Source organism: Fusarium proliferatum (genome assembly GCF_900067095.1).
Source record: "Fusarium proliferatum ET1 genome assembly, contig: FPRO_scaffold007, whole genome shotgun sequence".
Classification (NCBI taxonomy): Eukaryota; Fungi; Ascomycota; class Sordariomycetes; order Hypocreales; family Nectriaceae; genus Fusarium; species Fusarium proliferatum.
The window spans coordinates 744,796-992,950 of record NW_022194796.1 but is presented as its reverse complement, the minus strand read 5'-3'; the positions used below and the strand labels follow the sequence as shown (position 1 = coordinate 992,950).

At 49.5% G+C, this 248,155-nt stretch overlaps 70 protein-coding genes across 70 annotated transcripts in view; 35 read left to right on the top strand and 35 right to left on the bottom strand.

Moving 5' to 3' along the window:
- Nucleotides 1-4,513: 4,513 nt before the first annotated feature.
- FPRO_07885 (uncharacterized protein) lies at nt 4,514-5,369 on the top strand (the record flags this gene model as incomplete). Its single annotated transcript, XM_031234010.1, has 2 exons — nt 4,514-4,576; nt 4,635-5,369. The coding sequence occupies 2 exons, from the start codon at nt 4,514-4,516 to the stop codon at nt 5,367-5,369; spliced, it is 798 nt and encodes a 265-aa protein (XP_031083790.1).
- A 480-nt stretch (nt 5,370-5,849) lies between these two features.
- On the bottom strand, nt 5,850-6,353 carry FPRO_07886 (uncharacterized protein; the record flags this gene model as incomplete). Its single annotated transcript, XM_031234009.1, has 1 exon — nt 5,850-6,353. The coding sequence occupies one exon, from the start codon at nt 6,351-6,353 to the stop codon at nt 5,850-5,852; it is 504 nt and encodes a 167-aa protein (XP_031083789.1).
- A 457-nt stretch (nt 6,354-6,810) lies between these two features.
- FPRO_07887 (uncharacterized protein) lies at nt 6,811-7,434 on the bottom strand (the record flags this gene model as incomplete). The annotated part of the gene is made up of 1 exon (XM_031234008.1): nt 6,811-7,434. The coding sequence occupies one exon, from the start codon at nt 7,432-7,434 to the stop codon at nt 6,811-6,813; it is 624 nt and encodes a 207-aa protein (XP_031083788.1).
- A 1,619-nt stretch (nt 7,435-9,053) lies between these two features.
- Nucleotides 9,054-9,611, top strand: FPRO_07888 (uncharacterized protein; the record flags this gene model as incomplete). The annotated part of the gene is made up of 3 exons (XM_031234007.1): nt 9,054-9,098; nt 9,235-9,285; nt 9,459-9,611. 3 exons carry the CDS (start codon nt 9,054-9,056, stop codon nt 9,609-9,611), a joined length of 249 nt encoding a protein of 82 aa, XP_031083787.1.
- A 1,176-nt stretch (nt 9,612-10,787) lies between these two features.
- Nucleotides 10,788-11,744, top strand: FPRO_07889 (uncharacterized protein; the record flags this gene model as incomplete). Its single annotated transcript, XM_031234006.1, has 1 exon — nt 10,788-11,744. One exon carries the CDS (start codon nt 10,788-10,790, stop codon nt 11,742-11,744), a length of 957 nt encoding a protein of 318 aa, XP_031083786.1.
- A 1,009-nt stretch (nt 11,745-12,753) lies between these two features.
- Nucleotides 12,754-13,846, top strand: FPRO_07890 (uncharacterized protein; the record flags this gene model as incomplete). Its single annotated transcript, XM_031234004.1, has 2 exons — nt 12,754-13,402; nt 13,455-13,846. The coding sequence occupies 2 exons, from the start codon at nt 12,754-12,756 to the stop codon at nt 13,844-13,846; spliced, it is 1,041 nt and encodes a 346-aa protein (XP_031083785.1).
- A 460-nt stretch (nt 13,847-14,306) lies between these two features.
- FPRO_07891 (uncharacterized protein) lies at nt 14,307-16,430 on the bottom strand (the record flags this gene model as incomplete). Its single annotated transcript, XM_031234003.1, has 1 exon — nt 14,307-16,430. One exon carries the CDS (start codon nt 16,428-16,430, stop codon nt 14,307-14,309), a length of 2,124 nt encoding a protein of 707 aa, XP_031083784.1.
- Nucleotides 16,431-17,731: 1,301 nt separating this feature from the next.
- FPRO_07892 (uncharacterized protein) lies at nt 17,732-19,504 on the bottom strand (the record flags this gene model as incomplete). The annotated part of the gene is made up of 3 exons (XM_031234002.1): nt 17,732-18,914; nt 18,980-19,112; nt 19,165-19,504. 3 exons carry the CDS (start codon nt 19,502-19,504, stop codon nt 17,732-17,734), a joined length of 1,656 nt encoding a protein of 551 aa, XP_031083783.1.
- An 8,662-nt stretch (nt 19,505-28,166) lies between these two features.
- On the top strand, nt 28,167-28,747 carry FPRO_07893 (uncharacterized protein; the record flags this gene model as incomplete). The annotated part of the gene is made up of 3 exons (XM_031234001.1): nt 28,167-28,195; nt 28,376-28,575; nt 28,614-28,747. The coding sequence occupies 3 exons, from the start codon at nt 28,167-28,169 to the stop codon at nt 28,745-28,747; spliced, it is 363 nt and encodes a 120-aa protein (XP_031083782.1).
- A 3,957-nt stretch (nt 28,748-32,704) lies between these two features.
- Nucleotides 32,705-33,558, top strand: FPRO_07894 (uncharacterized protein; the record flags this gene model as incomplete). The annotated part of the gene is made up of 2 exons (XM_031234000.1): nt 32,705-33,372; nt 33,423-33,558. The coding sequence occupies 2 exons, from the start codon at nt 32,705-32,707 to the stop codon at nt 33,556-33,558; spliced, it is 804 nt and encodes a 267-aa protein (XP_031083781.1).
- A 435-nt stretch (nt 33,559-33,993) lies between these two features.
- Nucleotides 33,994-36,201, bottom strand: FPRO_07895 (uncharacterized protein; the record flags this gene model as incomplete). The annotated part of the gene is made up of 3 exons (XM_031233999.1): nt 33,994-34,433; nt 34,481-35,749; nt 35,808-36,201. The coding sequence occupies 3 exons, from the start codon at nt 36,199-36,201 to the stop codon at nt 33,994-33,996; spliced, it is 2,103 nt and encodes a 700-aa protein (XP_031083780.1).
- A 1,871-nt stretch (nt 36,202-38,072) lies between these two features.
- On the bottom strand, nt 38,073-38,599 carry FPRO_07896 (putative clock-controlled protein 6 (CCG-6); the record flags this gene model as incomplete). Its single annotated transcript, XM_031233998.1, has 2 exons — nt 38,073-38,301; nt 38,364-38,599. 2 exons carry the CDS (start codon nt 38,597-38,599, stop codon nt 38,073-38,075), a joined length of 465 nt encoding a protein of 154 aa, XP_031083779.1.
- Nucleotides 38,600-43,742: 5,143 nt separating this feature from the next.
- FPRO_07897 (putative NADPH quinone oxidoreductase homolog PIG3) lies at nt 43,743-44,803 on the top strand (the record flags this gene model as incomplete). Its single annotated transcript, XM_031233997.1, has 2 exons — nt 43,743-43,767; nt 43,821-44,803. The coding sequence occupies 2 exons, from the start codon at nt 43,743-43,745 to the stop codon at nt 44,801-44,803; spliced, it is 1,008 nt and encodes a 335-aa protein (XP_031083778.1).
- Nucleotides 44,804-45,075: 272 nt separating this feature from the next.
- On the bottom strand, nt 45,076-46,175 carry FPRO_07898 (uncharacterized protein; the record flags this gene model as incomplete). The annotated part of the gene is made up of 4 exons (XM_031233996.1): nt 45,076-45,170; nt 45,226-45,895; nt 45,947-45,996; nt 46,046-46,175. The coding sequence occupies 4 exons, from the start codon at nt 46,173-46,175 to the stop codon at nt 45,076-45,078; spliced, it is 945 nt and encodes a 314-aa protein (XP_031083777.1).
- A 1,022-nt stretch (nt 46,176-47,197) lies between these two features.
- Nucleotides 47,198-49,176, top strand: FPRO_07899 (putative single-stranded DNA-binding protein 68k chain; the record flags this gene model as incomplete). The annotated part of the gene is made up of 4 exons (XM_031233995.1): nt 47,198-47,235; nt 47,288-47,539; nt 47,586-49,022; nt 49,077-49,176. 4 exons carry the CDS (start codon nt 47,198-47,200, stop codon nt 49,174-49,176), a joined length of 1,827 nt encoding a protein of 608 aa, XP_031083776.1.
- Nucleotides 49,177-49,450: 274 nt separating this feature from the next.
- On the bottom strand, nt 49,451-50,901 carry FPRO_07900 (uncharacterized protein; the record flags this gene model as incomplete). Its single annotated transcript, XM_031233993.1, has 3 exons — nt 49,451-50,325; nt 50,387-50,548; nt 50,601-50,901. The coding sequence occupies 3 exons, from the start codon at nt 50,899-50,901 to the stop codon at nt 49,451-49,453; spliced, it is 1,338 nt and encodes a 445-aa protein (XP_031083775.1).
- Nucleotides 50,902-52,080: 1,179 nt separating this feature from the next.
- On the top strand, nt 52,081-53,871 carry FPRO_07901 (uncharacterized protein; the record flags this gene model as incomplete). Its single annotated transcript, XM_031233992.1, has 3 exons — nt 52,081-52,474; nt 52,523-53,562; nt 53,614-53,871. The coding sequence occupies 3 exons, from the start codon at nt 52,081-52,083 to the stop codon at nt 53,869-53,871; spliced, it is 1,692 nt and encodes a 563-aa protein (XP_031083774.1).
- Nucleotides 53,872-54,022: 151 nt separating this feature from the next.
- FPRO_07902 (uncharacterized protein) lies at nt 54,023-55,277 on the bottom strand (the record flags this gene model as incomplete). Its single annotated transcript, XM_031233991.1, has 2 exons — nt 54,023-54,888; nt 54,938-55,277. The coding sequence occupies 2 exons, from the start codon at nt 55,275-55,277 to the stop codon at nt 54,023-54,025; spliced, it is 1,206 nt and encodes a 401-aa protein (XP_031083773.1).
- A 534-nt stretch (nt 55,278-55,811) lies between these two features.
- Nucleotides 55,812-57,157, bottom strand: FPRO_07903 (putative ketol-acid reductoisomerase (ilv-2); the record flags this gene model as incomplete). Its single annotated transcript, XM_031233990.1, has 3 exons — nt 55,812-56,507; nt 56,569-56,879; nt 56,947-57,157. The coding sequence occupies 3 exons, from the start codon at nt 57,155-57,157 to the stop codon at nt 55,812-55,814; spliced, it is 1,218 nt and encodes a 405-aa protein (XP_031083772.1).
- A 1,489-nt stretch (nt 57,158-58,646) lies between these two features.
- Nucleotides 58,647-59,423, bottom strand: FPRO_07904 (putative E2 ubiquitin-conjugating enzyme; the record flags this gene model as incomplete). The annotated part of the gene is made up of 4 exons (XM_031233989.1): nt 58,647-58,799; nt 58,892-59,181; nt 59,257-59,350; nt 59,403-59,423. 4 exons carry the CDS (start codon nt 59,421-59,423, stop codon nt 58,647-58,649), a joined length of 558 nt encoding a protein of 185 aa, XP_031083771.1.
- A 703-nt stretch (nt 59,424-60,126) lies between these two features.
- Nucleotides 60,127-62,949, bottom strand: FPRO_07905 (putative Chitin Synthase 1 (chs-1); the record flags this gene model as incomplete). The annotated part of the gene is made up of 3 exons (XM_031233988.1): nt 60,127-60,264; nt 60,318-62,819; nt 62,881-62,949. 3 exons carry the CDS (start codon nt 62,947-62,949, stop codon nt 60,127-60,129), a joined length of 2,709 nt encoding a protein of 902 aa, XP_031083770.1.
- Nucleotides 62,950-67,875: 4,926 nt separating this feature from the next.
- Nucleotides 67,876-69,229, top strand: FPRO_07906 (uncharacterized protein; the record flags this gene model as incomplete). Its single annotated transcript, XM_031233987.1, has 2 exons — nt 67,876-67,930; nt 67,992-69,229. 2 exons carry the CDS (start codon nt 67,876-67,878, stop codon nt 69,227-69,229), a joined length of 1,293 nt encoding a protein of 430 aa, XP_031083769.1.
- A 4,349-nt stretch (nt 69,230-73,578) lies between these two features.
- FPRO_07907 (putative RAS-2 protein) lies at nt 73,579-74,352 on the bottom strand (the record flags this gene model as incomplete). Its single annotated transcript, XM_031233986.1, has 2 exons — nt 73,579-74,181; nt 74,248-74,352. 2 exons carry the CDS (start codon nt 74,350-74,352, stop codon nt 73,579-73,581), a joined length of 708 nt encoding a protein of 235 aa, XP_031083768.1.
- Nucleotides 74,353-80,625: 6,273 nt separating this feature from the next.
- On the bottom strand, nt 80,626-81,429 carry FPRO_07908 (uncharacterized protein; the record flags this gene model as incomplete). The annotated part of the gene is made up of 1 exon (XM_031233985.1): nt 80,626-81,429. The coding sequence occupies one exon, from the start codon at nt 81,427-81,429 to the stop codon at nt 80,626-80,628; it is 804 nt and encodes a 267-aa protein (XP_031083767.1).
- Nucleotides 81,430-89,104: 7,675 nt separating this feature from the next.
- Nucleotides 89,105-93,299, top strand: FPRO_07909 (uncharacterized protein; the record flags this gene model as incomplete). Its single annotated transcript, XM_031233984.1, has 2 exons — nt 89,105-92,216; nt 92,266-93,299. The coding sequence occupies 2 exons, from the start codon at nt 89,105-89,107 to the stop codon at nt 93,297-93,299; spliced, it is 4,146 nt and encodes a 1,381-aa protein (XP_031083766.1).
- Nucleotides 93,300-94,097: 798 nt separating this feature from the next.
- FPRO_07910 (uncharacterized protein) lies at nt 94,098-95,009 on the top strand (the record flags this gene model as incomplete). The annotated part of the gene is made up of 1 exon (XM_031233982.1): nt 94,098-95,009. One exon carries the CDS (start codon nt 94,098-94,100, stop codon nt 95,007-95,009), a length of 912 nt encoding a protein of 303 aa, XP_031083765.1.
- A 122-nt stretch (nt 95,010-95,131) lies between these two features.
- FPRO_07911 (uncharacterized protein) lies at nt 95,132-96,056 on the bottom strand (the record flags this gene model as incomplete). The annotated part of the gene is made up of 2 exons (XM_031233981.1): nt 95,132-95,479; nt 95,559-96,056. 2 exons carry the CDS (start codon nt 96,054-96,056, stop codon nt 95,132-95,134), a joined length of 846 nt encoding a protein of 281 aa, XP_031083764.1.
- Nucleotides 96,057-97,222: 1,166 nt separating this feature from the next.
- On the bottom strand, nt 97,223-98,866 carry FPRO_07912 (uncharacterized protein; the record flags this gene model as incomplete). The annotated part of the gene is made up of 1 exon (XM_031233980.1): nt 97,223-98,866. One exon carries the CDS (start codon nt 98,864-98,866, stop codon nt 97,223-97,225), a length of 1,644 nt encoding a protein of 547 aa, XP_031083763.1.
- A 314-nt stretch (nt 98,867-99,180) lies between these two features.
- Nucleotides 99,181-101,267, bottom strand: FPRO_07913 (uncharacterized protein; the record flags this gene model as incomplete). The annotated part of the gene is made up of 2 exons (XM_031233979.1): nt 99,181-99,262; nt 101,068-101,267. The coding sequence occupies 2 exons, from the start codon at nt 101,265-101,267 to the stop codon at nt 99,181-99,183; spliced, it is 282 nt and encodes a 93-aa protein (XP_031083762.1).
- Nucleotides 101,268-104,221: 2,954 nt separating this feature from the next.
- Nucleotides 104,222-105,201, top strand: FPRO_07914 (uncharacterized protein; the record flags this gene model as incomplete). Its single annotated transcript, XM_031233978.1, has 3 exons — nt 104,222-104,446; nt 104,508-104,744; nt 104,794-105,201. 3 exons carry the CDS (start codon nt 104,222-104,224, stop codon nt 105,199-105,201), a joined length of 870 nt encoding a protein of 289 aa, XP_031083761.1.
- Nucleotides 105,202-105,741: 540 nt separating this feature from the next.
- FPRO_07915 (uncharacterized protein) lies at nt 105,742-108,144 on the bottom strand (the record flags this gene model as incomplete). Its single annotated transcript, XM_031233977.1, has 5 exons — nt 105,742-105,893; nt 105,947-106,435; nt 106,486-106,732; nt 106,788-106,915; nt 107,169-108,144. 5 exons carry the CDS (start codon nt 108,142-108,144, stop codon nt 105,742-105,744), a joined length of 1,992 nt encoding a protein of 663 aa, XP_031083760.1.
- Nucleotides 108,145-110,349: 2,205 nt separating this feature from the next.
- FPRO_07916 (uncharacterized protein) lies at nt 110,350-111,230 on the bottom strand (the record flags this gene model as incomplete). Its single annotated transcript, XM_031233976.1, has 2 exons — nt 110,350-110,749; nt 110,806-111,230. The coding sequence occupies 2 exons, from the start codon at nt 111,228-111,230 to the stop codon at nt 110,350-110,352; spliced, it is 825 nt and encodes a 274-aa protein (XP_031083759.1).
- A 2,254-nt stretch (nt 111,231-113,484) lies between these two features.
- FPRO_07917 (uncharacterized protein) lies at nt 113,485-115,449 on the top strand (the record flags this gene model as incomplete). The annotated part of the gene is made up of 2 exons (XM_031233975.1): nt 113,485-115,153; nt 115,208-115,449. The coding sequence occupies 2 exons, from the start codon at nt 113,485-113,487 to the stop codon at nt 115,447-115,449; spliced, it is 1,911 nt and encodes a 636-aa protein (XP_031083758.1).
- A 2,538-nt stretch (nt 115,450-117,987) lies between these two features.
- Nucleotides 117,988-119,264, top strand: FPRO_07918 (uncharacterized protein; the record flags this gene model as incomplete). The annotated part of the gene is made up of 2 exons (XM_031233974.1): nt 117,988-118,156; nt 118,213-119,264. 2 exons carry the CDS (start codon nt 117,988-117,990, stop codon nt 119,262-119,264), a joined length of 1,221 nt encoding a protein of 406 aa, XP_031083757.1.
- A 266-nt stretch (nt 119,265-119,530) lies between these two features.
- FPRO_07919 (uncharacterized protein) lies at nt 119,531-120,473 on the bottom strand (the record flags this gene model as incomplete). Its single annotated transcript, XM_031233973.1, has 2 exons — nt 119,531-119,995; nt 120,048-120,473. The coding sequence occupies 2 exons, from the start codon at nt 120,471-120,473 to the stop codon at nt 119,531-119,533; spliced, it is 891 nt and encodes a 296-aa protein (XP_031083756.1).
- A 1,205-nt stretch (nt 120,474-121,678) lies between these two features.
- FPRO_07920 (uncharacterized protein) lies at nt 121,679-122,463 on the bottom strand (the record flags this gene model as incomplete). Its single annotated transcript, XM_031233971.1, has 2 exons — nt 121,679-122,250; nt 122,301-122,463. The coding sequence occupies 2 exons, from the start codon at nt 122,461-122,463 to the stop codon at nt 121,679-121,681; spliced, it is 735 nt and encodes a 244-aa protein (XP_031083755.1).
- Nucleotides 122,464-123,244: 781 nt separating this feature from the next.
- Nucleotides 123,245-125,018, bottom strand: FPRO_07921 (uncharacterized protein; the record flags this gene model as incomplete). The annotated part of the gene is made up of 3 exons (XM_031233970.1): nt 123,245-123,689; nt 123,799-123,967; nt 124,022-125,018. 3 exons carry the CDS (start codon nt 125,016-125,018, stop codon nt 123,245-123,247), a joined length of 1,611 nt encoding a protein of 536 aa, XP_031083754.1.
- Nucleotides 125,019-127,277: 2,259 nt separating this feature from the next.
- FPRO_07922 (putative farnesyltranstransferase (al-3)) lies at nt 127,278-128,534 on the top strand (the record flags this gene model as incomplete). The annotated part of the gene is made up of 1 exon (XM_031233969.1): nt 127,278-128,534. The coding sequence occupies one exon, from the start codon at nt 127,278-127,280 to the stop codon at nt 128,532-128,534; it is 1,257 nt and encodes a 418-aa protein (XP_031083753.1).
- Nucleotides 128,535-128,936: 402 nt separating this feature from the next.
- Nucleotides 128,937-130,471, bottom strand: FPRO_07923 (uncharacterized protein; the record flags this gene model as incomplete). The annotated part of the gene is made up of 2 exons (XM_031233968.1): nt 128,937-130,203; nt 130,263-130,471. The coding sequence occupies 2 exons, from the start codon at nt 130,469-130,471 to the stop codon at nt 128,937-128,939; spliced, it is 1,476 nt and encodes a 491-aa protein (XP_031083752.1).
- A 2,830-nt stretch (nt 130,472-133,301) lies between these two features.
- FPRO_07924 (uncharacterized protein) lies at nt 133,302-137,700 on the top strand (the record flags this gene model as incomplete). Its single annotated transcript, XM_031233967.1, has 3 exons — nt 133,302-133,363; nt 133,521-136,566; nt 136,618-137,700. 3 exons carry the CDS (start codon nt 133,302-133,304, stop codon nt 137,698-137,700), a joined length of 4,191 nt encoding a protein of 1,396 aa, XP_031083751.1.
- A 9,554-nt stretch (nt 137,701-147,254) lies between these two features.
- FPRO_07925 (uncharacterized protein) lies at nt 147,255-147,809 on the top strand (the record flags this gene model as incomplete). Its single annotated transcript, XM_031233966.1, has 1 exon — nt 147,255-147,809. The coding sequence occupies one exon, from the start codon at nt 147,255-147,257 to the stop codon at nt 147,807-147,809; it is 555 nt and encodes a 184-aa protein (XP_031083750.1).
- Nucleotides 147,810-147,884: 75 nt separating this feature from the next.
- Nucleotides 147,885-149,159, top strand: FPRO_07926 (uncharacterized protein; the record flags this gene model as incomplete). The annotated part of the gene is made up of 1 exon (XM_031233965.1): nt 147,885-149,159. The coding sequence occupies one exon, from the start codon at nt 147,885-147,887 to the stop codon at nt 149,157-149,159; it is 1,275 nt and encodes a 424-aa protein (XP_031083749.1).
- Nucleotides 149,160-149,501: 342 nt separating this feature from the next.
- Nucleotides 149,502-151,259, top strand: FPRO_07927 (uncharacterized protein; the record flags this gene model as incomplete). Its single annotated transcript, XM_031233964.1, has 1 exon — nt 149,502-151,259. The coding sequence occupies one exon, from the start codon at nt 149,502-149,504 to the stop codon at nt 151,257-151,259; it is 1,758 nt and encodes a 585-aa protein (XP_031083748.1).
- A 259-nt stretch (nt 151,260-151,518) lies between these two features.
- On the bottom strand, nt 151,519-154,621 carry FPRO_07928 (uncharacterized protein; the record flags this gene model as incomplete). The annotated part of the gene is made up of 2 exons (XM_031233963.1): nt 151,519-154,274; nt 154,330-154,621. 2 exons carry the CDS (start codon nt 154,619-154,621, stop codon nt 151,519-151,521), a joined length of 3,048 nt encoding a protein of 1,015 aa, XP_031083747.1.
- A 1,784-nt stretch (nt 154,622-156,405) lies between these two features.
- FPRO_07929 (uncharacterized protein) lies at nt 156,406-157,257 on the bottom strand (the record flags this gene model as incomplete). Its single annotated transcript, XM_031233962.1, has 4 exons — nt 156,406-156,488; nt 156,540-156,748; nt 156,818-157,022; nt 157,083-157,257. 4 exons carry the CDS (start codon nt 157,255-157,257, stop codon nt 156,406-156,408), a joined length of 672 nt encoding a protein of 223 aa, XP_031083746.1.
- A 1,222-nt stretch (nt 157,258-158,479) lies between these two features.
- Nucleotides 158,480-159,905, bottom strand: FPRO_07930 (putative ANP1 protein; the record flags this gene model as incomplete). The annotated part of the gene is made up of 5 exons (XM_031233960.1): nt 158,480-158,628; nt 158,684-158,899; nt 158,953-159,000; nt 159,051-159,679; nt 159,733-159,905. The coding sequence occupies 5 exons, from the start codon at nt 159,903-159,905 to the stop codon at nt 158,480-158,482; spliced, it is 1,215 nt and encodes a 404-aa protein (XP_031083745.1).
- A 1,433-nt stretch (nt 159,906-161,338) lies between these two features.
- Nucleotides 161,339-162,424, top strand: FPRO_07931 (uncharacterized protein; the record flags this gene model as incomplete). The annotated part of the gene is made up of 1 exon (XM_031233959.1): nt 161,339-162,424. The coding sequence occupies one exon, from the start codon at nt 161,339-161,341 to the stop codon at nt 162,422-162,424; it is 1,086 nt and encodes a 361-aa protein (XP_031083744.1).
- Nucleotides 162,425-166,594: 4,170 nt separating this feature from the next.
- On the top strand, nt 166,595-167,902 carry FPRO_07932 (uncharacterized protein; the record flags this gene model as incomplete). The annotated part of the gene is made up of 3 exons (XM_031233958.1): nt 166,595-166,652; nt 166,709-167,549; nt 167,605-167,902. 3 exons carry the CDS (start codon nt 166,595-166,597, stop codon nt 167,900-167,902), a joined length of 1,197 nt encoding a protein of 398 aa, XP_031083743.1.
- Nucleotides 167,903-168,637: 735 nt separating this feature from the next.
- On the bottom strand, nt 168,638-170,243 carry FPRO_07933 (related to DNA-damage repair protein DRT111 precursor; the record flags this gene model as incomplete). Its single annotated transcript, XM_031233957.1, has 4 exons — nt 168,638-168,733; nt 168,787-168,870; nt 168,924-169,594; nt 169,643-170,243. 4 exons carry the CDS (start codon nt 170,241-170,243, stop codon nt 168,638-168,640), a joined length of 1,452 nt encoding a protein of 483 aa, XP_031083742.1.
- A 683-nt stretch (nt 170,244-170,926) lies between these two features.
- FPRO_07934 (putative RNA helicase DBP5) lies at nt 170,927-172,534 on the top strand (the record flags this gene model as incomplete). The annotated part of the gene is made up of 4 exons (XM_031233956.1): nt 170,927-171,159; nt 171,214-171,699; nt 171,751-171,988; nt 172,037-172,534. The coding sequence occupies 4 exons, from the start codon at nt 170,927-170,929 to the stop codon at nt 172,532-172,534; spliced, it is 1,455 nt and encodes a 484-aa protein (XP_031083741.1).
- Nucleotides 172,535-175,114: 2,580 nt separating this feature from the next.
- On the top strand, nt 175,115-187,309 carry FPRO_07935 (uncharacterized protein; the record flags this gene model as incomplete). Its single annotated transcript, XM_031233955.1, has 3 exons — nt 175,115-175,265; nt 175,329-184,952; nt 185,010-187,309. The coding sequence occupies 3 exons, from the start codon at nt 175,115-175,117 to the stop codon at nt 187,307-187,309; spliced, it is 12,075 nt and encodes a 4,024-aa protein (XP_031083740.1).
- Nucleotides 187,310-187,954: 645 nt separating this feature from the next.
- Nucleotides 187,955-189,808, top strand: FPRO_07936 (uncharacterized protein; the record flags this gene model as incomplete). The annotated part of the gene is made up of 1 exon (XM_031233954.1): nt 187,955-189,808. The coding sequence occupies one exon, from the start codon at nt 187,955-187,957 to the stop codon at nt 189,806-189,808; it is 1,854 nt and encodes a 617-aa protein (XP_031083739.1).
- Nucleotides 189,809-190,624: 816 nt separating this feature from the next.
- Nucleotides 190,625-191,320, top strand: FPRO_07937 (putative ribosomal protein L22; the record flags this gene model as incomplete). The annotated part of the gene is made up of 4 exons (XM_031233953.1): nt 190,625-190,639; nt 190,755-190,790; nt 190,934-191,130; nt 191,194-191,320. The coding sequence occupies 4 exons, from the start codon at nt 190,625-190,627 to the stop codon at nt 191,318-191,320; spliced, it is 375 nt and encodes a 124-aa protein (XP_031083738.1).
- Nucleotides 191,321-191,566: 246 nt separating this feature from the next.
- On the bottom strand, nt 191,567-192,650 carry FPRO_07938 (uncharacterized protein; the record flags this gene model as incomplete). The annotated part of the gene is made up of 2 exons (XM_031233952.1): nt 191,567-192,435; nt 192,497-192,650. 2 exons carry the CDS (start codon nt 192,648-192,650, stop codon nt 191,567-191,569), a joined length of 1,023 nt encoding a protein of 340 aa, XP_031083737.1.
- A 1,317-nt stretch (nt 192,651-193,967) lies between these two features.
- FPRO_07939 (uncharacterized protein) lies at nt 193,968-199,127 on the bottom strand (the record flags this gene model as incomplete). The annotated part of the gene is made up of 2 exons (XM_031233951.1): nt 193,968-194,020; nt 194,075-199,127. 2 exons carry the CDS (start codon nt 199,125-199,127, stop codon nt 193,968-193,970), a joined length of 5,106 nt encoding a protein of 1,701 aa, XP_031083736.1.
- A 4,064-nt stretch (nt 199,128-203,191) lies between these two features.
- Nucleotides 203,192-203,605, bottom strand: FPRO_07940 (uncharacterized protein; the record flags this gene model as incomplete). Its single annotated transcript, XM_031233949.1, has 1 exon — nt 203,192-203,605. The coding sequence occupies one exon, from the start codon at nt 203,603-203,605 to the stop codon at nt 203,192-203,194; it is 414 nt and encodes a 137-aa protein (XP_031083735.1).
- Nucleotides 203,606-204,647: 1,042 nt separating this feature from the next.
- FPRO_07941 (putative RNA polymerase II transcription factor B subunit 5) lies at nt 204,648-204,996 on the top strand (the record flags this gene model as incomplete). The annotated part of the gene is made up of 3 exons (XM_031233948.1): nt 204,648-204,666; nt 204,720-204,868; nt 204,949-204,996. The coding sequence occupies 3 exons, from the start codon at nt 204,648-204,650 to the stop codon at nt 204,994-204,996; spliced, it is 216 nt and encodes a 71-aa protein (XP_031083734.1).
- A 90-nt stretch (nt 204,997-205,086) lies between these two features.
- Nucleotides 205,087-206,008, bottom strand: FPRO_07942 (putative delta3,5-delta2,4-dienoyl-CoA isomerase precursor (ech1); the record flags this gene model as incomplete). Its single annotated transcript, XM_031233947.1, has 2 exons — nt 205,087-205,580; nt 205,645-206,008. The coding sequence occupies 2 exons, from the start codon at nt 206,006-206,008 to the stop codon at nt 205,087-205,089; spliced, it is 858 nt and encodes a 285-aa protein (XP_031083733.1).
- Nucleotides 206,009-206,617: 609 nt separating this feature from the next.
- On the bottom strand, nt 206,618-208,068 carry FPRO_07943 (putative beta(1-3)glucanosyltransferases; the record flags this gene model as incomplete). The annotated part of the gene is made up of 3 exons (XM_031233946.1): nt 206,618-207,188; nt 207,236-207,896; nt 207,954-208,068. 3 exons carry the CDS (start codon nt 208,066-208,068, stop codon nt 206,618-206,620), a joined length of 1,347 nt encoding a protein of 448 aa, XP_031083732.1.
- Nucleotides 208,069-211,346: 3,278 nt separating this feature from the next.
- Nucleotides 211,347-214,474, bottom strand: FPRO_07944 (uncharacterized protein; the record flags this gene model as incomplete). The annotated part of the gene is made up of 3 exons (XM_031233945.1): nt 211,347-214,191; nt 214,271-214,347; nt 214,451-214,474. The coding sequence occupies 3 exons, from the start codon at nt 214,472-214,474 to the stop codon at nt 211,347-211,349; spliced, it is 2,946 nt and encodes a 981-aa protein (XP_031083731.1).
- Nucleotides 214,475-217,458: 2,984 nt separating this feature from the next.
- Nucleotides 217,459-219,781, top strand: FPRO_07945 (uncharacterized protein; the record flags this gene model as incomplete). Its single annotated transcript, XM_031233944.1, has 4 exons — nt 217,459-217,573; nt 217,659-217,675; nt 217,729-217,839; nt 217,904-219,781. 4 exons carry the CDS (start codon nt 217,459-217,461, stop codon nt 219,779-219,781), a joined length of 2,121 nt encoding a protein of 706 aa, XP_031083730.1.
- Nucleotides 219,782-220,204: 423 nt separating this feature from the next.
- FPRO_07946 (uncharacterized protein) lies at nt 220,205-220,718 on the top strand (the record flags this gene model as incomplete). The annotated part of the gene is made up of 3 exons (XM_031233943.1): nt 220,205-220,271; nt 220,353-220,431; nt 220,625-220,718. 3 exons carry the CDS (start codon nt 220,205-220,207, stop codon nt 220,716-220,718), a joined length of 240 nt encoding a protein of 79 aa, XP_031083729.1.
- A 1,711-nt stretch (nt 220,719-222,429) lies between these two features.
- Nucleotides 222,430-223,376, top strand: FPRO_07947 (putative ornithine decarboxylase antizyme; the record flags this gene model as incomplete). The annotated part of the gene is made up of 3 exons (XM_031233942.1): nt 222,430-222,570; nt 222,633-223,117; nt 223,169-223,376. The coding sequence occupies 3 exons, from the start codon at nt 222,430-222,432 to the stop codon at nt 223,374-223,376; spliced, it is 834 nt and encodes a 277-aa protein (XP_031083728.1).
- A 388-nt stretch (nt 223,377-223,764) lies between these two features.
- FPRO_07948 (putative bifunctional histidine biosynthesis protein hishf) lies at nt 223,765-225,461 on the bottom strand (the record flags this gene model as incomplete). Its single annotated transcript, XM_031233941.1, has 2 exons — nt 223,765-225,285; nt 225,339-225,461. The coding sequence occupies 2 exons, from the start codon at nt 225,459-225,461 to the stop codon at nt 223,765-223,767; spliced, it is 1,644 nt and encodes a 547-aa protein (XP_031083727.1).
- Nucleotides 225,462-226,053: 592 nt separating this feature from the next.
- FPRO_07949 (uncharacterized protein) lies at nt 226,054-227,312 on the top strand (the record flags this gene model as incomplete). Its single annotated transcript, XM_031233940.1, has 2 exons — nt 226,054-226,173; nt 226,236-227,312. 2 exons carry the CDS (start codon nt 226,054-226,056, stop codon nt 227,310-227,312), a joined length of 1,197 nt encoding a protein of 398 aa, XP_031083726.1.
- A 1,986-nt stretch (nt 227,313-229,298) lies between these two features.
- FPRO_07950 (uncharacterized protein) lies at nt 229,299-230,798 on the top strand (the record flags this gene model as incomplete). Its single annotated transcript, XM_031233938.1, has 1 exon — nt 229,299-230,798. One exon carries the CDS (start codon nt 229,299-229,301, stop codon nt 230,796-230,798), a length of 1,500 nt encoding a protein of 499 aa, XP_031083725.1.
- A 5,504-nt stretch (nt 230,799-236,302) lies between these two features.
- Nucleotides 236,303-237,650, top strand: FPRO_07951 (putative G protein alpha chain; the record flags this gene model as incomplete). Its single annotated transcript, XM_031233937.1, has 5 exons — nt 236,303-236,420; nt 236,483-236,667; nt 236,776-236,933; nt 236,989-237,247; nt 237,306-237,650. The coding sequence occupies 5 exons, from the start codon at nt 236,303-236,305 to the stop codon at nt 237,648-237,650; spliced, it is 1,065 nt and encodes a 354-aa protein (XP_031083724.1).
- Nucleotides 237,651-239,711: 2,061 nt separating this feature from the next.
- FPRO_07952 (uncharacterized protein) lies at nt 239,712-240,761 on the top strand (the record flags this gene model as incomplete). The annotated part of the gene is made up of 1 exon (XM_031233936.1): nt 239,712-240,761. One exon carries the CDS (start codon nt 239,712-239,714, stop codon nt 240,759-240,761), a length of 1,050 nt encoding a protein of 349 aa, XP_031083723.1.
- A 509-nt stretch (nt 240,762-241,270) lies between these two features.
- FPRO_07953 (related to regulator of ATP-sensitive K+ channels Alpha-endosulfine/ARPP-19 and related cAMP-regulated phosphoproteins) lies at nt 241,271-241,894 on the bottom strand (the record flags this gene model as incomplete). Its single annotated transcript, XM_031233935.1, has 2 exons — nt 241,271-241,696; nt 241,859-241,894. The coding sequence occupies 2 exons, from the start codon at nt 241,892-241,894 to the stop codon at nt 241,271-241,273; spliced, it is 462 nt and encodes a 153-aa protein (XP_031083722.1).
- Nucleotides 241,895-246,718: 4,824 nt separating this feature from the next.
- FPRO_07954 (uncharacterized protein) overlaps nt 246,719-248,155 on the top strand; it is a gene marked incomplete at both ends in the record, with an annotated part of 2,429 nt that continues 992 nt past the window's right edge. Inside the window, 6 exons of the mRNA XM_031233934.1 lie at nt 246,719-246,729; nt 246,781-246,853; nt 246,926-246,991; nt 247,042-247,205; nt 247,257-247,965; nt 248,020-248,155. The exon at nt 248,020-248,155 is cut by the window's right edge and continues 992 nt beyond it. Coding sequence (XP_031083721.1) covers nt 246,719-246,729; nt 246,781-246,853; nt 246,926-246,991; nt 247,042-247,205; nt 247,257-247,965; nt 248,020-248,155 — 1,159 coding nt within the window. The remainder of the gene's footprint in view (nt 246,730-246,780; nt 246,854-246,925; nt 246,992-247,041; nt 247,206-247,256; nt 247,966-248,019) is intronic.

Genomic DNA, 248,155 nt, shown 5'->3' with positions numbered 1-248,155 from the left:
ATGAAGGGATAGTACCCTTTTGCGGTAAAACGAGCAGTTCGTACCTTGGATACTGCATATTTCTTGAGCCCGATGTTTGTTATTAGTTAGAAGAGGTCCAGTGGTGTTCACACACTTTTCCTTGATTGCCAAAATAGCGAAAAGTGCAAGGATCATAGCCTGATCAAGAGTTGTTGGAAGAATGGCAAAGTGCCCCGCTCATATCGTTTGTGTGGTGGAATAAGCCTGAACGTAGCCCCAAACAAGGTTGTCCAGATCGATTGATGGCTGGCTGAATGCCTCTTTGACAATGTTACAGGTCTTGATTTGGTATTTAATGGCGATCCAATGCTATTGGATATCCTCAGGTCGGTTGCCCCAAGCATTCGTGTGTTTGTCCTCTATGTTCCTTTCAACGGACCATGCCATCTGAATCACAGTGGAAGTCAACTCAAGTGCTTCGCTTGACAACACCACACCACCATCAAGTTTCTCATGCTTTTGGGACAAATTCACCGCGTTAAAGCGTAACCCTGCCGGGGTTGTGACAGAGCCACTATGAATGAATGGCAACCCAGCTTGAGTTTCTGCACGCCAGCATAAGTGTTGCCTTGACCAGCCATTCAGGATCGAAAGCACCTCTCCCACCCCGTTCACTCACCTGCCTTTGCATGTCTCGATGATCGAATCAAAATCATTTGCTGCAAGTCGTGCAACCAGAGCGATTACCAGCCTTTTTTTTTCCTTCTTCGTCTTTTTTCAGTCTTGCGTCTTATCAGGGGCTAATAAGATACCTAGGCCGGTAATTCGGCTTACTGCGTATATCCATCAACTCGCGCTTGGGTACATTGTCAAACGTCTAAGCCTGCACTTGATTCTACTCGTGGACTTGGACGAATAACTGATTCTCAGTCAACTCGCCGTGACCAAGTTACTCCTTTATTGACAGGGCCCAGACATGCTCGATGCACCCCCTAGGAGTGCATGCTCTAACAAACAGTCTTTACAGGTTTCAAGACATTGGCCTCACACGTCTCAAATTCAGCCCTGCAAGTGGACATCGACATAGCTTATTGATGAGCGCATGCAAATGATTTCGATCGATATGAGATCACAAGGACTCTCTGTGCCTGACTAGTTCCTGTCCCTGCGTCTTTCAAGCGGTGTTTATTGTGATCAAAACTCCTATGGGTGGATGACTACCTTCTGAGAGGCGGTTACCCTGGAGCATATAGGAGGGATATTACCTCAGGCATAACAAAGCTTTGTTCTTGATATGAAAAACACAACGTCACGTTAGGACGGGATGGCACAGTAGTGTGTGTGTGTGGTACGGTATCCAAATATACCCAAAAACAGTACTAATGATATAAAGTCGTCGTTTCACGCCTGTGAATACAATACTGCCTATACCTTGTGTAGGGAATCAAGATGATGTGCTACGGCAGCCAGGAGACCCTAAGTACTAGACGGATATTGTGGAAAAGTCCAACATGCCCATGAATGCCTAGTGGGTAGTCAGTGCACAAAGCATACAGCATTACTGAAAGACACAAGTGATAGTAGCTGTTCCCAGAGGTTGAACAACGTAGTATCAAAGGATGGGAATATATCTTGCAACATTATCCATAACAATTATGATTATTCCAGAGTGCATTTTTATCATTTGGCAGGCGAGCGGACTACCCTGCAGCTATTCCAAAATCCCCGCCTTTCCCTGGAAGTTTGCAAAGGTCTCAACATATATGAAGCGCATACTCAGCACCACGATGTAGTAGGCGAGATGTCCGACAACCTGTAAGTTTGCATTTGTAGTTGTAGACTTGTGGTTGAGCGATCGTCCTGTTGGAATATCCAACAAGCTCTGGAGGTTTCTGGCCTAAGCAGTCACAGATAAACCAAGCAGATGGAAATCGCTATACCTTGAACCGCCTCCAGTTCACCGTATTTGGACACCAGATGACCACCGACATACCAACCTCCACACCGGCATCCATGTGACGGTCTATAAAACTCCATAGTTTGGGACGAGAAACGATCTGCCAGGTTTGCCTAATTGACTTGCTGATAAGACACGTGTGAGAATGAGAAAAACCATTGCTATCACGAACCCCCCATCTCACCGTAGAGTAGCGGCACAATTTTCTGCAGCACCGTAGATCAACACTTGAATCAAACGCTTCCTTGCTCCAGCTCTCAGACCACCCACTATTTGCAAGGCTCGAGCGTCATGGCAGTACGCCGAAAGGACTGCTCGGGTTGATAGACCCCCACTCACTGATGCAGCCTGGGCCAAATTGGCAGGGCAGCTCGATAAGCTTACATAGAGTGCAAAAATGCAGAGCTTTGCCAGTCGCTGGACTCAACAGCAAATCCCCGCAACGAAAGACTCTGGCCAGGATTTCGGTCCCACGAGATCTTGAGATCCAGAAGTGTCACCGATCACTGCGTTGGCCATCATCGCGTTCGTTATCTGTCCTTGCCCACAATGGGCTGATTATCGCAAGAACCGAGGTGAGTGGTCATTCAGCCTGATCTTGCAGTAACTGCGTGCGGGGATGAGGTGCGCTGATGGCGACAAAGATACGAGCCGCCGTCGGATTTGTATGGCCAGCCTTGTTAATTCCCTCAACCTGAGTATCGTGCCTTGTTGTCTAGTTCTGTCCTGGCCATACCCGCAGAATGTTGACGCGACGATGTCACCTGAATAAAGGCTAGACGAACAGCTCACGTTATGTGGCGTTTGCGAACCGATGGTGAAGTCAAACCTACTGTTCATAACGGACTTCTCCATGGGCCGATTCCCACAATAGAGCCGGAGGCCCTGTTGCGAGTCCGAACGGAGGCTCACGTTATATTTATCAACGTCGCCCATGTCCAGTTCCCTAAAGCTTACTGGTAGATGGGGCCTGACGCTAGAATCTGAGGCTGAGTGCCGATGAGGCTGTGGCTATGATGCTAAGGGCAAGCCACAGAATTCTAGGTCCCGACGGGTAACTTTGAAGCTGGTAAGTTTGCACAACCTTGGCAACGTTACTTCGACAAAGTTTTTGCTAGCATCTTGCGCACCCCTGCCAATGAAAGTTGCCGAGCTAGTGGCTGTCGCCGGTTTTCTTCTTCCTTTTCTAAAGATACTGCAAGGGAAAGAAAGGGTGTGATCAATACGAATCAGCAAAACTGATATCGAATTGATGTCCGAATGGAGATGGAAGAGACGGCCGCACCTTGTAAAAGGGAAGTGCAAAGAGAGGTTCCAAAGAGAGGGCTATTGGCTATTGGCTATTGGGCTATTGGTAATGGTCACTTGCCCACTGAGTCACAATCACTCAGCAATTGGTCGTGTTGTCGATTTGCATGGATAATGACAAGAACCGATGCATCTCCAGACGGCGTCACTCAATCACCCGATTATACATTGGCCACCCATGGAGATGTGTTTGGGGGATCCAGAATCCAAATTTGGATTCGGAGAGCACGAGATTCGGAGCTTAAAACACGATGAAGTCATCAGACGCTGGAGGCCGTTGAAACATTCCAGCTATTTCGGTTGTTTCTACCAGCAATCCGGGGACCTGTTCTGAGGCTCAGCTCAGATGGGCAGGCTCCATGCTGGTGGCCCGGCAACCCCGGCGCTGGCATAGGGCATGTGGCGGACCGCTAGCCTGGGCAAAGAACGCCATTTTCCAAGAATAGCCCTTGTCAATTCTCGATGGCAGCCTTACACATTTGATTGACCCGACGTTACGTCCGCCATCGTCAACTGGATGTTTAAGCTTTCTCACGAGATCGAATCGTTACATACTGACATAGCCACACATGCGCGTAGGGTTCTGATTATGCCACTCCGTTCTGGGCCCTTGGTCGCTTTACATACGAAATTCTCCAACAGGGGTGCATTGCCAAGTCTTTGGATTACTCGTTGACGGTCAGGTCAAGACAGAATTTGAAATTGTAAGCTGGGTGAGCCCAACAGCTATCACCGTGGGTCCTGTATGCAGAGATTTGCTCTAGACTTTGCTAGGTGCAGTAGCTGTGGACATGGCATGGCCCGCTGCTGGTTGACGATAACGAGAGCCAAGGAAGCAACATGACTCTTTTGGGTCTGTCTTCCTCTTTGGGACATGGGGGGAGTGCCGTGAATGGTGGTTTACAGCTGTCAGCAATACGGAGATCCAGGGTCTTGGCACCGGGCAACCCACACCTCGTATCCATATCGCCATTTTCAACAGCCACTTCGCCATGGGCTTATCATCAGCCCTGCTCACAAGAGCTAGTCCCGTCATTGGCTTGGAATAGAATCGAATTGACGAAGACTTTAGTCGGCTCCGCTCTATCTCGCTTACCTACCCAACAAATTAGGCCACCAGGTCGACGAGATATAAGAAATGCTCTGCCTCGTCTCCAGCCCCTTCTCTCATCATCTTATACACCATCGTCTTTCGTTCAAAGATTAGCTCTGTCGATCTAGGATCTAGATACCTTGACAAAGTACATTCGTTTAAACAAGCACAACCACTAAACACCAACCACTATCATGAGGTCTTCAGGAATCATCGTCGCTGCTGCGGCTGCTGTCGCCAACGCTCACTACGAGAACGTAGGTTGCAATGTATACTCTTCATGTTTCGAAACTTGTACTAACTTTCATGACTTAGCCTTCTGTTGGCTTCACTACTGTGTACACCCACCCGGCCAACGTCACCAAGCCTACTGAGTACACTACCAGCACTGTCTACAGTACCAAGACCTATACCATCACCCAGTGCCCCCCTACTGTTGTCGACTGCCCCGTGGGCCATGTCACTACCGAGACCATCGCCGTTTCCACAACTGTCTGCCCTGTCACTGAGGTTCCTACTGAGCCTAGCAAGCCTCATGAGCCTGTTTACCCCAACCCTACTGAGCCCAAGCCTCATGAGCCTGTACCTACTCACCCTGGTCAGGAAGTCATCACCAAGACTCAGACATACGCCTACCCTCATCCTACCAATCCTGGCCAGAGCGTGACCAAGACCATCACTTACACCGTCCCCAAGGACCATGGCCACAACGCTACTGCTGTCAACCCTCCTCCTCATACCTATCACCCTGTTCCTACTGGTGGTGCTCCCGTCTACCACAATGGAACCACACCCGGTTATCCCGGTAACCACGGTGGAAAGACTCCTCAGGGTGAAGAGAGCGGTAACGATGATGGCACGGACAACGGATCCCATGGTGGCAGCAGCAGCAGCGGCAGCAAGGGAGGCAATGGTGGCTCTGAATCAGAGGACCACGAGCCTTCGACGTCCTCTGATGTTCCCGAGACTGTCCAAACTGCTGGAGCTCACATGAACGCCGTCACTGGCTTGCTCGCCATCGTTGGCTTCGCCGCCGCCTATCTGATCTAAGATGGGCCCTGACCAAGACACCTTTTTTTCTACAAACTTCTTACGATCCTTACATGATGCATGAAAGCATAGCATTTGGGCATGATTTGATTTTGTTTGCGAAAGCGAACGGCGTTTACAAACAGGGGTTATTTCCGCTACGGATACCAATGGATTGGGCCTAGCGATGACGGGATTGGGGATGCATTATATGAGATCCGAAAGCACATGCACACGACTTATATACTAACTAATTTCTACATTTAATACTAGCGACCATTCATTTAGACTAGACTTTGATTCACATTATACCTAAAAGGGTGCTTTTTAAAATATAGACGGTTGCTAAGACACATTGCTATTCCACAGTTCCATTAACTCTTATTTTCTGAAACATAAAATCATTACCAGGGTTGAAGATAGAATAATGTCTCGTATTTGGTTCCGACGTCTAAGCATCCGGTAGACATGAAATCCATAGCGCAAAGGGCCCAGTGCTAGCTATGCTTTGCTGCAGATCGCATTGAAAACCCAAGCCTGTGGTACGTCTTGTTCGTTTTCACACTCGCTCATATAACTCAAATAAAGTGCATATCGAAACAGAACCTCCCTCAACTCCTCTTTGCGTATGCTTCTCCCCACTCCGATCTGCCAGTTATCTATATCCAACTTGACCCCATCTGCACCCATCTCCACAACCCATGACTGCCCACGCAAGCCAGCCCACAGCGCCATTAGGAACGATTCGTCAATGTGCAGATTCTGTGGCACGCTGCATCTTGGTGACCAGATAGACGGTCGTTGGCGGCGTCGTTCTGGGTCTCGCGCGATCCTCATAAGGGTGTCTTGAGCAACGACCGGATCGAGAAATGATACAAGTACTTCAAAGGTTCGCTTTGCAAGTATGGTGTTGAAGAACCGGGACGTTAGACGGACTTGCTTAATAGCCGGGGCTTGGAGGTTGTCAAGGATCTGGATAACGATTTCTGTGGCGAGCGTTTCCATTGTAACAGGCCGCAAGGGAGCCATCATAAAGGGTTCAGTGCTGTGCCGTCAAGTTCGCGGAGTGAGTGAGGACGAGGGCAATGGAAAAATAGAAGCGGCGGCCTTCATGATAACGAATGGCTATGTCTTGCTCTATGTACCTCCCTATTTGCGAATAATCTTCCGACCTGATGCCTTGCCCGCCCTACAAACTCCCAATCCGTAAAGGTTCTCATGTGAGGCAGCCAACACAGTCAACGTAGATCCACCAATTTGGTCAAGTACAAGAGGCCAATTGGCTCGTAAGGGCTCTCGTAAGGCTTGCGGGGACGGTAAGCCAAGCGGACTGACTGTGTTTTTAGTCTATCGGTATGGGGAGTCTAGGGGTGTAGGATGCCATATTCGACTATACTCGACTAAGGCAGTGTTTTGTTTCTTGGACTTCGGTGTGTATTCATGACTTTTTCAAAAGACCACTTTACTCGCTAGTCTCCTCTTGCCACCATGCCTTCATTAAACGTAACCTCTCCGTCCTCTCCTTAGCCATCCTCCTCCCTTCCTCTGTTTTCATCATGCCCTCAAGTAACAGGAGCTTGTCATCAAAATGCTCCATAGTGTTCTCCAATGTCCGACTCTTGGCACCTCCAAATGCGAACGTCCTCGCAATACCTACGGCTCCAATGGCATCTAGGCGGTCGGCATCCTGGACAACGGCCAGCTCCGGATACTTGCCCACAAGAGCCCGTGTCCGCGCCGGGTCCTTAACTTCGGAGGAGTAGCTGACGCCGAGACAGATGGCCTGGACGGTGTCGGCAAGGGTCTGCGGTGCACCGAAGGACATGAGCACGGATGCTACCATGCGAGAAGGGTCCTCGCCAGGGCGGAGGTACTTCTTGTCGCCAACGTCGTGGAGCAGTGCGGCCAGCGTGACCAAATCTTGGCGTGTTGAAGGGGTATGAGACTGGATATGCTGCGAGAGACGGAGGACACGCTTGATGTGGTTGAAGTCGTGCGATGCGTCATACTTGGACATGTATTCCTCAACATAGTTTGTCACTTTGCCAACAAGGGCGTCATCAACTGACCAGTCTTGGGTAGTCATTCTGTGAAGTCTGCGACCTGAGATGGCTATGCCTGCAAACGGGACGACAGATTTGGCGTTTCAATAGAGGAAACGTGTCTTGATATCTCACGGTAACCTGAGATTGTCCTGAGGATGACTCAAGCACGGAATATTGGAGGTTGGAAATAAGACCCTAAAATTCCATGCCATGAACAGACCCTGGACACGAAATGGGAACTCCTACTAGCCTTTGTAGCCCAGCACTCCGATTTGAGTACCTATCTACGGTAAGGTTCATAAAAGTCAATCTTTAAGAGGGAAGTTCATTCAGATGCCTGAGGTCGAATATATGACGCTTGTCCAGAGAATGTTAGACGCGATGGCCCGACGTGTTTAATGAAGGATAATCTGTACACAAAACGGGTCCCCACGTGACGGGCTACCAGATTTCCAATTGGGACTCATTATTACATTGAGAAAGTTCTCTGATGTACCTCGTAAATGAAGTCATCTGTGTTTCATTTCTGTCAGACTCAACATTCGACAGAGGTCTTGAACAAGTCTCGTGATTCTCAACTATGGCCTCTTATCTGATGATTGCTAGCACCTCTATTCTTTCTTCTATTTCCTTTGAGAAATATTATGCAAAGGGAACACGTTTTTGCTTGGAGTTGAAGCCCTTTATCCACGTTTTACCGCTTGCCCGCTTTCTTAAGTACTAATCTATATGTACCGACTAGGTAGGCAGTCAACGTACTGTAGTATAGGTATTATGAGTGTATGAATAAGTATGACTTGTACTACAGTATAGGCATTGACTAAGCTGAAACATGATTCAAAATGTCTAATAATAGACATTACTTGTCACTTGTAGACTGTTTTGATTGCTAGATATACTGGATTTGTGCCATGCAGCATATCAATGGTGAAGTGTTATTCTTCACGAACCTCAGGACAAAAACACATCGATACGAGCGAAACGGTGTTATCTGAGACAAAGTTCGTGGCATGCAAGACCATCTGAGTGTACCAGTGACCTGTTGTCAAGTGATTGGCACGCGCTGTGGGAAAGCCGTGTTCTATGCTGTCGATATAGTATCAATTAGAAGGACAACAAAAGCCCAGACTCACTGCTCGACGTACCGATTGCCCATTCGATCAAGCAGAAGAAAGGTCACGCTCTGACCGAGATTCCGCCATGGGGAACCCTCATCCTATCATGGAGTCCCTAGAGTCCCCCTCTTTCGAAAGGCAGCCATCACGGGGAACGACTTGGTTACCCTGGCCTCTCGTGGTATCAGAAGACTTACATAAGTACCTTGGGAATTATATGAGGGGAAAAGAATAAACTGGTCAAAGTGCATGCTAACTTCATGATGAATTGTATTAATGCAGTCTGAGCCTTTTTGTCGTTGAGGACTTCAGTCCTGGGTTTTCTGTCGGTTCCCTACCTAACCTGGTAAATAGAGCAGTGGTGGGCGACTTCGTGTAAGTGTGACGGACCTCACATACCCGCCGAAGCTAAAAGGCATAGCATGCATAGATATGGATTAGATAGGACCGATGCTACCGATGCTAGACCCGGGAAGGTAGAAGGCATCGGGGGCACGCGGACGGGCCGTAGAGGGGGAGATGGAGATAGTACGCTTAGACCCATTATGCTTATCGAACGGGCACCTGGCCTGACATGTTTTATTTTGTCTGTGAGTCGAGGTCATCTTAATGATGGTCATAACTTGTCATCAGAGCTTTCAGTCTGCATAAGAATGAGGAGCGAGCAGAGGTGGCTGGATAGGGGGATCCAGATAGACGAGGCCTCGATATGTATGTACCTTGTAGGTGAAGGCCACCGCCAATTCGCATGTCTCTGTCTTCTGGGCCATGTATTCTGTAAGCGTAGCGCAGACGCGGCAAACCCACACTACCATTGTCGACTTGCATCTGGAGCGTGATATGGCGTACATACTACCGCTAATACGACAACAGCGGAGCATACAGTTCCGCCGTGATTCTGAGAGCAAATCCATCTAGTGAGTCAATTATTGACTGGACCAATTCTTCAGGTCGGCCGCATGAACTCGAGGGTTGCACTACAGCTCGCCCGACTAGAGAGCGGCCCAATAGTGGCCAGAGGTGTCAAGCGGTGCAGTGCAAGTCAAAGGCAGAACATTACGGCAGATGCGAGGCAAGGCGATGCGATGTGCGATGTGCGATGAGCTTAGGCCTTGCATGATCCATAGATTTCAATGTGCTGCTGAGGCCACGAGAGCCGACAAATCTGGTGTCTAGACCGTACAAGAAATGACACTGATGTTGCGTCCTTGCATGGCTGAAATGCAAGTGGTTGATGTGAGATGTGGTTGACGGGTGTTGGTAATTGGCTGTGCTGCAGCGTGACGAGAGGTTGAATCTAGCGGTGCCACAAGCCAATGACGGCGTTGGAATAGACGCTCTACGGGGGTCGCTCTTTGGGCCTGTTTAGCGGTAACGGGCTTCTGATTGGCGCAGTGTTTCTCCCCGCTCTGGGGCTGCTTCTAAATATCGCAGCATTTAGCATGGGCTGTGACCCACTTTTGATGCACGCACTTACTTGATCCACACTTGCTTAACCGCCCACGCTTGTCCCAGGAGGGAAGAGGGAACCGTTCAATTGTGATGGGTCGAGTGATAGTAGATGACATGAACTCGGCATTTCCTTGTCTGCAGTCCGTGATTGGTTGTCTCTGTAGCTGAAGAGTCCTTGTTTCTTGTAAATCTGTGCGTGCGTAATTCGTAATTCACACGGGCAACAGATGTTATTGTCGATACATTGGGTCCATCACAATTATCCTCCTAGGTAGGTAGGTACCTATCCATCCATCCACATGATTGATGATGATTGATGATGGATATTGGATCTATGGATCCATCCTTGCAAAATGGCTGTGGCCGCTATACACGGCCGTTCCTTATAAACAGGACCAACACCCGCCCCCAAAGCCTCTCTTCTTCTTCTTTCTCTTCTTCTTTAGCAAGTCCTTTTCAATCGCAAATCCTGTTTTTGTTCTTGGGTCTCTTACCCTTCCCCCTTTTGTGTTTTTCGTTGTTCACCGTGGAGCCGGCCTCTACATCTATCTTTCTAATTTTCGTTGTCTCTAATCAAAGATATCCGTCAACTCCAAAGCCTACTCAATAAGTTGCTGGCCAGCTTAGAGACATCAAAACTTTTAACGATTATCCTGTTTTTTTTTGTTCGTCCCGCCTGTTATAATCATCTAATTGCAGAAATCACGGATTTCACTTGCTCGCGCCAACTATCAAACAATATTGCATTGATCAAACTTTCATTGTTCGCATCATCGACTCACCAGACAACTCAACCGCATAATTGAATCAAATCAAATCAAAGCAAAATGTCGGCTGTTCAACTTTCTTTCTCTCTCCGCGTCTCCTCTGGCGTCAAGACTGTCCACCTTCTCGGCTCTTGGGACGGTTACGTCGGTCAGCTCCCTCTCTCCAAGGACAAGTCCTCCTCCAAGTCTGGCTCCTGGAAGGGCACCTTTAGATTCCAGAACTCAACTCTTGAGGCTGGCCAACGATACTGGTACTACTACATCATCGATGGTTACCATGTTGCCCACAACCCCAGCGTCACCTCAACCATCGAGCCCACCACTGGCCGTGAGCTGAACGTTCTTGACGTTCCCACCGACTCTCACAAGTCCTCGTCCCACCGCTCTTCATCCTCCAAGTCTTCCTCCAAGTCTTCCTCTTCCTCCAAGTCCTCATCCAAGTCATCGTCGCACAAGTCTTCCTCCAGCAGCAAGAGCTCTTCTCACTCCTCCAAGGACAAGGAGTCGCGATCTTCGCGATCCTCACGCCACAGCTCTAAGCTCTCAGTTGACATTCCCAAGGGTCGCCCCCTGTCAATCTCCCAGATCCAGGCCCCCAAGCCAATGTCTCCCCATGCGACTAAGCACATCTTGGATGCTTCCTACTATGACAACGAGGAACTTGAGGAGCTTGCCGACCGCTTCGGCAGCGCCAACATCGAGGACGAGTTCATCACTGACTTCAGCACATCGCCAATCTCCTCCAGTGGTTCTTCTTTGTCCTACCGCTCCGACAGCTCTTCACCCAACTCGTCCCTCTCCGGCTACAGCACTCCCGGCTCCGACGTCAGCTCTTGCACTTGCGAGCGCTATGGTATTACTCGCAAGGGCGAGCGTGTCAAGCTCGACTGCGGCGGATCCCGCTGTGGCTACGATGACGATAGTGATTCCATCTGCTCTAGTGGCAGTGAAGACGAGTATGAGTATGAAGCCTCCGTCTCGCGCACCAGCTCTCGCCGCCACGGCGTGGTCGCATAAACGCGCCAGTTTGCGGAGGGCTCTGTGGCAACAGGTTGAGAGAACCTATAGCCGTTCATTCTTTAAATCGGGCATCCCCTGGCAGCACACTCGCGCCGGGATGGCTCGACCTATGTTGTTGTGGTAATATCAGCAATCATTTTTCTGTTCCGACCTGCGTCACGCTGTCAGACGTGGATGGTACGCCGAGCTGGTCTCGTACCTGCCACCGCGCCGAAGTGTTGATCGTTAGCTAGGTCGATGCTGCGGCCGTTCGGCGCAGTCCTCTCGTGGCTGCGCAGACGTAATTTTTCTTCCTCACTCTGTTGGTTCCTGAGTGAGCTGGGAGTCCTCGAAGAAAGAGGCTGCCCCAGAAGCAAACAATGTCAACGCATGAGAATCCCATCTGTCCTGATGATGGGATCCCGTCTCTTGCAGACAATATCTGGATGTGGTTCAGGGCCTGGCGATTGATGAAGGTCTAGACTAGCCATTACGAAGTATGAGGTGGATGATGAAGGACAGTCATGAGCAACGATTTAATGAATGAAATAGCTTAGCTGTCTAGGATAGACGACGATTGAATCTATTCATGGAACGAGATAAGAGGCCTCGAGTAATAGAGCAACGTGATGCTGTGAAGCTATTGATTTCGGTCTTTCGGTTCAATGTTACTCCCCATCATACTGCACTTCTAACAGGTACTAAGGTGGTAGTGAGTAAGGTAAGGTAGGTAGGGCCTTCAGGAGGCAGGGGCCCAATCTCATGGCGGGGTAACTCCCTATCATGTATTGCCCAGCTGTAGTATCACAAACTCGTCTTCACCGTACTTGTAACGTCTTTCTACATAAAACATTGCATTGTATCTCTGGTTTATGTAAGACGAGGCCTGAGGTCACCAGTGATCAGTTTCGAATTCAATTTGAGTGCGTGCCACTTTCTTCCTCAACCACGTTCCCTCCATCTCCTTCGTTCATTCGTCGAGCTTCACTTAACACGATCTCAAGTGTAGCATCGCCCAACTGCAAATATGTCCGACGAGCAAATCATACTCCCCATCATCGACTCCCACATTCACCTCTACCCAGCGGCCGAAACAGACTCCCTCGCCTGGTACACACCCGATGGCCCCCTTGCCGGCCAACATTCCCTGGAAGAATACCGCGAAGCTACCTCTTCGGCACCGTCTCTTCTAGGCTTTGTCTTTGTCGAAACAGACCGCCAGAATGATGTTGAGTCTGGCGCAGTCGATGGCTCCGGCTGGGAGCAGCCTTTGGCTGAGGTCTCATGGCTCAAGCGTGTTGCGCTTGGCCAGCCGCGCGAAGGAGAGGGCCACAGCCCCGAGGATGCAAAGTTGTGCCTCGGTATTGTGCCCTGGGCGCCGTTACCAAGCGGCCCTGAGGTTCTAGAGCGTTATCTTGATCGTGTGAAAGAGGTGGCCGGCGATGCTTGGCCTAAGATCAAAGGGTTCCGCTACTTGCTACAGGACAAGCCTCATGGCACTATGCTGGACGATAAATTCATCGAGGGCGTCAAGCTTCTTGGTCGACGAGGATTTACCTTCGACGTTGGCATTGATCAGCATCGACGCGGAAAGAAGCAGCTCGATGAGGTGATCGAGTTTGTTGACCGTGTTCACGACGGTGTTCCCGAGGAGGAGAAGGTCACATTGGTGCTAAGTTCGTCCAGCCCTTCTCCTTGCCCTACTTCATTCTAACAGCGTCGTCTTAGACCACCTCTGCAAACCCGACTTCAGCATCTATAACCTTACATCAGACCCCAGCTTTCACGCCTGGCGTACCGCTGTCTATACCCTCAGCAAAGACTCTCACGTCTATATGAAGCTCTCCGGTGGCTTCTCCGAGATGCCTGACTCCCTACGAAACCAGGACCCCAACCACATCTTCGAGGCTACTCTCGCTTGGCTCGGTATTGTCCTCGCTACCTTTGGTCCCAGCCGTATCATGTTTGGCAGCGACTGGCCTGTCTGCACTGCTAACACCGACAATGCCTGGCCTAGATGGCGCAGCATCGTTGAACGCATGTGTTGGATGGCTACGCTGAGTGATGAAGAGCGCGCAATGATCTTTGGCGGTACGGCCAAGAAGGCTTATGGCCTCTAAGCTGAGGAACGGCATTATCAGGGCAAATACTATATAAATATAAAAGCCTAAAGAAAGCTTCCTTGATGAGATACACGAGTGTAAATAAACAGAAATTCTCATAAGAAAAATAATGGTAACCCTTGCTATGAATGAATCTCATGATTTACCTCAGAGACGACTTTACAACTGACCTTTTGACAGAAGCTCCAAATCTCAGGAAGGAAAAGAAAATCAACTATGTTCGAGAAACTCCCATCTACAACCAACATCCATTGTAAAATGCAACGCCGGACTCCCATGACCATCAGTCGTAGAAACGTCAATAAACAATGTCATGCCAGGGCTCTAGAGCAAGCTCGTGACACCCCCGAGCATATGCCATGCAGAAAAACAGGCTCCAGTCATGCAGTTTTATGTGTCATTAGTTTTCGCGTTCATCTGCCCCTGTGAGGCTCATTGTGTTTCTCCCCATCCAATATTACTCTACTCCACGTCCTCGGTAGTTGCCCATCTTCTCAATGGAGTTCATGATGCCGCTACGGGCCATACCGCCTGGACGAGGCAAGCCGCCTGCGCTCTTTGTTCGCTCGTGAGGTGCTCGGAGTCCTGAACCTGGCGCGCGTAGTCCTGATGCACGACTGACACTGCTTCTAAAATGATCTGCACTTCGTTTTGGCGTTTTAGTCTCAGGCTCTCGGTCATGTTGTCTCTCATGAGGGTAACGAGACGCAGACGGAGGCTGTTGAGCTTGTTGCTGTGGCTGAGGCTTTGGTGTCTGCGCAACAAAGCTCTGCATGCTCATCATCTCCTCGGCAAGTTGCACAAGCTCTCCCTTCTCTACGCGCTCCTTCTCCAGCATACTGCGCAGTGACTCGTTGTCGAGCTGTACTGTGTGAACAACTGCCTCAAGTCGTTGGATGTCAGCATTCAACTCCTTGATTGCTGCGCTGTCTCGCACTGCTTGGGCCTTGCGCTCATCGGCCTCAATGTTGTCGGGCTCGACTCTGCTCATTGTTGTATCTCGGCAGACGCGCAGACGTTCGTTCTCCTCCACAAGTTCTCTGATTTTGCTTTCAAGCTCATGGACACGCTTCTCCCACCGAGTCTCGTATGACTTCTTCAAGGCAGTGACCTTAGATTCGTGCTTGCTCTTATAAAGAGCATGAAGCTCGCGAGCCACCCGCTCGACTGCAATCTCAACCTCGTGATTGGTGTCGTTTGAACTCTTGGGCTTTTCGGGCGACGACTTGTCAGTGTCTTTCCCGGCACGCATACCCGCCATCTTACTCTCCGCCTCTTGATGCAAAATCTCGGCTGCCTCACGTCGCTTCTCGCTCTCTTCCAACTTCTGTTCAAGCTCTTCCTGTTCTCTTTGGCTCTCCACAATTTCTTCTTTGGCCTTCCGCAAGACATGTTCCATCTCACGACCGCGGTTCTCCCAACCTTCTTTCTCAGCAATAAGTTGCTCCTTGATAGAGCGTTCCTCGCGGAGCTGCTCCTGTGACTCACCCACTCGCTTCTCTGCATCGCCGACTGCGGCCTTGAGCGATTGCACTTCGGCTTCCTTACCACTCAATGAAGCTTTGAGTGAGCTGATCTCTGACAGAAAGCTTGATTTGAGAGACTCGAGTTCTCTCGCGGTGATACTGGGAACGCTTCGAGGTGTAGGCATAGGGGGGATATCAAAGTCGATGAGGTTGGCAAATCCGCCACGAGAAGGTGTCGCAGTTACATCAGGTGCTGTACGAGATGGAGAAAGCCCGCCCTTGGCTGGTGACTTTTGGGGTGATCTCTGTGGAAAACGCAGCTGCTCTGTAAAGTCCAGAAGATTCGTTGTGTTTCCTGAGTCGTGTCTCGGTCTGGCTCGCGACGTTCGTGATGGGGAGGGATCAGCTCGTGTGTTTGCCCGAGGCGTAAGACCACCCATGTCGGACAGCTTGGTGGGACTTTGGCCGAGTTTGGCGAACATGGTTAGGTTGGGCACAGCCGAGAAGGTACTGAAGGTACTGATCGCTGTATCATCAGGGCACACGGAATCGTCGACCTCCATTTCGCCAGAAGGGTTAACGTTGATGGTGCCGGTAGTGACATCCATGTCGTCCAGGCCGTCTTCCAGGACGCTCTGCTCATCTTCAAAGATCTCAATTGCGCGCTTGAGGCCTTCATTTTGCCGCACTGCATCCTCTAGACTCATCGTACTCTCTTGGGAGGTAGGGCGGGCTGTGTTGAGAGGGTTGCTGATCTTAACAGGAAAACGCTTCTCAGGAGACACCTTTCTAGGGCTGCGAGCATTGGGGCCCAGTCTATCTGTTGGTCTTCCGTCTCTCACCTCTCGCTGGTCTGTGAGGATCTTCAACGGTGAAAGAGTCGCGCCAGAGAGGACTCGGGAGTGTCGTGATTTTGAGGGAGAATGGTTCTCCTGATCGGAAAGCGCAGTGTCGTTGAGGGTAGACACGAAAGGAGATGATCCCTGAGAGGGCTGACTCTGTGATTCCGAGGACGTAGAGACTGTTCGTACCTCGTAGGAGTCGTATCGCTGAGCAGTAGCTGGTGTCTGGATATTGAGATTTGAACTTTGGGCGGGCGACAGTGGTGTTTCCATTTTGATGCACACTGGATCAAGGAAATGAGACAATCAGACAGTCAATATGTGTAATCACAGCTCCAGTCGGTAGAGGATATCGTTGACTTGATAGTTTGGTTCAAGCCACTTTTGAGCAGTGTTGCTTGTTTAGAAAGTCGAGTTCAACGGTCACACGCTAACACCCAATATGTTGACTTTTGGTAGTTGACCCGACAACAAGCAACAGTGGATCCTCACGTGGTAATCATACCTTAATCATCATCCAACCACTACCTTGACCTTAGTCCTTGTAAATTAGTAGTTTCTTAGGTAAGGTACCTAGGTAGTAAATACGAACGTAAATACCTACTAAGTTACAAACAAGACACTCATTTCACCTACGGTTGCTTACTTGTGTTATGACATGCCAATGTTCCTTTCATCTCACAAAGTTATTGCCAGACTGACTTGGAACTTAGGCACATCTGTGGCCATGTAAGTGCTTCGTACGCTTGTTCTCACATACACTTTGTAACACTTATCGCCATGACACATCTGCACAGGAATTCGGGCGCATATGATCCAAATCTCTAATTGTATCTATTCTTGAGAAAAAAAAACAACTTTTATTGTTCCTTCATAATTCGTTACCTAATAAAGCAACATTTCAAAAAAGAAAAACACACATCGTCTGTGCCCGCGATTTCTTGACCACAGTGAAACGCGAGCACATAAGAAAAGAAGTGAAGAAAGGAGAAATGTAAGATCGTAATTCGTAATTCAGAGCCTTTCCCATAGGTTCCCTTTGACGTCTCGACTTTCCAACATTTTGGGCATGCCAAGACAGCTAAGTAAACAAGGGTCCACTCCAAACTCATCATTCCCGCCTGGGCTCATTACAGGCAGTACTGTCCCATAGTATGCGATCATATCGCATCTCGGAGCAAATCATCGAAGGGAAAACCTTGCTGCAGTGACTCTTTCCAGAAATTAAGCCTCCATGCAGACCGTGACTCATTAGTCATTGTATATCCGTGACAGAGCATGCTAGATCAACAAAAATCGGAAGTCGTATCGTGAACTCGTCGGCATCATCTTTGCAATCAAGGGCTTTCCGATGAGGGACACTCCAGTGCCCAACAAAAAAGAAAGAAAAGAGTTCTTTTTAGAGAGAGAAAAAAAGGAAATTGAGAGAATGTGTTTTCGTGTCCCTGATTGTCGGAGATGGGACGTATCATAATTTCCACTTGCACTGTTCAATGAGTGCACAGGGGAGATGCCACTGTTCCTTGCAAAACGTCGACAACAAAACACCGCGGGTCATTTATCGGTCCTGAAAACTAACCGAAAGATTGCTGTCTTCGAGGAGCGCTAATGGCAGAGGGAGGCCGAGCGCCAGTATCGTACACCGGGGCAGAAGGATACGAAGGAGACGCAGCAACAGTGGATGCAGGTCGAGCCAAGTTGTCATAAACAGGAGCAGGGGCATAGGAGGGAGAGGTGCCGATGCTAGAATGGGGGCGATTCATGGCGTCATACTGGGGAGCAGGGACACTTGTCTCCATGGTCTTGTGTCGCTTCAGGTCGAAGCTGTTCAAATGATCATGTACATTTGGGCCAGGGCGTGGCGTCTCTGCCTCATCATCTCGTCGTTTGTATGGACTCATGCCATTCATGACACCGGGCTGGCCATATCCGTTGTGCAGGGTGTAGAATCCACCAGGAGAAACCATGCTGTCATTCGATGTTATGGTTTTACGCCGCTTTACTTCGAAGTTGCCTGCGGAATCATGCCCATTGGGACTTGATCGGTGAACATCATCATCCTCATCTCGACCTCGCTTGAGCATACCCCCGTCTCCATTTGCAAGAGGCTGATGATGAACATTTGGTAGAGGCTGCTGAGCATATGCATTTGACAGACCAGGCATACTACCAGGCATGTTGTTCATGGTGTCGTGTGCATTATGCGCTGACCTATGAGCCTCCTCGTCTTCCTCTCTGCCCCGCTTGAGCATATCTCCTCCATTCTGCATAGGAGGCTGATGTACATTCGCAAGGGGAGGCTGTTGAGGGTAACCATTAGACATTGCATGCATGTTACCCATAGGATCATGTCCATTAGAGACTGGTCGGTGCAGATCTTCTTCTTCTTCTCGCCCTCGTTTAAGCATACCACCTCCGTTTGGCATGGGGGGCTGGGAACCATTTGTGAGAGGCTGGGGAGTGCTTGCGAGAGACTGAGGACCATTTGCAAGGGACTGAGGAACGTAGCCTCCGGTTGGCAAACCAGGCATCATTGGGTGATGCTGTCCAATTGAAGGCAAAGCATTGGGAGCAGGGGGTCTCTGATTACCGAGTCCTTCGTGCTTGCGGCGCTCGGCAGCTGCCATGACCTGACTGGTCCGGTTCGAGTTCGACGGATGATAAAGAAGTGCCCCGATATTGTGGACAAACAAAGGGAACAGGAGCTCTGTGATCTTCTCCTTGTTCGCAAAGTCTAGTGCACGGTCGTAAGGGATCCTGGGTCAACGTCAGTCAAACATCCAGTAATGGGTCTACAGATCCAACTACATGAGGATACATACCAGACACCTTTCAAGTGCATGGGACCAATCTTGACGACGTGGCGAACCTTTTCGCTTTTCAAGATGCCGTCCCTTCGACCCCGAGTCATGCCAGCGACATTTAATAGTTTCGTGCCGTTAATCATGTGGTTATCTGTACTTGAAGTCAGCTGGTGTTTATGGCGCTTAGGGGTAACAATTCTGACCTTCTCTCCGTGCTACACATATACCTCTGGCTTCCACCTGGAAGCAGAGGCTGCCTTCGTCTTCCCACAGGGTAGCCGTGACTCTGGGCTTCATACCCGGGGGGTTATGCTGGCCAGTTGTGTCGAAAGCGCCATTATTACTACTGTTACTGTAACCTGGCTGCTGCATTGCTCCTTGGTTGCTGAGCGCTGAAGGTACTGGCAGTACATTCTGGGGCGCGGGCATGGGAGTGGAGACTGCGGTAGTTGGAGCACCATTTGTAGAATAGCCATAGCCGTACTGTGGTGTCGAATAATGAGGTGAATAATACATGTCTGGCTGGGGATGGCCTTGGTTCATCGCGGAGGTGTTGTTGTTGTTTTCAATGGGGGATGATGGGGTGCGGTTGGTCTCAACGGTCGAGATACGGCGGTTGAGCACTCTCTACTAGAGATAGAGAGAGAGAGGTAGGGCTGGCGTAACGTTAATATGGCAGCACAATTGCGAAGAGGAAGCAGTCGAGGAAGGATGACTGCAAACTCGAAGGAAGAGGAGGTGGACGGCAAAAGGGAAAGAGACCGGCAAAGGAAAAAAGAGAGAGAGAAAAGAAATAGAAAGAGAAAAGGAAAAGGAAAAAATCCCGAGAAGGTCAGGATCTTGGTGGTGAGGGCAGAATGAAGAGAAAGGAACAGAGGAGGCAGGTCAAGGTACGTACCCTCGACTTGCTTGATCAATGGCCGTGGTAGAGGTACCCTCAGTACCCTCAGGGCCTTGAGCAATACCCGCCCCTCAGGCAGGCAGGTCGGGGCAGGGGGGGCAGACAGACGATGGGGGAGTGCACTTTGGCTTGGTGAGGAGTGTGAGGGAGTGTGGAGCATAAGAAACAGAATCAGAATACATCCTTGGTGAGAAGGAAACGAGAGGGTGTGGCAGATATCCACCACAGATCCAACCTATCAAGAGCAAAGAGGGGTTGATCCTTAGTTTAGTTAGTCTGGCTCAAGAGTAAACGAGAGGCAGGAGAAGAACATCATCCACAGATGAAATCCAGGAAAACCATTTCTATCAGCAGATGGGAGGCGGAGAATGATAGATGATATTCCAAAGTCAAGGAAAGACTATTTCTTATGCAGAAGCTTTGAAAGGCCTGAATTGTATTGTTCATTTGACGAAATCATGCTCAACGGCCTGCGGCACTAAAAAGAACGACCATGCAGCATGTATGCACACGCACCCAATATGAGTCTATTTGGGGTTCAGTGGACCACTTGCATGCTCTGCTCGTACCTTGAACTTCGCGGTTTGTGTGCATGGCACAGAATTCTTAAGGTTGATAAGGTCCAGAGCGATAAAGAAAAAGAACACGGCTAATTTCTGAGGCGGCTCGCCTTCGCAATTGCTCGTAGGTAACGAGTCTATCGCCTTTTTGAGTTCCGAAATACCGACATGCAACGGTCAACAATGAATTATCTGAAGAATGAACTTGAAAACCCTTCCCACAGTACGAGCCGACATCGCCCTTGACTTTTCCAGGTGTGTGCTGGCGTGGATCATGAAATAGACTAGACTATCTTTGGCCCGACCACGCACGGTACGATACCTACTGTGTAATGCTTGGGTTCAAGCTGAGATTCAATGCCTGGGCAGCCGCTGTCCTCATGATTGAATGCTTTTGATGATATCTCGTCTTTCCATGAGCACACAGCCAGACATGACCTAGCTTGAAGCATCCCGTCCTCCTCATCTCATGGTTCAGAAGTGCCTAGAGAAACATACCTACAGGCAGTCCCTCCGCTTGCCGTATGCGCACTGGGCACTCTCCTGTCAACGCACAACAGAACCAGGGACCATCCAGCCCGCAACCTGCACACAAACTCGGTGGAGGAAGGACTCTCTGTAGGGCGTTGTCAAAAGCTAAAGAGCGCTCCCAGCAACTTTGGTGGGTGGTGCGAGGGGTGCGGCTACAGGGGCAGAGGGAATTCATTGGGGTGTAGCCAGAACAGCGTAGCACCAGGCCACCTCAAGGTGCGTTGGGCGGAGAGGGAGTTGATCATGGGTTTTCTCAGAGCGGTTGTTCGTACAGTTATCGACTGAGGTATCGCGATTGCAACTAGTACTGGGGTCTCTCCCTAGGTAAAGTGATCGGTCACCCAGAATCCCAGTGGCCACAGGAGCCTCGGCAGGTAAGAAAACAGCGAACCTTGCTGCGGAGTGTCAAAATAAACTTGGCAAAAGTCATCCTAAGCTTAGGCTATATTACTTAAGTCTTTTTGTCATCTAGGATCGAGGACCTGTGTTTTCTTTCCTCCCCTAGAGGAGGCCACGGGGCCGGCAGGGCGAAGGCACCCAGGCCACAGTGTGCAAGGATGAAGGATCCGGGGGGAACAGACGGGAGCGATGCTTGGTGTCATTAACCCCTGGCAGCTCAAACTCCGCTTACTCGCGCCAGCATTTACTGTGCACCCACAGTGCACCTCAGCACCCGCTTGATGCGACAGGAAAAGCCCGCACACAGCGTCGATTCAAGATACAACTTGGAGACGGGCAGAGAGTCAGTCATAACATTAGAAGCCATACCCAAATTCGCTATTGGGCGATGCACTGATAATGAACATTTCTGAAGTTGCGCCTCAGATACCTGGCTTCAGCTTGACAATTCATCTAAAACCCAAGTCACCTCGATCATAAGTTGTTCATAAACAGTGAGATTGACTACGTAGATCACATTACAAGGGTCGATTTGATTGGTCTTTTCTCCCCTCCAGGACCTTGTTGTCGTCCATTTCCCACTCAATCACATCAATCCCTGGTTAGATGCTTGGCCAGTGTACATACTACACAATTGAGGTAATACTGGCCAGGTTCGCTAACTGCAAGAATTCTCTGGATACTTCCGACAGGCTTACGAATATTGGGAATCATTCATGCCCTTGTTTCATCACCAGTTCTTCAGGCTATAAACGATAGTTATCAAAACATCCAAAAACGGCTGTGAGTCAATTTGATGTCGTCCACAGCTGCGCTAGAGTTCAGGTTGCCTTTGTGTCGCGTCAGTTTGTTGTGGGCTGGGCTTTTCTCATTTGTCTACCTGGTTGTGTTATTGCTTTCCTGTGGCCGTGTCGTGTCAGTGTCGTGTTGTGTGCTAGTAGTGTGTTGCGCTGTCGTGTTGTCTTTGTTATTGTGTGCTCTTGTCGCTTTTACGCCATTCGTCGGCTTTCAACTCTTGGTTGACTTCTTTCGCGCTCTCCTTCCTTCTAGCTCTTAGTTGCGGCACAGCACTGTACAAACTACCCGAGGACTTTGCTCCCCATGTGAAGTACGGGCTGTATTTGCGATTGAGTTTCCAGAGCTCTTCAACGAGGTTCATCCAATCAGAGACTTCGAACATCAACTAGAAGAGACTTGGACCAAAGGACGGGAGAGGGTATTAATGGCATCAGAGTTTGCGCTTCCAGACTCTCGGCGCTTCTGATCTTTCTGCTTTCTTAACCCCGAATGATCGGTCTGTAGGTAATTAACTACCTACTTAATCGTAGTTCTCAACGGTGCGCCAAACCACTACGGGACCGTTACTTTGGGTTCCCTGTATTGCGTCAAGTGCCGGGACAACATGTGCACCATTATTTCTGTGCAACTACCAACAACTCGTATTGAGATAAGTTGAGAAACCAAACGCGACCAAAGACCTTCCCACAGTGCCGAGAATTCAACAATCGGGGCATCATGCAGACTAAGAGCGGAAAGGCTGTGTACTCTCACTAAGTTCTGACTACGGGATTCGCTTGCGCAGGAACAGCCACCGATGATGAAGGGAGAGGTCTTGAACAGAGACTCACCAAGTCAAGTTTCTGTAAGAGGCTCAATGGCTTTGGTTCCGGCCCAAGATCATTGGTCTACAGTTGTCAATGCTCTTGTTCTGCCAACCTCCTCTCCCAACCCTGACTTAGCGAACTATGGCCACATCAGCATCCCGGTCTCTCTACATACATACAGTTGCTCAAGCCCGAGCCCACGGCCGTTCGTGCGGAAGTCCGTCAATGGCCCGGCAAGTTCAGCAAGGCTCACGGCCCATGTTGCCATAATCGCATGGGTCGCCGCCGCTCTCCGAGCTGCCCGGATTTCCCCTCTTTGACTAGGATGTTGGAACAAGCATCCGCTGCTGTCGTTTATTGAATTTGATTTGCTGATAAGGCATAGGTGGAGTTTCTGTCCTCTCTGTTCTGCATAGCTGAATGGGAAATCATGTCCATCAAGTCATCGTCCTCGTGGCTGAGCTTCATGGCCCACCAATGATGAATGTCTTAACACACAAGAAAACGATGAAGGGCCTGAGGGGTCAGTCGAGCACAGTGCTGGATTACCAGATGGGTCTCTCATTCATAAGAGCTTCTCTCTACGGTTCCTGATCCATGGCCGAATGTCCTCGGGTCTGTGAGTTACGCTGTGGCGGTCTCGACGAGCCACTTGCCAGGTATCATGTCTCACTTGAGATCAGTTTATCTCTGCTACTGTTACCTCTCTCTCCCTTGAGAAGGACTCGGCGGCAAGGTAGCCTCCCGCGAGATTCACTGACGCTCAGACAAAGTACAAGCTCTCTCTGGGTCCAGAATTTCCCGCCTTTGTTGAGCCTTTAACAATTGACCGGCTGCTCCAGCTTGATACAAAGTTTCGATGGTCTTTTTCATAATTTCCACTCAACCACCAAACCTTGGGCGCCGGCTCAGCCACCCGTTTCCCCAAGACATGTGACTTTTTTCAAGTAGTACTATAGTTTTTCCTTACTGCCCTCTCTCTCAGTCAAGACACCGATGTTTGCTTTCCTCGCTCCAAGTCTTCGCACTTATTATCAAGCCTTTGAATACGATGCCACTGCCTAGCAGTCTCCCACGTCAACTATTTCCTACATATGACTATCACGAGCCCGGCAACAGTGGCAGTGGCACTTCTGTTCAATTGCCTTTGACCCATTCTTGATGCCCAGCGAATCTATCGAAAGTCAACACAAAAGGTCAAGGGTCTTGCTCGGAGTGTTAATCCAGCTGGCAAACTCTAAAACTATCAACAATACATTGTTCACGACCCAAAAGTACCTACCGCATCATACCGAGGCACCGATAAAGGGTCTGACCGGTTGAAGCTGGGTTTGACACCATTTTGACCAGGGTGGTACGTCTGTGGGCGGGGATCTCTTGTTACTACTACCTTAGTGAGAAGACAAGTTTTTTTCATGGTTCTTCCTCGGAGCGGCGCGACATCCCGACACCGATAATCGCGATCATGGAGATAAACAACCAGATATCTGATAAAACTGGTCTAGAAACGAACAGCCTCGAGATATGCAAACTTAGCGAGCCTGTGGTGTAGATCTTGTGCTGCCCACCAAGCCGACACTACTGTACTGTATGTGTGTCTACATGGTCCTTACACACCGTTGACCGGGACCTTATGCAAGATGCACAACAAGCTCAGCCAACCAGGGCCAGTGTGACAGGGCCAGGCTGCCACTCCCTCTTAAGGTGCATATCGATGCATACATAAACAAGCTGGTCCTGGGATGTGCATAAGTGGATGTATGATATTCTTCGATGCATATGATTCACATAATGCCACGAGGCTGAGCCTTAGGAACGTCATCCCTTGGCTTGGCTCTTTCGGTTTTTTTTTCCCTCTGGGGTTTATTTTAATCGCGTTAGAGAATACGTGGAGAAGACTAGCAACTAACCCAACTACCTTACCTTACGAAAACTGAATGAACCTCGCTCCCCACTCATGATAGATCTTGTTACTGACCACCAGTAAAACAAGTTTCCGAAATCCTCGGTCAAGACAATGCCATATGACCCTCGTGCCCGTTGCATCTACATTGTTCACGTAAATCTGGCTGTTTAAAATGTATCTCGGCCGCACATGCTTAAGCGCCTGGCAATGAATCACTACCTGCCTCATATGGCAAATGGCACAGGTGTTCGGCTTTTTTCCTCGATCTCTCCGATAGGGGATAACTGAGGCGTGTGACGAAATCTACCTCCAGTCAACCACGACACCCCGAAATCGAGTCTCCGCTGGGGTTTCGCTCCGAGGTAAATTTCCATCATGAGGGTTGTAGCCTGTGTTTATATGAGTGTCTCGCCAAAGTGAGATCTAGCTTTTTGTTCGTTGGTTGACTCTTCGAGAATTCAACACATTTGTGGAGAACGGTTAGTTGGCATGGATAAGCGATAGAGCGTACACACAACGGGCATAGATAATGTAAAACGTGAGTAATATTTCTAGAAATTTACCCTAAACAGCGGCGCATAACTCTTCTGTTGCACTACACACTGAGGTGCCTAATGTACACAGGCTAGTGAGCGTACTGCAGCCTCATGCACGATTTCCGCCGAGGGCATGATGGGATATCATCGGTTCCTGCAGCCGAGAGAAAAGAGAAGGCTGGGCAAGAGGCTAACACGGGTGCTGGCGGACCCTAGAGACGACAATGGGTATGTACATAGTATGTATGTACGAGGGAGATCAACCTCGCAGGTTATTCCTTGTCGCAATGGTCCATTCGTACCAAGTCGGCGAGGCTGGGGTTTGGCGCCAAACAAGTGACTCGGCGGCAACCATTCGGAGGAACTCGACAATACGCACGATCCTGGTCGATCTAAAGTGAAACTTTCTTAAGGGGCTATGGGATTATCTCATAGGCTTGGACTAACCCACGTATGTATGTTGCCTCAAGATATAACTAGGACAATGTTTATGTAGGGTTGATGCAGGTACCATGAGATGCATGTCGAGAACAGCTTAGAACAGATATCAGTTTAGAACATGAGACGCAAACTCGGGTCTGGAGCCGGCTGGTTTCACATTAGGGACTTAACACTAAGAGACATATGGTTGCGAGTCGATGTACAATCTGACAGGTAAGCTGTCAGTCTGGGATACATGCATATTTTGACTGAAATTGCTTTTTCTTTTCCACTTCCTCTCAGCCAAGTAGCACACAATTCAATAACTGTACTTGAAAAGAAAAGAAAGAGAGCAAGAAGCAAGAAAGAAAGAATGTAAAATAAGTACATAAAGTAAAATAAAAAGTCACGTCCTTGATAATCAGTTTGCCTCGGTATCTCATCAAATTGTCGAAACTCGCAACTTGATACCCAAATGGTTAGTTATCCTTCCACGTTCTTTCTTTTTTTTCTCTCCCTCGTCGAGTCTCGCTCCGAGGGACGTCAACATCCGAACACATCAAACGGGAAGGAACAAACGGCGCACTGTGGCAGGCATTTCCGGGCAAAGTACCGATACTTCCACCATGGAACATTAGGTACCCCAAAAAGAATGGAACCCTCGATCTCTTCCCGCCTCTAGTCTCCACCACCAACCATTGCCAGCCGTTATAGTCGCAAATCCAACCCGCCTCATATATCGAACGAGGAAGAGGCAAAACATGTGGTTGTTGTCTCTCTTTACTTTTGGAGCAATCCTCACGCCTTGGCCTAAAGTCAATGATTGAATAGGATACTCGAGGATATCTACCTCTCTAGAGACAAAATCTCCAAGTTGGGGACGTACTCTTCATGCTGGCTTCCAGCCGTTACTTGAGCTAGTAGGGATGTGGAGCAAGAAAGTTTTTTCTACATAGACGCCAGAGAAATTGTGGTCACTGATATCAATTGTCTGTTCGCTAGCTTTCTACCGTTGTTCTGGTGTCTTTGCTATGTTCCAGCGAGTTGTTGCTTTTGTTTTTGGCCTGGATGTCAATCACAACAGCTGCTTCTATCTCCGTCCAGCAATATGAACAGACGACTGGTCGATCTGTTCAACTGGCCCGCCCTATTTGCATACTGGAGCTTGACAGCTGGCTTCCCCCGACTGGCTTACCCCATGTTACCCAGCACGTTTCAATGGAGGACACATGTCCAGCCACACACAACATGTCCCGAGTCCTTCAGAAGACGTCCTCAATCTATTCTTGATACGGAATGCTTGTCTCACATACCATAGTGTTGTGAGCATGCGTTGGACGGCTGGACGGGTTGAGACAGGCCATTGTTCAGAAATAATCTCAATCCAGCAACCCAATCTTGCGATACCTGGCATTCGATCAGTCAGCCCAACCTCTCATGTATTCCATTCCGTGATCAATCGATAGGCAACAATAACCCCGCACAGTCTGATTGGGGCTTTTCCCTGGATATTTTTGCGGTTCACCTGCCGGGCATGTCCGCGAAGCTATTTGTCGCTGATGCTACTCTGACAGCGCATGGGGGAATGCAGTTTTGCTTTTTCTCGACTTCATCGTACCATTTCCTTATATCTGATCCACGGGTATAAACCCGTTCCCTTCAAAAACACTCCAACAGAATTAGACCCGAGGCAAGCAACAGGTTTGGCACATGAGTGGACTGTGGCCAGATCCTCACAGCTAGTCATCAATCATTCAGGCATTGATATTCTAACAGATCCTCATAAGCTTTTGACACATGAATGTCGACCACGTACCGCGTCGTCGGTTTGGTTCGGATTCATATCAGCCAATCTCGGCACTAGCTATACGATCCATCCCTGATGAGGCAATCAGTCGATATCTAACACACTGTCTTCGTATGTTCATATCACTGCAACGACAGGGTTCCTATCGTTATCCATTCGCTAACATATACTATTCCACAACCCTGACAATTCTTATGTACCAGTATGCTATTCGTGGTTCCGAATAGCCATTTGCTACATTCAAATGCCCACATGGTGCATCTGGTTGATCAAGAGCATACCGCATGGTCAAAAGTAGGCAGATAAAAGACCAACTCTTTGGAAATGTCGTCGTCCAACCCTCTGTTACCATAATCCAAGTGCTGTGACTTGGTAACTTGTTGCTCGACTTAAACTTACAAACCAACTCGTGATGGGACCAGAGTTCCTGCCTGGAGAACTTGATTAGCGTATGTATGCGCTTGGAAACCACATGCTCGACAAATAGTCCACATACGAAACAATTCATTGTGATTCTGGGAGCCGGAACTCGGAAATCACCATGCCTAAGGTGCAAGTCCTTGCGGTATGGTTAGTAATGCTCCCCGTCATCATCCTTATCCTCACGATATCCAAGAAGGGCTTGGTCTACTTTACATATCGTTGAACCTGGCCTCCTAGAAGCTTCAGTCCCTGCAGCCGCCCTTGCTCCCGGTCGACAAGGATGGCATGGTGGACATGCTGGCTTGAGCACTCGCATGTTCTGCACAGCGGCTATGTAGCTGCAAGTCTAAAGGCTGACCAATTAAAAATGCATTATCATCGGGAAGAACAAACATGGGCCCCTGTTGGGGCGTTTCAAAACCAACCAGCCGTCCTCAGGCCCGCGTGTGAGCCCTCTGAGTCTAAGCGGCCATTGACTGGACTGCTCCAAGATGCCGTGGGGGAGCCTGGTCGCCAAGACTTAGCCAGTGAGTTCAGTCGCCACGTTTACCTTCTAGAGCCTTAGGGCGTCCACTACCTGGCACACCGGTGCGCGTTAGTCAGTCGTTGGTGGGGGATCCTGACTCTAGTCTACCCGTTCGTCGTGCTGTCAGATGCAGATGGCACAGTGGGAAGAGCAACTGGGGCCTGGGCTGTTGAGTGTTGACAAAAGTGCCCCACCGAGTTTGGCCATGTTGAAGACTCTGGCGATTTTCTGTTCCGAGGCTGGCCTCCAGCCGAGAAACATGTCGGGAGCATTCAAGTTCTTGGAGGAGGCAGGGAAACTCACTGAGTCCCAACGCTTGAAGTTCCATACAGTCTCCAAACAGTGAAGCAATTGCAATACTACAAGCCATGTACGACGAGTGTCGAGCTTCTCTTGCGGCTAACTAGGAAGCTATGATGGCATTTCGTTCTGGCCCAGTCGCTATATCTCAATCCAATGATAGCTCACCACGTCTCTAGCACACCACCCACCGCCGCCACCAGCTCCTCAACGACCAGGACGCAACCTCGATAGACTCCGAGGTCATCGGATGAAGCTTTCAGATTGCTTGTCTGTCCTGTGTCCGCATCTTCTCGGTCATTGTCTCCCGACGGTCTCTGGACGTGCACATCGTGCAAGACCTGCTACCAATTTCTTGCCACAGTCCAGGGAATAATGCATCGTGAACTTAACCTGAAGTTTGTGACTTGCCTGCAATCACCAGAGCATGGCAATGGTGCTTTGAACGACTCCGGGATGTTTTGCCCAGTGCCATGGATGCTCACCCCGGCCTCCGGAGTTCGGGGCTTTGTCCACATACTGCCGCTGCGTTCTTAATCCCCAGATGCGATCTGGCAGCGCTTAGTGCGCTCCTGTAACTCTGCCTTGGAGCCGACCCTGTTGAGAGATCTGACCTATGCTTGCATACGCACCCAATTTCATGCTGCGAGTTCTCCATCATGTTGATGGAGCAGTAGGTCGCGGTCTTTCCAGGGACTGTGGCCTCTGTCGTGTATGGTATCAAAACCATATTGAAAGAGCCTTGAAGTGCCGTCAGTTTTTTGCGCCCCGATAGTGGCTTTTTAGAGCCTAGTGTTACCCTCACCGCTATTCTCTGACCCAATTGTACCTTTCAGTGTGAGATGTACACTTGTACAGTACTGGCCTCTAACGCGACCCCCTTTGTGGTGGCCTTGGGCGTCAGTCAACAAGGGTGGCCTTGTTATGATAACGGCACGACTTGGCTGCCAGCTCACTTCAAGCTCCACAAGGCCATAACCAAACAGATCTCAAGGGAAGCCAAGCCATGATAGCATCGTTCCCTGTCAGCATCATGCTGGTTGGAGCTTGACGGGTAAGTAGCATGTATGTACTCCGCATCTGCTAGTGGTGGTCCACAAGGGCCTCAGTGAAAATCAGACTGAAAGAGTCTTGCGTGACACAGGCTGTCCTCATCGAGATATTGCAGGATCGCATCATGATCATGGCTACGTGGGAAAGGTGCCACGGCTTGGGGAAGGTCTCAGCCTCAGAACCACCTGGGGACGATTCAGGACGATTCAGAAATTATATCGACAACGGGAAAACATTGCATCGTGCCTGGTGCCTTCAATTGCATTGCGTGAAGTGACAATATCGCGATTCTATGTGCTGCCCACTCCGTTAGCCTTCCCGCACATCACATCAAGCAGCGGGGTGTTTGAGGGGCTGGAGGGACATGATGGCTATCCACCTGGCAGCTAATGTACGGAACGGGAAGCCTTCATGCATGCACGCGTACATGCATGCAGGCCGGGCGACCGTGGTGTTAATTCGTAATGTACGAATATGTGTTTCAACAGAGCACGAAAGATCCTGACAAGCCAAAGGGTATGGCCTATCTGCTAGGGACACATGGAGGTCGATGGGCAGAGGTGGCTGAGAAGCCGGGATGTCATATCTCCTGACTTTGGCGGCCAAGGTCCTCAACGATGGGTTCCTGAGGGAGAGCCCCTGATTTGAGCAGCATATTCACAGAAGCACATAACTAATTCAGATGACAGGAACTTAATGAAGCAGACGGCCGCATCTCGTTTGTGTGTATGCATCTGCTGGGGCGGCCCATGTCAGCATGTCAGTCACTCTCGATCGAGGAAAAGGGACGAAAATAGCAGTGGGAGGATGTGTTTAATTCATTGTGCTCCTGGTCGAAGATGCTATTACCCTCCATGCCCATGTGATGCAAAGCCTCAATCAAGCCAAAGTTATAGTACTAATGTACTGTGCAGATACCTCTTTGCCATACGCCAGATCACAATATCTCTGTTATTTCAGAGAGGGGTGCTGCAGGTATGTTATGCATACTGTAATGTACGTACAGATGATTGGAGGTGGTGCTTGAAATGCTGGTCTGGATTATTGGTGGCAAATGCTTTCGTTTGTTGAGCAAGGCAAGGAAAGGATAGTTTTTGGTCAACGCCTCCACCTCGTCTTGGGTTGTATCGAGTTCCAAAGATCCTGGTCGAGCCGTCAAGCGATCGGTCTTTTGTGTTTGGCATTGTCCGAATCCATGAAAAATTTGAAGGTTGAGGCTTGTTGGCCAAGAGGGAGGAAGGGACCTAGACAATCTAATATCTTTACGAAGGGGGAGGAAAGAGAAATTGGGTGGCCCAGGACTGTGACATGACATGACATGAACATGAACATGAACATGGAATGGCCAGGGCTGGAGTCGCTGGTGCCTGTACGGAGTAGGTAACTATGTACGTAGAAGCAAACTCGGCGAGACGAGACGGGCCGTTCACCAGGTGAATGTTCAAGGCCGAGTTGCGAGAGGAATGGGCCTTTCAGACAAGGATCAACGTGATGAAGTTGAGGGTGACAGGGATACATGAGATGTGTTATGTGATTGACATGGCACCAACTGGTCCAGGCAATTCGTGTATCATGACAATGTATATTAGGTCTGGGCGCAAGGGTCAGAGGATGGTCAGAGGGCAGCCGTGAGGGATTGAAGAGCTGAGACTGAGAGGGAGGGAATTGAACAGGATCGAGCCCGCATGTCAGATAGAGAGAGGCCTCAGCCGAAGTCCAGGCCTAAGCCCAAGCCCGGCCCTGACCCTGAGCTTGATCCTGAGCCTTGCATGACACACATACTTTTATCAAGGTGATAGATGAGAGTCGAGGTGACATGTTCAACTGAGCTTGCTTATTAGGTACTGTACGCACCTGGGTTGAGGTGGGCGCGCGGCTCTACCCGCCCGCTGCAGCGCGTGAGACAGGTTGCAAGCCGCGGATGCATTCTAACTGCATAGTAGTCTAACATATGTCATGTAATGCCATGCCATGCCATATCCTGCTACTCTTGCCTGCCAGGAGGTCTGCCTGCCTAGATAACGGGGATTTTGGGTTTGGTTAATCAACATATCTTACTCTGTACCGCAGCAAACTATTGGCCGCTTCAGGTATATGGCCTACCAGGTTCATCGTGCACAGCACAGCACTAGTTGGAGCGATGCCCGTGATATTACATATATCCAATGCACATCATGTTTGCAGCGGGCTTTGTTGGCATCCTCCTTCATCCAATAAGGGACTGGGTAATTCACTGGACTATGATCTTTGCTCTCCCCTTCCGGGCTGGGCAGTGAGAACAGAATAAAGGAGTGTATCCTGTCATGTCGATTGAAGGTTTTGATGATGGTGAACAGACAATATTCGTCCCCGTTCCCCTATTCTGACACCACAAATCCAACTAGTTCTGTCATGAATCAAAATGGAATGGACAGCATGCTAAAATAAACACACCGTATAAAAGACACGGAAACGACATGCGATAATGTAGTCAAATGTAAAATGATTTAATTTCAACTACTGCTGAAGTGGTATCAAAGTATAGGGTAGGCGCTTTAATCAGACTCATGTGACTACGCGTATAGGTCCTGTACAAGTCAACAAGAAAGTCGTGGATATAGTAGTTAGTGACACGCGCCAGCGCCAAAAGCGGACACAACATGACACAAAGACAAGAAAATGACAGTAACGCACCCCCACAAGACAAAGAACGCTTCATCATCACATCACAACTCACTCAAAACTGGAACCGGTGATGTTAAGCCATAACCCTCCGTCATAAGCGAAAAGAAAAAGAAATGCCACACCCTATACGAAAGGCCGCCAAGCCTCAACACGCTGCATCTTTTGACCCATGGAACTCATCGTCAACCGGCCACCAACGTCCGGAATCATGCCCCGGAACTGGCTGGCGCGAGTCCCGTAACCGCAAGCTCAACAGCCAATTTCGCAGCGGCTTATCCGGTGGAGAGCGTCTGAGCGACACATGGGGTGCTGGCTCAGAGGATTACGATGTGAAGCGCAAGATGTTGGTCCCCAAGGCCGTGAAGGAAAGGGCACAGCGGAGCGTAAAGGATATGCTCGTGCAACCAGGCAAGATGCGTGAGAGTCTGGGGGTGAAGGACGAGGCTCAGGGAAAAGGATATGAAGCACTTATGGAATCAAGAAAACTGGAGGACGAAGAGAGAGAAGCAGAGCTACCTCGCCGACGGATGTTTGATGGGGTGACTGTTTACGTTAACGGGAGTTGTTTCCCCCTCATATCAGATCTCAAGCTCAAGCAGCTTGTCACCGAGCACGGAGGTCAGATGTCACTGCACCTCGGTCGTCGGAAAGTCACCCATGTCATTCTAGGAAGGTCAGCTGGACGATACTCAGGTGCCGGACGAGGCCTTGCTGGAGGGAAACTAGAAAAGGAGATTAGCAGAACGGCTGGATGTGGAGTTAAGTTTGTTGGTGTTGAATGGTACCTGTAACTCTCATTTGTACTTGAGCTACGACTAATGCTATTGATAGGATCCTTGAAAGCCTGCAGGCTGGGAAAAGACTACCCGAAGCACGCTTCTCCAGTACCAAGATAGCACCCAAGGCACAGGACAGCGTATATAGCCTCTTCTCGAGGCAGTCGAGTGGCCAGTCATCCAAGGACTGAGCTGTACTCACCGAGGAGTTATGTCTTTGTTTACCGGAGCCTAGGATAGGGGCCATAAGAAGTTTCGGCCACAACCTACACCTATATCTCCGGTTACGAATGGTCAAACATCGGGGGGTCTTTTGCTTCAAGTAAACGGTCGGTAGCGTGGGATAGGATATCTGTGGTTACGAATGCGGCTGCGATATAGAATACTGGAGTCTGACACGCCCTCGCGGGCAACGGAGGCTCATCTCGAACTGGCTTTCTCTCAGCAACCGTCCATTGTTAAGTAAGTAGATTGAGTGTCAGAATATCGTGCGCGGCTCATCTGCCAACGTGAAATCGACGCTGGATGAAGAAACCAAGTCACTGTATCTTCCACCAATATCACACCACTAGTATTTACCAGAAAGATCCGTTATGTTCAGAAGGGCCGCTCATATTAAACCTGCTCTATAGGCGAGCCTTCACCATGCCCTCCGTCTCAGTTTCTGCTCGTTCAAAGTACTCCCTGATCCTGGCACGGGCAACAGTCAAAGTCGACACGTCTTCAATCGTGCTAGGAACAGCAACTTCCTTGTCAAAGTCGCCACGAATGGCGTTCTCCACCATCTCCTTGAGGACCCGTCGTAGCATTTTGCCAGACCTTGTTTTGGGAATCATTCCTTTGCCCTGGATGATGCCGCCTAGTGAGGCTATAGCACCCACCTGGCCACGGACTAACTGCTGTATTTCCTTGACGACAAGTTCACTCGGCGCTGCTGGATCTGCACAGCCTTGTCCCGAAAGTGCTACGAAGGCGAAAGGAAGCTGACCCTTGAGTGAATCTGGTACGCCGACAATACAAGCTTCAACGACACGAGGATGAGCTGCAACAGCCTGCTCAATAGATCCTAAGCACTGTTAGCCCATACCAAAGTTGGAAGAAATATAAACGTACCGCTTGAGAGACGATGCGCGCTGACATTCAAAACATCGTCGCTGCGTGCCATCACATGGACATAACCTTGCTGGTCGATCCAGCCTGAATCACCGGTATCAAGCCACTTTCCCTGAAATCTTTTCAAGTAGCCTTTCCAAAAGCGTTCTTCATCCTGCCACAGCGTGCGAAATCCTGTCGGAGCGAGAGGCATTGCCAAGACAATATTTCCCATGGATCCCCTCTCAACCTCATTGCCCTCATCATCCACAATACGAACGTCAAAGCCAGGCATTGCTTTCCCAGCACTACCAGCCTTCAGGCAAGGAGGAGGATGTCCACGAACTTCCGTCTTGCGATGCTTGCCTGCGTGCGGAACGAGCGCTCGCCCCGTGATGGGGGAACCAACTTCTGTAGACCACCAATTATCAACTACGGCTGCGTTTTTAGCGCAGTATTGAGCCATGAGCTGCTGATAACTGTCGACAAGAGCAGGTTCGGAGCGTTCTCCAGCGAGGAAGAGAGCTCGCAAACTCTTGAGAGCACCCCTGTTGCCGTAATCGATGAAGGATTGGTTATTGGGGTCATCGCGCCTGATTGCACGTAGAGCTGTTGGCGCTGTAAACATGGTGTTGACTTTGTACTCTTCAACTATTCTCCAGAACGACGATGCATCAGGGGTGCCGACGGGCTTGCCCTCGTACAAGACAGTTGCAGCTCCCGTGAGGAGTGGGCCGTAGATGATGTACGAGTGACCGACGATCCAGCCAATATCCGATGCCGTAAAAGAAACACACCCAGGTCCGTGAATGTTGAACAGGTAACTTATGGACAGGTGCAGACCGACAGCGTGACCACCAGCATCGCGAAGTACACCCTTTGGGGTTCCAGTGGTGCCTGAAGTGTGGATGATATAAATAGGCTCGGTGCTCTTGACTGGCACACAGTCCGCCTTGATTCCTCGAGATCGGGCACTGTCGACTAACGTGTCCCAGTCGAGCTGACCAGTCTCGTGGTCGAGATTCCAACGGAGCTGATGTCTTTGCCAGACAATAACTTTATGGGGTTTATGACCAGCCAGCCGTATCGCTTCCTCTACCAAGCCTTTATATGCAATTGGAGGCTTGTTGCCATCGATACCACAAGACGCCGTCAGAATAGCCACAGGTCGACATGAATCGATACGTTGCGCCAGAGCATTAGGGGCAAACCCACCAAACACAATAGAATGGATAGCGCCCAGTCGATTAGCAGCAAGAATACCTATCACGGCAGCGGGAATCGTAGGCACTATTACTCAAGTTAGCTGCCAGCACCACTGCAGGAGGACGATGCATGGTCTACTTACTATACAGCAGGACTACATCGCCCTTCTGTATCCCCTGCTCTCTGAGGGCACCAGCAAGAGTCTCAACTTCGCTGAGAAGCTGGCCGTATGTATATTTTTCCTTTGTGTTTGTCACAGGACTGTCAAAGTAGATTGCGATGGAATCGCCCTGCCCATCAAGTACATGCCGATCAACGCAATTGTAGCAAGTAGATATCTCGCCGCCTGGAAACCACTCCCAGCTATCATGTGTGATACCGTTCTTGAGAGTTTTCTGAGTGAGCTGGATGGTTGAAGAGTATGGTTTATGCCAGTGAAGATGCTCGGCTTGGTGTCTCCAGAAGTCTTCAGGGTTCTCAAGACTATGCCGAAGTACCTCGTCTTGTATGTGTTGATCTTGCTGGTTGTGAGGCATAGCTGGCATTTCGTTCTTACCTTGTATCTTGGGCTCCTTATTCAATGCAGTACTTGGCATGGATGAGTAACGCCGTGATTTTGTCGATGCCAATGGCTTTGGCAGGGAAGGATATCTTGACAACAAATAACAACCATGACGATTAAAGGGGCATGCCGGAGTGGGAACCGATAAGCTAGGGGGCCGAGTGTATATGATAAATTGAATGGCTTGTCTTGGGTTCAACGGCATCGGACCTCGCTACCGACAAATTCCGGGCCGTCTTTGACGGTGTATAAACAACTCCGCCTGGACGACGATCTCCCCTGCAATAAAACCGCCCAACTTGATGAACGATGCCCTGGTGAGGGAGTTTGACTTTGACACATGAAAAGAGATATCAGATCAAAGGAAGTGCTGTTGACTGAGGAGCTAGGTGGTGTGTCATAAGGCGAGGCGATTTCAGTGAAACTATCTTGCGCTATTGGAGACTGGCAGTATCAAGCAACATACAGCGAGGTTATTCCCCCCCCAAAACAAATTCTTATCCTATTCATCAATTGCGGCTCTCCCAGCTTGCTTGGCAGGGCGAGTGTAAATGGTTCGCTGGCTTCATACCAGATACCTTCCCCGCATTACGCCAAGATGGCCGTCCCATTTGTCCGGTAGACCTTACGGGTAACGGCCGGGTCGGTACAAGACCGAGCCGTGATAGTTAATAATTGTTGAGTGCGTTGGTAACATGTAAACTGTAAAGCTTATTTGGTGGTTTATATCTGAGTCGGTGATATCCCGGATATTCGGAATCACTTAGCTCTCTGACTGACACTTGTTCTGTAAACAATTTGACAGGGTGACCCTGACGGTATGCCTCACCGTATCAAAAATTGTTTTTTCTTCATGGAATGTAATCTTTTTGTATGCCGAGAAGATACATACATAATCTAACAATGATACCATCGAAAAGATAAACGGCGTATTGCTATGCCGCGAGGTGTCTAAGTACATGCTTTCGATAACAAACACAGTAGGAAAGTATTAGTTTTTCAGCAGCCCTTGTATTACTGGCAGTAAAAAAGCGTGGCTAATAAGTTATAAGTTAGTAAATAAGTGAGCCAACGTTAGCTTTGTCTCGGCACATAACAACTGAAACAAAGACCCAAGACATATTCACAGCGCAAACACGACAACAGAGTAGAGTTAATAATGCCGGACCAAAACTGGCCTCTCAGCAATGCTTGCTTTTGCCTTGACTATGATACATGGTTTCCCAGAGGCTCGCAATAACATTGAATCTGATTGACAAGAGACCATAAACACGCCCGGCTTTATATATATATATATATGCACCAGTAACCTGACCGCAAATATTAAAGACGTTTGGCAACCCAAAAATATGTATCAAGAAGAGGAAACGGGATTCGAGGTTGGAAATGCGTCTCTTGAAGTTATTGATGGGAGCAGAAACAAAGACGAACCGCGAGTGAAGCTAGACAAGATCGTCCTGTTTTGCTCAAGGCAATAAAACACATTATATTCCCAGCCCCGAAAGAAGATCTCACACACAGGGAATATGCGAGCTCCTTCCGAACACCGAGACAAAACTCATATACAAGAATGTCTCAACTCCTGCAAAGCGTGGCCATCATTAGACAAGACTCCATAGAGCGTTGCAAGGGTATACCGGTTCTCCCGTGACGTATGTTCGTAACCCAAAATAAAAAGTTCTATACATTCCCCGAAAGATCGCTTGCATCCCCAACTGAAACCAAACCATCGCTAACTGTTCCACACCACTCCATCAGGAATGACGGAAGCCCCCACGTGAATTAAGTATTACTGAGCGTAAAGCATCGTAGGCACGACGTGGAGCAGGCTTGCTAGCTGTTGATTTACAGGAAAGCAGCAAGACCGACGACCGCAGCGAGACCGGCACCGGAGAGAGCGGCGACCTTGCCGGCACCCGCGGTGGGGACCTCGGAAGGAGCACCAGCGGTGGGGGTAGCACCGGGACCAGCAGGAGAGCCAGGCTTGCCGCTCTCACCACCGTGGCCGGGCTTACCGGTAGGGTAAACGGGGACCAGGGTGGAGTTGTTGCCGTGGTGGGCGGGGGGAGCAGGGCTGAGAAACTGTCAGTATGGATGTCTTCACAAGACTGAGTACATTGGATATCGGTAACTTACCAGTCGTGGCAGACGACAGCGGAGGTGGTGATGACAGGCTTGGTGACAGTGCAAGGGCAGTCAGTGATAGTGAGGGTGGTGGCCTCGGTAATAGTGTAAGTCTTGTCGCCGTGGACGATCTCAGTGGGACCGGGGCAGTAGGTGGTGTAGGCAGTGACGACCTCGGTGGTGTAGGTAACGTTCTTGGCGTGGGCAGCGACGCCAGCAGCGAAAGCGAGAGCAGTAGCGAACTTCATTTTGTCGGTTTGTTTGGGGTTGGGATTAAATTAAGGTAACTCGAAAGTTGGTATAGTTGTAGATGTGCTGTAACGAATGAAATTGACTAAAAGTCAAGGTATAGTAGCAAATGAATGTGTGTGGGTGAAGAAGAAGGAAGGGAAAAGACTCTGAAGATCTGGAGGACTCGAGCTTTATATTAAGTTGAGGTCTTCGCTCGACAGGGACTGATAGGGAGGTTGATGGGATTTTGGGTCCGGGGGGTGTGGCCCGCTATGAATCAGTAATGGAGGGGTGGGACTTGGAGCGACAGGGGATCTGGGGCATGGGGGGGGTCCTTGAGAATAGGTATCGATTAATTAAAATCTGTACGGTGTACGTGCAGGCCACTCATCCAGTGTCAGAGGCCCCGTGCAACTCTAGAGCGGACCAGAGTCAGGAAAAGACAAGAAGATAAGCTCATCTAGGCTCAAGTTCCGGTGGCAAACTACCATACATACATACATTCAATGTAATGAGCTCGGCAGGGGAGCCTTAATTCTTTCTCCCAGTCGCCATTATTGAACCATGGTTAGGGGCAGATCCTACCAGGATTGCAAGTGTAGTTGTTGCACCCTCAAGGATATGTACAAACCACAAGTTCATGAGTTGTTCTATCTTAGTGGACGCTGGTGTCTGGGCAGCTTCTCGCCGAGGAAAACAACTGACCAAATACAAAAAATTAGCCATTCATTAATATCAAGCTTGAAACCAGCAGCTATGTCTTCTACTACTATCCCTAGACCGTATATTTGTGCCAATGAGACGAAGTCCCTGTGAGAAAGCTCTTTATCACACCTTTTGGTATTACTGTATTGTTCACCAATCCGATAGCCTTTTGAACATCAAGAGGCATTATGAGCCTCTTTTAGACAGCGTCGACTGTTGCTCTGTGTGTGTGCGAAATCGTGCTTCTGATTGCCACCTAAGAACAAGAAAGGGGTGCTTGCTAGGTGAGAACGGGCCCTGAGAACGTGTGTGTGGGGAGAGGAGGCCCTTCCACTTTGCCTCGTGCTCTGGTGTGGGAACCCCGGCAAATGGAAATGGATGTCTTGCGCTCTGACGGGTATCATCACCGAGGCGGCTAAAAAAGGAACCAGTCAGTCTTACCAGAAACGAGAGGGGCGAAAGGGACTTGGAAGTCGGCGAATCTTCCGCAGCGCCTACAGATATGCATGCTCGACTTCCAATCTTTAAACCGAAATTACTCCCCCATATCACACCAGAAATAGACAAATAATACCGGGTGATATTGCGAGGAAGAAGATACTGGGTAGTATTGCCATATGCTGATATCGAACTGAGCCTACTGAGGCAAGAGATTTGCGTCTATAATTATCGTCGGATGAGCCGAAGCGGACCGACGTTCCACGTCGAATATCCCAGTGATATGATCAGAACTCCGGGGTCGCAGTGTCTTTTCTTCTTAGGAGCCAGACTTGCTAGACATGTTAATTCTTGCCAGTTTGAAATAGAAGCATGTTCCACAAGAGAGTATGTAGTAAGATAGTAATGAACGAGATTAAAATGTAGGCATTGCGAGGTAGTCAGAGGTTCCCAGATTTGATCAGAATGATCGATCGACAAGTCTCAAGCGCAAGGTATGTGCCTATCGAAGGATTTTCTGTTTCTGAAGATCTCATGATTTGACTTTACGGATAGAAAAATGAAGATCAAATGAGAAGCATGGACGGACTGTCGCGTGGGTGCGAGGCAGCCACACCGTTGCTCTTTGCCAGGTAATGTCCAATAGACTTTGGCCTTCCTATTACGGGCACGTTCACTGGTCGGTTCCCCTGGCATAATGCGACGCTAATGCAGGAACAAATCTCTTCCCGCTGTCTTGCCAATCCTCTTATTCGACTTTTGCAGTATTCACTCCTCCCTGCATCACACGGCTCGAAGAGTCCCCTCCAATGAAACCAACCCATCCTTTATCTGCCTCAACTGTGCTCTCATCTGAAGCTGCAGCGAATATCACCCGTTCATGTAGTAGCGGGAAGCTCATACTTGCCAATCCTGGCAATAATCGCCACCAGCGATGAGCTGGCGCCATCATCTGATTGGTCGCATTGATCATGCCATGCCTGAGCTGTGAATCCAATAGCATAGAGCAAACAGACAAGACCACAAGGAGATGGCTCATGGCAATGTCCTCTCCGATATCCATTGGACAGTATCCGCAGTGCACCGTGCACCGACTAGTTTGTCTTGGACTCTCCAGTGGCAGAGTGGGCAATTATCCACGCGGTAGTCCATGGCTTTGAATGGGTCCCGGCACACATGTATGTATGTACCATAAAGCAGGGGTTAGGAGACCTGGGGGCGGTCTAAGCTAGAGCCTAGGAGGCCGGAACATTAAACAGAGTTCTCACTGAGCCCAAGCAACAATAAACACATGGCTGCCAACGCTACACCGATAGCCTGTTCAAGCAGCACAGTTACTCAAGGCTCCTCATATGGTCGGGTCACACAGAAGTTGTTGAGAAACAAAGCGGCCCTGTTCAGAGTGGACTAGATCCTGAGCTGGCAACGGCCTCGAGTCTGCCGACTTTCCTCTTCAGGCTGCTCCGTGTTGTCCCTGATGAGTGCTTCAAAACAGTCGGATCCGTCTGGCGGTCGGGGTCTTGACACCCACCCATACAACCTCCCTTGTCATGTCAGATCTAGCCTGGTACCAGTCTCTGTGTTGTACTTGCTGATCCCTTTCCAGTGAGCAAACCAAGATCAGTCAGCGAGATATCACCACGGATAAAGTAACTACTGATGATAAGGCGACTCGACGGGTTCTTTCTGTTAGCAACCCTCCATAATTTCCCTTTGAACCACTAAAACATAGTTTAGCTATCAGACAGCCTGGACATCTTTGATATCTCGCTGCCTTATCTTTGATTGAAGATGAGGGCCTGTCCATTCCCCTGGCTTTTATTAAGCCAGTTAACATTGACTTCAATCGAGGCGAACCCCTGATACAAGGCGAGGCGAATCGGTTCCAAACTGAGTATCGAAAGCACCACCATTGTCTCGTATTTTCCCCATCACCCTCTTTCGAGTCATGGATTCTCGATGGGGCCTTTCGGTTCAGTAGCTCTGTCTTGTCTTAGTTTCGACTATCACTCTGGTAAGTTTAGATGGCGACCCACGTCTCAAGTCCACAGAAATGAGATTCATCGCCCAGGGCTTATCAGGTACTGTAGTCTTCTGATGGTCAACGACAAGCTTTTGGCCGCTTTCTATCCGTAATCTAAGAAAGCTAGCGAGGCCAGGTTCTCTGATCGATGCGATCCGAGGCGTGCCATGGAGAATCGAGAGCTTGGCATACGATCAGTTCCTGCATCTTCAACAAACGCAGCGGATGTAGGTTTGCTGGCCCGAAACTCTCTTTGATCAAGCTTCTTTTCTCAAGCTCCAATCTCATGCCGGAGTCTTTGCCTACATTTCCCAAACGGTGTGCCAAGATTTTCACCATCCCTTTACGTCTTTTCCCGCTCACACTCCAAGCAAGGCGCTGGATCTCCCGCAAGCCTCTCAAGCCTCTCCTCGTGGGGCAAGAAAACAGCAGACCTTAGGGTCCTGTGTTTTCTTTCCTCCCCTAGCCTCTCAAGCCCACTTCCAGTATCGAGTGAGACGTATTAAGATGCTTGTCAGTGGCAAAGTTTCTGGCCACCCAAATCTGCTTGGCTCCATTACAATATTCGGAAAAGGTATACGGATACCCGGACTTCATTTCCACCACTTGTCTTGGTTGTCAGATCTTCCATGTCGGGTGCTTCATTCTAACTGTTTGATTTATTCCACTGCAACGATTGCTACGGTGGCTTGACCAGATTGGTGGTTTTGCATGTTGAAAATTTCAATTTGTATCGATTTAGCACTTACAAACAAACGCCAAGGCTGTTTTGTTGTTTTGTTGATGTTGACGCGTATTATTCGCCTGATTTGTATTATATTACTCGCCCAGACAACCAGGAAGACCTCATTTGCTAGGTCCACTCAGTAGTCGGTACTCAATTAACTAGTCCATAGAATATAGCACCAAAACGCGGACCGCCCAAGTGTCGACTTCTGATTAACTAACAGTAGTTTAATTGCACTCGATCGATAATTTGGCTTGCTAATTTGCCGTCGCCGGGACTTTTGGCCCAGAATCGAAGTGCTGAAGAGGACCCAAAGCCAGGCAAGTCGCTCTTCATCCAATGGCTTGGTAGCTGGTCTCTACTAGCTGTTGAACCACTATGGGATTGTGATACCCCGATGGTGGCTAACGGCTAGGCGATATTACTTGTTGCCGAGTCTCCGGGTGGCATGACTGCCATGATCAGGTATCGTTGAAGTATTGACAAATGCGTCGATCTGCTATCTACTCCGTAATAGTGTAAGTATCTTAATCAAGTGAACCCGTGTCTGGTGGATTCGGAGGTTGGAAGGTTGTATGAATGTTGGAGAAGAAATTGGGCTGAAAGGTCTTATCATGTGGCCTATTCCTGTTCAACCCGAGCATTGCCACTTTCCATTTCGCTGTAAATATTATATTTGAAAGCTGCAACATGTTCGACTGACATCCTCATCCTTTATGAATGGATGCATAGCTTAGCTGAGATTAGACCCCTCTCCTGGTGGTGGATCCTCATGGACTGATTGATTGACTATTCCTACAGTAAGGACTCCGGCGCAACAACAAACTGCTTCTGTGGTCGAATTAAAACATGAAACTATTAGTTCGGCCTCAGGCCATCCTTTAGTACAGTTCAATCCAAACATTTTGGATCAACCTTTATTACACACTTTGAGGTCCCAATCTAGTTTGCTGCCAGCGGGCGTCGTCGTTAACACATAACCTCTCACATATGTCTGGTTACGGAAATATGTCTTAGTGTTGTGTATTCTACTTACAATGGGTCGGTCCCTCTTATGGAGACCTTCCCGGCCGAAAGTTCGGCGGAAGCCAAACATTGCTTCCGTTGACGTCTTCAAAGTTGTATTAGTAATGTACGTCATTGCCTCGGTGCAGACAATGCGAAATGCGGGCGTTGCCTTCAACACAGAGCCTCTGACTTCATAGCTGAACATTCCTTCATCAATATCAACTTTCAACGATCGAAAACCATTTCTGATACCGAAAACATGCCCGAGTACATCAAGGCAGTCGGTATGAAGCTAACATGCCATTTCAAGACTGTGACGACCAGCTAATCCTCCCAGATATTCGTGGTGGCACTGGCGAGCGTGATGCTCTTTTCATCAACGCCGAAACGCCCAAGCCTTCTGCTACTGAGGGGCAGGCCATTGTGAAGGTCAAAGCTTTTGGTATTAACCGCATGGATATCCTCCAGCGTCGAGGCTTTTACCCGCTGCCACCTCAAGCGCCTAAGACATTGGGCGTGGAATTCAGTGGCATCATCGAGTCTTTTGGACCTGGCGATCATGGTGCTTTCAAGGAAGGCGATGAGGTGTTTGGGCTAGCTTACGGTGGTGCGTATGCCGAGTACATCGCGGTCAGTACTCGCATGCTGCTGCACAAACCGGCTTCCATCGACTTTACCACGTGTGCTGGTATTCCCGAGGCTTGGATTACTGCAACTCAGGCGTTGCATCTTGTGCTTGGCTTCACGAAGGGAAAATCAATCTTGTGGCACGCAGGCGCTTCAGGAGTGTCGGTTGCCGGCATCCAACTGTCACGTATCGCCGGGGCCTCTGAAGTGTATGCCACAGCCGGATCTCAGGACAAGCTCGACTTTATCACTTCGAAGCTCGGTGCTACAGCTGCATTCAACTATAAAACGCAGGACTGGGCGGAGGAGATCAAGAAAGCTACCGGCGGCAAGGGTGTTGACTACATCGTGGACTTTGTTGGTGGAAACTACTTCCAGCAGAACCAGAATGTCGCTGCGCGTGATGGACGGATCGTGCTCTTGGGAACGCTGAGCGGTGCAAAGGTCCCTAATGCTGATATTTCTCAGATCTTATACAAGCGACTTCGTATTGAGGGCAGTACTCTTCGAAGCCGCGATGAGGTTTACCAGGGCGAGTTACGGGACCGATTGGAGCAGTATCTACCAGACTTCGAGTCTGGTAAGCTTAAGATCTTTGTGAATGAGGTCTTTCCGTGGGAACAGATTCAGGAGGCCCACAAGCATATGGAAGATGCCAAGAACCTCGGTAAGATTATATGCACTATCTCCTGAGGTAGAGAATGATTTCAGGCTACAGTATGTGGCATTTGAATATAGCACAAAAAGTCATCTCCAGAAAGACTTTCCATTTGAATCCCAAAGCATGGATATCAAACAGTTCACTAGTACGTTGGGTGCGGGAAATTGTAGCCTATCTTCTTCCACCCACCGTGAGAATCCCCGTCACTTGCTTATATTCAACCAAATCAACAAAGACAATAACAGAAATCACTGCAACGACCTGCACGCCACATGTAAGAAAGCAAAAGGTATCATGATAAAACTCAATGAGCCTTGAGCCAGTTGAGCATCTGGTCATAGGCCGTGGCTTGAGCATCCTTGATTGATGAATCTTGGTACTCGCCTACAACCGCGAAACCTAAAGAAATCATTAGCTGACTCATGCACAACATTCAAATTTAAGGAGATCTTACCATGCGGAACTCCTGGATAAACCTGAACCTCATGCTCGACGTTGGCGTCAGACAAACTGTCTTCTCCCCCTATCCGAACGCTGTCGGGGAAGAGAGGGTCGTTCTCGACACAAACCAAGCTGAGAGGAACACTGATGTCCTTGAAATCATCAGGTATAACAGAAGCAGCATGTGCCAAAGCACCGGCCTTAATAAAAGGACCGTTCTTGACACCGCCGCTCTCTGCATCTCCTTCAAGGGTCTTCGTTTGTTTAGCGAGCAGAAGAACAAATCGTGCACCAACACAGTATCCAGCGGCATAGATGCCGTCGCCCTGTTTGATAGTATCCGCGTACTGCTCTCGCGCAACATCAATGACTTTGTGCAGGATGGGCATGACCCGCTCATCTGTGACGCGGGCGAGCCACATGTCAATGAGGAATGACTTGGTAACTTCTACAGCCTTCAACTTGAATTGTTCGAGGATGGACGTGGAGTCGTCTGTAATAGCTGTGGCCCCAGGAGCTGTATCGCCAGCGAAGAGGTCGGGCATGAGGACAAGGTAGCCCTCCGAAGCAAACTTATCGGCCTGGATCTGGTTGTTGGTGGATTTGATCCCCGTACCGCCGGTCAGAAGGAGAAGGAGTCGTGAAGGCGCATGGGGGTAGTCGGTGGGTTTCGAAATGTAGACCTTAGTAAGGGAGGGTCAGCTAAGAGCTTGAGGAGCTTGTTGGCCACGTACATCGACATCGTTGAGTTTGATGATTTCGCCTGTGGAGGACTGGCCCGAAGCTGCAACGGTTAGCGATCTGCGATGATGCCGTTCTAAACGGTGCCTTACGAGTTGGTCTGTCAGAAACACAATGTTCGCCTACGACTGGAGCTTCAGCAGCTGGAGCTGGAGCTTGTATGTTGTCGCTGGCCTGGGCGTCGCTCTCAGGAGCGCGAGTAGCATTATCTGCGTCGGCCATCCTCATAGACTTCTCGACTTCTATTCACCGGTCTTTGGCTGGGACAGTGAGTAGGTTGGTAGAACCGTACTGACTACTATGCGGGCTGAAAGGCAATAAAAGAAGATGATGCTGCCTGTTGCATGTGGAGGGGCAATCTGACGTGCGAGGTCCAGGTTGGAACTCAACGTCATGTTGGAGGGGTAACTGACTTGGTAGGTACTTTATTTGACTTGCTCTAGCAAGAAGTGTGTAAGGTAAATGCCAAATATAAAGCATACCTGTATCCCAGAATAAACTTCTTTGAAGAAGAAAAAAGGATTATCATAAAAGTCTTGTAATTACCGGGCTACACAATGCTGTTATCAGGATGCATGGGATTGTACTACGAAACTACTGCCTGCGTAAGGTCAGAGATCTTATGGCAAACTAGAAGCAAAACGCACTGGCCCTTGGCCACATAGTTGTTGCTGGTAGTGTGGATATATGGCCATATACGGATACTTCACCACGGATTAAGAGATGGCTTAATTCCCAGCCTCTCTGTTACTAGGTGAGGATTGCTTTCATAGCAGCCAGAACAAGAAAGCAATATTGGATGGTAACTTGGCGTTTGTGTCCATTCCTCTAGTGGTGAATCAGTACAAGTAGTCCCAAAAAGGTCACAATCGGTTGCCATGAGATATCTTCATCAGCGACGAAGTATAGATAAGATCATGGCTAATGGGACGGAAGAAATGAGCTAGAAATAGAAACTCAGGGTCTTTAAAGTACTTTCAAAGGTAAGGTACCCAATATCTGAAAATGAGTACCCCCGAAGGACAGTCGCTGGCTCTAGGTGATGAGGGCATGTAGGTTGTCCCCACTACTTACGTAAACAACAACCCCACGATTCTTGCCACAGCGCGTTGAGTGAAACGCGCTGAACGCGTCTTCCACACCTTCTCGTTAATGCACTTCACTTCTCACCTAGAACAAAACCAAGAGTTCTCTGTTTCAACAGCATACACAACCTACCCAAAGACACGTAAAGCACAATAATCATGGATGCAGCTTCGGCGCTATCTCGAGGCGCTCTTGAGTATATTCTTTTCACCTAACCTTCCCGTCGTTGCTCGCTAACTTTTGCCCAGCGTGATCTTCAATGATCCTGATAAAGCCAGCAAGCTCTTCCCGGTACCTGTTCTGCAATGTCTACAAGTTAAGCAGATGGCCCCTTCGGCCCAAGGGGGAGACCGATTTCGACTTGTGATGAGCGATGGGCAGCATTACGTCCAGACCATGCTTGCTACGCAAGCCAACCACGTCGTTCACGACAACAAGCTGGTTCGTGGTTGCATTGCCCGAATCAAGCAATACACACCCAATAACTTGAAGGGCAAGAAGTAAGTGTCTTACTAGATCCTACTGGATGGCCCTAATACTATGTAGCATTCTCGTCATTCTCGATATCGAAGTCATCGAATCCCTTGGCGTCCAAGAAAAGATTGGCGAGCCCTTTGCCGTCGACTCCAAGCCAGCGGCCCAAGAGGGTGCCATTGCTGGAGGCGATTTTTATGGTGTCAAGAAGGAAGAGTCAAAGACACAGCCCCAGCAATTTCAACAGCAGCAGCAACAGTCGATGCCCTCCCGACCTGCCAATCATGCTGGCAGTAACATCTATCCTATCGAGGGTCTGTCGCCCTTCGCCCACAAGTGGACAATCAAGGCACGAGTTACCTCTAAATCAGATATCAAGACATGGCACAAGGCCACTGGCGAGGGAAAGCTTTTTAGTGTCAACCTGCTCGATGAGAGTGGTGAGATCAAGGCCACTGGTTTCAACGACCAGTGTGACGCTTTCTACGACCGCCTGCAGGAAGGCTCTGTCTACTACATCTCCACACCTTGCCGAGTTGCCTTAGCCAAGAAACAGTTTTCGAACCTTACCAACGACTACGAGCTCACCTTCGAACGGGACACTGTTATCGAGAAGGCAGAGGATCAGACCAATGTTCCGCAGGTGAGGTTCAATTTCTGCTCCATCCAGGAACTCCAGAGTGTGGAGAAGGACAATACTGTCGATGTCATTGGTGTGTTGAAGGAGGTTGGCGAGGTTGGAGACATTACATCCAAGAAGGATGGCCGACCATTCCAGAAGCGAGAATTAACACTTGTGGACGATACCGGCTTCTCAGTCCGTGTTACTATTTGGGGCAAGTCGGCCAACTCTTTCGATGCTCCTCCTGAATCAGTGGTTGCTTTCAAGGGCACAAAGGTGTCTGATTTTGGTGGCAAGAGTCTCAGTCTCCTCTCTTCTGGCACAATGACCGTTGACCCCGATATTCCCGATGCCCATAGACTCAAGGGCTGGTACGACTCTGCCGGTCGCAATGACACATTTGCTACCCACCAAAACATGGCGACCATGGGCAATGCTACAGGGAGAAAGGAAGACCTCAAGACTATTTCTCAGGTCAAAGATGAGAACCTTGGTATGGATGATCAGGCTTACTACACTATCAAGGCGACTATTGTTTTCGTCAAGCAGGAGAACTTCTGCTATCCCGCTTGCCTATCTCAAGGCTGTAACAAGAAGGTTACACAAATGCCTGACGGCACATGGCATTGCGAGAAGTGCGCCATCTCTCACGAAAAGCCGGAATACCGGTACATCCTCTCTTTGAACGTTGCGGATCATACCAGTCATCAATGGCTGAGCTGTTTTGACGATTCTGGTCGACAGATCGTGGGACGAACTGCCGACGAGATGATGGAGCTCAAAGAAAATGACGACAATAAATTCATGGCCGCGTTTGAAGAGGCTAACTGCAAGAAGTTCACTTTCCGATGCAGGGCGAAGATGGACAACTTTGGCGAAGCTCAAAGGTAAGCAGGACGATCATGTTGATCATTAATCAAATACTAATACCGCTTTTGTAGGATACGCTACCAAGTGATGACTGTCACCCCCTTAGACTTCAAGTCTGAAGGCACCAAGCTTGATGAGTTAATCAAGCAGTACGAGAGCAGCTCGCTATAATGTGCTTACGAATATTCAACCTGGAATCATTGGAGTGCCGGCTGACTAAAATATGTGCTTCGGGGGATAGATCGAAACACTTTCTGCGAAGTCTGATGAAGACGGACTTTCGCCATCGGGTCAATATTGGCACAGCATAGTAATGAGACAAATGCAGTAGCACAAAGTATCGCTATAATTGTGTTGAAACCGTGACTGGAACTTGACCCAACGCCTCCTTGATATGCCGTCATCTTTTTCCTTCTTTCTTTTTTTTCTCTCTGCAAGAGGTTGTCTAAAGGGACAGCTTCTCGTGCTTCCAGGGCTTCTTGCCTTCTCCGTCTCCATAGTCAGCAGTAGCCTGGTAGTCACCTCTGATCTTGTACTTGTAAATAGTCAGTCCATCAAGACCGACTGGACCACGAGAGTGAATTTTGTTTGTGCTGATACCAACTTCGGTACCGAAACCATAACGCATGCCGTCGGCAAGACGAGTAGCGGCATTCCAGTATACACCAGCTGAGTCAACCTCGTTCATGAAACGTTCGGCTTCGGCAGAATCAGAGCTCATGATAGCGTCCGTGTGGTGAGAGCCGTGGGTGTTGATGTGGTTAATGGCCTCATCAATAGAGGAAACAGTCTTTACTCCGATGGTGAGGGATAGATGCTCAGTATCATAGTCTTGAGGGGTGGCATCTTGAACACCTTCGAGTGAGAGAGAAGAAATGGCAGCCTTGCTGGACTCGTCGACTCGGAGGGAAACCCCCTTGGCAGCAAGAGCGGAAGCAACAGCAGGGAAGATGGTATTCAGAGCCGATTCCTGGACGAGAAGGGTTTCGACAGCGTTGCAGGCAGCGGGATAGCTTGTCTTGGAGTCCACAATAGCAGTGATAGCCTTTTCCTTATTGGCAGAGGCTGTCAAGTAGATATGGCAGATGCCATCAGCGTGGCCGAGAACGGGAATCTTTGTGGACTCCTTGATGTAACGAACAAGTTCGTTCGATCCGCGAGGGATGACAAGATCAATATAGCGGTCCTGAGCGAGGAGCTGAGAGATGGCGTCGCGGGTTGTGACGAGCTGGATGGCTGAGTTGGGGACCTTTGTGGTCTCAAGAGCTGATGAGATGACCTTTGAGATGGCCACGAAAGACTCCGTAGACTCTTTTCCACCTGCGATAATAGTGAGCAAATAAGCCAATTTTATGATATTGCGGATGAGCCATGACATTACCCTTGAGAATGGCAGCATTTCCAGACTTGATAGCGAGAGAAGCGATGTTGGCGATGACTTCGGGACGGGCCTCGAAAATGATAAGGAGGACGCCAATGGGACATGAGACACGCTCCATGATGAGATCATCGTCGAGTTTTGTTCTCATCTGAATCTGGCCAACTGAAACAGTATTAGTTTCACGAGTCTTATAGTCTAATGACAGTTAAATTACTTGGGTCATTTAGATCCCTCACATCCAAGATTCCCTTGAGCATATCCTCCCATTTTCCCTTCTTTCCGAGATCCAATCGCGATACAAGAGCCTGGCTAAGACCGCCCTCGTCAGCAGCCTTCCTTGCCAGCTCAAGGTCCTTGGCGTTGGCTGCCAGGATCTCGTCTTTCGAGGCTGCCAAGGCAGCTTGGATGGCTTCAAGTGCATTGTTGCGCTCGCTAGCCGGGAGGGTTGCGAGAGTGAAAGATGCTGTCTTTGCGGCGCTAGCTGCAGCCTCGGGGGAGGCGTTTGTGAGAGACATTTTCAGTGACGAATTTGAGAGACGAGGATGAGAATGAGAGTGAGGCTGTAGTCACAAATGTGTGAAAGTGACTCAGGTGAGGTTAGGTATGTTTAAACTGTGCCCCGCTGGTATGCACCCCGCCATTCTGAGCCTCAGCCGTTAGTCTACATGGTCGACATTTGAGTTAAAGGTTGAGTATAATTGAACTAGGTTTGGGGCTTATTACATCTAGAAACCAAATCCTAGCTATTAGACTACCCATGCTGTGAGAATGGAATCTCTTTTGTCTGTATCTATGTGGTACGTAGCAGTAAATTGTTGCTTTCGAGGATACGCCCTGCGATATCGGCCGAGACCAAGCCTCTATAATTTCATGTACAGACTTGTCTAAGGTCACACTGATTGACTTCTTCCGACCCCAACTGCCCGGCCTTTTCTAGCTATCCGAGTGACTATAACTCAATGTTCCACTCCTTCTTGTCGGGCTGAAACGTTACTATCAAATATCTTTTCGAATCACGAATTGCGATAGTTTATGAAACGGGCCTGCTCATACAGCATTGTCTATTTTGGACGAACGACAACTAAAGTGCTGTGACTTGTATATTGCGGCGTTGTCTAAGACTCAGATGCTGCATCCCGAGTCCAGTTCTTAAGCATAGCTCGATATACAATAATGTCATATGTTTCCGTCTCACATGAGATTCTCGTATAAAAATACACAATGAAGTTGCAAATTATCTCCGCGTTACCCCCACATACAAACCCCATAAGTTGTTACCTATCGTCGGCACCGTCTTCGGCGTCCCCCTCTTCGGTGTGGTCCCGCGGAAAGTACCCAGAGATAATAGAACTATTGGTCATAATCAGGACCGGAAGCAGGGTGGTTTGTCTCTCCTCGCAAAAGTCGGCATTGTCTGAAGTGCTAGGATGGGCGATTCCCTTATTATTCATCTCTAAGGCGGAATCACTCTTCCGCACGTCACTATCCCCGGTCCTTTATAATCCTTTCTCTCATATTTCCCCCTTCTTTTGCTAAGTGCTCCGATGGTTCTGAATATACCGCTATCCTATATCTGAATATCAGATCATCTCAGAGTTCATCTGAAAACCCTCTTTGCGTCCCCTTTCCGGCCCGATAACCGCAACCTTTTCGGCCGAGGCTTCTCCACATCTTCGGGCCCGGCCGCAGTGACAATGAAACCTGCAGGGAAAAAGCAAGAAATTGATGATGAAAAGATCGATGCTGAGCGAGAAGAAGACCGCCAACGCCCGGGAACTGCTGTATCAAGTTCCATAAAATCAGAACATGATGTTCAAGATACCATTGAACCAGTCGTGCTCGGCGAGCCCCTGGGACATATAGATACTCGACGATCTACCAGGCGTGCTCAGTCCAGAGCATCATCTGCACGGTCGAGGGCTCTCTCTGTTGTTCCGAGGTCAAAGAGGCGTGGTCTTTTTGCAAAATTGACATTGGTCCCCGAGATTGCGTATCCTCCTGATTACAAGAACTCGACGAAATGGTTTCTCACCGGTATCATAGCATTAGCCACAGCTGCTGCACCTCTAGGCTCGACTATTGTCTATCGTAAGTCCTTGGGAAAATCGTGGTTGCATCCAGAGTTGACAAGAATAGCTGCCCTTCCCGTATTGGTGAAAGAGTTCAACACTTCTGAGACTGTTACCAACCTGTCAGTCGCCTTGTATATGATATCCATGGCCATCTTCCCCCTATGGTGGTCCTCGTTCTCTGAAGAATTTGGCCGTCGGTCTATATATCTCATATCTTTCACACTCTTTGTCATATTCTCCGTCCTCTCTGCCATTAGCAAGAATATTACCATGCTTATCGTCTTCCGCATGTGCGCCGGTGGTGCTTCCGCAAGTGCTCACTCGACAGGTGCAGGCTCAATCGCGGATCTGTTTGAGGTGTTTGAGCGTGGCAAAGCCATGAGTCTATTCTACCTTGGTCCATTGTTGGGGCCTCTGATAGCCCCTATTGTTGGTGGCGCGTTGACTCAGGAGATTGGGTGGCAAGCGACTATGTGGTTTCTCGCTATATACGGCCTCGTTGTCTTATTGATGGTTCTCTTCTTCCTTCCTGAGACGTTGCAACGCAAGCCTGAGAGTACATTGCCCACCACAGAGACTCAGGGACTCAGTCGAATGCGCACTATGGACTCGGCCAAGGTCAAGACCAAAAACTTTGCCAAATCTGCTCGACATTTCCTCATTGATCCTTTGGGAGTCCTCCTATACCTACGGTTTCCACCCGTCCTCATCACCGTGCTTCTTGCTGCCATTGCTTTTGGTTCCCTCTACGTTGTCAATATTGCCATCCAGCAGAAGTTTTCCCGCGACCCATACAACTTCGGCCAGCTTTCCATTGGTCTCATGTACATCCCCTCCGGTTTGGGTTACATCTGTGGATCGCTGTTTGGCGGGCGCTGGATCGACAAGATCATGGCGAGAGAAGCCCGTAAAGCTGGTCGTTATGATGACAACGGGAAGCTGATCTATCTTCCGGAGGACAGAATGAGAGAGAATGCCTGGGTAATGACGACCATTTATCCTCTGGCACTACTGATGTTTGGCTGGGTGCTTCGTTACGGTTTGCACCCCGTTGTACCATGTCTCGCCCTATTCTTCTTTGGAATCTCATCCATGCTTGTCTTTGTAAGGCAATGCCCTCCTCTCGCAGCTTCACTAGCTAACCGGTTCTTACAGTCAGTTGCTACCACCATGCTCACAGAGTTGATCCGTAAGCGCAGTTCCTCGGGCGTTGCCATCAACAACTTTGTTCGCAACACGCTTAGTTGTATCGGCGCCATTGTTGCTGCTCCATGGATCAACGCCATTAACGTTGGATGGGTTTTTACAATTCTGTGTATATGCTGTCTCATTATTAGTTACGTTAGTATCATCCTGCTGAGGAAGAACGCTACGAAGTGGAGGAAAACTATGGATGAAGCACTGGCCCAGTGAAGATCGCGGCCAAGGGGCAGCAAATAATGCAGCCATGACAAGTTGATGTGTGGAACTATGTATTTCATATGCGACCAAGTAAATAAGAATGAAAACAATCATAATTTATGGTCCAGACTGCGTTTCTATCTTTGTCTATCAACATGGAATTTTACTTGTTACCTTCGAAGAGCTTGCCAACAGCATCAAGACCAATATTACCACCACTGAACACCAGTCCGAGGTCCCAACCCTCTTCGCCAGCTTCTCGCTCTACCATTGATCTGAAATCCTCATCAAACAGCGCTACTGCCAGCGGGACGCAAGCACTGGGCTCCACAACCAGTTTGAACCGCTCAAATACCAGCTTCATAGCCGCCAGGATCTCTTCCTCAGTGACGCTGTACATGCCCGATACCAAGCGGCGACCATATATGACTGACCAAGGGTGCTCACCCACAGGGGTGCGCAGTCCATCAGCAACTGTAAGAGTCTTGACTGTTGTGATTCGTGTGCCAGACTCGAATCCACGCTTTGCATCATCTGCACCCTCAAACGATGGCTCCGAGCCAAAAACTCGGATTCCAGTGCCTTCACAGCTCAGAGCAACACCTGAGAGCATACCACCGCCACCGCAAGGGGTCATGATAGCGTCCAAGCCAGGTTTCTCCTTCTTGGTCCTCGGCGCCTCGTTGTCCCGCCCTGTAACCGGTGCCCGGAAAAGTCTCCTCTGCCCGTCGACGACGGCATCAGCAGTCATCAATTCGGAAACTTGCTGTTGGAATTCTAGTCCGAGGGTGCCTTGTCCAAGGAGAATATCCGGGTGGTCATAGGGCGGCACAAGTCGAGCGCCTGTCTCAGCGATAACTTTTGCGGCCATTGCTTCGCGTTCAGTGGATGTGCTCCCGCTAAAGATAACACGAGCACCGTAGCCTTTTGTTCCGGCGATCTTCTTGGGGTTGGAAATCTCAGGCATGACAATGTGCGCTTTGATGCCACTCTCTCGAGCCGCAAGGGCTAGTGCTTGAGCATGATTTCCTATAACAATTAGCCATCATCGTCGGGTAAAGCATGTATGACCTGTTACCAGAACTGTGTGTCACGACTCCTTTCTCCTTGCCCCTTCCCTCTAGCCATCCTGGTTCTTTCTTCAGCCTCTCGATGGCATGAAAAGCACCTCTCGCTTTGAAAGCGCCAATGCGTTGCAAATTCTCGCATTTGAACCAGAGTCTTAGCACCGGTCGGGCCGGCGTTCTACCAGCGTAACGAGTCCCTTCGAGTTCCTCCGCTGTGCGAGGGGTTGAAGCTAGTTTCGTGATAGTCTGGTTGGTCAGGACGGGCGTGAAGTGGACATATGGGCCGATGAGTTTGTGAGCTTCGATGACTGACTCACGAGTCAATGGAGGAGTTGTTGATAGATCAGCCATATTGATTGTGATAATGGTAAGTTGGAATGGTTGGGTTCAAGGTATAAGTCTACAAGATGGACAAACTGTGGCCCTGTCTTTGCTGCGCGGTCGAGGGTCTTAAGTATCACCAACTCTCTAGTCATGCTCCGGTTGTCGGCTACTCCCAGCTGCCTGTTTCAGCAACTGATGAATAACGTTACAATCTCGTCGCCAAGCTGACGCTAGACGCTGCTTGTCATATTTAAGGCGTGGGAAGGCAACAAAGGCGCAATGGATCATGTTCGATTGTCAAAGAACTAAATATCACGAGCTGATTGAAGCGATAGATAGGGTTTGTTTGTTCGTTTGTTTAACGTAAAATAAAAATGGTATTCGTTTTGGCTTCAAGCCTGATATCAACTTTTGGACCAATTTCAGATCCCCCTCCAGAGCCCAGGAAATTTTTTAAAAGTACAGACAGAAAGTTCATGTGGTTCATAAAAGCCGTTTCCTAGACATCCCATCCCATGTCCATCTCCCGCTCACAAATTATCATTCAACATTAATAGCCGCTTACTTCTGGTTCTCGGGTCGGAGAGATCGGACGGCCTTGCCGGCGCGCCAGATCTCGAGATCACGGATCTCCTTCATCTCTGCCTCATACTTCTCACGGTAGTCAGGCTGGCTGTTGTATTCGAGAGATCGCTTGGTCTCGGAACCATCCTTGACGGCGTCGTACAGGGAGTTGAAGACGGGCTTCAGGGCGTCCTTGAACTTGGGGCTCCAGTCGATGGCACCACGACGGGCAGTGGTGGAGCAAGCCTCGTACATCCAGTCCATGCCGTTGGCACCGATAAGAGGGTAGAGAGACTGGGTAGCCTCCTCAACAGTCTCGTTGAAGGCCTCGCTGGGGCTGTGGCCGCGCTCGCGGAGGACCTCGTACTGAGCGAGGAACATGCCGTGGATACCACCCATGAGGCAGCCACGCTCACCGTAGAGATCGGAGTAGACCTCCTTCTCGAAGGTGGTCTTGTAGAGATAACCAGAGCCGATGGCGACACCAAGGGCAACAGCCTTTTCCTCGGCCTTGCCAGTGACATCCTGGTAAACGGCGAAAGAGGAGTTGATACCACGGCCCTCGCGGAAGAGAGATCGGACGGTTCGGCCAGAGCCCTTGGGAGCGCAGAGGATGACGTCGATGTTGGAGGGAACCTCAACCTTGGTGAGGTCCTTGAAGACAGGGGAGAAACCGTGGGAGAAGTAAAGGGTCTGCAAGATTTATGTGTTAGAGCTGTGCCTTGACTGACAATGGGTGGAGAGTTCTGCTTACCTTGCCCTCAACGAGCTGGGGCTTGATGGCGGGCCAAGTTTCAGACTGGGCAGCATCGGAGAGAAGGTTCATGACGATGGTACCACGAGAGATGGCCTCGTCAACGTCGAACAGGTTCTTGCCAGCAACCCAGCCATCCTGCTCAGCATCCTTCCAGGACTTTCCGTTCTTTCGGACACCAACGATGACGTTGAGGCCGTTGTCACGGAGGTTAAGACCCTGGCCGTGGCCCTGAGAGCCGTAGCCAATGAGGGCCAGGGTGTCGTTCTTGAAGTACTCAAGAAGCTTCTCTTGGGGCCAATCGGCACGCTCTGTAGAATACCAGTCAGTATGGGGTGTTCAATTGATCCAGCAGCCGCAATTGGAGATGGAACTCACCATAGACGTCCTCCTTGTGGCCAGCAAAGTCGATGGTCTTGACACCGCGAACCTGCTGCTGGACGGGGCCAGCGGCAACAGGTCGGGCAACAGCACCAACACGAGCAGCGGAGCGAGCAGCGGCAACGAAAGTTCGCTGCTGAACGCGGGGAGCAGAAGCCAGTTGGCGGGCAGGGCCACGGAGGGCCTTTGTGAAGTTGCGAGAAGCCATTGTGAGGATGAGAGGGGACAGTTTGGGAACTGAGGGGAGAGTGTCTGAGAGAGGATGAGGAGGGAGAGAAAGAGGGAAAGGCAATGGCGAGAGTAAAGGTTAAGTAGGTTTAAGCTGTCCCTAATTTTCTCTCCAAGGGACATCGCTTGGAGGGGGGGGACCGATTTCGGCTTGTACTGTGAGGTGGGGGCCCTAGGTACGCTGAGCAGCGGGGGATGTGTCTGGGGCCATGTGGGTAGAGGCGACTTGACTGAGAGCGTATCGGAGCAAGGGGAAATGTGTACCATGAACATGACCTAGACCTGGAGAACTCTCTCTCACCTTGAGTCACGTAAGTTTCGGCCAATTAGCGGTGACTTAATATTGTCCAACCACCAAAGCTCTCCGTGTGCGTTTTTTGATGCCTTTGCCATATAAATCTGACCGCCAGAAGAAGGCGGCCCAAGACACTGCTATGGGCAGTAATAATACACTGTAATAATGATGATAAAAACTCGCCGCTCTTCTTACGGTCCAATTCTTCGAAGACCTTTTCAAAATCAAAGCCCTAGACTAATTGACTTCAATTGCGTGGCAAAATTGAATACTTCTCGCCCGCACCATCTCAAGCTATCCCAACCTGGAGCTAATGCTTTGACGGGGTAACCCTCAAAAGAAATGGGCCCTGTTGCTTTCGGAGTTCTGCTAGTTCCCCCGAGCCCATAAGCCGCATACCGTCCGACGAACAACACCACGGCCGATTCAGGCGTCTTGTCCAATAGGGCCCTGCCGAACTCAGCATCACGACTCCATATCTATGAGCGGCAACGGCAGCTACACCGCGCTCGGGGCCATATCACTTCCTCCGGTCAATATGTCAGACAAGATAGTCCAGATCTGGCTCAATGTTGACTCCTGGAAACTCCACTTACTCCGGGTTACGGACGCTTAGCACCTGGATGAGGCTCAATTCACATTTCTAGACTCCACGTTATAGTCTATACTCCACGTGCGTAGGCGACACCATAAAGCAAACCAGGCAAGCCACGCGATGCTCATCTTGAGCTGTTGATCTTACGTCGGCAGCCAGGGCAGCAAGATATTGCCAGCCAATAGAGAGTACCACTAAACTGTGAGAAGCCCCTCCAAAGACTCCCTCTGACTCAAAAAGGCAATACAGGCTAGGTGGTTAAAGTGAGCTTGGGATCTTCTGTACCTGAGCAGGCATCGCAAGCTCAGCTCAGGTCGACTCTACCCCGCCTCCCAAATCTCGCCATTGACTCTCCTCCAACCAAAACTCGTCACTATCAACAATCATGGAATGCTTGAAAGTTGGAGGATTGCCTAATCAAGATCATGGATTTATCAGACGCCACGCGATGCTCTTTGTTGTCAAATGCTTGTCTGTCTCAAACACCCATTAAGTCATTGTATCGTCCCAAAATCTTAACGGCCCGTCCCTTCTGGTTTTCCTTCCCTGGGACTCCTGTTTATTTGTCTTATTCCAAATCTATTTCAGGACCCTGTCGTATGTCCTGCCCTTGACTACTCCACCACCCATAGCAGTCCTCACGTTGCGCTTGAATCCCTCTCGGTTGTTTCGTAGATCTTCAGCTGCCTCCTTGTTGAGCGGGTCCGATGCGTTGGGTTCGAGGAACAGGAACTGCAAAAGTATTAGTCACTAATCCACAATCATATGTACTTCGTATTTCACGTCTGAGCAACTCAAGGCGCTTTGCTTTCCGGACTCCTTACCTGCAGGCCAACAATCACAGCATTCAAGTTCAGCACTGGCTTCCAATCCTCTCGTAGAATGTTCAGGCAGACCTTTCCCTCAAGATCGATATTGGGGTGGTAGATCTTTTCTCGGCACCGGACTTTGGGAGGCTCGTGGGGAAAGTTCTGGTTTATGGTGAAATCGAAGGTAAAGCGGCTGCCTCGGTACATGCCCTCATCAGGGTCGATCGTGAGTACGAAGTTGAGGATGTCATCGGGGTCGGGGAACTCTGTCTTCATCGTTGATCCGAGGGAAAGTTCTGAAAGATCTGTTATAGCATGCGTTAATCTCTTCATCCTAAATACACCGCTACACGTCAAGGTCTGGACAGGATGAATCATACCTTTTTGCACGCGCAGCTGAGCTGCAGTCACCTTCTTCTTCTTGCCACCCGTCGCCTGGCCCTCGGCGTTCTCTGCTTCCTTTTGCTCCTTTTTCTATACCACTGTCAGTGTCTAACGAGCTGGTAGCGGCCGGTAGATAACTCACCATCGACCATATCTTCAACATCGTGGATGTGGGGGGCCCAGGTTTGGGCTGTCGTTATACGCTGTGGAAAGAACTTGATGAGATCACAGAAAATGAAGTGCGAGAGCCCAGGCACAACGAAATTTTCAAATAATAGGAAACTGTAGGGCAAGTAGCACTGCAAGATTCTGAGAGATTGGTTGTGAATGCGCTGAACTCAGTTGCAAGAAGGGTCTAGTCGTGCTTAGTGGAAAAGGTGATGATGCTTGATAAGATAACACGACGTAAGGCAGCCACAAGCCTAAACCTTGAACCCCACCGAAGTTTAGGCGATAAGGTACCACCAGAATGACGCATAATATGTCGTGTGAGTTAGTACCCAAGGAGGTAGCCAATGATGGAAGAAGACACAAGCGACAAGGCAATATTTAACTATCAAAAAAGAATCATATCATTCAAATGCGTCATAAACCCCCAGGGGCAGATGCCAATCTGAAAAAGACTAAATAGAGATGCATTTGCTCGTGCTCAGGTCTGGTCTGAATACCTTCACTTCCAATGTCCTCTTTTGTGGATGTCCCTCCATTTAACTCAAATAGTCAAAACCCAGCGTACGTTACATAACAAAGGTATCCGGTACAAAAATCCAGTTTGTCTACTATGACAAGTGCCAGTACTTTCCCGTACCTGGCCTCTCCAGAAAAGTGTGAGTGTCGAATACAACGAGCGTAGATACGCGCGAAGCTTATCGTCTCGAAAAACAGCACATGATACCAGTCCTGCCCAGGAACCACAAGAAACCGGCAAAACGAACGAGCGAGAGCACGGCAGTAGCGTACAAAAGGAACTGGAAGTAATGCGCCTTGCGATCTGTGGCAGGTTCCTATCAAATTGTTAGTATAAACCGCGTATCGCATAGCGCTGGGGAAAACTTACACCCCATCCGAGGTTATCGAACTTGTCGCTGGTAATGCAGACAATAAGGAGAATGTTTCCGAACAGCCAGCTGACGACGAGTCCTGTTCGGAAAGACTTGTAGCCATCTTCAACATCAGCCTTCTCAACCTCTTCCTCCTCCTTGAAGGGAGCAAGAGCTCGGCGGACAGTCTGCTCGAATTGACTGTCGATATCCTCCTGCTCCTTCTCAACTTCCTCGACAACAACCTCGTTCTTCTCACCCTTGGTGACGTGGGCAGAGGGAAGTGCCTCAGCCTTGTCTGAGCCCTTAGTACCCCAGGAGACATCGTGCCAGTTGTTGAAGGCATAAACCATGAGAATGTTGATGTAAGTCGACATGAGAAGTAGATAGTAGGGGAAGGAGTGGAACATGTGCCAGGGATCGAGGTACATGAACGAGGCAACAAAATTGAGTCCATAGATGGTGATGAGGGCGACTAAAATAACACCTCCAGCACTCGAACCGCCAAAGAAACTGTCAAGGAAAGCGTCGGTCGAGGCGAACGAGATCTGGTCTCCAATGGGCGTGTCAAAAGCACGAACAACTAGGTAGGCTGAGAGGACCAGGATGTAACCCTGAATGAGACTGAAGACCATGAAGGAAGCGATGTACGTAAACTTGGAGCCCTTGGGCCTGTTACCAAGAGCCAGAATGAACTGGAGCATGACGAAAGCTAAGTAGAGGTACTGAAGCAGGGCATTGACGACAGGTGTACCCGTGTCGCCGAATGGCCAGGCGTGATAACCGGACGCAGGCTTGGGCGTACCCACAAGATCCATGATAACGGATGTTGTAAGCCAATAAGAACCAAGAGAGAACCATGCGAAGAGAGTGTTGAGAGTGGTGTAGATGAGTTGAATGTGGAGGAAGAACATGCGGATGATGTTATGACCCGACTTGTACATTCGTCCGAAATGCATCAGTGAGTATAGTGTGGCAGCGAATGAACCGTTGAGCCATCGTCGACGTTGACTAATGAATTCAGCTGCACCTTCAGGCACATCGGTTTCACCCTTGGCAGCCTTGATATAGGACAAGTGCCACTTCTGGCCAGCCTTGGCGACAAGCTCAAAACAAAGAATACGATCCTCGGCCAAGAACATGTTCTTCTTGAAAATGTTCATACCATCGATACCCTTCTTACCAAGCATCTTAGACAAGGTATGATCACCATGGAAATACTGTTCCAGCGGGCGGCCCATGATGGCTCGGAATCGGTAGGCCGAGAAAGCACCAGGTAAGACAGAGACATAACCAAAAGAAGACTCGAGAGGCTTGTCCAGAATGTTTGAAATCTTGTACTCGAAGTTCTGGACGGCAACGAGGGGGTTGAACAGCTTTTTTCCCCCTTTACCCAACATAGCGTGAATTTCACCACAAGCACCTCCCAGGTCCTTATCGTTGTAAAATCCCTCCCAAAGAGCAAGGAGAGATCGGGGACTGGGCTTGGTACCTGCATCAAGCAGGATACACACCTCAGGATTCAAGATACGGCCGAATGCGTTGAACAGCCATCGATGCGAGTTAATCTTCTTGGTGTTCTTTTGCTTCAAACAGAAGATCATTTGAACTGGTGGCAAGTTCTGTGTGCCTTCGTTTGTGGGTCGAATAAGCTGCTGGTTGGGCGTGACGGAAAGCTGGCTAGTGTATTCGAAGATGTGAGCAACAGTCTCCTTGCCGTCGACATCCTTCTTGATAACACCGTCCTGGTACACACCGACAGTAGCAAGGACATCCAGAGTATTCTTGTCAGCCTTGTCGATACCATCGAAAACCAAGCATACAACGATCTTCTGCCAAGCTGGACCGCCCTTGTTCCAGAAGGTCGACTTCTTCAGGTTGACGATGTCGCGGATGTTCTGCATGGTGTGATGCAGTGTTCGTGCGAGAAGAACCTTGTCTTCGTTATAGTATGTAATGGCGATCAGCAACTCAGTGTGTCGGTTGTACATGCGAGGTCGCAAATCGTAACCGTTCTTGAGAGTGAAGTCGTTGGGATCACAGGTGGCAGCGGTATATCGCATCTTATGGAACTCTTCGGTACCACTCTCAGCGTCGCGATACTGGGGCTGGACAGCATTCTTGATTGCACTGGGAACAGGGTAATCAATGCTCAGAACTGAACCCTGAACAAGCTTGATCTTTCGGGTTTTCGAGCGGCCAAGACCACCACCCATCTGAGGCTGCTGCTGTCGCTCAACCCAGCTGTCTTCGGGGTCGAAGGCAGAGTCGGGGCGAGGGAAAGGGGCAGCGGCGTCAAGGTTACCAAACTGACCAAAGCTGCCTCCATCGCCATATCCAGTAGGTCCCTGGCCAGGCATGGTTGACGAGGCTCCAGGGGCATAGGACTCGGTGAGACTGTAAGCAGAAACGGGGCGATCGGGGGGGGTACGGGCGCCAAGTCGATCTTGGTCGTAACCTGAGTTCAAGAGACCGCGGCCCTGCTCCTCGTCGTTCTCTTGAGGGGGGAGATGGTACTGCTGGAGAAGAATTAGTCCTTGTCATTCAGCATTAAGCCATGGACAAAGAATGTGCACTCACGCTTCCGCCAGCAGGAAGGTCCTGCAAAGCATGTCCTCCATACTCCTGATCACGGCCATTGTACGCCATGGTGAATAGTTATGCTCCCGTAGGCGCTCAGCACTGTTGGGATTCTAGTCGATGAGCTTGGGATAAAATAATGCGCGATAGCGATAGCGGTGCGAAGTGAAGATGGTGTTGTGAGTTTTTCTCTAGTCGAGATAGGAGCTGAAACAGGAGGAAGGAAATGCGAATGGTGGTCACGGGCAGCCACCTATTGAATAGGTAGCAGTGGCAGTTTAGTAGCTCTAGTACCTTGGCCCCAGCAACAGTCGACAGATACAGTAGGAAACTTGAGGCGCCAGCCTCAAAGAAATGGTGATAGTTGGGGCGGGGGGGAAAGGATAAGGAGGATGAAGTTGAGGATAGGAGGGAAGAGGGATAATGAAGGCAAAGAAGAAGGCTAGTGGCAGGGTTTATTTTTCTCCTCTCCTCTGAGAAAATGTTTTGATGAGAGGCCCTGGGAACGAATCTCGTTTTGCTCCACGACTGGGCTCACAGCTTGAGAAAGAGAGGTAAGAATAGGGGACTCATCTCGCGCTAAGCCTGCTGAGCCACTCCACTCCGCCATAAGTTGGTACATACTTGGGGGGCGAGGATCCATCCCATCTCCAGCTGCCATCCCTGTCAAGAATCAGATACCCGCCCTCTAAGAAACGAGAATCTGACTGCAGTGCATTATGGGCTTGTGAGTTCCCTGATGGCGATTCACAGTCGTTGACGACTAACGCGCAGATATCCTTTGACCTGGCGGAGCGTTGAGACGGGCATGCCGTCAAGCTTTACTGGCTTCCTGCACGTTGAAGCATCTCCCACGGGCAGAACGGACTCAAAGAGGCTTGCGGCTGTAAACTATCGAGAGATCTACAACCTACACTGTACGAATAGACGTGTGACTGGCTATCAACGTACGTACGTGCTGTACACTTCCTCTACGTCTCGTCAGCATTGAACCCAAAGCCAGCCAGCATTTCAGGGCGGAGAAGACGGCTGGTTCTTCGTTCAACTCTCATAGCGAAGACTTCAGCCACCGCAACATCTGCATTCGCCTGCTCACCGTTCAATCGACCTCTTTTTTTCCCAACCCGTCTTACAGTTCACTGGACCCAAGTTCCTTGAAATGAGGAACTAGAGTGCCACAGATTATGGAGATAACTACGGGACCCTGGCGCTTTGCATTGTTGTCCATCCAAAGACAACGGGGCATGCCACTGACAGGAGATGCCCGATGCCTAAGCTGAGAATTGTCGGGTCTCATCTGCATTGCTGCTCGGGCCTGGCGCCTACCGCTTGCTCAATACTGAGTTACTAACTGTGTTGCACAGTACTCTGCATACTCTACTGTTTCAGCGTGTAGTTTAGTAGTTTAGCAGCTTCTGCGGGGGGGCAACACAAAGTTCCAGAAGCCAAGTTACATAAATACCATTTGATTCCCCTTTTCCTTCAGCCGCCAGCTTGCCGGAAGATCGTCATCCCCTTTCTCCCGCCACATGCCCTTCGCATCGTTGTCCGGTACGGGCAATGGTCCCTAATTTCCCTCCAAAGGCACGGGCTTTGCAGTCCGGCTGCCTCAGGAACTTGTACGCCAGCCAGCCATCGCCTTTCGTTTGGGAGTACCCGCACCCAGCCCTGTTGGCTTACGATCCTTTCCCTTTGACATCAGCCGCTGAGCCTACTGCAAGCCTGCTCACCTGCACGACTTTTGGGCCATGGCAGCTAGTTCGCCAGAACCCGTCAGCAGTCAGATTTAACCATGTCCCGGATTGCTGCTTCGGTGCTTGGTAGCTGACCGCCAACGAAGAACAAACAAAACGGGCACCATTACTCAAAACGAAGCATATGTTTGTGTTGCTTCCCATCTCTACCTTATCCCCTATCTCTAGCAGGATCCCAAATGGTGACATTCAGGCGATTCCTCCCTTGTCTTGAGGTTACTTGGCTAAAACGCTTGACTGGGTTAGTCTTTTGTCCAAAACACGACAAAGAATCTGCCACAACAAAGCGTATGTTCTAAAAATAGCCGATCCTGTCTTAGCAACTTGAAATTAGCTGGAGCGAGCCGACAACTGGCTGGGCTTGCTCAGCCTGGCTGGTTAGAGGCATTGATGATGCTGGGGTGCAAGCATGGTACGTACATGGTATTTTACGGTCTTATCCGTTAATTTAGTACCTTACCTCTCTGTTCTGAATTCTATCCAATGTTGGACGAGTGAAGGGTGGTGAGATTTGTGGCCCGCCATTCTGACTGCATCTTGTTATGTTGAATTTGCAGACAAGGCCACCAAGTAGCGGGCTTTGAAGCTGAGTTGCTTCCAGTCGAGCCAACGTCTAATGCAATGGCGCGGAATCCTTCGTCCTCACGTCAGCTGGCAGTTGATGGGAACCTCAGGCTCCCCAGCCCTACGGTTGAGGCACGCAGCTATCGAGCTTACTCGAGCTGTTCGCATTTGTTGTGCCCGAGATTCGTTGCATATCCGTTACCGGATCTCTTTATCTCACATATGAGCTCATGCATCTAACGTAGGACTGTCGCTATAGGTCTTCCGGTAGGCCACTACATATCAATGCTCTGGCTAGCAACTGTAATCAATTAGCCTAACACAATCCCCGGTACCGTCAATATCGAGCAACCTGTGGTCCCCATCCTCAGTTGCTTTTCCGAGACATCGGCTGGTTCTGGTCCAGTGATAAGAGAAACATAGTGAAGCTCGTGGCCTGAATGTCAAGATCCCAATGACTGCTACACTGAAGACAAGTAAGGCAAAGGGCTACCAAATGTCTGAGTTCTCTAGTGCTGTGCAGCGCCGGAGCAACACGAGTCATTACTGCACGGCATCTACTCAACGTACTAATAAATGTTGCCAAGGCACAGCGACTGAGCAGTCAATGATTAATTAATAAGGTAAATACTGTGAACGGGTATCTATCACTTACACTGTATTATTGTAACGAATAGATAGTACTTATATTTTACTCGAAACCCTTGTAAATACCCAACACGGGTCTATCGTTGCACACTACCACAGGGTAAACAGCTCGACATATTCAATCCGACAACACAGGACTACGTTGAATGCGCAACAAGTAATTTACATATTCGGATTCCAAAAAATATCGCAGAGTCGCTGGACTATTGAGGAGTTGAGACGGGGCGTACGAAACCGGATAACCTCCCGATTTTCGCGAAAGGTATAAACTTGACATTCTCTAGTATCTGAAGATGAAATTCATGTCTGGTACCACATAGTCTTAATATCATAGCATGTAAGATATTGGCACATATCACCTGCAGATAGCGAAATTGAGAAACATGATGCTTCCGCAGTGGGTCAAAGTTTTCGATCATGGCACAACGGTCGAGCTAACATGATATATATTCGCCTCGTCAGAGACCCGATGAACAGGGTGGAAGTATACACGAATGTTGCCAAGAGAAGCAAAAGTCTACGGTCAGATTGCAATGTTGAATTATGATTCGCCAATTGTGATATTTGATATAGGCCGCCAATATGAAGCCCCAGACATTAACAGCCAAAGAATAACGGGTATGACCCTGCTGATAACATTTGTTGATTATAAAGCCGAAGCTAAAAGTCGGGCACATTGGATTCGGCGTAAATGCATTTATGAGCGCTACTTCTTAATAATCGAGGGGTGATGGCGAGGCAAGCTTTTTCTCTTGCATCGGGAGTTTGTTGTTTCGGATTTAGGGACGCGCGTCTGGTGCAGACAATGCATTTTCTGCAGAATTCGCCCAAGTCTGGTATGCAAACTCGTGCCACCGGTGAGACTCTCCATCATGGTTGGCCAGAACTACACTCCCAGAGTATGGGATTCGGGGAAACAGGCTGTAACTCTACGGAGTTCGGTAGGGTATAACATTTAACATATAACGGCCTGTCTTGATAAGGCCGTTGCGCTGCAGTTATAGTCTTGAACCCAAAGTTGCCTCTTCTCCTCGACGTAGAATCAAGAACCTTATGAGTAGTGCATTATATACTGCATGATGCCTTTTTGTTCGTTCGTGTTCACCTGAAGCCAGCGTCCAGTTGATGGTTTGCGGCACCTGAATTAATAGCTCAACGGGCGGCACTGGATCTAGACCCACATCGACTGGTTAAGACAGTGTCTGGCCAGGATCCTCAGGGGCTTCTGGCACTGCTTAGTGGATATCATGCAGGGATACTACAAGCTTTTCCATAAGCCAGTCTTCACCCACGGAGCCACAATATCAGGGGCTGATATACAGTGCGAGTAGTTTACCTGTTTCGCCATCGCTGAAAGAGGCAGAGTCAAGCATCAGCATCCCTGCTGCACCATCTCCTCTTGCTCCAATCGATGTCTCGCACCCACCAACAAAGCAAGTGTGTGTGTGCCTCTACTTTGACTTGACCTCCTCCCACCTCCCGCCGCCTCCCGCTTGTGCAGTTGATTTCGCTCCTTCATCGTTCTTTGCAACCCCAGACGATCGCATCAATTTCTCATCGACGGCCAACACCTCCACGCATCGATTTGAACCGAATCGAATCCCGAGAGAGAAGAAGCCCGGCTTTTCTTTCTCGTATTTTATTACTCGAATCAATCGCCCGGTCGATTATGTCTCCTTGCGCCTCCTAACCAGCCTTCCTTTTCATCTGAGCTAGCCTCTGAACCCACACTCGTTTCTCACTCATCTCACTTCGACTATCACGGACTCGATTTTGGATATACATCGACTTGTTCTGCTCGTTCTTATATACAGGAAATCGACTACCAAGAAGAAAAAAACACATAATCATTCCATCTCTCCAAGCCCTGTCGCAGATCACTATTCGAGTCAGCGTATTGCCAAGCATTGTTGATAACCCACCACAACTTGTGCCTGACTGATCATCCGAAGCGATCGACATATCTTAACAGCCAAGCATCATATATCATCGCATTCGCTCCATAAGTCTTCCATACCCAGACGTCGCCATGATGGAGAGGTCAGGATACCTTGTTGCCAGGAACCTGGATGAGTTAAACCATGGTAAGTCAATCAGAGAGTTGCCGGCATGTTCAGTTTCACAGCCCCTAACAATCGTCCCTAGCATTCCAGCTTGTCCCTCGAAGCAAGGACTGTGTGAAATGTGACGATGATACACAACTTGAATGTCCAAAGTGCGCAGATAACGAAGTCTGCCAATTCACCGTTCCCCTCGACTGTACCATGTGTGCTACATCCTTCTGCGAAAAGGACTCGGACAACTCCAGCAACACCGGCGGCGGCGGCCCAAATGTTGGTGCTATCGTTGGTGGTGTTCTCGGTGGCATCGTGGTCATTGCTATTGCTACCTACATAGTATGGAGATTCTGTATCAAGCCGAAGCGTTCGCAGATCCCCACGTCTATATACATCGAAGACACAGACGCCATTCAGAATGAGAAGGATGCTGCCTCAAGAGGAACTCGCCCGCACTCCACACACACCGTTCACTCAATCGCATCAACAGTTCTCACGCGAGCATCAAACATCATCCAGATCGCATATATCCCTGGCGTCACAAACCGAGCGACCCCGACATCGCCAAACGTTCTTGTCCCTCCAGTCCCACCGATCCCTATGCACCATGCCGAGGCCAACCGGGGTCTAGGACACGACGACCAGCATTTCTTTGTTCCTGGCGATCTCCGAGACTCTACCTACTCGGGGCTGTCAGGCTACTCGGACCGAACATCATACGCTCGTACCTCTTACGCACCTCGATCTAGTGTGGCTTCTACGATTTATGGAAAACAGGCTCAGGTTCTTACACCTGCCCAGACTGGAATGAGAGCCAAGCCCACCGTTGTCAGTGTCAAGTCCGTCGGTAACAACAGCGGCGACATGGTGGCACCTCCAGTCCCTACAATTGACTTCGAGAAGTTTGGTGGTGGCAGGCCCAAGAGCGGTGCAAGTGCGTTCAGCGTCGGCTCAACATTCCTCAACAGCGCCAATACTGCTACGCAGGCTCGTGCACAGGTGGTCAAAGTTGGAACATTAAAGAAGGTCGACGTGGGAAGTAAGACAGAATCGGACACATCGTCATCAACCATGGCACCATCACCACCAACAACACCAAGTGGCCGTGTTACTAGAGATTCGAGCATTACCGTTATCGATGAGTCACCTTCTGTAGACCAAGGCCCTTTCTCGGACCCCCCAGAGCGATCTAGTCCACAGAAAGCAAACAAGGCCCCTAGCCTTGGTGCCGTCATGGAAGATTCAGTAGGCGAGAATGACAAGCCTCTGACTCTCACGCGGCGGGACAGCAGTCCTTTTGGGGACAAGCACGCGACAAAAGAGTAGCTGCTGCGTCACTCTACTCTGATATAGTGCAACTTTCTCATGAATATGTCACGAATCTAGCCGAATGTTGGTCAAGGGACATGGACTAGAATTTGTCTTTTATTTATTTTCTTTATGTTATATTCACTTCATGCCAACTTTTATTGGAAGGCAAACACAGAATTGTCACGGGATATGGCACCCTTTTTTATGTTATACTCAGGGTAGCGGAGAAGGACTTGTTAACAGCTATGGCGTCTTGGAAGGAAGGCCGTGGCAACGGCTTCAGGGATGCCTGTAGGCCTCGGAAGTCTCTATGTGAATATTGAATAGAGATGATTCTATATATGTTTGTGTATCCGTGATGGGTGCCACCCCTGATAAGCCCCCAACCCGTTGCGGCACCTGGAATTAGCCCTGTAGTACCTTGCCATTGGAGACATGAAGGATGCAAATATGTATCCCGTCGCCTGTCTCTATATACTGCAAATGATTGCAGAGACAGGAGCATCGATACCTGCATAGGAATCAAGATACAATGGGAACATGTAGAGACTGGTTATCATTGTCACATAGTGTCCTCTGGGTAGCTTGGGTAAAATGAGTTTCATAGTCTACAATCCAAGTAGAACCAGACCTGGGATGAGAGGGATTGTAGGTCAGTTGTTAAACCCTTTCTTTCCCAGCACCTCGGGACGTTCGGGGTTTGTCAGTACTAGACTACCTAATTACATTAAGTATGGATTTCGTCATACCAGGCATTGTTGAAAGCCGGCCTCTCAGCCACTTCCCCTCACAATAAAAATGCTATCGCACGAAGATCGTCGTGCCTAGACTGTCGATCTCGCGAGGTTATCGCCATGACTCGGCCGAAAGACAGCACTGCCTATTGGCCACTAGATTGATCATCTTTAGCATCGCAACTCGCTGAAGATAAAACGCCAATTCGATTGACACCGTGGTCCATATACGTTTTTTTTCAGGCTATGGGTCCTTGGTGTAGCTGTTTTAAGCCCTTTGCGATATGTTTATTGGGGAAGAGTTTCGAAACATCTGGTTCACCTGACCACTAAGTTGACCTACGACCTTTGCCGTCATTGTGTCGCCCAATAATGCCCTTGTACAAGGATAAATATGCCTATCACACCTGGGCAGCTCCTCAGTCTATGAACTGACATCTTCAAGGCGAAAACATCGTGTCCCTGCCGCAACACAATTGTACCCTAAGGGTTAGAGTGAAATAGGTGTTGCGAATGCGGGCTTATCCGTAACACTGGATATCTAGTTCAAAGCCAACATGTTGATCTTTTCTTTTGGTCGAGGCTGGTTAGAAGATTTGGCCGAGACTATCGGCGTCCTTAGATACGGCACTGTCTCTTGACATGACTTGTGAAGTGGTGGAGTTGGCTCCAAGAGCTTGTCATGAACGTCAATGCTATTGTAGGTTCGGTAAGGTTAGTACTGATAAGTTGTACAAGCCCTACTCCTCGCTCAAGTCCAGTGTCGAAACATGAGTCTTGAACCACGCCGTCTCTTCTGTGTCCTGCAGGGCTTCTCCTTGGTCCTATTCTGTCTCTTCTCTAAACCCTAGCCTCGGGATTTCTCATCCCCTGTTCCCCGAACACGTTACGTTTGATGGGTTTCTTGACCCTCCACTTCACTTAGGTTGATTCCTTTGGATGGCTGACCTTCCCCTTCTGTGCATATCCCCAGCATCCATCCATTAACTTGAACTGCCCGTCACAGCTGAGTCCTTTTCACAAGCAATCAAGTAGCATGTAATAGGTAGAGACAACTACATACAGTCGTAATGTGCCGGGTGTGACTGCCACTCGCTCCCTTTCGTTCAGGGTCATCTTAAACGCCCGCTGCTAGTCTGCTGTAGCCTCCGGCCATGACGCCGGTCTATGTTCCGGTCCTCGTCCGCCTCTGCTAGACCCCGACACGGGACGGCTTACAGATGCCCAATGGTTTCGGAGAGCAGTCTATTCGACGTCTTTGGAGTGTATGTACATACATGCATCTATGCATACATACATACATACACACTCTCGCGCATAGGTACATAGTTACGTGACTTGCAAAAAAGAACGCAATATAGGTTCTCCTCTCCTATCCTAATGTAGCGCCATAAGCTTCTCTGGGTTAGATCAAAACACGATGCTACTGTGGCTAACTTCCAAGGAGGAGTCCTACCTAGGTAGTCATGGATCTTAATCTGAAGCCCCTGCGCAATTCTTCGAGAAAAAACGAGGCCGGTAGTATCGGCATAGGCTTAACCGTATGGAAGCTTTGTTCGGCACTTGTTCTGTCACTGTGAAAGCCTAGAGCTCTACCATCGGATTTCCTGTGGGCGAATGACTAGCTGCCCATATTAGCAACAAAGGGACCATTTTTAATAATCCCAGCCCTAAATTCGATATCAAGTTGATGTCATGGGTGTCAGGTTTACCTGGGTACATGTACTTTGGGTAGATAAGATAGGTCTGTACTATCGACCACGACATTGATGCTTCCATAACAAAGTGTGAAGCGCCACTGCGATAACATCCGCAATGGGAATAAATATACATACGCGGCACGCAGTCCATCTTTCAAATGACCTGTTCTACAGCGCACCAGGTAAGGTACCTGTTTAGTAGTTAGTTACTAAGTGTGTAACCGAGTCGTTGACCACTAGCTGCATATAATAAACAAGGTCCTTCTTTCTTTTTCCATCACGCTTTACTCTTTGGCGTCGTTGAGAAGTGGCATGGTTCGTGACAATTACGTGGGGTGAATGATTTGATAACCATCACATAACCTGCGAGAAGCGTGGGAGTGGTGCATGCATGCGATCAATCAATGACCATCCGTCCTACGGCCATGGACAGTAAGTGATGAGCTACCTATGTACTGTAGCTGCTCGTAAACAGAAGTATTCCACAGCGTCTCCATCGCTGATGGGGAACCTTTGTGGTTGAACATCTACTTGTAGCGTAGCGCGAGCTCGTCCATTTTCAACTGCAACGACACGGGCTCCATTCATGGATATCACCCACCCACGTTTGCGCACTAACTACCTGCCTAGCAAACCCCACCAATTTCGCTATCAGATCGATCTTTACTTTACTTTACTTTACTGGACTTGTGTCTTCATTCAAGTCGCCGTAAGACTATGCTGCGTGTGTTGCAAGAGCTTTCGAAGCAAAGCCAGAACAGCAGCTGGAAAGTAGTCTTTGGTATAATGGCAATAGATGAGATAGCATCTCCGACCAGCTCTGTGCTCTCTCAGCATCAGGGCTCGCATTTAAAGTCCACTGGCAGGGAACATGGTTCCGAGTCCTACTCGATAGATGCCAAGGTACGCCGATGCTAACGGGGCTAACACCGTGTTCATGCCCTTGATGAGCGAGCCAACATGACACAAGACACCAACAAAGGGAGGGGAAATCGGCCGTTGCATCTTTGTTGGATCCCTTTCTTTTCCCTCAGAACAAACATCTTGTACATTTCTGACGGGGTCCTAGTCCGGACCGGGTTATCAGAAGGAGCTGAGATACAGCGGATCTCACCTGTTCATAATGGTGACACGACTGCCATTACTAGGTAGGTAGTCTTTGCTTCAACAAATGTAGATCACCTAGGTACTCACTGTACACGATTCACAATTTCAGGAGGTTAGACACTGGGTCGGAATGGCTTGGGAATTCGTCCAAAAGCAAGCCGGAAGTAAAAGAAACGTGAGCCGAGATGCGAATCAGGATTGATGGCTATTCTTTTATCGTTGCTCCATTCTGTAGGGTTGACAGATGTTGGGAATTTCCAATCCCATAACAAAATATTATCTTCCACAAGTGACTATTATTAACCCGAAATCAGATGTAAATGGAAACCTTCGATTAGGCAGTGGAGATGTTTCCGCAAGGATGTGAGAGCCAGCGATAGGTTGCTGGTTGCAGAGGAATGCCATTCAAATTTTGGTCGTAAATTTGGAAAACAAATAGTATAAATATCAACAGATAACCTAGCGCCCCAAGAATATGCCTCTTTTTGTTCGTACGCCGTGCGCCGGTGCGGAACTGCTTCTGCTTTGGTTCGTCAATCGATGCTGCGTCGTCATGTCGCCCTACTTGTTGGGCAATTGGCCATCTAGAAATCGCAGAAAAGTAATAAAGCCCGTCTCTGATCTTATCCCCTCCGTACTTCCCACGATATCTCACCAATCATCTTCAAATCATTGGGCATATCCTCTGTCAAGAGAGATGAGGGATCGCCTCATGCGTATTTCTTGACGTTGGCCTGTTGTCGTTAGCGAATCGATCTACTCGTTCGCCTCATTTTCCTCCTCTTAGCTGATAGATTTCCAATCCGTAATGGGACGTATCCACTCATAATACCACGCACTTGGACTTGCTTCGGTCCTTGTTCCTATTTCTGTGTCTTTCGTCTCGATCGCCCCCCCTCGCATCTCCGTTGCCTGTTCGCGTCCGGCCGCTCGATCTTTCCGAGGGGCGTGAGGCTTGTTGTCGTTGACGACGTAAGATCCTAACAACGTCGTAAAACGCCTTTTCAACGTTGATGCAATTTTTGGCCGAAGCTTCTACAAACTCGCAGCCGAGCTCACGGGCGAGAGCATGACCTTCTTGCGTTGAGACCTCTCTCTCGGTGACTCGGTCGCTCTTGTTACCGACAAGCATAATGGGCACGGGCAGCTGCGGGTTTGCAGCGGAGATAGGAGAACCGGGATAAGACGGCGACGAAGCGCACGATTCTTTGACTCGTTGGATCTGATGGTGGAATCGTTTGATCCGAGTGAAGGAGGATCGTGACGAGATGCTGTAAACAAGAACAAAGCCTTCGCCATCACGAATCCATTGATCTCGTAGTGCTGTATATTCCTCTTGCCCAGCGGTATCGAGTACTTCGAGCATGCAAGGTTGGCCATCGATGACAACCTGCTTTCGGTATGAATCCTCGATCGTGGGGTCGTACTGTTACAGAGGTGTTAACTCAATGTCACCAATAAAGCGAAAACAAAACTGCCATGTCCAACTTACAGTCTCAACAAAGTGCTGCAAACATAGCTGAATGGTAAGAGCTGTTTTTCCAACACCGCCGTCTCCCAGAACCACCAATTTGTATAGCACCATTCGGCCAGCCATGATGATGGCGACGTCGAGTAAATCGACAAAAGGTAGAGCCGATAAAAGAGGAGAGAGATTGGGTCTCGCAGGAGAGAAACACGACCCAAGCGACCAACGGACCGGAGAGGGGGAGGGTGGAGAAAAGAGGGGGTGGTCGGTAATTGAGGCTCACGAGATGCAGTGTCGATATATCCAAGGTGGTTGGAGGTTGTGAGGTCGAGGTCGTCTTCACGGGTAATAAAACAGAGGCGAAGGTGAGAAACGGAGGAGGGGGTGGCTTGATGGAGCAAAGAGCTGTGACCAAGCGAAAGCGGCGGCAGTGGCAGTACCAGTAGCAGCACCACAAAACGTAATGGAGGCAGGCAGGCAGGTATGTGCTGACTTGTAGCGGCGGCGGCGGTGGGCGTCAAGGCGTCAAGTGCGTCAAAATGAGGCAGCTGGGAGGGCGGAGGGGGTCGACGGCAGTGCAAGGCAAATCAATGCGTAGCGATGAATGCAAGGCTCAAAGACACGAGGCAGGGCGCGGCAAGGCAGCTACAGATGTTGACGAACAAGCGCCAGTGGCAAAAAAAAAAAAAGGATAGCACTGGACCGGGCTGGTAGGGACTGGTAATAATAGCAGTCTGTTTGTGAGTTTGTAGTGTCAATATCCGTCCAAGAAAGAGTTGGGAGTGGACAAGAGGGAGATGTTTGGTCTAGGTCTAGGTCTAGACGTAGACGTGGAGCTGCTTGGACTCTGAGTGCTAAGGAAGGTGAGTTACTGGACTGAAGGACAAACGGAGGAAGTTGGCTTGCTCTTGCACATTGGGCTTTGAATTGGGATTGGGAGAAGACAGCCCAGCCCAGCCCACCTCCAGTCAAGCTAAGGTGGAGAACCCTTTTTTCCCCCCTCTTACCCTTTTCCTTCTCTCTCCCTCTCCCAACCTTACGCTTACCCAAATATTTGAGCATACTGTAGTGGTACTTTCACTCAGTGCTAGCAGGCCCTTGAAGGTGGGCGCCCTGGACTCCCAGGTTGCAATCCAGGCGGGGCGCCAGGTTTTACCAAATACCTGGGTGAAAGGTATCCATGCGATGGAGACGCGGCAGCGGTACTCTCTTCCTATGGCCCAGAGGAGAGGCTAGAGGTCCTTGGAGGGGTTCTCTAGGTTCCCTAAGGGGGGATCAGCAACCAAACAAGCCACTTCACCGTGCAGACGGTCTGGTACCTTGCGTGGAGGATTTACATTGACCAGAGGTACTCCCTTTTAGACTGTGCACATTTACGGATAAACCTACCTAGCGTGGATGGGGAATGCAGAAGCACACCCCAAGCTATCTCATTACTCCAGTCTACTAATAACTCCGTAGTTCAATTGCTACATAACCCTTCACGGACAAGCAGAATAGGGGATTCGTCGCCGTGGATCAACTGACGAGAAAACCCCCTACAGACAGGCAGCTTAGCGAATACCACGAGCTACCCAAGTCCCACGGAATGGAGCTGCCCTGGCCATTCATGGGTAGGATGTCGGTTCGGTGGGTGCCCCGAGAAATGGGAGAGCGAGGGTGCTGTGCTAGGCTCCTGATAGGCGAGGGATGAAGCCGGCATGGTGAAGCGGTGGACGAGGGGCATGCCCTGGTCACAAAACTCGTTGTCGAGCGTCTCCATTTCCCTCACCTTGTGGTGTTTATACCCATCACCCAGAAGTATGCATTCTTTTGCGTGCCGTGTCCTTCGATAGTTGAAAAGCTGCAGCATGAAAGCGCCTGGGACTCTGCAACTGCAACAATGCGGTTTCTTGATCATGCTTAAACTCAAGGATGTTCGGAACCCAAGCCCAGGTGAGTACCTAGGTAAGGTATTGTCGATTTGTCCAATTAAGGCACCTATCAATCCGGGCCGTTTTAAGTTATATGAAAGACTTGTCCTGTCCTCTGCCAGGTACATGATTGAGTGCCACCTTCGTCAGTGATGTGACTTCTGGTGTGGCTATTATTTGGAGTGAATAGTACAGACTAATAGGTCGTTGTTCATCGGCGGGCACCCGGGAGCCCGGGTCACGGCTCGGTTGTGTCGCGGCGGGCGGAGGACTCGACCGGATCTAGGCAGCTTTACCAGGTTTGGCCTTGGTCCGTTGCTCATACTGTAGGAATAGAGTGGATTGGAAGAGTCTTCCGTGCTGCTCTGTGATGTTGCTGGGCTGTGACAGGAACTTAGCTGAAAGAACCAACATGAACTTGGCCTGGCTAGGACAAGAAACACGCGTTGCCTGCCTGTCTGTTGCCTTTAGTGGTTTGAGTGGGGAATGAAAAGATTTGTTGTCACTGTCGTAATTCTACTCAAGTCTTTTGCAAGATCTGTGTGTGTGTGTGTGTCTGGCGTAGATGGTTTGGCAATGCTTCTTTCTTCTTCTTTATTTAGTTGGAACTTCCACCTGAGATTTATGATGAAGGATTTGATTGATCGCATATGCTGCGTTCAGTCATATGCCGTTTGGTGATCAATCGAGAAGTACAGCTGGAAATAGTTTCCCGGGCTGCCTTCTCTTTCCACAATGGCTTGATATTATTTATTTCTTCCTTCCATTTCTCGTTTGCTCTGGTTTCTCAAATCAGCATCCTTATTGTTGTGTAGTCGTCTGCATGCTGCATGCTGCATGCTGCTGCAGCCCAGCCCACACACAGGCCAAGCGGTCGCAGGACGGACAAGTGGTGTGGTTGTGTTCAGAGGGACAGGGTCCTTGTCTCCCCGGGAAGTCCAGTCCCATGGAGGCATAGTCGCATTTTAAAGAGGACCAGCCTTGGAGAAAAAGGTGGTGGCCTGTGCGGGAGCCGCTCCCAGCTCTCAGCATCCATCAAAGCTCACGTTTCTTGGATGCAGAACTGATAGAATTACCTACTTAAGTACTACTACCTGTAGTACCTACGGATACCACCTAATTAATTAATACCTGCTGTTCCCGACAAGTAACCTTAGTAGGTGCCTTCCATAGCACTTTACCAAGAGAATTTCTGTATACCGACAACGATGCATTTCCTTCGATTTTAAATAGACAAGCTTTTGCCAGCCAACATAGGCCTATTTCACCTGAACTGATCGCCCAGTCATGCCCTTAGATAAACAAGCATCGCCTAATGAGCACCAAGCTCCAAGCATTTCCAAAGCCGCGCTTGTCGAGCTCCCAGTGGCAAGTGACCGGCATTGATCCAATCCTTTCCTTTCGGGTTCTTTCAAGGGACCCGGCGCTACTGTACGGAGTGCGAGGACGGGATTCCACGCTCCTACAAGGCACGGCACAGCACAGCACAGCACAGTAAGTAACGTCTCTGGCTGTTGTGCGTTACGTCCCGTCTGCTCTGGGGTATCTCCACCCCTGTCACTTGCTGATCTCACTCATCGGCGAGCTTTGATTCTCCACCAGCGTTTCGACGACGTTGGAGAGACAGAGGGAAGAGAGGAGGTTGGATTTGGAGCAATCGGGCTGGTTGGGCACCAGACCAATGGACCAGCTTCGGAAGAGGACAAGATGGAATTTAAGTTGAGTTATTGTGCTGAAAGAATTTAATGAAAGCGCTTTGGCGATTTCAGTTGCCAAATAGGCTTATCAATACATCAAATAAATTACAGGATCCTAAAATCTAGACCAGATTGGCCGACCGAGTCTTGGATGCGCCAAAAACCAACGCCAAGAACGTTACCGTCGTTTCTTTGCTTTTTATTACTTCCCGCTAACGGTGTCCGCGGCTTTAAGACACGGCAAAACCCATTACTTGCTTTTGTGGCTTTTGGCGATAGCATCAACATCATGTTTTCCACTGTTGGGATGGAAAACGAGCAAGCGCCCGACAAGCAACAAATCCCTTAGTTATAAATCAAGTAATCCCCAAACTGACTGCATCCTCTTGGCATCAGCTAATCGGTCCACCACGTAATCTTCCAATCTTCCGAAACACGACTGCCTGCCCTTCTAGAGCAGCATGCCCATGTCAAATGCTACATGCATGGGGATTGATATTCCACCCGTCTCGGTATTCCATAGAGACCCTGCTTTTTTTTTTGTTTTTTTTGTTTGTTTTTTTGTTACCGGACTCGCATGCTTGACACGCACGAAGACAAGCTTCGGACTACAGCCGTGCATACAGACGATCACCAGCCACTCATTCAAATACGCGACTTGATGGCTAGTGAGATCTATTCGAGTCGAGACACCCGATGCTAACACGAGGATCGAGAAACGGCGGCGCCACTCTATTATGGTCTCTGGGAATTTAGGCGGCCGCGGGACCGGCGTTTATCTTACCTCGTCACGCCAGTCAGGGATCATGTCCGTGTTCAGTCTTCACACAAGGGACAACTAAGTTAAGTCCACTGCTTGCATGGCAGCTGGGACATTCAGGGGCTGATGAGTCTCAGCGACCTCTAAAGACATGATGCTTGTTCCGTTGGCTCGGAACGAGTCCGTCGGCCCTTGGACGTGATATCTGCATTCGCCCTACAGTATCAACCTCACTGCATTGTCCTGAACGGGAATGCGAGAGCATACCACAGTGACACGGTGCTCCATATCACGCGAAGGTTCGTCAGAGTTGCACAGACAATGAGGGCAGCACTTGGGTCAAAGGTTTTGCTACTATTGAACTTCTCTCGACGATTGAACAATAGTACGACTGGATTGGCCAGATAGGAACTATGCAGGTGTGCCAAACACTCCCGAGACAAATCTACCCCACACCCTAAAGGTGCCAGCCAAAAGCTAGGTACCTATTGTAAACGTCTTGATACCCAGGTACCATAGTACTATGTAGCTCACCAGTTCCAGTTCAAAGGCCCTCATTACAAAGTCAGTAGAGTCAGGCCGGTCAGAAAAGAAAAGAACACTGAAACTTACTTCCAGATACGTCAGATCTCACGTTTCGAACAGGACTCTACGGCTACTTCTTAGCTCATGGCTCTCGGCCCTTGAAGCCATCCCGGATCTTGCACACCCCTATCGTGTAGGACCGATTGACACCCCATTGTCACATTTTCCCGATCACACATTTGGGTGATTTCCCAGTCTTTGCTTTGATCCGAAAACGCCATGGAAAAATTAACAAGGCTAGTCAAACGGTCTTAACTTGAGAGGGAAACTCGTATGTTGTCGGGCCGTTGTCATCTATGGGGTAAGTCAACGTTTCCCCAGACTTTCTATGGATGCGCCTTGTCGTCAGTTGAAAACTGGATATTATTGGCATCTGAACGACAGCCTCGGTGTATATCAGACCCAAGACCAGATATCTTTTGCCCTGTCATGTTGCCATGTGCTTTGCCGCCGGATGCCCCTCTTCTTGTTACTCTCTGGCACATCGCAAATGAGACCGACTAACTTGCGGGTGTTCAATCCGTGAAGCCCAACCAGCCACAGGACGGTGTGATCTGGGTTACAGGTTCATTCAATGTGCAGAGAGAACAATATCATACCCGTCTGCGCGGGTGGGCGGGATTTAGAATGCGAACAAAGGTGGTAGGAAATTAGCAGGGCTGAGTCGCCCAGAGACAAACTCTACCTATGGTTGAATACATACAGCCTTGGACTAGGTACCTAGACTATATACTCGTACTGTAAGAGCCGCAAAACAAGGTTTCAATAGGGCGAGTTTAGTTCAATGGCAGGCTCACTTGTACACTTTGGGCCTCTCTGCCACCTCGCTTCGACCGAAGGTGCTGTAAAAACTGCTCATTCAAATACCCAAAAGTTCAGCTCCAACACTTTCTGGATACAAATGCCGACTGGGCCTTAGTTCTCGTTTACTCGGGTTCCGTTAGACCTGACAGTGAACGCGGCGGAGAAAACGGAGACGGAATCAGCCACCTAGGTAGTTAGAGCCGAAAACATCAGCTCCATGATCGTGGGGTTGTTCAAGTTCGAGCCTTTATCCACTTGCGCTCATGCCGTAGCATATGTTGGCGACCAGCGTTTGTGTGATGTAATAGGATCGTATGATTGTAAGTAGAGAACTAATGATCAACCTTATTCATGTAAGCTGATTAAATATATCTCATGGTATTACTGGAAAGAGAAGTCTTGTGGATGAAGTCCGAATTGGGAATCAACACATGTGAGGTCATGACTCCAAATAGCCTAGAGGAAAGCTTCTATGCTACTAATGATAGAAACAACAATGTTATGTAACAATCCAAGTGGCTCTGGGTTGAGAATAAGGCTCCGCCGATTGAGTCTCGACCATAGGCATGCCCGAATTCATGCCTACTCAGCACTTAAATGACCAATAACAGCAACAACAGGTGCTCGAAACTTTGCGACTATCTCATGCCAACTCCTTAAGTCTCTGAGCCAAAGCCAGAAATCCTTGATCGTCTTCCGTAATCCAGATATCGACCCATTCTTTGGCGTTCTGGTACCTTTCATCTTCCTTATCCCAGGCTTCCTCTTGGGGGCGTTCGACATAGATGGTTCTCAGACCACAGGCTCTCGCGGCCTCGAGATCGTTGAGGTGTGCTGCAACCATAGAAACTTCATGAGGCTCCAGTCCCAACTCACGTGCCGCACCAGTGTATACGGCCGGGTTTGGTTTATAGGCCCCGAACTTCTCTCCTGAGAGGAGAACCTGAAAGCCTAGGTTTCCAAAATCGTTCAGGTCTCTGAGTAGCGAGACGTTGCCGTTGGACAAGGTGCTAGTTTTGTATGTTTTCCCAAGCTCATGAATACCGTCTGAGGAGTCATCCCAAGGTGTCAAGCGATGCCAGACGAGACTCAGGGATTCAATCTCAGCTGCGCTGTATAAATCAGCTAGATCCCATGCCTTGAGAAGCTCGACTAGACTGTCGTGGTGATGCTGATCAATGGTCTTCCAAGTGTGCTTTTCCGGGTCAAAGCCTCTTGTGAACTTCCCGTATGAGTTCCTCCACTCCTGTGCGAAGCGGCCCCAGTCCTCTTCGGTGAGCTTCTGAACACGAGCTTTGACATCTTGTTTTAGGTCGGAGGAAGTCTTGCGATAAGCTCGAAGCGTGAGTTCATCGGTTACGGATGAGCGCCAGTTGACGACGGTCCCGAAGACGTCGAAAGTGAGGGCTTTGACTTTGCTAAGCGGCGAGATTGCTCCTGGTGACATTGTGAACTTTCGTTGTGGGTTGTGATTTCTGTCTATATTCTGAAGTAATTTTGATCTTATGTTTGTGTGATTGTAGTAGTGTTGTGTTTACCATATCTCTTTCATCGGTTACCTAACGTTAGTACCTACCGCAGCCATCTACAGTCGCCCGTTATGTCACATGATGCCTACGCCCTTCGTTCAACAGGCACAAGTATAATGGTGAGGTGTGCCGAGGCAATTTAAGTCGGAAAAATGGACATCAAGTAATCGGCCCTGACTCACACTGCGAAAGTGAGGCCGTAAGGTATGATCATTGAGTATATTGTTTGTGATCGCACAACAGAAACTCGCAATTGTCTAGGGTATGCCAAGTCGACCTTGAATTTAAACACCTCATTATCGCTCTTCAGTCGTCCTTCGGGCTATGGTTTAACCCTTCTAAACTCTGGTACTTGATCTGAAGTAGTGCGTTATTGTTTGTATCTCTGAGTGATCATTCTTACTGATTAAAGTCATCCTCCAGTGGCGTGGAGTGATTTCACGAAGTCTGTGTCACACCAGTTTAGCTAATGAGACAACATACCAAACACAGCTTTACGAGAGACAGAGAATTCTATTATAAGAGCAGATCATATCATAGAGCAGTGAAAAAAGAAGTAAAAGACCCCGAGTACCATGATTCTCGCTGGCTCGTGGAGAATTGTATGCAAAGCATTGCACAATGTATGCAGTAGATGTTCCATTCAATACCCGTAGGTAATAGGAACAGTAGAAACCAGTCACAAAGAAAAACTCACTGAGTAGAATATATTATGTTGAACATGGTTTATGACCACCGCAGACTTGATTTACAGCAATCCCAATGTTTATCCCACAGTTCCGAACTGACTTCAATATGGGATGACACACATGTGTCCCCTATGACAACTATTATAAACAATCGGCTTCTCTATTACACTATAAACCACCATTGCCAAGTATCCTTATGTACCAACCATCCATACCGGATTACCTAGCTTGCTACAAGCAAATATCGGATAAAGAATATGGTTAAGATAATGACGTCCAGCCTGGCTTCTGCAATGCGATACAAAACATGATACAGCGGCACTGCGTTGTTTGACGACGCCGCGTGATGTAAGTCAGGTTCCACCACATTGTCGCTCCATGTAGCTGCATTGGACTCGCATCAGCAACTGATATCTCAAGCATGGTAACCATATTATCAAAATTTCATCAACGTACCCGGTGAAAGGATTGACACATTTACTCCACGTGAGGTGTACAAGATCGCAAAGAAGTCACTTACAACATCATAGAATCGGCAGACCGTGCATATGAGTATATATCTGAGTATTTGTATAAACACACTTAGTAGCTTAGGCTTAGCTTGCGAGTGCAACAAAATCTTGATCATTGTGTATATTCTCGTCGTGGAAGAACCCCACGAGGATCTCAAAGACATTCACACAGCAGGCAGAACGAGTCTCAAATGAACCGTTACCAGTTGAAGAGCTGTTTATAGCAGTATTTGTTATAGCTATGATCTTCAGCCTATGCCTCGTCGACTTGCAAGCCTGGAAAGACAAGACAGAATGTTACCTGGGTTAGACTGCATCTATAAACGCATCAGTGGTTGTTCGAAGTATTACCATGAAGCACCAAAAAACGTATCCAGTAAGCCCATATGAGTGTCCTGCAAACATGAATAGGTATATTTTGATATAGCTCCTAGTTCACAGAGTGGGTAACAACTAACTCCTTGTTCTGCCTATCCTCAATTATTCAAGGCTCAGAGGAAAGAGGGGATTAAATATAATTACAACGTCGTTAGTTTGCTTATGAACTTGTAATATTGAGGATATCTCGTGGATGTGCGTCTACTCATTGCTCCATGTCCTGACCAGATAGTCATAAGTAGTTGTTAGACAGTGAGTTTTATAAGATTTGGGGATAGTTCTCCGGAATCCTGAGCCTTCACAAGATAACATCTCCAAGAGTTGAGTCTAGGACATGAGGCAGTTTTTTCTCTAGGAACAAGGGCGTAAGGCTCTCAGACAGCAAAGCATAGACAGCGTGTTGCATATATATATGGTTAGAGAGTTTGATAACCATACGACAATGATGCAGGCTTTACGAGGATGTCTGTGAGTTGTTTCCTATAGATTCCTATGGATGGGTCATAGACTCGTGAGTAGTTAACAGTGATATCCAAGCACATTAGTCTACGCATGCTAAACCGGATACATGATCCATGTTGAGCATGTACAAAGCAGGAGACACTAAGTATCAGATTAATTGAACCGCCCTGCTTCTTTCTCCGACGTTCAACACTTGAAAGCATCCGTGCCCCGAGGTCCGTGAATCATGCCTATTTGTTTTTTCTCCTAGTCGTATCAGATCACGCCATAAGACAGAAAGTCAAATAAAGACCAAATTTTCACATTGTGTTGTCTTCGCCAAGTTGCCTAGATCTATCTCGCCGAGATATCGATGTGGCTTACTAGATGAAAATGAGTTATCATGAACGAACTTGCTTGGAAGAAACCACATCTTGCATACGTAATACATAATGTTACCGGCTGACAAACAAGTAATACAGCATCACGGAACATATCCTTGAAGTACCCCTTCCGTCTTTGGCTGATGATATGTCATGGCTAGCGAACCAGTATCACCATCTTCATGGGTCTAGGGACCTTTGCGAAGCCGGTGGGATTTGGCCTGGCAAGGTGATAAAACACGGCTCGAAAGAGATCGCCAACCTCACTTTGCTTTTTCTGCGGCGAGGCTTGGTTTTGACATACGAGCAAAACCATGTGAAACTGAGGACCATTGTGACCTACCAACATATTCTGGAGGTGGTAATCATTCTTCCTAAGCATTCTCTGATCTGATTGAGCATGTAGACTACACAGCAATTCTACCCTCGTCGTGTATGACAGGAATTCTTCTTCCTGAAGGTTTCGTAAGAGCCAGCTCCCGTCAATTTGCGTCCAGTCAATGTTAAAGCTGATCGCTGAAATGAAGCCTGACAGCCTTGAACATACTCCTCCCGAGAAGCGAATTCTGCCTACCTAGCCTGCATGGGCTCACCAGTAAGAAGCCGAATACATGCTCCGTATAACAATGTGCGTACCGTACATGGAACCGGAGTCTACGGAGCATGGGTGTAATGTATATTGGCCCACGGTTCTAGCTGAACTCTCCATCACCCAGCAATGAAGCCACATGTTTCATGTGGTAACGGAGCGCCGTCTTAGCGTGTGAAACGGGGGATTTGCAGGAACGAACCATCCTATCGGCGCCATGAACCCTTACCTAGGCTTTATTAACTCGGGTTAAAGCCCAAGACGTAATACGGCAAGTAAGTAAGCAGGTCTCAGGGGGCAAGAAAACAACGGACCTTACTATAGAGTGTCAAAATAAACTTAGCAAAGAGTCCCCTAAGTTTAGGCTAGATTTACCTAAGTATTTTCATCGTTTAGGGTTAAGGTCCTGAGTGTTCTTTCCTTCCGTAGGCAGGCTAGGAAGAAGGATTTTGTCCTGAATACTGTTTCTTCCTCCGAGGACGCCACATTATCGATGGCAAGTTGAACATAAGAAGAGTTGCATAACTAACTACCTAGCAAGAGAAAGAAAAGCCAAGATAAGACCGATGACGGAGCGTACTTGACGCGTCTCATAGACTCTGAGCTGCTTTGTTCATCAAGGTCGAAACGGGCCGCGCCTCAACCGCCTATTGAACTACCTTAGTAGCGGATGGGGCAAAGTTTAATGAGGTAGTTTGTACATACATAGAAGGAACACGCTGACCCAGCGTCGGGGTTCGACAAGTCCAATTTTCATGTAGGTATTACTTCTATGCATGTCCGTAGGCCGTTGATAACGCCATGAGGTAGTGCGTTTTATATGGCGTTCTAGTCAGCATTGAAAGAGGACGAGATCATCATGGAAATGGCCTGTGCTTGTGCTTGCGTTTCCGTCTCTGGTCTTGAATCGATGGGCGGCCTGTATTTGCAAGACAGATGGTGGCCAAAAGAGAGTCGGGAAGAACGGAGCAGCGGCTCAGTACTTCATCGGCACAAGGCTGATCTTTGCTCTCATGGGACTGGCACGTTTCTCGTCATGGGGACTCTATCTGGTGAGGAAAAAAGGCGTTGATGCCTGACTGATTGAATGTAGCCTGTAGAACGACACGACATTGAGGAATATGTACAATAACGTACAGTAATGTCATTGACCTAGATCAAAGCAAACAGTCGCGCTGAGAGAATGGCTTTTGTTTCCGATTGTTGACCGTGAATGGGTCAGATAGTGGTAATAAAAAAGCTTGCTTTTCAGAAAGCAAATACATAAACACCTTAATCAAAAGTGAGTCCATTCAAAGTGGAGCAGAAGCCGGGGTCCTGAGCAGTGGTCATCTGGGGTGCAGTTCGGTAGTACATACATACATACATACATACCTACCTACCTTAGTAGGTAGGTCTCCGTAGATTGTTTTACACGCTGTGCATGCATCAGGTTGATCAGACGCTTGCCAGGTGGTAATAGTAGACAAATGCAATGGTTTGCAAGATGCGATAACTCATCAATGAGAGAAAGAGCAAAGCTAGCTCGGCGATCAAAGTTGTTTAGGTTTCGTCTTGATTGAGGACGACAGCCCCCACTTTCACGAGCAGCCTTTGGGTGTTGAGCAGGGGCATGATTTTCGTCTTGACATGTCGGTAATTCTGTCCAGAGATACATGAACCCTTGTATACTCGCCCCGACCAGTATAACTCGAATTATCGAACTGTCAAACATGTTTGCATTTGCATATTTAGCTATCCGTAGTTTGAAAGAGGCGGCCGTAGATTAGCCACTTCGACAAGTGACGCCTGTCCAGGTACACAGCATCATTACCGAGCCCGTGGCCTTGTTTGCCAGCTTAAACCTAGAAGGAGTGGTTCGTGCATTGTTCGTCCCGTAGGCTAGGAATCTTCGAGTACCAGGTGTTGGACCAGGCGTTGGACCAGGCGTTGGCTTCGATTAGAGCTATCTTGTTAGCCTCGGAGTAAACTGCGTTTACAGCATTGTCTCTGTGCAAGCATAAATCAGAATGATAAATCATTGCTTGCTCACGCTGTTAGTTTGTATCGCGTATATCGCTTACGCCATAGCCCAGAAGGCGTTGCAAAGGAGGGGAGTAGGAAACTTCCATCCTGTTGAAGATCAACAGTTCCAGTGTGGACATCTTGGACTCGAGAAGGTCTGGGTGTGATAGCCAAGGATCGGATACGATACAGCCCCGATCATACAGTAACTACTCGAAGAGTATCTACATACGTATATAAGTATGTACTCCGTACGATCACCAGCATTCATCATCGATGAGAAGAGAGAAGAGATTGGACATCCAGTAGGGCCAACACAAAAAGCGTGGAACTCCTATCCGATCATTGGATGTCCCTGGAAATATGCAGGGCCGATATTGCGGCGCCACAAGGGGGCCCCCTGGGTCGTGCATTAGCTTTCCCGGGGAGGACTCTTTAGCTCATTATAAAGGGGGACCGGACGTTGGTCATGTCTTGATCAAGTAGCGGGGTTCTGCGAAATGTGTTAATGAGAAGTTATTATTAGGCGAGAGCAGATGAAATTTCCTATCCTCTTCGCGATTTGCTGTTTGAGGCTTGAGCTGACTTGTCATGTAAAACTTGCATCTACCTTAGGTAAGTGCTTAGAGGTATCTGAGTACCTAGGTATCCAAGGCAGAGATACCTACCTACCTCAATGTTCAATTAAGAGCCGAGGCTCAGCACTTGGAAGAGAAAGTGAATTCTGATATTAGTACATAGGTACCTTGGTCGTATCAATTTTCCATAATGGAACTGAAATGATATGATGGAAGGCCTCAGTCATCAAATCCCTCAACGGCTGGCCCCTCCTTCAGGAAATAAACGTTGTTTCGACGTTAGCCCTCAGCTGCATCTCCTCAACTTGAAGCACACTCTTCAACAAATCAATTGTCTTCACCTTCTCGTTGTGCTTCCCGGGTCCCATTCCGCCAGCCAGGCCAGGATGTAAATGTGCCAGTGGAATTGCAGTCAACTGCAGGCTGCAAACCCTGCCCTGCCCTGCCTAATCACTTTCACAGTTGTCGACCAACGTCGCTACGACGTGCCTGACTAGGATGAAGTCTCTTGGGACAACTAAGCTCCATTAGGCCAGGCGACCTGGTAGGGACGGGTCGAATCGAGAGAGGCGTGGAAGGGTGTCCACCAGTCCACGGCACGGAATGGTCTAAAGTCAATTATGAACAAGACCAGGCTATACCATTTATGTTTGTTTGAGCTGACGAGGAAAACCACTTGGTACCAGGCCTGTTGGTCAACATTGCTTTGGATGTTACGAAGGAATTTCATCTTATGAGATGTTGTTGGAGGTCGACATCCAAGATTCGAGCGCTCACATGTTTGTTGTTGGCCTCTGGAGTAAACACCTCCTTTTCGGCCTCACACGTCTTCCGAATGTATCCCTCCCTCATGAAGCATTCACGTTGACACTGTCACCCTCCATCTTCCTCGTCAACCGATTGACTCGAATTGAGTAAGCCTCGTTGACCCTTAATCAAAGACAACCAAGTCCGATTTCTCGGGCTCTGTCTGGAAACTCCACCTCCCGTCGACTACCAAGTGGACCATACCCTTTTTTGCACAAACCTTGCAAGGCCCCCCATGCTTTCGCACCAGCCCGATGCTGGCCTGTCTTGGTGAAAGACCATGTTCCTTGTTTCCTCACTCGCCGCTGTCACCTGCAAGGCTTTGCTCTCTTGTCGTAAGCCATTGGCCTGGTTCAAGAGAACGCCTCAGAAGTGGACACCCAACAAGGATATGGTCTTCTGCGCCCGTGTGGGCTTTAATCACACATTTGGTCCTGGGGATAACCCGCGTCACTACCACCTCCTACCTTTGGGCTCTCGAGATTCTTGATCATCCATTGAGCATTTCTTATCTTTCCTTCCTCGCCGTCATCCTCGCGTCCTTGGCTTTTGGTTTATTTTAGTCTCTACTTGTAACTGCTCCGGTTCTTCTAACTGCTGGTGCTGGTACTAGCTTATGATATTCTCACTTTCATTCTTTGCACCAACTCAACCTACGTACGCTACTCACATTTTTGCGGCCCATCCTCAGTCACTGATTGTGTACTCGATGCCATGGCATTGCGTTCGTCTCTATGCTTCTGAGTGGGCAACGCGGCTGATTCAAAACGCCAGTTGCTTGCTTATGCTGTAAGTCAAGACATGTTTTGAGATTGTGGTACTCGGTGCCAGTTTCAAGTTCTTCCCGTTGTCGCATGTAATCCTTATCTGATTTTCGGAAATCTATATGTTCATTCGAGTTTATCGAGTATGGGAAGAATGACCCTGACTAATATGTGCATTCGCAGTGATGGTGAAATTCACTTTGCGTGAAAGACAGCATCGAGATTATTTCTGTCAATCTTTGAGCGCATTTCCTTCCTGTCACAGACGCTCATTATTCCATTCCGAGAGAAAACATTTCCAACTGTGCACCGGTTTGCACGCGTGCATCCACAAGCCACCTTCTACAACGGTCTTTGAAAGGGAACTTGAAAGCACCAATCTATCTTGTGTGAATTCACAGGAGTTTCTGAACGTCGCCAGCTGCAAGGCAACTGCCTTTACTTCATTATGGGTGTCTGGGAAACAGATGACGAGTATCTCAGTGGCCCGGCTGCTACTTCGCTGCCAACACCTTTGGATACTCCCTATCGAACTCCATCGAGAGCATCAAAGAGGTCCCGGCGCTCGGTCACACCACCTGGAAAGGATTCTTCTACAGCTCAATTACCCAACGAGACAGGTTCTAAGAGATCCTCACGAAATATACCGACCGATGAAACCATTAGTATTCTCGATCCTCGGCGTTTCACACCAACACTCCACGCCAACCTCGTCTCCGAGATCTTGTCTCTCCGCCGAGACCAGGAGGAGAAGACAAGGCAGATTGAAACCCTCGAAGCATCTCTTCATGCGGCAAAGGAGGAAAAAGAGTCAGTAAAGCAAAATCTCACTGAAACGAATAAGGAGAGCAGATCGCTCAAACGACAACTTTCCCTTCTGGAGGGTGGATCGTCATCTGCATTAGGAGAACTTGCTCGGGAGAGAGACGAGGCTGTCGACTCTGTCGCTGATGCGAGAAAGCGACTCGAAACTGCCCAGAAGAAGATCCGGGTCCAGGAGGAGGACTCGCAGCGTGTTCACGAACTATGGGCACAAGAAAAGGATAGCTGGGAAGATGAGAGGCGGAAGTTTGAGAGACGTATTCATGTTGCAGAAAGCCGCTTGAAGACTGTGCTTGATGAGGTCGCCGCATATCAACAAGCCCAAATCAACACTACCCACGGTGGAGCTAATCATGGAACTGGCAACGGCCATGATAGTGAAGTTGAGGAAAGCGGTCGGGAGAACGATGCTGCTAGTGTGAGGACCATGAGTATGACCAACAGCATTCGCTTTTCCATGACAAGCGGCACTGGCATAATGAGGCTAAATGGTAACTCTCTCGCTGATGAGCTCAATTTTGATGACGAGGATGAACAAAGCGACTTTGACGGCCGGGAAAGCGCCATGTCAAACTACGCAACATCGTTCCACACGCGCAATCTCAGCCGCGACAGTCCAGTGAAACGGTTCCATGCTCGAAATCAGAGTCTGGAGAGTATCAAGAGAACCGGAAGTGTCACTCGGGGCAGACTTTTCATGAATCAGTCAGTGCCTGAAGCCCTGGAAGATGAAGAAGACGAGGGGAAACCCGTCTCTGCACCAGTTTCTGTACCAAAGCTTTCGTACACTGACACGGGAATCCAATACTCGCCGCCGCCTTCACCCAAGCTTCCTCCTGCGAAGCCTGCAACACCCGAGCCCCGTGCTCCTGTCAAATTACCCGAAGCCGAGTGTTCGCCACGTGGTGATGGCGAGATTGAAGCAAACCAACGTCGGAAGCGTGTCCACCCCCCTCTCAACATCGAGCCGGCAGCAACTCGACGACTCATGGTCTCAAGCTCTGTTCAGACAACGGAAGAGCCATTGCTGCCTCCGACCCCCAAGACGCCCAAATCACCTACTCGGCCACCGCCGCCGCCGCCAGTACAGCCTCCTGTGATCGAAAAACCCTTGATGGTCACATCCTCTACCCAGACCGAAGGCCCGCCCACGCGCCCACCACCCGCTGTCCCACCTGCTCTACCGTCGCTCCCCCCTCTTGCAATTCCTAGTATTAGCGTCCACCCTCCTACCAGTCAGCCTACCACACCTAAGGAGCCGAGATTGCCAGTGCTTTTCAAAGATTTCAGTTGTCAAGTTGCCTTGCCCTCTTCATCCTCTACAACCGAGGCAGCGGTACAGACGGAAGGCATACAGACTGACAAGCGAATGGCACTTCTTCCACCCCATCTCCAGCCCTCTGCCATTTCCTCCCGGCCTACCTCACCAAATCCAACATCTGGGGTGGAAACAACGAAAAGCTTCACACCTGTCCCCGGCAATGTCCCACCACGGAACCCGCGTCGACTCAATAGGCAAAGTTTTAGCGATCAGCCTTCCTCGCCAATTTCTCTCCCCGAGGATGACACCCTTCATGATGCTTATCCGGGCAACAACGATGATGGCCCTCTCTCCAACCAGAAGGCCCCAGTGCGTCGGCCGCATCGTTTTAGTAGCCTCTTCGCTGGCTTTGATGGAGGTAGCTCTGACGAAGCAGACGATTTTGGTGATGTAGACTTGAGTGATTTGGAGTACCGAACTGCATTGTCTGCACCGCGTCCCAAGTCTATCTCAAGTCGTCCTGGTAAACGCAGCTCAACTGGCACGACTGAAACCTACGGCACGATCCCCACATCCCCTGAACAGATTACTATGCGACAGGGTCCTCGTGTTACCACAGAAATCCATCATGCTTTTACCACCAAGCCTGGAAGGGGCTTTGAGAAGGGCCCTGCTGCCATGCCATCCAACCGGGCTAGCGTGATGCGAAAAGCTGCGATGATCCAGAATGGAATTGCCAGTCATCAGGGCCAAGGGCGGGCGAGGAGTCCAAGTTTACCTGATAATAAAAACCCTCCTCCATTCCCGATCCCCACAAGAGCCAGCTCTAGAAACGTGCCTCCGAGTGCAAGTGCTCCGAGCGATGGTCAGAGAAGCCCAACTCGAGGAGACTTCTTCCAGCGTCGTGGATCAGGTCGCGTCTACCGGGCAGGTAGCGTACGAAAGGTCAGGTCTGCCGCTGCATTGCCGCGTAACCACAGACATCGTAAGCAAGGCAGTCGATCTTCACCTCCGCTGTCTCCTTCTACCGAGGCACCTGAGAGCCCAGGCCTGCCTCCGTTGCCTAAGAACGACATCACGACTCCTCGCACTCGGGCTCGTCATAGTGGTCAATATAGGCATCAGCATAAGCTTTCTACCAACACTGATAACACATTCAATACATACAACTCTTTCAACACATACAATACTGGCAATACGCTCAATACTTCCAGCACGGATCCGCCCTCCAACCCGAGCAACCCTCAGAATACGAGTGTAGTCGATGCCATCGCACAGACCATGGTTGGCGAGTGGATGTTCAAATATGTCCGCAGAAGAAAGTCTTTCGGCGTTGCGGAGAGTAACGGAAAGGACGATACCGGCAACGATCGCCACAAGCGATGGGTTTGGCTTGCACCTTACGAGAGGGCTATCCTCTGGAGTAGCAAGCAGCCATCCTCTGGTAGCGCCTTGATGGGTAAGGCTGGCCGAAAACGTAAGTTGCTCACATCGATTCTATGATTGATATTGACTAACAAACACAGTGACTATACAATCTGTTCTGGATGTTAAGGACGATAATGCTCCACCAAAGGGAGTCGCAACAGTGTTCAACCGATCGATTCTTATTTTGACACCACAGAGAGCCCTCAAGTTCACGGCAGATTCTGCTGACCGGCACTATATCTGGTTGACAGCCTTGTCGTTCCTTGCACATTCATCGCAGGCAGTCCCCGAAAATATCTCTGCACCACCTCCAATACAGCAAACGCCACTGCCTGACTTTGAGGCTCCTCGCCCCAAACTGAAACGGGGTGGAATCAGAGACTCTATCCGTCTTGCCAAAGGCCGGACGGTTGGTCCTCGTGCTGGACCACCTAGTGTTCCAAGTATCCCAAGTATCCCCAGCGCACCCTCTTCACAACTCGGAGACGTCACTAGTTTTCCTGTCACGGAATCTGTAGGAGGATTCTCAAGTGCACACTCTCGAGAAGACTCGAGAGATGCTGCGGAGCCCCCATTTATACCACGTTTCCATGATAGGAACCAGGGAAACCAGGTAAGCGTTCACGGGCGTAAGAGAAGCAATACAGGCGGCCATGTACCGCCGCCGCTCTCTTTCCGGGGATTTTCTGGACCCATTGGGGGTGTTGGTCACCACCAGTCCACCAATAGTACTGCTGGTAATAGCACTGGAACTGCAGGTTCTTCGGATATTTATCAGTCCCAGGCTTCGAGCAACGGAACTTGGGCAATGAGCCAAGCAGGCTCACAGCGAACTTCTGAAGCTTCTTCACGACCAAGCAACTTCTTCGATGCTATTGGTACTGTGCGAATGGAGGCCTTTATCAGTCCACTGGCATTTTCTCAGTTCAACGACTATCCGGATGAACAGGATGAATTCCGTCACTCGCTTCGCAGACGGAGTAAAGAACAACGAAGGCGACAAAGTCGAAGCAGACATCGAGATAGTTATAATTCTCGCAGCACCCGTGCAACACACGATGACTATTACCATGGAAGCAGAACTGCCGGAGAGGAGGACTATTTCCGTGATGATCCCTTCAAGGGATTCTAGCATCCATTTGATTCAGCACAGTAGCCACGACGGCAATTATCACTTTCATTATTTCTCGCTTTCTTGGTCATGTTCATTGGTTATGGCAGAGCTTTACGCAGCATTATACCCTTTTCTGTATAAATATTTGGGATCGGTTAAGGACTGGGCCCCCGCGGGCTAGTTGACAATCATTTATGTGTGGAGTTTTGGTACTATCTTTCTGCTAAATACTTTGTGTACACTGAAAACCTGGGAAGATTTAGGGGCTGTGGGATCCGGAGGTTGATGTAAGTGAAGTAGATGGTATGTCTCAGCAGATATAGCTTGTTGGTTAAAAAAGGACATGCACATCATCAGTCCAATCCGGTTCAAAGAAGCCAGGTTGGTCTTGAAAAATAGATAGATAAAGGTAAAACTGGCATCGCCCATCTTGACATTGAAGCCACCAACTGATGTGAAGCTTTCGTTTCGGATCTTCTGCTGCCAAGTTGATGGATTTAAACAGGATTGAAGTCTTCGTCATAATAATTGTCTTGCAGTTGGAGACAGGGTTGATAGACAAAACCATGGAAAACTGAAGCATTGCCCCACCAGCGAAATTTCCCACTTACTTACCCCGCGACTCATTGGTGTATGTAGTTCTTCAAGCTTCATTATTTTCTCTTTGCTTACCTATTACCTGGACACATAGAAGTCAAACAAGGACAGACTCGCCTTTTCTCCCCGTTGACTGCGGGTCATATCAAGAGTTGATACCTACATACTACCTGAAACTTGCTTTCTGACTCAACCACGAGCCAGGCTGAAGCCACAATCATGGCCAGTCCCGTGGTAATGGAAACTCTCGAGGAGATCCAGACACGGCATCGTCGTGAGCTCAAGGACCTGCAGGGCCGCATAACGGGAAAGAAGAAGAATGCCACAAAGAAGACGCGCAAAGGCGTAAACGACGAATGTGCAGAGATGGAGCGCCAGCTGCGTGAAAAGCAAGCCACCGAGATCGCCGCTTTGAACAACAGCGATGACAACAGCGACGAGGGCGAAAGTACCCACACTGAAGCTCAAAACCAGCTCCAGGAAGACATTCTAGTGAAAGAGACCGAGAAGCTCTCCGTCTCAGAACCGGAACAGCAGCAGCAGCCGCCGGCGCCGGGAAAGAAGCGCAATCGTCAGAAAGAGCGGCTTGCTCGACGTGCTGCTGAGCTCGAGGCTGAGGCGCAGCGTGCAGAAGAGGAAGCATCCAGTATGACCAATCACCGAGCCAAGGAGAGCGAATATATGAAGTCGACGTTTGAGAAGCATGGGCTCGTGGAGAAAGATATCGCGCCCGATGGACATTGTCTATTTTCAGCGGTGGCGGACCAACTCGGCCAGAATGATATTCCTCTTGGAGACAGTGGCACCAAAGACCCAGCATACAAGACGGTGCGACGAGTGGCTTCAGAGTATATGTTGGAGCATGGAGACGACTTTGCGCCGTTCCTCGAGGAAGACCTCCAAGACTACGCTCGCAAGATGCGAGATACTGCTGAATGGGGCGGCCAGCTTGAGCTCATGGCACTAGCACGACAGTATAAAGCAGAGATCCGAGTGGTACAAGATGGGCGCCTTGAGCGTATTGGGGAGGAAGAGGGAGCCGAGTCAGGCAAAACATTATGGCTGGCATACTACAGGCACGGCTACGGCTTGGGAGAGCACTACAACTCTCTCCGAAAGGCACCATCATGAGAAGGATAAAGAGGTCACTTTTGTTCTTGTGCGTACATCGGCGAAAGATCATATGGTGGTTGTATGGTATCGAGACGTAAAAAAAAAAAAGGGAGATTCGGTGGCCAAACCATTCGGCATGGTTATCGACTCCAGACTGAGAGGAAGTCAAGCACGGCGCCATCTGGGCTGGTGCCGGCCTTGTGCGTCCGAGTTGGTTTGAGCAGACTCAGTCGATGTAGAGCGTCGGCCCAGGGTTTTGAACAAGGGTCTTCATGGACGGTACCGTCGTCGTTGTATGCAATTTCTTCGCCAGGAGCTGCTAGGAGGGCTTCATAGAGCTCTGGGGAGACCCCCCATGGGGGACCATTGGCGGACATGGGTTTTGTCGAAGGGAATTCGAGACAAACGAGGCGACCATCATGAGAAAGCAGCTCGGTCATGCGCTTGGCCCATTTTGGTCTTGCTTCGCGAGGCAGAGCGCATAGAAACTGTACAGTTAGTTGGCTTGCTGAAAAGTAGAGGCGCCCAGGATATGTATCAACCCTGGGCTTCGAGAAGCGGAGTTACCGTATAATCGTAGATCAGGTCAAACTGGCCATCAGCGCCAGCACCTTTGGCCCAATCTTGTCCAAAGAAGTCACCAGTAACCCAGTGAATATTGCCTTTATCCAACCCATCGACAGGTTTGTATAGACCTTCTGACTCGGCTTGCTTTTGGTTCTTGATAGCCTCCTCCTTTGCAGCAGCACTGAAGTCGAGGCCCCAGACATCATAGCCCCACGAGCTCAAAAGCAGAACATCATGACCACGCCCGCAACCGGGGACTAGAGCCTTCTTCTTTTCAATAGCGCCTGCTGAATCTCGGAGGGGATGGCCACGATGATCATGATGTTGGGAGGGCGGTACGAGATCAGGTCTTTGAGCGAGGAGGTCGTGAAGAGCAATGGAGGCGGTCCCGCGGTCCCATGGTGTTAAAGCCTCTCTCCAGCAACTATCCCACTTCTCACCCTGCTCTGCGAAGGGAACAGTCGAGATGCGGTCTTCCAAAGGGTTTTCGGTAGCCATTGGCGCTTATGGGAGGAGGGGGAATACGAAAGCGAGACTATGTGGCGGTGATGAAAGGTGAAGGATAAATTTGCTCGATCTGGGGATACAACTCGAGCCCTCAGATAGCGCGCGTTATGAGGTGAGGGGGAGGGTCCTGTCGGCTCGGGATGGATCGATATAAGTTCGGGATGGAATAGGATGGTGGGGTTAGACAATGACGAAAGAGGGACGTTTGTGGAGAGCCATGAAAGCTGTGGAGGTTAGCAATCGGTATCAGTGATTAAGGTACAGAAGTGTGTCTTTGCTTGAGGAGAATAATGTAGGTACTTACTTACCTATTAGGTAAGTAGCTGAGATACTGAGGTTGGAGATGAAAAGGGCATAATCAAATCATTTTTCATTTGGTCGCGTGAGTTACTCAAGTTTCGGAAGGAGAATTTGTACGGACATCCGGAGCACCTTCTGTAGGCCCTCGCCTAGCGCGTACGCTAGGTACCTACCTAAATGCCCTGTGGAAGGCATCTAAACTTCCATTGGCTTTGTTCTCTGAGGAGTTGCTGTTTCTTACCAGGTAGGTATGTACTATATGTATTAATGAATGAGTGATTGGGCGAGGTACTTAGATATGGCACCTTTCATGTAAGATGAGATGATGACGGGCGAAACAATAGTTCATTGACACAAGGTCTTATGAATGACGGTAGGGGCTTGAAAAACGTCAATAACTACCTATGTTTCCCTGTCTTAGAGCATGGGCATGAGCCTCAACCGCAACGTAGTGAGTGATATAATTAGCCTTCTCCCTGCTTGGTAAATGACTTGCATGAACAGGCCGGTACAAAGGGCCCACGGGAGCAACTATAGTCAGATCTGTGGTTACACACTTATGCCCTGTAACGACGCACGACAAAGCATCTGCTCACGAGATACTGAGTAGAGGGATCAGACAAGCAACATAGCGATTAGATACACAAAAGCCGACAAGCAAACAAGCAACCTACTCAAACAGAACTAACTGATCTACAATACAGATACTCTACTCGCCTCGCCTATACAGGCATACGTACCCAGTCATCGACTTGCTTTCTTCGCATCTGGTTCAACCGACCGACCTCTTGAAGATAGCCGTGAACTTGGCCCACGTAACTCCCAAAAGACTCCACCTGCGAGGCCTCTCAGTGTTGTCACTGTCTTGGTCGGAGGGCCTTGAGGAGTGCAAAGGGATAGTCATAATCATCCTTGGAGAGTTTGTCCTTCATGGTACCATACACTTCTTTGAATTTTTTGCGGAGTCCACCTTTGTTAGCCTTCAAGGGTGGTTCCAGTTCCTTAGAAGCATCTGTGGATGCGGCGAGTGCTTCTGGCTGGCTTGACGACTCGTCGACCAGACCCTGTCGTGATGGTACATCAACCGTAGCTTCAGGTACCACAGTATGTGGGATCGTCAAAGATTCGGCGCCAGTGATATGGCCCGGGATTCCATCAGACTCTTGGTTCCTTTGGAATGACTTGAGGGTGACGTCGCACATGTTCTTCACCATGGCTTTCCCTTCATCCGAGAGCTCTCCCTTCTCCTTCAACTCATAAGCAGGCATTCGTAAAAAGCCTTCCATGACCCTGACTGCGTCCACAATAGCCTCTTCACCTCCTTCGAACCAATCCTTGTGCCCTTGGCCGCACTTTTTACACCTTTTAACCCGTACATTGATGTCCCTGAGAAACAAGTGCACCAGTCTATGGGCTTTGGGAGCACCGTTGAATAAATTGGGAGACTCATAGACTGGCTTGGTCTCACATGATGCGCCATAACAGTTGTTGGGCCGTGATAGACTTGTGTTGACAGTAGTAGCGGTCCATCCAATCTTGAACAGATCCTTTTGTTCCCTGTGCTTCAGGACATACACCTTGCCCTCTCCCGCCTGTGCATGCGTGAGAGGCTTCCTCAATTCCATGACGATGGCGGCTTGATTGCTCAAGGTTCCGTTTCTCTTTAACCCAAGTCCACTAAACTGCGGGTGAACAAGTCGTGGCTCATCATCCGAGTCATTCTCCTTCATAACTGTTTCGTCCATGATGGACTCCACCATGTCGGGTTGTTCTGCGGCAACATCTTGCCTGGAATGAATAGGGCGCGACTTTGGAGGATCTCTGAGGGTTACAACATTCACCTCGGTAATGCTTGGAACAATGTTATCTTGCTGACCAAAATCAACAGCCCTGTCAGGAGTCGAATTAATGCCGAGTGGAAATGGGGGAACATATCTCGGGCTCTCGTCAGATGTTGACGTATATTCAATCGTAGGGAGAGGGTTGTGATGGTCCATCCTGCTGGGGGTGCTCAGGATGAAACTGTCAAAGCTGGAAGCCAGACTTTTTTCTGAGGTTGCTGGTGTGCCGTGGTCGACAAGAGGACTTGAGAGAGGTGTACCGTATCCCACAGTAGGCGATTCGAAGACTTGATCCTGAGTCGGTGTACTAGGTAGTGACACTTCAGATGAAGCGTAACCTGAGCTCTTAGTTCGGAACCTTTCCCAGTCGCCAAAGCACTCTTCAAGGAAACCGCCCGAATTATGCCTCTTGCAGTGAACCAACGGGAGAAATTCTTTAACCGTCGAATAGAACTCGACCTCGTTTGAGAATGTTTCCTTTGCCATCAATTTATTCCATACCGCCTTGGCTTCTTCTTGCTTCCCCTTAGTGCCAGTCCTGCAATTGGCAGCCTGGCATTTTTCAAAGTTGGGATAGTTGGGATCATCGTCAGAGGCAGAAAGTTTGACAAGAAGAGTGATCAGCTCTTTGAACACAGGCTGCTCAGAAAGAGGGGTCATTTTGATTCGAGCAGTTGAGACACTCAACTCGGGCTCAGGAGAATGCATTGCTGTGCCTATGGATGGCCTATTAACTATGGAAAGTCAAATGGCTGGGAGCTCTGCTTGCAAGGGGGTTGAAACTGAGTACCAGGATCAAGATACTCAGCCTCGAGAATCATATTGTTGGTTCGACTCGCTATGTTGCGAAGTCATGGTGTGATCATGGCTTGTATGCAGTTGGTTGTGTCCTGCAGACGGAAGGATTTCCCCGGGTCAGAATAGGAAATGGATGCACCAAAGCTGAAAAGTGTTGAAACGTCAGGGGGCATACATCATGTCAAGGGCATCCAACGCTCGAGCCTCATGAAGACATTATCAGCCTTCCAGATGGCCTTGTGTATCTGTACAGTATACCTAGCAGAGTTTCAGTTTATGTAAGGTAGTGTGTGACCTCCACGCTCCTAGCCACCATCTTTTGATGAGATGGAGGGTTGCAACACCTGGTCCTCCGGCAGGGAGATCCAGATAGACACGGAGTTGACCGATACAAAGTCTTGCTACCTTGTTAGGTCTCTGCTGCGCCGTCTAAGAACCTCAGTCAAGTGCGGGGGGCTCGTGGTGACCAGGCTTGGATAAGAGAAAAGGGAGGAGATAGGGGAACTTTTGAGATAAATCGTGATGTTCTGATATCCTGGTGACTTTGAATTTGCGGCACACGGAGGGGAGTCGCATGGTGATGTCGTTTTAGTTGCAACCTCTTCGCCAGTCAGCGGCTTGAAGGCTGAAGCTGAGCCTGGGGTTGGACATTGGCCAATGCTCCCAAGCTCTGTCCCGTAGCACGATAGCCCCATGTTAATAAGCGAGCTATGAATGCCGTCTCGAGCGCATACTTTCAACTGCGCTATTGACGGCAGTACATGGCTGAATGTAAGATAGGCAGTTACTGGTGATGCTGGTAGCTTTGCCTGAACAGTGGAGCTGGCTGGGTGCCAAGTGAAAGTGCCCAAGAAGCTGGACATAGGTACAAATGAGCTCACGTGCATTTGGTTCCGAAAGGCCAAAGAAATGCCGGTAAATGTACCTGCCTCGGAGGCACGAGCTAAAGTTCAAGACAAATTTGACGTTGTATCACACTTTAGTAGGTAGAGATTGGAAAATCAAGTAGGGAGGTACTGTAAATAGCTCTCATCTCGTTGTAGTACTGGGAGTATCATCCATACATATCATTCCCGTTATAGCCGTAGCATTTTGTTGCAAGATTATGAGTAATGCCAAAAAGAAAACAACCTGCCCGTGGTATATATATCATCACATCCAATCATCCATCTATGTGGTAGCAGCAGCAGCAGCAGCATAGAATTATCCCGTCGCAGAAGTGGAGAGAGAGAATGAAAAAAAAAAGACAAAAAGCAAGATGTCGTTCATGTGCCTCCATTTTTGAACCAAACGCCATAAACCCCGGGATGTTCGCTGTTGTAAAGGGTTTAAAAAAAAGAGGAATACATGTGTCGAAAGAAAGAAATGCAATGCAATGCAATGCGATAGACTGGAGATGCTGTTGGTATGACGACAGTCCCTGGTTGCGTCTTTGTCGGTTGTTTGCAGGTTGTTTGCAGAGAAGAAACCGAGCCGAGGATGGCGGTCGATCACAAGAATGGAGGCTTAAACTTCCTTGGTCGGATAAAAGCCGTCAATTGCGTCAGCGCCAAACGGAAATACGATGGCCTCGCTGTGGTCCCCGGCCCGACAATCCCACGTTGACTCGAGTAGAACAGCAGCCGATACATTTCGTCGGATCAAGGGCCGACGCTATGGACGATGGATGAATGAGGCCCACTACAAATGCGCGAGTGAGCTAGGCAAATCGTTATCGTCGTCGGGAAAACACATGCCGAAAGATGCCATCGAACCATTTTCAATAATGCAAGAAAAGGATCCATCGATAAGCGTTGCCCTGGGTCGAGTTGAGTTGCCAAAAGACAAAGAATGTGAACAAGGCATTGATGAGGCGTGATTGGTGAAATGCGATAAGCCAAACATGCCACAATCGCATAAATCCCCCAATGACATCTTGTAGTGATGCGCAGAGATGAACAGGCTCTTGTTGTCGAGACAGGCATGATTATCGCTTCTGTTTCTAGTTTTTCTTTTTCCTCTATCATCGCCCTTGGGAGAAGGGAGAACATGGCCAACGTAACCGAAAGAGGCAAGTCCCCTACAGGCCACACTCTTCAAAGTCGCGTATCATGATGGCCATTTGCGCCCGCTTAGCAGCCTCGGCAATGAGCGTGAAGTCTTGGAGAAAGGCGTCGGTTGAAGGACCGTTATTGCCCTGAGCGGGAGCAGGTTGGGGGACCATCTGTACAGAAGGAGACTGCTGAGCCGAGGAGTTAGAAGTTGAGCTGGAGGGAGCGTCCATTATGATGGTTGATGATCTTGATGACGGGATAGTGACGGACAATGTTGGTATAAGCGAGCGAGTCTAGGTTTTGGTGAGAGGAGGGACAGATACACGAGATAGTATAGTATAGAGTAGAAGGTCGGGGGAGAAGAATGTGGGAATGGGGTAGACTATGTATCCGTGAGGTTAGGCAGCCAAGAAATAAAGATACCGTAGCACAGTGACAGTTGATAAACTACTGTATGTATTGGATGTGTGTGCGTAGGATGATGTGGAGGTGGGTGTGCGTGCTGTTGACCCTGGCCAGGATTATGGATATACTATGCTTATGACCGTAAAGGTTGGTAGGTAGGAAGCACAGGTATTGCGTGGGGTAAAATGACGGGGTGTCACTCTCTTGTTCCCCTTTGGTCTGTTCTCAAGAATACATATGTAGGTAACGACTTGTTTCACACGCTTGCTGCCACCTCCTTCTGCAGGGTGACGTCCCGGTAATGGCTGTAGACTCTGGAAGTTGGCACGAGTGGTGACGTTCTTGACAACTCCCAACCTCAACGTTTGATTTTAGGTGTGGTCGGTGTATTAGGCTGATGCCGCAAACAGTTGGGTGTGCTGAAGACCCGCTTGTTAGGAGTTGACCTCTTATTCTGGCTGCGCTCCAGAACAATGATAAAGGGCCGAGTGTCTGGGGGCAGGATGCAAATCAAATCGTGAACGGAGACGGAGACGCCGGAGTGTGGAGGAGGTAACGAAAGATCATAAGAGAGAGGCCTAAAAATTCTCGAGTGGTTAGTAGGTAAGTGCCTACATAATAGGTATGTATAACAGTGGAAGATGCCGCACGCAGTCAAAACGACTGAAGCCGAGGAAACCAAGATAGGTAGCCCTGGCCAGGGTATCAAATGGATTGGATGGCACCACAGCTTGTGACTACCTAGTAGTTACCAATTGTTCACTTCATTTACACTTATCCGCAAGTACCGACCGTCTTCATCCACACGGTAACACACTGACAAAAAGCCCCAAGGTTACATGCAGCAGTAGACAACTGTTCTGTTCCTGGATCCTAAGTTAGATAATCGCGCGGCGGGGCAGAAAATGGAACCGAGAGAAAACAAAAAGAAGTCTTCTCTGCATTACCGCAACTCGAACTCGGCCTTATGCCCGGGAGCTAACCAGAGCTAGGAACTGGGGTCTGGTTATATCATGTCCCAGTGGATCTGGGGTGCAAGTGGGAGGGAGATGTGGGATCTCAAGACCCAACTTTTCTTTCTTGTTCTTTTTTTCTTTGCTTCCTCTTGTCATTGGAGCATTGGAGTCTTTTTTTTTTTTTTTTTGGTTTGACGAGTGGAAACTAGAGACCCTGAAAAAGACCGAGAGAAACCCATAAACTAATGCGAATAATAACAAGACGCTACTGTAGTAGTATCATGACATCGCATGAGATTGGATCGAGCCCTGCATACGTGCACCATTGTCGCCGCACTGCGGGCATCCTGCTCCGCTTAGACGCTCACCGCTCGTCTCATCTAATCAGTTGCCTATTACTACCTATCCTCTCTTCTCTTGTTTTTAGCCGTGATGCGTTGAACCCTCCTCGGCTCGGCATCTGTTTTATTATTCGTACAAGCGCCCACCAATCATTGGACCCTTGGACACAGATAGCGTGGGGTGTGTCTTGTGTCCCCCAATCCATCCCCAATCTCTGAAAATCGAGATAGTATTGGCTGGCTTATTATAATACCAAGCAAGCTCTTTGCAACTTCTCCAGTGATAAGCAGGATCGCCAGGAATAAGAGGTCATGTTATGAAAAGAGTATTCTATAGTTCGATGACCCCAGTATTCTTATTCAGGGACTCTTGGTACCTCCTTTTATAAAGTATTGATCTGCAGCGTTACCTCATTCTGCCTGCATATTCCATACATGTTGTCTATGCTCAGTCAGACAGGAATAAATAAGGTGATTCTTTGATTCTTCTTCTTCTTTTTGGTACAGTAAGGAATCACCTCACAACATCTAACCGGTCCGTTCAGCCTATCTGACATCCGTAATTATCTGCCCAATACCAAAAAAGCTTGAGAATAATTACGACCCTACTCTTTTAGCGAGCCTCAGTCCGACATAAGGGCCCGGGTTCTTTCGGAATTGGGTTTTCAGTTGGTGCGCTTGGCTATCATAGTGGGGATCCCGAACTTTCCCCTTCTCCAACTTGCTAGAGTTGGAACCAGAAAAATCACGACAGGGACGCTTGAGAATCTGCCCACTATAAACCAATTCTCCATTTTGCGCGGCTCTGTCGGACATCATTCACCGATGCTCCCACTTCGTCTACCCTGCCTCGGGCCTCTGATCCGTCAGGTCTGGCCTGCGATCATAAAACGTCAGCCCAGAATTCAACGTTAGCGTAGAGGTGGATATCTCAAACCCTTGATAGAGCCGCTCTTGCGGAGCCAGTACTGAACCGCAGTCGCCCACCTAACTAGACTACCTCAAGAGGTGCAGTGTCCGAGGCGCTTCTACAAGCCGCCTTGAGCGGATTAATGGATATTGCAGCCCGCTTTTGAAACCCCGGTCTTCACATATGCCGTAATTTGACGCAAGCTCATGAATCGCGTACGGGATCTTCATCCTATATCGAATATCATGACATAGCGTTCTAGTTTTACGGGGTATTTGACACTGCCGCTTTGCATCATGAATCAACATGACAGGTGAATAAGTAATTGTAAGCCATTATGAGGTTATTTAAGGGAACCAGTTTGTTGGTTCTTCCCCGTCAATTGTTTCATCATTCCCTCCGTCTTCCCCGGCCTTGGGCATGCTCTCCTCCGGGGAAAGGTACGTACTCCCGAGCCGGGGTTTTGCCCGCCGCGCCGATCCGTCCTCCGGCCTGTAGCTAAAGCTTCAACCTCCAACCACAACAAAAAACACAAAGCCCACCGAGACACGGCCAACAACCCCGGATTCGCCATGACGTCTGCCGTCGATTCTACGCAGTCGAGTCGCTGGTTTGTCGTCCCGGGACCCATTCGAAACCTGTTCAACCACTTCCCCCTTCACGTATATAGCCCCGAAGGCCTCCCCGCAAGGTCCCCCACCAGCGTACGCCAACGACCGGCCCTATATGTTTTTGTGGCAGATGAGCATGCTTTGACAGGGAAGCCGAGCTATAATCCTTCATGTCTGAAGTGGCAGGTGGGTTTATAGTTGAGGGACGCGAGTCGATAGAGGCATTGTGCTAATGCTATCTCGACAGACGGTGTTGAGAATCGCTGGTATTGACTTCGATATCGTACCTTCGAATAACCACGCTTCGCCCTCAGGCGCACTGCCCTTTCTCCTACCACCGGCGTCGCAAGTTTCGAAACCCCTTACTGGCGAGAAGATTCACAAATACGTGCGCGAGCACGCTGTCCATGAGCTATCAAGCATCACATCACCCCGCCTTGAAGCCTACCAAGCTCTCCTGACACAAAATATCCGACCAGCTTGGGTATATACATCACCGTCACAAAATTGGAATACATGCTAATATGTTACAGCTATATGTTCTCTACCTCCTACCCGCCAATGCCCCTCTCCTGAAAAGCCTCTACCTTCCTTCCTCTATGCTCCTTCGTGCGCCTCTCCATCAGACACTCCAGGCCGCGGCCACTTCCGAAATACTCAAGACAACACGACGTGCGACGATCTCGCCGTCACAACTTCTAGTTGACGCCACAACTGCCCTTCGAGCACTATCATCCCTACTAGGAGAGGATAAATGGTTCTTTGGTGCTAATGGGCCAGGCTTGTTTGATGCAGACGTGTTTGCATACACCTATCTGATAGATGAAAACGCTCTTGCTTGGCAGGACAAGTCATTGAGTCAGTGCTTGGGAGGACTGGATAATTTGAAGAGGCACAAGGACCGGCTATACAAAAAGTGCTGGGGGGTGGACACATTGTGAATCTATCGGGATGCCCATTATCCAGGAGGATATTTTCATCCCATCGTCGTAGGGGAGACGAGACACGTGCTGTATAAATATGTACTATATATATCGCAAAGGAACTGGCAAGGGAAAATAGATGCGGCCAAGCAGCCAGCGCAGAATGCGGTGCCTGGAGGCATATGCTGAAAATCGATTTATCACTGATCGTTGACATTGGTCTTATCTATGTGCCGGGCATTGTACAACCCGCCGTTCTTTGCCTGCAAGAGGGGAGTTGTTGACCTATTATCCATGAAGCCATCCCCAATCTCTTCACCCGTCTATAAGAGTTCATTGGGAACACAGAGCCTCCATACGAAATGCGTTGTATCGACAAAGTGCCACTCTCAGACGAGCACAGTATCTTACAGGCTCGTGTGGTAAGAAGTGAGCAGAAACAGAAAGCAAGAGAAACTCCATACTCATAGCATTACCCTGTAAAACGCCGATGACCATAAAACCCCGAGAATGCAAGCCGGCAATGAGGCAAAAGCAGGCATGTCGGCGACGCCGGAATCAGTGTTGCGGAGGTTGTGGGATTCCCTTCAAGACATCGTTTACTGAAGCAAATGCTCCCTCGCCACCGTCTTGGCGAAGGTCTTCAAGAAGCACGCTGGTCTGAGCATAAACTTTCTCTAGTGCTGCTCGAGACGATTTGCCGAGGGATACTGCTTGTTTGTTAGTATTGTCAACAACTGATATGTTCCTCTGTTCAACTTACGTAGAATGGCCGAGTTTAGTTCCTCTGCAACAGCAACTCTACCATTCCTATCCAAGAGGTGGCTGACTTGAGGCACCTTGAGCGGGTTTTCGTATGCCAACAATGCCCAAATCTCATTAAGTGCCTTACTGACCTCTACCCGTGGGTCATTGACGTATTGTTCCTGGAGTGTCCGTCCGTATTCCAGCATGTTGCGCTCAAGCTCTGCAACCACTGTATTATTCTCACCACCATCGGCATCCCTCGAAGTATTTTCGCTGCCGTTAAGATCCAGATCCATCGTCTGAGGTGTGGGGTTGTTAACATGCCCGTTACCCTTGGTCTCATTGCGCATGTTGAGCTGGGCCGCCTTTCGCACCAACTCGATAAACTTGCGACATTGCAATCTGAAATAGACTTGCTCGTTATCCTTTAAAACGTGGGGATAGTATGCATTGGTATACTTGAGCGCCCTGTCAATATCCCCTTCGAGGATTGCACGCCGGATCCCTGTGTTGTGGTCAGAAGTATGACATGGCAACAAGAAATTGTGATCTTACGTTGGCGATTATTTGCGTCTTCGTCATCTCTAATGCTAACACCGTCGACTTTGACTCTGGGGTCAAGGCTTAGAGCTTCTTTTTGCTTCTTCATGTCTTCTGCAAAAGCCCGAGCTGTACCAACGTAGCCATCATGTTGGAGGAACTGGAGAACAAGTGCCTGGATTACATCGGTTTCGCTCAAGTTTGGGACGAGACTTGACGTGTCTGTAGCTTGAATATCTTTCTGTACTCTGTCGCGCTCTTCCTAAAAGGGCATTAATTATGCATCATGCTGTGTGTGGGATGTTACACAGGCCTACCCGCATCATGTCGTCGATGTTATAAACAAAAGGGGTTTGTCCAAAATTGACTCGGATGGACTCGCCGGGCTTCTTGAGGCTAATCGCTGGGTATAGCCTACCTCTGTTAACATCGTTGAATGCCGTGACTATTTCTTGTTAGCAAGGGACGCAAGATGACCTGCTTCAGGAAGCAAGAAAACCGAGGACCCCTATCCTGAGTGATAATAGATTCAGGTAAATCCAGTGCAGACTTAGATGCTCATCACCTAGGATGATGACAGGCCTAAGTTTTATTAATTTAGGGTGGGCTTGAGAGGCCTTGGGGCCAGTCTTTTCGTCCCCAGGATAGAGGCCCCAAGTTTTCGTACTTCATCGGGCTGTTGGTGTGCATACACATACTTAGCTTAACTCCATTTTTGGTGAAGAAGGCGGTGTTCTCCCTGAAATTCACACCACAACCAATCACGTCATATGCGTTGTATCCAGGGCCGTAGTGTTTTCCTATATTTGACCCTGCAAAACATCGCCCGTCGTCGCCGTGATAGCCCCAGGCCTCGGGCTCCCAGCCAATAGGCCGTGACAGATTGACGTTCTTGGTTGCAAACCCAATACCTATAGTCGCATCGTCGCGTTTAGCTGTTGCTATTTGCACCTCGAAGTAATAAATTCCGCACTGGGGGGGCATGTAGTGGTCGGCGCGGACTGCACAAGCCATGTGGTCTTGGTCGTGTTGGTTTTTAGATCCGATGTACTTCACAGTACAGCCGTCAGCCTGGATCTCAATGCCTCCCCACTGATCATCCTTGTTCCATTTTGTTGGCAAAGGTGCAAGGTCATCCTCCTCCTCAAAGGCCGGAGGGCGCTCTATAACAGTGTGCGACATGCCTCGATGCGAACCGGGGGGCAAAGGATGCTGATTGAACGTAGCGGAGTGCTGGGATAAACCATTCGCTGGAGTCGAATCGCGGCGGGACTGGACTTTAGCTTGGTGTGCCTCTTGGAGTTTCTGGACGTATGTCGAGCTCTCAAGATAAGATGGAATAAAGAAAGTCTCGTCCTCGTTCTTGGAATTATTATCAACTGCCCCAGATTCCACAAGCATGTTAAAGGCTCGTGAGAAGGACGGAAGACCAGTTCTCCGAGCGTTCGTCTCAATCCCAACAGTTTCCATGATGGTATTCGTCGCTTCGGAGCCCAGAAGGTTGAGCTCGCGGGATGCACTGAATATCGAAGTACGGGCAGGATGTGTATAAAAGTTGGGAGTATTGGCGATAGACGAGTTATGCGGAGGAGAGAAATGAGCGTGGCGAGTGGATGGCGAAGCTGGTTCGGGACGAGCAGGCGAGCGAGAAGCTTGGTGAAGGGGACTTGCCATGTCCACGACAAGCAGAAACGAAACAGCCCGACTATCACCGAAGGTACCTTGGTAGTAAGACACCCAACAGCAAAGGCAGGTGAGTTGACTGCCAGGTGAAGCCCTAGGATGGGTTCCAGCGCAGGCTTGTAGTGTGGGTGTGAGCTATAGCGTAGTCGGTAACAGTCGTAACAGTCGTCTGGGAGGTGGAAGCACGAGTTTCGGATGCGTCGACAAATTACCGGCAAGTCTGACAAAGCGGAGCAGAGAGTGAAGTAAATAAACAATAGCAATAGCCTCAAGTGATCTTGCAGTTGGGGGAACAAGTCGACTTATGTACTATAGCGGTGGGTAGTTGTAGGAGAAGACGAGTGGATGGTGATGGTGATGGTGATGGTGATGGTGATGGACGGGGCGGGTAGAGGTGGAGGTGGAGGTGGTTCCCGTCAGAACAACAGCGCGTCACCGTTAGCACTCGCTAACTTCTAGCAGCTAAAGAGACTCAGGTTAAAAGAAGAGGAAGAAGAGGAAGATACGGATGTATCTGAAGTAGGAATGACTCGTCAATTAGCCATCATTAATAGGTTAGTAGTCAACATGAATCGAGTCTGGTTTGACGAGAAAAGCCGATACTGTACATATCACATCACTCATCATGGCTACCAACTTGCGCTATCTATCACGAGGGTCACTCTTCTCCCCCAGCGGGTATAGTCCTGCCTGGCCTGGCCTGACTTGACCTTGTCTGTTAAGCTTTCACCTAGCAAACAGCTGCATCAACTTAACAGTGGAGGCCCAGCTTCCCCGCTGCCGGGCCGGACCCTTTCTAACCTGCATTGCTCCAGGTCCCCATGCAAATGGAATCGCCCCAACATGGCCAAAGGCTGAGGCGTGATAATGGACGATAGCACGATAGCACATGGTCCTGAACCTCTTTCTTTCAGCGCGTTTCCGTGTTTCGGAAAGAAACATTCGAGTGATGACAGTAGCAATAGCTAAACCTGCCCTGCCCTGGTGCAGAAACAAGTTGAGGTTTCCTCGCTCATAAGTTGGCGAGGTTATTCGCTGACTTATTCCGGTGCCTCCAATGAGCATCTCCATCTCGATATGGATATTCCAGGTTGGTTTGGGTTTCGGTTTCAAACCTGTTCGCTCAAGCCCCTCCAGGCATCATTCATCAGCCACCATTTTTATCCTAAAAGCAAGATCCCACGATTAACCGCAAACCATTCAAAGCACAATCAACCAAGTATCAATTGAAATCCAGCGCAATACAGTTACACTTTCATCCCCTACCATAGTCAAACGGGCATGAAAGTCACGGGACGCCTGTGGTGTCGATGACTAAGCTTTGTGAGCTCCCTGCAACCACACCACAACATCAAGACATGACCCCGATGAGAAAGACGAACCAAAACGTATCCACAGTCTGGCCATTGGGCCATCTCAACCCCCGAAAACTCTTCCCCGACCGCTGGATTTGAGAATTCCCTCATGTAAGAGATCATTACTCGTCGAAACAGGCGATAAAATGAGGACATGTGACTTTGGCTCCAACATTGCGATCAATCATATTACCTGATGAGAACGCTTAGAGAATCATTCTTGACATGAAGAGCTTTCTGCCACGCCTACTTAGAGTCATCGCGAGATGGCATCTGCGTCACAGCTTCTTTTAGACCTACGTGGCGCGTAATCTCAAGGGGTGAGCCATTAACGACTGAAATTATCGACACTACTTTTAGATAGGCTGCGACAAGAGCACAACGTTTGCAGTAAACAGCGGATTAGCGCCCGTCTTCCAAGCTACGGGCGCATGGATGGTAGAATGACAGATAGCATATATCCTTCAAGAACAAATGTTTGATTGCTCATTTCAGAGAATTACCAGAGTATATCTAACGTTACCCCATCGTAACAGCAATTGTACATCAAAAATATGCTCCGCCAGCCCTGGTACGGTTTAATGCCAATCCTTTTCCACAGCGTTCCATCCTCGCTGTTCCGTAACGCCCAGCCACACCAGCGTCGCTTTTTTGAAAAACATAAAAAGATTCCGAATGAATGAACGGTCATGCTCGGTATGAGAGCATCTCAGTCTCATTGACGAGCCAAGGATGAGTTGTCTGCCAACCTAGAACGCCCGCAATATCTCGCGCTATAAAACATTCTCTGGTATCAGAGCCAAACGAAAAGGGAAAATATGTAGCATCGTAGAGTGATCTTTTATGAAGCAGCGGCGATAGCAAGAGGTGCCGGCGACGAGGCGTGGTTACTGGGCGCACTTTGCATCTCCACGTCGTTGGCAGTATTGCTATTGCTAGCACTGTTGCTCTCGTGGCCGTTCTCTTTGTTCTCCTTACTGCTGCCCTCGGCTGATGCAGCAGTAGAATCCTCGGCGCTGGATTCGGGGGCCTTCTTTTGAGGTGCCACCCAGCGAGGAATCTCCCATGCCACACCGGTGAAGCTCTTGAGTTGGAATCCACCCTTGGCCCATCGGCGACAGGGTTTGCCTGAGCGATCGAGAGCGCGAAGTCCGGCGTTGATAGCCCCTTGATTCGCTTTGGGCCCCAGCTTGTGACCTCCGGCGGGCTTGGAACCTGAGTGATCGATCGTTCCGTCCTCCCTGGGAAGAGTGGTCAGTCCAATGTTCAGATATGTGTTGGGGTTGCAAAAACTTACAGACGGGGCTTCTTCTTGGGGCCAGGCTTTCCTCGAGGCTTGGGGACACCATCTATTGTACCGTTGGCGCCAGCGGCAGATCGCTTGACGCCCTTCTTCTTCGGTCCATCGGTAGGCGGTCCCATAGCCGAAGGGGCTGGTGTCCCGTCAGCGGGAGTTGCCTCAGGAACAGGAGTAGCGGCGTTGGAGTCCGAGGCATTGTCGCCATTCGTGTTGCTGGCTGGTGGTTGCGAGCCAGAAGCGGACACGGCATCGGTAGGTGAGTCGGCGTTGGCTTTCATGTCCTTGGAGGGAGATTCTTCCTTGATAGAGTCGGGCGCGAGCAGAGCACGCAACTTGTCGGGCGACACCTTGCGAGTGACAATCAAGCTGGCCTTGGTGCTGGACTTGCGTCGCGCGTCGGCGGACTTGACTGGAGGAGCCATGGTGTTGAGAGAGGTCGATGTTACAAAGAGCTGATGGTGATGCTATTGTCTAGGAAGGGTTGTCTGACGAAAAGGTGATGTGTGGTGCTGATTGATGATATTTTGCAAGCGGCGAAGGATAGTGGAAGAAGGTTAGGGAAAGGAGCAGGATTTGAGAATAGACTGGTGACGGGAGAGGCGGCAAATAACCAAAGACCCGGTGGTGATCCCGTGGTGGACAAGACGTGGTCAGGGGTGGTGGGCTTTTGGGGCTTGCGTGGAGCGAGTCTTAGTAGTAGTAGTGGGAGATTTATTAGGAGGAGCTGAGTTGCGATCACAGACAGACAGGTCGGTTTGTCATTCAGCCTGGTGCCGGGCCAAGTTTGATTTCAGGGTGGTGATGATGGGTTTGCGGTGGTGAAAAGTGGAAATGAAAGTAATGGAACAGAGGGCAAAAGCCTTGTCTTGTAAGGTTGGGGTCTTGGTATTGTTGTCATTTTGGATTCTGGAGCTGGGGCCGAGGGCGGCGCACAAGGAGAGGAAAAATCGGTTGGGTTGGGTTGGTTTGATTTCCCGCGTTTCTTCACACTCACTCAGTCAGAGCAGGAGCGAGAGCAAGTGGCAGTGGCAGTGGCAGACGAACAAACTTGGGGATTTCAGGCCCAGGTCCAGCCCGTCTCCTCTGTTACCAGATTGAGTTTAGTGCCACTTCTGCCGCATGGCAGGGGTACCGCTTCTTTCCAGCCAATCAACGCCCCGGTATGTCCTTAATCTCTCTCAAAGCAGCGCCTCGAATTCTATTGTTATTCCACTCCTCCTAGGCGACTGAGCGAACTCAGCGACCGAAAGCTCGTTTCAATCGAGTTCCCACGGTCACTTCATCGCCTTCAGCCCCCGAATTGTACCTGCAATCCATCAGCGATGATCGCCACGTATTTTGATCGCCAAAGAGGCACGAATTTCATTGCCTCACCTTGTCAGTAGCCATTTCATTGCTAAATATACACAAGACTCTTCACGGCTTCATGTTGCGATGCTCTGTAATGGTCACAATGACCCTGATCAATATTCACATATATTGAATAACCGATGAAACCGACAAAACTCACCTCAGCCAATTCGGAGAGCACTGTAACTTCCATCTGGCCCTTTTTATCCCCCTCATTCAGTCGCATTTGCGTGATAGCCCTCCCTTAGCCCGCGATGACGGTTCAATATCACTCAGCGAGCCCCTGCAATAATCAGGGTGGCGGAACTCTACGATTCAATTCACCTGCAGAATAACTTGGCATTGCTTTTTAACTGCCACTCGGATTTCTCTAGCCTGTCTAGGGAGGAAAAGAAAACTCAGGACCTCGATCCCAAATGATAGAAAGACAAAAAGACAAAGGTAATATAGCATAAATTTAGGACACCTTTTGCTGGGTTTATTTTGACCCACTATCTCCAGGTCTGATCTTGTCTTGCTCCCTGAGGCCTTTGAATTCAAGTCTGATTCCAAGTGGTCAAGTCCCTTGAAATTTCATCTTGTGCAAATCATCACCGAATACCTCACGATCCTTGCAGACACGAATAACAGTAAATCCCGATTAATATTTACCTTTGAAGCTTTCGGTTTCTCTATCCAAACTTTCTCCCCCAAATGCCACATCGCGTGGTTACAATTATCCACCTGTGATTGTAAAAACTTACTCCGGTGCAACCGAGATCCATTCGTAGTTTGGTAGTACCGAGCGAAGTATCCCGGCCGAGAAATTAACTTACCTGACCAAGACCCAAGCGTCGTCACGACTCCGCCAAACAAATCTTGTGTCCAATTCTGACTTCCGTCATCCGTGATGCACCAGAGAGATTCCGCTGCGCATTGCCTCGATTCCCCGCAGCGATCAACATGGCGGATGGGCTGCACTCGGCAACAATATCAAGAATACCTGCTTCAGTGCATAACCACGCTACATTTGACTATCCATATGATTCATTCGGGGTGTCTACAAGGAAAACTAAGCGTGACACTGCCTAAGTTGCCCACTCACCACAGGAATGAAAGGCTTCCTTGGTCCGCGGTGAAACAACAAGTGTTGATCCATTCATTGTATGCCCACCCGAGACTGAGACACCATGGCAAGCGTTGCTATCACGATAGTTGGAATGTGTTGCTCCCCTACAACCTAAAGCCCGTGACAAATGGTATATCATGGCAACCTGTCAGCCAGCAATGGACGGCAGAGCATCGCACATTGTTTATTCAATTCTTTTCTATCACCAAGTCGACACAATGATTCGATTATACATTCTTCTCTGGCTTCTACCATGTCTCTTCCTTACCACCCCATTCACCCATGCGGCCCTTCTCCCTCGTCTCAAAGCTTCGTTCAGACTGCCAGGCGTAGTCTTCAGTGAACCGGTGGCTCGATCTTTCAAGGTGGTGCCTTTCAAGGAGCTTCCTGGGGAATCACACCATGGTCATGGACTTCGCCAAACTCTCGGCCTTGTGAAGAGATTGGTTGAAGACCAGGGCGATATGGTTGAGGTTACCGAAAAAGCTCTTCAGGAACTTCTGGATCAGATAAACAAACTCCATGAGCAGGTGAACAGCATGATGCCATCTGGTGCCACGGACAAACAACCTACTCTAGGGACAGGCACTTCGTCAGGAGGCCAGTCTGGCCAGTCCGATCAATTACCTGCAGGTTCCTCTGATGAGTCTACAGGTAGCGAACAGTCTAAGGAGCCTGCTCCCTCTGGCAAAGCCAGCGTTTCTAGACCAGGCGTTGCTTCGGATCCATCAGAAGCTCCTGTGGCTTCGGACCCTTCTCTACGCTCCCCGTTGCTGTCACAGGCAGACGCCGCCACGATTGTCGAGTCTCAGGCTCCTGGCGCTCCAGCTCAACTACATGTATCGCAGATAGATACTGGCAGGCAGGCAAAGACTGATCTGGCGCAGCCCGCGGCAAATCCTACCCAGGTGATAAACGGCGAATCTACTAACAGCGAGCCTGAAGCTGAAAGGCTGTCTGGCAACAGCGCTGCCGTGACACTGCCTGAGGGTGCAGGTGCTTCTGGAAAGGGGGACGTCGTGAAATCAGGTGGCCGTTCCAAGAATGCTGTTGCTCAACCGACTGGTGAAGTTCAGGCTTCGACGGGAACACAACTCAACACAGCACAAGATGTCAAACCAACAGAAGAAGGAAAGGCCAAAGATCCTCGTATCTCATCTGCCAAGCAGGCTCCTGAGGCTAGCAGTACTGCGCCTGGGCGGGCATTTGTAGAATATCCCGATGATGTTGTCCAGGCGGTCACGACCAATGTCAGCTTTGGTGGGCAGACTAGTACTCCAGCAACTAAAGAGACCCAGAGGCCATCTGGTGCCAAAGATGATGAGTGTGTTGACGAGGTAAGTAATCTACCCTTCATAAGTCGAAACCCTAACTGCACACCAGGTGGTAGGATCGAATCCGCGAGCGAGCCAGCACAAGATACCACGATAACTGTCGTCCTCGTACCTACTCCAGAAGAAGATTCTTCCAAGGCTTCTGCAACGGAATCCGGGACACAGATAACAGAAGACTCCCCTGCAACTGCCAAGGCCGAGGGAGCGGCTCCAGCTTTAGAGACAGAAGCCACCTCCACCCCGGACATCAACGCTGGAGATTCTCAGCAGCTTGCAGCACCAACCCTACTCTCAAATCCATCTGCTGTTTCTAGACCTGGGCCGACAGCGTTGAGCCTTAGAACTCTTGTTTTCACATCAGTCCTCACAAGGTCTTCAACCATCCTAGCAACTACTGTACGCACGGAGTTTGTTAATGCAAATCAACCCACTGCATCATTGAAAGCCCCCGGCCATGTTTTCGAAGAAGACGAAGATACAGGCACGAATGCAGCGTTCAATAAGGGTGGAAAGCTTGCTTTGGAGGAGAGTGTCAATAAGGAAAGCACACCAGGTACAAACATCCATAACCAAGACAGATTAGAGAACTCCACTGATCATTTGATAGAAACTCTTAGGGGAACTCCTCTCGCGTTAGAGACAAAAGCCATTCTGACTACAACAACGACCACCATCAGTTTGAGCCATGTTGATGTCATGACAACCCCTGAACCCAGCCAAGAGGCTCGGTCTATTTCTTCACCTTCATCTCATGATGCTGGAGGCATCAACGAGACGTTCCATGCAACACCAAACAGTGGATTCAGAACAATTCCGAGGTCATCAGCTAGTCTGGCAGAGAGAGCATAGATGCAGATATGCATGATTTGCTCTGGAGTTAAGTGCCTTAATGATGTTTGGGTTTGGATGTTTTAGAATGATCACTATGAATTTATGTTGGATTCCCCCTTTGGTACGCTAGTCATATAAATGAGCATTAATTCCTGTTTCACCCACAGTACCGTGCCGTTGGAAAAGCAATAGCATGTAACTATCCACAGTTCCTGCGAATGCTACACTATCAAATTTTGAAACCGGGCAGAGTCGTATCCCGAGTCAAAGGCAAGCCGTAGTTGTATGTAGACATGCTCGTCACGTAAGAATGCGGATCTAATGCTACGAAAGGTCATTATGGGGAAAGGGTGAGGGTATTATTTGAAGAGGCGACTTAAATAATCTCGGACAAGGCTAAAAACCAGTATGGACAGCATCGCGGGAGTTGAAACAGCCGACAAGAGAGCATGCCGAGCTCCAAGGCGTTGAACCAGTAGCTAGAAATGGCTTTACGCTGTTAAGAAAGGGATCAACACCAAATATACAAGGTTCATAAACAGAATATCTAAACAGTCTGCAAGATCAAGCTCATAGTATCAGCTAATTTTGATGATGTCATGGGGCATTACAACATCACAATATCTAAGTGCTCACTGCGGAGCCGCTTGTGAGCATCCATCGAGATATTCAAGGAGTGACCAGAAGCGGCCTCCGGTGAAGTGCATCACGGCAATTCTTTTCAGATCAAGTACCTCACTGACACTGCCAATGAAAGTCTCAGATGTAAGTTTTCTAAAAGGACTCCCAGAGTTGATTGTGTCCAGCCAGCCGTTCGTGGAATCCGAATATATTACACCATGGTGTAGAGTCTCCATACCAGTCAGTACCTAAGAATTCATGCACAAGCTTAAGCTACTGGCGTAATCTTGAGGGAGCCTCCAACCCAAATCGTCGGTAGTATCATCACGTATCAAGATTATCGCAAGGGATGCGATCGGGACTTTGAAGAGAAAACGGGACGAGACATTTTAGCGTTCTCAATGTTTCATGGAGATTCTTTTATTCTTCCTACAAGCGTTCCCATTGACTGTATCAAGGGACATTATCTGTACTATGGCTTCTTACTGATACTAAGCATATTCCCAACTCCTCGTTATCATCCTACAACTCAGCGAGTAATGCTCGGTATCCGTAATTCTCATTCAGTAAGTATGGAAGGCTTGGCTTGGTAATTTATTCATGGTTTGAAAACCGAAGGTCGACGTGGGTTCGATCAATATTGTAGAGGAATTTGATATCCCTGTGGAATCATTTTAGTCGTCAAGAAGGAAACCACTATAATATATCAAGGTTTCTCTCCTGGCAGTATTGAACATCCACCGATTTAGGAAGCAGAGATGACCTCACAACACCAGAGTATTTGCCGTGAGCCCACTGAAACAGAGGGTGTGCTCCTGTGTTCACCTTGCAGGTGGTATGAAGAGTCGTCTTATGACTAGGGCATCGATATAGTGTACATGCAATGCGAGCTCGATATAGAACCCGGAGATGTAATCCAGATACTCAACGAATATTTGCATGGTGAAGGTACAGGCCATATTTGATAAGCTGTTCGTAAATGTGGGAAGAATATCAGCTCCTGTACCGTTGCGACACAATGTAGATATGTACTTGATCTGTCTTAAGCATATCGATTTACTCATGGAACATATAAGCAAGGCATCGTTGGCCGTTCTTCTTTGTACCAGACCAATGTATAATAGCGTTATTGTCGTTATATGGCGGGTTTTGTCCACAATGGGCGTTTGATTCTTTGTCAGATTCGCAGCAGAAACTCGCTCGTACATCTGTATTAGTCTGTCCTGTTTACAAAAGATCTTCCTGGTGAGATTTGGGATACACCTAAGATGCAGGGATTGTATAGACCAAAAATCATATGCATACATGGATGCTTCTTATTCATCGTACTCAACTACAGTCACAGCTGATACCGCTTACAACGTATCCTCGCTATTATCCGCCATCATGTGATTCGCATGTTTCAAGTCCCCATTCTCGACAGGTCTGGACACTCAGTAATATATATAATACATCAAATCTAATTCTCCGGTGAACATGTCAGCCTGAAGCGACCATTGCGGGTTTTATACCACGTTGGGCAATGCCATGTAAGCACTTGTGGCTTCAGCCCCATTGTAACGGTTCTCTGCCACGTTGTGGTCGACCATTTCCTTAACAGCTCCAGAAATGAATGAGAAATTGGAAATGAACCTGAAGCACATTGGACAGCAGACCAATGATAGCCATGCATCCGATATGGTAGGGCAGATCGCAAACGTGGAGGCCCTGTCACTCTCCGTCGCACGTCGCACGTCGCCCAGGCGAGTCTTACATGCATAGACCTCTCTTGAGTCTTGGCTCCCATCACATTCTTTTTCTTTGTTCAACTGCGCTCATCAAATTCCGGCTTCTGGTTAACTCAGCTGTGAGATAGAATACGCTTCATAGGAGATGCGACGATGAACACTACGCTTTGTTGAATCTTCCGTCAGTCTTCCTTCTGCTGCTCTCATCATGAAGCTTCTCAGTTGTCTCGTCTTTGTCCCTCTTACCGTTGCGCACAACCCACGGCAGTATGAGGCACTCCAAGCGGCTCCTGGCAACTTGATGCCACGCTTCTTTATCGATCGCTCATTTCCTTTGGCAAAACGCGCAGGAGACTGTGGTTCGAATCATCACAACTGTAGGTCCATCCGGATGCTATAATGCTCTCGGACACCAAACTCATTTATGCCACAGGTCTAGAGGTTGGATTTCCAGATGATTGTTGCGACAACGACTCTTATTGCTACGTCAACCGAAAAGGCGACCCGAAATGCTGTCCTATAGGCTCCAACTGCTCCAGCGATTCGCCGTGTAGTTCGAATGCTTATTTCTGTACCCGCACCGTCACAAGAAGTGGAACTGCCACTGCGCAAGAGGGCTGCTGTGATCGCAAGTGTCCCAGGACGAGTCTTTACCTTTGCCCAAGTAGCCTTGGTGGAAACTGCTGCGGCTATAACTCCGAGTGTCGGGAGGGTGGCGATTGCGCCTCTACGAGACCGGCTTCGAGAACCGACCTCCTGTCGCCCATTCCTTCAGGCTGTACCACCTCGCAGCATAAATGCTCTGATGGTGCAGGCTGCTGTGACAATGACCAAGAGTGCACCCAGGTCAGCGGTAACGGATATTGCGCTCAAGCTACACCGACAGAAAGCGGTGTCACAATTGTCGACGACGACGACGACAATGGCGGCGGCGGCCTGTCAGACGGTGCAAAGGCTGGTATTGGCGTCGGTGTCGTCGTGGGAGCGAGCATCATTGTTGGCGGGCTGATTTGGATGTGTCTGCGCAAGCGACGCCAGCGCACTGCATCAAGGCCATCAGCATCTGGCGAAGGAGAGGGCAGTGCGCCCCCTAGAGATGCCATGACAGATATATCCGGGAGCCATGCCCGATCAGGCTTGACCCAGGATTACTTTGGACCAGACCCAGCAGCAGGACCATATACAGAACAAGCAAGCTCACGGGTCACCTCACCTGGAAGAACTGCTGCTGTGCCCATGCATGCACAATCCCCTGGAGATATCGCCGCACCCGTGGAGATCGACTCAGCGAATAGGGAGGGCAGCGATCTTTTGTCACCCATGTCCAGCCCGAGTATATACCAGACACCCCTTTCTGAAACAATAGACGGCCGGTTCGAACTATACGGTAACGACTCGGCCATAACACCAGACCGTCCTTTGTCGATCGTTCCCACCCCTCCACAGAGTGTAGCGGGGGATGTTGTACCAAAGCAAAAGCAATAATTCAAAGGAGAAATGCGTTCCGTTCTATTCGTTTCTGTTGCTTATAAACGCCTAGCCAGACCATTCGTGCAAAGGGTTGATCCAAATATTCAACAGTCCCGGCGCGACAAACAAGCTATTATGTGCACCGAAGTTATCCCTCAGAACTCCGCGCCAAAAAGTAAAGTATAGAGGCACCACCTAATAGTCCTTACAACGCCGTCAAATGAGATGTACTGGAAATATGAAAACAGTCTAAACCACAACTTCAGTCTTTGGACCAGCATTTAGCAGACGACGCCGCCGAAAGGTGCGCAGTTTTGGAGATCTTTGACAAGATCCTCAACGCTGCTCAGATGCTGGCTAAGCAGCTCCTGCTTCTCCTCCGTGGTGAGATAGATGTCACCTTCAGGATCAGAGCCGGAACGCTTGCGACGTGAGTCAGCATTGAAGGCACCTGCGAGTTTACTAGGACTTCGTTGAAGCATAGCGGGGACACTATCGCGCTGATCGGCTCGGGGGATCGAAGGAATCTCAGGCATGAGGTAGAAGTAGAGAAACTCAACGAGCTTCAGCTTGACCTCACGGGCGGTGGATCGCGACTTGAAAAGAGAGGTGACAGTGAGAAGACCGTCAAGGCTCTCAAAGGTACGGGTGTTAATTGGGGTCTCGATAAGAGCAGTGACGAGTGTGAGGAGAGTCGCAGATTGGATCGCAGGGCAGTTGAAAGGCTCGAGAAGGTCAAGGAGGAGCTACATGATGTTAGTTTTGTGGTATTTAGCGGCTTAGTCGTTGTATACATACGTTCATATTCTGTTCTCGGGAAAAGAGAGACTTGCTGGGAGGATGTAGCAACAAGACTCCTTGTATGAGGTCAAGGGCACTCAGAATCAACAGGTCGTTTCCACCATCACCACCCTTAGCCATAAGTCGATCGAGAGTGCTGATAAGGCGCATCGCAACGTTCCATTCGAATCCCTCTTGCAGCTTGAAAAACTCTCGAAATGCCGGGTCGCGGGAGAGCTGGGAAAGATCCTTTTGAGAAGGTGTTGATCCTTCACTCCCATCATCGTCGGCATCCCGGTTTCGATGTGCATGGTCGTTTCGAGAGTTTGCTTTAGAGAGACAGATCTGAGCTAGAAGGCCTTCGACCTGGCGAAGGCCCTTACGGACTTTTGGTCCGTCATACGAGGAAAGGTTGTCGAAGGCGAGAGACAGAAGAGACTCCATCGTGTATCTGTGCGTGGGGGAACAGTAATGAACGTTATGCCGGAGACGGTAAAGATGGAAAGGCTGAAGAATATCGACTTAATGCGATTGCGGCTGGTACTTTGTAAAAGAGTGTTTAAGAAAACATTTAATGAAGGGGACAGGAAGAATAGAAGAAATGGAAACTGAGTATCGCAGTCACACCGCCGAGAGTCACCGAGCCCAAGCAATAGTGTAAAGAAGTAGAAAGATGGATGATCGTCGTCAGGTTGCTGTCACCAAACAATCCATGGAGTGGAGCTATCGGCACAGCAACGACCTAGGGAATTCCAAGATTTAAGGGTCGCCAGCTGACAAGCGGGCTGGCATGGTCCGGGGTTACAGGGGCCTACAGGGGATATGCAGCTAGGATCACGCTAGAGTGGGCTGTCAACTGTCATCTGCGCCGTTGGTGAAGGGAATGTCCCAGTAGGTCCAAACAGAATCTTGTTTGTGAGGGACTGAGATGGAAGCTTGGAATAGGATCGGGGCTCTAGGTGCGAATATAACAATGGTTGATCCAAGACATGGAATGCCAGAACGCTTGGTAGGCAGAGACCCGTGGACTTGTTTACGCAGCAACGGTACCTCTCTGAGGTAGGTAGGTCTTCGGCAGTTAAGCCGTAAGGAAACAACCTTAAGGCCACGAAAAGCATTTAGTAGTGGAGGTTAGTACTATGTACCTAGGTTCATAGTTTAGTACCTACCTAGGTAGGTACCTTAGAACTTCTCATTGATCAGATTCCATGGCTCACCGATATTGCACGTTCGATAATTCTCACTTCATCATGTCACCTGCTTCGCTTCTCGTCTAGAAGGTAATTATAGGTATTGGTTAGGTTACCACGGGTATTCGAAACTGTCTCGACCCAATATCTACTCTCGGCCGATAAACTTAATATACTCTCCCAGCTGGTTCCTGGTTATGTTCTCAGTACTATTACTATAGGAACGTTAGCTTCTTGCGAATTCTTGTTTGAACACGTGAAGAAGTTCAATACTGCAGTTAGCAGCTACATTCTCCATCTCCAAATTGCAGTCATCAAAATCACCACTTCAATGATTAAAGGATACTTGTCTCTGATCGAATAGCCTCGCATCATATCCGAGAACTAATGAATGGATGGATGGATGGCAGGAATTATACTAGGAGCGTCAATATAATTCGGCATAAAATCGCCATCGCCCTACTTAAACTCCTCAGGCTGACGCAAGATTACCTGCACAGCTTCATCCACACCAGACGCTATCACAGTCGGCTGAAGCCCCAGTGAACACCCCAGTGTATCAGTCCAGCCTTTTCCTTCACGGTCGATCCATGCACTCTTGAATCCAAAAGCTACAGCACCAGTGACATCGAATGGGTTCGAGCTTACCAGCCAAACCCTATCAAGCTGAGACTTCATCCCCGCTGTCTCAGCCATAAACTCATACGTACGAGGATGCGGCTTGAACACCCTGAGAGGATCGATACTGACGACTTTCTCGTGGGGAAAAATGTTGCTCACTCTTGACAAAGTTGGGCATGTATCGAGTGACGATGTCATCATGGCCTTGGTTCCGTTTGAGAAGATGTAGGGATCGATAGATGCATGTTCTGCCAGCTTCAAAAGCGCCCTATCCACATCTGGGAATGTGTCGAGGCCGTTATATGCATCCATGATACGCTCTTCCTGCTCAGGAGTGAGCTCGACACCAATCTCTTTCGTAGCTTGCCGAAATGACCATCTCGTCAAGTCACTAAATGTGCGATAAGTGCCTTCATATATCATCAGTAATGGCTTTGATTTTTGACCTGTATCAACTTACCCATGCTGGTCACGCGCCATGTTGATTCAAGCTGATATCGCCTTGCTAGAGCCGCAATTGACTGAGCTTTATCTTGCCCGTATAATTCTGCCAACTCTCCTGCTATGGATCCGGTGGAGAGAATAGTACCGTAGAGGTCGAATGCAATTACTGTCCGTCCCATAGTGACGACTTGAAGTTAGAAAGATGGAGTGTTTACAATGCAGATGGTCGAAGATCGACACAAAGAAGTTCCGAGCTTAAGAGGGGATGGGTGCTCACATAATCATCATTGATTACCTTACATACCTAGGTAGCTTCATGCATTTCATGCACAATTGTGTGAAAGGACGACAAATGCATGTTCCGATACTTGGTATACTAAAAAGGATCATACAAACAGCCGAAGGAATTTTCTTTCTTACACTGTGATCTCATTATTCAAATACCTAAGATTGATTTAGATTCGGAGTATTGTTCTGTGCCTGCCTCTAAATTGTCCTAAAAGGTATCTATCGACATCGATCAAAAGGTCACCTTTTTTTAAAATGGGATTGTCAGTCATGTGTATTAACCAGTAGGATTCTCATGCCCTACTGGGACCTTGAGCTTGAAACCACATTATACGTAATGATATCTTTATATCTTTCTCAGTGAAGTAACTCGAGCCGTATAGCATGGACAACACAAAGTTACCGATTAAAGCCCCTCCTCCTAGGTGATTTTCTTTTTTAGGTGCTCGGGGAAATGTTAAGTTGTAAGTGTAGATTAGTAGTGATTGGATACGGAGTGCAAGTCTTGTCCAGGCAACGTTCAACGATGTTGGGAAACTCGGATGTAAATATTCTTCAGGCGCCTCAAAACTCTCGACAAAAGCGTTGAGGTGACATTATCGATGACCTATGGCATGTCTAAGATGACAGTTCAAAAGCATATCGAGTATTGTGCCAAACTGACCTCTAGTATCATGCGGCGGTCACTGTGGTATCCGAGCTACTCGCCCTATCTGGATGAGATAAAACACTGTTCCTCCGAGCAGTGGCATTGTTGCCGGCCTGTTCCTCATCCTTCTCCCTAGCTTCGCTCTTCTCTTTTGTCGGCGCAAACTTGCTTCTGATTCTAATCTGCTTCCCGTATCGGTAGAACAGAAACGGGATAACGGCTAGGACTGTAGCAACTCCTCCGATTAGACTTCCACCACCACCAACTCCTAATGTATCGAACATTTGGGTTGTGAACAAGGGGGCAGCAGCGCCGCATGCCGATCGAGCAATGGTATTTGCAGCAATAGCAGATGCCGCGAACATGAGATAAACATCAACGAGATACGTCAGGAAAGCCACAAAGATCAACATCAGAGATGTAGCTAGGAAAGTTCCCGCCAGCGTCGGTACGATCCAATGGATAGAGCTGCAGGGACCTATGTCAGTATACATACATATCTAAGAGGGAGAATTCAAGCTCGAGAGCGTGTGACGAATTGAGATATGGGGAGTACTGTGGTATCTTAGTTACTTACTTATACTCAGCCGTCCATGCAAACCAGAACATGGTCACGGCAAATCCAACACCTCCTATCATTGCCAACGGCAGTCTGTCTTCGGGCTCCATCTGTTTGTCCCCATTCTCAATCTTCTTCTTTCTAATTCGCGTATCGATCAAAACTATGCCACCACCGATGAACGCACCTACGAGTACGTTAGTGTAATTACGGTGAAGTCGTATCAATGAAAAGTACTCACCAATAACAGTCCCAATCAAGGGCAGCTCTCCAACACCGGGGTTCCAGCCACGTCGTTGCTGAAACACGATTGGATAGATGCTAAAAAGCATGTATAACAACGTGTAGACTACTGACATGTATACTGCGCAGAGAAAGGATATGGTGTCAAAGAGAATAATCCACGGTCTGGTTAAGGCGATACGGTACACGGTTTTCAGTGTACGATCACCCTCTTCAGAACGAGCTTTGACATTCTCATAACCAGGAATCTTTGCCTTTCGTATTCTTCGAGCCTTCTTAAGGAGAATTGTGGGAGCATGTGTCTCGGGAATAGTCAACATGACGAGAGCTGTTACACCACCAAGCCAGAGAAGGACATAGAAACTCCAACGCCAGTCCTTCTTCAGCTCGAGGAACCCGGCAATAACAGGCCCTAATGCTGGCCCAACCCATACCATGGCAGAAAATCCTGCCATGGCATTTCCGCGCTCGATCGGGGTCCACAGGTCCGCGAGTACGCCAGGTGCATTGCTGAGAGGTGCAGAGACAAACGTTCCAGTGAGGAAACGGCCGACAAGGAGGGCGCCAAAGTTAGGTGCCCAGGCACACAGAAAGTTAAAGATTAGATATAGCGTAAAGGTGATATAGAAGATCCATCTTCTTCCGTAGAGCTCACTTAGTGGTGCGAAGATAAGCGGTCCAGCACAGTAACCCAGTAGAAACAGGGTAATGGTCAAGCCTGCTACCAACTCGGATACATGGAAGTGTTCTGAGATAGACGGGAAGCATCCACTAGGCGAGCTTGATGCAAAAGTTGCATTCAGGACGAGCAACACAGCTGAGAACGTGACAGACCAGCGCCGAACAGTAGACCAATTCTGTGGGTTTTGAATGTCGCCTGGTGCAAAGTCGACGTAGCCATCCTCGTTTAAGTACGGTGGGTTTTCTTCTTCTAGTTGCTTAGTTCGATAGGGCTTATTATTCGCCGATGAGAATATTCGATGTATAGGGGCCATGGCTGTTGGCAATGATACAAGGCATAGGGATATTTGGTCATGATGAGAGAGCCAAGACTCATATTTATATATTGAACACACAGCGTCACTATGTCATGTCCGATATCGACCAGTGAGGTCTCTTGAAGTCAATGACACTGCTATGCTTCTAGTGTCGATTCCACAGACTCGGAAATAAATTAGAAATCAGATCTAAGTCCGTTCTCTGATCTTCATGCCGCATCACCACTTTCGCTCCACCACTGTCGTCATACCTTGGGAGGTCTTATTACACTATAGGCTGCGACACCTGAACAACGGCAATGAATTCCCGCTCATCAACGTTGAGAACTACTAACGTTGATCGAGAGGATGGCTCGGCTCTCGCGTTTTCGGATCCCCGTTGCCGTATGACAAATGTTTCGGCCGATTGTGGACGGAGATTGTTATCACCGTGGTCAGTGGGGGGTGAAGTGACTGGACAATATTGTGATACGATGATGTTTTACTTCTATTAACGTCACCAGCAGTTGTCCTCGTAGACTCCTAGTGCTTTCATTACTATTAAGATATCATACAATACATGGTATTGATTGAACTATTAACAAATGCTTTGTGGCTTGCGTGAGGTGACTGTTGCCGAAATATGGGACTTAGGTTTGTTGGAGTATTTAGACGCTTGGTCAGATATACGATTAGAATGGATATTCACAGAGCGAGACACTTCACAGCATAGACTGACTAGAAGAGTACTGCCTTAAGGATGAACATGGTCCAACTTATCGAATTTGCGCATCGAAAGAGTAGTCCCGGGTAGGCGCATCAAAAGCTCCACGGTCCAGATTTGAACAGCAGGGGTTCTTCAAGCAACATGATCTGACTCCATTGATCAGCTCTTTGGTACACCCTTGATTTGCATGTGAAATCTAGAATTGTCTGACGAGATCTCAAGGTACAGTCAGACATGGTCCGTGACAAAGCGAAACCAGGGATGGACTCAACGTGTTTGTCTTCGCCTTACTCCTCAGCGAGCTGAGCATGGGCTTCGCAAGCCCTGATCTTACAATGGGCTGAGGTGGTGTGTTTTCTGTCCCAACGGATCGAATTATTTAATGATTGTGAGATGGGGTTGAGGATAGATAAAGGGAGAGCTGGTGCATCAAAGAACGTTTCCTCCTTTGTTTCATTTGTTGTCTCATAACACTATTGTTTACACCACTAATCAACTGGTTAACTCACTTACAGATATCCATATATTTATCCATCTTTCAATAACACTTCCATATCACGCGGCAACGAATGTATCAAAGATAAGGTATGAATGCTTACCATCTACTATGTACGTCAATATGACTATCAAGTGCAGCTGGTTAGGTACTTAGTTATTAGGACTGATGAATGACCTGGCTTGGCTGCTTTTGGGCCTATTGATTCTTCCCCCGCAATCACATTCACAATCCCGCGCTGATCTTCCCCTGGAAAAGACCCATTTTCCTGTCACTAGCTCCTCTCAACAACAAAGAAAAGGAAAGCAAAGCTGCGTTCCCGTCTCAGAGCTCCCGTCCCATCCATTCTGCACTAGCTTGTGATAGGAACCCCTAAAAAGAGGCACGGCCATGCCAGTTAGTACTTGACATGCTGTGAATGGTGCCTGTAGTTCATGCTGCGCCGAGCTGCAAAGATGGGTGTCCTGCGTAGGACGAACAAGTACCTAGCCCACAAATGCTCACCCACATGCTCACCTTCACCCTCACCCTCACCCCTCATTCTATCACAAGACAGAGAGAGCTCTGGGCAGCTCCATCCTCCTCATCGTCCTACCTCAAACTGGATAGCTGCAGCCTGCAGGATTCGCTTTTAGGCTCCTCCTATTCAGCGCATGAGCAATTGGGTTCAGTAGATTATCCACATTGCAAGCATGCGCACAGGCTCAGTGTCAACTCTATGACCCTTCTATCGTCGCAGCAGGCAGGCTTAGACATGTATCGTCTGGACATTCAATGACGTCGACCACTTGTAGATTCACCCGAGCATCCCGACAGTACCATTCGCTATCAGTACGCCACGAGACAAGACAGGGTCAAACACCACGTATACGGCATCTGTTTATTATTTCGCTTCCGTCCCGTGTTGATTTCTGCCTCTCTTTCTACAATTAGCATCTCAAATATCTTCAGCAGCGTCATCCATTATCCGTCAAAAAAGGACCCCTCCCCCTCCTCCTCTTCTCTTTTACCCTGAGACGAATCGCATTCTACTCCCCCCAAAAACTTAACACGCATGATCCCCACGGCCGACCCCATCCTCTCCTTCAACCCTGAGGCATTGCCCCCGTCGGCCTTACACATGCTGTCGCTCTCGCCAAAGGCAATGGAGAAGATGTCTGGCATCTCCAACCCACTTGTGTCTCCCAACGCAATTCCACCTCGCACTTCAAGCACCGGCATCCCGACCTCGCTCAACGCGACACCCACAAAACCCGTTCTGCGCCCTGTTCCAGAAGGCGACTGGTTGAGCCAGAAGCAGCTCTCCCCAAGGGCACAGATGTCAAACGCCGGTTACGGCGTCATGCAAGCTCCCAATCCGCCTCCCGATCCCGAGCGCTACGCCCACGAGGATCTCGAGTTCACGGCTAAGCGCTCTTGGACTGACGAGAAGGAAAATGTCGTCCGCGGACCTTACGACTATGTCATTAGCCATCCTGGCAAGGACTTCCGCGCCCAGCTGATCGGCGCCTTCAATGTCTGGCTCGATGTGCCCACGTCGAGCCTCGAAGTCATCACCCGAGTCGTTGGCATGCTTCACGAGTCTTCGCTCCTCATCGACGACGTGCAGGACTCGTCCGAGCTGCGCCGTGGCTTCCCTGTCGCACACAACATCTTTGGTGTCGCTCAAACCATCAACTCGGCAAACTACATATACTTTGTCGCCCTACAAGAGCTGCACAAGCTCAACAATCCAGAGCTAATCACCATCTTTTCCGATGAGCTTGTGAACCTCCACCGAGGCCAGGGCATGGACCTGTTTTGGCGTGACACTCTTACCTGTCCTACGGAAGAAGACTACCTCGAAATGGTTGGTAACAAGACGGGCGGCCTGTTCCGTCTCGGCATCAAGCTTATGGCGGCGGAAGCCAACGGCCCTAGTCCTACAGACTGTGTTCCGCTCGTCAACCTAATTGGCCTCATCTTTCAGATTCGAGATGACTACATGAACTTGTCCTCGAAGGAGTACAGCCATAACAAGGGAATGTGCGAGGATTTGACCGAGGGCAAGTTTTCGTTCCCTGTCATCCACAGCATTCGCACCAACCCCACAAATCTCCAGCTCATCAACATCCTCAAGCAGAAGACCTCGGACACCCAGATCAAGCGGTACGCTGTTGCCTACATGGAGTCCACAGGCAGCTTCGAGTATACCCGTAAAGTTCTCAGCGTCCTCATTGAGCGGGCTCGCAAGATGGCCGAGGAGCTCGACCAGGGCCGTGGCAGCACGAAGGGCATTCAGAAGATTCTCGACAAGATGGCCATCCAATGATATTCATTCAACGTCTTAGTTTAATTTCTTTTATCTCGTTACGATTCACGGATTTGACGTGTTATGAGCGAAGCGCATATAGAATGTTGGGACACAAATCAGAGACATCTGACGACCTCCGATTTTGTGGCCACAGGAGAGGCCTGTTCAGAATGATACCACTTGGAACTCTGAAAGCGTGACTTTAGCATGAGGATTGGATTTTTGGTATTCATTTTATGGTAGCCCATACTGTCCAATTGACTGAGCATAACTTAGATGGATTTTCTTAATGCCATGTCAATTCTTACATAACAATGGCCATATTTGGACACTTGTGTAGGCCATCTCATGCCCCGGACTAACACCCTGCATAATACGAGAAATCAATGTAAGAGAGCGATATTACGGAGATATATCAGATCAACTTGGCTGTACTGGAGCCGCCCTACGCTTCACCAATCTGACCCATCGCCGTCGTCTCCAGTCACCCCTCCGGCCACTGCCGTCTTCATTCTCCTCCCAGCTTGGTTTCGGGGTTGCCTTTTGCTTCCCCTTCTCGTTGATAAGAACGTCCACAACACCCGTTCGCTCGTCTCGCTCGTCCCATATGTCATAAACCCAACGCTCGCCTTCTGTCTCAACTTCAACGCCTGTAATAATACGTTCTTCTACCCATTCGCGACTCCAAAGGTCTAGAGCCCATTTCTTCTCACTCCATTCCCACGCTTCGGGTGGCATGACATCTTCAAAGAAGCGTGTTCCACGTGGTCGTTCACCTGCAATTCGAGGTTGTGACAAAGGATCGTAAGGTGAAGGACTGAAAACCCAAGGCTCCCACTCGCCACCACCGGAGGTTTTGCGCTGTAGCTCGAAAATTTCCACTTCACGCGTTTCAGGACTGGAGTCGAGGATAACATCTGAACTGATCCAGTTATCTAACCACGAACGAGCTTTAGCCTCTTGTGGTTGGAGACGCTCGCGATGAGCGGCAGCAATGAGGCGGGCGACGTGCGGATGACCCATACCCACGATAACCCAGCCCCCGAGAAGAAATATGAAGCGCCAGGGTAGAATCTGGGCCGCAATGGTCATGAAAATGCCTCCGGCTGTAAGAAATAAAAATAGAGCAGAACTGAGAGCCTCATCACTAAAATTGGTCACTGGTACAAGTAAGGCGACGACCTGGTCATGTCCCCGACTAAAGTCATCCATGCAGTTCTGTAGGTCGCGCATATTCCGAAAGAAGTCCTTGCTGAGTTCCTTGACTGGTTTCACCGTCGCTGCAGGTGCCAAAGGTGGTCCTCGGGGAGAATATCCAACATTCTGCTCACTCGACAAGGTTCCCTTGGGTGGTGCTGGATGCCGAGCTAGGAACGCAGGGATGAAGACACCAAACAGAAGGATGGCAACAGGCAGCACAAATAGGAGATAAGGATCCAGGCAGACAAAACTATAGACGGCGAGGAGTGACAGAGTATGCGACGCGCGCTTCCAGGATAGAATACGTTCGGCACGGGCCTGGAATTTAAAGACAACACCTATTCGAGCGTTGAATCGCCGAAAATTGTAGGACATGGTAGTGATATTGAAGTTCGGCCTCTCGGTATGAGTAGCAGATTGTTCATCACCGACGAAGTGAACCTCGGTTTGGTCATCGCTATCCGTGGGTATAACTTGCTGAAGAAGTCTACCAAGGCATCAGTCAGTAAAGCACGGTATCACAGCGGCTCGGGCAGCTCAATATACTTTTCTACTAATCGGTCCTGTAAGCTAGCTTTCTGGCGAATAGCAGCTAATCCTCCGCGTAGGCCCGTTTTCTGAGAGCTTGATTCGGCCTTTGGCTCGGGCTGCTTATCATTGTCATCGTTCTGGTCATTGTTGGGGCGCTGGCTTGAGCTCTCGGAGGAGTCAAAGTTGCGCCCAGTAGCGAACATTTCTGCAGTGAAGTCGTCCATGAGGAGGGATGTTTCAAGACATGGTATAACTTTGGATGGTGGAGAATTCAAAAGGGAACTGGGGGTCCAAGATACCCGCGTGGAGGTGCATGGCACGATCGCGGGTGAGCATGTGACACTGGTGACATCACTTACAGGTACGTCCGAAGGAGGCTTGTGGCTACCTAGGTACCGAGTTGATAAGGTAACTTACCTAACCTAGACTGATCCCGTGGTAACGGCTTCTAATAATACCTAACGGAGAGAAGCTAGCCTCGAACCAACGGTAAATGAGGTTCGTTATGGGTGGGAAACAATTTACTGGATACCCTCCATGATTCTGCCGTCAGCTAGAGTTTACAGTAGTGCCAAGCGGGCCGTGGACTGTGTTATGCTCTTTGAATAAGTACAGCAAATTAGATGCAGATGGATTGCCTCGTTTGATGAAGTCTGGAAGACTTGGCATCGATCCGAATAAAGGATGGAACTACGGACATCATGAGAAAGTTGATAAGTCCTGAGACATGGTTCATATCATATACATATATCCCACCCGAATTTAGATAACTATAGCGACATCCATGTCGTCCCTTAAATCTGGCTTACCCCACACAACTGAATATCGAATGAAGAAAGCATGGGTAACCTTCGTCATTTTGGTGCTATTGGTAAAGCCGTGGAGGCATTCAGTAGGCCAATTCCAGCAATGGCCTTGAAACCGCGAATTCTTTCCCGACAACTTGATTGTGTCACCCACACTGATGTGTATCCCAGTTCGTCGGTGTCTGATATATAGTTGATGAGATGAAGTGGCATATCATATCCATGGGCATTATCCACTTCAAACAGGACATTGCCCATGAGAACGACAGCTCACATATGCCAGATGCTAGATTGCCTATGCGGCAACCAGATGCTGGGAGCAGCTATGAGCTGCCAACTTTTATCCAAGACCGTGTATTGATGGCGAAAAACAATAAACACGACTCAAGATGCAGGACCATCAGATCCTTGATGCTTGGCAGGACAACAATGCATAAGGTACCAGCTGACAACAGTCTTGACAGGTTAGTTTATTGGTCCGGCAAAATGCTTGGTAAATAATAGAGACGCATCCGTATGGCCCTACCGGTTGAAGATGCCCGAGAAAGCTCCTGCTGGGGCAAATTGATGGGGTCCCTGAAATTCCGAGACACGACTCAATCCTTGTGTTCACTGGGACGTTCCTAGTCTGAGCGGGAGGCTTGAATAAGACATCTATCTACGGAGTATCCATTAGCCACACCGTCTGGCCCGTCCCTCGTCGCGAGTACAGCCCAGCACTCTTAGATCTAGAGACATGAGCCTGGTTGCGAACAGCCTAATTGAGAAACAACGAAGCACTTGCCAATGTCGTAGCATCAAATCGGGTCACTTGTCGTTTCATGAACCCCAGCTATGATGATTACCTTAGGTCCAATGTCAACATCCGATTGCGGCCCAATACAAACACTGTTTGTCGACCTGGGTAGCGCATTGCGCCAGTGCCCGTTGATGCGTCAACCGGTTCGCGCGACTCGGCACTATGCGTGGATGGTATGGCTGGTAGCATTCATTCGCGAAACCGCTGTCTTCTCCACTAACCATGTAAATCTTCTACCTAAAACCACCGCCATCGCCACTCATTATCGGGTGGTGGATGTGTTATAGAGACCAGCTGGCAGAGCAGGGTAGCAGTATAATACCTAGGTAGGTAGGTACCTAGTAGGTAGGCCCTCGGGGGCAAGAAAACAGCGAACCTCGCTGTAGGGTGTCAAAATAAACTTAGCAAAAATTATCCTAAACTCAGGCTATATTACCTAAGTCTTTTTGTCATTTAGGATTGAGGTCCTGTGTTTTCTTTCCTCCCCTAGGTAGGTAAGGTAGCCTGGAATGAGATGACGATAAAACGCGACAAATGCATCCAGGGGTGCGAGATCCTTGGCCCGGATTTGGGTTGGCATTTATTAATTGTTTTTCAGAGAATGCCCCCATATTCCATCACGAATGGTCGACGTTCCTCGATATGCAACGTTGAGTTCGTGAAAGGCTAATAAAGTAAGAGGACGTTCCTAAGGTATTGCAGTATGAGGTTCATGTTGGGGAAGATACATTTGATATGGGTAGAATGAACCCAAGATACAGGTACCTTGCATCCACTTAAATGGCGGTAAAAGGCATCTCGACAACCGGTATTGGGCCTCCACCTCTGCCCGCATCTCATCCAGGGACCAAATTCAAAGCTCTAGTAGCCAATCAAACTGCTCGTCTACAGTGTCGAGATCCGCTGTCCACTGCTCATTATCGACCGCGATGTTCTTCACGAGGCCCCTTCCAACCATATCGGCCTCTCAGGTGCCTTTCTTCACACGCTAGAGAGTGTGATGCCCGCTACCTAAGGGGGCACCCTAGCACGCAGGTATTCCCCATGCCTCCTTCCGGAACTGCCAGTGGCCGCCTATAGCAGTGTTCCATGAACCTAAGGGAAGGCCATCCCCATCCAGAGAAGAAAAAAACACAACCTTACCTAACCAACTTAACGACTCCATCTTTTTATTCTACTCCATCTCGCATCTTACTGTACCATCCCTTTCTCAGGGTGCCCACCGCAATCAATCACTCCAGGCTCCTTTTCGCCTGTCGCCAACCGCTCACTGACTCTTACTTCGATCCTGTCTGCTCTCTTGCACTTCAATACTCTTATCGGTTCCGGAATGAGGTAGCCGTTCGAATGCGCTCAGCTCCCTGACCGGACTGAGTCTGTGCCAGCGACCCGACCCTGTGAAATCCACCTTCGTCGCATTGCCAGCCACGCCCCTCGACCTTGGACCCCATGAGCCGCGACCACAAGGCACCTGCTGGGCCTCGACCAGCCAACTTTTCTCCAACGCGATTGTGAGCCTTTTCCATCTGACATTTTTCTATTTGTTTCGTTTGTTTGACAACTTGGTCAATGCGTGTTCTGGCGTACCGTTGTTATCGTCATATCCAAGTCTTTTATCGCCCTGCATTTCTGCACATGGCCAAGCTGACCTTGATCCCTTTGTGACAGGGGCAAAACCGCCAACGATCAGCCTCGACCACATATCCCCTCGACGAACCCTGGATTTGCCTTCGCTTCCGATGATCCAATGCTCAGCGCAACTCCTTCCAATAATCATTCCATTTTTTCTTTTAGTCGTGATGGAGATTCAGGTCAATTGAACGACTCGACTGCCTCTTTCGATTTCTTGCCCTCTGTTAGCTTCGACGATTTACAGAGTAGCATCGAATCCGCTTCAACAGACTTCAAACTGACCCAATTCCCGTCTCCCAACGGCGAAGGGGGCATCCTCGACACGCACGGGGAAGATAACGCCAGTATGTCTTCTAGATCTCAAGTAGTTCCGTCATCGAATGGTGCTGCCACTCGAACTGCTGTCCAAACCAACACTCGGCCGGCTCGATCAGGCTCGCTACTGCGTCGACCTAGTAATTCCAACAGACCGCCTGCTAATGCCTCCGGTGCTTCTGGTCCGACTGATCATATCCACGGGCCGGGCGCTGCACGCTCTCGTCGACAAAGTCAATACCCGCCTGTCTCCAATACCGTCGTGCCAAAACCCCCTCGAAAGTCGATCGGCCCAGGAATTGTTGGCGATGGGGACTACGGAGCGCGACCTCCCCAGAAGCGACGCCCCAGTCTCTTCTCTGAAGGGACGCCTACTGGCTCGACGAGAGCTTCAATGGACGCCAATCCATCGTGGCTCGATAATACAAGAAATTTCCCCAACTCAAGGGCTGCGAAATCCAAATCAGTACAACCGCCACCACGACCAAATCAAACCAACCTTGGTCTTGGTAACACCCTTACCCCAGAGCAGAACCGACACTCTGCCCTGGCCCCGCGATCACCTCGGGTCGGAGGCCGATTAAGCACACCGTCCTCCGCCAACAAGAGAGTTTCGATGATGCCCGGTGCCCACCATTCATCACATGCGACTGGCCTAGGCGCGAGGACAATTAGTCCCACTGATACAAGGAGGATGAAGCGACTCTCAACAATGCCTCAGTCATTGAGTCTTGGTCAGGTTTCCACCCCTCCGCCTCCACCACCAGTGTCGATGAACAATCAACCTGAGAGAGCTGAATCGAAATCGCCTTCTATGATTCCAAGACGAACTTCTGGTACCCCATCATCCTCGAGAACTACGCCAGACCTCCACCGTAAATCCTTCAACTCAAATCTATCAGTCAACTCGGGCTTCAGCCTGAACTCGGCCAGAACGTCAACTGGATCGCTACACCGTATATCTGGTTCTTCATCAACGTCACGCTTACCTGCGCCAAAACATACTACAGTCCACAATCCTATTCCGGCTGACGATGACGAATATGTCCCGCCCGTTCCTGCTATACCAAAAGCCTACGAGTCGCCGAAAGACTCGCCCGCAGACACTTATTTTATGGAGAAGAAAAAGACTGCGCTTAGTAACATGGACGCCATGGGCATGAACTCAAACTCTACTGGAGTCATTTCTATGCCTGTCTTTCCTGAGCCCACGAAGCTTCAGAGGAAGCCCAGTGCACGAAAGAGCTATGTTCCGAGTGTGACGGCTGAGCCTGATAACAAGGCCACTCCTCCTAATAAGCGACATCTACAGCCTCTAAGACTTCCACCAATTAACCTGGGACCTTTGAGCACCCCAACTGCTAACAAGATTGCAGCGTTGCAGGACCACAGCAGTGTAGAAAGGCACGAAACTCCACCACCAGCCCGGCAATTGCCAAAGACACCCACAACCCCTATGACGGCTTCCAAAAGCTCCTTCTTTGCCAAAAGTCGCCATGGCGATACTCCTGAGCTTCCCTCTCTTAGGAGCAGTAGTTCAGTTCATCACACACATCTCACGCCTACACCCCCTGACGCTAGTTCGACTGAATCGTCGTTAGCTTTCAAGGAACTTGATCACAAGCAAAGCATGTCGCCTTTCTTGTCATCCTCTTTACCCAAAGGGGGCGCAGACCATGGCTTCTTAAAGAGGTCCAAGACGGGAGCCGACTTCATGACTTTGGATGAAAACTTGTTCCAGGATCAAATCCACCAGAAGCCTACGGGCCCTCGTGCGCCGGCGGAACCAACTCCCAAATCTCCTCAACCGGAACCTTCGCTGGATGAGCCACAAACACCCTCCTCCATGAGCTCTATTCGGCGAAAACTCAGTCTTTCTTGGAAGCGCGGGAACTCCAAGAGCAACATTACTGCCCCTACAGATGTGGTTGAGAAAGCCAGCGCGAAGCAGCCAGAGGAACCTATGCCTCCTCCCAGGATCCCCATCTCCTCCACTTTAAATAACTTGTCAACTCTCAAGCAAGCCAGTCCTTCCCCAACCGTGAAGCAACCTCCTGGAGGATATCTTGAGTCACGGAGGCGAAAGAGCTCTGGTGGAAGCCTCAATGGGTTCATCTCCCACGACAAGACAAAAAGCGAATCTTGGACTGTGAAGAGAACAGTGCCAGACCCTTCAACAATGCCCGTTGCTCGAAATACCTCAGTCATGCAGAAGATTCTTCGCCCCAGGAATTCTTCTGGCATGTCGAAAGGCCCTGACTCATACTCTGCAGACCTCGACAAGGACGATATGGCAGCAGAAGAAGAGATGGCTAAGTTGGGCTCCAGGCGCAAAGAGACGGATGTTGCTGCTAGAACCCTCGACGCACTCAGAAAGCGAGCCACCCCCAAAGAGCGAGTCGGCGCCCACGAAGCTATTCGTATTGCCATGCTCAATATTTATGAGAGGGGCGAAATTGTGGACTATACCGATGTGTACTTTTGCGGGACACAGAACGCCCACAAGGTTGTCGGTGATCTCCAGTCTGATGCACCAAACTTTGGATATGATGACGAGCGAGGCGATTATACCATTGTGCCTGGAGACCACCTTGCATATCGGTATGAGATCATTGATGTTCTAGGAAAGGGAAGCTTTGGACAAGTCGTTCGGTGCATTGATCACAAGACTGGCGGCCTGGTAGCTATCAAGATCATAAGGAACAAGAAAAGATTCCATCAACAAGCTCTTGTGGAGGTCAACATCCTGCAAAAGCTTCGTGAATGGGTAAGCTAGAGTCATTAATCACCCTTCAATATCTATGCTAATTTGGTACAGGATCCGAAGAATAGGCACAGCATGGTCAACTTTACACAAAGTTTTTATTTCCGTGGCCACCTCTGCATCTCCACAGAATTGCTTGACATGAATCTCTACGAGCTCATCAAAGCCCACGCTTTCAGAGGATTCTCTATCAAGATTATTCGGCGCTTCACCAAGCAGATTCTCAGCTCACTCAATCTGCTCAAGCAGCACAAAGTCATTCATTGTGATCTCAAACCCGAAAATATTCTCTTGCGACATCCCCTTCATGCGGAAATCAAGGTGATTGACTTTGGCTCCAGCTGTTTTGAAAATGAGAAGGTGTATACTTATATTCAGTCTCGTTTCTATCGATCACCTGAGGTCATCCTTGGCATGACCTATGGTATGCCGATTGACATGTGGAGTGTTGGATGTATCCTGGCAGAACTATATACTGGAGTCCCCATTTTCCCTGGGGAAAACGAACAAGAGCAACTTGCTTGTATCATGGAGGTCTTTGGGCCTCCTGAAAAGCACCTGATCGAGAAGAGCACTCGAAAGAAACTTTTCTTCGATTCAATGGGCAAACCCCGTCTTACAGTATCGTCCAAAGGTCGCAGACGTCGCCCTTCTTCTAAAACTCTAGGCCAAGTGCTCAAATGCGACGACGAGGTGTTCATAGACTTTCTGCATAGGTGCTTACGTTGGGACCCCGAACGACGCATGAAACCTGAGGACGCGATTCGGCACGAGTTCATTACTGGGCGTAAGATGCCCGTCCCTCGTATGCCGCCAACTCGCGAATCATCACCCATGAAGCGGCATAACACAATTTCGACGCCGCGGCCTCTGCCGGAGCCTCCAGGTGCTGGTGCCAAACCCCCAACGTCTCTGCGAACTGGAGCCAGCCCTCACAAACTAGTCTCTGGTGGTGTGCGAAAGACTTCCGGGACCACGGGACCTATCGGCTCCGGACCAACCAAACGAACGAGCGCCGGTACGACTGGGCTTGCGCAAGGAGCAAGTGGCTTGCCTCGAGCTGCTGGTAGGAGTGTGAGTGCGAAGCAGGACCTGGCCGCTGCGGGTGCAACAGCCGCAATGAGTCGACGAACATAGTTTTTATCTGGAGGATCCCTACTTATCATGATTGGAGTTTAGGTTGCGTTGCGTTAAACATTTTGTTCTGACCATTGTGCGTGCATCTTTGGGTAACCGATACACTATGCAACGGCGTTGCCAGAGACAGTTTGACTTTGGTCTTCGCCTTACATTTAAAAATCGCATGGATCTTACCAGGGTGGCCAAGGCATGGAGGATGCAGAAGAGGGAAGATGGGTTCGGGGCACATGCTACATCTCGATCATTTATTTCAATCCTTGTTACCACGCCTACACGATGACCAAAGACGCCCGCTTTCCAATCCCTTTGCGATGGATCTGCGGGAGGCAAATTCGTGATACAAGGAGACAGCGATTAGTGAGTCAACATAGCTTGGGAATGGGCGGCAACTGTTTCGGGGAAAAGGGTATATCACGAGATTTGACGACTGTTTCAACTCAACTCAATAGATGTCGTTGTCCGTATCGAATCGGAGAGTATAGAAGTTAAGGGGGCTCGCAAGAAGGGTTCGGACACCCAGACAGAGTATGGCTAACACCAATGAGCCTTCCAGGCAACCACATAACTTTACACATAATGGAACATTCGAGACTAGACTCATTGCTGACTCTTGATTATTGACTGAGGCCTCCCTTCCGCGAGCACAATTATTGGTGCTCGTGCAGGACTCGTTAACATGTACGACGTCAGATGCTTATTTGATCGTCAAACAGCTGAGGTTCCGAAGCTCGAAGGATGGGACAGTTTCGAGAAACGTCGCCGCGGTTGCAGATCAGCCTTACGCCCTATGATGTCGGACAGATGACGGGCCACGCCTGTGATCACGAATAGGGTCGCGGCTGCGTCAAGATCAAAAGAAGAGGCGCGAGGCATGGCGGCAAATGATGTGCCGGGGGGTTCATGTAAAGGTCTTGTGCTAACTGTAAGCGGTGACATCTTTCGCTGGGAGGGAAATATGGGTAGGGTTGAGGATGTAAACGCATCGGCAAACAGCCGCGCCGCCAAAATTAATTAAAAAAAAAAAAAGCCAGGCCATGGTACAGGGAGCCATGCATGCCCCTTGATCAATAACGTCGGTACCGGCGAGTGGGAAACAGATGGTCAGAAAGGGGTGGATGTGAAAATGATTGGCAAATCAACGACGGACGCTGGGCTCATCTTAATATTAGAAACGGGTCCGGCCGAGAGTTCAGTCTGACATCTGTCACAGTAAGGTATGCTCAAACGACTGCATGTGTGCCGGTATCGTATTAGTTGGGTTCATGAGTCCAAGGCAGACTGAGCTCAGTATGGGATGAGTATCCCTAAAAAGAATCAAGATGCACAAAGGTGGGTCATCAGAATGCCTTGCGTCTTATTGTGACCGGTATGACTTTTTTGGGCGTTAAGTAGTCACTGCAACAGAACAGATGAGGATTAGAAGTTGTCATGGTATGGCCTAAGGTGAAATATGTTATCAGTCAAGCTTTCTCCGCCGGCGACTCCGGGATGAACAACGGGGGGGCAAGCCACGGCGGGAGGCGCAGCACGTGGGGCATGCAGTGGCGCCCTCCTCCGGGCTCCGATTATTGGGTGCGGTCGCCGGATGTAGACGGGACTGACCCATTCCCCGCAGACGACAGGGCTATTCTATAGGTTCTCGGACGAGGCTGAAGGTCTTGAATCGCTGTGCGACATGACTGTGAGGTCATCAAGCCCTCCATGACGATGATAGTAAGCCGTCAGGGCCGTGTTGGACATGCGTGATCTGTGTGGTAATTGTGCGTTGAGTAGAGAATGATTTCCACGATATGATCATGGCACTTTGACCCCCAGACTAGGTATGCGCAAAAGCGCAATGTTTTCAAGTCGTATTGCAACAAAGCGATTTAGGCTGACGAGTGGTGAGCATCTTGGACAACCATCCATGACAACGATGGAGGGCTCGCTCGTCATCTGCCTTCTGCCCCAGACTGTTTTGGATTGTGTGGGCGTCTAACTGGACCTTTACTTGGCCAGTCACTGAAGCCCTTTTTCTTATCCTGCATGCGATGATGCTCTAGCCTGGGTGGTTTCTGATGCCTGTCCTATGACTCCTTTTCTGGTTCTGCATAGGGGACGTCTAACTCTGGCACTCAGTTTCAACCTTAAACCAGGGTGTTTACCAAAATTAACTTACAGCATTCACTATTCCGAGAGAATGGGTACACACCACCATGGATGCCAATAATAGTCTTATCGCGAAGTTTGGAAAACTTTGGAGGAAACATGTGCCTGAAGACTTGATTCCCAATCAGGGCCAGTTGGTTATACTTGAGCCAATTGAGCACTTTCTTCAAATGGTGGTGTCTCTGGCAAGACATGTAACGGCAACGGACCGTCAATGGTGGTGGCCAAGTGAGACATTGTGTACAGTAGTGACCGATCAATCCTTGACTCCATGCACGTTCAAACTAGTAGTTGATAGATTTGATTATCGTTCACGGAATTGCGATGCAACAGTAAGCGTTAAGCCTACAGTTGGTGTCAACTTGAGCCTCCTTCACAGAGATCTATTGCGCTATTGATCTTTTTCGATGTCTTTCGAGCCAGGAATGCGCTACACCCGTCGTGCTGTGCGTTGAAAGCAATGTAAAAGCGCAACATGGATGTCGAGAAAATATGGTCTTTCCTACTCAACCGATAGGCATGCGGGACTCAAACACTGAATTCTCGTTATCTTCACAATTAATACGGCACGGCACGTCTTCTCAAGGCCCGGATGTCAGCCAACTCGCTGCCCGGAGGCCACGTGAGGTAGGCCAGAATGCTGACCTAAGAAAGTCATATGCCTGTTCTCCTATGGCCGCGGCAGGTAACACTGTTTCCCGTTCCAATGGGAGTTCAGGTTTCGCTTTTGGGTAAGACATGAGGTAGGGAGCGGCGAAATTTTCGGGAACTTGTCAGCGTTATGAGGCAACTGTCCAGATCACTCGAGGGTGAGAAAACGTACCTGAGCATCCAGAAAGCCACCAATGCAAGGCTGGGCCGGCTGCCTCCACATTTGGATTCATGAGCAAAGAGTCAGTGTCGAACTGGGTATAGTAATAGTGCTGACTGGTCAGTCCTGCATAGTACTCGGAAGACTTTCAGGGGTGGTGGTGGTAGCGTAGATGCATGCCCAGTTGCGCAGAAATGTTGTATGGTATGACAGACTAAGTTGAGGTGTGCTTAGTTTCCAACACTGTGGTCTTGGAGGGGGGAGTCTTGGTCGATCTGGGACCATTAGGCGTACTGTACACTCGATGGGTTCCCCAATAATTACACTTGATCCCTAGGCACATATGTTTCTTTATAAACTGCAACAATGAGGAACCCACATGCGATTTCATGCGATTTTGAAGACTTTGCGAAGACCACAACACATCATCTATACAGTATGAAAGCGTTGTCAGACACCACGACTCTATATCATAACAAACCCAAGCGTGCACTCGTGAAGAGTGCAAGCATTGCCAAGGCCTGGGGTGGGATGTAGACATAGCCTTATGATGGACAGGGGACCCTGTCGCTATGACTGTCAGCAGGTGATAGGGCGGGTACGGAGTAGTATTCTTAAAATTGTGGCTCTGAATCTGATTCGTTTCTACCATTTTCTATCGATATCGACTCATAAGGTAGGTACTAAGACAATATTGGAAAAAGTCGTAGTACCAAGATGACGGGTATATCTCGCCTTGGGGCCATATAGACCTGAAACCCAGCAACATGGCCATCTAGGTAACGGGCGAATGTTTGAATCTACATGAGCTATCATGTTGTAATGCAACAGAGTTGTCTTGGTGTCGAAAATGTCATCTGTGGAATCGTGAAAGAATGAGCCCCTGGGTAATGATCGAGACCCATACGATTCTAGGCCCGCTAGTCGGTAGCTCCCTGACTCTAATTTGAGATGGTGGCTTTTTACTATTGCACAGTTGGAATTAGCTGATGCTTGTTGGTATGAAACGGGAAACAAGAGTTAGAGAAACCACATCAGATTCCAGGGACTCCAGTGCCCTAGCACCGGGACGTTGGGCGCAGCAAGGCCTGCCCACCATCACCATAAGTGCCGAGCAGCAAGGGTTAGCGCTGAGCAGTGCTACTGCGTGTGACCCTTTCTTAGACACGTCTTTGTATCGACATTGTTTAGCTAGGAAGGTATCTGGAAACTTGATCTTGGTGACTTATTCGGTCGGGAAGCTTTCAAGATTGGATGCCAGACGGACGGTCTGCATTCCCGATATGGCATTTCAGGCATCATTTCGTGATATCGTGGCTGGGGGTTTGCTGTCGTGCTGCTGCGTGTTTCAAAGTCCCATCGTGCTGCGTTTGGGTGAGGATCGATGGATAGAGGGGAGCTAACGTTGTTACTCATTGAGGACGAGAATAGAGTCTCTGCCTGATCTGCCTGTTGATGTTCGAGGGCACGTGTGATGGCCTGTCCGTAAGTCGGCTTTTCAATGGGGAACAGGAGCCAGGCGAACCATTGCCTTGAATGACCAACTCTCCAAAGTCCCCTAAATTTTGAAGCCATTCCGTAATTTAGTACTTTCTCCACGTACGTCCTAATCGCCCTACAAACTTAGTACCCAAAAAGACCCTGATTAATACATCATCGTCATGTCCTCCATGGGCGCATCTCATCCTTTGTCATCAACGCTGTGCGCTTCTGTTCTCTCATGGGTCCAGACCTCTTGATTACAGGCCCCCCATTGTTTCGCATACGTCATAACCCTGCCTCTCTCGCCAATATTCATAGTATGGTGGTGCTTCTCTAACGGTAAGAAGATAGTCGCCGTCACAAGCTTTTGAAGTCACCCTCGGCCGATCAAGACAAAGTCGTTCAATCCGCTCTTACATGCAGCTACGATACTTACAGGAGGTACCATGCTGGTACCATGCAATGCAGTATGAGACATACCTAGGTAGTAGAAGAGGGTGCGATTTCAACTATCGCCATTGCATTGCATCACATTGTTTCCAGGTCTGTAACCCTCCCCTTCAGCCCTGCTGCAGGTCAATTCAACCTCCCTGTCTCAGACCAATTGATGACTCCTCACACCGAACCCAGGAACCACCTCCAACCTATGGATGGAGTTGATTATGGCCCGTCGCGTATGTCCCTACAGGACTATAGGCTTCGCACTACGGACTACCCCTGCGCTCGCCGTTGGATCCCTGTCCGGTTGATGCGGTACCGGTACCCAGTAGCCAGGCTCATTCATCCACACCCATTGCGCTGCTGCGCCTTGAGAGCAAGCCCGTGCTTTCTCAGTCTCACTCAATGGATAAGTTGAGTTAAGGCATGTTTCTGGCTTCCTTCGGAACAAGAACCACCCGATGAAACAGAAGAAATCGGAGCACAGGGCACTTGACGCACAAGGTCCTAGGAGCCATAGCCTCCGAAGAAAGTAAAGCCCCCAAATTCAAAGGTCCTTTAGACCCCCTCCCCTCCAGGCCCAAGGCATCCTTGGTCCTTCAGCGGTGGGTCTGCACTAATTATCCCAAGCCTGCAATAGACGCGCCCCAGCCTTTGTCACCTGTCAAGACAGTCAGACTCAACTTGCGGCTATTGCTCTCACGCACTCTTACTGGCGTCTCTGGCGTCACTGGTGCCTTGACACACATCCTGGTGATGTTCTTGGGGAGTGTTGTTTGTCAAAGAAAAGCCCCGAACCGGGGCGTGTCTTTATGACCTTCGATGCTCTCGTCCAGGCTACAAGCAGGCCTATAAGGCTGCGATGCCTCTTTGGAAGTTAATTGTCTTATCCTCACTTCCTATCTCTCTATTCATAACATTCATAAAGCAAGCGTTTCTCGATTGATTCTCACTGTCTTGCCTTCAAGCTTCATCCTCCTTGTTCAGTGCCCCTTGTCTTCATTACGAACCCAGACCACGAACGATTTCTTCCTTTGTTGGTTCACATATTAGACATCTTACTGGGTTGTACAATTTCCTGTATTCTAAACCAACGACACCAGGCCAACAACTTCACGGCCCACCACCACAACCATGTGCTATCAACTTGTCGAGCTCTATTCGGCTTGCCGATGCCCCTACTACACCCATGCTGTTGATCGCTGCGCAGCATACGGCCGCCCAGGCCATCCCATCCAGCAGCGGACGATCCTCGTTGGTTACCTATGCTCTGCACACTCGAGTCATGGTGCTCAGTATGCATCACCACATAGCTACTCAGACAGTGGCTACCACAGTGGCTACTCGAGCTCAAAGAGCTATCGATGAACGATTCTGTCTTCGGCAGTGGGATCTTGCTCTACGAAACTGATAATATTCAAGTTCGACGACTGGGCTTTTTACCTTCTCTCCTGCAACCCATCGCAGCTCTCCTTTTTGCTAGCAGGATTTCGTTGGACTGGTGGAGTTCCGAATGAGGTTCACCGCTAGGCGTATGCTTTTTGCAGACCTTCTGGCTCTATTGTCGCCCATTGGGGCCTCCTCGTTTTGTGGGTGACCACTTCTGTTATGGAGATCACAGCAACGTTGCCGAGGGCATAGGAATGAGATATGACATGGACAAAAAAACGATCACGACGGAATGCCTTTTTTTCGGTAAGGGAGAGCAACTCACATCGCTGTTCTCCCTTCGCCAGCAATTCTTTCTTTCTTTCTTTTAACATACGGCGTTGTTTTCTTGAACTTGCCAGTGGTTCTTTATTTGCCTACAGCATTCATCAACGGAGGGAAAATCTCTCTACTCACATTGTCGGATGGCGTTGACTTATTTGACCTTTTTCCCCTTTGCACAGCGATGGATTTATTGGTGCGACTTCATTTTCGCTTGGCTGGAAACAAGTCAGGATACAGCGATATTGGATTACATCTAGGAACAGCAGGTGCTGAGAGCCTCACGGCGATTTTAGACGGTGGGATTTCTATTCTTGAGCATCATGGGCCGAGACATTACTGGTAACAAGTCTCCGCCCCCGGACTACGGTACTGCGATTTCTTTTCTTCTTCTTCTTTTCTTCTTCTCCGTGGATGTCTTTTTTGACAAAGGACGATCCACATCTTAGGGTCACTGGGACTTTTATTACGGTTTGCATTTGAACCGGCGGAGCTTACTAAAATGCTTGTAGCATTAGATGTGGACAACGGATGGCTGGCCATTATTTCATTTCTCTTGGAGAGGATCTTTCAAAATCTCCGATGTATTCTTTTTGTTTTCATACTGCATCACCTGGGCCTATACCTAACAAAGCATTGATTGCAAGAGTCACCCTGGTCATGTAGTACGTATGTTCTTGGCTTAGGAGCTGGGTTCCCAATCAAACAACGAGCAACAGGAAGTGTGACGTTGAACGTTACACGATATGAAAAAAGACAATTTTCCCTCTGCTCAATACTCTCAAACTCTTCTCGTGCATCATTAAATTAGCAAGAACATTCAAAGTAGAAAGCATGATTGGTGCCTATTTTACTGAGGCTTAGTTTCAACTCATCCTCTCGATCATCAGGCAAAGTGGGTCGTATGAAGTCAACTTCTCCACAACTTCACAACCAAGCCTTGAGAGCCTCGGCCGAAAGAGATGGTTACGTGCACGCACATTAAAATCATCCATATCTTCAAAGCCTTTACCTGCTTGCTCTAGCACAGCTGTAAGACTTCGAGGCGCTGAAAAACCATTGCAACGGCAATGCTAGATGTGCCATGGGGAGGCCTCAGTTAAGCCACTAGCTCTAAGTGCTGAGTTTGTGCATCGTACAGATAAAGGCAGAAAGGGCTAAAAACACTTATATCGACTAAGTTGAGTCACAGCCTTGCAGTTGCGGTTGCAGTTTCGATAGTTTGTCTAAGCCCATGGTCACGGCAATGGTAATGACGTCCGAGGTTAGCGTGTCCTATTATTAGGCCACCCACCCCGGTAGATTGCCAGATCGAGCCATGCGGGAAGGATGGGTGCGCTCGGCGAGAGTAAGGCCAATCAGCCTTGAGAGGGATTTCGGCTGTTTTACTCAGGAAACTTTTGACGCAGATTACAAGGAGGGCTGGGGGCTTGTGTGATTTGCGGGCGGTGCGCGATTAGGCGCACTGGCGCCATGCAGGGAACTATTCCGGGGTGTGAGACGATCAGACGGGTTGCCAAGGATATTGGGGTATGTGTTTTGGATAGATGAACAAGGAGTTTGTGTACCAATAAAGGTGATCTTCTACGTACGTTACAAGGACCTGACCGTGCAACGTCGTTGTGGAAAGGCTGCAGATTTCACTTAGCACTCGATAGCCTATACTGCCGAGTGTTATATTCCTGACACGAGCACAACAATCGAAATTTAAATCCCAGGTGGATGTAACAATCCCGTGCAAAGAAGCATCGCAAGCTTACAGCCAAGCTCAAGGTTGGATGAATTATGCAGTGTATAAGGGGAACCTGGGTGCTCAGGTGCAATTGGCCAGCACAAAACGGTGCTGACATGACGGAGAGCTACCTGAAGCTTGCATCTTTGGAGTTGGCGAACATTGCAAGGTGATTCGCCTATCGCTTGAAGAACTCATCAAAGGCTGAGGTGAGCCAAAGTAGTAACGCTACATCGTGGTAGTTTCCAGGGATCAGTTCGAAATAGGAATGGCACGATTCAGTTGTCAGAAACGGCTGAGGTTGTGTTCCATGCTGACGGCCAGAGTCCCCAAGAAATTAAACTAGACGATCCCTGGCTTGCCGAAGCCGGGCTGTTTGTATGCAGGGGCATGACGTCTGGTGGAGTGCTCAAGGCGTTTTTCCTCTGGAGGGAACAGGGGTGAGCCATCCCAGCTAGGGGGTTGGGGCGGCTGGCGCTTGTGAGTAGGGGTCATTCTGTGAGGGACGTGAGTTGCTGGGTCTTTGTTCCTCTCTATAGAACAGGCCTGTATCATGTAGGGTCCTTTGTTGAAACTCGGCTACAGTTACATCAGACTCTGTATCATGTTCAGCCTTACACGCGAGTCAGGTTTCTTGGCAGTGCAGCTCAACATGTCGTCATGATGAGCTTGGGCCCAAACTAAAATATTACTGTACCTTGTTATCTGATGCCAGGAAACGAGATATTCGCCTTGATTCAATCGCTCCTTCCTGAATAATGGCAATTATGAGAGAAAGGGAAGGTGAAATGGAAGGCAGGTTCGGCGAAACTGGGAAAGGCAAAGCCGCCATCAACCCTTCAGTGGCCTGACTTTTAACCCTACATCAACTCCATCAACAACGGCCTCTCCCCTCACTCTTTTCCCTTTTCCGTCTTCCGCATCCTAGCAACCGTTTCTACACATACATGATAGAATCATTAGTCTTCATCTTCATTCTCCCCCTGTGTTCAGCCTAGACCTTGTTGGGAATGCCCTCATGTTCAATGACCGAGTCTCTTGATCCAATATAACATCTACTCAAGCAATCGTCAGCAATACTTCTTTAAATTCAACCTTTTCCAACACGGCGTCTAGTTGAACATCAACTCCACGGCGTAAATCCCTTTGTCATCACGATACACTTTCGTATCCAGCGTCCAACACGCGACACGGCCGTCTGCTTTAGCACACGTTACGTGAAACTCCATCATGTTTTCTAACCTCATTGGCCACACTCTGGCCTTTCTCCCTCAAGGGAACTCTAACAATCACATCGGTACTGACGTTGGCGACTTCGATCAAACCCCTCCTCCGAGTTCACGTGTATCCGTGGACATGCCAAGAAGCGAGGATATGGGACCAGAGGCTATCAAAGAGTTGAGAAAAAAATACGACACCGCACCTCTTGGGCATCTTAAATCACCATTGACGAATTCAGAAGTTTCTGGCACAAATAAGTGGGCTCCTCTTGCAAAGACTCAGCAATCCGAACACTCGGCAGAAACAATAAATACTCTGGGCGCTATACCTGCCCCCCTTTACCTCAAAACTTCTTTATTACAGGACGGGATGACAATACAGCACAGTCCTCTAGAAGCTTCTGTGAGAGGCCAGAATGATCACCAAGTTGAAGATGTTTCAGGGACTACAGGGATTCTGTGCGCCGATAATGACCTAGAGTCATCACCAGGGGAGATTGGCCAGCGGCCAACATTGGAACAGAACCCGCCTAGATCAAGGGGTATCTTATCGAATAAAGACTAGAAGTCCCAGTCTCCTTCGGTGAAACTGGGCCCAAACTTTGACCTCCTTCTGAGCGATTACAGAAATCGGCTAAATATGTCAACTGATGAGGGCTGGAAAAAGACTGGCATGAACTGTCCTGGCGGAAGTGCTTCAGAAGACAAAAGCATTGCTTCTCCAGAAAAATATGCGGTCTTTACGAACGCTTCGAGTGTTGGTGACCAGGATGCTAGACGCTTCTCATCGCTCAGCACAGGCTCATGCCTACACAATATGCCGTCGTCAGACACACAGCTGCATGGCTCATACGTCCAAAACAACAGCTCTCACGACACCAATTGTCCAGAGTTATCTCTGATGGAAGACCAGAGCTTATTGGCTACAAACATAAACAGACCAGTCCGCAGTCAATCCTCGGGATCTATTATGAGCTGTTTATGGAAAAGTCAGTGGCTCAGGCGACTATCGCGCGCAGCAAAGTCAGACGGTTCACAGCTTACCAAGCCTCAGCCTGGAATCAAACTAATCAGATCAGATGATCGACGTCCATCAGAGCCTGTTTTGCCAAGTAGTATGGCTCTGCGTAGAATGTCCGCCTGCTCAACTCTATCTGGCAAGTCTGATCCTGGAGTTGACGGGGTACTGTTCAAACGTGCATTCAGCGATCTTGAGAGGCTCCTCGATGAAGCTCTCTCCCTCGCCTTGGATGTCGCGGATCATTCGGAAGCCGCAGCTTATGCTAGTCACCCTGCCGCATCGAAAGAGCATGGCGCCGATCGTGTGGACGAATCAAACATGTCGATGGACGACAGACCCCAAGAAAATGTCGAAACAATTCCTATAGATGGATCAGATATGGCCTACCCAGCGAGGCCAGGCTGCAGGCGTGCTGCCACTTACACTGCCGTACCCAAACGCCCGCGGCTGGCCGATGTAGTTGAGAGCTATTCCGGAACCTATCAGGAGCTTCGAACAAGGACTCAGGCTGCACGAAGACAACAAAGCGGCACCTCACGACGTTCTTCACTCAGCAGAAAGTCCCGGAAATCTCACAAAGGGTTCAAGACGGATCGTAGACGGAGGCCAATTATGCTGAACGATCTCCGCAGCACAACTGCCCTTCTTGATATTGGAGGAATGGACGTCAAAGAACAAACAACAGCTCGCAAACGCTCGGCAGCTGTGGAGGCTTCATCAGCCGTTCGAAGTGGGACCATTCATGATGCTCTACCAGAACATAACATTGCTGGGAGAAGATTGCATGGCGAACACGGCATCAATCTTCGAAAGCGATCGCACGTGAGTCTACAGGACATGCAAGGTTTCAACCTTCCAAAGTCGCACATCAGGCAACCGATTGCGAGGGACTAGTCACCCGTTCGCAAGCGATTTGTAGCATCTACTGCCTGCTTGAGCACAGCGCTCATCGGAGTACTACTTGGTATCTATACGGGCCTAGTCCCATCAATCCAGTATTATATCGTGGATCAATCACATGTCACTGTTCACGGCAACACCGGTTGTTTCCTTGCCCTTGCTATTCCGTCCTTCTTTCTCTGGCCATTGCCTTTACTCCATGGTCGGAAGCCGTATATAATGTCAAGTCTCATTATTGCAATGCCTCTTCTTTTTCCACAGGCAATTGCAGTCAGCAGTCCCAGGCTGACCAACACTGCGTCTTGGAGGGTAATGCTGTTGGCCTCTCGTACCCTAATGGGTGGCTCTTTGGGCTTTGCGACTATGAACTTTCACTCAGTTCTGACCGACCTTTTTGGCGCTTCCCTAATGTGTCAGCATCCCCATGAAGAGGTTGTCGATCATTTCGACGCAAGAAGACATGGTGGTGGCATGGGTATTTGGCTTGGTATCTGGACCTGGTGCTGGATTGGATCTCTTGGACTTGGTTTTCTCATTGGTGCAGCTATCATTGATAAACATTCGCCAGCATGGGGCTTTTACATCAGCATCATGATGATTGCAGTTGTCTTGATTCTCAATGTGATATGCCCCGAGGTCCGACGATCTGCATTCCGACGGTCGATTGCAGAAGTCCGAACAGGGGGGGACATCTCACGTCGTCTGGCTCGAGGAGAAGTGATGATGCATCGAGTCAAGACAGGTCCAAAGTGGTGGGGACAGGAAGCATACCATGGTGTTCGTTTATCCTTGGAGATGCTTGAACAACCTGGCTTCGCGGTTGTAGCGATATACGTCGCCTGGATTTATGCACAAGTCGTTCTTGTCATCATTCTGCTGGGCTCACTCGTATCTCGCTTCTATCATCTCAGATCGCCATATGTCGGCCTTCATGTCGCCGCCGTTGCACTCGGCGCTCTCCTTGCAATTCCTTTCCAAAAGGCCAGCATCTTCTCCAGATCTCGCAACCGAGAAAATAAAGTTAACCGCGAGGTCCTAGGCAAAAAAATAGTATGGTCTTCACATCTAGTCCGCCGGGCCGTCTTTACTATTGCCCTTCCGATTGGCGGCGCCTGCTATGCTGCTGTTTCGTCAGGACCACCAATCAGTTCTGGCGTGCCAACCTTTTTTGCCTTATGTATAGGTTTTCTATCCTCCCTCGCCATTTCAGAATGCAACGGCCTCATCATGGAAACCTTCGATACATCGGATCTGTCTCCCGGAATGGTTGGTCGCCACCGTGATCCCACAGGTCAAGACCAGCGTCGAACCAACTACTCCTCTTTTCCAAGAGTGACAGCAGGATTCGCTATGATACAATCCTTCTCATACATACTTGCGGCTGGCTCAACTGCGCTGGGCGGTCATGTAACGCGGAAGCTTGGCCAACAAGTTGCCACGAGCGTCGTAGCTGCGATACTCTTCTTGTTGACTGTCCTCTTGTTGCTTGTTCTCATCCGGTTCAAGAATGTGCTCATCATACCTCGTTCAAAATCAGAAGAGATGGAGAGAATTACCCAAGCGCGTCGGCGGTCTTCGAAACGCCGAGCTTCCATGCCCAATGACTTGCGTGCACTGATGGAAGAGGATTATGCCTGGCGGCCCACAATGATAGGAAACCCGATGGGCAAAAACCGCCGAATGAACGTATTGGAAATGGGTAACCTGACAAGGTGGCAAGATATTCGACGGCGAAATAAGCTCATTGATGCGGGTGTCCATCTCAATCGTGATACGTTGGATCAAGGTCTAGATGCTCTAGATGTTGCGCTCGAAAACCATATTGATAACATGCGACAGAATGCATCTGGATTCTTCAGACGAGGGAGCTTAAGAAAGCATGGAAGCCGTCTCCGTCGCAGCAACCAAAGCAGTGAGCAGACATTTCATGACTTGGAACTGGACATGCTTGATCCAGTGGGTACGCCGAGTGAGTCGTCCCAGCAACCTCGACAGTATGTCGAGAGGGAATGTGTTATGGGTCAAACAATCAAGGAGGAGAACAAGGACGAAACCCAAGCTGGACCTAGCACTTTGCAAAAAGACCACACTTAAAGGACACGAAGAGTATTAATGAGAGAGTGTGACCTATAGAATTAGAATGAATGTCTAGGTGGTGTAGTATAGGTGCATGCAATAATTTCCGCCCTGAATTCGTGTGCGGTCCTGAGGCATTTTTCCGTCATCTATGACTGTTGCTAATGCTCATTGTAGCTTCCAAATGCTTGACTATTATACAAAATTGATATGTGGTCTAATTCACGAAACAAAAGAACGATGGTGCATGTGTCGACGAAATCTCTATATCTCCATTTTATTGTACGTTCAAGACCAGGTCATCTCCTCGCCGTGTAGGGGTCAATGTCGGCTGCCAATGCGGCGACATAGGAAGGTTTGGTGGTGTCTTGTCTTGAATATCACGATTCCACTTTGAAGCGCCAGTTTTGTCTGTACCAATAGTCATACCAGCGGCGCGATCCAAGCCGACGCGCTTAGCTAGAAGTGAATCCTGGCTATCAGAGTGAACAAGTGAAGGTTTCATTGATTGCGGGGGGCGGTAACTCTGGTATTGAGCGGAGTGCATTTGAGCCTGCTGCCCGGCAGGATAGGGTTGAAATGACTGGTAACCTCCTGTATTATGAGGGTAAGGTTGGTGGCTTGGCCGAGGATGGAAAGAAGGGTACATCTGTGGTTGTTGGTAGGGCTGCTGGTGCGGGAATGTGCGCTGATAGGACTGCAGAGGCTGCTGTTGCTGTTGCTGTTGCTGGAATGACGGATATGCTGTGGGTGTACGTTGTATAGGCTGCCAAGGGTTTTGTTGCTGCTGCTGCTGCTGCTGGTTGTAGCGTTGTTGCGGGTGATTGTGTGGATGCAGTCTCTGGACAGGTTGCCAGGCTGCCTGTTGTTGATGAGGGGAAGGTTGAAACGAGGGAGGCCTCTGATATGGTTGGTACTGCTGAGGCTGAGGCCCTGATGCAGAACGGCGATGCTGAGAAGTTTGGCGGGACTGAAGAGGTTGAGGATATGGTGGGTCAAAATAGAAGGGGGACACCCGGATCTGATCTTCTTTGACACTCGCGGGTTCTGTGGTCTCATCTGGTTCCGGAGAGGGCTCCACAATGCGCATTGTCGATAAGGCTGCCTGTATACCTGTGTTGTCGGTGGGTTGCAGGCCCTGAACAGCTGGTTGAGGTTTCTGTTGTGGTTGCGCATTCAGCTGCGCTTTGGACTGTAGTGCCACGTAGTATGCACTAGGAGGCTGCATCAGACCCAAGGTCGGGCTTGGCTGCCCAGGAGGGCTGTAAACTACCTGTCGCGTAGGAGGGGCAGCTCGCGGATTGACACTGACACCAGAGTTGCCCATCTGGCTGGCACGTCGAGGATCTCGTGGGGGGATCTGAGGCTGCTGCTGACGAGCTCGGACTGACTGTGGAGATTCAACAACAGGAGAGAGGCTGACTTGCTGTTCTGGTGCCACAGACGGAATGCTTGAGGACTCGGTTGAGGTGGTGATGATGGTGGCGCTACTACTGCTAGAGTCTTCACGTGGTCGAGTCAGGGGTCTTGCCATGGAACGACGATTGGAAGCGCTGCGTCTTGGGTGAGACTGGGAAGAGAAGAAGGGGGAGGGATACTGCGGACGAGGTAGACCAGGTCTGGACGGTGCACCACCAGGAATAATCTCAGCTGGAGGAGCAAGCGATCTAGTGCCGCTTCGTTCTGTACTAGTGAGGGGGGCGCTATCATTGTTGGGTGGTCTTAATGCTCCCTCCTGAGAAACCTTGGACTCCTGCGACCCTCGAGCAATCACCGAGGCACGCTTCGGGTTTCCCAGAACCCAATTGCCGTATTGGTCGGCGACATAATAGGTTGTTGCTGAAAGAGGCGTTGTTGGTGGTCTCCAGACTTGAGTGCTGGCGTTTGGAGATATCGACGTACGGTCTTCTTCAAACTCCGTCACGTTACTCTCACGGTTGCTCATCCGTACAGCTGGTCCATCCGGTTTCTCGGCTTGTGGTATTTGTAGCTTCAGTGGTGCGGGTGGTGTCGGCTTAGATCTTCCTGTCCAAGCAGCAGCATCGAGTGTTGGCGGCGGTGGTGGTGGTATTGAAGAGCTCTCATCTCGCGATGAATGTCCATCATCTGGGCGTCTACCGTCAGCTTGCTCCGCATGGAGAATAGGCAAGGGCTTGTCAATGGTGTCTCCGGCAGATATATCCGGTAGGGTCGGTTTCGCAGGGAGCAGCTTTGATAGTCGCCTCAATGGAGATGTATGCACCGCCGTGTTGCGGCTCGAGGGAGGTGGTGATAATGCTACACCAATGGCTTCAGGCTTGACACTCCTACGGTTGGAAGTTGGCGGCGGTGGTGGGTGATTTGGAGGATTCAAATCAGGTCGCAGTTGGTGAACCATCCACGAATTATGTCCACCGTTGTCAGATCGATCTGGCTTATAACCCCAGGTGTCCCTCATGGGAAGAAAACCAGTCTTGATCTGAGGATACTTTCTTCGTCGATGGTATCTTGCCAATACAATAGCTCCAACGGCAACCCCCACTGCGGCGAGGACGCCGACTGAAATACCAGCGACCTGCTCAGTGGAGAGTTTGGCTGAATCATCGCTGTCCTCGTCTTTGCTTGCCCCACCAGCACCACCCTGTACGCCCGTGGTGGTCTCGGACTCTGAACTCGAAGTTGAAGTGTATGTAGAGGTCTCAAATGTAGTGGGCTTAGTGAACGGAGGCTCCGTGATCGAGATGATATCTGAATCATCTGATGAATCAGTCGTAGAGTGTTCTCTGGCCGTCGATCGTGTTGTTGAGCCAACTGGTTTCGTCGATGGTCTTGGAATAATAGGGGGCGAGGATGTGTCTATGACCAATGTTGTCGGCAACGTACTAATAGCGCTAGATGTATCCGGCCGTGAAGTAGTCTTGGTAGTCACTGAGGGAAAAGTCACAACTCCTCCCGTAGGAGCTAAAACTAATGTTGCCGTGATGGTGAGATAAGTAGGATGGACCGCGCCAGGTCTCCCATTGCAAATATCATATGCATTTTCGATGACTCTGTCTGCTTCCGTGTAAGCGATACACTCTTTGTGTATTCTGTGGTTCGTAGTACATACCACTGGCTTCGACTATGGAGCAGTAACCAATGGATCGTTCAGCAGATATGCATTGCATTGCACCCTCACCGAGAGTGAATCCCGAGGCGCCCCTTCGAGAACACAGACAATCCAGCAGAGGTTTTCCGGTGCAAACTTTCTGAGCATAATTGACGTTGAGGAAAGAGGCGAAGCATTCTCCGGCACAGCTGGGGATGAAACTCGAGAAGTCGTTGGAGATATTAGTCGCGAGTACGACAGTTACACAAAAGATCAACCATGCCGGCATGAAGGAAAATGGCCAGCTGGCCATTCTACAACGAAACATCTAATAACGGAAATCAGCTCGAGCTTTAGGCAGGGCACGTCGGGCTGGTGAACTCACCTAAAGAGAAGGGTATCCTATTAAAGGAGATGGCCAGCATCTCAACGATGTGGATTCATGAGCAGTCGTGACAAAATGACAAAGGAACAAAGGGAAAAAGAAAACCAAGGAGAAATTAGTTAGTGAGAGTTTGTACAAGCGGTCACAGAGGATACGACAGAGGAAAAGGAGAAGAGAAGAGAAGAGAAAATGCGAAACACAGTCACAACGGATGGATGCGTTAGGAAACAAGGGGGCATATGAAGACAAGACTGAGCTGGACTGGACTGGCTGGACTTTGCATAGGCATGCAGCATACACATATCTCAGCAGCCGCCGTCTCCGGCTACATCACGCAAGCTGATCATGACATGTAAGGCCAGCGCTTGCTGGGCGTTGTAAGTCGTGGCATCTGCAAGCCTCCTCTTCAGGTGCAGGGCCTCTCGAGGGCTATGGAACCGCCAGAGCGGGCCCTCGATTGCTCTCTGCGTCATTATGGGAGAGGCTAGATCCGAGATATCCTGCTGCAAGTGCTTTCTATTTTTGCGCGCGTGCAATGCAGAGCCGAAATACTTGGACGATCCGAAACTCGACGGACGGTGGACGTTTTGTTTGGCGGTTAGAGTTCGAGCTATGACTGGCTGAGGCTTCTTGTAGCGCCGTTAGACGCGGGAGGGCCCTTATGGGCGTCAGCAACTGACAGCCAACCACAGCCAATCCCCCAACGGGAAACATGATGACTGATCACGTGAAGCCATCTCCGTCCAATTACGGTGTTCGTATAGCCTCAGTTGGGGGCCTAGTATAGGCCATGCTAAGGTACTGTTCCTCTCCTTCTGCTGCAGATCGGCCACCTTTATTAAGCTTGATATTGTAGATGTGATGACTACACTTTTTACGCCTTGGCTGGTTTCAAAGTCAGTTAGGTGGTCATCGTAGACTTAGCCTCTTAGAGTTCCTCTGAAACGGTCACCTCCAGCCCAGCTGAAAGGTCTTAGCGTTACTTCGTCTTGACTGTTCATGGACCCTTCGGTTCGTCGCGAGATCCTAGAGACAATATTGGGGCTGACCAAGAGACCTTATCCTTGTTTCAGTCCGGTTCGAATCGGCGTCTATGAAACGATCAAATAGTGATGTGACCCACAATGTCTTGGCCTTCTTCATATCATCATAGCCAAACGGTATAAGCACCATCACCTATTATGCTACCATGACATAGATCTGTTGATGTCTTGTCCGTATTCATGTCCACTCGCTCCCTCTTCCAGTAACAACACCCGACTCACCATGCAAGCTGGGTGTTCTCATCACCTGCAATTTATTATCTCAGTAGCAGACTTGGTCAACTTTACGGGATATATTCGCATTGAAGATCTAGATTCTCTCCTATTTCAAGGCTCGTCAACCTTCACACGGGTCTCTTATCAGGTGCATCCTTGCCAGGCGTACCGTCGTCAGAAACACCTCTGTGCGGTCACGATGCTCAAGCCGAATTGCCAGGCGAAAGATGGAAAGAGTTTCGTAAACGATAAAGATCAACAACAACCTTGGACGCCGACGCCGACAATAACACCCACAATAGAACCACAAATCCGCCAGGGCACGGGAAGCTCCGAATACCACGAGGCCATCTCTTGTCTGTGGTAGATGAAAACGCCACATATAATGCAGCTTCGCCCTCAGTCCCCACCAACCAAATGCTATGCAAACATCAAATTCCTCTATTAACAATCTCACATGGCCATTTCAGCCTGCAGCTTCCGAAGTTCGGCTTCCTCGTCATCTTCTTCAACTGCCTGCTTCTTGCTTGACACGGCTGTATGATGTCAGTATTTACACAAAAAAGAACTTGAGCAAGGGCACATACGCTCTTCCCTAGCCGGCGTGGGTAGCTTATGCACAGCATCTGACACGGGGACGGTGCCCGTCTTGAGCATCTGTTCGTCGAGCTGCTCCTGTTGTAGCTCATCCAATTCGTTCTCCAACTCATCCTCGTCGATCGGCTCGCCTAATGAGTTCGAGGTGATTGCGTTGACAATCTCGTCGCTCATTGCATTGTGCTCACGCAGTTCGTCCCTGTAATTTCGGATTAGCCAGGGACACATCTCATACAAACCGGCATAAATAAGCGTGGCGTCAACGTACATTGTCGCATCAACCTTGTCCACCGTAAGACCTCCATAGATCTGCTTCATGGCCGCGTTGGCGTTGCTCATGGCTGCCAGAGTCTCCTTGTTGATATTGGCGGACTCGATCGAGTTGATTTGCTGCTCTAGTGTACCGATCTGGGCAACGGTTTGCTCGAGCGCGTGCTCGTGTGTCTTCTTGCGCCTCAAGGCCGCTTTGGCCGCTATCATATAGATCAGCATCTCTGCCCCGCATTACGAATCTCATTGAAATGATCACGTACCGTTCTTGTTGGTGCTCACATTCTTGCGTGCGGTAGCATCCTGCTCGTCGATCTGGGTCTGGAGATGTCTCTCGCGCTTCTGCAACATGTCAAGCTGCGCTCGCAGCCCGAGGATCGCATTCTTGGGCGTGTCCTTGCGTTTTTGGGCCGCGGCGCCACCAAACCAACCCCACATGTTTACAGTTGCTGATCTGTCAATATTGGGGAGAAATGTGAGTTTGATGAAGGAATAGGAGCGCGAGTCCTGTTCCTCTTATTAGGCGATCTTGTCGTGCAGTGTCGGGCCAGAAAATGGCGTAATGAGCCTCGACTCAAGTGTCGGGTAGTGGGGTCAGGCTCCAGGAGAATAAATCCACTGGGGCTACACAGAATATCGGAAGCTTCTAGTATTAGATGGACGAGAAGCGCAATATACCCCGTAGGTTGTCGTGCTCGTTGTCGTCAGCGTCGTCGTCCTAGGTAGTGTAGAGTTAAAGGTAGCCTGCGGGACTCTTATCGTTGCCAGTGTGATGACGGCACCTAGGCCTTGCCCGCTATTTCCTCTTAATTGCATATTGTGGGGCTGTCTGCTATAATTGCAAGATCGCTCATGTGCACCCGTCTCATGTGACGCAATATTCACATGGCCGATCTCAATTACCCCTGTCACTCCGACCAAATATGAGGCTATTCGCAAGTGAGATATGATAGATGAACTTCAGGTGTAATAGCTTGGTTCTTTTAGTATGCTCATGCTTGAGTTATTCTTTCATAAAACGGTATTCACTTTTCCGCCTCTCCACTTCTTGACATGCTGGAATTGCAGAAAGTATATAGGTATAGTATCTATGTTCGTCGACTCATGTTCAAGCATTAGTAGGCAGCCGATGAGAAATTCATTGGCTAATTATATTGATGATTATCATCAGTGTATCCTTGACTCCAGAAAACGGCCCATACTATCTACCTACCTATATTACATCTGGCTCCATACTTCGTTAGCGCCCTCTATGTAAAGCTCCTCTTCCTAACACACATTACTACTGAATTTTCATGGCACAGCGCGTTTCCTGACTAATAATAAGAAGCCAGTTCCTAAATATTACAGGAAGCATCTGCTTCACTTTTAGCCCCTTCCACCAATAGATACCCTAGCGCCCACATTGACCGTATTAAATACGCGACAGATCGAGTCGAATCAAACGAAATAGTTACACGCTGAAGGATAATTTTGGTTGTTGCTCATTTCCAAGCTTAACTTGAAGGTGAACATCGGCCGAGTGGCCTGGAAAAAGTGTTGGAAACGTTAACGGCGTAACGTCATGAGTGCGTGTATGGAGTGAGCTGGTCGAGAGTCGTCCGGTAGATAAGTTAGGTCAAAAAATCAACTCCACTTGCTCTCCAGAATGCGGCTCTCATCATAAGTTACCACCCTTCTCTTGTGTATCGTAATGCCATACGATGTAGTTTGGGAGACCAATAACTTGATAGCCAGCACGCTTAGCCATCTTGGCAAAGCCCTCGGTCTCGGCCTGGTTCTCGAAGGCATACGCTGGAAAGTTGATGCCTAAAGCCGATGTTAGTCGCGACGTAATGGAACTTGATATACTGTGACCACAAACCTGATCGATGAACGTCTGCCTTGACCAGAATGTTGACACCACCAATACCATCCAGTTGAACCTCAACATCTTTGTTTTCGCGCCAATCCCCCATCTTACACATGTATTCGCGCCCAGTGTCGAATTCCTTGTAGCCTTCGACAATGACTGTATCCTTCGGCAGGCTGTTCGCGAGCTTTCGGCCTTTGTCGGACTCGATCCATGAGTTGTAGTCAACTGCGATTGCAAATTAGTAAGTCTCAGGTCATAGCTAGACTTGAGGAACTTACATCGACCTTCGATATCAACACCCTTCTCGAACCTGTGGAACCAAATGTCTCGGATGTGTCAGTGCCATGATGTCTCAGAATATCCTTAAGAGACTTACTGGGCACGAGAATATCTCTGTCGTGCGCAACAAAATCTTCAATGATCCGTCTTGGCGCTTGTTCGATATCGACGTCACGCCAGTACACCCACGAGTGCTCTGGCTTCAGAGCTGTAGCCAAGAGGTAGTTTCTTGCCTTAGCCATGGCTTTGCGACGTGGCGCTTGTACCTCAAACCCATGTCTCTGCTCTGCATCCTGGCTGAGGTGGAAATGGAAGTTCTTTTCGACAACAGTAATACTGTTGAATGGCACCTCGTCCTTCCGTTTTTGTAGGTGGTCTAGCTCGGAAGCAAGGACAGCGAGTGTGTCGTCTTTCGAGTCAGATATTAAAAAGGCGAGATCGATCAGGCGGTGCGGATAAGTGAGCTCTGCGATGAGTTTGAAGTAGTTCTTGAGAAAAGGAGCGGCATCTTTCAGAGGTGTTAAGATCAATACTCGTTCGTTTCGGATGAGGGCCTGTGGGCTCGAGGTGATCGGGTTCAGGTCGATGTGCTGGATCGAAGGAGATTCGACTTTTAGTGGTTTGTGATGGTTGAAGAGGACTGGTGTCTGCATGTGTGCATTCCATAGAGCGTGCTCGTTCGGTGTCATTTCCATGGGGGACTTGTTTGGGCCCCAGCAACGAACACTGTTTCCATGTTAGTCGAGTGCCTCTACTCGAATCGAGTTGACGGTACAGACTTTTGTGGTCCCGGGGGTGGTGCTCGAAAAGCACGGTACAGCAGCATCACAATGCCAGTAACGCATATTAGGAGAAGTAATCGTGATCGTGTCAAGTTGCTTCGCAGTACTCTGCTCGGAGGCATTTGGGCCTTTGCGGCCTTCCAGTTAAGTCCACCACCAGGGAGAAGCATGGTGAATGCTTCAGCAAGTCGTCCTTTCGTTCTATTCTTAGGATAGGACAGTCTGTCGCAGAGGCGATAACTGGCGCTGTCGTTGCAGCTGTGCCCACGTTTTGTCGTTAACAACCACGTGAGGTCTCTCAAAGTTCGCTGTTCTTTCGATTCCCCCTGTCGCAACGGCTCCGTCTATCAACTCTTTGACCCTGCTTTGTACCGCAGAATTCTACGGCGGCTCCCGTGTAATTTCGTGCTTGGGCAGACTGTATCCTGATACGCCTTTGTACAGGGGTTTTGCTGGCAGCTTTGAGGTTATTGCTGTCGCGTAAGGAGCCTAGCGCTTCCAGAGTGGCTCAAAGCTGTATAATATTCGCATTAAGCAAAAATATATGGTACGACCGAAAACGAGTGTGTGATAGTTCTCTATTATGAATTGGTGAGGTCGACAGGCACTGGTTGTAAGAATCCAGGTAAGAAAAATAAACCAAAAAGCACTATTGACATGACATTAATCCACGTTGCGATAGCTCGGATCAGCACCTTTCGTTGGCTCGACACGACAGTCCGGGTTGTGGCCGGAACAGGGTCCTTGGCACTTCCAGGCACTCCACTGACCCGCTGTAAGCTCCATTCTTCAGTGGTTTCAGCGGCAGATAGTCCCCTATCGAAACGGCTGCCGTGTGGCCGGGTGGAAAAGCTAACGTCAGCGACGGATACACATTTACCCTAGAGAGTGGTCTAAAGAAGCAATTGAGTCGTGGCTATGTGTCTTTTGAAGATATCTTCTTCTTCTTCTTCTTCTTTTTCCGTTGACATTTGCAACTAATCGCATTGTATGTAGGTAGTACGTAATACCTTGCTACAAGCGAGTGAGATTTCGTATCACCTCACACATGTTGTTTATGAACAATGTCATGGCTCTGTTTGGTCTTTAAAGTGACTAATTTGTCACACTAACATCGACGGACTCACTGGACATATGCAAGCTCGTGCTGAGAAATGATAGAAGTCTGATCAGAAACATAAGTTACACAATATATTCATAAAAGAGAGACAAATACAGGGTATGATTCCATAGCTAATTCTCAGTCCGTTGTCCTATCTGACAGCGGAGGTAATGGAAGGTAAGATATTCAACCTGTGACGTTATTGGCTCTGAATACGCTAAGAGATCGACCAATGACATGAAACAGGGTGCATGTCCCAAAGACTCATAAACGTGAATCAGCAAAAGACTGACACTTTCGCCAACAGGAATACTTGCCAATTTCAAGAATAAAGGCTCTGCTACGCCAAAGGCTACTTGTGAGCAGCGGTTAATTTACCGTGAGCTGGATTGTGTTATGCCCACTTTGCTCTCACGACGTCATACCTACCTGGCCTTACAGCAATTCATATCATATTCACAAATACTCGGAGCAAGGACAGGACTCAGTCCGACGCGCATCATGGTCACCACAAGGCGATCCTCGCGCATCAGCGCTCAGCCAGCTTCCACGAAAGAGTCATTGGAGAAACCAAGATCGAAGGTTACAGGTCGGAAGCGTAAAGCAGCAGCCGTTCAGGACGAGCCTGAAGCACCTTCAACACCACCCCCAAGGAAGCGAGCACAAGGCGAGCCTACAACACCAGCTGTTCCGCCACCAGAGACACCAACCCCTGCGGCTGCTGGGCTCTTTGCTGAGCCGACTAGCATCATTCAGAAGCCTCGTACTGCGGCTGTTACACGACTTGCAAACCCCAGGCTGACAAACGCAACGCTCCTCTCACCAGAGACGTCACGTCTTGTTGCCTCACGGGACATTGATAATTTATCGCCTAGTAAGGCACCGCAAGCTAAGACGACAACAGAGAATATCCTTAAAGAGGCATCTGACTATCTGATCAAAGTTGATCCTCGCATGAAACCACTTGTGGAGAGCCACCACTGCAGAGTATTCTCACCAGAGGGATTGGCAGAGAAAATAGACCCATTTGAAAACCTCTCCAGTGGCATCATTAGCCAGCAGGTATCAGGAGCTGCAGCCAAGTCTATAAAGGCCAAGTTTCTCACATTGTTCGAGGAGCTACCAGGACACCGATTCCCTCATCCCTCCCAGGTGGCTGCCAAGTCGATCGACGAGCTCCGTACAGCAGGTCTATCGCAACGCAAAGCTGAGTACATCAAAGGTCTCGCAGAAAAGTTCGTGAGTGGAGAACTTAGTGCTCAAATGCTCCATGATGCTTCGGATGCGGAGGTCATGGAAAAACTGATTGCCGTGAGAGGCCTTGGGAAGTGGTCCGTTGAGATGTTTGCGTGCTTCGGGCTCAAACGGATGGACGTCTTTTCACTCGGTGATCTAGGCGTTCAGAGAGGTATGGCCGCATTCGTGGGGCGTGATATTGCCAAGCTCAAGGCCAAAGGCGGTGGTAAATGGAAGTACATGTCGGAGCAGGACATGATTGAGCTGTCGGCTAAGTTCTCACCTTATCGAAGTCTCTTCATGTGGTACATGTGGCGAGTCGAGGAGACCGATATCAGCACAATGGAATAAACTTCGGTTGCTGGGTCGGTGTGTGTTTGTTGTTATTGTGCCTCGCAGACAAAGATATACAATCCAATATTCTGTTGATCGGATACACTTCCGTGGTTACTACTGCGAGTGGTGATATCATACTACACAATCAATGCATAAATTTACTACGTATCGACTGTCCTCATGATCTGTCTGGACCCAGTGAATAAGGTCTAATGTATGCGTCTAACAATACATAATCCGTTTCTCGTACTGCCATGAGTTGGTCAGGTTCTTCTCGTCTAAGGAGCATGTCTCTTGGTGTCAGAGGGTCACGGCAGCAAATATAATTGGCTGAGCTTGCACAAAAAACATGATTCGCCATCGGCGATCGGCTCCAGGGGAGGCCTGCTTTTGTGGATTCACCCATAACGGCGCGAAGACGGTTGCGCCACGAATCAACCAAAGGCGCCGCTGCCGAGACTGAAGCGGGCCTCGATGCATCCTGGCATCTTGGTACATCGTGAAGGCTTCAAAAAACAACCAAAAACAACAACAAAGGTAATAAGAACGCCATGCACAATATATCAGACAAGAAGCATGGGTACGTGTCTGGCGAACAACAAACTTGACGTTAGCTCGCAGATCGCGAAGGCTAAATGGGCCAATGTGATCCAAGGGGAATTCAACCTCGAGTGAGGCCCATAAATGAAAGTGTTGTGCAACCACTTCGCAAATCGTTGACCCTCTGCAAGGTCTGGGCAGATATTGAAGCGGGAAGTGGGAATATGCTTGGTTAGTGACGGACCCGATCCCACACAAGCTGCAGGCTTGGCTGTGTGGGTGTGGAGAGTGTAACGCGTCAAGGGGCGGCGGATAACATCGATTTAGGTGCATATGTATGTACATGCTTCGATGGAATGGAGGCGTCCGTCGTGGCCTCTTGGACTGCGGAAGTTTCAGCCGAGTGGCCAACGGGAGGAAATCCGGGCATATCTGATCTAAATTAGTGTCCAGTGTCGTGGGCTCTCAGCTGATAACAGTTTTTCTTCCCTCTCATGGTTCGGAAAGACCTTGGAGGCCGAGGTTTTCAACAAGGCCAATGAACCCTGAAGAGCTATTGCCTTAGATACGCGGAAGATACTCCGAAGAAATGCCCAATATGCTCTGGTGTGTTGTTTTGATTACCTGTATGATTATTATAATCAAGATCATCCTCAATGGACATCTCGAGTCCGTGAAACTGAAAGATAACCAAACCCATGGCGACTGTGACAGGGCATGAAAACAAATCAGGGGCGAATTTCGGTTAAAGGGCGGTGCGAGAAAAAAAAAGTCCATTTTAAGATCGGAACCTTGGATCTATCCGCGGCATGTGCCCCAGCACATTTGTATGAGTGACAATCCACTGAGATAAAGAAAGGCTGGGCAGGTTGGGATCAAACACAGGACTACCACATCACTTGAGACTCTGGTTCAAGGGGCAAGAGAAAAAGAAACACATGGATCCCGGTGACAGTGGCAGTCGCGTTGCATATCAGTTGTCCGAGACTCTGAATGCTAAGGAGGTATATGAACAAGGAAAGGGAAGCGAGTGCGTGAAGTGGAATGATGATAGAAATACCCATCCATAAAGGGAGAAGCATTGGTCGTTATCCCCGGAGCCTCCGGAAGTTTCGATGCCGAGAAAAGTCGTATCGTATTGTCAGTAGTAATAAGATTTGAGACTTCGAGTGGTGTTTATGCTTGGTGATTTCGATAATTGATTCTTCAATGAATAGCGATTAATGAGTTCGTTTTAATACTCATGTCATTAAAGTAGGCTCGTGTTCGCTCGGTTGAATAATTGTCATATCTGTGACTGGACTCTGTCCTACTATATGCCGGGTATACAGTATTCATTGCCCTTGACAGGTCGGCTGTGTAACCTTTGCCTCCAACTGGCAACATGATTGATTTGTCTCATGGAAATGATGACGTCTCAGTGGAAGAAAGGAATTGAAGATTGGGAATCCAGGCCCAGCCTGGATCGTGAAATCAGATGTACATAAATCAACCAGCGGACGTGGGCAAAAAAAGACAAATGGAACAAGATGAGTTTGACAGGGAAGACCGTGCAATGTCTCCGTCTGTTAGCGAGTACTTCAAAAAGGGCGTCATGCCAGGTGATGACACAATAGGATCGCTTTATTGGGAGGTATTTCACTATCAACACAGAATCCATATTAAAGACATGGAGTTTAGGGCCCCTGCTAGTGGATGCGAAAGGTGGATACTCTGAACAGCGTCCGTAGGTGAATGAGGTGCAAATCTCGTCTGGATGTGATGCGATGTAATTAGAGGCACAAAGCTGGAGATTGTATGTAGCTAATTTGGTAATGCGATTGTCAGGGAATAACAAACACAATCTACCATGTACAAGTATCGGACTGAGTCTAATAATAGAAGAATCATGGGCAAATGTGCCTACTTAAGAATGGTCGTCTATGAAGGAAGGTTATCTACGATTATGTATGTATAGGTGAATAAATTCAAAGCTGGATACATACCTACTGACTTACCTACTAGATTCAGTAATGCGCTTGGAGTGGCTATAGAAGCCGCGGTGCCTGGTAGAGCCCGCTAATGCATATGCAACGCAGTTACAGTCAAAGAGGCAGAAGAAAATGTGCACCCACTAATTTCCTCTTTGGAGCCGTTGACTGTTTTGGTTGCTGGCCAAGCAGACTGGAAGTCAGAGAGTGTTGTCATCATTGTTGCATCTACTCCGTAGCTCTGCTTACGCGGCCATTGGGCTTTTGTGAAGCCGGAGGTTGGTATAGAATGCGAGCGCATAAGGTCTTGGCTCGGAATACAGGCAGAAAAAGAACCTAGATTGCTTTAAACTAGGACAGATCGAAAAAAAAAACCCTCTCAATGGATTAGCTAGCGTCTTGATAGTTCAGTGGTGGTCGGTGTCAATAATTCACGTCGTGTTGAGTGGTGCACTGATAGTCTGATATGTACAGTAACAGATGAGGCGTAATCAAGTCAGTCAGTGGGCCCATGTCTCTGAACCATTAGCAGGAGATTAGGTAGTGCCTACCTACTTACCTATGCCGTCTATCCTTAGGTATCTAGGTATTTCTCACACCTGGTCAATGGAACCGTCGCACCCGTCCAATCCACACTGGAGTCTGGAGTCCAGCTCGCCCTGGCATCGCCTTGCGCCGGTACTGGTTCCTTTTTGGTCTTCAGTGTCTGAGTGCCCCTGAGAGAATGGGCCCCGAAACGGGTGACTGACCTGTCGGTGCCCTGCTTTTGTCCATGAACTTATTAGGTTTTGCCGTCCAACTCGAACCCACCCTCGTAGCTCCCCTGCTCCCCCGTGCCCCATGCAGGCGGCGCCGAATTCCCACCGTGCACTCATCTCGGTCGACCATCTTTCATCTCCTCCCTCCCGTCTCCTCCTCGCTTTTCCTCTCGCTCTTTCGAACTTCTTCTTTCCTCTCCTTGTCGGTAATATTTCTCGTCCAGTTTTTCTCTTCACGCCACTCGTTTCCGTCAGGCTCTACTCTGCCAGACTTTATCTAGTTCTAGGAATATTCTTACAGTTCCGTGATATATCTCAGTCGTTCGCCGAGAAACTCCCAAGGATTTGAAGAATCAACACCATCCAACAAAACCACAGGAGAGATCCTTTCCCCTAACAAATTAGGTACGTACGAACATTCATCGCTCGGTCGACTGGCTCCATCCATTGTGAGGTGCTTGCCGAGACGCGCATTTACTTGGCTTGTGCTCCTTGATTGGTTTCAACCGTTCCGTCCCGTCTTTCTTGCCGTCTTGTTTTCTTTCTTTCCTTCACCTGCCTCAAATAATCTTCTTGCACGCTCTTCCTCCATTCACTTTTGCGATTTGGTCATTTCTTGCCTACGATTACCTAGACTTGACGCATCTCTTCTCCCCCCCTTCGCATATTCTTTTCAGGTTGGTTGCCATCGGACATCCTCTTTCCTGCCAAAAGGGGCCTTGCTATCAAGCACCGCTATCTCCACGGTGTATTGCAGTTGTTCGCTTCACACCACTCATCACCAGCATTGTTTCTTTCGAGGCGGCTCTACTTTGGAACGACATTGATAGGGACCACCGCGACAGACCAGCTCACAGCCCTCGTCCCGCAATCGTGTATAATCAACGTTATCTAATTGCTTGTTTATCCAGGTCATAATGCATTCCGTTAAGGTCCTCTCAGCCATTGCGGCCCTCGGTGTCTCTGCCGTTTCTGGTGGGTGAAATCAGATACAACTTCTCGGATATCCTTTTAACAGTAACCTCGTCTAGCTGCCACTTGCACCAAAGACATCAAGATCACCGAACCCACACAAGTCATCAGCTGCGATGTTGTTGATGCCGATGTCATCATTGACAAGTCTGTTTCTGGCGCCGTTGTCATCAACGGCCCCAAGCAGATCAAGGGCAACTTCCAGGCCAAGAACGCTGGAGACCTTATCTCTCTCTCCAGTACCTCTATTAATTCTATCACTGGAACATTCGAGCTCAACAACCTCGAGGCTCTCAACAACCTTGATTTCTCCTCACTTGAGAGCCTGGGAGAGCTTAGCTTCATCAAGCTTCCCCGGCTTGGCGAGCTGAACTTCGGTACTGAAGGCGTTACTAAGATCAAGAGCATTCGAATTACCGACACTTTCATCAGTGATCTTAGCGGTCTCAGCGTCGCCAGTGTCGAGAGTTTCCAGATCGACAACAACCGAAAGATGAACGCTTTCAATTCCGACCTTGTTAACGTTACTACCCAGCTCCTGATCTTCGACAATGGCAACGACGTTATGGAAATTACGATGAACAAGCTCGAGACTGCTGCCGAGATCCAGATTTCTAGCGCCAAGTCCTTCAAGGTTCCTGCTCTTCAGGAGGTGACCAAGAGCTTGAAATTGAACGCCAACCCCGAGCTTCAGACTTTCTCCGCCCCCAACCTGACCACAATCACAGAGACCCTGTCCCTTATCGACATGAAAAAGCTCACCAACGTTTCCTTCCCCGTTCTTGAGGAGATTGGCGGCGGTTTCACCATCCAGAACAATACCAAGCTTGATGCCATTGATGGTTTTCCCAAGCTCGAGAAGGTCACTGGTGGTGTTGCCCTCCGAGGCAGCTTCGAGAAGTGAGTAGAATCCCCCTAGCATATAGCATTCCCGAGTCTAATGAGTGGTTTCTAGGGTGGAACTTCCCAAGCTTGATCAAGTTAGTGGCAGCGTCGTTGTTTCCTCGACCACCGATATCAAGGAGTTCTGTGATTACTTTGACAACCTGAAGGAGGACAAGAAGATCGATGGTGAGGAGAAGTGTACATCCAACAACAAGGAGGCCAACGAGGGTAAGGACGGTGGTGAGGAGAGCGACGGCTCTTCCGATAGCAGCAACAGTGACGACAAGGAGGATGCTGCCGGCATTGTCAGCGTCAACATGGCTGTTCTTGCTCTTGCAGGTGTTGCTGCCGTTGCCCAGCTGTTTTAAGCACGGAGATGAAGATTGCTGGATTTTCTCCTAGAGGCGTCATTATCGTCGTCATCATGTTTCCTGACTTTTCTCTACGACATATTGTGCTTGGTCATCAAGGGGCACAAAATGCTTTTCATGGGGTGGGGTAACTGCGTGTAAAGGATAACCTGTTAGAGCTTAATAATCGATTGTATTTGGACTTTATTCTTGCGATCGTGTTCGCCGAGCCCTGAAAATTGGCATTTCTCCTAACTCGTCATTTAAAGATGTTTAGCTCGTGATAAGCGCTTCTTTTTCATTCTGATTATTGAGTCATCAGGAATCTTTTCAGTCTGCCACTTCTATCAAGGATTGCCTAGTTGCAGGTCTATTACGAATATAAACTCTTCTCCATCCACCTGATAGTCATCTATTCTTTACATTTAGGTCCAGGTTCCTTGGTTCAATCATGGGTGAAATAAGCTCTTCACTTATCTGTCTTCTGACTTTGCCCCCCCCCCCCCCCCCAAGCAATATTACACAAGATACCACGAACGCTTGAGAGGGGGAGGCTATACAAGCATATTGACTGGAATATTACTTGTTTCATGCTGAAGAACGACTTTGGTTGGATAAAAACGTCTCTTCCTCTAGATCTGTAATGTATACGTCTCCATATTGATAATATTTGAGTATAAGGCTTGTTTCTACCCCTTTATTTTTGCTTCTGTCCCGCTGCCTAGCCTTGACCTGTCGTAAGAAGCACTCTTTTTATTGATACTTCCCCAGCTCAAACTTTTCTGTATCGAAGAATTCGGGGACTATTGTATTGCCATTGAATACACGGCCATCTAGTTCATTGACTGCCTGTATGGGTTGTCAGCTGTTTGCGGTTGTGAAAGAGGAAACAGGATATTCACCCGAAGGGCTGAAACTTGATTTGTGAACTTGATAAACACTTTGCGACTTTCCTGGTCAATATATAGTCTCTCCACGCGGCCGTACTGTATCTTTGTTAATTATACCATGCCTGAAAAAGGACATAACTTTCACAAACCTTTTCTCCACACTCTTCTCCGATCTCTTGTCCCAAACCTCCTGCAATCTCCTCCTCGAGATTCGGCATATTTTCAAGCATATTGCGTAGTACTATGACATCACTCATAGTACCGAACTTGCCTGCATTTTCCTCTTTGCGCTTCCCACCAATGATCTTACCCTTACCACCTGGCTCGGCCCATCCTCCGCCATCTGCGTCGGCTTTCTTCCGCCGCTTCTCGACCTGAACACGCAAAGGGTTGACAATTCCTGACTCATCAGCACCAAGTCCACTGCCTTTTGTCCATCCGTATTTGCTCATCAATCGATGGGCAAAACCAGACTGGCCTGGACGGCTTGACCGAGCCTGAGAATCGTCACCAGGTTGTTCCGGAAGACTGGATCCAAGGGTTGGGGGCGGAGAATACGCATCGTCTTCGACATTATCCCCTGCTGCGTCTTCGTCGTCATGTGGCTTTGAATATCTTACCGGAGCGCGTGATATGGTGGCTGAATTGGAAGGCTGAGAGGGTGATGCTTGTGCAGCAGGGGGAAGAGGAGCGTCCTCTTGAGATATAGCTACACGGCGAGCAAATGCATCATCCCCACTAACATCGCCTGGAGGTGGTCCTGGGGGTGATTGAAGCGGTGGTGGTACGAAAGCATATGACGAAGGTGGAGCGAACTGATCTGGCAAAGGTAAGAATTTAACTGAGAGGTGGTTTGCAGTGAACTCACTTGAAGGAACATGCCGGGTTTGTTCGTCCTCGTCCTCATCTGAGAGGTCGCTTTCATCGCGTCTATGTCGGTGCCTATAAAGCAAGGCTTTCCAATCTCTGACCTCTTGGACTTTCTCATCACTATGCAGGTATTCTTCAACATTAGTTGGCCGTGTAGGGTCATAGATATCGTCCCAGTTTGTCTCAAATTCCTCTTGTTGTCTCTTTTTCTTCTTCTTGCGGCCGCCACGCTGACGCTTTTCGCCCATCCCATACATCCACTCATCTTCCTCAGTGGCGGCCCAGTCTGCAAGCGTAGTCTTCGGTTGCACAGGAGCTGGAGGAGCAGAATTCACAGCCTGCTTAGAAACAGCCGGCTTGGGGAATGCCGGCTTTGGCTTGGCTTGCTTCACCTGTGGACGACGTATAGGTTGAAAGCGAAGGGCGGGATCAACGGGCTTCTTGACGGAAATTTCTGCAGATGTGTCTTCTGTTTGGCTGTACAGAACAGGGGCTGAAGATATTGTCGCTGAGGTTGAAGGTGTATCATTGGGATCCAGCAGGTTCTCATAGAGAGATAGCCCTCCTTGAGGCGGCGGCGGCGGCGGCGGAGCTGCCATTGTTGTTATTCAGGACTATTGTATGATGTACGGAGATATGAAAGCTTGAAGAGCCGAGTCTTGATATTTCCTAGTTCAAGGGATGGTTGCGTAAGTTGAGTCTTGAGCTTTATGCCGAAGTTATCTTGTTTTATACACAACTGTATGAGTCTGATGTGAGAGCAAATGCGCCGGGTAATTAGCGGTAGTCGCCCACATTATAGGTAGGTCCTAAGGCGAACACCTCATTGATGGAAGCTTGAGTGGGCACCACCCAATCGGTAGGTAGGTACTTAGGTACCTTCCTAGCACCTCGCCTGCCCTGCTCTGCATGTACCCCTCCAATAACTTGGACCCCGCCAAAACTTTGGAGAAGGAAGCTTCCTGGTCCATTCACCTCTCATTACCTCACGGCAACTTGCATGAGCTTTTGTTTATACCTATTCACCTGCCTGAGTATTTCTCTCGACTTAGGCTAACCCATACCTCAAACCTTCCTCAGTTTCTACATCTCTTTTCAAAGCCTTTTCGGCGCCGGCTCGTGCAGGTTAAAGGAACGTCGTGATCTTGCCGGGCAGTTTGTTTTTAAGTGCCTGCTCCAGGGCCTCGAGATCTTTACCACCGCCTCCCCCCACCGTATCGACTCTCTCCTTGCACCTTGCGATCGCCGAAACGTATTTTTACAGCATAACACTACACTCGCCATGGCTGATCTTGCGAGCCGAATTACAAAGCCTGATGAGGCTGCCGCGGATCCTCCAGCCGAAAGTGCTCCCGCCTCTACTGGCGAACTTGGCCAAGCCGACGGCAACATCGAGGACCTCGGTGGCTCTGGTCTCCATGAGCCTGAATGGGATGTCGAGGTCTCCCTGAGCGAGCTACAGAACAATGAAGCCACCCCCTTCCACTCTGCCACCACCTGGCAGGATCTTGGCCTGTAGGTGGTGATCATCTCATTCTAGAAGAAGCGTTACTGACATTTCTTTTTCAGCCGCGAGGATATTCTGAAGGGTCTCCTCAGCCTTAACTTTCTGAAGCCCTCCAAGGTACAAGGCAGATCACTTCCGCTGATGCTCAGCGATCCGCCGCGAAACATGTTGGCGCAGTCCCAGTCTGGCACTGGCAAAACCGCTGCCTTTGTGACCGCGATATTGTCGCGAGTTGACTTCAGCAAACCTGACCAGCCCCAAGCTCTTGCTCTTGCGCCTAGCCGAGAACTGGCGCGACAAATTGAAGGAGTTATCAACGCCATCGGACGCTTTATCGAGAATAAGAAGGTTGCTGCTGCGATCCCTGGCGCACTCCCTCGTGGAGAACCCGTCAGAGCTAGTGTCATTGTCGGCACTCCAGGTACAGTGATGGACATCATTCGACGCAGACAGTTGGATGTCTCTCAGCTCCGCGTTCTTGTCCTTGATGAGGCCGACAACATGCTGGATCAGCAAGGACTCGGGGACCAGTGCCTTCGGGTCAAGAAGTAAGTTCCCACGGAGTTGGAGTTTACCGACGAAACGCTGAAACTTGATAGCATGCTCCCCAAGGACATCCAGGTCCTTCTTTTTTCGGCCACCTTCCCCGAGAATGTCATGAAGTATGCCAGCAAGTTTGCGCCTAACGCCCATAGTCTTAAGCTGCAGCGTAGTGAGCTCACAGTCAAGGGCATCTCTCAAATGTTCATCGACTGCCCAGATGACAATACGAAGTACGATATTCTCTGCAAGCTTTATGGATTGATGACCATCGGCCAGTCAGTCATCTTCGTCAAGGTAAGTAGTTCTGGTTATTCGTTGGATCTCTGCTCTAACTCTCTAAAGACACGAGAAAGCGCCAACGAGATTCAGAGGCGAATGGTAGCAGATGGTCACAAGGTCTCCGCGCTCCATGCTGCTTTTGATGGATTCGAGCGAGATGATCTTTTGTCCAAATTCCGCCAGGGCGAGAACAAGGTTCTCATTACCACCAACGTTTTGGCTCGTGGTATCGATGTTTCCAGTGTGTCCATGGTTATCAACTATGACATCCCCATGAAAGGAAGAGGCGACACTGAACCAGATGCCGAGACCTATCTGCACCGTATCGGCCGAACCGGTCGATTTGGCCGTGTCGGGGTCAGCATCAGCTTCGTTTACGATAAGAAAAGTTTCGATGCCTTGAGCAAGATTGCCGAGCAGTATGGTATTGACTTGGTCAAGCTCGATACCGAGGATTGGGATGAGGCAGAGGAACGAGTGAAGGAAGTCATCAAGAAGAACAGAGCTCAAGCTTCGTATGCCCCTAGTGCGACTGAGCCTAAGGCTACCGAGGGTGCCTAGAACTTGCCCGCGTACGGAGTTCATCCTGGATTCCATAATGGTTTCGGGAATAACGGACCACGCTTTAACGGTATGGCCTATGGCGGCATGAACCAGAATGGGATGGCCTACGATCGCATGAGATTTTGAGGTTACAATCGCCACAATACAATGATTTGATTCAGCGGGAGGTGCGTTAGAGCGGTCTATAGCTGTCGCCAGCCAGCAGTTTCTGACCTTTTCGAAATGCGACAGAGTTAAGATGGACTGCGGGATATTGAGAATGCAATTAGGCGGAAAAAGCTAGCTACTCTATGTCTGTCTTTTGCAGGATGGAGACACCAATAAAAGAACAAGGCTGCCATCAAATTGTTGTTCACCTGGCGTTCCTTCCACAGTCGTTTATACCTGTGCCATCATGCACAATGGTGCAATACTGTGATGATTTCTCTCACAAAAAAAACGCGTCTCGCAAGGCGAGTCTGGCCTGTTCAGGCAGTGTCACATCTCGCTACTGAGAGACTCACGTAGGTTTTAAAGAAGCAGTAATTGGGTACCATGGAGATCGAGTAGAGCAAGTATAGGTCTTGCTTCTCGTGAATTATATGTTAACACTAATAAAAAACCAAGATGGTGAAGTTCGGCCGTGAAAGGGACCCAGCCTCGTTATGTTAGCCGTCCATATTTCTCCCCAACTGTCACTTATTATTAATCCTTGGTGGCCTAGCAGCCAAGAGTTTTCACGATCCAGCCTCTCCATTTACGCCAGCGCTACTCACCGCTCTCCCTATTTCCATGACGCCCATGACGCTACCGCCAGGAACGGATCTTGTTTGTGTTACAAAGCAAAACTGGCTGGCTGGCTACTTGTGATGGAAGTTGTAGAGGCGTAAACAAATTCAGAAGTGCATGTGTTGATCGATCAATACGGGACGCAAGAACAAGAGTTCCGTGTTGTGAAGTGGACCCCTCTATTTGAGACACAGGGCATGGGCGTGGACAAATTGATAATGTTACTGTCTCTACACCTCAAGTTCAGCTCACGCGACGCCCACAACGTCGACGGCAACGTTGATCAACGGCCACAACGGCATAATGGCGGAGGGGGTGGATGTCATGATGCTATCAGGCTCGAGCAGCCTGACGCCGAGGAGCCAGTCAGAAGAAGGTGTGAGATGGGTTGGGCGCCATCTCATCGAGAGTTATGCGTTGTAGCCAGGTCGTTTCTGGAAATGCTGAGTATTGACAATGATTGACATGAATTGCCCCCCCCACCGAGGGGGAATGGCCTACATCTGAGGCCCGAGGGCTTCCGATATCGAGATGCATAATGGGTCTGCCAGAAGAAGCTTCAGACGCGAGCCACGTTGCACATCTGAAGCAACTAAACCGCTCAGTTGCAGCCATCCACCATCGATCGACCTGCCGAGCCATCCAAGGTTTTGAGATGTTGTCCTCCATGGAGAGGAGGCCCGTACCGGGATCCGCCTGCTAGGAGCGGCCTTTGGCGTGGGGATGGCGGGTCCAGACAACCTTCGATATTGAAACCGGTCCAGACGACTTTGCAGCTGACGGTGGATGACAACGGGCTCTGAAGGCTCTGATATCCGCCATGCTACCAGGCAGGGCAGGTTGACCAGTGTTGCACAAAGCTGGTCTGCTAGTTATTGCCCAATTGCTATCTTGCCTGCCTGCCTGGCACGCATCGCATCGCATCATGATTGTCTGTCACTCGTGCCGCTTGGCTCAAGGGTGCTCGATTGTCATGCTGGCAGCGGCCCGTCATGCAGGTCCGTACTGATTCTGCTATCCGAGCCTGGGTACAGTACCTTATTATTGGGCCGCGATAGGCCTCATCTACACTTGGTCAAGTAGGTCAAATCAATGCATCATTGTTCTGTTCAACCTCGTCGAGTCCTCTGATGGCCCGCCCCGTTAGGCCCGCCTTACTGTAGCGATATTCACATCCATGGAACCCAACCTACCTTGCCCAACCGCCCCAGCGACGTGGCGCCAGCCAGCGCTGGCTCTGCATGGGCCAATTGCGCATGGGCACGATGCAGCAGTCGCTGTAATCCTTGGGGTTTGGGCGCCTGTGGCCCATCGCAAGCAGGGGACTGGGCAATCAGACTGGGTTTTTTCAGGCCTGCATGCTTTTTTCTCCAGCAGTCCTGCCTTGAGAGAAATGGACCCATCCATCGTTCGCCTCAAGAATACCTCTCGTGAATGACCTCTCCGGACCTCCCACCCGTTCGCCCGTTATGATCCGAGGCTTGCATTTCGCAAATCAAAGTTACTGAGCTCACAACCCTTATGTTTTCTGGCGCCGTCCAATAGACGTATCTGCCATAATTGTTTTTCTGTTGCTGAGCTGTCGCGCCCTGCAGTGCGCCGCATGATACCCCCCCGACCCATACTTCCTAGGTAGGTAGGAGGCTTAACAACTTCAGGGCCTCGAGAGATCTAATACTTGGTGGTATTACTGTAGCTACCCGATCGCCTGACTGGCGTGGTGCAAGAAGCAAGATAATAGAGTTGCTCCCCGGATTTTTGTCATTGAGATCTTTTCGTAATGTCAGGTGCGGACAAGGTAGAGAAAGTATGAGTTACGGCTACGGCTACAACTATTACCCTGGTAGTAGGACACAAATTGATTGGGGGCATGTACAGTTCTCCGATTTCTCAAATGTCCAATACTCCAGACCCGAATTTTCAGATGCGGAGGATGATCCTGGAAAGGATGAATATGAAGGTGAGTTGGGCTTATTGCTAATCGTCTTCTTTCCTTGACCCTTCTTTACTAAACGACCTATAGGTGGATACACACAACAATCACTAATGAGAGTGCCTACAGCACCTACACCATCACAGCCACTTTCAAAGAAAGATAAGAAGAAGTTGAAAAAGCAAAAAGAGAAGACCGCTGCAGCTGCAGAAGCTGCCTTTGTGCCACCTCCAGCACCAGACCCTCCAGCAGCTCCAGCGCCAACTCCAGCAGATGATGAATCCCCAGCAGCCACAACGTCCGGCAAGAAGAAGAGCAAGAAGAGCAGGAAGAAGGAAAAGGAGTCCAAGTCTCTTCCAGTTCCTCCTCCTGTGCCAATTCCCCCACCTCCAACTGTCGAGGAGAGCAAGGAGGCGGGGAAGGTAGAGGAGGAAGCAAAGGAGGAGACTGAAGGACCTGAATTGACTGGAACACAGGACACGGCCAATAACGAAGACTCACCAGCTGTAGGACAAGAGGTTACCGAGACAGAGACAACATCAGAAGATATGGCGTCGAAGAAGAACGAGGAGAAAGAGGAGGCACCCAAGGACACTGACGGCAAGGAAACACCCAAGGAACAAACATCCCCTGAGGAGGCATCCCAACGGGAGGACCCTCCTTCGACCGAAATATCAGCTGCTGAGGCTGAAGAGACACCCGTCAAAGAGGAAGCTCCAGCCCAAGAAGGCGCACTCAAGGACGAGGGAGAGGCGCCCCAACCAGAAGGCCCCTCAGACGATACGCCAAATGATGAACCGGCAAGCGAAGAAGGCATTTCGAGTGAGAAGTCCGCAGTTGATACCCCCGAGCCCAAAAACCCTGCGATTGATACACCAGGGGATGATGCTCCAACGGCAGGCGAAGTATTAGTCAAAGAAGATGCACATACTCCAGAGGAAGCTTCCGAAGAGCCCGCACTAGCAGAGAAGGCTACAGAAGACTCGCCTGTAACGGAACCCCCCAAGGAAGATTTTCTGGCGACTGAGGAAACACCTTCCACAGAGGAGGCTCCTACCGGTGAAGAGTCTCCAGCTAAGGACCAAACTTCAGTTGAGCCAGAAACATCCGGGACGTCGGAGAAGGATGGCGATGGTGATGACAAGCTTACAGCTGCCGTCGAAATAAAGCCTCTGAATAAAAGTCAGAAGAAGAAGAAGAAAGAGAAGGAAAAGAAAGAGAAAGAGAGAGAGGAGAAGAAGAAGGCAGCTGCAAAAGCCGAAAAATCTCATCATCACAAGTCCAGGCACTCACATTCATCGAAAGACGCGAACAATTCCAAGGACGATACGCCTGACTCACCAAAAACCACAGAGGATGAACAAGGGAAGAAAAGCAGCACAGCTGATCCGGCCGAGAAGAACAACGACGCTGAACTTGGAATTGATTCCAAACTTGCTGATGAGACCCCCTCCTCCCTAGAACAGGTGGCACTGGTTCAAGGAGCGAAGTCCGGAGAGGAGCCTGAGCCTTCTGTGGATGCGAAGACCGCAGAAGAGGTTGCACCAATAGAAGAAGTGAAGCCTAAAGGTGAAGCTCCAGCGGAGGATTCGAACCCTAAAGAAGAAACACAAGTCAGTGAGCCAACGCCAATAGAAGAAACCTCGACAGCAGAAGCGAAGTCTGCAGAAGAGGCCCCCCCCACGGAGGAAGTAAAACCTCCAGATGAAGCTTCAGTGGAAGATCCAAAACCAACAGAGGAGATCTCAACAGAAGAAGTCAAGCCTGCAGAAGAAGCTCCTGTGGAAGATCTAAGACCAACAGAGGAGATCTCAACAGAAGAAGTCAAGCCTGCAGAAGAAGTCAAGTCTGCAGAGGAAGAAGTAAATCCTGTAGCCGGAGGATCAGACGAAGAACCAAAGCTCACGGAAGAGATCCAAGCAGAAGAAGCGAACCCTGAGCAGAACTCAAAGCACACCGATGAGAGCCCGACAGGAGAAAAAGTTGCGGAATCCGAAATAGAACATGGACCTGCAGAAGACACAACCTCCTCTTCCGAAGATCTGGCACCTGCTAAAGAATCAACAACTGAAGGAGACTCAAAGCCTCAAGCAAGCGAAATTCCAGCAGAGAACCAAGCCTTGCAACCCGAGGTTGAAGCCCAGCCTGCAAACGAGACATCATCTTCGCTTCCGCTTCCGCCCTCAGATTCTGAGATAAATCGCACAGGGGAAGCTTCAGCCGAAGAGGAGGGACCAGATCCAGGTCCTACTCCTGCGCCGCCTACGGAAGAGGCTGCCCCTGAAGCTGCCAGCGCTGACGAGGATAGTAAGCCTGTAGAAGCAGCTGAGACCTCTGGGACAATGAACGATTCTAGTGAACACAACGCCATAGAGGGGAATGAAGATGCCACTTCCGTAGCAGCTTTGGAATCCGATGCTTCTGCTGGAGATGAAGCTGTAGTTGCTGCCGAATCAGAAGACGATTTGAAACCAGGAGACACAAACCCTGTAGAAGCAGGAGTCGATGCTGCAGTGAAAGAAACACCAGCTGGAGATCCAGTAGCCCAAATGGCGAGCGAGGCTGTTGCGGGTGAGAAGGACGAGTCTATTCCCGAGGAAACACTATCGCCGGAGAACGCTGGAGATAACGAGGAGCCTGTCAAGTCAGATGAAATAGCACCTGGCGACAAGGAAGGCACCGATATAACAACAGCTATTGATGTTGATGATAAGCCTGTTAAAACGGAAGTTCCAGTGGTTCCTGTTGATACGGAGAAGTCCTCTGACGGAAATGGCTCGTCTCCTGAGACGGAAGTTGCCTTGCCGAATGACAAGGAAACTCCAATACCAGAAGACAAGCCTCGTGAAGAGGACCAAGTGACTGATGCCAAACCATCTGAAGTACTTGGGCTAGAAGCAGAAATCACTCAGGATGAACTGCCCAAGGAGGAAATATCCAAAGAAGATGCCTCTAAGGCAACAGAGCCGACAGAAGATGCAGCAGTTGTTGAAGACACAACTACCACGGCCGCGAAGAAGAACAAGAAGAAAAAGAAGAAGAAAGGCGGGAAGAGTGGCATCGCGACACCCCAGCCGGAGCCGGAGCCGGAGCCTGCTGTTGAGTCTGCTGCCGCCAAAGCTGACTCCGTTGAAGCAGAAGTCGGATCTTCGAATGACCCTGTGACTGAGGAGGATGTAAAGCCTGTGTCGTCTACAGAGCCTGGGTTCGACAGTGTTACTGAGCCTGAAACTGTCAGCAAAGCTGAAGTTGAATCCCCCATCCAACCTCATGAAACTCCTCCTGAGACCAAGACTGAACCCAAAGCCTCTCCAGAAGACTCACGTGAGCTTATGACTGCCGACGATCAAGAGGCAAATCATGAAACTATCGAGGCAGAAGGCAGTGGTGAAACCGAGATTGTGAAGCCGGCGGATTCTGGAGAGGAAACGGCCAATGAGGCTGAGGCAACTGTCGTTGCAACCACAAGTGGTGCTATCCCGGAAACCACAACAGAACCTACAGGAAAGAGTGAGGAGGCTATTGATACGACCGAGAAAGCTGGAAGTGATGTAGAAAACGGCTCCATGATCTTGCCTGAAGCTGAAGATGCCTCTACAAAGGAGGAACCGCAAAAAGCCGAGCTTGATGCTGAGCCCACAAAAGACGCACCTACAGACGATCCCAGCAATAGAGAACTCGACGCTTCAGACACAGAGAGCAAGAATAGTAAACCGACCGAAAACAGCTCGATTGATGATGAATCGAAGCCTGAAACTGTGCCTATTGCCGAAACCACGCCAGCCGAAGCTTCTCAAGACGAAAACTCTGACAAACCTGAGAGCGGTGAGCCAGTTGCTGTTGATCTCACGACGGGCCAAGCTGAAGTGACACCAGAAAACGGAAGCTCCAGTGATGATATTCCGGATAGGCAATTGGATCCAGCTGAGTCCAAGGCTAGCGAGATTGGGGAGGCCCAGGAAGAGTCATCGAAGCCACGGGAAGGAGGGCACGAACAACCTGATGCTACTACAGAAGATCCAGAAGATCCAGAAGAGGCTGCAGAACCCGCATCAACTGTCAGTCCTGATACGAATGCTGTAGTAAAGAACGTTGAGCCTGAAGATGCAGTTACGGAGGCGAAGGGCGACAGCTCGGCGGAAAAGAGCGAACCTGAAGCTGCGTCTAAGGAAGCAGACAACAGTGCTAATCTTCCCGAAGTGACAACGCAGCCACCTGAGGATGGCATGGATACGAAAAGTGACTTGATTGCCGAACCCGTTGTGCAAGAGCCAGTGCCAGTCGAAATGGATAAGCCAGTGGTGACTGAAGGAGAAGTTATTGAACCCCTACCCACAGAGCCGGAGGATGAGTCTCCTATTCTAGACACCTCTACCAAGGAAGCCGATGAACCGGACACTCCCACTGGTGATGCGACTGAACCACTGTCAGAAGAGAAACCAACAGATGATACTGAAATGGAATCGTCCGATGTAGTCGCTGAGAAAGCGCCAAAGACAGCGGATGAAACGATTGAAGTGCCTGAGGTCAATGCAGAAACTCTAGGAGAAAAGTCAGAAGAGCTGAGTCCCCAAGAGGGAAATACTTCTGAGCCTGCTTCAGATAGACCTCCCGAATTAGAGACGCCCAACGAAACCGACGCCAAGGGAGATCCCGAGGAAAATCACAAGGATCCTAGCGCTCCTAGCATATCCGATTTTGATGAGGCGAAGGCTGAAGTCAACATTGAGGACGGCGAAACCCGGAGCCTTGAGGCAGAGATTACTCCAAAGGAAGATGTTGACGAAGTCACACAAGAGATATCCACAAGTGGTACTGAAGCTACTAAAGAGGCGGAGGGCATCAGCGAAAGTATACCCAACGAAAACGAAAACGAGACTCGAATACCAGCAATCCCAGCAGAAGACGACACAACATCAGTCGAAAACACCTCGATCTCCAAGGAAGAGCCATCAGCATCTGAAAACCCGGTTCCTGAACAGAGGACCGACCCGGTTGAAGAGATATCAAGTACAAACGAGAAGGTAGAGAATGAATCAACGCCCTCCGTCGGCAACCCAGACCAAGATGAATCTGCCTCGAACGACAAAGAACAGGATGTGCCACAACCTTCACAACATGCAGCTGATGATACCAGTGTCTCCGGGAACGATCCTAAGGAGGTCACAGTTGCAGCTGGTGAGACAGGAACAACAGATGAGACTGTGCCAAATCGACTAGAAGAAGGGGAAGACAGGACCTCTGAAGAAACACCAGCTGTAGGAACACTTGCAAACGGCAACGGAACAGAGGGGGCCTCTGAAGCTTCTGACAAGAAGGAACCGGAAGCGGAAGCAGGAACAGAAACAGAAACAGGGCATGAGGCGCTTGAGCCGGTCGGAGTGGAGAACAACGCAACAATTGAGGGAGAACAGCCTGTGGAGGCAACTGAAGCTGCTGTTAGTCACAATGACAAGGACAACTCCTCAGATACTGCAGCCGATCTACCGAATGAGGCACCTGACGATAAGCCTGTGGAGCCAGCGATGGATGCAGTTACTCAAACCTCTGAAGAGGAACCAGGAGTAAGCGCCCCGGAGGCTGAAGACGGAACCAAGGAGGAAACCAATCATGCTGGAGATGTGTCAGCTGTAGACACCCTTACTGCTGACGACAAACCAGTGGAAGCTGCGGAAGCAATCGACAATGAAGTTTTAGACGACAAGTCAGAAGAAAAAGCTGACCTCTCCGATACCAAGTTGGCCGCAGAAGTATCTACTGGTGACGAACCCAAGGAAGAAGAGCCCCCTAAGGAGATGCCAGCAGAGGAGCCTACTGCCGTTGTTGAATCTCGAGAAGCCGAGCCAGTTACAGAATCTTCTTCCCGGGAGAGTAAGGCAGAGGCGGAAGCAGGGACGGAGGGTGAGATCAAGCCAGCCGAGGAGAAAGCAGTACCTGAAGATCAACGGGCCGAGGAGGCCCTAGCAGCTCCTGACGAGCCAGAGAAAGGCTCTGAAACCGCTGACAGCAAACCAGAGGAAGAGGCTACGCCTGTCGAGGACAAGCAACTTGAAGACCCCTCAGCCCTTGAAGAAAAGCCTGACCAAGATGGCAAAACAGCAGAAGAACATCCCGCAGCCGCAGCCGCAGATGCGCAGGAAGACACCAACCAGATTACCGACGGCGGAACTGTCGAAGAGCCTCCCAAGCCAGAGGATACAGCTACGCCGGAGGCGATAACGGCCCAAGAACAAATACCTGCAGCAACCGGGGATGCAGTTTCAAGTGTTAGCAAGCCAGCTGACGACTCCAAGGTCTCTCAGGATGAGATGCAACCGGAGACACAAGAGCCTCTTGCACTAGAGGAGGAAGCTAGGGCTGCTGAAGAAGTGGCTCCGGAAACCGAAGACGTCACGGTCAAATCACCAGACGAGCCTATTGATGAGCCTCCTGCCGAAGCAGAAAAGAAGGGACACCAGCCAGTCAGGGACACAGACGAGGTAGAGGCCAAGGCTAAGGAAGATGAAGAAAGCAAAGACACCCTTGGACCAATTCCAAGTAACAAGAGACAGGCTAAAAAAGGTGAGGAACATGGTTCATTACACGATACCCCTATTGATTTTGCACAACACTTGGGGATTTTCACAGAGTTGAATGAAGAGGGGGGCAATGGCGTTTTGGAGTTTGATTCAGACGGTATCCAGCACCATCAAGGAATTCCACACAGCGAGGAAAATACAGCACTCGAAACAGTCACTCACCACCCCAGCCAGCTGCTGGTAGCTGTAGCACCGGGCGACCAGAATGACCAAACTCTTGCAGGAACCACGATGCCAGGGCCACAAGAGCCTAGCTCGGGCGAAAAAAGGAGCAATGCAGCAGCGGAAGATAACTCCGCACCCCTAGAATCGAAGGCCGAGATTCTAGATGATGGCCAAGAGAAGTCGATCTCAGGACATGGACATGTGCCTCAACCAGGTCTGACGTCTCTGTTTACGCCTATTGACCTGGACGCTACCGATGATACCGGTCTGGCCGCGAGTCCCCCAGCCACCGAAGCCCATGACAGCACTAAAATCTCCGCACCATATGCTCCACACGAACAGGGCCATTCAGACCAATCACAGAGCGCCGTCCAGGGATTTGCTACTGAAGGACCTGTAAATATCAGCCTCCATGACCCAATTTCGATTGCCGAGCCCCAGCCTCAGCAGTCTGGGACTGAGAGCGAGACGCATGTCGACGAACCACACTCAAAGCCAGCCCAGGACGTTCATGATGAAAATGAGAAATCTAGGAGAATGGAAACAGACCTGCCATCCGTAGTTGCACGCAGCACATCGGTAATCTTTGATGAGGATTCAGAAACTCCTGAGCCATTACTCACCGCCGCCGATGAACCTCTCGATGCTCAAGACCTTGCCAGCCTCGTCGAAGCAGAAAGCGATAAATCATCGCCGGGGCTGCTACAACCAGTCCCTACGCCAGAACCATCTTCTCATGCGCCCAAAATTCTGGAAACTGACTTTGACAACGTGTTGCAAACGTCACGAGAGTTGACCCAAGACACGGCTATGCGGCGTGCGGAGCCAGGAGAGCAAGAGGAAGAAGAATCAGATGTTTCAGAGGCTGAATCAGTGGGCGGCGATGTTTCGAATTTGGAGGAACAAATTCAAAAACTTGCAACTCCAAGTCACGTCCAAGAATTAGAGCCATCAGAGCTAACCAAGCTCACGGAAGCTCAAAATGCCATAATCTTGGGCGATGCCACACAGCCCAGCAAACGTGGCCTGACGGAAGATACAGCCATTGGAGAGCTTGAAGATTCTGATTCTATCTCACGCGCCAGTTCACCAGATGAAGTTATTGGTTTCAAGTTCGGACCTGGAGATCGGCCATCTGCTTCCACGGACGCTCAGCCTGTTGATATTTCTCAGAGAGCCATAGCTTCAGACGAAGATTCAGATGATGAAGGCAGTAACCTCGATGAACGGAGTGTTGCTTCCAGACCCAAATCAATCGACCAGGCGATCTCGCTAGAGTGTCTCCATGATCGACAAGTTCAGGCTGAGCCGGTTTCTCCCGGGGTAGATGTGTCGGCTGCTGCTTTGCACTCGGAATCAATCAAATTGGAAGACGCTGCCAAAGAGACCAGTGATCTTGAGGACTCCTGTTCCGAGGATGACTCAGATAATGATGATTCTCAAGCCAGCCGTAAATCGGAACCTCAGTCAGCAACTGGTATTAGTTTGCCGGGTGAATCCGTTCGGGAACTGAACGAGTCCGCTATCGAAAGACAGCCAATTCCACCAGTTTTGGTTTCATCTAATCTCATCGGGGATGATATCTCTGATTCTGACGAAAATGATTCCGAACCAGAGCACGACTCACCGAGCTTGAGGGCCCATGGTCCCAGAGAGGACCTACTTGTGGGAGCCCATGCGCTTGCTCTTGGTGATGATGACGAGGGCGAGGACACGAATGATGATGACGAGTCTGATGTAGACCAAACTCATATCGTCCATAAAGTCAACTCTCCAGAACTGCAACCAAACTCTGTGTTGCAGACCACTGGTGCTCGACGTGGCTCGCCTTTTAATGATGATGAACCATCCGAGCCGCTTGAACCTACAGATCTAAACCTTGCAGTCGTTGATGAGCAGCCCAAAGCCTGTCCAGATCGCGCAATAGACCAATCTGAGGAGCTGGACCCTTCTGATTCTACTTCATCACTGTCGACGGCTACAGATATTAAAAAAAGAGTGGTTTCTTCTGCTCAGCACAGCTCTCCACACAATGGTCTTCCGCACCCGGAACCTGAGACCGCCATTCCAGAGCTAGCTATTACTGCCCAAAGAGAGGCATCGTCTGGAGCCAAATCATCTGTCAATCTCTCCACGTCCTCTTCACCTGGGTCTGTGGATGAGGAGCAGCTCCATAGTACCGCACTCCCGCATAGACGGCTTGAACACTCTGATGCGGACAGCGAATCCAAGGTAGAAGGGACAGAGAACGAAGCCAAAACTGAACCACCGTCCTTACCACAGATAGTGTCCAGCAAAGACGATTCCCATTTTGCTACTGGTGATGAACAGAAACACCGCGGAATATCTACTGCTGTTGTATCTGCCGTCCAGCCAAACCACGGCTATCTTGACTCCGAGAAGATGTTAGAGACTCCTACTACAGCCCCAAATCGTGGGCTTCAGGATAAGCACGAATCCTTGGGAAGAGTGTTGGGTGTCGAGCTGCCAGCCGCTTCTTACGATGGACTTCAAATCGAAAGCAGATCTGTCACCAGTTCCAAAGATGACGAAATAGATCGACAGGCGACTGCGACAGCTGCCACTGATGATGAGAGTGACGATGACCTACCTGTCTCTAGAGAAATCTCCCCCATTGGCATCGACAGAATCTCTGCACCGCACCAGCCTGAAGCAGAAACAAATCAAGACAAGAATGCTAGAGTGGATGTTACTGATATTGAAGTAATGCCGCCACAAGAGACCGGAACTATCGGGACTCGAAGCACCACTCCTGAGTGGCCTGATGATAAACTTGAGGGCGATCGACCAGTGCACGGTACTGAGTCTCAGAGGCGGCCGGCTCTCAGTTATGCAACTTCATCAGGGGCAAGGAGGGGAGTTGAAGATGAATTCAGGGCTTTGAGCGAGAGAAGTCAAGACGAAGAGCCAAATCATGACCATACGATATTCGCTGGCCTTCGAGACGAACGTTCGCCATCAGCGGAGGGCCCCAATCAAGAATTGTCTGACCACATGTTGCACGAAGTCAAGACTCCTGATACGGATGATACTCAAGGTTCTGAGCCAAAGCCCGTGCAAGCCGCCGAGGTGAAGCCTCTCGAACTCGTCCGACCTGAACACATGGCTGTCAAGGTTGTTGATATCCCTTCGCGTGATAAAGGCAAAGCAGTTGCTACTATTCCAGAGAGTCCAAAGAGGTCTAGCTCTACTTCACGATCGACGCGTCTGTCCCGCACGGAGCCGCCTCGGACATTCCTGACACAACAGCAGCGGCCACGAAGATCGCTTAGGGTTCGTCCCGTGACAGAAGTTTACACCAAGGATCCCATCTTCATCCCTGCCGCGAGCCGCCCAGTAGACACGAAGCCTATTCAGCGGTCTCAGCCTCCTCTTGCTGAAAGCGAGCCGGCCAAGGTGCCAGTTCGTCTGCCGCCAGCGCATCGATCCTTGGAGTTGCACGGCGATCCTTCAACGATGGCAGGTCGGGGTGAAAAGGCCCCCCGACCTCGTTCTTTTCAGGCCGAAGGCAAGTCGTCCACGGGCCATGTGAGGCACGATCTCAGGCATCCTGCAGTCACGATTGAAGAGGGGCTTCGAGATGCTGCATATCGAGCTGCCCCCTCAGCTGGCTCCACTGTCGAGACTGAAGTCCAGAGATCGCCGAGTCCTGGCATCGTGATTCCAGATGCAGATATGATTGATCTACAGCGAGCCCGTACCTTAAGGCGTACACGAAAGACCTCAATTCGACGTGCTGAGGATACGCTGGCCGCCGCCGTGGTCATATATGCAACTGCAGAGGCCCTCAGTCCTCCCGGCAGCCCTTCGCCTTTCACTTACCACAGAAACGGAGGACTTCCTAACCTGGAGCATCAAATGGATGCAGAGCCCAATGATTACAATTTTCCAGCTGTTTCTCCTTCTTTGAGGAGCTTTGATGATGATATCGAAGAACTTCACAAGTCTAATGCTGACTTGTTTGCAGACGATAGGAGCAGAGAATCTGACTCGTCGCGAAGCGATAGAGACAGAGATAGACATCGTAGGCGCCGTCATTCTCATCACTCGAATCGCTCCAGCGGAAGCCGTGGTGAGGAGGATAGGGAGCGCAGATACCGTGGCGACGACGAGAGGCGAGCTCATCGACCTCGAGAGGAAGACGAGGGCCGCCATCGCCGACTGTCTCACCGCGAAGGCGAGTCTCGATATCGACGCCATCGTGAAGAAGATGAAACGCAAGCTCGCGACTCACGTGGTGAGGCTGAGGCTAGACCCAGGAGCTCTCGCGGTCCCGAAGAGCCAAGAACCAGAGGTTATCGCCGAGACGAGGACTCACGGCCACGTGAATCTCGGAGAGCCGAAGAACCAGCTTCACGTGCCCCGCCCCAGGAGGATGAGGGCCGAGAGCGCAGACGACGATCATCTGGTACTCATCCTTATCGACGCCATCGATCCGATACGGTCGAATCGGGTCCTCCAGGCACCCCACCTAGAACGCCACGACGAGACAGTGGTTTTTCTGCCGACAATAGTTCTGGAAGCTCTGGCCGCAAACGTCGGACCCCTGAGGAACAAGCTGCCCACGACAAACGCAAAGCAGAAAGGGCAGAACGGCGAGCACGAGAGGAAGCTAGCACAAGGCGTGAACCCTCAGGATATCGAGAGGAAAAGGAGAGCAAGGGTAAAGAGCCTGTTCGTGAACAAGAACCAAAACCAGAACCAGAACCAGAGCCTCAGCCGTTGCATGAGCCCGGACCGGATCGACGACATCGCCGCTCGCGCCGGCATAGCCATTCCGAGAGACCTCGATATGAAGAGCCTAGGGAACGTCCTCGAGAGGAACCCATCCCGCCCGCTCCCGTGCCTGAAAAGAAGTTCTTTGCCGTCAAGAACTCAGAGGGTATCCTAGGCAGTACCACACCGCCACGTGAGGAGCCTGTGATAGCCGAACCTGTCAGGGATCGAACGAGGGAGGCCCCGCTGGAGGACTCACCTAAACGGCCCTCGGCACGTCATAGACGCACTCGCCCGTCTACCGATGAACCCCGTCCTCGGTCCTCGCGCCGCCCTCGTGAGGAACCTGCCCCTGAGCCAACTCGAGACAGGGACAGGGAACGGGAGAGAAACAGGGAGAAGAGTAAGACGAGAGATAGGGACAGAGACAGAGAACAGGAGCCTCGACCAGTCAAGCACGTCAGGATGGACACGGAGGACTCTCGACGCAAAGCACGCCACGAAGAACGACGGAGAGCGCAGATGAGGGAGGAAGATAAGAAGCCATCGGGCATCAAAGGTGCATTCAAGAAGCTGTTTAGCAAGTCTTGAACAGCCAAGAACGAGAGAAGGGACAGATTGTCTTCATTTCGGGCTTTGTAGTGTGATGATATTCTTTACGTATATATGTGACGACAAGGGAGGTTTCTGTTGAGTTTGTTGACATGACGATATGATTTCTCTGGAAGCACGAAAGAGTTGTTTTCTCACGCCATAATTGCCATATAGATTGACGACAATTTATGATTCATTTTACTTGAAAAGAGATATGTGCTCGTCATCGGAGTGCTGTTTCTGCTGCCTCTTTTCAGATAGCTTTACGGAATTGAGAGAACCTTGGCTGCAATGTAGCCCAGGTGGACTTGTTTAAAGCCATTCCGTGGCTGTATTGGCAACGCACTCGGGGAATTATTGGAATTGGGTTTGCTTGGCAGATGTTTAAGTGGTTCGACTATACCCCTCACCAGTTGAGTGAGCGGATCACGATGCTGATTTCAGCACTGAGGAGTAGAATCCGTGGCGGAGTGCTTCAGACGCTCTGTAAAAGGGGCTTTTGATTCAGAAACTCTCTGTCGAAGTTTGTCGAAAAAAGAATCCCCTTCCGGTCTATATAAGATGCACCTGGTCTTGTCGCTGGGTCTGGCTAGCCCTTTCACCTGATCAACCCAACTTGTCAGATCAATCTTTGCTTTGGAGATGCGTCCTGATCTCATTCTTCTCGTGGGCTTCGCTGGGCCATCAGCAGCAGTTCCCATCCTGGACAGCTACATCAGCTTCCGTAAGTCATGGGCATCTGCTTCTACCAGACTGAACAGCGTAATCGCTGAAATGCCCACCATTTATCCTGGTAAAGGGTCCGTCCCTCCTGGAGCAGCAGCCTCTACCACCGGCACCGCTGCTGTGCCGGATGCTTGCTCCTGTGACACCTGCTCCTGTGGCAACAAGGCGTCCGCGACCTCGACAGCATCAGCCGGATTGGTCACTTCGGGATCAACACCAGCACCACCAGCTGTAGTCACTACAACTTCTACTCTCACCACTTCTGCTACACCCTCTTCTGGCGAAGTCGAGAGTGGCAGCACCTCTGTCTCAGCGGCTTCTTCGACTGTCAACCTACGCGCAACGACAACAACCACAACCGTTACGATGACCAGGCCAGTTTCAACCGCTGCAGCCGATCCTGCCTTCACCACTAAAGGCTCTCATCACCACCAGGCTCATACTTCTGATGGTGAAGCACACAGGTCCGAACATGGTTGGGACTCTCTCGATCGTGAAGTTAGCTCCACTAAGAAGTCTAGGCTGCTCCGTCGCCACAAAGACGAGAAGGGTAAAGACTTGCTTCTGAAGGACAAAGAAATGGAAGTGCGGTACCTCGAGGAACAAAGTAAGAGGTTGTGGAAAGCGGCACATGACTGGGGAAAAGTTCTTGAGCAGTACACCGCAGATTTCCAAAAGACAAACGACCTGGCGAACTGCCACATGGTAACGGAAGAGGGCGCGAAGGCAGGGGAGGTCATTGGCGAGAAGCGGATTGTTCTAAAACGTATCAAGTCGGTGAGCGATCGAGCTGATCGTTATGCACGCATACAAGAAAAATGGTTGCTTGACGCCAAGAAGGAGCTTGCCCAGTGGAAAAAGGCGGCGAGAGAGGTACAGGGCTTGTGCCATGAAGAAATTCTTCGCAAAGAGGATTTTAGGAAGCATGCTTCAAGCCACAACCCTGAGAAGCGCTCAGAAGCCAAAGATGCCGGGGAGCAGAACAAGCAGAAGCAGAAGCAGGAGGAGGAGAAGAAGCAGAAGCAGGAGAAGGAGAAGGAGAAGGAGAAGGAGAAGGAGAAGGAGAAGGAGAAGGAGAAGGAGAAGGAGAAGGAGAAGGAGAAGGAGAAGGAGAAGGAGAAGGAGAAGGAGAAGGAGAAGGCCGACGCTATCAAAGAAGAGCCTACTGAAAAATCCGACCTTGAGAAGTACGAAGACGCTCTCTATGGAAAGATTGGGGAGCAGATCAAGGAGAAAATCGGGAATGATAAGAGCAAAGGTCGCCACTCTCCTATTGAGAAGGGAGAAAAGCCCGCTTTCGTGATCACTAAAGAGTTCAAGGTCTATAAGTGTGACGACGAAAAGGGCTGCAAGGAGGACTTTGGATCACTAGAGGAACTGGTCAAGGACGAGGACGCGGAGAAGGAGAAGGAGAAGGGCGAAGATAATAAAGTCGAAAAGGAAGAAGAGAAGGATTGGTATGAAGAAGAAGGCGATCCTCCGATGCTCGCTGATGGTGACGAGGTTGGGCAGCTGCAGCGTCTCCAGGAGCTCTACATGCAATGGCGTGGCATGCTCGTCGAGGCTATTCGCAAGGACCTCGACCCGATCCTCAAGAACGATGAGTTCCCGGAGGACACCCAGACGGCAGCGCAGCATATGGAAGGGGATGAAAAGGTACAGCGCAAGCGATTGAGCCATATCTACATGAGCTATCGCTACATGCTTCTTGACAAGTTCACCAAGCTGCTCGATCCTATTCTCCACGCCAAAAACCAAAAGACCGACTGAGCGCGTCAGGTCAGGTCAGGTCAGGTCAGGTCAGCATCCGTATTAACTGCCATGAACTTGGATCTGTTTTGTTTAAAGGGGGACTCGATTGTGGCTGACAAGAGTTGGACAGTCCTCGGATAGTCTAAGTTAACTACTAAGGTAGGTACCTACACTGGTTTCACAGCCAATCGCAGGCTGTGTATGCCTTAGTAGGTACCTAAGAGCCTAAGTACTCAGCCTAGGTAGTCCACAATGACAAAGTATCTAGTTATCTTGCTTCAGCTCTTGACTGATTTTAAATCTATCATGCAAAGAAGACGTATGAGACATTTCTGTCAGGTCTTGTTCTATCTCGCAAGTTCTCTGCCCTGGTTAAAGAAGTCTAAGCGTCATGACAGAACTATAAGCCTAGATAGTTGGGTCATAGATTGGACGTGGTGATGAGTACTTTGGTGTTATGCGGTCGGTCGGCAAGTTGATATACAGACTTTGAAGGTGGCAATTTGATTCAGATCAGCTCGAGTGAAGGTTTTTGTTCATTGCCTCAATTTTAGGTAATCAATGAAGCCACCGAGTCTACCTTACCTTACCTGCTGTAGGTAGGTAAGGTAAGTAAGGTAGTTGGTCTCATGAAAGTCACATGACGCTCCACCCGCACCAAAAATAATCCGAGGAGCCCTAATTTTTGCACCCACACAGAATTACCTTTTGGAGCTGAGGCCTCGAGTTTTACCTTGCTTCTTTCTCCCCTTCAAGCGCAGGATTAGACTTCTTTGCGACAAAAAATACCACAGTCCCTTTTCAGACACAAAAATCCATTCCATTCCACTCGCAATGGCTCCTCAGGCAGTACGTACATGACACCGCTATGCTGTTAGGCCCTCTCCCGTATCGCATCGCATCGCATCGCACCGAGGAGAGGAGCCGTATAAGAATGCAGTAGGCTAAGGTCATTTTTCAACAGAAGAAGTCGGGCAAGGCCCAGAAGCAGACCAAGAAGGTACGCGAGATTCAGATCCAGATCGAAATTTAGCACAATGACGACTACTACGAATGCGACTGTGACTGTGACGACGATTTCACACGGCACAGCCACAGCCCCCCACCCCAACGAGGGACACAATCGCTAACTGATCCCGCCAGTACATCATCGATGCTTCTCAGCCTGCCAGCGACAAGATCTTCGACGTCTCCGCTTTCGAGAAGTTCCTCCAGGACCGTATCAAGGTCGAGGGCCGCACAAACAACCTTGGCGACAACGTTGTTGTCAAGCAGTCCGGTGAGGGCAAGATCGAGATCACCGCTCACAACGAGCTCTCTGGTCGCTACCTCAAGTATCTGTACGTGTCTGAAATGAAGCACGGGGATGCACATCACATCAACAAGATGCTAACTGTGTGCAGGACCAAGAAGTTCCTCAAGAAGCAGCAGCTCCGCGACTGGCTCCGCGTCGTCTCTACCTCCCGAGGTGTCTACGAGCTCAAGTTCTTCAACGTTGTTAACGACGAGGCTGACGAGGACGACGAGTAATCGAATCAATTTGCATTGCATCGGCGCAGGAATGGATTGGAGAATTGGGACAGGGGATAACAAAAAGTTTTAAGGACTCGGCCAATAGACCCAGCCATTTTATGTGGCACTCTTTGTGGTGTTCATGTTTTCTCTCTCGTCCCAATAACCGAGTGATGTAAATGCCGAATTTGTGAACTGACTTGAAGATGATGCCGTCGGTTTGTTTGTTTCATCTCATTGTATTATCCTCATGCTCGCGCCTCATCATGGCAACGACCTCATGACACCCTCAAAAGCAACCAACGCCATGGCATTCGCCGGAAACGCCCTCAGGAAACACGGAACAAATCCTCTCCAGTATCCCTTCCAACCTCCCTCCCTGTATACAGCAACGGCTGCGTCCTTCCAACGAGGAAATCTCCTGACTCCATCGTTTAGCCCGCCTCCCAGCGGATCTGTCATGATACGCTGCTTGACTACATCGCTCGGATAACTGGTCAACCAAAACACCTGCGCACTCAGGCCTCCCGCCCAGAAATTCACTGCCGGTGCACTGAGGTTTGTCTTCTCGCGTAGTTGTCGAGATAGAATATCGTAACTGCCCCACCAGCAGAAGAAGAATCCTCTAAAGAGAAGAGTCGCTGAGAGGCCATGATACACGCCCTTGATGCCATGGTATCGGTAGATCTTGCGCAGACAATCAATCGGCCCGGCGTATAATCTGTCGGCTTTTTGCGCTGCGTACTGGATCTGCAACCGTGCCTTGACGTGCTCGACTGGGGCAGCAATGAAGCTCACCGTTGAGCCAGCTAGTATTCCCGCGATACCATGGCCGAAGCTGGGTAGCGCCGTGTGACCCTTTGGGGCTGTGCCTGGTGAAGATGCCGTAACGTCGGTTCCTAGTGGTTCAACGTTGAAGACATGTTCTGAGAGAAGACGACGATAGACGGTGAGCGAGCCCAACATGACCGAGTCCATAAACATCCATCCGACCAAAGGCGGTGTTGCACCCTTGTAGAGCCCGCGAAAGCCCTCATGGCGAATAGTCTGTGTGACGCATTGCAGAGGGCCACTGAAGCGACTTGGGTCTGTCGTTTGTAGACGGACCTTGATAGTGTCGAATGGATGGCCAACTATGAAAAGTCTGTCAATATTTGCATCTCGAGCCGTCATGTCAAGACAAGGGACACATACCTGAGAGCTTGGCGATGCCGCTGAAGACACCCGCTACAAAGCCTTTGTAATCATGTGCACCGCTTCCACCACCGACGTTACTCGTCTTCTTTTCCTTTGTCTTGATGGGTTCTGGCTCATTCAATATGATCTTCCCTTGCACATCTGCAGCCATTGTCCGTGTGTGTTTTGACTCCTGCGAGTCTATTCGTCATGAATCTCCTCGAAGGAGTGAACAGCAGCTTTTGGAAGAGCTGATGCTCGAGCTCAGCGCACAATGGCGAGGCTTCTGTGTCAGATAAGAAGAGATATTGGGGGAAAATATGGGATCATAAGATCTTGTAGCCATGAAAACATTCGAATTGAAGAGATGTCAAAAAGTCCCCGATTCAGAAGTTGAATGCTGACGCATACAACTTTTTGAAGATCGTTATTCGCCGGACCTGGGGGAGCTGCATGCACTGGTACTTCTTCACCGAAGTCGGAGCGACCCATTGAACATCGCTCTAAGTTAGTAAGTACTAGTAGTTAGGTAGTCCAAGGGACGCTCCCTCAGTTGGCGGTCTCCGGACTTTGAGGCCCTCCCCCGGATACTCTGGGGCCGTCCCTAGGTACGCTAAAACCTCGACTAATCAATCATTATCATTCCCAAACCCAAGCAATCACTAAGGTGCCTAACTGATAGCGAAGACCTAAACTATGGGTATCATTATATAACGCTGGCTGGAGAAGCCATTGTTTCACTTGCAAAGGAACAGAATACATCGCGGTGGTATTTCTCTGGGTGTATATCGATTGAAGTCCTTTCATTCCCAATTACAGCCAATATCGGTGGTTATGGTATCTATCTCACGGTCACAAAGCGAAACACAACCAGGAAACCCCCCAAAAAAACTATCTAACTTGAAAATATGTTCACACACATCATGTCCTTTCACCTGTGCTTGTGCTTATACTTGTACTTTTGCTATCCTGGCATAGCATCCATCCTCTTTCCGCTCATAATATCCAATCCGAGTTAAGTCATTGCTCGCAAATCAAACCATTGACGTATCGCTCTGCAGTAAGAAAGCCATGTCATGTCGTCGTCAAGAATTGAAGCAAAAGCCCCTGTATGCAAATATGTCCCTTTCCTGCAACCTTTTCTCCTCTTTGTTTTCTTTTTCGGTATTTGTCAACACCTTTCCATCCCCTATTTTTTTTTCTTCTTCCCCGTTTCCTTGGTTGTTCGTTCATTAAGCCCTTCACCTTGATGCTGTTTCAGCTGGCCACCCCTTCAGTCTAAAGCTGCCTTTCTTTTTCTCGCTAATAGCAAATTCATCCACTTCAAGGCCGTTTCATGTCCATAAAAAGTTCATACAACTGACCACCAGCCAGAACCTCCAGAAGGAGAGTCAAGCTGGGTGTCAAGAAAAGCAAAGCACTGTATCATTCTCTGATGAGATATCGATCAGCATCCCGGTAGTGGACAGCTGCCACGGTTATCCCCTTTCTAAAAGGTCTCCGTGTCATCCGTGTTATGGGATGCAACACTGCCGAAGGTATCTGCTCTTCAAGGTTAGAGACATGAATATTAGATACGGATCAGATGTAACTTACCTCGCTTGCGTCGACGAGCTTCATCCTCAGGGCTCTTAGGGGTCATGGCTCGTGGCCCACTAGGTCGACGAGTAGGAACACCCAAAGCAGCATTGAGGTTACGGTTCTCAGGCTTGGGGCTGCTTGTGAGGTGGCTGACATGTGTGCCACTCATAGTAGCATATCCGCTCTCATCACTGGGGTGAGGGGCGGGGCTACCCTTGGCCAACTTGGAGATGCGGCTACCCCGGGGGGGAGATAGAGCTGAGGGACTACCAGTGGGCTCGATGGGCTCCTTGGGAGGTCGAGGGGGGCCGGTTGGGGATGTGGTCCAGTAGGCAGGGTCCTGAGGAGCACCTGTCGATGATGCCTGGCTGTATCGGTTGGTGTTTTGAGCCATCTGGTTCAAGCTCGAAACCGAACCACCCCAATCTGCCGACCTAGGTGTCATGGGGACGTTATATTCTTGAGCAGAGAACTCCAGAGCATTGCGGAAGCGCTCTGTCTGGCCCTGTCTGGGCTGGGGGTGCTGTAAGTTTAGTGAGTTTCGATGAACCTGATACTTGGGTGCATTGCCTGGGGTATGGTTGATTTCGCGGCGGAGAGGCGCTGGCATGGCGTCACCGGCATTGGGCGCCGACGCGAGCTCTTGCTGAGAGAATCCAGTATGTAGCTGGTCCTCTGCGTACGGGGCATGACTGTAATCCCCATCGTTGTACTCGCCTAGGCTAGACCCTGAGCGCGAGGGAGGGTAATCATCGTACTTGGCTTCCTTCTTGCCTTTGCCAGCGCTGGAGGCTGTCGTTCCAGACCATCTGGAAATCTTAGGGAACCAGCCCGAAAGACCGGACTTGTGCTTTTTTTGCTTCTCTGTTGTGCGAGGTGTGTTCTCATTGCTCATTGGTTGAGTAACACCAGACGGTTGAGGGGGCGTATCAAGAGGAACAGAACTTCCACGCTGGAAGCCTGATCGCTCTGGTGTCAGCATATTGGGGTTGCTGCGCTCGCCAGTCGGGCTAGGGTGGGCGTGCTCGTATTCATCCTCGTGCTCAGCAACAGTGCTGATGCGGTTATCAGAAAACTTGCGTTCGTTGGCAAGCCGAGATCGGGAGTGGGACAGCGAGAAGTGACCAGACTGGCTGGGGGTGATTGTCGAGTTGCCTTCAGGCTCATAGCCTCGATCTTGCTCGAAATGGCCCTCAGGCTGCAGGTTGTCGAATGAGGGGCCACGGCCACCACTGGTGGAAACAGGGGGGACGGTGCTCTGTCCCTTGAGCTCGTCAACCTCGCCGAGAATCTGCATCAGGATTTCCTCAATACGCTTGAAGTCGCTCGTACCCTTGTTGCTTAGGCCTTGGAAAGCTCGCTTGAATAGGTTCTTCTTGGCGGCGGCCTCATTGAAAGTGTCAACCTGGGAGATGCTTTGAACCGATCGGGCACCGGGGTAGGGGCGAGGACCATTGATGGCCTTCTGAAGCTTCTCGGTATTCTCAACACCTGCGAAAATGACATCGTCGCTAGTGTCCTGGACGAGGTTTCTAAGCTCGTTCAGAGAAGTTCGCATCTCAAGGGCAGAGTTCATCAGCAGTGCAACGATTTCTGTATCGCGGGCACTGCGCTGAGCATCTCGAACCATCAGGTGCTGCATCAGAGCAACAATGTCCTTGTTCTCGATGCGGTCAATTCCTTGACCAGTGGCTGCATCGTAGAATGGTGACGACATGCCTTGGGACATGCCACTGAGGTGACGAGTATCCTTGGGGGCGTAGAAGGGGTCCTGGTCAGCATCATTTGGAGATCCCGGCAGAGACAGCTGAAGAGCCTTGCCCTTGGGCTGGAGATCGGGAGTTCGGTTATTGCCATTGGACATATAGCCTTCGTCATACTTGGGGCCAAAGCCAGGGCTTCCGGTGTGATAAGGAGCTCCAAACCCCCGGGCTCCCAGGAGGTTGTCATTCAGGGCAGGGTTGGCGACAGGACTGGTGTCCTCGTATGGGTTGGTGACAAGAGTGTCTCGTTTGCGGTCGTCAGAGGTTCGCTGCCACTCATCTTGGTCTTGGCTGGGTTCACGGCTGTGAGTATTGGCAGCAGCCATTCCAGCGGCAGCGCCCAGCGCGGCAGCACCGGCAAACTGAGCGGCGCCGGGTCCGTGACTGCTGGTAGCGCTCTCAGCGCGTTGCTCGGCAACATTTCGGGGAGTGGGTGTTGCTCGGCCTTCAGAAGCATCATCCTGGTGTTCGCCATCAAGACGCTCTTGGACAACTGACGGGTTGGTGTGAACATCGTCATCAATGTAGCCAAATTCAGGCATGGGGTTGTTAAAGTCGGGGAGACCACTTGCAGTCATCTTGGGCGAGTCATCATAGGAAAGGCGGTCGATGCTGTGAGCAGGAGTGTTACGAGGCTCATGACCTTCCAAAGTACGCTCCTTGAAGGACTTATTACGGAAGACGCCAGCGCCTTGGTATTCCTCTGGCTCCTCGGTGGCTGCTTGTTTCTTACCCTGCGCCGCCTTGAGAGCAGCAACGGCGCCAGTCGCAATGGCGACTTCTGACGCGGTGGGTGACCTTGTTCGGGGCACCTTTCGGCCATGCTCATCCAGATCATACTCAGTGAACTCTTGTGACTTGTTATGAGATCTGGCACTAGGTGTAGCATGCCTCTCGGGTTCCAACTCGCTACCGTCTATGTAGTTCTTGTCGGGGCTCGCACCACGGCTGCTATAGGTCCTTGACTGGTCATCATAGGAGAGAGTCGAGTCGCGAGGACCAGGGTAGTCGCTGTAGGAGCCGCTCAGCATGGACTGGTCAAGCATCGAGCCTTCAACGAGTGAAGCAACTGCTGATTCGGGCCCCATAGGAGGGTGGACCAGGTTGGGGTTGGCACCAACACCACGGACAGCTTGTCCAGACGCGACCTTGTCCAGCTCGCTGTCATCTGTGTAGGTGGTGTTTCGGTAACCTACACCAGAACTTTGGGATGACATTTGGTCCATTTCTCGTTCTTGGAGGGAGTTCAGAGAAGGTGTGGACTGGCTATTGCGACGTTCCCCAGATCGCTCGTAGTAAGCATCACTTGTAGAATGCATACTCCTTGAGTTGCGAGGGTGATACTCGCTACCACCCTCAGTGTAGCCAGAAACACTGGGAATAGGGCTGAGGCCTCGAGCACCAGCCTGGTAGGGAACATACTTTAATGGAGGAGGGACATCCTGGGTAGCGAAATAGGAGTTATCATATCCACCCTCAGGATAATCGTTGTCAGAGATGTCATCCTCTTCGTATTGGCCCTGTCGTTCGAGAGGATGTTTCTGGCCATACTCGTCTGGTTCATACTCCTCCACGTAGTCCTTCTGACCGCGCGGTAAAGCAGTCAAATCACCATGAGATACGTTGGCGTGCTGAGTGGATAACGTTGTCTCGAGATTAGAGGGAGTTGCTGAAGGTGTAGGCGTCGAGGTTCCTGAGACATATCCACCCGGAATGTTCTTAACAGGCGTGATCTCCTCGCTAGCCGAATGAGGTCTGCCGGTATCGGCAGATCGGATAGAAGTCCTGGTCATTTCCGAGGGGTTAATTTCACTCATGAGGGGCATGGGTGGCTGAGGAACCACGGGATCGTCGTCGAACTGATCAGCAAGATGGTCACGGCTCAGGGCACGGCTATGAGCAGACTCGGCTCTCCGACGCCGTCTTTCTCTCGGCTTTCGGTCGCCTTGTGTACTGTCTGAGAGGAGTGATGAGCCAATGCCAGCTGCTGCTGCACCGGCTGCAGCAGCCTTGAGCATGTCGCCACCACTTCGTTTGGGTGTAACATTCTCATTCTCGTATTGGTAGTCATCCTCAATAGAATCATGGCTCACGTCAGAGTTAGCTTCGAGGACATGACGAGCCTCTCTATTGCGTCTATCCTTTGGCTCATTCCGTTGACCTGACGACCGCCGGCGGTCGGGGGCTAACTCATCCTTAGATATTGATGTGGCAGACGAAGTAAAGGAATCGCGTCGGCTCTCCCTCTTGCTGGTCTCTCGCTTAAGAGCATTGAGTTCGGGCAGAATCAAGCGGCGGATGGCGTCTTCGACTGTTTCGAGAAGCTTGGGGTTGTTGATTGAGGATTTAGAGACATCTGAGCGTGAGGAATGTGTTGCGTGGGTGCGATGGCTGGGGGCCAAATGAGAAGCTGAGACATTCGAGTCAAGTCCTGACACATTGGATTCCTGTTGACTTCTGCTAGAGCGACGGCGATGGGCTTTAATAGGCTCCTCCGTCCTCTCAGAAACGCTGCTGGTCCTGCTCTTTGGCCGACGCTTTCTCTCTACTGTCGACTTTTCCCTCGACGACTTTGATTCTGACACCTTTGACCTGTCTCTGTTTCGACTCTTCCGGTTCTTCAACTCATCTACTGCAGCACCTGCAAGTGCACCGGCGCCAGCAGCTGCAACCATCTCTCGGGTTGCTGATGGGCTGTCGCCCTTGGCGTCGCCGTCGAGAAAGCTGTCAGATGGAATGGCGGATATGTCTGAAGCGTTGACGTTGTAGGTCTCCGAAGGGATCAATGGGCTGGCAGGTCGCCGTCGTCGTCCCGTGTGGCTACGATCAATCTCAATGTCAATTGGATTTCTCGAGACGTTGGACTCTTCGGTAGCAGAAGCGTAGGAGCTCATGCTGTTGCCGTCGTCCCCGTCGAAGTACTCAGAATCTCCCAACGGTATCCGTCGAGTCACAGAGGTGTTGCGAGCGCCCTTTGTTTCTGTAACTTGAAGATGATGATCGGAACGGCCTCTCTTGGATGGTGTAAGGCGGACACGGACACTAGGACGTCGCTCACCTGTGGAACCGACAGTTGACTTGCCGCCTTCGAAGTACTCGATGAGCAATGAGGTCTGAGATTTGCTAGCCTTGTGTCCACGAGTAGCAATGGTGACGGGTGTTCCGTCTTCAGGAATGGAGTAGGAGGACTTCTCGTCACCGGGATTCACCCCATCCACCGTCGTTGTGAGATCGGTGGGGGTGGTATTAGTCTCGGTTTCGGTAGGGGCGGGAAGTGGAAGAGATTTTCTGGAAGATACACCCATCGTAAATCTGGTGAGGCTCTTAAGTGGAGGTGTTTCGGGGCCCTTTCTTCCCAGGACTGCAATCCGGAGCGGATGCAGAGAAACACCGGTGGGAGAGGAGGGGTTGGTTGATTAATGATTTGATATCAAGACATGCGGAATCAAGGAGCAACAAAGATTGTCTAGCAGGACATGTCAGTAAACCCGAGTGCCCCAACGGAGGAGAAATAACGGTGTAGGCCGATTAGATGGGGTAATGAATCGCCACCTGCGTTTGAAAGCGACTCGCTCGACTCATGAAGCGGAGAAGGGTAAAGCAACGGTCAAGGGAAAAGGAAGGATGAGAGACTCACAAACAAACGACCCGATTAGAAGAAAAGAAACAACTTTGAACGTCTACCAACTACCCAGAGACAGGACAGTCGATAGCGATACCTACTTACTAGAGTCGACAACCGACACAGCTCGACTCGGCTCGACTCGAATTTGACCTGGCCTTAGAAGCCTCAAGGTTCCGTGGGGAATTCGAGAAGGAGAAAGATTTGGGGGAAGGGTTAAGGATGCGACGTGCGGCGTGGTCGATTGTAAAGGATGGTGTGAAGGCTCATGGGATGTGGATCCCGTAAGGTAAGGTCAGGCAGCTCGGCGGGGGGACGCCTGGGGCCTCGGGGGGGCTAAGAAAAAAGAATGGGCTAGCAAAGTTGCCCGCAGCAACCAGACCTGGCAATTAACAAGGAACAGAGAACTGAAAACCGCAGATGTCAGTGTCAGACGGAGCGGAAGAGAGCCGAAACAGAAAATCAAGAAGGGGTACAAGGTGTACAAGGTATGATCTAGACTGGTTTGGGGGGCAAGGAGCAGGGCTTTCAATTTAGGTGCAGTTGTGTCGAGGGGAATCGAGGAGGTTGGGCGAAAGATCTGGAGGTTGGGGAAAACGGATTGAGTTGATGCAGGACGGGCAGGCCGTTTTTTTCCTTCAATAATGATGGGATACAGAGTACCTATGGAGTAGTTGGTAAACTCACTGCACGCGGTAAAGTTTAAAGCTTCAATGAGCGAGGTCTAAAATCATCGTTGATGTACGGGGTACATATGACTTCGTTGTGTATTGAAAAAGATCTTGATGGGAAAAGTTTAGGTAGGCACATACATAGGTACTTAATAGAGTCAGCATAAGTGGAACCAAGAAGCTTATGATGCTTTAGGTACTCCGTATTGGATTGTCGATTGTGAGTAGTACTGAGCTCCGTACGGAGTATGGATCTCTCCAATCAAAGATCCAATGCAATCTCCTCTGTGTATTGCTCTAAACAACACCAAATCGACTTCGTTTGACAACATATTGGATTGCCTTGTCCTCGGGCTCTGGTCATCACACCCTACGTTAGATACTTAGGTGTTGGACCCACCTGGTTCAGCGGCTGGGCCCTTGAGATTATCATTTTCAGGCTAGTGCCTTGGGGTGATGAGTTGTCTCTGGCACTCTGCCGAGGCGGGCTGTCCAATAGCGCCGGCCCGCCGGGATGCCACCTAGCTCAACACGCTATGCCCGTGGTTCCTCTGCCAATGGACGATCTTCCAAGGACACGAGGGGAACGAGATATGCACCAAAACGTGCAGGAAACATGCAGAGCAGACATGTACAGTAGCGAGGCCCGACGAGTTCATCGTAACGCTCCATGTGTGTGATACGTGATTTGTTGTGTGTGATGTGATGACCATCCTCATCCCATCCACTCCTCTTTAGTATCGAATAAGCATCCTCGGTCTCTATCAAAACAGGATATTTCAACTAGCGGTCTCCAAGTTGTTGCGTTGCCAGTTGCCACGCAGAACCAGCCTCCTTGCCTCTAGATACATGCTCTGCTCCAGTATCAAACCACGAACAGACAAATGTTGGGCTTCCACCTCTGCTACGACAAACCCCCTGTCGTAAAACGATTCATCTTCTGTTTTCCCTTCGAATCAGGTCCCGGCAATCGTCGCACTCCCAAACAATCCTCTTCCCCAGCCTCTCTTCTCACTTGATCACCCTCGTCAATCACTTAAACCCCTGTCCGCCTATTAATTAATCTTCAGACTTCAGCCGTCCCTCGTTCAGCGCCACGGCCCCAGCTTCAGGCCAGGATGGGAAAGGTGCGGCTGGGCGGTTGTGTCCCTAGAGACGGAAAATAATCATTCGAGTGAGCCTCATTTATGTGACTAAAATAAGTCAGACCATGAGGGCGAGGCCTGTGATGAGGCTGCATTTGTTGACCCCGTCAGCGCTTCTCACAACTTCACAAGTTGCCCAAGTCGCTTTGTAAAGAGTTCAAGATACGCGATATTAGCTGAGCAATCTTATCAAAAAGATCACCAGAGTCCCAGTCAGACCTCCCTCACTAGGATCCATAGACCATCATTTCGCTCTTGTTGTGAGTGGATTGTAGGGCTGAACCACTCACTATGAAGGTCGGACTTGTCTTCAAACCATTATGAAACACTCTCATTACCAAGGAATAGCCTAATTACGGCGCCTTGTTCACAGAGACATACCGTTACCCAGGTTTCAGATAAACCACAGGTTCCAAACATAATAGTGCTTTAGAAGCTTCTTGGTCGAATCTAGCGTCCTTGACCTCAACACCACCACCTAAACACGGATAGATTTGACATGTTCCTGAAAATCAGCTTTGCCTCGGCTCAATCTTACTTGCATCTGGCTTTCCATCTTCTCGGGGCGTAACCCGAGTCAGAATATTCGCTTTTCGCCGCTCATGTTCAGCTTATTGGCATCTCCAGCCTCCTCCATCATCACACTAAGAAACCACAGCTCCATTTGCTTAATTGGCGCCCCTTATATGCTCTTCAACCAACTCTTTACCTCCCAACATGGTATCGACTTATCCTGAGCTGTCTGTCATATTTCACCGCAAACATACACTTGTCAAGATGAGGCGAACTAGGCCGTACCAAGCATGATGTAAATCATAAGATCCCGCAAACTCTCTGTGGACCACCCGAGCAAAGGCCCTTGCACTCATGCGAGACACATCGAAAAGGCATGGGATATCCCTGAAATTTGGATCCAGGACAACTTTCACTTTTTCCACATCGTTTGACGTGCAACAAATGTTCTCAGCTATAAGACTCTTTCAGGCTTTTCCGCCAAAATTCACAGAGTCTTCAAAGGCTTTCGAGAAGCCCTGGTTACTCCTTGATTTAGCAGCGAGCCAAAGCAAACTGTCAACAAAAGCCCAGCGGAAAAGATGGCCCTTTCATGGCTCGGTACAACTAGCATTGGCCCAGAGCACTTGCAGTCTCTTATTGTAGTCCCCGACTACCTACTGTAGCTATTGCTGCGATCTCATGTGTTAAGGTTAGTTGGTCACCACGACATGCTGCTTCCAGCATGGCAAGACCACAATGAAAGACCTCTTTGTCCTATCGATGCTATTAACTCTTGTGGAAGCTGATCACCGCATCACTTGTGACACCGTCCTCGATGCATGCAGCCAACCGGGTCTTCTGAGGTCACTCGTGCCACACACAGACGACCCGTATAGCACTCTGCTTCCGGTGACTTGTAAGAGGATGACTTTATATAATCTGCAACCATGTATTCTTAGTCCTTCCACTCGGTTTTTTTGAATTCATCTGGTTAGCGATTCGTATATCAGTATCCAGGCAACCTCAAGGTCCGAATTACTATAGAAGCCAAGACGATAAAGCTTGTCTGTGCAGAGGGAGGAAGGGAGTGTCGGTCCATTGTCCAGCTCAGCTTTTCCACTTTCACTTGAGTCTCCCGGACATCTTTCTTTTGTGCGACAATTGATGCACAGAGTGGTCTCGCTAATCGGTCAAGCTTGATCGGAACGGATATCAACAAACTCAGCTGGACTTTATGTCATGAGACGAAACAAAGAATTGTTCATTGCTATGGTAATATCAATCGACACATAATCTCATTTTGACCTTCATTCATTCCCTCGAAGACACACCCTCCCGGCTCATCCCTCTCTACCTCCAGGCAAAAGGGTAGGTATAAAACGGTCCAAGAACGAACAAATGGGGGGATTCAACATCCAATAGCCAAAATTCAATAATCAACTTCTTCGACCATCCGTCACTACAGCCGGCGCAGGCTCAGCAGGATACTCGGGCGGCCTGTTCCCAGCTTCGAGATCCCGCAGTTCCAAGGGATCCTGCGTCTCCTTTTTACCATCGTATGGCGGTGGTGCCTGTCCCAGTTCATTGAGCCCTTCTTCAGACCTGGTTCCACTCCATGGCGGTCGGCGATTTCCCGTTCTTCTTCCATCGCGAAGGCCAGTATATACAGGAGCTCCGGTATTCTGACCGGGCCATTGGTTCCCACGGCGACGGCGACGTCGTCTCACTTGGATGATGGTGGCGGTTAGACCGAGAACTAAGATGACAAAGAGAGGAATGAGAACCCAGGCGAAGGGTTGTGCACCAAACGAGAAGCCGGTATTGTCGTCGTTATTGTCGTTTGCTGCCATCACAATAGTAGATGTATGGTTAGAGCGTATAAGTAAGGTACTCGATCAGAGGATATTGGTATGGTTATCGGATGTCTCAGGCAAGATCTGTATATGATCGATTCTCAATGGAGATGTGTGTAAGGGGCTTCTTTTACTTAGTTTTTGAGACGTTAAGAATCAAGTATCATCAAAATGATAGATTGTCAAGGTGTGAGGTCAGAGACTTTGATAGAGTGGCGTCATCTAGTAACTCCAACTCCCGACTCCAACCCTGGGGGGAGGGCAACTCTTTTGTACTTGTGCACCCTCGGCTTCTACCTTAACCTTTTACATTCGTGTGCCTCCATTACAGAGCCGCGTAGCCGATCATCCCCCACTGTCAAGGTGACTTCATCATTGTGGCTTAGTACAGCAGCTTAGATCTGGATGTATGTAAGGACCGCCGTTGAATTTCGCCGTCCGCCGATGGAGCCGGGATAAATTGGCCGCCCGTCACCTGTTCTGGCCATGATATCTACGCTGGACACAGCCCAGTCGGAGATAACAGATTGAAGAGTACCGACAGGTAAACGAGAGAACTTGGTATGAAAAGTCGAGCCCTTAGACTACAGCTTTTCAACTATGCCTTGGACTAGTGGCGTATTGAGAACGAGCAATGCCACTTACAGGGACTGAGTAATACGCTGCAACGGTCATGTTCACAACATGCCCAGCTTAGTACGAAGGCGATGAGGTAACAAACATTTGGTGCCCGGGTCCAATCTGCCACGTGATTTAGTCCAGCTTCCCAATAAAACAGCTCTGCAAAACCAGGCACAGTATAATTACGGGCTTTGCCGTTGCACAGCCGAAGGGCGAATAAACATTATTTGGAATGGTATCTGATGGTTCCATGCACGTTAGATAAATGGCAGATGGTCCGTGCGTCATGCAAGGCTCCGGTGCCATTATACTCCACCCTTTTTATGGGGGAAGCGTCAACCATAACGAACTTAAACTTCATTATCATCCTTGGAGCATTTTCTGGACCTATTGTTGCGCTTCCGCGAACTGGCCCAAGATGCCTCGTGCAATCAGAGGTTCGTCTCACACTATTTCTTGGTCACTGAGTATCCGAGCTTACCTATGCTAGGCGTTCTTATCGAGTGCGATCCTTCGATCAAGTCCATCATCGTCAGCATCGACAGTGCTAACCATGACTACATCATTGAAGATCTCGATGATGAACGCGTGGTTGTGAAAGAGACCATGGTCTCAACGCTCAAGCACAAGCTCGAAGAAGTACGTTCAATCGCTAGCATCATCTTTACCCAAGCTACTTGCGACTGAAAATGAACTTTGTTTAATTGACACATTCCCAGCGACTCAAAGAAAATCTTCCTCCTGAAGAAGAGTCCGGTTCCGAGTAAGAGTACGCTTCGAACATATGCAATCACTGAAATATGTACACAATTTCATACCCAAACGACATGCTTCTATGGTCCTTTCGAACACCTAAACTACAACTTCTCAAATCTCGGCTTCGTCTTCTTCAATCCACTCATCAACGCCAACGAAAAGTCCTTGCCTTGCACAGCCGCTGCATTCCATACTTGCGTATATCTCAAGCTCTCAGCAACAGTATGATCCCTGCCGTGGTTGAGCAGCTCCTTCGTTCCCTGTACAGCAACAGGGCTCTTGTCGGCAAGTGTGGTTGCCAGAGCCACAGCAGCCTGCACAGCCGCCTGTTTACCCTCGTGAACCTGGCTCACAAATCCTACTGATAATGCTTCCTGTGCTGAGAAGTCTCGGGCCGTGAGACAAACGTCCTTAACCCACGATGTTGAGCCAACGAGCTTGGGCAGACGTGCCAGGGTTCCGATATCAGCGGCCATGCCAATGTCAACTTCCTTGACGGCGAAGCGTGTGTTGGAGGCGCAGATGCGGATGTCAGCGCAGCAGGCGATATCAATAGCAAGGCCAATAGAAACACCATGAAGCACGCAAATGACAGCTGTAAATTTAATCCCATACATAAGTGATCCATCTTAACGAATCGTTGGACGAGTGAGACTTACGTTTCTCGCATTTCTCCATAGCGCCAATCGAGTCCTGGAATTCCTCAATGTGGTTTCTCACTACCTTTGCCTTTTTGGCGATATCCGCCTGAGAACCAGAGAGGATTCCATCATTAGATGCAGACTGCACGTCCAAGCCTGCCGTAAAGGCTCGTTCGCCAGCGCCGCTGACTACAACAGCACGAACATCTTCATCGCCGCTAAGCTGCTTGAAGACACGCCCAAACTCAAGCCATAGTTCCTGGGTAAAGGCGTTGAGCTTTTGGGGTCGGTTTATCTCGACATGAGCGACGAAAGGGTTTGGTGAGCTGACAATTATGTTTTTGTAAGATGTGTAAGCGGGAAGAGGTGTGGTGGAAGACATTGTGTGACTTCTAACTCAATTGCGAATACGTTGAAGAGAGCAGAGTATGAATGGTATTGTCAGAGTATTTATAAGGGATAAAAGAATCTCGGGCTAAACTGTGTCCCATGGGGAAGCTTGATCTTGGCTGCGACACAGCCCATGTCAGAGGTGGGCTACTGATGGAGATGCCGAGGTTCCCACCAATTCTAGCCCAGGCTTTACGGCTAACTCCAACTCACGTGCGACACGATTAACCGTTGTTAGTATACTCCGTAACGTGTACATCATTGAGGCAGCGAATATTCGTATCGGTTTAATGAAAGTCTATTGAACGTGCTTCAGCACTAAATCCTTTTAACTGAAACGACAAAGGCGGTAACCGCCCAGATAGCATTATAATCATTTCCGGGTCGTCTGCCCTGCCTGGGCTAGACGCCAATGCTCCTGTTGAAAAAATACGAACCCGGCGTGCCCAGCGCAGCGCGCCCAATCGAGTAATCAAGCGCTCTTCCCCTACATCTTGTGTCTATCATGAAAACCAAGAGGGGGGCCTAAATCATAACTCTGACCACAAGGCAATCCCCACACTAACAAGGAAAACAAATAAAGAGACGGCACGCCTGCCATCTACAGCAAAAGGGTTCCGACGAGGGTGAAGAGGGTGGCGGCAGCGGAGACGTACAGGGCACCGAAGCCAAGGCTAGCAGCGCCGCTGTCATCATCATCATCACCAGAGGCAGAGGCCGAACCTGTGGATGTGGAAGAGCCCATGGCAACGCTGGCAGTGGCAGTACCGCTATCAGTGTCGAAGTGGGATCCCTTGCCGTTGATGCCAGGGCCCTTGCCGGCACCGTCCTTCATGTACTTCTCAGCCTCGGAGGGCATCTCAGGGAGGTAGCTGGGGTCGACCTGCCAGACGGACTCGGAGGTAGGGCAAGCAACGCCATGAGAGGTCTTGGCAGCGCCGCCAGTGCCAGTGGGCATGGGGTACTTAGAGAGAGCAGACTTGAAGAGATCGAACTCCTTTTCGGTTGTGACCTTGCCGTTCTTGATTGTGACGATACCGTAGTCGTTGTCTTCGAGGGAGTACTCATACATAAGGCCACCGGAGTAGACAGAGGACATCTGGCTGTCCATCATGGGCTCAAGCTCCTCGAACTTACGTGGGCGGTTCTCAATGCAACCGTACTCGGACAGGCTGGTGAAAGGTTAGGAGAGGCCAACAGGGGTGGTGAACTGACTCACAAAATAGGGATACCGTAGTTGGTGAAGTTCTTGACCTTGACGTCCCAGCCAGAGGTCTTGAAGTCGCTGTTGCACCAGGAGTAATCGTTGAAGGCGAAGAAGTCAGATCGAACCTCCTCAGAGCCACAGTTCATATAGTGAGCGGTTTGCATGCGATTGGAGGCAACATCGGCAGCAGAGTAGCCGACAGGGACCTGGCGGAGCTTGCGGGCCTTAAGGTAGTTTCGCATATCACGAGTGATGGCCTTGACGTAGGGAGCGGACTTGTCGGTATCCTTCTCGTCATTCATGACCTCATTTCCGGAGAAGAAAGCGAGTGTGTTGTCGTACTTGGCGAACATCTCGACGGTGGCGAAAACGCTCTGAATGTAGGCGGCATTGTAAGAAGGACCGGGCTTGGCACGGTTGATGGAGTACTTGGGGTTGTTGACATCGAGAACGAGGTAGATGCCAGCGGCGTCGAGCGCACTCATGCACTCGTCGTGATCGGCCTTGTTGTCGACAGCGTAGACGCGAATAACGTTGACGCCGAGCTCCTTGAAGTACTTGATATCACGCTTGCAAACATCGGGATCGGCGAGAGGATCCTCGTTAGCTGAGGCACCACCGGGCTGGTAGTCGATACCTCGGAGGTAGAATCGGTCCTTGTCAGTCCAGAAAGCTAATTGACTGTCAACACTGACTGCACGTCCAACTCTTGAGGCAATTGACTACTAACCATTGCCAGAAACCGAGACGGCGGGGAGGGAAGCGCGCTTGCTGGGAGGCTCCTTGAGGGTAGGGGTGGCCGAAGCGACCGCCGCCAAAGCGGAGAGGAAAGCAACGGTCTTCATTTTTAAGTTGGTTGTTCGAACGGTATGGCGGCGGATTAATACGGTTCAAGAATTGTCGTTAAGAGACGATATCGAGGGTGGAAAATGATCAAAATGAGTGGATCGGGTGAGGAAGCAGAATTACAGTCCAAGTAGAAGAAAACCAACAACGAGGGAGTTGGGAAGCGGGAACGAAAGAAGAGAGAAGATCACGACCGGAGAGAAAACGACAGAAAGGCGTTAACCGGTTGGAAGGGTAGTTGAAGGAATTAAAAAATCAATGGAGGGAGGGAAAAGAAGAGAGGAGAAGAGAGCGTGATACGGAGGTTGGAATGGGGTTTTAAAATAGTAGGCACTGGAGGTGGGAAGACGGGACGGGATGGATGCCCTCCACCAGTGGATGGAGGGTGTGGTACATCAGGTACAAAGTTACAAGCCGGGACCAACTCGAATCGACAACCACAGAATGACACAACGGGATAGGATAGAACCTGGATAGTGGTGGTATCAAGGGATATTGGATTGGATGGCAAGTGATTGATCCCTGAACTGGGTTGGTATTGTAGGAGCACTCGGCATTATCTTGGTACCAACCAATCTACCTTAGGTAGGGAGAAGGGAGACGGGGTGTCTGGATAAGTACCGACTACCTAATGAGCGAGTGAGTGTTTTACGGTACCAATTGAGGCATTGGACGAACGATGCAGACTCTTCCGCTCCCATTTGGACTCCCGCCCTCGTACCAGGTTAACAAGAATGGAAACTGAGGTGGTCAGTCCAAGCGTCTAACGCCGGCCACTGCAGGCATTTCTTCCTTGGTAGGCTTGGATGGGCTTCCGTCGAATCCAAGGGGAGGCCATGGATTGGGGATTAAGCGTGGGGCACGTCCGGTCCAGTAATTTCAGTTTCCACAAATTCATGCTGGCACACCTACTAATCTCGAAGAGCCAAGAGAGCATGATGATGGGTTGACAACCAGGTCCAGCATGTCTTTATTGCGAAGCAGTACAATGCTCTTGTATGCAACTCAGTACTGTGACACTATCTTGTCGGATGAAACCAGTGTATTTGAATTGCCATCTACCGGCATTTGCACTATCGCACAGTCTTGTTGTGCTTGCACTTGTGTGGCGGAAGTCAGGTACACGAATCAATGGGCTGTAGCTGCTGTACAGAGTACACTAACCCAGGGCAGCCTATCACTGAAGCATTACCTAGATACGGGCTAGTAGTTAGACTAGGCCGGTGGTGTGAAGTCTACCGATGGATGTGTTGTCCCATGTCACTTGGTGAAGAACAAACTGTTGCAACGTCCGTAAACAAGGCGGTTATCAGTTGGTCATGAGCCCATAGGTATGTTTACTCGTCACTATAAAGAGGATCGACACAAACAAACATTTAACCATCTCGCCCTCTATGTAGGTTCAAACTCTGTTGTCATTATCCGTATACTGGATCTCACTTGTGTCAACAAACAACTCAACGCCTCTAAATGACAAGAAACTCCCAAGAGTGCTCAGCCACAAACCAAGAGTCCAGCAACTCAACCATTCCGTTTCTATGACAGGTCCAAGGCCTTTAGTACATTGGCATCACTTGCTGTGCTCTCTTTTTCGTTTCTTGGCCTGGATTTCGCTCAATGCTGAAATTCAATTGACCCACCAAAGTCGTCGTAATGCATTTTAAGCTATCGGCACACGCCTCCCCTTGCTCATGCATGACACTCCCTTTCGGCTGGAGTAAGCGCCTCCTGATCAGCGATTGGCGTGCCGCTGAAACTCGTCTCGTAACCCCCCTGAGGCTCCTTTTTTAACGGCTCCAGCTGGTGGCACCGTCCCCTCTCTCGCCTGGTTCATCATGATGCTTGGTGAAGGTTGGTCTGGGGTTGGCATTAGATGTCTGAGTAGGTACCTTCAGTGAATCGTAGAGTTCTTTTTAGTTTTATGCCTGTCACAGGTTTGGTTGTTAAGATCTAGAATGAAGACGTTCGTCTCATAACCCAGGTATCCAGGTAAGCTTAAAAGAAACTTCCTACCTGGGTATTTGTCGCTAATAACACAGACAAGAATTTCTTCCATCCATAAGTTCTCACCTGCAGATTCCAATGATCGGCAGGGGTCATTCTGCCACTCCCGTCCCGCTAAACATCAGTGGAGCCCAGGCTCTCACGTCTATGGGCCATACCGTATTATCCCATAGAAGAACAAGAATAGAAATTCGACTTCTCGTATGGCTCAGTACCTACCTAGCTTACTGAAATGCTACTGGTTGTCAAGAACCCACTATTATTTAGACTGTTTCTGTGTATTGTATCGAGGCACAGGCTAGGACAGGTAGATGCCGTACACCTTGAGTCTTAACATTTCTTCATCCTAGTTGGCATCAGTCAGTCTGAGCTCTGACTGCTAAGACTGGATTCATATGACGATGAGTTGCACTTGACATGGATTTTGCTTGGTTTATCTCCTGGACCCGTCAAATCAACCGAGGCCAAGGCCAAATTTCAATCGTCACGTCGATCACCCTGCACTGCCTCGTCCCAAACTCGTCTCTAATCCCTTATCCCTCACAACCACTCGCCTCTGCATTCTCACCGCAACGCCAATATCACATCTCGCCTGTTGCATAATTAAACTCAGGATCTGGGCGCTCGGCCAAGAATGACCCTCGTGCGAAACACTGTGGTTCTTCACAATACCAGTGGCCCTCTTTTCATCTGGTAACCTCACCTGGGGTGCGTCACATCCCCTGCCAGTACATGCACTATCTCAGAGCCAAGAAAATGCTTGGCTTTGTTTAGCTGCAATAGGAGGTTCCAAGTGACACTTTGCGTGGGGACGTGAGACCCCAACCCCAAGTGACGAAAATACTAGTGTACATTAGCAGGCTCTTTAACTAGTTGATTTTGTCACCTTATTTTCATGTCAGAAGTTTTATTACTCCCTGTGGTTTGCCTTCCTGGGTCTGCAAGAGGAAGACTGTATGATCATCATTTGAATTTTCAACTTACCTATCCTACATACATATGTACCTAAATCGACTCCAAGTCTCAATACGCCGTCTTAAGCTTGGTCAGCATTACCTCATAAGCTAACGTTAGAACACAGGTGACGGTCTAGTCAGCCTTCTATTGCATACCCTCTGTCTTATCTTAAACACGGTGGTCGCATCAGCGAGCTGTCAACTTAAACAACATTCTTGACTACATAATACCGTAAGAACTCTACACAAATAATTCATTCAACTAGGGGTATCAAAAGTGAATCCAATGGTTGTGTCTATTTAGCTTTCATCAATCATCACGTAAGCTTAAAGAGGTCCTCAACCCCTTGCCAGCTTCCCTTCGCGCGCTCCTCCCAGTAACTATCCTTTCCTGTCTTGAGCTTCCACACTTCCTCTCCCTCTGGAGCGTTCTCGACCTTGACGAACCATCGAGGCTTGTATGTCTCACCCCGCTCTTCCAGCTCTCGGCGTCGACCGCGCTGAGCTTCCTCCAGCTTTTGTTTCAGGTCCTCGGCATCATCAATTGCGCCCTGTTCATATGCACGCTGATCAGGTCGCAGGCGACAATCCGTAGGGGGCAGTTTGCCCTTCTCGATCTCTGTAATTTCGTTCAAGCTGGCAGCAAAAGTTGTAAGACCGAATGTCTGGGCAGCATTTTCCACCAGTGGTCCGACACGCCAAATCTCCTGGCCGCCACCTTTGCCTGTTGTCTTCAAGCTGTTGGTCCATGTACCTACCAAGCCGCTGCCTGTGTTTACTCCTTCGGGGTTGAAAATTTCCACGCTGACATCCTCAATACGTCCACCCCACATGCCCTTGCTCTTGAACTCAACAGCAGCCTTGTGACATGTACTGTCATTGACGACATGCATTGTGCCTACAGGCTCCACGTACTTTTCGCCCATAACTACGTTGCGCAAGAACATGGTAGCAATATTCCATGAATATCGCTCTTCGGAGCCATTTGATAGACGTAGCACAATTCGAACACGGCCATCTGTCGTGATTTCAGCGCTCTTGCCCCAAAACTTCTGGCCGGGGGCTGGTGATTGGGAGAACGACCAGTTGGCTGAGTCTGCTTGCATAGCGAGGAGAAGAGGTCGATGCTGGACCTTCTCGACCAAGAGTCTGAAACCTCCGGGCACCTCCTTTTCGCTTCGAACCAGTTCAAAGGTTTCGCCCAGTAGAGGTGTGAAGGGCTTCCGGATAGCACGCTCTTTGGCTCGACCACTGCTGAACTGCGAGACTGCAAACGCTGCGACGAACAGGAGTCTGTCTGTGGGAGAAGATTGCTTTGCAGCTTGGTTAAGTAACTGTGCGTATTCCAACTGCTCAGCCACCTTTTGGCACATAGATGACGGTTCGTTCGAGGTAACGGGCATACTGATGGTACTGAAATCTTTGCCGACATTTTTCCTGAAGAACGCGATCAAACTCGGTGCGGCTGCAGCTGCAGGTGGTATGGTTGATCTCCTGGCAACGACTTGCTCGATTGGCAGCGGTGAAAGGCTCTTTGGTTTCGTGGGGAAAAGATGAGACGCATCGTCCAGGTTTGCTGTGTCATTCTCTCCTATAGACGACACAGAAGAATTGTCTCGGAATGAATCTTCCTCCTCGTCTTCCGCCTCTTCTGATCGTGAAGCTCCGTCTTCGCTGCCATCAATTTTAAGAACGGCTGAGTTGGCATCTTCGGCATCGAAGAACTCGTCTGCTGTTGAGACAGTGTCTATACTCTTCCTTGACACGCCACCGGCGGACAAGGGCACTGGCATGCGACGGCGCTTACTATTGTTGATAAGTGTGGTGAACTCGGACACAACCGAGTCAAGGTCCATCAGAAGTGATTGACAATGGTCCTGCAGCGAGTTCTCCTCTCTAACAAGCCCCTTGGATTGTCTCCTTGAGTGGTTTGGCACATTGGCTGATATAGTTGTAGTGACACCACCTGGTGCTGGTACTGCCATAGCTGTTGGCGCTCCCAATGTGGCAGGGGATATCGCAGGAGTGTTTGACTTTCTTCTCCAGAAGGAGCGCCTTTGTTCGGGAGGGGGTGTGAAATACGTGTCGTTCTCGTCGATAGCACTAGTCGCGGCTCCAGGTGAAAGATATTGAGGACTGGTTGCTGGTGGCGGTTTTGCTTGGGCTGTGACCTCACGGGTCAGGCGTCGAAGCGCATCGCGTGTACCAACCACGCGGCTAACCAGGGATTCCACCTGCTCCCATTCCCTGTCTTCTTGAGGAGAGGACTGATGAATAGGCTGAAGCTGGCGTGTATTGATTTTCAGGTGATCATTCTTGGGAAGGTCCAGCGTCTCCAAGCCCCTTGCAACGCGGCTCGCCTTTTCGAGCGCATGTGCCCAGTCTTGGAATTCCTTATCGTTCGGGGCTCTCAAATGCCAGACTTCAGCGCCTGAATCGATGCTGATCTCTCTTCGTCGCTCATCTGCAGCGATGGCGGCTAAGCTTAGGGGAATAGCCCCTCGGAGCGCAGAAGACTTGGGATTATAGTAGTACGACAGAGTGCATGTCGAGTAGTCAAGGGAGAAGAATCTGCGAGCGTAGCCTTGTCCCTTCTTGCGACGCCTCTTGTGGAGAACACCTACATGGTAATTGCCTGAGCCAACTTCGCTACGGCCAGAAACGGAGTTCGCGTTTGCTACGGCGTTGTGACTGTGAAGACTGTCTAATGAAGCAGAGGCAACCCCGTCAAGTTTAGGGCTACTGTGCCGCCCGAGACTCGTTTGGCTGGCTCCAGCTTTCGGTGCTTGAAGATTAGGCAGATGTGATGAAGTCTGAGGAGGTGCCCCGGTAGGATATGTCATTACCACGAAAGTCGCCGTCTTGGATGTCTGTTTCGAGAACGTGTTATCGAACACGAGGCCGTACATTCCGCTCTGGTCATGATTGACCTCGTACGTGCCGATGGACACCTTATCCGCTTCGCATTTACCAATCCATCTGATGGGTATAAATCCTTTGCTTTTTAGCAGCTCTTGTGCGTTTATATCTTTCTTCGAGAAGCGGGCAGACTTCCCGTCCGAGGTACCACCCGACTCTTCAGTTCCATTATTCAGGTCCTCGGCTGTGGAAGATGCAAAAGTGGTGGCACCACTGCCGGGATGTTTGACAATGCCAAAATTGCTGCAGTCATATTAGTACACAGCTTCATTCACGGGCCTGGGAAAGTTCGCGCTTGGCGGCATAAGATGGAAGTGCGTACATGGACTTCTTGTGAGGTTGTACGCTCCACGATAGTGTATTCCCTTCATCGACTTTGACCCAGCGAACGATATACGACTAGTTCCGTGTTAGCCAGAAGTTCATGTCGATTCTATGTATGGTGCCTGGCGTGCGGCATCTGTGATGCAGGGAGAAGCGAGTGACATGCCTTGCTATGAACTTCAAGCTGTTCAATACCCGCCATTTTGTATGATACTCTAGCGGCAACCAAAGTTTTCGCGTCCGTGGAGGTTTCAAATATCGGGAAGCTCGGTAGACGAATTCGTGGTGGAGTTGATGACCTTTAACGATTGACCATGCCGGCTCGATCGATATTCAGCTTAGGTTTTTCGGAGAACCGGAAACTGCGGATTGGAGGATGGCTCTTGTTGTTGAAGAAGACAGGTTTCGACAGTGGAAGAGAGAAGTTGTGTGTGCAGGGGGTGAAAGTGGCTGGCAAGTCCTCTTATGTCTGACTCTTCTGCATACGTAGAAGCCAAGAGTTTTGCCTCGGATCCTAAAGGAGTGAAGGAGTATCCGTCTGCCGTATACGTGCGCTATACGTGGACAACTCGAGCACGTACGCACGAGGCAGCTACCCAACAACTAAGCTAGTGTTTGTATAGTCGAGTCGTGGGCTCTGTATTGGGCCGAACAGGGGCCTTGGTGGAGGGGCAGTATACGGATAGCGAGGTTTCGCCTTACTGCTGACGTTGGAAACGGGGATTCTGCAGTCGGCACAGCCACCACAGCCACTGAGAGCCACAAGTCCAGTCCTTTTCTGGAAAGTCTTTGGTGACAGGGACGAAACTGTTGCGAGGATGCTGTTCGTTTCAAGTGGACAATTCGAGGGCTGAAGTGGTTGGGAAAACTGGGCGGGCGGAGGTTGGGGATAAAAGCCCTGGCATAGGTAAGGGTGATGAAGGTGGCTGGAGGGCGGAAGAAGCTATGGACACGATTTTAATGCGAGTGGATGATTGATGATCAAATCACTGAGGAAGGAGTCAGGAATGTGGAAGCTTGCAGAGGTGGAATTTGATTAAATACGAAAACCAACAAAGAGGGCTCGCGATTACTATGTTAAGGTTCCTTGCCTCGGTAGGTTTGGTATGCGAGCGCAGCAAAGTGCTAGTTATTACACGGCATGATATGACGTTGCATTCCACTTTGTTCCGAGGCATAGGGGCTACCTCATTTCGAATTCTGGGACTGAGCTGTAACTCGTGATGTTGCTAATATACCTACGTACCTAATTACTGCTGTATCGTGATATACGTGCCACCGCTCGATTTGACAGCTCCAAGGTCTATGCGAACCCGATTTCTTGCACACTGCATTCCTACGCCAATGTTCCATTGTCCAATGTCTCGGGTAGAAGATTATTGTCGACTAGGATGATCCTCATAAATAGCTTCTCGGCCCTGAAGACTGGTCATTGCCCCACGGGCAATCCTCATTCCGGGCCTTGCCGGTCAATCCGGGCTACCGTGGACTTTCAGATGCTATTTCCGGCACGTTGATGGAGTGGTCTTTGTATATGTGTGTCTGCCCGTTGAATATGATGCAAGGCTACCCGGAAGCCGAGCATGTAACTGAGGCAGTTAGGCACAACCCTACTTCGGGACATCTAATTAGCAAAACTGTATTGGACAATTTTTCATAGCAGATAAACCAAGATGCCTACCGGGTTTGTGTTATTTCATAGGTAGTCTTGCTGGGTTTGTAGGCAATTCATGGACCATGATATGAGACGTGTCGGCAGACCTTGTTTTTGTAGAAGGCCGATGTCACAGGAACAATTCAGCATTGATATGTCAATCCTCCCCGAGCTACACACGAGGGTCCCCAGACAGATGATCAACAGTATCTGGTAACTACCTAGCCACATGTTTACATAAACCAGATAAGGCATGGCATCTCCCTTCCAACTGGGGCTTCATAATGAGGTTCGGTTGTATAAACAACCCCCTTCTGATGCCAGTATAAGTTATGGAAATAGAGTAAGCACCATCTCCGTCTCCCATGGAAGCACATGCAGGCATGGACATTTCACCTTGTTAGCACAATTATTGGAACTACAGCAATTGTGGCACTGGTTCAGAACTGCAATATACCTAAGCATTCACTATAACATACAGCAACTGATGACATTTGGCAATGAACATTGCAATGCAGTTCGTGCCATCTCATCAACGGACAACCACCCTCCCAGAGAAATAATCACAAATCGCATCTTCTAAGCCCCAACTTCCCTCGAGGTTCATCACTACTATAGGAACCGGAATCGGTTCTTAACTCAAACCCTGTCTCACCCACGCGACCTGCCCCTGACGCCTGTCGTGGAGCCAAGCACCAAAGGCCATCACGACGCTTCTACTGGTGGATGGATGAAGTGAGCCCATGCCTAACCCTACTAGTTGGGATAGACAGACGGGCCCTTAAGCAGCCAGACCTTACCTTAAGTGACTTGTGGATCTAAGCGGGCAGCGAGATGGAACTCCACTGTGGTTTAGGGGACGAGCCTACGAGGAGGAATCTCGTCAAGCTAAGCCCAAGGTCCAGGCCAAGCCAGGGGCTTTTTTTTGAGTTGGTGTTTGGCTGACCCTTATTAGGTAGTTGAAGAACTTGATAACGAAATTTCCATCTGCCTCTGGTTATGTTGACCTGTCTTTCATTTTCCTCTTTCAATTTCTGGACTCTGAATTCATGTCCAATCTCACAGTAAATCACTGAAACGCTGAGCCAGAGTGTGGCAAGTGCTTCTTCCCGCGCCTGCATCCCGACCATCTTAAAGGTACCTACCGCTGTGACCTGAATCGCACGGCGCAACAGAAAGGAAGTACCCTTTCTTGGTCAACTTTCATCTTTTCATCTCCTTCTTTTCAATCTCATCAACGACTTGAGCCGCCTCGCATCGCATTGCATCGCATCTTCCTTGTCCCTCCTTTCGCCTGCATGGTTGGTAATAAGTGCTTTTCTTCACCCGCGGCATCTACTTTACATAATTGTTTGCTTCTTTCTGCTGCCCGTCGACAAGCCCCGTCCCGGTCTCCGGCCTCCGTGCTCCAGAGCCCGATCACTGCACGAGCCCTACGAACGACTCGAGACGGTTACACTGCGAGACAGGTTCCTTTGGTACTGCGCATCTTCTAGAGATCACGAAGACTTAATCTGTCAAGATCCGCCACCATGTCGAGTATCATGAGCAAGCGCCAGCAGGCGCGGAACGAAAAGGCCCTGCAGGATCTTGTGCAGAACACCCCGGGCAATAATATGTGCGCTGACTGCCACGCGCGTAATCCAGGTATGCTCCAGATGCACAGCCAAGCTCATCCTGCGCCGGGTATACGAGATGACCGGAATTTGCTAACATCAATTGTCAACATCAGCTTGGGCTTCATGGAGTGTACGGTCCCCAAATACATACGAGAACTGATCCAATACTAATATGTTTGTTAGTTGGGCGTTTTCCTATGCATGAGATGTGCTGCAATTCATCGAAAGTTGGGTACTCACATCTCGAAAGTTAAGTCCCTGAGCATGGATAGTTGGACAAACGAGCAAGTCGACGTGAGCAACAACAACAACCCGGCGATCGTGCCCAAAGATAACCAATAGCTTACATGGTCTATAGAACATGCGAAAGGTCGGAAATATCACATCCAACAACATTTATAACCCCGAGCATCGCAAACCTCCCGTCCCGGTCGACGCTGACGAAGCGGATTCTGCCATGGAACGATTCATCAGACAGAAATATATGAATAATACTGTTAGTGGAACGGGAAAGCCTAGATCTCCTCATATAGACGAAGGGACTCCTCCGCCACTGCCGCCTAAGAATTCGAAGTTCGGATTCCGATCAGCTTCATCTATTTTCCCTCTATCGTCCAAGTCGAAGAAAGATGCCAAAACCATTACAGCTGCGCAAGGTGGACGTAGCGAGTCTCCAAGACCTCCTAATAAACCATCAAAAGTGTTCGGCGCCACCTTGGATCTTGATCAACCGGATGACATGGAGCAAAAGCTGGCTAGGCTACAAGACATGGGATTTCAGGACCCCAAACGCAATGCTCTGGTGTTAAAAGGTGTTAATGGCAACATTGAGCGAGCGATTGAGACTCTTGTGCGATTGGGTGAGGGTAGCGGTCGACCCTCACCTCTTCCTACCCCTTCACCTCGGGAACAAACTCTGCGAACATCAAGGTCTTTGACGCCTCTGACACCGAGTTCTGGGGGACTAGGACTCGGCGCAGGTCTTAGTGTACCCATCCGTTCAGCTACGGACCGTCCCACTACTCCATCAAGTGCTTCGACAAACCCATTCGATAACTTGGGAATGGCTCAGCCCCAGACGGCCCAGTCGACGGGAAGCCTTCATAACCGGAACCCATACGGCCAGACAAACCCATTCGGTGTGCCAGCCGCTCAACAGCAACAACCGACAGATGCATTCAGCCAGGCATTCCAAAACATGTCTCTCTCTCCCCAACAGCCTCTCTTCCCTCACCATACTGGAGGACCAGCACCACAGCAAGCACCTCAGGCGACAGGATACCAACAAGTAGCTCCGTCAGCGCCAACGACCCCGAGCGGCTTCTCAACTCTGGGCTTCAGTAACAACATGACATACCCACAACCAGTCCAAGCGCAGGTGACTGGATATAATCCCTTTCTAGCGAACACCGCAGGTGTAGTCCAACAACAGCCGCAACAAGGGTCTAATCCCTTCCCTCAAGTCAACACTAACCAAGCACCTGCTGGATACAATCCGTTCGCTCGATCCCCAACTCGAATCGCATCACCAAGTCTTGGCCAGATACCAGAGCAAACGCAGAGTTCGTTTCAAAACGCACCTGTTTATCAGGGATCTGCTGTGTATCAAAGCCCGGCTCCTTTAAGCCCCCCAGAAACAAGCACGAACCCGTTTTTTACAAATGCTGGTCAGCCTGTTAACTTTGCGCAACAACATGTCGTGCAACAGATGCAGAGCCAACCTCAAGCAAGCCACAACCCCTTTGTCCAGCAGCAACCTGGACAGCGATTCCCTGGACAGCAGCCTCAAATGTACCTGCAGCAGCAACAACAGCAGCAGCAGCAGTTTTACCAACCTCAAAGACCAGACAAGGCCTCGATCATGGCTCTTTTTAACAGCTACCCTCAAACGGTACAACAGCAGCCAGGTACGGTCGCGGCTCAGCCTTCATATCAGGTTCAGCAGGCCGCACAATATACTCAGCAGCCAACCATTCCAGAAAACCAGCTCCTGCAAGCTCCAATCGCACCTGCGCAGCAGCAACCAAGTGTGCCGCAGCATCTATCATCTACCACGAACCCTTTCATGAGTGGTGTGCCTTCTTCTGGAATCGCTGGTAACCCAAATGCTGCGACCACTTCCGACCCATTTGCTGCAAGGAGCAGAGAGAGCATGAACCTCGGCCTTGACCTGGCGTGGACAAATGGGCGGCACAGCCCAGATGCATTCGCAAGCCTTAGTGCACGACATGGATGATGGTACGAGACTAGAGGCAGTATTGGAATACAATATGTTCAGGATAGCACAAATGTGACATGGGAGATGTGAAGTACACTGTATGATAGTATTAACGATGGTTCTGGTTGATTGTTGGGACTATGTCATGGCCATTTGGCTGTAGTCTTTCTTTTATGTACTCCAGAGCAGGGTAATTGACTGGTCAGGATTGCTGGGGTATGGCAAACCGGCACTGAGTGAGCATTTGGAGGTTGGAAGACGGCATTGAGGATAACATGGCATAAATGGTGCGTATAGACGGAAAGACAGATGATGATAGACTTGCTGAGGTAGTCAACGTTGACTCGAGCGTTGAGGGAGTACTGATGCGATAGTCCTCCTCCTATGGCATTGGCTGTTGCTGAGTCGACTAATTTGAGCTTTGGCATTCTTGCGACTAAAATGGCTCTGTCGACACTGTTTGTGAGTGTCAAACTCTGTTGGACTGTCTCCACATACCGTTGGTCTCGTGAGTAACGTGATGCGCCCGGACAACACAAGGGATCGAATTGAGTATCTCAATTGTTGATCATGTCTCTGGCTGCAGCAGAAATGCAGCCGAACATGGATGTTTTTGGTGAGGGTCTCGGTCCGGATACGTACCCGATAGAAGCAAAACGCGGGGTTGGGTAAGTGCCTTAGTACATATGTAGTGGCACCACCGCTTTGGGAATCTAGCACATCCACCAATCAACTTACACGACAGGAGGGGGTTAATTAGGTTGCTCGGAGATGCACATTGCGCAAGGTACTTAGGTAGGTAGAGTTGGCCGAGAAAGTCCTGATGTATCTTCGAACCAGTTCCTCCTCCATTGTCAATAGGCGAGGATGGAATCATGAATGGAGACAAATTGCGTTTGGCCACAAAATCATGATCGAATCAGGTGATATGATGTGGATGTTTAGAGTAGAATAAACTGGGTTTGTGGGAAACAAGAAGCTGTAGCGGAGCCCGTATCATGCAACTCTTGACGAAGTCAGCACGCAATGTGTCTTTATTATTGACAATTGTGGCACAGCGGCAGCATCCAAGACCGAATACAGTGATTGCTGTACGGTAAAATGCGAAATAGAGGCGAGTAGGTTTTTGTGTAAGCGCTTCAAGGAACTCTTACCTTGTCACTATGTATTGTGAGATGATTGCAGAGGATTCTAGACTCTTCGGACATGAGTGGCTGACACAGTCGACGATCTCTGTGGCACAGTCTTGGAAACGTTGTGTAACCAAAAAGAATATGTATGGTGCCTCTCAAGTGTCAGAAGCCTCGAGACCCTTGCAGGCCTTGCTTCAATAAACCGATCAGAGAAGTGCTATGGTTCCAAATTATCTCAACACTGTCTACGTATTGTCATCATCACAATTGACTCTGTTACAGGTAGGTTTTCTGCCATACCCTCCCTTAGTAGTTTGTCATGCTACCTACCTACCTACCTAAGGGTACCTAGGCATGCGAAATGGAACTTACCTCACTACCAATATGGGCCCACTGGACAAGGAGATTCAAAAGTACCTATTGAGCTAATGTAGGTACCTTAAGGTAGCTGGCCGATTCCTTGCTGTAACAATCAGCATCCTGAGCTGTAACATTTAAACGCACTGACAAGCTCACTTCCAGGACTATTGTCTGGATCAGACTTGTGGCCATAGATAACTAAACACGGAATATTCTCTCTGCTAAAGAAACGAACATATCATCTCAGTTACAATCACAGTTCGGCCTCCGACCATCAACTTGTTGGTGTTTATCAACCAGTAAACTAGGCCATGTGCTACGCAGGCGTTCGCATTAGTTGCGAGACAGTGCGCCAAGTAGAGACAATGCTTATGTTGCTGAGATGATTCATATTTGCAAAGAATGGCTTGAGAATAATCAAAATGATCGTTATCATGCACTTGCTACCCATGTGAGTCGGTACGTTTGGCAGCGGATCTACAGAGTCTAATCATGTGATACAAAATGACGATATCAACGGGCATCGCATACTGTTTCTACCCATTTCTTGAGTTTGGTTGGCCTCAGCTTACCTCAAATCAGTGGTTGCCAAGATAAGATAGTCGCACTGTACCTGGCCAGGAGTTGTACCCAGCTGCAACCTGGTAGATACCTAGTACCTATAGGTAGGTTGTGGCAATCCCTTAGGTACCTAGGTAGTACTAAGGTTTCCTCCACTGAGGTGTGGACTGTGGACCGTCGACTGCCTGAGGTGTGCACAAAATTCCAGAGCCTCAGGTGAGGGGTCCACCCGAAACGCACTGTTCCTTCCGCCCCGACCGCCCCGAAGTCACCAAATTCCTGGGTTCCTCTCCTTCCTCGTTCTTACTTAACCTTACCGCTGCCCAAACACCAGAGATCTTAGGCTTACATCTACACACATACAACGCATCCGAGACATTCTCCACGAATTACTCAAGACACCGTCGCAAACTTCTTCGCACGTCTCCACAGCTTGTTCCTCCACATTCGCCTCGACACAAACAACACACAAGTTCTTTTGAAAGGATTTCCTAACCGCTGGTCTGAAGAGTCATCTCACGACACGCTATCAATCAACTTCTGCCGATCAACATCCTCGACCCTTACCGACCTATATCAACTCTAGTCGATAACCCGAAATCATCATCAGAAATGGCGCCAATGAATAATCAGAATTTGAATTACAGTAGTAATTACGGCGAGGCCGCTGCCCAGAAGGTCAACGTCCTTGCCTCTTGCTACCTCGTCGACTCTGCCGCCAACCTCAAGGGCCTCCACTACTGCACTACCGGGGTTGCAGGTATTTACTCTCCTTTCAGAACCAAACCCTCATCATGGTACTAACTCTACTACAGGGGCCGAGTGGTATTCCTGAGGTCCCTTCCTCAGGACTACCCTCCCCTCCAACAAGCCCCCCCCTCGCCGCACTAACCTCGTCTAACGAGCTCGCCCTTCTGCCCAAGAGCAAGAAGCGCGAGATCCCAGGCCGGCGCCTGGGTCGACGAGGGGGGGCAGCACTTTCGATCAGGGAAGAATGTGAGAGATTCTTTTGCGAGTCCATGAAGACGATTTTCCACGGTGAGAGGAATTCGTCCATGAATGGCTCCGGCCTGTCTGGTGCTTTTTTACCAACGCCGCCGTCCGATGACCGGCTCCCTGAACACTTCAAGCCTGTTTCTGATGACGAGCTACCTGCCTACAATGTTACCGCTTGGCTGGAGATGTGGGACTATGCCGGTGGAGCGAGCTTCCGTGCCTTTGTTGCTGACGACGGAGAGGAGAAATCTCTCTTTGTCTTCTTCGATATCGAAGGCGTACTTGGCCGAGACCTGAAAAAGGCGTGAGTAAAACTGGTTCCAATTCTTCTGTCCAATTGCTAAATACCTTGTAGTCTGATGGCACTTATCGAACTGGCTGACGGTCCTCTGGACTGTGCACATATCGTCACTTGCATAGATAGACGCATCCCTGCTGACGACGTCCACTCTTTGACAAAGAGTCTACAGTGGGTTGGCTTCGACATGGTTACTCTAGACCACTGGGCTCATGGTCTCGATGTCACGAGCAAGAAGTGGATGCTGATGGGTATGGAGCTATAGGTATCAGCGCTTTCCTGTCTTTTGTGGAGTTAGGGAGCGGATATATTTCCTTAGTTTCCGTTGTGTCATATTTCGTTCGTTAGTGTTTCCCAAGTTTTCGTCTGGAGGCTTACTCGGCGATTTGCTCTGCTATTCTTGGAGAGATCTGGTAGCATCAGGCGTTGAGTCGCAGAAAAAGTTCGACGGCCCCAAGGCTTTTGGCGCATCTCTCATTTTCTTTGGACTTTGTAGGAGCCTAAAGGTGTTTGTATCATTCTGTATCTTTCACGGCGACGACTTTCATGGTCGTACAAACCTGCTAGGTAGTTGAGACAATACTGAAGCAATCGTGTGCAAGTCAAATAGTGTCTATTATCTGTTGTTTTATTCTATCATTGATGGCTCAAGATCATTCCTCAAATTGTCTTACTTTGAGACCCCTTTCCTTCAAGTAGTCCTTTACCTGTTTAACGGTGTACTCGCCGCGGTGGAACATACCGGCCCCCAAAGCAGCATCCGTAGCAGTCTTCTCAAAGACTTCCTCGAAATGAACCGGGTTGCCAGCACCGCTGGAGGCAATGACGGGGATCTTGATAGCTCTCTTCACCTGGTTGATGAGCTCGTGGTCAAACCCAGTATTGGTACCGTCCTTATCAATGCAGTTGAGCAGGATCTCTCCGGCTCCCATTGCCTCAACGGCTTGGGCAAGCTCGACAACATCCATGTCACGAGTCTCACGACCACCCTTGATTGTGCAAGCGTACCAGCAGTATTCCTCACCCTTAGGACCAGGGAACTGTGTCTTTATGATGTTGTGACGGGTGGCATCAGGCTTGGGAACATAGACACGCTTGGGATCAACGCTCACAACGACGGCTTGGTTGCCATAGGCACGTGAGATCTGTTCAATGGCAGTATTGCCGAAGAGCTTGCGGCCTATAGAGTAGTACTCTTCAGCAGCAAGAACAGCGTCGGAGCCGATTGAGACCTTGTCAGCGCCAGACTTGAAATACATGCTCGCGATCTCAAGGGCTGAGACCTTTGTGCCGTCAGTATCCATGGTGTCACGAATGCCACCGCCGATAGTCAAGGGCACAAAGACGGTGCGAGACGTTTGACGAAGAATCTCGAGCATAGGGAGATCGGCAACAGGGCAGTCTCGGAAAGAAGTGATGTTGAGGAAAGTCACCTCGTCGGCACCGGATTCGTAATATTTCTTAGCCATCTCGACAGGCTTGCCGAGGTTTCGCACGTTGCGGTCATCACCTTTCTCGCGAACGTCGTACTGATCACCCTTTGTAACGACCAAGTCACCCTGGTCATTTGTCCTCACATCCAGACAGGCAATGACTCGCCGTGTTAAGCTGTCCTCGAATCTGATCGGGGCATTGGCGACAGCCTCGTCAACCACGGTACCAAGATTCTTTGCACCTTCACCTGTGAGGAAAGCCCGGATCGTTTTTAAACCTGCAGTGCCAGACTTTTCAGGGTGAAACTGGGTTGCAAAAATGTTTCCTTTCGCAATGGCGCCTACAAAAGTCTCGGTACCATAAGTTCCAGTAGCGACAGTCCACCCTTGGGACTCAAGCTCGCCCGGCTTGTAGGGGCACTTGTAAGAGTGAACATAGTAGTACTTGGAGTCTGGTTGAAGATCATACATGGCTCTTCCAGCTGTGAAAGCATTGTTCCACCCGATGTGGGGGACAGATTTACTTGAGTCTTCAAAACGATCCAAGGAAGCTGGAACGACTCCGAGGCCGGGGACGTCGGGGTCCTCTACAGAACCCTCAAATAGGGCTTGTAAGCCGACGCATACCGCGAAGAACGGCTTTCCATCAGCAATGTGCTTTCGAACTGGCTCAAGATAGCCAGCTTGGGACAGTTGGGACAGACAATGACCAAAGTGGCCGACACCAGGGAGGATGAGTTTCTAAAGGCGCATCAGTCATGGTGGACAAAACATTGAAGGAAGTATCAACAAACCTCTGCCTTTGGAACGTCTTCCGGTGATCTGACCCATTCTACTTCGTAGCCAGACTTCTCAATGGCATTTACCAGGCTCCTGATGTTGCCGGCGACATAGTCCAACAGGTGAACGGTGGGCATTGTCCCCTGGATATGATAGTAAATATATGAAAAAGATAGAATGTATAAGACCAAATGTGCTGCTTGGAAGAGATGAATCGTGACTGATACAACACGATGTAAGACCGGATAATTGCAGCGATAGCTAACTCTATATCGAGTCCAGAGGTGTTTGAAGTCGTCAAGATAAGTGTGACTGTTCAAATCCCATGAGACTCATTGAAATGTTGTAACAGCGACAGCGGGGCAATCGCGAGTCACAGAAACTGCCCCGCCTGATCCCTGTAATTCTGGACTTTTGAGAAAGTGCCGCCTTTGACCGACTTCAAGACCCTGGACATGCACCAATTGGCAAGTACCTTTACCACATGGAAGCTAAGGTTTCGCGACTGCATCCATATTTGCAGTTCGTCAAGTTTATCAACAAAGCTTAGGTACTATAGGTATTTGGCTTTTTGAACTTAACCCTTCAGGCCTACCTGCCTCCCTATGTTTCATTTCTCTTTCTCTTTTCTCTATGGTCACGACCAAGTTATGAGTACAGCATTCTATCTGTTCTCTTTCTCTTTCTTGAGCATCTAGTGGCTTTCCCTGCCAATTCTCTGAGCACACAATGGCTTCGTTGGACGAGGCAAGACTGGCAGATAAGGCAGCAATTGTCAACATTGAGGAACAGCTTGAAAAGGACGAACAAGAAGAATGGGAGTACGAATACTCAACTACCGAAACAGAGGTACTGTTACGCCTTGGTCTCAGGATGCCTACCATGCACAGCCAGCTGACTTCTTATCAAAGACATACTATTTGACTGTCGATCTTTCATTTCCAGAATTTAAGGACCGACAGCCAAGAGCGCCTCACCACAGCCGCGGCGGGTATTACAAAACCTGGCTCGATCACAATCCGAGCTTGAGAGGTGTTCATGCTGGGGATGATAATGATGACGATAATGACAATGAGCCACTCCCAGAACGAGAGGCTGATGACGACGAACCTGAAATCGATCCGGCGCTAAGCAATGACAAAGATAAAGGCAAAGCTGTCGACAGAGGCGAGCCAGAGGACGATACAAGAGACGATGTGGATAAGACACGTGGTGAGAATGAAAGTATCCAGATTCTTGAGCTACATTCAGAAAGACCGGTCATCTCATACAAAGGACGCACATTCGAGGGGTCGTGGGCGGAAGTCATTGGCACCGAAGCTATCTTTGCGACACGCGACAGCGATCGTCCCCTCCCAGCTCTGCGCCATCTAGATGGAAATATTGATTTTCTCGGCGCATGTGCGTCGAGAATCGCCACCAAAGAGACTATTGTCAAGCCAAAAATTATCAGAGAGGATCCATTAGCCGCTATTAGGGAGGAATGGAACATCCGAATTCCTGTTGGAAAAGACAGGTCAGGAGAAAGAGCTGAACAGACACGGTTCCTAGAAAACTTGATGGCGATCAAGAAGAGAAACAAGGAGAAGGATCAGGTCACCGTATGGGCTAAAGACGGCGAGGGTCAGGACTTCAAAGACAACCGAGACCCTGACTACAAACCTAGGCGAAGAAGAAGATTACTCAATGAGGATGGAGAGGAAGTCATTCCAAAACGCGAGAGACGACGTGCAAGTGGGCGTAGGGGCGGTCGTCCCCGACTTCGACCCGGGGTTGTTCGTGGACGAGGCTCAACGGCTCCTACTACATCGGCAACTAGAGATCTGGAAAGTACCGTGCATGAAGGGAATATGTCAACTCCTACTCCAAGCAGATGGAATGAACTGCATGGGAGAGCTGATGAATACATGGATCATTCTGACGATGAGGATGATACGGATGATGAAGAAGAGGACGGTGATGAGGAGGACATGACAATGGCAGATTGAATGACAGCAGTAGTTGAACGCCAGAAGCATCTAGTTGACATTTAGCGCATGAGATTATGATACCCGTGGTGAATTGTCGCCAACAAATAATAACAAGGCTTCATATACCCTACACTTCTGTACTGCGTATCAAGCAGGTTGTAAGCATGTTCATAGCGAAGCTACAAGGCTAACATGTGGTACGCTTGAAGACTGCACGAGGGTTGCGACCAAGCTGTCATTGGTTCATGGGTCTTGGAGTTACCCTATGCAAATGGCGGATACTCCGAATACGGTGGCCCATCGTATAACGTTCCTGTAATCATGTGGCAGTGATAGCTTTGGTGATTGTTGGGTAACTAGAGATCTTTCGTTAAACGGGATTTCTCGATTCCAGTCATTCAACGCATTCCGCGATGTATCTAGGGTGAGAACTAACATAGGAAAATCCGCGTACATGATACTGCCAGCTGCGTTATGCAAGAAAGCATTTGGAGGTTCGGAGTCTCCTTTGTACGATCGAGGCTATGAGTGCATATGAAACTGCCATGATCGATAACGCAACACTCGTGCTGCGACCTTGTGAATTGATGAGTGATCATGAGTCTACCTTTAGTACCGTTAATTTTCGCATCTGTTACTCCAAAACCGACACACAAGTCATTCACTTAGTACATTGAAGTACTGTGACTCGTAGACACAAGATTGATCGTGTCACCCAGCACCAGTTCCCCCACATCTCTCGCACGTTTATATATCCTTTGCCGCAGATGCACATCCGTTGGGGAGTGTTTATTCTGACGGTGAACAAGATCCAGATGTCTTTCTTATATGGATCATGGTAACGACAGCTGAGTGTGTCGTACTCGGGACTGTGGGTAAGTACTGTAAGCACACCCAGCATACCCTGGTCACTCTGGCTGATTTACTAGTTTTTTGGCGGTCAGTACTCCGTAAGTGGTAGATACTTTATGCTGAATGGGAAATAGGGCGGGTTTGAACGTATCCATTACACGATCTTTGAACCAACCGGCCAATTCCAGAACTGCAAACCGGGGTTGCAAATGAATCTTGGAGACAAGCAAGAGGGGAATCCTGCTAGTCCTGTCCATGTTGCGCAAAACGAGGGGTCCTTGCGCTAAAACACGATCAAGGAACAGTCCGGGCAGGGTTGTGATGTCGTTTCTTATTTGCCGCAACATATCAGACGCAGGAGTGAAGCGTTGGTGAAGAGAGTTTACGAACAAAATCTAAATCTATGGTATACTTCTCACTATGTGTCGGCAGTTCTGCACCTACCTAGTAGCCAGACACTTCCACTTCCACTTGAGGCTGAGCAAGAGATCTTGGCACAGAATATCCGTAAATGGACATATCCGCTTTCCATCTACCCCAGACTGACTTGACGTATTCGTACTCATCCCCAAAGCCCAAACCATACCTTGACTAGCCATCTATCGCCAGATGCGCCAGAAGAAGAATGTTATCAAGCACACTCTTACAAGCCTGCAAATGCATACCGTTTACCTACTGCAGCTCCAATTCCATTTCCTAGAGTGCAATGTATCTGTACCTGCATCCCCACCACCCTCCACCGGTTACGTCTCACAACACTTCGCCGCCAATCGACACCCTTGCCCTGCCGTCAACTATGCAGCGACCAAAAAGTATCCCGTTCTAGACTACCTATGGCGCGCGCTTCTTTTCTTCTGTCGACTTAGCGGGAGGCTTTGACTTTGTTTCCTTCTATTCTACTCTTTGTCCACCCTTTACCCTAGCCTGGCCTAACTCCTCTTCTCAACGACATCCCGCGAGCGGTGTCGTACTTCTCTCGTTCGTTCGTGATGCTCATATAGCCGGCCTATCCAGTCCCATTCGTCTTCCTGGCCCTACCTCGATACTCCCCCGGCTTGTCGTCGGTCTTCGAAATCGAGTCTCTTCAACTTCAATTGCTGCGCAAGCTACGCCCATTTCCATGGGCTCTTGCAGTCCTTTATCGCTACAGCCATGATTTGGTTACGCCGCTTCACCATATTACTCTCTTTCATGCTGCTTATCTCCTTTGGCGCATGGCTGCTTCCCCGTATACTAGACCCAACGACGAAAGGCCCTGAGCGGCGCGCCAGAGATCGACGATGGGTAAACAGCAGCCCGTACTTTCTGGATCGTCAGGCCTGTCGCTGGATTAGTCTGTGCGGACTACATCACTTGCGCAGTGATCCTGCCTCTCGTGGGAATAATGAGGACGAAGAGCCAGAATGGGGAGAGCTCAAGCGTCGCTCTCTTGCCTGGGAGCCTGATGAGATTCCCCGTCCGGATCGCAAGAGAGATATCAATCAACGACGCAGGGTCCTCCGCGATATCCCCGACTATGTTACAAAGTATGCGCCGTTAGTTCACCTCTACTCTGGGGAAGAGTTTTGGCCCTCGGACATACGTCAGCACGTAGAACATATGACTGCCTACGCCGATGATGAGCCTATTAACTCGACTAAGAAGTGGACGCTTCACAACTTGCACGAGCTGAATAAGTATTCTGGCAAGATCACTCTCCGAAGTGATGACGATGTCGAGTCTCGTCCCAATTGGCTGCACAGCCATTACAATGTTCCCAAGCCGTTTCCTGACGACAAAGACGATGGCGAAAACGGCGATATACCGGTAGGAAATCCCGGAGGGAAACCCGAGGCCCGGGAGCCCAGCACCTGGTATGATGTCGACAAAACACGGCCTGTTCACAAGATTTCTGACCCTAGAAATCGAAAATTTCAGAACCGTCGTCGTTCGGAGCCCAACAGTCACAAACCGGATGCCAATGGCTACTCAGCAGCTCCTGCAGTGCTTGTTGTGGTTGACAAGGGGTCCGGCATTGTTGACGCCTTCTGGTTCTTCTTCTACTCCTACAACCTCGGCCAAACTGTCCTGAACATTCGGTTCGGTAACCATGTGGGTGACTGGGAGCACTGCATGATGCGCTTCGAGCACGGCATTCCCCGTGGTGTCTTTTTCTCAGAGCATGAGGGTGGGCAGGCGTACGCATTCGAAGCTGTCGAAAAGCGCGGTGGCAGACCCGTCATCTATTCGGCTGTGGGCTCCCACGCAATGTACGCGCTACCAGGAAACCATGCTTACATCCTGCCATTCAAGCTTCTCAAGGATGTCACGGATAAGGGACCTCTCTGGGACCCCTCTCTTAACAACTACGCATACCATTACGACTATACGAAAGAGAGCAATCATGAATCGGACGAACAACACGAACCGCTGAGTCTTGTCCCCGCGGCATCAAACCCTCACGCACCGACATCTTGGTTCCATTATCAAGGGCATTGGGGTGACGAAGTCTACTCTCTCGCCGACCCCCGTCAGTGGCGTTTCTTCGGTCAGTATCACTACGTCACTGGCCCAGATGGACCTAGGTTCAAAACTCTCAATCGTACAAAAATGTGTCAAAATCAGAATTGTAGAATTCTCTACAACCTAGATCCGAAGAACACGTGGTACTAGATGGGGATGTCCGTCAGTCGATTGTGTGTTGCACTACGAGCAACTGATGCAAGTGCCACACCTACATTGTATCTCTGATTTCTGCAAGTTGAACCGGAGTTTGACGTAGCAAACCTAGGTGGTGGATCCAAAATCATCACTACGTACGTACGTGGGTGCATGCTTGTCCAGCAGTAAGTGCACAAGGGTCCTAGCTGGGAGTATTGGATTGTTCGGCATTCGTTAGATGGGAAACGGCGTTAGATTGGGGGGGTTCTCTTGGGATAGATTCTTTTCTTCTTCGTGTCTGGTTCGTGAAGAACCGAACTTGCGGCCTAGAACATACACCACTATTATGTGGGATGGGATGTTTATGGGCTTTGATACCTAGATACCACTTCTGTTAGATCCCCCAGCTTAGATATGTCAAAATGCTCATTTTATGGTTATGAGGTATATGAAATCAAGTATTAAACCAGCCTCCGCAAGGTACCGAGAACGGTCGATGCCAGTGTGTGAAGAGTGTCACATTCTGGGAGGATGTGGATATGTTGCACTCCTCGATGACTGATAAATGCCATACTAGGGTCAGAGTCCGACAAAAGACAGCTTAGAAGCTCCGGTCAGCGGTAGTGCACGTAGATTGTTGAATATATTTGATACTTGTGCAAACTTCAAGATGTTTGAATTGCTGCAGTAGGCATACTCAAGCTGTGTCAGCCATTTTAATGCATGAACTATGATGAGACGTTTCGCCTGCTGGCCTCTCAACCACAAGCCATGATGTTAATAACACAATTTCTGTTTCACTTTCACCTGAGCTACAAATGTGGTAGCTGCAGGATAATCCCAGAAAGGCATACATTTGCGCAAGTGATCCCTGAGATCAGTGTTTTGTTGAACCTGTCATGCTCCTGGCCGCCTAGAATTTGACTCGTTTCTGGTCTCTTTTGAAGGTAAAGAAGGAGTCAAAGGTCCTGGCTATACATAACAATCGTCCGCTCTTAGGTGGAGATGAGTTTGATGCACATGCCAGAGCGGTCAAGTCGATGGCCAGCACAGGAGTTTCCTGGAGGTTCCGCTCAGCAAGGCCTCTGTTGGTATTCACCAATCGACTATCATGGGTGGCCAAGAGCACTCAGCACCTTGGAGATCCGTGTCAGTGGCATTCGACTTGAGCAATTCATGGCAAGTACGACAGCAATATCGTTGTCTAAGGCCTCGTAGTGACTTCGAGGGCCACAGCTACCAAACGAGCCTAATAGAGTGCTCATATACCTTGATCGTAGTAATCCATTACACGGCGTATATGTCCTAACTCGGTAGCACTGACACAGCTTCGGCCGGTTTCAGGCGGTCTCTGGGTCTCTGGGAGAGTCGATGTCGGGAATTCAACACGGTTTTGTGAGTTCATAACTGCGGTAGGTGTGGGTGTAAAGCTGTCATAGAGTTGGCTAGTGGCTTGTGTCCGGGAAAGTTTGATCACGTCGACGGAAAGGGCTCGAATGGATGTGGCTACAGACTCGACAAGATCGTGAGACTGTCACGAATCCGATGACTTGGGATATTTCTTGAAACGCACTACAGGAACTATACCAGCCTACTAATGATCAATACTCGCAGGACAGGAAAAGCTACTGACCGGTTCCCAGTGTGAACTGGCCGATAAGGCCATTGGTTTACGACACCGTGGTATGTCATGCCTATATTTACAGTTTGTGTATGATTTTCTAACGGTTGTTAAAGGTTCCTGTAGACTACAGACTGTAGTCTACCCCACCAGGCATCCATGGCATTGTCATCATAGAGCGTCAACGTCATGCTGAGTGCAGCGGGAGAAGATGTCACTTTAGTGATACACAAACTGTAAATGTGATGATATTACGGTACAAATAAGGTTATGCAGGGTAACTAGACGCGATCTAACTAGCTCGGTCGTGCTTCTATTCCACGGTGCATGTAGATAATCGAGATAGTTAGAGTATTAAGCTTTCATTTATTCATATGAGATCTCGCTTGAGTATATCAACAGTAGAGTTATGAAGATCAAAGGTGGGCCACTGGCGCAGCGTTGAAGTGTTCTTGAGAATTAATGAATAACTAATTGCCGGTATCTATTTGGTGTCTGGTATTGTATTGTGTTGAAAGACCGAGGCCAATGCCGCCGTTATGTCGACCTCTCGGAAGCTCCGTATCCGAGAACGATCCTTGTTGTTATCCCTTTAGTTAGCCCTTCTCCTGACTGATTGCTCAAACGGGACATGTCAAAAGAGCCAGACCAGAGCGGCTGCATTGCTCCTGTTTTCCTGCCATCCTTCAGTATCGATCAATGAAACGCACTCAGACGACGCTGATCTTCGTCGGGAATGGGATACTCCAATGCAACATGGTCAGAGCTTTTGCAAGGCCAAGCAAGAGTCGTCCTTTTAGGTTGCCCGAGGTCAAGGAGTTTCGCTCAAACACACGGCAGTGGATTCAGTATGAGAGCATCTATTCCTCTTTAGATGCCGTTTCCGAATTCTTGTTCTAGTGCTGATGTTTGATGCAGTTGGTTGCACCTGATCGTCTAGCAACCTACATATATTCTCTAGCGGTTGGATTTGGTTGAGGTGATATGTCGTTATGGCCTCCTTGGTCGGGCTCAATATTGAGGACGTAGGTTCTCGAGAGGGTTGACTAGTCACAAGCTACAGTACAGTATGCAGACCCGTTGCTTATTCTATGTGCCCAGAGTTTAGTTTTGCTCTTTACGTTGAGGCTTGCGAGGACAATACGGAGGCTGAAATAGACCAACTACCTTAGCTATCGGTTTTATGAGCCCTACAAGACGAACCGCTACTAGTAAAGTGATATGTGCATCATATCATATGTTTTGGCGTCGCATGGGCAGAAGAAGAAGAATTCCCCTATTATTTGATGGGGAACGGGAAAAGCGAATACATAGTACATACATAGTCCCTGCAACCGTCGACGGAGATGAGTGGAGGCGCAGCTAGCGAAAGGAACTGAACCTGGCTTCTCGCAACAGGAACTCGAACTCCTGCAAGCCGAGCAAGGGTCAGGGTTGTATACTTATTCTTTGCCGTGGAAGCCAATGAGAAGAGGGTTTAGTGGTGAGCTGAGAAAGTGTGCTCCATCAGAGCCCAAGTTGTCTCTCTTCTCAATCGAAGCTCATAATCGAACTCAAGCTCAAACCACAATGGGCAGATGGTGATAATTAGTGTCTCCGGATGTTTCTCCCTGATGCAGTAGCGCATATCAGGGTCAAAATTCTTCAGCACTGGTGACGGATCGAGCCTAGCAGTGGACATGGCGACGGTCTGTATAGACATCCATGGGTCCACCATTGCCGCAACCACCAGAGAACTATCCAAGACAAGTTAGTGCCGATGTTTCGAAGAACAAACCGGAAATTTTCAGGCGGGAGGGACGGTATGTGTTCTTGATACGGCTCTGAAGTCGGTTTTTTTCTCCCGCATGAGAGACTTGGATAAGAGTCAGGTACGCCAGGGGCCATGGAAGGGGTTGAATCATTCATCATCGGTAACCTACCTGGCTTTGTCGTCTTTGGAAGCAAGTTGCAGGGCCGGGCAGGTCAGGGAACGGTTGATTCATCGAGAGAGAGTCATGCCGATCATGGCTGATGGGCGTTTTTAGGGCTTGAGTCAGTGTCGGTGGCGGCCATCAGTCGCCGAGCTATGTATCAAGAGTGTCTAGAACAGGCTGACTTTAAACAAGAACCACATGGCAAGTTTAAGCACGGGCTCCTACCATGTGCATATAAATCCACAGTAGTCAAGACACAGACCAGACCATGAAGCAATTCTTATGGTAATCGTGAGCTTCATGTTCAGCTTTGACCTTGAAGCGGCAGCACCGGCATGTGGCCACTGCATGGTACTGCATGGCATTGCATGTCACGGCACCCACCCACACCTCGTGGTAGATGGGGTTCGTTAGGTACCTACCTAGTAGTTATTGAGAATCGACAAGCGACGCATCATCTGTTGCTTCTGATTCGCGGGAGAGGGGGCGGGTTCAACCGAACTGGATTGTTCACAGTACCTCTATTGCACTGGAGAGGTGCACAGGTACATAGAGTACAGCACCTCAGTGAGTAGGTACTTATCTGCCGTGGTCAAGTGGAGATTTCTAGCCTGCGGGATGTCTCCCAGAGTCGTATTGCAGCTGGAGGTTGAGGCAAAAGAAAGAAAAAGAGAAAGAGAAAGAAAAAGAAAAGAGGACCACATCAACATTTCACAATCAGCTTTTCAACATCTCAACCACCAAAGAGGATGTGGTGTTTCAAGGGGCTTTTTGGGCGACCTAGTCGGGTGCCGGGAACGGGGATAAACCTGGGAACGACAAGGCCAGGACCTGTCACGACCTGCGATGTACCATTTTGGTACCTACCTATATTTCTGCGACTGTTTGGCTTCTCTCTTGGATAACTATTGAATACCTTGAGTGAACCCAAGAAGCTATCCGTACAGTACCTTAGTATCGCCGGGAACGGCATCGTTTAAAAGCACGGATTCTATTGGTGCAGCACCTTCTCTCCGCCGCCCAACGATCCACTCTCACGCCAGGTGCCCCATTTCAGACTTTCAGTCCAGGTCGGGTGCTGGGCTTAGGTAGGCTCCCGGCCACTAAAATATGGAGCTGACCTGGCTGTAAGCCCAAGTACAGCTCGCTACCACAGAATAAAAAGTTGGGTATCGAGACCCTGCACTTTGCGACGAGGAACTAACAGCGGGAGCCCCCCGCCAGGAAGCCTGTTCCTGCCCACTGTGCCGTTCCATTCAGTGACTGCCCTGCCCCCAAAGGCTCATCCCGTCATAAATCGTACAGCGACCTCAGGTTCCATTTAAGTTAGCCTCTTTTTTTTCTTCTTTCGCCCATGCCCATGCCCATCCCCATGCCCGCCCATGTCGCGCCCTGTCATGGATGTTGTTGTTAATTAATAACTAATGTTAGATGACCCGTCTCTTCTCTTCTTCTACTTCTTCTTCTTCCCTGTCTCAGAAATACTCTCTGGCCTTGCTTGGTTGGTCCGCTCTATCTACAGTCCCTTCGCCTATCCAGCTCGATCGACTCTATCCCCCCTCCTCATCCAACATACGCAACTTAAATCGAGGCACTTCTCCTGAGGCAACGGGAAACGGATCGCTCTGCTATCGAGACACTTGGTTTTGGCACTTACACTGGTTCCGTCGAGACTTCTTCACTAGCACCACCCAGACCGATTCTTCTATCGAATACATAGCTGAAACCCCGAGTTTCCGGACGTTTTCGCGACTTCGTCTGCCGGCTCGCCTCATGCTCTTGTAACAGCATTGACCTTGATCGATCCTCAAATCTCTTACTTCGGCTTCTGTTTGGTCTGTCTCACTCTGCTCGCTTGCGACAGCCCAACCGAGTTTCCGATTCCTACGCGAGACGGCATCCATTTTCGACTGTCTTGCATATCTACCTACTCCCAATCAACCTCACCTTACGCCACAATTCCACCTCAAACCCCCATAATGTGCTTTGGAAGTCGGGATAAGGGTGATCGCGGTCTTGCGCGATCTCGTGATATCGACAAGCAGCTTCGCCAGGATGAGAAGAGGCTATCCAAGGAGGTCAAGCTCCTCTTGCTAGGTAGGAATGATCTGGCCGCGCTTTCGCACAAATAAGGCTGACACGCCATGCGCGTTCAACAGGTGCTGGAGAATCTGGAAAGTCAACTGTCCTCAAGCAGATGAAGCTCATTTATTCTCAAGGCTTCAGCAAAAACGAGAAGCTGGAATGGAAGCCCGTCATCTTTAGCAACATTGTTCAGTCTTTCAAAGTTATTGCCGAGGCAATGAATGAGCACGATCTCCAATTCGATAACCCCGACAACGAGGTAAGTCAAACTCTTCTCCCCACTAAGACTGCCGAAGCCACTATTCCGACCAGAATTTTGAGTGAGCCGGTATAGTGAGACATGTCCAATTACTAACAGATGCTACAGAAACATATGGCCCACATCCTTGTCGACCACGAAATTAGCCCTCACGACCCAATGCCTGCCGACTATCTCGAGCCTATCAAAGCCCTGTGGGTAGACAATGGTGTTCGAGCAGCCATTGGGATGGGCAACGAATATGCGTTGCACGACAACCTGACCTAGTACGTGTTGTATAATGGCATGACATGAAATTCTTGGCGCTAACATGTCCCAAAGCTTCATCGAGGACATCGACAGACTCTGGGGAGAGGACTATGTACCTGATGATCAGGATCTTCTCCGATCGCGATTACGAACTACTGGTATCACAGAGACCATCTTCGACCTCGGCCAACTAACCTACCGAATGTTTGATGTTGGTGGTCAGCGTTCAGAACGAAAGAAGTGGATTCACTGCTTCGAAAATGTCAACTGCCTATTGTTCTTGGTCGCAATTAGTGGTTATGATCAGTGCTTGGTTGAGGACAAGGATGGGGTCGGTAACAAATGACACCAGACAGGAAGCTACGAATACCCTGCTAACAGCGGCACAGAACCAAATGAATGAGGCGCTCATGCTTTGGGAGTCGATTGCCAACTCCCACTGGTTTGCCAGATCAGCGCTGATCCTCTTCCTGAATAAGATGGATTTGTTCAAGGAGAAGCTCCCCAAGAGCCCTATTTCGAACCACGGGTTCACCGATTACCATGGACCTAAGGACGACTATAAGGCGGCGAGCAAGTACTTCTTGGATAAGTTCAAGGCTCTGAACCGAAACACCGAGAAGGAGATTTATGGCCATTTCACCAATGCTACCGATACGAACCTGCTCAAAATCACCATGGCCTCAGTCCAGGACATGATCATCCAACGCAACCTTAAGCAGCTCATTCTCTAATTCAGCATAATCTCGGCTCGGAACTTGTTATACGGAGATATGCGACATTTATCAAGATGTACACGACTATAAAATGGGGGTCAGATATTCCCCGGGCGATACCTCAGCCTCAGCATCATGTCTTCTTCATATGTCATCAATCTGATGGAGGTGCATCAGTGCTGTCGATCAGGACTGCCTTGCTTCCTTTCTTCTGGATTGTACCTTTTTTAAAACCTCATTATCGACGTTGGGCCAGTCGAAGCAGCGACATGTTTATATGCGCTCAATATATCCGGCCGGACCTCTTTGCCAGTTGACCCAGTTGTCGGAGCCGCGTGGACGCCCCTCACACGGATGCAACCCAACACTTGATTGCCTCCCATGGCAATGCTGGCAACACGGTCTGAAGATTTGTCCGGGCCGTAATGCATGAGTCAAAGCTGTCAGAAACGAGTCATGACTGGCCAAAGCAAAGTCACCAGGTGCATCGGGGCAGCAGTGGAACGATAGCGGAACGAGCGTTTTGGCCGAATTGTGTTTTTTGTGCATTGCATTGCATGATACCTAAGGCGTACCAGTGGATTCATTTCGGGTTGTCTGTTATTTCTTTTCTTCAAAATCGATTGTTCTAAAAGTAGCAGAGCGGCAGGCTAGCCATCCCTTGTTTCTTTTAGTGCTGTTAATGAGGCGTATGATATAAACAACGAGGGGATTGATCTGTTGATTGATTATGTACGTATAGATTAGAGTAACATAACATACTACCTAACATAACACAACGTAACTTGATACTCAGGTTCAGATCATTGGCGTCAAGTCACTCGTTGTTGGCACGTTCACACCACCCTCTAGTTATCCTGCTAAAGAAACCTCCATGCACTATGGCTTTTGGTCTGGGCCTGAATGTTGACAACATCTGTTTGTATGTATATCCGCGGCCACATGGCTGCTCGGACCATGTGTTGTGAATTGCCCGCTAACAAAGGTGGAAATTCGACCACGCTTTACGGCCCATGTACTGTACGTATTTTCTTTTGTCTCTGGTAGGTCATATGTGTCTGAGATTAATTCATGAGAATAATGAAATTGACCATTGAGGATGATGGTGTATGGATCATACATAGATAACAAGGGTGTAAAAGTATAAATCGAGACTGATCTGGGTTGTGATATTAGATTCTCGGGGTCCAGGGTGCCAACATATCAAAGATGAGTATGGGCAGGCATTGAGGATAAGACGATTGCTGTGACCATGATGGCGGATTTGTTGAAGCTGTAGGCTACCTAAGGTATTTGGTTCCGGTATTTTGCTCTGGACTGTTGGATGAGTAACTCGCTATGGTATACTCTGTATCTCTTAAAATATTACCTACTTACTAGTTTCTAGGCTGCATTTACAGTAATACTTTATTTCAAGATCCTGTCGTAGCACCCGACCTCCATGGGCGGGTCAGAACTGTGTAATTCATCAATTGTGATTGGCTCAAGCTTGTTATAAGAAACTGTACTTTGAAGTTGCAGGCAGGGCAGAATGAAAGAATGGAATAGAGATAATAAGCGCTACCTACTAAGTTTCGTTCATCTACTAGTTAAGTTGAGACAGAGTCTTGTATACGCCAGAGGCTCAAGTAGTCAAGGGAGCATTCAAGAACCTAGGCTACTAATGCACCTAGGTTCGCTTATGAGATAGGTAGGTACCTTATATAGAGATCCTATATTAGTACTTTACTGACGCGCGCGGGGTTATAAAAAGCACACGACATATGAAATACTTATGATATAGTTAGTACCTTTGCAGAAGTATCAGTCAAGTTAGATACTGAATGATACTATCCGTAGACACTTTCATGCTATTAAACTGTCTAGATTTTGGCACGTAAGAAAACTGCCAATTATACGGATAGCGTTGACGCCACTGCCAGTCGTTGCGGTTTGGTTTCATCATTTGTGCCACTTATTTTTGTCCCCCGCACCTTGATAACTCCAACAACTTTTTCTGCCTCCTCCACAACTTCATACATAACCACAGCGACAAACCACCAAAGACGTACGTACATGCTCCGCCGCCTCTTCACCACCATGGCCGAATCAGCATCCAAGCGCGTCAAGACCACGGGCAACGGTCCTCTCATTGGCACTCACAATGGCCACTTCCACGCTGACGAGGCCCTCGCCGTCCATATGCTCCGCCGCCTCCCCGCCTACCGTGATGCCTCTCTTGTCCGCACCCGCGACCCTGCCGTCCTGGCTACCTGCCACACTGTTGTCGACGTTGGCGGCGAGTACGACGCTGAGAAGTGTCGTTTCGATCATCATCAGCGCGGCTTCACAACCACCTTTCCCGACCGTCCTACAAAGCTCTCCAGCGCCGGTCTTGTCTTCCTGCACTTTGGCCGGGCCATCGTTGCTGAGCGCCTTGGACAACCCGAGGACTCTGCCGACGTTGATTTGATTTACAAGAAACTGTACGAGAACTTTGTTGAAGCCCTCGACGCCCACGACAATGGTATTTCTGTTTTCGACCCTGCTGGTATCGCCGCTGCAGGTCTCGAGAAACGCTTTAGCGAGGGCGCCTTTGGCCTTGGTGCCATGGTCGGACGTCTGAACCCCAAGTGGAACGACCCTACGCCATCTGATCCCGCCGAGGCTCAGGCAGCTGAGGATGCCAAATTCAACGAGGCCAGCAACCGCATTGGCGAGGAGTTCGATAGAGACCTTGATGGCTACGCCGGTTCTTGGCTCCCTGCCCGCACAATCGTCCAGGAAGCCTTCACCAAGCGCACACAGTACGACGAGCAGGGCCGCCTGCTTGTTCTCGAGGGCCAGTCTGTGCCCTGGAAGGACCATCTTTATACTCTCGAGGACGGTACTCCTTCAGTGCTCTACGTTCTATACGCTGAGAAGCCTGAGCCTGGCGCCAAGTGGCGTATCCAATGTGTTCCTGAGAGCAAGGACTCTTTCGTCAGTCGAAAGCCCTTGCCCGAGGCATGGAGAGGATTCCGCGACGCTGAGCTAGATGGCATCAGTGGCATTCCTGGCTGCGTCTTTGTTCATGCAGCTGGCTTCATTGGTGGTAACAAGACTTTCGAGGGTGCCAAGCAAATGGCGCTCAAGGCTCTGGATGCTTAAAAATAGCATCACCACTTGGAAACCATCTAGGTTAAATGGGATTCCTACGATATCATGGGAAAATGCAAAAATTCCGGGTAATACTGCACGCGAAGACAACAGGGAGAGAAGAAGAAAAAAAAAGGGAATGGAAATAGAAAGCATGCTTCTGAAACGAAGCAGGTAGCTAAACGACCAAATGAACATGATAAACATTTGCGGAGAGTGTGGTGTTTCTCTCACCCTGCCGCTGTCAAACAACATTATCCGATGATTCCAGATCGAGATATGTCCCCCGTGTGTGCGAGCCAGATTGTCTCCCAATTCCCAAACGCCAACTGTGCGATCCTCGTAAGTCGTCAAAACCGATTTCGCAATCCACCGCAAGCCCACGCACAAGGCTTAGTACCAAAGAAACAAACGTTCCATGTTTTGCGAGACAAAAGTGAAGAAGTATAAAAAAATCTCCCTCTTCGTTTCTGCTCCGTTGCACTTTTTTTTTTTTTTTTGGACCATTTTCACTCGATGCTCTATCGCCGGATTGGGATGCCCTCGCCGCCAGCAGCAACGGGCTCAGGTATAGCAGCGTCTGCGTCTTTGGACTTGTCGGCATCATTACCCTCGGTCTCGTCAGCGCTGGTCTCGCTCTTGAGGAAGCTGCTCTCCTTGATAGGGCTGCCGGCCTGGATGCCGGGCACGGAGCCGTGGTGGGCGTGCTTGGGTACGTTGGCTCCGGAGCCGTTCACTGGGGAAGAGAGGTGGGGGATGTTCTCAGGGACTGGATGCTGAGAGCCGACGGCACCAGCATCAACACCGTCGCCCTTGCCGGCCTTGGACATGGCATAGTCGCCCGAGTCGAAGTATTTACGGTCCTTGAGATGCTTGGCGAAGTGGTCGGATCGAGAGGGCAGCTTGCCGTAGAGGCGGAAAAGTCGCTGCTCCTCAGGAGTGAGTGACTATAACGAGGGGTTGACGTCAGCAGAGTATTCGGTATGATTGAAGATCGCGTCGGTATAGATGTTGTGAGGAGGGGATGATATTGACGGGTACCATGGTCATCGAGTCATGCACAGAGGGGAGCTCGAATCGCCTGAGGTTGGTCTCCATGGGCAGCTTACCTTGACGTCGACCTTGTTCTTCTGATGAGGGTTCATGGCGAAAGAAGTACTGCTGATACGCTAAGGTCGAGATCACAAGAGAAGGTGTGAGGATCGGGTCGAAGAAAAGATGTGTACAGTGCTCTCTTGGACAAGCAAAGAGTTCGTTTTGAAAAGGACCAAGATCGAGCGAGAATGGCGGGGGGATTTATTGGAGGAACCACAGGCAGGGTCCTAGGTGGTAACAATAGCAGTGGCAGTAGCAGTAGCGGTGGGAGCAGGGGATTAGGGATTGATGAATGATTGTGCCTGATTGGGGGGGCTCAAGAGCAGTTGGGTATGATGTAGCTGTGAGCCTGAGAGGCTTAGGTACTAGTGGGGTAGCGAGTTTCCGTGCGTGTTACAAGGATGCCCGCTTATTGCTTAGGTACGGAGTAGTTAGGCTAGGCTGTTCTTGTTGTTGAGGTGTATGAAGATAGAGGGGCGGCGGCTTAGCTGGATATGCGTCATAAGCGCATGGGGTGAAACGTGGACAGCTAACTCGATTATTGAAGTGTATGTAGGTACTGTACCTCTCTGTGTTAACAAAACTTTGGTCTGTCTCTTCTTGGTTATTGATGATTTGTATCTGATGGATGCTTGTCTTTTCTCCAAAAGTGACAGCATGTGCTTTCTTTCCTGTCCCCTTTCCGTCCGTCACGTGTAGATTTAACTCTAACTTCACTCTCCAACGGTCAATATAACCAGCGCATGATAAACTTACTGGTACATGGGGTGGTGATATCAATATAATCAACTTCTATCAAGTTCTAGGGGAGGAAAGAAAACCCAGGACCTTGATCCTAAATGACAAAAAGACCGAGGTAACTTATTCCAAGTTTATTTCCACACCCTATTTCAAGGTCTGATGTTTTCTTGCTCCCCGAGAGAGCTGTACCAGGCAACACAGTATCATCGGGTAACTACAGCAATGCGATGATCCGCGCTGCATGAATTGTACCTGTGTCTTTGCCCCAGGCATGAAAATGAACCCGTGCTTCTTTGCTTCCTGGTTGGGAACTGCTTATCCGCCATCAACATCTCCCTGTTTTATGGGTCGGCAGTGAATTCGACGAGGGGACATCCTCACTGGCTATCGAGAGTGCCATCGACATCTGACAGTACATACCTACTCTGGCGTCACCAGGATCGTCAGGGCGACTTGCTTGCCCCCGTAGCTTGCATTGAAGTTAACATCCATCATACATTGATACCCAGTGGGTAATCAAAAGCCACGGTCTATGGGGTCGGATTTGGAAGCCACCATTGGGCTGGGACCCCAGATAGCGGCACTGTCAAGCATGCTGTACTCGGGGAACGTAGCTTGCTGCGATATGGGGTATGGTTGTACGGATGAGTCAAGACAACATCGAAGCGAAGCGAGTGACGCGTTGTTGGTGAGTGTTGTCTTGACACACCAACAAGCATGAAGAGACACCGTCGTTTGCCAGTCTAATGGTTGTCTTGCGTTTCATTGCGCTCTGCTCTTGTCTCGTGCCTATCTATAAGCATTCTCTTGACTGGGTGTCAGTGAGCGAGAGCCAAGAGATTCTAATAGCAGAGTTCATTCGCCCCGATAAGGACATGAAATGCGGCTTACTTCCTTTACGTTGAGCTAGCGCTGGGCTCCATGGCTCCATGGCTCACATGGCATTCTTTCTAGCGTCATTAGCCATCCATTGAGCTAGGAACGGAAGCCAACATACTGCGGCACCACAAACACCATTACCGGCATTCCATCTCCGGGTTGTATTGCACTGTGTCCCTCCTCCTATCGGGATCGATACGACTATCTTGACCATGTCATTGCTGTCGGGGGTTCTTCAAAATTTCAGCTACTTCTGGCGTGTTTATTGTGTGTACCGAACCCACGCTTGTTGTTCCTCGACCAAAGGACTATTGTTGAAAACGCAATGGCGATGATCACTTGAGCAAATAATGAATGATACAGATGGCGCTTCTTAGTTATGGCTTTGGAAGCTTGGAGAGACGCCGGCTGCTGATCATCGTTCTTGGATAGAGTTTGTTATGTTGGCGCAAAGCGGAAGCTTGACGGACCCCACAAGCCGGCCCTCGGTACCAATTAATGCAGAGGTGCTATTTACAGTTGAAAGTCTGCTCATCACGAGAATCTCCCATTATGAAGAGGGCAGCAGTGGCTGACTCGTTGACGAAGATTTGGCTTGGCGTCAAAGCTAAAACCAGAACTGATGCTTCCTGTCGGCAGTTGATCGATTCCATCACTGTAGATGGCACTGATCGAATTGCTGATGTTTGGCCTGGTAAGTCATTCGTCTCCTTGGCTCAACTGTTAAATAAAAGTTGAGATAGCATACGTCTTGCGTCTCGGTGTGCGTCGAGACTTAATGTTTGCTAGGGAGCTGCCTTATAACTGCCTCTGTCTTGTTGGGACGAGCATTGAGATTTCTAACATGGGCAATCTAGATACTGGATCCCGGAATCCTTTATTCCCGTTATTGCTGTGTATATATGCCTTTGTCTGGATCATTCGAGAGATTCGAGACATGTTGATCAACACCTTGGAGAAATGGTCGATTCACAACATAACTATTCCTTCTGCTGTATTCAAGAACAGTGTTGTATCATGGTGTGCCAGCTTTGGTAGTCAATAAGCATCCACAGTCACTCACCGTCATGCAGCATCCTTTCGCGTGCCGGTTGCACCCTGTTGGTTACAGCTAGTGCCGCATGCTGCAATACTAGCGACGTTGGAAAGAGGCGAGAGCGACAACTTACAGTGCTCTAGACCGGGCTGGGTTTCAGCTGTGACAATGGTTGTCGCTGGTATTGGACAGTGATTTCCCTTTACCCGTTCTGTTCTGTTTGGGCCCGGTAGTCTATGTCATTGGAGTGTTGATCTCGCCTTGATCAATTCGATAAGGGTATCGGGCTTTTCAATATCGAGGCCTCGGTTTTACTGGTAGGTAGTTTAGTCAGACCCGTTGAAATCATGGAAACCCACGGGGATAAGTCGGATGTGCTTGTTCTTGGAACAATATAGATACTACTGAAGATGGAGAGTCCAATCAGGTGCACGAGAGTTTCAGAGGTATATTGTTTGTTTGTTCTGGAACGATGTTAGGGGCTTCAAGGCAACGTCTTTTTTTTTTATTCTCGACCATGAAGATTGGTGCAATTCTGCAGTGGTTCCATAACTCGTTCAACTACAGAGTAAGGACTGATCATTTAAAAGTAATATTGGCCCTCGACATTAGTAGGCACCTCAGGTACTAAGGTAGTACAAGGATCAAGATACGGCTGGTCTCTCAACACCTAGACAGTCAGTGGGTTTACGTATGATCTGCTGCATCGATCAATCGTTGTTTCATTTAGTAATTAACTAAACAATGCTATTGTAAGCAAGCGGTTATCGGCTATGCGGTTGTACGGTTACACGGAGCTCTAGGCATTGTGTGGGAACCGCATGGTCAGTCTGGAGACTCGGTAGGGCTGACCTGTATGGATTGAGGCTCTTTACAAAAGATGCTCAGCAACATATAGGCTCATTGCACGACGAGATCAACTAGGACAACGACATAGCTAATACCTAAGCAGTACATAAAATAATATAATACTTTTCCGTCTACTCTATGCCTAGCTACCCTATATGATTGATACGCACAATGCCGGACTGACAGCCCGTGGTACACTTCTCGTCTTGGAGCTAGCGCGATGAGTTTTCCAGAACCTGACCGGATCGGGAGATTGGCCGGATGGCATCATCAGGGCCTCGTCTGATTTGATGTCTTGGACTCGATTTCTAAGCAGAAATACCCGCTTCTTGGCGACACAACATAACGCAACAACCATCACAAGCCGACGAGTTTAACGAGGAGGGACAAGGGAGAGATGATGAAATAGAAAATGGTAATCGGGGGGAAATAGGTAGACGATACCTAAACATCTCAGCTGTCCCCCACAAGAAAGACGAGTCAAGTCAAGCCACTACCCAACCATATCTGTCATATCAAACCCGTATCATTCATAGTCTGAGGTGGGCTAGTTGATACTCTTCGGCGCTTCTCTTCTTCTTTACTTTGACAACGGGCGAACCCGCGGAATTGTACCTGAATCTCGGCTCCCCCTCCAAAAAAGAAGAATAAAGATCCTTTGTACGAATACTTTATCATTATCCACCTACCAGAGTACCACCTATCCAAGTACCTCACTCTACAAGTTTAAATTTCCCTCTTCTATTACTCCCCCATCAACTATCCGACTCTACTAAAACTTGCCCTGGACCACTGATCGACACGGGCCGTTTAATTCTTTTTTTGCTGTCTCTGTCTGTGTTTGACGTCCAAGACCTTTTTTAGTGGTGAGGCTTCGGGTCGTCGCTCAACCAGTCTAACTATCTGGAACCTCGGTCTGCTTACTGATTTATCGACCGACTAGAGCGTGGCTCTATCTATCGTATCAATTTCTGATTGAACGGGGTTTCCTTGTTGTTGTTGTTATCCTTGAAAAAGCCAAACTCCGCGCCAACTCCGATATCGTGGAGAACAAGAACCTTTACGCCTAGCGTCCACCAACCCCCGGTTCCGCTTTATCAAGGAGTTTCTTCTCTAGATACTCTCCTCGTCAGAAAAAAACTCACTATCGGCATATACCATACGGCTGGCGCAGTCTGTTCAGCAAGAGCAGCCTAGAAACTAGGCTAAGAGGCTCATATTTCATCACTTTACCCCGATTCTCATTACCCGGTTTCCGCCATCTTGAACAAAATCTTCCCGAACACCGATCACACCTTACGGCAACTTAAAGCAAGGTGGGCGCGCTCAGAAACCGCCCCTTAAAGCAGAACCCAGACATTGTCTCACGATGGGCCTCCTGTAAGCCACAACTCATAATTCATAAGGCCTTATAAGCTGACCTGACTTTAGAGCCTTGGGAACAGCCCTCGATTGGCCCGATGCTAAGAAGCGCGCTCCTCAAGTCAGAGAATGGGGTATCAAGGTGAGTTTCTTTCTCACCCCTTCATATTCAACTGTGCGGTATAAGTGGCGATCTGTCGCTAAATCTCTATAGCAACTTCTGGAGATATGGAACAAGGCCAAAGGAAAGGAGCGCGATGCTCTCCTCTGGGGCGACGAGGTTGGTTCAACCACACAATCCTGAATCATCTCAACTGACATCTTATCCAGGTCGAGTATCTTGTGGTAGTTTACTCAGAGGACAACCAGCGAGTGCTGTTGTCTCTTCGTCAAGCAGAGATTCTTGAGGCGTTGGCTACTGATAAGGAACTGGAAAAGCAAGGTGGCTGTGTCCCAGATCTTCAAGGCGTCGACACAGCAAGCGCGAAGAAAAAGTACACCAGGCAGTCCCTAGACTTTTCCATCATCTGCTGACCCTGACATAGAGAGAGGACGATCCCTGTCTTTCACCCTGAGTTTGGACGCTTCATGCTGGAAGCGACCCCAGGAAAGCCTTGGGGCATCGGCTTCAGGGAGCTACTCGACGTGGAACCAGACATGAAGTTGCGGAGAAAGATCGCCAAAGAGCACATGCTTTCAACTGAATATCCCATCACACTCACGACATACCCTCAAATCGGCGTTCCCGGACAGTTCACCGACCCCTACTTTCCGCCCTCAGGGCCGCGCCTCCGCTCTCAGTTTGTCCCGGATGAGATCGCCAACCCCCATATCAGATTCCCAACTCTAGCCGCAAACATACGATCTCGACGGGGCCGCAAGGTTCAGGTCAATGTTCCTATCTATCACGACAAGAACACACCAAGACCCTGGAAGGATCCTACCGTGGACTTTGAGAAGCATGACTGGCCCGAAGATGATGACGTACGAAATGGAGCTGCCCCTGACGACTTCATCCATATGGATGCCATGGCTTTCGGAATGGGTAGTTGTTGTCTCCAGATCACTTTCCAGGCCAAGAACATCACCGAAGGAAGAATGCTCTATGATCAGCTGAGCCCGCTTGGCCCTATCATGCTCGCATTGACTGCTGCTACGCCTGTGTATAAGGGGTTCCTTGCCAACACCGACGTGCGGTGGAATCAGATCAGCCGCTCCGTGGACTGCAGAACCCCCGAGGAGTTGGGAGAAAAGGTAAGGGCACTCTCATGCTCTCCAAGTCGATCAGCACTGCTCACAAGGGAACAGCCCCTCACAGAAGGCGTCCGAAGGATACCAAAGTCACGATACGCCTCCAACTCAACATATATTGCCATAGACCCTCGGTTGAGGAACGAGTACCTCGATCCTGATCTGGTCTACGACTCTGACATCAAGCGCCAGC